This window comes from Trifolium pratense, linkage group LG5, assembly GCF_020283565.1.
Source record: "Trifolium pratense cultivar HEN17-A07 linkage group LG5, ARS_RC_1.1, whole genome shotgun sequence".
Taxonomy (NCBI): domain Eukaryota; kingdom Viridiplantae; phylum Streptophyta; class Magnoliopsida; order Fabales; family Fabaceae; genus Trifolium; species Trifolium pratense.
The window spans coordinates 44,176,971-44,465,328 of record NC_060063.1 but is presented as its reverse complement, the minus strand read 5'-3'; the positions used below and the strand labels follow the sequence as shown (position 1 = coordinate 44,465,328).

At 34.0% G+C, this 288,358-nt stretch overlaps 18 protein-coding genes, 3 long non-coding RNA genes and 1 pseudogene across 31 annotated transcripts; 8 read left to right on the top strand and 14 right to left on the bottom strand.

Moving 5' to 3' along the window:
• The first annotated feature begins 5,232 nt into the window (after nt 1–5,232).
• On the top strand, nt 5,233–7,787 carry LOC123887331. The gene is made up of 3 exons (XR_006801430.1): nt 5,233–5,776; nt 5,935–6,933; nt 7,386–7,787. It is a non-coding gene; the product is annotated as an uncharacterized LOC123887331 (long non-coding RNA).
• A 3,108-nt stretch (nt 7,788–10,895) lies between these two features.
• Nucleotides 10,896–13,144, bottom strand: LOC123886752 (protein MAIN-LIKE 1-like). Its single transcript, XM_045936044.1, has 4 exons — nt 13,033–13,144; nt 12,442–12,674; nt 11,541–12,224; nt 10,896–11,375 (listed from the first exon to the last, which is right to left on the bottom strand). Coding segments are annotated over exons 1-4 (1,398 nt in total). The 5' UTR covers nt 13,034–13,144.
• A 2,288-nt stretch (nt 13,145–15,432) lies between these two features.
• On the bottom strand, nt 15,433–17,663 carry LOC123884495 (polyphenol oxidase A1, chloroplastic-like). The gene has a single exon (XM_045933592.1). The coding sequence runs from the start codon at nt 17,351–17,353 to the stop codon at nt 15,569–15,571; it is 1,785 nt and encodes a 594-aa protein (XP_045789548.1). The 5' UTR covers nt 17,354–17,663; the 3' UTR covers nt 15,433–15,568.
• Nucleotides 17,664–25,648: 7,985 nt separating this feature from the next.
• LOC123884494 lies at nt 25,649–29,211 on the bottom strand. Of its 3 annotated transcripts, XR_006800818.1 has the most exons (8): nt 28,711–29,211; nt 28,165–28,545; nt 27,783–27,824; nt 27,408–27,484; nt 27,238–27,328; nt 26,593–27,151; nt 26,272–26,358; nt 25,649–25,902 (listed from the first exon to the last, which is right to left on the bottom strand). XR_006800818.1 is itself a non-coding variant. In XM_045933591.1 (6 exons), the coding sequence occupies exons 2-6, from the start codon at nt 28,258–28,260 to the stop codon at nt 27,011–27,013; spliced, it is 447 nt and encodes a 148-aa protein (XP_045789547.1). In that variant the 5' UTR covers nt 28,261–28,286; nt 28,711–29,181; the 3' UTR covers nt 26,522–27,010. The 3 variants fall into 3 exon arrangements, 2 of the variants coding, with proteins under 2 accessions (XP_045789547.1, XP_045789546.1); XM_045933591.1 differs by lacking the exons at nt 25,649–25,902; nt 26,272–26,358 and having other exon boundaries at nt 26,522–27,151; nt 28,165–28,286; nt 28,711–29,181; XM_045933590.1 differs by lacking the exons at nt 25,649–25,902; nt 26,272–26,358 and having other exon boundaries at nt 26,522–27,151; nt 28,711–29,177.
• A 12,742-nt stretch (nt 29,212–41,953) lies between these two features.
• LOC123884493 lies at nt 41,954–57,541 on the bottom strand. Its single transcript, XM_045933589.1, has 2 exons — nt 54,833–57,541; nt 41,954–42,796 (listed from the first exon to the last, which is right to left on the bottom strand). Exon 1 carries the CDS (start codon nt 56,068–56,070, stop codon nt 55,321–55,323), a length of 750 nt encoding a protein of 249 aa, XP_045789545.1. The 5' UTR covers nt 56,071–57,541; the 3' UTR covers nt 41,954–42,796; nt 54,833–55,320.
• Nucleotides 57,542–59,847: 2,306 nt separating this feature from the next.
• On the bottom strand, nt 59,848–61,139 carry LOC123884492. The gene is made up of 2 exons (XR_006800817.1): nt 60,536–61,139; nt 59,848–60,245 (listed from the first exon to the last, which is right to left on the bottom strand). It is a non-coding gene; the product is annotated as an uncharacterized LOC123884492 (long non-coding RNA).
• Nucleotides 61,140–67,669: 6,530 nt separating this feature from the next.
• On the bottom strand, nt 67,670–69,634 carry LOC123884491 (annotated as a pseudogene).
• Nucleotides 69,635–97,197: 27,563 nt separating this feature from the next.
• On the top strand, nt 97,198–99,402 carry LOC123886751. Its single transcript, XM_045936043.1, has 2 exons — nt 97,198–98,731; nt 98,822–99,402. The coding sequence occupies exons 1-2, from the start codon at nt 97,198–97,200 to the stop codon at nt 99,400–99,402; spliced, it is 2,115 nt and encodes a 704-aa protein (XP_045791999.1).
• A 7,833-nt stretch (nt 99,403–107,235) lies between these two features.
• LOC123884490 (polyphenol oxidase A1, chloroplastic-like) lies at nt 107,236–109,352 on the bottom strand. Its single transcript, XM_045933588.1, has one exon. The coding sequence runs from the start codon at nt 109,212–109,214 to the stop codon at nt 107,412–107,414; it is 1,803 nt and encodes a 600-aa protein (XP_045789544.1). The 5' UTR covers nt 109,215–109,352; the 3' UTR covers nt 107,236–107,411.
• Nucleotides 109,353–123,057: 13,705 nt separating this feature from the next.
• LOC123884489 lies at nt 123,058–125,599 on the bottom strand. Its single transcript, XM_045933586.1, has 2 exons — nt 125,501–125,599; nt 123,058–123,855 (listed from the first exon to the last, which is right to left on the bottom strand). Exon 2 carries the CDS (start codon nt 123,833–123,835, stop codon nt 123,167–123,169), a length of 669 nt encoding a protein of 222 aa, XP_045789542.1. The 5' UTR covers nt 123,836–123,855; nt 125,501–125,599; the 3' UTR covers nt 123,058–123,166.
• Nucleotides 125,600–138,264: 12,665 nt separating this feature from the next.
• LOC123884488 (dihydrolipoyllysine-residue acetyltransferase component 2 of pyruvate dehydrogenase complex, mitochondrial-like) lies at nt 138,265–146,271 on the top strand. Its single transcript, XM_045933585.1, has 19 exons — nt 138,265–138,471; nt 138,615–138,711; nt 139,552–139,628; nt 139,731–139,819; nt 139,936–139,979; nt 141,142–141,197; nt 141,277–141,351; nt 141,446–141,538; nt 141,701–141,946; nt 142,052–142,124; nt 143,669–143,766; nt 144,056–144,141; nt 144,219–144,294; nt 144,825–144,892; nt 144,980–145,046; nt 145,136–145,231; nt 145,322–145,424; nt 145,530–145,625; nt 145,868–146,271. Exons 1-19 carry the CDS (start codon nt 138,439–138,441, stop codon nt 145,936–145,938), a joined length of 1,644 nt encoding a protein of 547 aa, XP_045789541.1. The 5' UTR covers nt 138,265–138,438; the 3' UTR covers nt 145,939–146,271.
• Nucleotides 146,272–151,493: 5,222 nt separating this feature from the next.
• LOC123885769 lies at nt 151,494–152,383 on the bottom strand. The gene is made up of 2 exons (XR_006801243.1): nt 152,093–152,383; nt 151,494–152,006 (listed from the first exon to the last, which is right to left on the bottom strand). It is a non-coding gene; the product is annotated as an uncharacterized LOC123885769 (long non-coding RNA).
• Nucleotides 152,384–153,016: 633 nt separating this feature from the next.
• LOC123887186 (mitochondrial import inner membrane translocase subunit TIM23-2-like) lies at nt 153,017–154,075 on the bottom strand. The gene has a single exon (XM_045936468.1). It carries the CDS (start codon nt 153,927–153,929, stop codon nt 153,372–153,374), a length of 558 nt encoding a protein of 185 aa, XP_045792424.1. The 5' UTR covers nt 153,930–154,075; the 3' UTR covers nt 153,017–153,371.
• A 16,014-nt stretch (nt 154,076–170,089) lies between these two features.
• Nucleotides 170,090–171,904, bottom strand: LOC123886749 (formin-like protein 18). The gene has a single exon (XM_045936042.1). It carries the CDS (start codon nt 171,902–171,904, stop codon nt 170,090–170,092), a length of 1,815 nt encoding a protein of 604 aa, XP_045791998.1.
• Nucleotides 171,905–179,764: 7,860 nt separating this feature from the next.
• LOC123887083 (60S ribosomal protein L18a-like protein) lies at nt 179,765–183,460 on the bottom strand. Of its 2 annotated transcripts, none has more exons than XM_045936365.1 (4): nt 183,237–183,460; nt 180,668–180,794; nt 180,458–180,575; nt 179,765–180,219 (listed from the first exon to the last, which is right to left on the bottom strand). In XM_045936365.1, exons 2-4 carry the CDS (start codon nt 180,784–180,786, stop codon nt 180,166–180,168), a joined length of 291 nt encoding a protein of 96 aa, XP_045792321.1. In that variant the 5' UTR covers nt 180,787–180,794; nt 183,237–183,460; the 3' UTR covers nt 179,765–180,165. The 2 variants fall into 2 exon arrangements, with proteins under 2 accessions (XP_045792321.1, XP_045792320.1); XM_045936364.1 differs by having other exon boundaries at nt 180,668–180,802; nt 183,237–183,459.
• A 1,487-nt stretch (nt 183,461–184,947) lies between these two features.
• Nucleotides 184,948–192,158, top strand: LOC123885144. Of its 8 annotated transcripts, none has more exons than XR_006801088.1 (8): nt 184,948–185,309; nt 186,980–188,101; nt 188,239–188,394; nt 189,921–190,708; nt 190,815–190,919; nt 191,013–191,079; nt 191,171–191,266; nt 191,842–192,158. XR_006801088.1 is itself a non-coding variant. In XM_045934408.1 (8 exons), the coding sequence occupies exons 5-8, from the start codon at nt 190,837–190,839 to the stop codon at nt 191,965–191,967; spliced, it is 372 nt and encodes a 123-aa protein (XP_045790364.1). In that variant the 5' UTR covers nt 187,402–188,101; nt 188,239–188,394; nt 189,921–190,030; nt 190,436–190,708; nt 190,815–190,836; the 3' UTR covers nt 191,968–192,158. The 8 variants fall into 8 exon arrangements, 7 of the variants coding, with proteins under 7 accessions (XP_045790366.1, XP_045790363.1, XP_045790365.1 ...); XM_045934408.1 differs by lacking the exon at nt 184,948–185,309 and having other exon boundaries at nt 187,402–188,101; nt 189,921–190,030; nt 190,436–190,708; XM_045934405.1 differs by lacking the exon at nt 184,948–185,309 and having other exon boundaries at nt 187,402–188,101; nt 189,921–190,307; nt 190,436–190,708.
• A 4,932-nt stretch (nt 192,159–197,090) lies between these two features.
• Nucleotides 197,091–200,862, top strand: LOC123886748 (U-box domain-containing protein 35-like). Its single transcript, XM_045936041.1, has 8 exons — nt 197,091–197,231; nt 197,654–197,781; nt 197,909–198,163; nt 198,661–198,910; nt 198,988–199,089; nt 199,192–199,620; nt 199,717–200,071; nt 200,288–200,862. The coding sequence occupies exons 1-8, from the start codon at nt 197,091–197,093 to the stop codon at nt 200,629–200,631; spliced, it is 2,004 nt and encodes a 667-aa protein (XP_045791997.1). The 3' UTR covers nt 200,632–200,862.
• A 1,401-nt stretch (nt 200,863–202,263) lies between these two features.
• On the top strand, nt 202,264–244,486 carry LOC123883042 (midasin-like). Its single transcript, XM_045931736.1, has 77 exons — nt 202,264–202,705; nt 203,162–203,481; nt 204,598–204,664; nt 204,748–204,977; nt 205,072–205,281; nt 205,548–205,717; nt 206,095–206,204; nt 206,314–206,433; nt 207,472–207,547; nt 210,736–210,858; nt 210,963–211,059; nt 211,145–211,238; nt 211,331–211,465; nt 211,539–211,595; nt 211,685–211,861; nt 211,963–212,088; nt 212,216–214,009; nt 214,554–214,621; nt 214,709–214,904; nt 215,035–215,139; nt 215,581–215,886; nt 216,453–216,646; nt 216,738–216,813; nt 217,272–217,422; nt 218,337–218,410; nt 219,984–220,131; nt 220,363–220,461; nt 220,720–220,820; nt 221,205–221,294; nt 221,378–221,443; nt 221,613–221,777; nt 222,053–222,260; nt 222,371–223,254; nt 223,591–225,090; nt 225,162–225,330; nt 225,419–225,490; nt 226,116–226,204; nt 226,284–226,535; nt 226,835–226,970; nt 227,085–227,170; nt 227,261–227,355; nt 228,399–228,540; nt 228,655–228,744; nt 229,794–229,917; nt 230,050–230,210; nt 230,394–230,507; nt 231,790–231,939; nt 233,200–233,379; nt 233,461–233,643; nt 233,743–233,844; nt 233,945–234,169; nt 234,262–234,384; nt 234,881–234,962; nt 235,068–235,198; nt 235,316–235,480; nt 235,695–235,770; nt 235,851–235,963; nt 236,549–236,631; nt 236,734–236,847; nt 237,049–237,126; nt 237,213–237,369; nt 238,107–238,195; nt 238,281–238,393; nt 238,500–238,720; nt 238,839–239,087; nt 239,426–239,647; nt 239,761–239,919; nt 240,007–240,228; nt 240,311–240,652; nt 240,729–240,875; nt 241,007–241,213; nt 241,313–243,037; nt 243,154–243,435; nt 243,549–243,728; nt 243,809–243,907; nt 243,985–244,110; nt 244,190–244,486. The coding sequence occupies exons 1-77, from the start codon at nt 202,601–202,603 to the stop codon at nt 244,220–244,222; spliced, it is 16,350 nt and encodes a 5,449-aa protein (XP_045787692.1). The 5' UTR covers nt 202,264–202,600; the 3' UTR covers nt 244,223–244,486.
• Nucleotides 244,487–246,943: 2,457 nt separating this feature from the next.
• On the top strand, nt 246,944–248,009 carry LOC123884846. The gene has a single exon (XM_045934078.1). The coding sequence runs from the start codon at nt 247,070–247,072 to the stop codon at nt 247,676–247,678; it is 609 nt and encodes a 202-aa protein (XP_045790034.1). The 5' UTR covers nt 246,944–247,069; the 3' UTR covers nt 247,679–248,009.
• Nucleotides 248,010–251,211: 3,202 nt separating this feature from the next.
• Nucleotides 251,212–252,097, bottom strand: LOC123884756. The gene has a single exon (XM_045933949.1). The coding sequence runs from the start codon at nt 252,057–252,059 to the stop codon at nt 251,430–251,432; it is 630 nt and encodes a 209-aa protein (XP_045789905.1). The 5' UTR covers nt 252,060–252,097; the 3' UTR covers nt 251,212–251,429.
• Nucleotides 252,098–266,748: 14,651 nt separating this feature from the next.
• On the top strand, nt 266,749–269,702 carry LOC123887090. The gene is made up of 3 exons (XM_045936374.1): nt 266,749–266,854; nt 267,464–267,655; nt 269,513–269,702. The coding sequence occupies exons 1-3, from the start codon at nt 266,756–266,758 to the stop codon at nt 269,579–269,581; spliced, it is 360 nt and encodes a 119-aa protein (XP_045792330.1). The 5' UTR covers nt 266,749–266,755; the 3' UTR covers nt 269,582–269,702.
• A 1,895-nt stretch (nt 269,703–271,597) lies between these two features.
• LOC123885222 lies at nt 271,598–272,423 on the bottom strand. Its single transcript, XM_045934493.1, has one exon. It carries the CDS (start codon nt 272,381–272,383, stop codon nt 271,781–271,783), a length of 603 nt encoding a protein of 200 aa, XP_045790449.1. The 5' UTR covers nt 272,384–272,423; the 3' UTR covers nt 271,598–271,780.
• Between the last annotated feature and the right edge of the window lie 15,935 nt (nt 272,424–288,358).

The following is a 288,358-nucleotide window of genomic DNA, read 5'->3' as shown; positions in this document are numbered from 1 at the left end:
GAACTTCCATGGTGACGGGAGTATAGCCAGCAACCACCAAATCTCGGCAAGGGTTTTTCCGCTTTCCTGTGAAAGAGGAAGGGGAAATTATGACACAATCACTATCACTACCGCTACTACTATCGCTATCACTGTCACTATCGCTACTGCTTCCAACATCAAAACCCCACAACTCCGAATAAAATCCCCGGCTATTAAGAACGCCGTTTGCCCTAGTATAATGGGCGCGAACTTGTCGCGCCCACTCAAAGTAGCCAGGAGAAGAGGCCGAGATTCTCCCCTCATTCTCATCTAACTCCCTCAGGATAACCATTCTCTAAACCTATGAATTAGGGTTTTTCTCCTTTGAGCAAAAACTAAATCAAGAAAGAGAGTAAAGGTACGAAATAAAATACCTTACGGGTAACACTTCAAAGCCGAGAGGAACGGACGTCTTTAAAGGAAGACGATTGAGAAGCCCTACCGAAGGTTGAAGAGGAAGAAAAGAAGCTCTACCGAAGTTACGAAAAGAAAGACAAGAGGGCAGAACTAGGTTAGAAGTTGCAAAAGGAATGGAAGGAAGGAAAGAACAAAAACTCCCTATTTATAAACCTCAGTCCTAGCGTCGATTCGAAGTTATAAGGTTCGAACGAGTAGTGTTATACGAGTCGTCGGATCGCGTACGTGTCAAAGCGCACATCCCAAGAGTAAATCATAGAAGATTTATCGTCAGATGTTTAATTACAACGCCTATAGGCGAGGCGATTAACTATAACGCCTTTAAAGGAAGGGCCACGCCAGGACAAATTGATTCGCCCGTAGGGCACGGCGAAGATATCCAAAACAACGCCCAACGAGAAGAAGCCAAAAAAATCAAGAAAAATAAAAGTAATGCATTCTACTCAAAGCAAGAAAGAAAATCTTTATTATTAGCAGCAAATAAAAAGTACAACGAGAAGAAACCAAGGCTACATGGAAAAATCCTAAAATCCTATCAATCAGACTCCGAATCCTTCTGCGCAGGCCCAGGGAAAGTCTTCTTAGATTCCACGGTGACCCGGGACCCTTCTTCTTCACTGGACGAAGAAGCACGAAGCTCAGGAGGAACGTAGGTCTCCAGAAACGAAACGTAATCCTCATCGCCACTACCAGAATCGGAGGTATCCGAGGAAAGAATGATAACCTCCACCTTTTTTACATCCTTAGACCTTCGGGAGCGAGTGGAGTTGGAGGTAGACACCTCTACCCTTTTCTTCCTTCGCTGAGGCGGGGTGCTTTTGGCAACAGGTTTTTTCGCATTGTTATTTTCCATAATAAAGATTCAAAACAAGTTGATGAAATATGAGAATAACAGTTGATATTTATAGCCAATCTTGCCCAACCCTAACATCGTTATTAACGGTCGTAATTAATGCTTGGACGGTCGCAACTACTTTGGTTTGACTGTCTCGAGAACCGTTATTTTTACCTTTCCAAGGAGTCAATATTTGACCCATTTAAGTTAATGGAGATTTTAGAGGAGGGCGATACTAGCAGAAATAGAAAGCAGCGTATAACGGAAAAGGAAAGATCGAAATTCAAATTACTTAAAAGGAAGTACAACGAAAGCAAAAAGTATGAAGAACAAACAAGGAATGTCTTAAAGGCAAAAGCAAATTACAAACACGCAAGGAAAAAAGCATAAAGAGAAAAGTTGTCGAGCAGGAACTTCATGGCATGGTGGAACCTCCCAATTCACTGGCATCGGCGACGGCGATACGATGCATCTCCTCCAACGCTCGTTTCACCCTTTTCGCCTTCACCACGTTTTCTTCAATAGGCTTCAAATCTTCTCTCAATTCGTTCTGCTTGTCCAATAGGTCCACCAGGGAGTGACGCCTAGAAATCAGCTTAGTGACATCGTCCCTGATTTCGCCTTGAAGAGCCCTTTTCCTCTTCACAAGCGGCTTCATCTCCTTGTTCAGCAGCGCCAAACGATCGTCCACTCTCCGCTCCTCGTTGAAGCATATCCCTAAGATTTCCTCCTGCACACCTATGGTCTCTTTCGTGATCTCTATCTGGCTGTCGACAGCTTCGGTAACTTCGGCATGGCATTCTTTGACATTCTCCACCGCAATCACGAAGGATGCACTATCCTTTAACTCCTTCTCTAGACGCAGCACACTGTCAAGAAAACGCTTCTCTTCCTTGGTCAGCCTCCAGCAATAGTCATTAAGCTCTTTGACAAATTCCGAGAATTCACCAAAATCGTCCATTAAATCCTCCGTACTCAGGGTCAACATACGGCGGAGCCGCTTGATGACGGGGGAAGCAGGGGATTGACCACATTCAAAGGGAGGATTTTTGGGAGACATACTGTAAGAAAGAAAACTGTTAGGTAAGCAGGTGAAAAGGTGATGAGCGGATCCTATCATCGAGTGACCCATTTTATAGAGGAAATATGCGATCGTGTCATCAGTAAATGGAGAAACGGTTGATAGATACGGCACAGGAGAGCGAGATCGTGCATCAGAAAGTGGGGAGAAACGTGATGAAACCGTTCCCGCGCTACAAATTTTAGAGGGAAAATTCGAATCATACTCAAGCACTTCATCCCTTTGGACTTCGTGCTTGGGGGGCTGTGGACTGGGCAATGGGCTTAAGAAAATATCCAATAAGCCCAATTAAAGTAAAAAGGATGATAAGCCCAAAGCAAGTAAAACACAAACAGGCGATTAGAAGCTAGGGCGTGACCATCAATTCCACGACAACGCCAAAAAAGGTTGGATTCTGCGCTACTGAAAATATCTTCTCCTTCCTTGTATCAACCGCTAACTTAAGAAGGAAGAAATAAACTTCTCGCAACTGCCATAGCTTGGAGACCAAGGTTCTCATCCCTATTTTCACGCCATACCACCGAAGAAGATGCCAAGGACCGGATTTTTAGGAACCCTTGCTTGGAGAAGAAGACTAGAAGCTCTATAAATAGTTCCATACTTTCATTTGTAAAAGGATCGAATTCTGACTTATAAAAACTCCCAGGGTTGTTGGGATTGAACTGAGTGTAATCATCCCATTTGATCAATAATACAAACCCCCTTTGTTTTTTACCAGAACAGGTTGCCTTTTGAAAAATAACATATTAAATCACATAAAAATCTTGAATTAAATGTAAAAGATTATTCACAATTTTTCATATACATCAATTTTACAAAATAAATCAATTGTCCAAATTCATAAATGCAGAACATCTATCCAATTATCTGTTCATTATGATGAATAGTTGTAATACATGTATAAATTTTATTCCTCTTCTAACCAATTTCAAATGAACAAAAAAAAATGAAAAAACAAAATAGTGAAGATTATATACTAAAAGTTAACAATGACAAAATAGTGAAGATCATATTAAAATGTGTTCTTTTCTTTCACATAAAATGTGTGAATATGATATCTATTCAATTAATTTGAAGACTCTACAACGCATTCTGTAACACCCTCTATTTTAATTAATTAATTGGATACTTATATTGATTTATTTTATGATCTATTTTTATTAATTATCTAATTAATTTAAAGTTTCTTATAATTTAATTGTATGATTTTAGAATGTGGAGTGACAAAATGAATGAGTATGTTGGTGCTGACCGATTGATTAATTAGGTTGCTAGTAATTTATTTATTACTCAATAAACTTGAAAGGGATTAATTATTAGTGAACCAAAACATAATTTCTCAGTCCGTATGAACCTATCATCCAATGCTATTTAAGTGTCTTTATCATGGTCAACCCTTATCATTATTCATTGTTAATGTTGAGGTGTAAGTTTTGATTTTCTTTAATGAGTTAAATCATGGCAATAAAGTGCCTTCATTTGTAATTAGTTTTGTGTTGGTGACACCCTCTCTCTCTTTGGCTTCCACGTTCAAATATACTCCCTCCGGTCCTTTTTATAAGAAACAATTTGGAAAAAAAATTTGGTCTTTTTTATAAGAAACAATCATTAAATTTATTCTTACAATTCCATTTTTACCCTTATTAAATTGTATTCATTCCAAAGTTATGCATTAATTAGAGTGATATATTCCCTAAGGATAAATTAATACACCGAGGTTAATTTTGGAATAGATTGTAAAATTTTAGAATTTTTATTAAGAAAGATAAGATTTCTTGGTATGTGTGTTTTTTCCAAATTGTTTCTTATAATAAGGACCGGAGGGAGTATATATATATATATCTAGTAGCAATAATGCATTTTAAGTTGCCTTACAAACACAACAATGCCAAAATCATTATAAGTCCACGATGGTTCCGTCGGCAATCCGAAAAGAGAAATCATAGTACATCATATCTCATGTATTTCATCCCTGTACATTATCCTTAACACTAGCAAGAGCCCCTAGCACCTCCTTAATTGATTCGTATTTGTCTTGTCTTTCTTGTGAGCTATCTTTGTGTGGGCTTGAGTTGACTAAGAAAGGGAAGCTATTAAGGTAAGGGCAGTTTCCTCCATACAAGTTACTATGCATGAATTTGGTTGTATTGAAATATTGTATGATGATAGCCATGTGTTTGTTTTTTTACAAATATTTGTGAATACATGATTTTTGGAATATTTGTGATGGTGTGAGTAGACATGACATGAACATTCATTTTTGTATGTGGTGCTCCAGCCTTGTTCGTAAGGGGTACGTGATTATCTTATTTTTGTGGTGCTCCAGCCTTGTGCGTAAGGGGGTACGTGATTATCTTATTTTTGTGGTGCTCCAGCCTTGTTCGTAAGGGGGTACGTGACTTTCCCCATTGGTATGGGTGACTATATCCGGATCATTTAGAATAAGAGCATGCATTGTGTTATTCTTTTCAATGGTGTTTATGTGTGTTTTGATCTATACTCTATTTTATACGGCTAAGTTGTGTTTCGTTTCCTTGATATGGGCGATGGGAAAAGAATACTGACCCCACTAGTACAAATATGACATATTACACTTCATGTTTACATCTGACGAGCATATGTCAGATGTAAAAAGCTATATGGAGTAGCCTTTTCTTCTGGCTTCAATATCCACAGATGTGAAAAATAAATAGACAAGACTTTTTACATCTGACTTCAATGTACCAGAAGCATAACTAAACGCGGTGGCAATCTTGTAATTATGATGACAATTGTCTAAAATAATGTTGCATCTGACCATAATATCCCCCGGATGTAAGAAGTTTTCATGGTTTTTTTTTTATTATTATTCTTTTTGTTTGAATGGAAAGTCTATGACCTCTCTCACTCTTTAGTTAAAAAATAAAATAATTCCTCTCATATGTCACTGATCTCACTCTCTCACTTGCAAACCCTAAGTCTCATCTCATCTCTCTCACTCGATCAATGGAAATCACATTATCGTCGTTTCAATTTCTATCGAGATCCTTCACAAACCCTAAAATCGCCATAGATTACAACCATTTCTTCCTTCGTTCCTCAGATCTCAACCGGAAACTCATCAATCTCAACCGGAAACTCATCGATCTCAACGTGAAACTCATCTATCTCACCGCGAAACTCGTCGATTTCTCTACGAAACTTATCGATCTCATTCACGAACCCTAGAACGACCTAGTTCTCACCGCGAAACCTATCCTTCTCCGTTGAAACTCATCTCCATCATCATGAACCATTAAAAACGCATGGTGAAATTCATACATCGAAAAATCATCGCGAAACTTAAAATCCTTCGGCGACGGCGATCTCGTTTTTTGATTCTCAGGCAAAGGAAAGGAATCAAGAGATTTTAAGGCTCAGAGAAGATCTGAAGGAAGCTCAAGGTTCATGTCGGTCCTCTCTCTTTTAAACGCGTATTCACATGATTCTGAGTCTTGATTGTTCACGATGAAGGGTTAACTATTACTTAGATATTATTCAAGCTCAATTTGCTTAGTTTGGTTAACTATAATTGATAACTGATTTATGGCAATGGTTGCAGACAGAAAATTTCAGAAGAAATTGTGAGACTTCAATTTTGTATATTCTTCAGGTATATCCCTAATTTTGATGTTACCACTTTGCTTGTCAATTTGTATTACTGGAAAATTGAAAATAATATGGAGATAGTGTCAATTCCTTTTACTGAATTTGATACCAGTATCTTAATGAATTAAATTTTAATTTGCAGGGTAGTCAAGCTTACAATATTATTGACTATTTTAAATACTTTTTTTTAGTAAGACTATTTGCAGCTTCAAGTAAAGTTATCTTAGTGATGAATTTCAAGCACTAGTTAACAGGGAATTTTGTTTGAAATATGTCTATGAAGGGAATTCTGAGTTGGAGCAGGGACTAAGCTTTCGAGATTCCAGAATAGAGGATATTTGTCTTGATTTTACTCTTCCTGGGTATTCTGATATTGTTCTTGCTTATATTTTCAACCTTTTTGGTAGGTAAATATGAGAAATATGGAGGATTATGTTTCACTTATTGTGGATGCAACAGTGAAGTATGGAATTTCAAGACAAGTGGAAGCTTTTAAATCCGGCTTTAACCATATCTCTTGTTTTGTCTTTGATAATAGTTGAAATACTTTAACAATAATCTTTTTGGTTGTGTTATATTCACTGTCACTATGATGCTGCCTAATATATTTGTTTCTTTTACTTTCGTGTCATCAAAAGGTTAACTATTTTAAGTACTTTTTTTTAGTTCTATTTTAAATACTTTTATTTTGATTTTTCAAAAATCTAGTTAGGGTTGAATAAATGTTGCTTAAATTGATTTTAATCCTTGATTTTCAATGGAAAATATGATAAAGCTAAATGATGAATTTGATTACAAAAGCTTATCAAGAAGGATAGACATATAAGTAGGTAAACTCATTATGCAACATGATAGACAGCAGAAGGCATTTGAGGATGAGATTGAAAGCTTAGGTACTGAAGCACAACATCTGATACTTGAGGCTTAAAGAAACTTTGTAGATTCATTGGAGGTTGGTCCCTTATTGATTTTTTATGTTTGTCATATGTGTTGAAGTTTGTATGAAGGATGATTTAGTATATATAGCATAACTTAATTAATTGCCAACAAAATCACCTTATCACTTCAAAGTGTGTTAGATTTATTTGAGTTTTCTTTACATAGATTGCCAAGGTATCCTAGTCTAAGTGTTGAAATTTGTGGTATTGTAATGCTTGTGTTTGTGTTTTGTGTCTTTGTGGCCTAGCAGAGTTTTACCAAACTGCTAATTTTAATGCCCTGTGATGTGATTGACCACAACACAATTAAAATTTCCTATAGTTACTATCTCAGCCATTGGATGCAGGTTAAACCGTATATTTTTTACTTCAGAATATGAACCGTATGATCATCATGCTATCAGTTTAAAATTAGATGATTATATATTGTAGAAGTTTATTCACGGATATATGGTTGCATTTGCAGACTTGGGTTAGTTCAATTGAGGCTGCTCAACAATAACTATCATAATTGCCAGGAAGTTTGGATTACCGTGTTACGGAGGAAAGTTTGATGGATCGCGTAGGTACACCAATATGCATGAAGCATGCCTGCAGATTGACAAAGAATGCAGGTTAGTGGAAAAGTTGTTTGATCTCTCCTGCTGGAGCCTTTTGTTTCTAGTTCCATTTCTTTATTCATCAAGTTATTGAACATGAGTGTGAATGTTAGAGTTTCACAAAAGTATTTGTAAAACTGAAGCAATCAAAAGCATGATATCTCTCTTTTATTCATCAGGTTCTTTAGGAAGTGTATTGTGATTTTGTTAGTTTTATGTGTGTAATTACTTATTGATTAATCAAAAGCATGATATCTCTCTTTTATTCATCAGGTTTGTGATTTTGTAAAACTAAAAACATTTGCAGTATCATGTTCTTGATTTTTAATCTAGGATTAGGATTGGATGTATCAGTTCTTTATTATTGTATGTTGTGAAGTTATGTTTTGGATGCTGGCCTGTGGGTTGGATTTAAAAAAAAATGTAGGATTTTTAAAAAATAAAATGCAGGAATTTTTAATTTTTTTTTTAAAAAAAGGTGACGATTTTACATCAGTGGAAAGCTTGGCCATATGAAACAGAGGTAAAAAGTGTTGATTTTACATCTGGCGTAAGTCAGATGTAAAACGCGTAAACTTACTACTTCTTGTACGTCTACATCTGACTGGGGTCAGATGTAAAATGGGGTTTTGGCCAGATGTAAAAAGTGTTTTCTGTACTAGTGCCCTTACCACTACATGTACAAAGCTTGAAGATGAGTATTGTGGTGTGACGAATAGTTGCATGCGCGGGGAAGCAAAAGAGGGTTTTTTATTTATTTAAATGTAATCTAAATATTTGACGTTGATGACTTGTAATTTTTTTGTGGATTCAATAAATTTCTATATTTTCAGTCACATAATTTGATATCACGAAATTTTAAGAGAACACTACTGATTTGTTTTGTGACAAATTATAAATAATAATAAAAGAAAAGTATTATTTTTTGAAATAATATAATTAGACGTAATGTCTTGGATCAAAATCCGGGATGTTACACATTCCTAATTGCATTTTTAGGGGTACCTGATCACCAAAATTTAGATGCATTGACTTCATCAATTGATCAATATTGCTCTTTGTCCTTTCATCAATATTCATCAACCACACGAACCAAGTTAAATCTAAAAACAAAAACCAAATAAAAGTACATAAGTTAAAATCTCTAGACATGTTTTCTGTTTGTAGATAATATCATTATGATTAATGTTAAGAATATGATGTGAGTATTTCAAAAAGAAAAAAAAGATGTGAGTTTCAATTATTGTTTTTATATGTGTGTTGTGGATTGACAATAAATAAGTATGAAATTAATATTATGAATAGAAGAGACATTAAAATTAAGAAAAAATAAAAATAAAGGCATAAAATTGAAAAATTAATTCTAGTTTTGATGAAGAGACATAAAATTGTATTTTTCTAATAAAGACATAAAACCTCAATTCCTCCCTTGACAAATAAATAATATAACCTGTGATCATGGAATTGAAAACGCGCAAAAACAATTAAAATAATGCAACCATTTTATTTTTAAAGTAAAATGAAATCAAAATTGTAAGTTTTTAGTCAAAGCCAAACATTCTAGTACCGACTACCATTTTACTTACAGTTTTGCTTAGATTGTCATATTTCTCATTCACAATTTATTCCTCTTTTTTCTATATACAAAAATGTGGTTGCCATGCTCCATCATTCCCCATTTCTTCCTCTTTTTTCTATCTATTTTAAGTTCTTAGATTTTCCTTTCTTTTATTTTTGTGTTTTAATTTCAAAGAGTAGTTATATTTTGTTTTTGAAATAATATAACCGAGTTCAACTTCCACCCTTTAAAGATATATATTTTTTTTAGATTTTTGCAATAAATGAAGGGTAAAATTGGAAAGAAAATAGGCTACACCAAAAGAGAAGTTTTCCCTTTATTATTGGTATAGATTCTCTTTATTATTGGTATAGATATAGATATAGATATTGTAGTAATTTGCCAAGTGTATGGTTTTGGCATAGGAAGTTATATCTTGTTTTAATTTAGATCGTAGGATCTAGTGATAGTTTTTCCTGCAAAGTCTATATATATCTCTTTGTAATAAAAACAAAGGGTTCAAGTAGTGCATAGGAATGGATTCTAACCACCCTTTATATTTCATGCAATTTAATATATTGTTTTGTTCTTGCTTTATTTTCCTTTTTCTTTTGCAATTATACATTCTTTTTCATCTTTTTTATTTTTCTTTCTTTTCAATACTCACTTGAGTATTTTTTTTCTATTATGTTGTCGTGAGACAACTTGTTATTAAAAGTAGTTGGATGCAATTCTAACACTAAAAAGAACAATGATTTTGTTCTTAAAGACGCATATGAATTACATCATAAATCCCGAGACTTGAACGAACACTTCAAAAAAAGGATTTTTATCGGATCTTGCAGTTAGCGAAAGACTTTTATCTGAGTCTTAAAGTAACAATGGATAATTATGTTTACGTTACCAAAAATCGGTGTCAACAAATTGGTGCGGTGAGCGTGGAATTTCAAGTTTAGGGTTGATCAATGCTTTATGCGTTTGAAAATGATAATTTAATCTCTAAGCCAAACAATGTTTTTGAAAATATTGATATTTTTGGGTAAATTGTGAATCAAATTGTGGCTATGAGAAACGGTTTTTGAAATCGTAGTAAAAATGGTTATTTTACACCATGATTTTTGAGAAATGTTATGAACAACTTTTTGGTTGTTCATAACTTCAAGAGATAATTGCTAAAAACTACTAACAAACTACACTAAATCTAAAATAACAAACTTCTTCATTCATTTTGCTTGATTATTACATTCATCTAATACCATTATATATAGACTAGAATTTGGCATATTCTCTAGCATCTCATCCTAAAGAGATATCTAGAACATTCTAGATAATGAATGACTCACTAATAAAGAGGAAGGATCTAGAATCCATGAGTAACTACAATTTGGGCCTATTTTATTCTCCGGGCCTATATTCATTACATTCCATTGGTCTTGCAGAATCACCTTGTCCTCAAGGTGTAATCTAACAAAATCCACAACAATGTAGTGCAACGTAGAATTTAATCAAAACCCAAAGAAAATTCAAATTGTGTTGAGTGGACTTATTCACAAATTCTTGCTCAAAATGCAAGAAAAATTTTTTTCCTACCCCAACAATCTTCACTTTACCCCAACATTTTTTTAAAAATACCCAATATACCCTTATTAAAAATTAATATATTTTAAAAAAACAATTTTTGTCGTATTATACTGTTCCGGTAGAATTTTTATCCTCACGAAAAACTGTTCCGGTAAGCAATTATCCATACCGGTAAGTTAACTTTACCGGTACACTTTTTTAACAGTGTTCCGGTATGTTAATTATACCGGTACACTTTTTATAACGTTTCCGGTATGTTTACCCTATAGTACCAGGACATGTAATCAGGTACAGTCTCACTAGCATATGTCACTGGACGTGTCGGCTGAAGGATCCGATCAACGGACGCGTGATAACCAATCCAGTCGCTATCAATATCAGAGTAGGCAGGAGCTAGAGGTGGTGGTGGTGGTATATACTGTACAAATCCAAATTGCCTAATACACCTCTCGGGCAAGTAAGGAACTACCGTGGATCCACGCAGATGACCACTATACAGAGTAATCAGATCAAAAGGAATGCTACCTCTATGAGTCTCAAACGGACGCCATATCACGTCATCAGGGGTCAGTGCATCCAATATAGGCCGATACTCGGGGAGCTTGGTCTTCCCTTGCTTATACATCCACCGCATAGCTCGAGGAAATCCAGGATTATCACAATTAAGATCCGACTGAGCCCGCCTACCAAGGGTAGGAAAATACTCGTGGATCCAACACTGTTACAAAACAGAAAAAAAAGAAAATTGTTAACAACGCAACAAAGAGAAAACAAAATTAAATTACGCAACAAAGATAAAAACAAAATTTAATTGCACAGCAAAGAGAAAAAAAATTTAATTACGCAATATTTAAATTATGTCTTTGTAGTGAGTGTCGCATACCTGAAGAAGTGTCGCATACCCTGCAAGAGCCCTCGTAGAAAACATGGATGCATCGTTCAAGTTATCGTATAAACAAACTAATGCAATACTGGCCCACGAATATGTATGGACTGCAGACAAATCACTAAACAGAAGTAGCCATTTGGCATCCACACGTGTATAACTCTTATCGGCCAGAATGGTAGATCCCACCAACATCAACATCCATGCCCTAGCTGCGCAGTCATATTTCCCGTAGAAATTGGCATTCCTATTATAACTCTCATATAGCCACTGCTGTGAAAAATAACCACCCCTCTGCGCTACAGTCTCTCGCAATGCAAATTCATACTCCTCTCCTAACAACTCAACTGCAAGTTCCGCAGCTTGTTCTTGAGAAACTGATACAGGAGTATAAAACTGACCCCTAACAGGTAGATGCAGAAGACATGCCACATCGTCCAAAGTAATAGTCATCTCGCCGAACGGCATGTGAAATGACGATGTCTCAGGGTGCCACCTCTCAACAAATGCGGATATAAGCTGCGGATCGGTAAATTTCAAGCTAGTCCGCACAAGCCAGCACAACCCCGAAATATTCAACCACCCTTGAATAACTTGAGGATGGTGATCAGGAATCCTGTCAGCTAACTTTCTTCCTAAAGATACTATTCGTAGCTCAATTTTATCACCTTCGACACGTTCCTACATATATTTAATAAAAAAACATTGTGAATAATAAATTAGACCGAATAATTGGATGCATATCATAAGACATTGAAAATGAACTATAATAATATTTTAACACTAAATTTGTATGTAAAATAAGGATTTAACAGTTGTAACGAAAGTATAAACAATACAAATTAAAAAAAATATCAATATAACTTAACAAATAATAAAAAAAAAAACAAAGTAGTACCTGACCAAACCATACATGATGAGCAACATGATGCTCGTATCGAGTCAAAAGACTCGTATCGATCGGCCCTCCAGGCCAAGCCTGCTGCACAGCCTGCTGCTCAGCCTGCTCCTCAACCTGCTCCTGATGCACTGGCGGCATCTCATCGTCTTCCGGCTCCTCCTGATGTGGCCGAGACTCTCCGCGTCCTCTGTTATGCCTAATTCTACCGTCTCCTCCTCTTGTACGCACCACTGAAAAAAAAAAAAAATTTAAAAAAAAAAAAAAATTCACTGTGAACCGGTACATTTTTTTCAAGTGTACCGGTATGTAATCAGATACGCAAAGGTCGAATATACCGGTACACTTTTTTTCAAGTGTACCGGTATGAATATTCATACCGGAACACTTGAAAAAAGTGTACCGGTATGCATATTCATACCGGCACACTTGAAAAAAAGTGTTCCGGTATGAATATGCATACCGGTACACTTTTTTTCAAGTATACCGGTATGAATATTCATACCGGAACACTTGTTTTCAAGTGTACCGGTAAAGGAATCGAACCGGCACACTTCGAAAAAGTGTACCGGTATGTAAAATTGTACTTACTCTCTCAAATTCGCCGACTCACACCGGAACACTTTTTTGACTAGGGTAAATAATGATTTTTTTTTTCCAGTTTTACATTATATATGAGGGTATATTTGTCATTTCAAATAGGATTGTTGGGGTAAAGTGAAGATTGTTGGGGTAGGAAAAAATTTTTTCAAAATGCAATTCTTCTTAGCAGCATGGGCCAAATGTGAAAGTGCACCTTGGGCCAAGTATGGAGACAAGCCCATTAAATCATTAGAGGATTTTAATGACTTCAATTCCCAATTTACCATTACTTTATTGCATCCTCTCCCTTTCACGTGCATTGCAGCAACTGTGATGAGTGCATTCATCGACGTTTTTGAGCTCCATGGCACCCTCGGCGAACCAGAAGCGGCGCCTCTCACCGGAAACAAAATAGTTGCCGAAAATAGGAAGCTGGAAACCCACAATTTTCCTCTATCCCATGGCACCCACAACAGAGAGAAAATGCAACGATTGACGCAAGAATTTTCCGTCGGACTAAACTTGTCACCGCCGGGATCAAAATTGAAGGTGCTCCCAACACGAAAACCAAAGGAGCTTTCAAAATTGCTGACAAAAAGCTTGTGATTCAGTACTTGTCGTTTTGTCACGCCAGAATGAGTGTTGTCGTTGTTTGTCACGACAGTGAAACGGTATGGTAGAAGTAAAGGCCGAGTGGGAAAGATTGGACGGTGCTTCGCCGGAACCAAACTCTTTGAAACATCGCCAAAGGACTTGATGGTGAAAGAGGTAACGCAATTTGAATCATACCGTGGCGGAGGAATTGATGGAGTTAATCGGTGATTAACTTCTTCTTGGTCCTTCACTATGACGTCATCCTCACTCGATCTCTCGTCAGTTTCAGGTGTTGAGAAATCTGCAGTGAAATTTTGTATGAGCTGTGACGAGGCCACATCGTTGAAATCCTCTATAATAGCAACGTGTTGTTCGCCAACGACTTTAGACACAGGAGCGGAATCGGAAAGGATTGAGAGATCTGGGACAAGTTTCTTCGCAGCGTCGATCTCAATGGTGACGTGATTGGAATTGTATGGAAGAATTTGGGAAGTTGCCGGAGGTTTGTATGGATGAGTGCATATTTCGAGTGGTGGTGGCGTGAAAACGGTGGGGGTGACTGTGGATGTGGAAATGGAAGGTGAAACAAAGGTTTGTGGGTTTACAGATTGGTTGTTAAAGTGGGTGGTGGTGTTGTAGGTGAAATTGTGATGGTTGAAGGGGGTTGATTTGGGTGGTGGAAATGGATCATGGGAGTGTTGATTAAAGTTGTGATTAAACATAGTTGTGGAAGCGATGAAAGGTGGTTGTTGGTAAGTGAAATTGGGAGGCGTGAGGCTGTTGTTGAGTGCTGAAATCTCAGAGGCGAAATTGGAAATGGAATGGAGGCAAGCTCTCTGGGAATGGAGAAGTTGTTGGGTAGCATAATCAATGTGACGAATAAGGTAGTGAGGGGAGTTATTGGCAATGGAATTTGGGTATGTAGGTGGTGGTGATATATCGGTGTTGATGGATGGTGGGTGTTGATAGGCTTGTGGTTTCAACAAGGTGTGAACATTGATGATGGTAGGATCGTGGTAGAGAAACGGGTTATGGTAGAGAGAAGTCATGGCAATGAAAAACTCTCAATGAAAGCACCAATTGTTATGAACAACTTTTTGGTTGTTCATAACTTCAAGAGATAATTGCTAAAAACTACTAACAAACTACATTAAATCTAAAATAACAAACTTCTTCATTCATTTTGCTTGATTATTACATTCATCTAATACCATTATATATAGACTAGAATTTGGCATATTCCCTAGCATCTCATCCTAAAGAGATATCTAGAACATTCTAGATAATGAATGACTCACTAATAAAGAGGAAGGATCTAGAATCCATGAGTAACTACAATTTGGGCCTATTTTATTCTCCGGGCCTATATTCATTACAAGAAACCAATATCTTCAAATTAAATTTTGATGTAATATTGGTTTTTGATCAATGCATATCATGATTTATTAGATAAAGTCAAGTGCTTAAAGGTTGTAGTCGTTTGATTTTACAGTAGTTTTGTACTTTATTAGTGGGTAGTTTTTCTACTTGTTCCCACACAATTCAATCTACCATATAATTGTAGAAAGTGGAAGAGAATTGGAAAAAACAATGATATAACTGAAGAAAGTGAATCAATTAAAGTTTGTGCTGTTGAGTGGTTTTTATTTGTTTTTAACGGTTTGGTTGTGCTGGTTTGATGTGTTTATTGGCAAGCTCCCATGCTACTGTGATGGCAGTAAATCTACTTTTTCTGATTTTTTGTTTAGTGCTTTGAGCCTTTGAGCATTTTTCTATAACTTATTAACTTAGAAAAACTTCTTAATAAGACGTTACTACATAACAATATTTTCTCATTTGCACCAATCACAAACTTGAGGATGGAATTGCACCATTTATTTGACAAGAAAACAAAAGAAGATAAAGAAAACTCTATCAACTAGTCATTCGCACGGTTATGGTTGCAATTTTTTCAATTTGCAAATTCTATCTTGATGCCACTAATTTTGACACCATCCCCACCATATCTAGGAATAAAGGTAACCAAAATACTATCATCATCATCAGCTTTCAAATCCTCCAACAAATCCGTTAATCCAAGTCTCATACAAGTAACAATATTCTTCTTCTTCTTCGTATTGTTCTCGTGATTATGTCCATGAAGCAAATTCACAAAGGTTCCAGCAAACTCGGTATTTCCAACTCCAATCACCTTATCATCTTCATCATTCACAATAACATCAAACTTAACTTCAATGTTGCTATCAAACTCGATCCCATCTATCACCAAAATCTCCTCTTCATCTTCCTTCTCCTTTGAACTCCTCGACTTCTTTGGCCTCTTCACGATAGTACTCACAACCGAATCCAAAACAATAGGAAACTTATCAACAAATTTTCTCGGTGTTAACAACTTACCCTTAGACTGAACTCTTCTACTAGCAGGTTTAGGTTTAGAATTTATCCAAGGAATGTCAACCTTTTGATAATCATAACCTAGCTTTTTTCCATCAAGACCATCCTTGACTTTCACTTTAACAAGATTCTTATTCTCATCATAAAAGAGAAATGAAGACTCTAGCCAATCATCGTCAGTGGGATCCTTTCTTTTTCCACCTAATGTTTTCCAAATAGACCACAACCTATCCACATTTCCATGGAGAGCGTAAAAAAGTGGATCTCTTCCGGAGGAATAGAAATTTCCCATGTCCTCTCTATTAGTCTGTTTTGCATCACCACTCCATATATGAACATTATTATGTGGACTACTTTCTAATGCCCCAGGACCTGGGTCAGGTAATTGACCAGCGCGATAAGGGCTTCCATGAAATAGTAGACAGGTCTTGCTGTTGGTGATCATTTGTCTATGCATTAAAGTAAGGTTGTCTTTGATTTGTTGTTCCGCACTGGGAGGATAATTAGGATCATATTTTTCCGAAGTAGGGTCGTCTTCAATATATCTGTTATAGTTTAGGTCAATGATTCTTGGTGGTTGATGTCTGGAATCTCTTCTAAGGTCATAAAGGGAAGAATTTGGATTTGTAAAAATGGAAGGAATTTGCATGCCATCAGGAGCATCAAAATTCCAAAAGGGTATGGCAAAAGTAGGATCATTGATTAAACTACCTAATATTCTCTCATAAAAATAAATATACCAACGATGGAAAGCCAAAAATAGCCAACAATTATGAACACTTAGTTTAATGTTAGGGTAACCTAGTTGTACATAACCATCAACACAATAAGCACAATGAATGTTAGCTTGTTGGGTAAAACTTCTTGGATCATCATCTGGTAGGGCTCTCATTAGTTCAAGGGCTTTATTGTATTTTGCAAAATAATCATCATCAACTAATTGTGCAGCTGGTCTTACCCTTAATTTTTCAAAAGTAGGGAGCTTAAAATCGATGATGTCTGCAGAAAATGGTGGACAACAATTGATTGACACTGGAGATTTGTCTGGTGGAATTACACATTTGGTGAGATCTGGAATTGGCACCGGAGCACCAAAGGCTAATGAGTTGTTGTTTGTGAGAGTGGTAGCACCATAAAGTCCTCCTAGACCTATTAGAACATTTCTTCTTGGTGATGATTTTTGTTCTTGTTCTTTAGGGCTATTTTGGTTAGTATCATTGGAAGTGCATGCTATTTTATGGTGCTTTGGTTTTCTATTTTTAGAGGGTTGATGTTTTCTATTGAAATTGGAAGAGACATTAAAGGACATAAGTGAGAGAGGTGAGGATGAGATAGATGCCATGTTTAGCTATCTTATTTTTGTGTCATATTTGGACTACTTTTATAGTGAAAAATCATGGCATAAAGTTCCATGCATGCATCTTGCATTATTGATCTTGGGAATAACTACAAAAAAATTATATTGGACACATCCAATAATTCGTTAAAACATTTCGGATATAAATGACCCTTGGTTCAAAAATCTAATAAACGACCCTTAATCTTGAATATTGGTTTGGTGTTGTAGGTAGCTAGCTTGGTTAGTTTTGGTACTTAGAAATGACACCACTTTTAGAAAAATAAAATGTTACATAAAAATTCCCCTTCCGATATTTAGCGAACTTAGTTTGCGTTCGCAATATGCTTAAGTAGTGATGTGAAAACTCTTGAAAATTTTATGTTAGAGAGTTTTTTTTCCCTCAAATATCTCATTTTTATAACATCACGTATAAAATCTTGAAAATTTTATATTAGGAGTGTTTTTTTCTCAAATTTTTTATTTTTATAACACTCGTCACTTAAATAGCAGACGTGTAAAAACTTACAAATTTCATGTTATAGTTTTTTTTTGTCAAATTTTTTATTTTTATAATATTCTCTATTTAAATAACAGAAAATAAAATAAAAAACTAAAATAGCGCACGATAATACATTATGCGCCAAAAGTAGAGAAATACGTCTCTAGGCACAAGCACAAATATTTGTTGTTAGACACACTCATATAAAAAAAAAATAAAGTAAAAATGGTTAAAGTAATATATTTGATGTAACTTTTTTTAAAATTTTTGTATTTGGGTGCGTGCGCCTAAATATTGTGCTCAAAAGCTTGTGTCCAAGTGTCAGCTCCCAAAAGTACTCTCCTAGAGAAAATAATGAGCGTATAGTGTAGTATATTTGAACTTTTTGGGCCTTCACGGGATTACGTTAAAAATTTCACAAGCGTGAAATTCGTGTGAGTGACATGATTTAACCATTCTTTGTCTTGTTGTCTATTGTATTTGTCCTGAATGGCATGATTTGATTGTTTTTTGTCAACTTGAAGAAGTATCCGTTGATATGTTATGATTCTATATTTATTATAATTGATATTGTAATTATGCTAGGAATAATTAGTCTTTATGTACTTATTTTTTATGTTTCTTCGTAGGCATGACAAAGGAGCGAAATGAGGACGGATCTTGCCAACTCAAACTTATAAAGTTTAGGTTTTCTCAAACTCGTCCCAATTTCAAGCTAGGAAAAAAAATAACCTCAAATTCGTACTCAATGGGAATTGGGTATTCTCGACTGGGTTCGGGTATCTCCGTTATGCATCTTTCCACTTGAATTTTTATTGTATTTTAGTATTTTATTTTATTACATAAAAAGTTAAAAGCCCAAAATTAATTTGTTTCAACAATATTTTTTTAAATAAGGAAAACGAATTATTTATTACTCAAATTAAAAATAAAAAATAAACATATGAATATAATTTAAGATATTGTTTAAGGATTTCTAATTTAAAAGAGATAAAATATAATTTTAATATAAGCGGGCGGGTTCGGGGACGGGTTCGAGGTCGGTATCAATGTCCCAATTATCCGCCCCAACCCCGTCATTTGAAATCAGGGAAAATCCGAACCCAAACTCAGTCAACTTGGATTTTTCCCGTCAAAAGTGGGTAGGGTTGGGCGGATACCCGCGGGTATGAGTTTTATTGTCGCCTATTTCTTTGTCTCCAATCCTATAATATAAATAGGATCACATGGTTGTACTCTAAAATATATAATGAATACACATATTTTACAGCATATTTTACAGTATCAAATATTTTTAAAGTTTTTAACTAATTGAGCTGTTATATTAAAAGAAGTTAGGATTCTCTTCATTTCTTATTCTTTCCATTTCCTATTAAAAAACGTCACTAATTTTATTTTATTTTGAACAGCACATGCACATCACTACTAATTATTCTATATATCAATGTTAGTGAATTCATAGGACATTTCGTCTATGACCTGCAATATGTTACAATGTGATGGTTTTTGTTCTCCTTATTTTGGTTAAAATATATATATTGAAAAAATTAAAATTTAAACTTTTAATTGCGCAACGGTTGCACTATTTATCATTTTTCTTTTGGTTGTAATATCATTGGAATGATAGTTGGTTTTCTATGTTTAGAGGGTTGGTGTTGTTTTTGAGAAAATGGATATAGTGAAGAGGGTCAATGCTACGATGGACCACCTTTACAAGTGGTCTACCGTGGACAAGTGATCTACCGAATATGAATTTTACGAAATTCACTGTTGGATTGAAAGTTTATATCGTATAGATCATCCATAAATTTTTTTGAAAATCATTTGATATTTTATTGAGACCCATCAAGATTTACGTTATTTAATAAACCGTTAATCTTGACGTGTCTCAATAACATATCAAATGATTTTTAATTTTTCTAAATTTTTTTATGGCTGATCTATTTGATATAAACTTTCGTTATTCGTATTCTTTATCATGTTATTCATGACTGGTCCACCATGGACCACTTGATGAAGTGGTCCATGTTAGAATTTCCCGAATATGAGATATATACCATGTTTAGCTATCTTATTTTTATGTCTTAATATCTTACACTACAAAAAAATGCCCTCTAGCCACGGTCAAAACCGTAACTAAAAGTGTCATTCACCATAGCTAAAAATATTTACCACGGCAATTTTGAGGGTGGCTTATAAGGGCTTTGCAAAAACTAAAAGTGTCATTCACCGTAGTTAAAAATATTTACCACGGTAATTTTGAGGGTGGCTTATAAGGGCGTTGCAAAATTTAGCCACGTCTTAATTTGGTTTTTGCCACAGCAAAATAAAGCGTCGCAACATTTCTATTTCTATAACTTCAGTTATTGATTAATTAGCCACGAGGTTGGTTATTTTTTTGTAATGCTTGAAAAAATTATTCTCAACTCGATTTCATTGATTTAAACTAGATTTTAAAAGTCTTGTAAATACAATCATTTGATAATTGCGAGAGATATTGATTTAGAGGAGTTTGATTTTGAACCTAATTTTTTTAACTTCTTTATATATTTAAAGTGTGTCGGTGTTCAAACTTCGATCCAAAGTGGATGCAATATAATATTACCATTATATTAATTACTTATTACATGAAATATCGTTACTTTTAATGTTACTTTACGTATACCATAAATCAGAGATGGTGCGCTTTACATTCCTGTAATATATAAACGATGTTTGCTAAATTCGAAACAATTACGGGTACTTGACCAGAAAAGTGTGGGACAACTCATCAAAATTTGCATAGAGAAGAGTCATGCCGCTAGACCAAACTTAAAGGTAATTTACCATAAACAAAATAAAATTATTGCACATCTATAAGTTATCCTTAATATGACACTTATGTTGTTCTAAACATATCTTTCATCTGTTATACCTCTCATATGTTATACTTCATGGAGATGCTTCGGCAATTAATTTATGAACTTCATTATCAGATTGGAATATGTGGAGAGCATATGGTGGTGAGCCTTCTTCTATTGTATTATTTGCTCAACTTGGTCTTGACTATGTCATGTTCTCCTTTTAGGTTCGTTTTTCTGTTCGAAGTTGTATGAAACTCCGATCCGAAGTGAATGTAATGTAACTTATAGGAAAAATGTTTTCTTGAAATTGATTACTATTTTTTAGTCCGGTGGTCTAATAGCTATAATTTTTAATCTTTTTAAAGTGAATAAATGAAGGTATTATTGTTTAAACTCCGATCCAAAGTATAGATGTTATATAATATCACCATTACATTAACAATATTGTTATATCAAGCGAATAAAAAGTTCACAAAGACATAGCGAAAATAACACCAACCAATCAAATTGTGCTATTTTGCAGAAAATACGGTAGTGTGCATATATGGAAGAAAAATCAACAAATGTACAACCACTAAACACATGCCACATCATTCGTCAACAGTGAAATGTGAAAATAGTGAAAAGTTAAAACATGGATATTTCATACATTTTATCTAGAGGTGGACAGTGGGCGGATATGGGTGAGTTCGGGCCCAAAGTTGTCATCCGGTCTAAATCGTAGAGTCAAAAAATAAGACTCAATCTGCCTGAAAAATGAAGAACAGTTTCCACTGGTTCGGGTTTGCTGTTTAAGCGGGTTGTTGAGCGGTTTGAAGCGGTTAGACATAAAAAAATTAAAATAAAAATAAAAACAAAAACAAAGCCAAAATTTGGAATTTAGATCCAGAAAATATGCAATCAAAGATGAGATAATCATGAAATAAACACAAATGAAATTTCTTAGAAATCCTAAATCGACATAAAAAGTAAGAAAAAAAATTAAAATCTCAAATAATATATATATATATATATATATATATATATATATATATATATATATATATATATATATATAACATTTGATTTCAACGAAGTTAAACAAATAAGATGAAGAATGATCAAGTTTTGGGTTTCAAAATGTTTTAGTCTCCGTGGGTTTGAGGTGAAGCGAAAAGGTGTGAAAAGGAGACGTGAGAAGAACTTAAATTCGGCGTTTTGATTTGCTCGTGCGGACGGGTTTCTGGCATCGTCAGTCCAATTTCCTCTACCCAGACTCGCGCGCACAAACCTAATCTAAACCGAATTTTTTAATCCGCTAAACCGCTGCCCATTATAAACATCTCAAATCTCTAATTTTTGGGCAGATTTTTTGTTCAGCCCTAATTTTTTGGCCAACCCTAATTTTATCAAGTACGACAAACAATCACGTGGCATTCACTACAATACAAAAGTCAATAATGGTGAAATATTTTTTTCTATTAAAAAATTGTTAAAAGTGTAGTGCGCCGTATCATTTCCGCATATGTTTCATGCTAACGAATCTCAACTTAATTAATTGATCTGCCTCGAAGTGCCACATGAAACTTCTTCAATTTTTTTTATAAGTAAAAAAATGAATTATAAGAGTACAAGAGATACTCAACCCTTACAATTCACTTTATATGTGTTGAAAACAATCTAAAGTTTTTACGTCATTCAGAAAAAACTAAATTAATATTGTTCCATGTTCGACCTATAAACCAAAATCAAGAAAAATAAATAATTTGCTCCACTAAAAATGAATTATATTTCTTCAATGAAATAAAGGCTGGGTTTGTTTTAAATTTTTAAAAAAATCTGTTTTATCATTTAAATTGCTTGGTTATTCCACCTCCGAGAAATTGCTTAGTCTTGAGTGTTGTAAAATTATTACTCCCTCCGTCTCAAATCTTTAGTCTTTTTATTTTTTTAGTTTTGTCCTAAAACTTTAATCTTTTTAAGAAACCAATGCACATTTAGTGATACTTTACCATTTGTACCTCTTACTAAAGTTAAAGCATTAATTAAATATATTTTCTCTTTTTTAATAAAGTAAGGGTAAAAGTGACTTTACTTATCATTTTTTATCATTTCCTAATCTCCGTGCAAAACTCCAAAAGGATTAAAGTTTTGGGACGGAGGGAGTATATATTAATAGATCTGATTTTGACAATGTTTTGAATAGTTTTTGTGGTACAATTTCAACTTTTAACTTTACCAGTTTCACTAGCAAGCATATCGTCTTCCCTAAAGTCCAACGTGTTTTGGCGAGTGCCCTGTTTAGTAAAATTGTTAAGGACTTGGACGTTAATTATCAATTAACCACTAGAAAGAAAGCAATCTGCAGTGGATGTTTAGGTTGCACATGCTCCAAATTTTCTCCTAGATGTTCCCATCGATGGATTAAGCCATCACATGTCCTCGATAGAGTACGGTATTATTCTCAAGATTAACGATTTATGAGTTTTTATTGAATACCATTAATTTTTATGGGTCTCAATAACATATCAAATAATTTTCAATTTATTTAAAAAAAATAATTAGGGATAATCAATATGATAAAAAATTTCAACCCAACGTGAATTTTGTAAAATTCGTATTGTTATAATGTGCATTCACTAGATGTGCATTATAACAGCTCAGACCCCCATCTTGGGTGGTCTCGGCACTGCCACCTCACGATCTTCTCCACCACCCTTTCTAGTGGAATTTTTGTCTTCTGTGAGAATCGAACCACGTATCCTGAAGTTCAAATACGTGTTAAATTCATTCACACTACCGATTGAGCTTGCACCCCCCTCTCTAAGAACATTTAAACTTGCGCACCTTAAAATTTTAAATAGAGTTTGTATTTATTTAAAAGTGAAAAGTTTTTTTTTTGACATAAAAGTGAAAAGTTATAAATTTGAATTTGAACCTTAACATGTCAAGGAAAAACTCTTAGTTAGGCACATTCCCAACACATGTTTTTTAAGCACATCCAATCAAATTTTGACAACACAAAAATAATTTATTACTTTTTCAAAATTAAAATAAAAAATGTTTTGTCTTGTCTCTGCTAATCTCTGTAACATCCTTATCTTCTCAATTTTCTCTATCACATATGAGACCTTATAGTGCAGAGTATTTTAACTCTTTGAGCATTCACGGGAGAGGATTACGTTCATAGTACTAATTTCACAAGCATGGAACATGTGCGAGGGACATGACTTAACCCTCTTTGTCTATTGTATTTGTCATTAATCGTTTTTTCCTCAGAATCTCGGGTGAATAGCTAACTTTCAATTATTTTTTTTTGTCAGAACTTTCAACTTTTTTTTACATGAGTACGAGAGTGGATTCTCTCCATTGGAAAAATAATTGAGGGAATAATGTGTGAAACTTGTGATAATATTTTAATGAGAAAAAATTGAAGAAAAGTTATTCAATGGTTATGATGTAACAATTGAGAAAAATTGAGGAAAAAATAATTGAGAGGATCCTTTCTCATATGAATATTCCTATTCCTTTTATTTGAATTGTTTCTTGTTGTATGTAAGATTTTTGTGTACCATTTTTCGTATATAATATTATATCATTTAAAATGAATATAGTAAGGAAGATGAGGTATTGAAATTGGAAGAGACATTGATGGACATAATTGAGAGATGTGAGGATGAGATCCATACCTTTTTTTCTTTTTTTTTCTTCATAAATCGGATATTTTTTACGCGCTATTGTATAGATTATTTTCTTGAGCTTTGTGAGATCTAAATGGATGAAAATTTCTCCTTAAGAGTTTTAACATTATTGCATATCAATGATCAAACTCATGACTTTAGTTAAGCTAGAAGAGACCCGCGAATATTCATACTATGTTTAACTATCTTATTTTTATGTCATAATAACTTAGCTACGTTTTTTACTTTTTGGAGTTTTGTAATGACAAAATAATGGCAAAAAGTTATACAAAAGTACTTGCATTATTGACAATACATTGCACGATTATTCCACCAAAATTCAAGTATAATTTTAACACCACTAAAAATAAAAAGGGTGAATTTGCGAACAAATTCACAATATCCAAATTAATTCTCCTTCTGGTCCTATATATAAGATAAAGTTTGTTTTTTATATTCATTGTAAAGTTTATGTAGCTAGACAACATTATAGTTTAGATAAATTAACTTTACAATGAATCTAGAAATTAAACTATTTTTTATATATAGGACCGGTGAGAGTAGCATATAACGGCTTACTCATGCCTACAAATAATGTGATAAGCTCAAAGTGCCCGAAATACATATGCATCCGAATATGAATTTCATTATATCTTATATTTATCGATCGTGAAGAAAATTAATGTCTTAATATATTGTTAATATGGTTTACATATTGAAGACTCCTGATGCTGGGACTTTATCCATAGTAGTATATATTGGTAATTCTTTTTCTAGAAATCAAATTGTTTTACCTGAACTAAACTATTTGCCTGAGTGTTCGCACGAGCCATAATTTATTTAATGATCACTGCTGCAGAAAGGGGTTTCCACTACTGTCCAAAGGGACTTTCCACGTCGGGTGGTGGCCAGTAGTAAACGCAGGTGTCGTTGTAAGTCTATACTTTCCACGTCGGGTCGTTGAATACCCGACGTGGTATCCTAATTTGTTCAGTAATTTTTATTTAAAATTATGGACTTTCCACGTCGGTTTTACCAAATATCCGTAGTGAAATATTGGTTTTTCACGTCGGTTAAACAAAACACATGTAGTAGTATGTATGGTTTCCAATTTTTTAATATAAATCATGGACTTTCCACTACGGGTATTTACAAATATCAGTAGTGGTATATTAGTTTTTTTTTTTTTGTTTTTTGTAGCTTCCTGTACCATATTAATTATACAACCTACACTTTTCCGGCGCATAAATTATACAACCTAGAAATTACTAGTAGCTAATAACGCACAAGAAAATTAACATAATTCCGAATATTATTTTCCACAAGTCATTGTCAATTCCTAACAAGCTAACAAGTTACATGCAACACATTAAAAGTCAGTGCTTAACGTTATCACTAATTAATTCCAAGTCTAATGACTAAGAAACTAAATTCAAAATCATCTAAAGCCACAAAGCACCAGCATCTTTGAGGAGAGGGAACAAGCAGAGAGCCCATTAATACCACCTCCAATTCCAAGTGCTACAAAACATGAAATAGTGGTAACTGTCCCTGCAACCAAAACCACAAACATTAGATTAATTTTAAACCTCAAAATTCCTACATTTGTCAATATTAATCACTATTAAATAACTTCATTTCTATCACCTGCAACACTTTTACCTAGTAACTGAATTCAGATTGGAGGAAGAATTAACTTGATAAGTTATATTAATTTGACAAATTATATTAACAATCAAGCTTATTGAACTATTTGTCATATAAATTTGCACAGTCCCTAAATTCATACAAATCTATAAATGGAATTAGCATAAGCTAGTGTAGGTTCCACAAGTAAAGTTGCAGAGGTTGATATAATAATTCAAAGTACTGCAAAATTAAAATTACATAATAATTCAAAGTAGTCTCTTGAAAACTGACCCAGTCTTTGTGATTCGTTCAGCTTTGACTGCTTCATGACATGGTATTGACTATTGATAGTCTTTCACTTAAACTTGAGTAGTGATTCTGCTTTAACAAATAAAATTGGATTAACAGGAGATTAATGTAATCTTCTTGAGGATTTAACAAAATATCATATAGGTGAATAAAATTCTTATACATAGTAAATATGCAAGTTATTGTAAGTCAAGGTAAAAAAAAAAAGCATGGGACTTCTTTGCATATGATATACCTACAACAGTGGGAATCATTAATAATATGTGGTCCATAACAACAAAGATTATAACAAAAAATACATACCAAATGCAGTGAACTAGAGTTACTAGACTGCAATCTTCTGAAAGCATTTTCATTTATCGGCGAAATGTGCATCTATAAGAAATTACAAAATTTTGTCAAGAGGTCTCATTTCTCTCGGTAAGCCATCAAAATGTCCAGCATCTTGGTCAGGGGAAGTAGTAAAATGAAAACTTAATAAGTTAGTAGTGCCCAAGATAAAAACAGAATGAATGATTCTTAGAAAACAGAAATGCTCGAGGGAGAAAACAGAAAGCATTCTTCCTAGCCCCTACCCCCACTGTGTCCAGGCACAGATGCAAAAGGATATGAAAAGCCCCAATAAAGAAAGAACAGAAAATCCAAGTTCAATCACTGGCTTTAACAATCCTTAACCAGACTACTTATATTATGGCCAACTCTGGTTTACCGAACCAGAGGGTTAAAGACAAAATAAAAGCAACGTAGCAAGATTGCAGAAAAAAATCCATCTATTGTCACCTGAAATGTTGAATGTGAAAGAAGGTTTCCACCATGACTTGAATGCAAGAGCCATTGTTGAGCTTTTAGGTCCAACTTTTGCCTGAAAATATGATAAATAATATCTTGAGTAAATCCTATATAATCAATCTATAACGAAACCTAGCTAACATTGCATTAATATTCTACCTTCAGCAAGAAGTTCTTATTGGCTTGCCAGGATGCACCTATTTGAAAAGTGGAGTCTGAGATACTGTTTGCTGCTATCGCATCATCAACACTTTAACACCGAAAATTAGATTTACCACATTGGTTCAACTGCACAGGAGTTTGAATATCTTTAAAGCCAAAAAGACTACCTTGTTTGTAACTCAAACCCAAAGTCAATGTAGTTTGTAATTCCAACAACAGTATTCTCTTCAAGGGGGTTCTTCACCTATTCAAGTCAAGTATGTGACTTTTAAAGTATCATATAGTGATATTCTGATTCAACGACAAATCAAATAGTTCACTGGAACTCGGACCAAAAAATATTGAATGAGGGTAAGCATAAGTAATCCGAGGTGGAATTCAATCAAACTGTCAAAATAATTAATTTTAAGAGACAACTAAAATCAAATAAATTTAAACATCAAAGTGTTTTCGAAAAGGTGGTAAACAAAAGACTAATACAAAGAACAAGGACAGCTAAAAATACAATAGTAAAAGAGGAAGTAAGGACCAAAGAAACATACCCGTCTTTGAACAACCATATGCTGATAGAAGGAGGCAACAAACTGCAGATTGTTTAAGCTTCAAAATTTCAGTAAAAGCCTTCTTAAAATATTAATCATAACACCACATCATTTCAGGGAAGAAAAATGCCCGAGTTCAATTAATTAGCTTGTAGTTTAAGTGCATTGCCATAACATACAGAAGGTTGATAAATACAATAGTTAATATTGATTACAATGTCATGGTTGGCGAAGTGAAATTTCTAAATATAACCTATTTTTCATAAATTACAACACTTACTATTTTAAGAGGAAAACATGTTGCAGACGCAGATATTGCCCACCAACGTTCTTTCCAAAGAATATATGTAAAATATTAATCCATTTAATTATGAGGATATACCTGAGAGCTTTTGACAAGCTCAAGACTGAAATTGAAAGACGGGCTCAAAGGGCTGCCTGATCCCACGCCATAACCCAAGGCACAACTCCAGTTCATCAAATTTGAAAGTTTTGCATTTGCATCTAAAACACAGCACCACAAGGTATTATGCACATGATTGTTTTATAATATATACAAATGAACCTTGAGTTAGTAATATATGTTTTTAGTTGTTTGTGACTATATATTTTGGCTTATCCTTTTAAGTCAAAAATCCTGAAACTTCTTGAAAATAACAATGCAAGTTCAAGTTCTTGAATCCCCTTGTGCCCTGCTGACCAACTCTCAGCCTTTGTAGATTGCTTTCTTACAGTTCATTACTCTATCAGTTCTATGTTAATGCTGGAGAAATAAAATGAGATTTTGTTGCTTAAACTACTGATATAGTAATAAATAACAGATAAAATAAATATATCTAGATTTTTCAATGTATTTAATAAAGAAAAACTACAAGATCTACAATTCAAACTTAGAAAACAGAACCCAAAGAGATATAGCATCAGTTACCTTTTTATTCTTTGGAACGCCAAGCCTTACTAGAAAAGATGAACCTCAAAAGATCCGGAACGGCTTGAAGCTGCGCAAACACAACAACAGAAACATTAGATCCGCAATCAAATACGTCAGCGTTCTCGCCGCCTGACACCTCCACCGACATCTTTCACAACAACACCTCCACTGGTGCAACAATCGCGACTCTGCTGCTCAAATATGAAGCAAAGATTTCCGCGAGCAACACCGCCACACAGATCTCGAATCTAGAACGAACCGCGTGATGGTGATTTGAGAGTGAGACAGAGTGGTTGGAAAAATATTTTGCAGAGAAAGGAAGAGAAACTTTTTAGGGTTCTGCGCGAAACGTTGTTAAGGGAATTGGGAATGAATGAATTATGAACAAATGAACATACTCTGCGCTATACATTCTAAGTTAAGGGATTCCACTACGGGTGAATACCAAATCAGTAGTGAAATCCAATTAAAACAAATTTCAACGTAATTACAACATTGCCACCGTGTCTACTTTTCACTACTGATTTAAGAAAACCAGTAGTGAAATCCCTTGTCTATGAACTTTTCACTACTGGTATACAAATATCCGTAGTGGAATCCTTTGGTCAAATGTATTTGACTACTGGTATTCACATACCAGTAGTGGAATCTCTTAGCCAAAAGTCAGTGAAAGTTCCATGCAACTTGCATTGTTGGGAATAAGTATAAAAAAACGTGGCGTAAATTGCTCAATTATTCCCCCTCTGAAAACAAATATGGGAGCTTCTACGATACATTCGAATAATTTGAATGTACCGGTACAACAAGTCAGTAAATTGATAAATTAACCGAGTTGTTGGGTGGTTTGAAGCGGTTACACATAAAAAAATTTAAAAAATAAATAAAAAATATCAAAGCCAAAATTTGGAATTTAGATCCAGAAAATATACAACCAAAGATGAGATAATCATAAAATAAACACAAATGAAATTTCTTAGAAATCCTAAATCGACATAAAAAGTAAGAAAAAAAATTAAAATCTCAAATAAAAAAAGGGTCATGCTAAACAGTGCCCCTGGGGCACTTGTTAAGTATACCTAAAAAGGAAATAAAAAATAAAATTTATATTGAAAAAACAACTTTTTGTACTTTTGATACATTGAATGCACGCATTTCGAGACAAAATTTCTATTTTAACATGCTTAACCAGTGCCCCGGGGGCACTGTTTAGCATTTTCCATAAAAAAAATAAAATATATATATATATATATATAACATTTAATTTCAACGAAGTTAAACAAATAAGATGAAAAATGATCAAGTTTTGGGTTTCAAAATGTTCCAGTCTCCGTAGGTTTGAGGTGAAGTGAGAAGGTGTGAAAATCGAATTCGGCGTTCTGATTTGTTCATGCAGACGGGTTTCAGGCACCGTCGGTCCAATTTCCTCTACCCGAACTCGCACGCACCAACCCAATCTAAACCGAATTTTTTAACCCACTAAATCACAGACCATTATAAAACTCTTAAATCTCTAATTTTTTAACGGATTTTATTGAGTTCGGACAGTCCTCCATTTTTTGTTCAGCCCTAATTTATCAATTGAATTATGTTGGCAAGTGAGACAAACAATCACGTGGCATTCACTACAATACAAAAGTCAATAATGGTGAAATATTTTTGTCTATTAAAAAATTGTTAAAAGTGTAGTGTGCCGTATCATTTCCGCATATGTTTCATGCTACGAATCTCAACTTAATTAATTGATCTGCCTCGAAGTGCCACATGAAACTTCTTCAATTATACTCCCTCAGTCTCAAATTATAAAGGAAAAAACCTCATTCTTTTATTTCAAATTATAAGGAAAAAACATTTTCAATAATGTTTTTTTTTTATCTCATAAAATTTAATGCAAATTGAATTTAATTTTTTCTCTCTCGCATTTTCTCAATAAACAAGAAACAATAAAAATTGCTTTTATATCTTTCCATACAACTTATTCTAAGGAAAACCCACGAAAACATATTTTCAAATTATCATGTTTTACTCTTTTTAATAAGTGTGATTTTTATTTTTTTCCCCTTATAATTTGAGACGGATGAAGTATCTCTTCAATGAAATATAGGCTGGGTTTGTTTTAAATTTTTAAAAAAATCTGTTTTATCATTTTAATTGCTTGGTTATTCCACCTCCAAGTAATTGCTTAGTCTTGAGTGTTGTAAAATTATTATATATTAATAGATGGAATATATGGTATGGACTTTGATTTTGATAATGTTTGGAATGGTTTTCGTGGTACAATTTCAACTTTTAACTTTACCAGTTTCACTAGCAAGCATATCGTCTTCCCTAAAGTCCAACGTGTTTTGGCGAGTGCCCTGTTTAGTAAAATTGTTAAGGACTTGGAAGTTAATTATCAAATAACCACTAGAAAGAAATCAATTTTTGGATGTTTGCAGGTTGCACATGCTCAAAATTTTCTCCTAGATGTCCCCATTGATGGATTAAGCTATCACATGTCCTCGATAGAGTACGGTTTTATTCTCAAGATTAACGATTTATGGATTTTTAATGAATACCAAATGATTTTCAATTTATTTAAAAAATAATAATTAGGAGTTTTTGCCACCTCACGATCTTCTTCATCACTCTCTTCAGTGGAGTTTTTGTCTTCCGTTAGAATCAAATCATGTACCCTAAAATTCAAATACGTGTTCAATCCATTCACACTACCGATTGAGCTTGCACCCCTCTCTAAGAACATTTAAACTTGCGCACCTTAAATTTTCAAATAGAGTTGGGCACATACCCAACACATGTTTTTTAGGCACATCCAATCAAATTTTGACAACACAAAAATAATTATTACTTTTTCAAAATTAAAATAAAAAAGTGTTTTGTCTTCTCTCTCCACTAGCCCACTCCTTAGGCCACTCTTCCATTGTCTCTTCTAATCTCAACATGTTTTCTCTATCACATATGAGACAGTATTAATGAAGTTATAGTGCACAGTATTTTAACTCTTTGAGCATTCACGGGAGAGGACTATGTTCATAGTACTAATTTCACAAGCCTGAAACATGTGCGAGGGACATGACTTAACCCTCTTTGTCTATTGTATTTGTCGTTAATCTTTTTTTTTTTTTCCTCTGATGAATGATGGCTTACTTTCAAATTATTATGTTTTTTTTGTCAGAACTTTCAACTTTTTTTATCAGTTTGAAATTAATTTTTATTTGAATTGGTTTATATATGAATACTCCTATTCTTTTTATCTAAGTGTTGTGTTTCTAGTTGTATTATATCTGTCATTTAAAATGAATATAGCGAAAAAGATGATGTATTGAAATTGGAAGAGACATTGATCAACATAAGCGAGAGATGTGAGGATGAGATCCATACCATTTTGTTTATTCCCGTAAATTGAGTATTTTTTACGCGCAATTGAATTTCTCGTATGAATATTCCTATTCCTTTTATTTGAATTGTTTCTTGTTGTATGTAAGATTTTTGTGTATCATTTTTCGTATATAATATTATATCATTTAAAATGAATATAGTAAGGAAGATGAGGTACTGAAATTGGAAGAGACATTGATGGACATAATTGTGAGATGTGAGGATGAGATCCATACCTTTTTTTTTTTTGCGTAAATCGGATTTTTTTCCGCACAATTGTATAGATTAGTTTCTTGAGCTTTGTGAGATCTATATGGATAAAAAATTCTTCCTCAGAGTTTTAACATTATTGCATATTAATGATCAAACTCAAGACTTTAGTTAAGATAGAAGAGACCCGCGGATATTCATACTATGTTTAACTATCTTATTTTTATGTCATAATAACTTAGCTACGTGAGTTTTTTACTTTTTGGAGTTTTGTAATGACAAAATAATGGCAAAATGTTATACAAAAGTACTTGCATTGTTGGCAATACATTGCACAATTATTCCACCAAAATTCAAATATAATTTTAACACCACTAAAAATAAAAGGGGTGAATTTGTGAACAAATTCACAACATCCAAGTTAATACTCTTCTGGTCCTATATATAAGAAAAAGTTTATTTTTTATATTTATTGTAAATTTTATGTAGCTAGACAACATTATAGTTTAGATACATCAACTTTACAATGAATCTAGAAATTAAATTTTTCTTATATATATGTGACTGGTGGAAGTAGCATATAACGGCTTACTCGTGCCTACAAATAATGTGATAAGCTCAAAGTGCCCGAAATACATTTGCATCTGAATATGAATTTCATTATATCTTATATTTATCGTGAAGAAAATTAATGTATTAATGATATTGTTAATATCGGTTTACATATTCAAGACTCCCGATGATGGGACTTTATCCATACTAGTATATATTGGTTTTTTTTTTTATAAGCAAAAATTGAATTATAAGGAGTACAAGGGGTACTCAACCCTTACAATTCAAAGGTAATCACCTCATATTCAAACGAATACAATCCAAGGGATTATTACACCAGTCATGAAAAGCCACAAAATCATTGCTCCCTAAACAGCCTATAAACCAAAACCAAGCAATATAAATAATTTGGTTCACTAAAGAAGAAACATTAGTGAAAGCTCCTCTAAATAAAATATTATTACGCGTGTGCCAAATACTCCATGTCGTCGTCAACCAAATAATGTGCCGGAAACTCTTGCTATTATTACCAAATATTGAGTCTCCAAATAAATTAAAATGACATGAAGTACTAGTATCAATGAACGGAATCATCTTGGTTCCCATCCAATTGAAGACAATATTCCATACTTATGCTGTGACGTCACATTTGAAGAAAATATGATGGGTATCTTCCACTTCCTTGAAACAAAACACACAGCCTCTCTCATGGTTGTTTGTGATGATGCCTTTGTTATATAGGGCCTCCCTAGTTGGTAATTTATCCAACAACAATTTTCACCCAAAAATGCTTACCTTCGATGGAACATTATTCAACCACAGATTCTTCAACGCTTTCGTCGTGTTAAGCTCTAAATCATTTGCACCAAACCTGTTTTGCAAGGCCATATACACTGTTTTAACAGTAAAAAGACCAACAGTATGTGAAATCAATTTTCTCCTATCGCTCACCTCACTTTGTGGCCGCACCGCTTCCAAAATTAAAAGAATATCTTGCGCTGCTATTGTTTCTGTATCTGATAGCTCTGCTGTCCATTCGAATTTTCACACCCAATTGTTGCAATCCCAAGCACCCATGGAAGATATTCTACTGTCTTATTGCAAAGATTTATTGTAAAGCGCGGGGAACAACTCGCACAAAGGTGTCGCTCCTATCCATTTTTCTTTCCAAAAGGCAATAACATTACCATCACCTAAGATGCTATACTGATGTTATTACCGAACCAACTATACCTTCCTCCTCACTACCTAACTTCCAAATATCACTACCTAACTAGTATATATTGGTAATTCTTTTTCTAGAAATAAAATTGGTTTACCTGAACAAAACTATTTACCTGAGTAATATAACTATTTACCTAATCAAAAATATAATGAAGTGCTAATTGATATTTTATCATACTAAAATTATTAAAATAAAGCATATATATTGGCAAGCCCATGTAATATAACTTGATCTTTAGGATAATATTCTATATTCTATAAGGAGGGAAATAGGGTTGGATTAGACTTAGTAAGACTTAACAAAGATTAAAAATAAGATGTTAAAATTAAAAACAAAGATAAAGGTCGTAAATAAGAAAAAAAATTGGAGCACACACTTTAAGAGGGAAATATGGTTGGATTATGATTAGTAAGACTCAACAAAGATGAAAATAATATTTTAAAATAAATAAAAAAGTTGAAATAATAAGTAAAAATTAAGGCTCACAGAGCAAGATAAGGTTGAATTAGGGGTCGGTAAAACTTAACAAAGATTGAAAATATATTTGAGAGGTTAATTTTTTTAATTTATGTTCTAGGAGCATTGCACTTTTTTTCTCTTATACTGTTTTTTATCTTTAGGGTTTAATAGTGGTTCTGCAAGTGCACAAAATCGCAACCAAAGTAATAAAGTGATAAGTTATCTTTCTCCACAGAAATTGTGTCAAAATTATTAGTTTCGGTTAGGAATTTAGAATAATAAAGTGTTTTGCATTCGCTTTGTTTGTTTGAGAGAGTTTTGTGTAACGTCCCAAAAATTAGAATTCATTTTATTTAATTATTTAGTTGTTGTGGTGTTAATTGACGATGTTTATTTAATTATTTTGTGTGGCGGATAGTTAAATAATTGATAAATAAAAATAATGACGTTGGTAACTCGAAAATAAAAATTAAAAGAAAAAGAAGTAGAAAAATAAAATAATGAGATGTTGAAGGCATAGAGTGGGGTGTAGATAAGATTATAGTAGAGATAAAAATAAAAGAAAAACCATGATTTTAATTTTAATAAATTCGCTTTAATTGTATTAAAATCTTTGTCTATTGGAATTAAGTGGTTTAGAGGGGGTGAGGTTAGGAAGAGTCAGAAACAAGAAAACAAACATAAAAAATAGTATTAGTGGGTGAGAGAAAAGAGAAAGAGCTCATGGGAGAGTGAAGAGAAGCAAAGGAAGAAAAAATTTAACTTCAATTTAGGGAGTTCCCTGCAATCTAAGTAAGGGGGTTTTATACTCTTGAAACTCTGAATTCAATAGGCATATTTGTTGTGTTTTAAGTTGTTGTTCTGATACTTCCTTTTTCCTATGTTGTTTTACGTGTTGTTGTTGTTGTTGTTGTTGTTGTTGTTGTTGTTGTTGTTGTTGTTGTTGTGTGTTGTTTGTTTGGTTAAATCAGAATTCTTGTGCCTTATTATTATGTGGTTGAATTTGTGTGATGTTGTTAAACTAAATTCGTGCTTGTCATTAAGGATAGATGAATTTCTGAATTCAACAATGAGTAGATTGAAGTTTTTTTTTAGAAATAAAAATAAATAAAACGGATTTTTTAACTCTAATAGATTAAAAGAGGTGTTGTTATGATGTTGTAAGGTCCTAGGATAATTAGGACGGATTTTTGGAAAGTTAATGAGTCAAAAGAATATCAAATATGGAAGCTTTTGAACAACTTCAATGGAGTTTTTACCAAGAACTCGTATGAACCTTTGTCGTATTTAAAATGTTCGTTTCAATGGCCGGATATTAAAACTAATACCATATATCCTTTCTAAATCGAATTACGATCAAAACGATATATAACACGTCGAGTTTCGATGAGTATTGAGGGATAACGAGTCGGGTCAAACCGCGGGTCGCACGACCCGTTCTGCAGAAAAACGGGTTAAAGAGATTATGAACAGTACTCGAGTGGCCTCGCCCACTCGCAACACCGGCGCCTGAGGGCGCCTGAGGGGTCATAAGGACTCCAATTGTTTTAAATGTTTTTATAGATAAATAGGAAATACTTTCTTGAAATTTTGGTACCTCTTGGGAAATTTTCGGACACCTGTAGCTATTTTTAGTTAATTATTTGAGGTAAAAAGGTGATTAAAAATAATATAATTTTATAAAAGTTTCCCAAAAATTTATGTAGAGTAATTTGAATATTTTGGAACTTTTGGGTGTACGTCACTCTCCCTGGTTCTATATAATCTTAAGGATTTGAATTTATTTCACAATTGTTATTAATTAAATTGATTTAAAATTCATACGTTTCGTGGATAAACTAAACCGAGTTAAATTGGGTTAAGGGTGCTGTTAAAGACGAGTAATAAGTTGTTGTCCTGAGAGGAGTGAATGACTAATTGGGTTATTATATTTTAGTTGGCGTTGTAATCGAAGTTGCTAATAATTATTGTGTATCGGTGTTGTTTTAAGTCGTTGCTCGTTGATAGTAATTGTGTTGTTTGAATTGTTGTTTTGTTAAATAATGATGTTGAGCTACGTGGTTATAACGATGTTGAATTATCTATTTTAATGATGTTGAAGTTGTGCCAAAATTATGATGTTGTAATTGTTATTGTTGTAGTTGCTTATGAACGTTGTTTATTGATGTTGTTATAATGATGATGAAGTTGTCTGTCGAAGTTGTTAAGTGATGTTGCCTATTGACGTTGCTTATTATAACATGACATGCATTCATTCATATGGCCAATGACGTTGCTTATTGAAGTTATATAAATGATGTTGAAAATGTCGTTGCCTAATGAAGTTGAAAATGGCGTTGCTTATAATGATGTTGATCCTCCATGATGTAAAACTGGAAATGACGTTGTTATTGGTACCACATGCATTTAGCGAGTCTAGGCGCATTGCATGCATTTTAATTATATTTGTTCATTTAAATGTTGTTGTTTATTTCTCTTTATTTAATTGTTGATTGTGGTTGAATGATGAATGCGCGTGGTCATCCGCTTAGGTGGTCTTGTTGTTGTTGTTTATGATGTTGCTAGTTGTTACGTTGTTTTAATTCAGTTACTTTCTTGATGTATTGTCGCTCACCTTTACATTCCCCCTTCTAGCTTGGCCTTACGGTGTGCAACCGTAGATTTTCAGGTAGGAGATGAATCATAACTGATGTGTTCGGATAGTTGTTGCTTTACTATTTATTTGGAGTCGCTCTGTTAGGATGTTGTTGGAGAAAAACTTTTATTTAATTATGTTGCTAAATCTTTATAACAATTGGACTATAATATTGGTTTAATTTTTATTCTCCGCTGCATAGTTTATAATCATTTTAGGACATAATTACGTTGAGTGGGTGTGACATCCTTATTAAATAAATAAAATTAATTTTTTCGCAAATAAAATAAAGGGATAAATTAAGGGTGTTACATTTTGCATTCAGTAAAAGTAAAGGACAAGAAAGTAAAGAGCAATAAATAAACTAGTGTGTGCCCACACGGGGTATGCGTGGTTAAGTGTTTCGAATCTCTCTCTTACTCCTGATTGGTAACTGGCGTTATACTATACCTCATTACTAGTTATAAGCTCCTGGATTAATTTCCATTAAAATAAGCCTAGCAATGTCTTACGGATTATAGGCCTATTTGTTTGGTTTCTAGTATGTACAAGATTTTATCAAAGGTCTTAGCAGCTAGGTTGAAGAAAGTAATGGGCAAATTAATATCGGATGTTCAATCTGCTTTTTTACCCAACAGGCATATTCTGGATGGAGTATTAGTTGTTAATGAATTGATAGATTTAGCAAAAAGAAGGAAAGATAAATGCTTGATGTTTAAGGTAGATTTTGAAAGGGCTTACGATATGGTGAATTGGAATTTTTTAGAATATATGATGACTCGAATGGGCTTCGCTGATGAATGGCGTCGTTGGATTCGTGCTTGTGTGTTCCAAAGTTCCATGTCTGTTTTGGTAAACGGTAGCACAACGGATGATTTCAATGTTGGTAAAGGTTTGAGGCAAGGAGATCCACTTTCTCCTTTTCTTTTCTTGATTGTAGCTGAAGGTCTTACCGGCCTTATACATAGTGCAGTGGACAGAAGCCATTTTCATGGTTACAAGGTTAGTAACAATATTTCTTTCCATACTCTCCAATTTGCTGATGATACTATTTTTGTGGGAGAAGGTAATTGGGATAATCTTTGGACTATAAAAACTGTTTTGCGGAGTTTTGAGATTGTGTCTGGTTTGAAAGTTAATTTTTACAAGAGTAAGCTTTACGGAATTAATCTTGAGGACCAGTTTTTACGAGCTTCTTCTTCCTTCTTGCATTGTGAAGTGGAGTCTATTCCTTTTCGTTTTCTTGGTATTCTGGTAGGAGCTAATCCTAGAAGAAGAGCCACTTGGTTACCTATTTTAGAATCCATGAAAAAAAGACTTTGTGTTTGGAACGGTCGTAACATTTCTATAGGAGGTAGGGTTACTCTCATTAATTATGTTCTTTCAAGTCTACCTCTTTATTTTTTTTCTTTCTACAAGGCACCGGTTTGTGTGATAAATGAGTTGATTAGTATCCAAAGAAATTTTTTGTGGGGCGGTGGAACGGATAATAAAAAAGTGTGTTGGGTGAGTTGGGACCGCATATGTCAACCAAAGGACAAAGGAGGATTGGGTATAAAAAATCTGGGGCTCTTTAATTCCTCACTTTTATGCAAGTGGAAGTGGAGATGCTTGGAGGAAATGATAACGCCATGGAAAGAACTTTTGAATTTTAGATATGGATCTTTCACTGCAAATTTTTTGCATGGAAAAGGGACGGAGGGGCTTAAACATTCTTCAATTTGGTGGCGAGACATTTTGAAATTGGGTGGCGGGGGGGAAGGTAATTGGTTTGGTAATAATGTTAGTATCGTACTCGGAGATGGGAAAGACATAAGTTTTTGGAATGAAAGATGGATTGGAATGGAGCCTTTTTGTGACTTGTATCCCGCTTTGTTCGTAAAAACAGTTCATCAAAATGCCACTATTTCGACCATGGGGACATGAGATAATAATATTTGGTCGTGGAAGCTTGATTGGACAGACCTGCTTACCGAAACAGAAACTGTAGCAGCTGCAGAATTATTTTTACTATTGGAACAAGTGCAGCCTTGCAGGAACATTGCTGATAGACGCCGGTGGATCCCGAACACGGCGGGTATTTTTTCAGTTCAATCCTCTTATGCGGTTCTGCTGAAGAGAGTTAACTTGGTGGAAATTGAGCCAAAAACATTGTCAGCTTTGAAGGATCTTTGGAATAATAATATTCCGACGAAAGTTAGCATTTTTGGTTGGAGGTTGTTATTAGATAAATTACCAACAAGGGAGACTCTTTTCAATAGAGGTATTATCACCAATAATTATGAGAGATGTTGTATTTTCTGCTTTAGGGAGGTGGAGGATTCTCAACATATTTTTTTCAATTGTCAAGTGACTCAACAAGTGTGGCATAACATATTTAGGTGGATGGACAGAAACTGCTTATCTTTTGAAGATATCCCTCAACATTTTATTTTGTTTGGAGACATTGCAAGAGGCAAACTTAGCAAAGGATTCCGACATGTTATTTGGTTAGCGACGACATGGAGCATATGGCGTATGCGCAATAATATATTGTTTAAAGGTAAACATGTTAATATAGCTACTTTAGTGGACCAAATTATTTATATTTCTTGGTATTGGTTCATAGGCCGAGGTAGTGATGTTAATGTTGTTTTCTCAGAATGGTGCAATAATCCATTAGCTTGCTTTGATTGTATTTAATGTGATTAATCTTGAATTGTAAGGGTTGAGTACCCCATGTACTCCTTATAATTCAAATTGTACTTATCAAAAAAAAAATTAAAATAAGCCTAGTATTTGTTGAAGTACAAAAGTAAGTATATTTTTATCGTCTCCACAGGGACTGATGCGATATCGATGCCATTCAACAATTAATATAATTTCAAGTAAAGGATTTCAAAGATGGTTGATTACGAAAGTTGCGAATACATGAAAGTAGTAAAGATGATTAATTTGACAGAGAGATTAAATTGTTGGGATTAGATTTCAATCACTCATTCATACATATTCCCCTAATCAGTTACACAAGTTCTAGTCATCTATCAATATTAACACGTATCGCTCGTCGAACGTTTCCGTGTCCAGATAACGCCGAGATATCTATTGCATCTATTAACATCCAATGTCTCGGATCGTCAATCAATACAATAGCATTAAGATTCGATACTCTAAGTGAATATTAAACCTAAATCTATGTCTAGAATTTAGAGTTCAATAGATATTATCCTAGTTCTTAGATTCAAAAGGCATATGTCTATAACAATTCAAATCAAAGATTAAAACAACGAAAACAAAGATAACATCAATATTGAGAGACAACTAAAACCATATATAAAACCATCATCAATAGAAACACATACTAATAGAGTAATTTACACCTAATCCCAACAAAAGTGTCTTTAACTACTCATTACCATGATAGTTTACACAAATGAGAAGAAAAGAGATGAAATAACAACACCGGTTGATTTCTCGAACAGTTGGTGTGCATCCAACTCGTTTCCTCCGTCGTTCTATGCTCAATCTCTGTCTTTCTCCTCTGTTTTTAACTCTCTGTTCTCTCGTGTGTGTGTGAGAGTGTAAGAATGGAATTGTGAATGGCCGATGTGTTGCCCTTTTATAAGCTTTCAAAACTTCACACTTAAGTATAGTACCGTGCCTTGTCACTTGGTTTAAGAAACATAAGGTTCATAAAGTGGTGCCACTTGACTGCTATGCTGCCACTTGACTGCTATGTTGTTACCCATTTTCTTTTCTTACTTTCTTTGTCATTAAGAATTTGTGCCACTTGACTTAGTTAACCGCCTCTTGCTCTTGGTCTCTAGCTAAGCCACTTGTGTCTTCTTTCTTTTTCTTTTTAAAACCTGTTATATAAATATAACTAATATAATAAAATATAGTATCTATTATACATCAGGAGATATATCAATATATTTAAGTTAATAAGTGAAAATAGCTAAAATACTAATTTGCTAGTAAAGACTAATATTTACAAATAGTTGGAGGTTTTACATCAAATGACTTATAAAATAAGTCAATAAGTGCTTAAAATGTATAAGTAAAATAACTGAAATTTAGCACTTATCAACTCTCCCCAACTTAGAACTTTGTTTGTCCTCAAACAAAAGTCCAAAATAAACTCTCAAAATGGTTCAAACCTCATTTGTGCATGATTCAATCAAGATTTATGATCAGTCAAAAACTTTGGATCTCAATCATTTCAAGTTTGCATGATTCAATGTATTGCAAGTTCAAAATCAAACCTTCATAATCATCAAAGAATCAAAGCATGAATGTGAAATAGTTTCAAAATTCAAGTAAGATTTCGAACTTTCCAAATCAACAAGATAATCAACAAGAATCACAATTCTCACAAGTGTTTCAACTCAAGGGTGTAGTGTTTCTCTCAATCCAAGCAATGTGTTCACAACAAATCAATTCAAACATACACCTCAACTTAATTACAAAACATGCTATCAATCATGGATCACTAAGGTCTTTCTTAAGCTTGTAATGGGGCTAGGCTACAAGAAATCATTGTTTTTCTTTGGATTCAAAAAGCCTCAAGGATGAGAGAGCATAAACTTTGACTATCTTTATTACATTACATAAGCTATTCATCCTCTTTCACTTTCCTCATTCTTTACTTTTGGGATTCTTTTTGTATGCTACAATCTCTTTTTTTTTTTTTTCTTTTTTTTTTTTCAATTTGAATGACTTCTTTTGATTGTAACATCTTTTCAAAATTCTTTTTCTTTTTCACAATCACCATTTTCAACTACTTCTTTCTTTTTTTCAAACAAACAAATAACCTCTTTCTCCCCAACTTGTTTTCAACCCTACTTAAATTCAATGCTCAATCATCCTAAGACAAGGGTTAAGTCATTGTTTTTCTTTATTGTGGTTCAAGGGTTCAAAATCAAACAAAATTTCAAAATTTTTGGCTAAGGGGGTAGCAAAGGATCACACTAACTCACAAGGTAGGTTATTTTGGCTTAAGTGGTTACCACTCAAAAAGAAACAAGGCCTTGATCATATCCATGACTTCAAACACATCAAGTAATAGCAAGATTCAGTTAAAATCAACATAGTTAAACACAATTGTCGGCTCTCAAATATATAAACAATGGAAGGTTCACACAATCTCACCCGGCTATGTCTAAGTGATTCATAATCAATTAACATGTTAAGAAGGAATGAATGAAATCAAATTGAATAAAGCTACTTAGTTCAAATTCATCCTATCATTCAAAGATAATCACAAAGATTTCACCTCAAGCAATGCAATTTGAAAAATTACTCTAATCATGCATTTGAATTTGATTAATCACAAACTTAAATTTTTCAATTCATATGCACATGAGATTCAAAAATAAAAAAAATTGAACCATTTTTTTCAATCAACCATCAGCATGTTGTTTAGACCACAAGAGAAACATAAATTAAGATATTGAAAATAAAGCATAAATTTGACCAAAAGCAATTTAAAATAAAGTTCACAGAGTTTTGGAGAGCTTTTCGATCAATCTTTCTCTTGTCAGTTGTCTGGCTCTTCTCCATTTCCTTGGTACCAACAGCAGCTTCTCACCTCCTTCGAGTAAAATGGCCTTTCCATAGGCCATGCCATTTGTGCAGCAAATGCCTCCCTGGTTACCACATTTTAAAAAAAAAATTATCAGAGCAAATGATATTCACATAATTAATTAGGCTCATATTAAGCATAGGTTTTGGGATGATACTATCTTGTTGCCACAAAATAACAACGCACACATGTCTCTTACGAACACAAAAAAAAAGCTTCAGGAACTGTTAATGAAATAGGGACAAAATGAATAAAATTTATCACATACTCCAACCTATGTTACATAACAGTCCTAATGAAGTTAATAAGTGGTATATACTGCAAATCAGTCACATGAATACCTTCCACATCAATTAAGCTTCAAAATTCATAAAGGTAATGTCATGAAATCTTAATAAGTGATGAACATAACCAAATTGATCTTAACTGTTGATCAGAACAGGTAGAAGGCCAGCTGGAAGTCCGTTGAGCAGGTGGTAGGCAGCAAGTCCGAGCAGATGATCCACGGAGGGGGGGGTTGTACCTGCAGGTGCTCCGATGCCTAAGTCAGTAAGGGTAGAGAGCAAAAGAGATACTAGAGAGAAGTTAGAGAGAGAGAGTAATTGCAATAATGAATAGTGTCTACCTTGCTCTCCCATGAGGGAGAGTATTTATAGCCCCCAGCTCTGGGCCAAAGGTCCTCTTAATGGACTGGACTAGCCAAGGCCCATTAAGAGGGACTGCCAAGATATTACCCTTAGATAGTGGGTTGAGTAGTAATTTTACCCTATCTTGATTGAGAGGTTGTGCCATGCTGACATGGAGGTGATTGGGCAAGCCATGTGGACTTGGTGAGGGTCTAGGTGGACTAGCATTAGTCTAGTCCAGAACAGGAGCCCCCCAAGTCGTTGCTCCTAGGCATAGGAGTGATGACTTCAGATGTGTGCCCAAGTGCAGAAGGAAATCTCCTTGCAACCTCTCTTGAACAAAAGTGGACGAGGAAGTTGCTCGTCAAAGCCTTGCTCGTAGCAAGTATCTGCAATGTTTTGCTCGAAGTGGTTTTTCGAGGATATTTAGTATTCTGCTCGTATCTACTGCGAGGAGATAACTACGAGAGGGATTTGTTGCTCGTATTTATGACGAGGAGATAATTTATAAGAAGGAATTGTTGCTCGTTGCTATGACGAAGAAGTTAGCAACGAGGAGGTTTTCTGTAAAGCGCAGCCTTTTGCTTGAGGACTTGCTCGAGTGAAATTCGAGCATCCTTTTTCATTGGGGATGTGAAAGGGTGCATTTACTGCTTTGATTTTTACGAGGGAGTGTAAGGACCATTGGATCAAAGCGTCTCTTCACTTTCCTGGCTTGGTCTATATAATAGAGGAGAGTGAATTTCATTTTTACTTTTCACTCTCTCTCTTCAATTGTGAATCTCTCTGAAGTTTCAACTTACTAGTCAAATCGTTCTTCAGATTTTCTTCATATTCAAGGTAATTCTTCTAAATTTCGTTATTTAGATCTATTTTTTGTTGTTCCTGCCCAGCTTTGGGCGTTTTTACATGAAGAATGTATGAATTTATGAACATTAGGATGAATGTGCCGGGCACCTTCTGAACATGGTACCGGGGAGCTTTCCTCCCCTTTGAAACTCTAAGTTAGATAACTAGTGACGGGGAGCCTATCTCCCCGTTTCAAACTTTAGATAGTTTATTTAAGTGACGGGGAGCCTATCTCCCCGTTTCAAACTTTAGATAGTTTGAATATGCCAGAGAGCTTGTCTCCCCTTTTTTTAACTTAGAAATTTTGAGGAAAATTTATTGCTTAAATTTCATGCCGGGGAGCTTACCTCCCCGTCTTTAATTTAAGAATTCTCATGAAATTTGTTGTTTAAATTTCATGCCGGGGAGCTTACCTCCCCGTCTTTAACTTATAAATTTTGAGGAAATTTCGTTATACAGCCTTAGTGCCGGGGAGCCTACCTCCCCGTTTTTGCCTGGCTTACCCTCCTCGGTTTGATTTTGATTGCCATTTGAAAAGGGCTTTGGTCGGGGACAGCGTCCTCGTCCTATCTTGCGCCCTTTCACTTGAATTGCGGTGAAAGGGTGGATTTGGTCATCGAATTCACTTTGTTTTTACTGCATTTCAGGTTTTAAAATGTCAGAATCCGAGGAGGTTGTGGAAATCCAGGGTGCGGAGAAGTATACGCTGGTCGACTGTATAACTGATCCTGCATTGGATTGGGTTGCTCCTGAGCCCCGGGGAATAGCTTCGGCGCTTACTCCCAAGGATCCTAGATTATATACCACGGTCGAGCAGAGGAGAGCGAACGAGCCTCAACACTGGTCGATCCGTTTACCCGGGGAGGATGAACGGGTGTGCTCGTCTTTTGCCGGGCATGATTTCGCTATGTACGAGTTCGTTTTTAAGGAGATGGGGCTTAGACTGCCGTTCAGCCCTTTTGCGGCCAGTGTACTCAAAGCCTTGCAGGTGGCTCCGTCGCAGCTGCACCCTAACTCCTGGTCATTTATAATGGGGTTCGAGCGTCTCTGCGTGTACAAAGGTGTTCATCCCAGCCTTCCCCTCTTCTTTAGGATCTTTAAAATTCAGCGCAAGCCGACGAAGGAAGTAGGACGAGCACCTCGTCAAAATTGGGTTTCGTTGAAGCATCACGAGGATGTTAAACTCTTTAAGATGTTTGTGGATTCCGTTAAGGATTTCAAGGAGAGGTACTATGTCGTCCGGCCAGAGTCTCCATATGCCCGGGAGAGTTTAATGGAGCTGGAGGAAGATAGGGACGAGCAAGGTGTTGCTCGTAAGGATGCCAGCGGGCAAGTTATAGTTCGGGCAGTTCCTAAGTTCCCGTTAAGCTGGTCGTACACCCACTTCCAGAAGGAGCCTAAGGAATATACAACCGGGGACGCAGATTTGTCTCCCGAGGACATGGCTGCCTTCGAGAGTTTGAAGGCCTTTGTGGCCGGTTTTACTCCCGGGGTCTGGACGACTCGTAAGGGAGTTACAATAAGAGATGAACACGGGGAGCCTAAGGCCTCTCCTCGTTTTATTAATACTAGGACCCTCCTCAAGTGCAAAAATGCCGGGGAGGTTAAACTGTGCTTGGGTATTGCTTCCTTTCTTTTTAACTTAGAAAAATTTCTGTTATTATTGTATGTATTCCTCGGATTCTTTTACTAACTTGCTCGTCATTTGTTTGCAGACGAAATGGAAACTATTGCCGAGCGTATGTTGAAGGCCAAGCAGGATGAGAAGGCGAGCAGGTCTGGTCGAGGAAAAAAGAAGATTGTTGCCAGAGCTTCCCAGGAAGTGAGGCCGGGGACCCCTTCCGTACAGGTTATTGGGACCTCGGTTGGTGGTTCGGGCACCCCTACCTCAGCTCCCCGACCTCCTCCAGCGAAGAGGACAAGAGAAGAAGATCCCCCGGTTGAGGAGGCGGGCATGGGTGCATGCAGCAAGTTTCCTGTTCCTCGGTGCTTTACCGTGGACAAATTTTTTGAGAAGTATCCTCCGGAGGTCTTTGAAGCTGAAAGGACTGCTATTCTTGACCAGGAACCAGAGGTCCGTAGGCAGCAGCATGCTCGTGACATGGCTGCTATGGTGCGAATGGTCTCGAGCTCCCTTGTCCTTGGTGACGAGCGGGAATCCTTACTCGAGCAGCTGAACACTGCCCAGACCAAGCACGAGCGGGCCAAAGGTCGGATCAACCAGCTCAAAATTGTTGTGGATGACCTCAAAGAGAAGCAAAAACGCTGGGGTGACCAGCTGGACGAGCACCGTAAAAGGGGAGAGGAATTGGATGCTGCTCGGGCTGAAATTGAAAGGCTTAATGCTGCCATGGCGCCGGTCGAGAACGAGCACAAGGCTGCCGAGGGGTTGACCACCCGAGCAGACTTGGTCAAGGTGATTGCTCAGCTGTCCCATGACTTTGTAGAGGGCACTGAGTACGCCTTTGAGAATGCCGTGCAGCAAATCAGGTGTCTTAATCCTGACGTGGAGTTGGTGACCCGGGGAATGCATGTGAACGGGCAGGTCAAGGATGGCCAGATTGTTATCCCGGCTGGTCTGGCCGACTCTGATGAAGAAGAGGATGATGCTGAAGTGGCGTTCGAGGAGGGTCATGAAGACGAAGAGGGTGACGGGCACGAGCAGGAAGATAGATGCGAGGAGTAGATGTCCCCGGCCTTTCTATTGTAATTTATTTTGTCTCTTTGAATTTTTGGGGCCTTTGAGCCATGATTTGTAACTTTGGAACAAGTGGGCTTTTGTCCCCGTTTGATTTTTATGACAATTCCGGGCAGGTGCCCGTTTTATTTATCTATGCTTGTTTATAACTGCTCGTCTATACCTGCTCGCATGTATGTTTACATTTTCTGCTCGAATATATGTTTCCTCGTCTTTTAACTTAGAAATTTTGAGGAAATTTCGTTGTTTAAAATTTCAACCGTGGAGCCTCCCCGTATAATACTTAGAAAATTTTGCGAAATTTCGTTGTTTTAAAATTTCAACCGGGGAGCCTCCCCGTCTAATAACTTAGAAAATTTTGCGAAATTTCGTTGTTTTAAAATTTCAACCGGGGAGGTCTGGTCCCTATTTTTAACTTAGCAAAATTTTATGCTAATTTTTTTTTTTTTTTTTTTTTTTTTTTTTTTTTTTTGCTCAAAATCTGAGCCGGGGAACTTGTCCCCATTTTAAACTTAACGAAATTTGTTGTTTAAACTTCGTGATGGGGAGTTTCTCTCCCCGTTATTGAGGTGCTCGTCTGGGCATGCTGGTATGCTCATTCGAGCAAGTTGGAGTGCTAAGTTTTGCCTGTTTATTTTTATGCCTGTTTTGTATATTTATCATATTTTTGCATGTATGAATGCTGCGCTCATTGTTATTTTGCCGGGGAGGTTTCCCCTGCTTGATACTGAGCATGTTTTATTGAGGGTAGTTTCCTCTGTTTTGACTTAAACAGTTTAGGGAACTGTATAAGCACTTAGAGTTGTTTCTAAGTTACGCGAATACGAGCACGCTAGTGTACCTTTCTTCGCAACCTGAACCTCCCATCGCGAGCTGGGTGCTAGGTCGTGGCACGGGGACGATGGGCTCGTTTCGAGAGTTATCCTCGTCTAGCAGGAGTTCCATTTCCCTTATGGTGAATTAGTTCCCCTGCTATGGTTTTAGATGAGCACGTGTGCCATGGTGCCCTCCGTTGTTTAAGGTGCTCGATTCGTTGTGTTCTGAAGTGCGAGCAGCCTTTTTTGGTGTGGCAATAACTTAGCTGTAATATTGTTTCAATTTCTGGGCATTCCAAGGTCGAGGAAGTTTCTTTCCTCGCAGGTCCTCGAGATAGTATGCACTATTTTCTGTTTTGTCAATGACGCGGTATGGTCCTTCCCAATTAGGTGCAAGTTTGCCATCCTGGGAGTCTGCATTGCGTCTTAGGACGAGGCTGCCCACCTCGAATTCTCTTTTGATGACTTTGGTGTCATGACGGGCAGCTATTTTCTGCTTCAGGGTGGCTTCTTTTAAGGAAGCTCCCGTTCGAATTTCTTCGACGAGGTCAAGCTCCTCTCGAAGTGCTTCGTCATTTTGCTCCTCGTCTAGAGGTTGCTCAGTCCGACGAGATGGTTCCCCAATCTCTACGGGGATAACTGCCTCCGTTCCATAAACCATTCGGAAAGGGGTCTCTCCAGTTGTGGAGTGTGGGGTTGTTCGATAGGCCCAGAGTACATTGTCAAGCTCTTCGACCCATTTCTTTTTGTTTTGGTCGAGTCTTCTTCGTAACCCTCTCAGGATTACTCTGTTGGCTGCTTCAGCTTGCCCGTTGGTTTGGGGGTGCTCGACCGATGTGAAGTGCTGCTTGGTGCCCAGGGCAACAAGGAATGCTTGAAAATCTTTGTCTGTAAACTGTGTTCCGTTGTCTGTGACTACCACCTGTGGTATTCCGAATCTAGCTAGCACATTTCTTTTGAAGAAGCGCAGGATTCTGAGTGATGTGATGTCGGAGAGGGGTTCGGCTTCCACCCACTTTGTGAAGTAGTCTACTGCTACTATTAAGTAGCGATTTTGATAAAGTCCTTTGGTAAAAGGACCAAGCAAGTCCATGCCCCACCAGGCGAAGGGCCAGGGGGAAGACAAAGATTTTAGTTCTCGAGGGGGAGCTAAGTGCATATCCCCATGCCTTTGGCATTTGTCACATTTTTTTACGTGGTCTTTGGCGTCCTGTTGCATAGTAGGCCAATAGTACCCTGCTCGTAGAGCTTTCCTGGCCAGTGACCTTCCTCCCAGATGTTGGGCGTTAATGCCCTCATGGACTTCGCGCAGGATGTAATCTGCTGTGTCCTCGTCCACACATTTTAGGAGAGGAATGGAAAATCCTCTCCTGTATAACTTTCCATCAAGGATGACATAGGAGCAGGCTCTTCGTCTGACTACAGCTGCTTGTTTCTGATTGTCAGGGAGAATTCCGTGCTCGAGGAAGTTGTATACTGGAGTCATCCAGCAGTCTTTGTCGCCAATGACATTTATGTCCACAACCTTGCTTGGTTTTTCTATGCTTGGACGAGGGAGTATCTCTTGGATGACAGATTTGTTTCCGCCCTTCCTTTTTGTACTTGCCAGCTTGGACAGGATATCTGCCCTTTTGTTATGTTCGCGGGGAACATGTAATATTTCAACAGAGTTGAACTTGGTGATTTTTTCCTTTACTAGCACTAGGTATTCAGAGAGGTTATCATTCTTGGTCTGATACTCTCCTAGCACCTGTGAGGCGACCAGTTGCGAATCTGTGTAGATTTTTATCTCCTTGGCCTGCAGGTCCTCGGCCAAACGTAGTCCAGCGAGGAATGCTTCATATTCTGCTTGGTTGTTTGAAGTTGGGAAGGATAGTGCTAGGGACACCTCGATTAGTAAGCCATTCTCATTTTCAAGAATGATGCCTGCACCTGCTCCTGTGGCGCTTGATGCTCCATCTACAAAGATTGTCCATTTATCTGCTCCATCCACTGTAGGGGAGGAGCTCGTCATCTCTGCGACGAAGTCGGCTAGGACTTGGGCTTTTAGAGCTTTTCTGTTCTCGTAACGAATGTCGAATTCTGAAAGTTCGAGGGACCATTTGAGCATCCTGCCCGCCATATCTGGTCGGCCAAGCAAAGACTTGATTGGTTGGTCTGTTCGGACCACAATTGTATGGGCCAAGAAATAATGTCTTAGTCTCCTCGCAGCATAAACTAGTGCAAGGGCTATTTTTTCAATTTGTTGGTACCTTAGTTCAGGACCCTGCAAGGCTTTACTCGTAAAGTATACTGGTTTCTGCCCTTCGTTTGTCTCACGAATAAGAGCTGCACTTACAGCCTCTGAGGCGACTGAAAGGTACAGGTATAATACCTCCTCGTCATTTAGTCGTGAGAGGACAGGTGGCTCTGATAATGCCTTTTTCAGATGTTGGAGAGCTTGCTCGCATTCATCTGTCCATTCGAAGACTGCTTCTTTCTTTAGTAGTTTGAAAAAGGGAAGTGCATGTTGTGCTGATTTGGATACAAATCTGGAAAGCGATGTTAGCATTCCATTAAGAGTTTGTATGGACTTCTTATCGCTCGGAGTGGGGAGCTCGGCAAAAGCTCTGCACTTGTCAGGGTTGGCTTCAATTCCTCGCTCGGTTAGGTAAAACCCCAGGAATTTTCCTGCTCGGACCCCGAAGGTGCACTTTTCTGGATTGAATCTCATGTTGTATTTCCTGGCCTGCTCGAACACCTTTCGAAGGTGCACGACATGGTCGAGTTCCTCGGGGGATTTTACGATCATGTCGTCCATGTATACCTCGAGCATGTCTCCTATTTGTCCTCGGAAGACTTTGTTCATCATTCGCTGGTATGTAGCTCCTGCATTTTTGAGACCGAAGGGCATTACGTTGTAGTAATAGTTGCCCGACTCGGTCATGAAAGCTGTTTTTTCTCTATCTGCTACTGCCATTGGAATTTAGTTATAACCTGAATAAGCATCCATAAAAGACAATAATTTAAAGCCAGAAGAATTATCAACAAGTCTATCAATGCAAGGTAAGGGATAAGAGTCTTTAGGGCAAGCCCTGTTAAGATCGGTATAGTCACAACACATCCTCCACTTTCCATTAGATTTTTTGACGAGTACAACGTTGGACAGCCAGGTTGTATACCTGGCCTCCGAAATGAAATTTGCCTCTAAGAGGTCTTTTACACATTTTTCTGCAGCCTCCGATTTCTCGGGAGACTGCCTACGCCTACGTTGTACAATGGGAAGTGCAGTAGGATCAATAGTCAGCTGGTGACATGCTACGTTGGGGTCCAAGCCGGGCATCTCGGAAGCGTGCCAGGCGAACAGATCAGCATTTTCCTTCAAGCAGGCTTCAAGATGCTTCCTAGCAAGTTCGGGGAGCCCAGTCCCAATCTTCACTGCCCTGCTCGGGTCTTCTCCGAAGGGCATCAGCTCGAACTCCCCATCTGGAACTGGACGACGGTGCTCTTGGCTTGCCTCGTCGTCTTCCTTATTCTCTTTGCGGAGCTTCTTTTCATCTTTGTTTTCCTGTTTGGAAAAGCGGCTGTCGAGGTCGATGGAGCTGATTTCTGGCAAGGGCAGGGAAGTTGTTGCCTTGGACTTCTTGGACTCGGGGAGCTGCCCGATATACTCATTTCCTTTGGAGGACGCATTGAAGACTCTCCTTGCAGCTTCAATGTCTCCATGCAGTGTCGCAACTTGGCCTTTATGAGTGTAATACTTCATCTTGAGGTGGGCAGTTGAAGGGACAGCCATTAAGTCAGCAATAGCTGTCCGGCCCAGGATGCACTGGTAGAGAGAAGGGCAGTCTACTACCAGGAATTTCACTTTGATAGTTTTTGAAGTTTCTTCAGAGCCAACGGTGACTAGCAAGTCTACATAGCCCCATGGCTTAGTTGTTGCTCCATTAAATCCGGAGAGATCAGATCCAAAATAAGGAGTGAGGTAGGTTTCATCTAGTTGCAGAGTCTTGAAAAGTTGGGAATACATGATGTCACAGGAGCTTCCTTGGTCGACCAGTACCCTGCGGACGTCCATATTTGCCATGTCCACTCTGATGAGCAGGGGTATCTGGGAGTTTGCAGTTCCACCGGGCAGCTCTTCCATATAGAAGGCTAAGGGTTTTGATTGCCCTTTCGGTTTATCCAAAGTTGCACTCAGGTTGGAGGAGCCATCTATCAATTCTTCAAATTTTCTTTTGATAGATCCCACAGTCTGTTTGTCAAAACCTCCACCAGAGATAACCATAGCTTGAGCAAGAGCGTCCCATTTGTTCAGTGTGGGAGCAGCATAGGTGTCGTCCAAGTAGTCAGGGACAAAGAAGTCTTCAGGTCTGGAGATGGCAAGGGCAACTGGCTTGTGCCCGGATTTTTCTGGTGCAGCTTCTTCAGTGTTGCTGGTCTCAGCAGCTTCTGCCCGGGGAGCATTGCCCCTCTTCACGTACTGTTTGATTTGCCCATTTCTAATCAAAATTTCAATTGCATCTTTTAATTGGATGCAGTCGTCAGTCAGATGGTCGTAGCCTTTGTGGTACTTGCAGTATCTGCTCTTGTCTTGTCCAGGCTTTGAGGGTTGTTGTCTTGGAAATTTAATTCCTGCATTAGTGAACTCAGCTGAGTTGCACTCTTTCCAAATTTCTTCCCGAGTTTTACTGAGGGGAGTATAGTTGCTGAATGTGCTGGGAGGTCCACGGGGTTCTCTAGGCCTTTCGCCTCTTCGTCTTCCTCCTCCCCGGCTGGACTGTTCAGCATTTGAACGAGGAGCAGGTTGACTGTTTCCTGCTCGCCCATAACGGGCAGCATCTGCAGCTTGCTGCTCTTCATATTGGATGTAGGCTTGAGATTTGAGGAGGAGGTCGCCAAAGGTGCGCGGTTTTTCGATTCCAACGGCTTTTGCAAAGTCACTGTTTGGCCTAAGGCCCCTTTGGAGCAGGTACTTCTTCATATCATCAGTTGTTTCTACCTGGACGGCTTCTCTGTTGAATCTCTCTATGAAACTGCGGAGAGATTCATTATCAGCTTGGAAGATGGCGTCCAGGACTGCCTCGGTTTTTGGTTGCTTGCGGGAAGCAGTGAAGTGCCTGCGGAACTGATCGGACAGGTCCATCCATGAGACAACGGAGCGAGGAGCTAGGCTGTGGTACCAGGCCATAGCTCCTTTTCTAAGAGTAGTTGGGAAGATTCTGCATCTAATTGCTCCGCTAACCCTTAAGAAGTTCAGGGTAGCATTGATTGATGCGATGTGTTCATCTGGGTCAGTAAGTCCATCGTAAGCTGGGAGAGCAGGTGGCCGTTCAAATCCCTTTGGAACGGGTGCTTTAAGGATGTCATGAGATAAAGGGCAGCGGGGATCCTCCTCGTCACTCTCTTGTGAGTTTAGGGGAGGTGAGCCCTCACGATCAGGAGTTGGGCTCCTGGAGAATTGGTCAGTGTGATGGCTGCGGCTTACTGGCTGCCCTTGTTTGGTCATCAAGCTGGGTCCCTGGGGAGAATGATGACGATGAGGTGTTCGGTCCACAATTTTTCCTTTTTTCACATTTGGAGAAGATATACCCTCGCGGGGAGGGGAGACATGGTCTCTTTTCTTGCCAGGTTGCTCAATCCTCTCAAGGGCAGGTCGTCGTTGTCTGACAGTTTCCTGACGAGGAGGAGATTGAGAAGTAGGAGTTCTCCTCGGGGGAGAGTTGTTCCTTGAGAGTCGTTGATTCCTTTCCAAGCGATCGAGTCTCAGATTCTGCTCGTCCATTCGGCGATTCTGGCCTTGGAGAGCTTCGGTGGTTTGTTTCAGGGCAGCTATGAGTGCTGCTAGTTCAGCATTGGTAACTGAAGCAGTGGACAAGTCGGTCTCTGCTGATTTGCCCTGCTCGGATTGGGGGCGCTTCCCTGCCTGTTTCTCAGTCAAGACGACCAAGTCGCCATCCTCAGAAGTCCAGGAAGTTTCCTGCCCGTCTCTAGGGTCTGACTCGGGGAGGGCCTGGAGGTCAGTGATGAGAACAGGAGACAGACGGGGAGAAGATGGAGGAGCAGCGTCCTCAACGTCATTGTTGAAATGAGATGAACTGGCCATGACGAAAAAGTGATTGATTGGTTTTGTTCTTTGGTTTTCTTGCTTGAAACAAAGAAGGGGAGAACTCAGTTCCCCACAGTCGGCGCCACTGATCTTAACTGTTGATCAGAACAGGTAGAAGGCCAGCTGGAAGTCCGTTGAGCAGGTGGTAGGCAGCAAGTCCGAGCAGATGATCCACGGAGGGGGGGTTGTACCTGCAGGTGCTCCGATGCCTAAGTCAGTAAGGGTAGAGAGCAAAAGAGATACTAGAGAGAAGTTAGAGAGAGAGAGTAATTGCAATAATGAATAGTGTCTACCTTGCTCTCCCATGAGGGAGAGTATTTATAGCCCCCAGCTCTGGGCCAAAGGTCCTCTTAATGGACTGCACTAGCCAAGGCCCATTAAGAGGGACTGCCAAGATATTACCCTTAGATAGTGGGTTGAGTAGTAATTTTACCCTATCTTGGTTGAGAGGTTGTGTCATGCTGACATGGAGGTGATTGGGCAAGCCATGTGGACTTGGTGAGGGTCTAGGTGGACTAGCATTAGTCTAGTCCAGAACACAAATGAAAAGACAACAAGCAATGTACACTAGGTTATTTGAATTTGTAAGCATGATGTTCAACACAACAGTCACACGAGTTCCACAATAGTCAAGTAACAAAGCCAGGAAGATGCATCATAACCAGCGCAATACCAACACCAAGTTTCATATGACAGTAAAATTAAATCCACAATCTTAACATGATGTTCTAACAGAACTGATTCTAATTTAGTGATATTAAATCCATGAAGTTCCAATCCCAAGAGAAATCAAGCCCACACTATTCTACAATCATTATTAGTTATTCAAATGTATAAATTCATTATCATGCCTATTTGAATCAAGTGACTGTCTTAAAAAAATAAAATAAAAATTCACATTCAATACACTAAATCTCATTCCTTTTCTACTCAACAAAGAAATTTCCATAATTGAACATTAGAAACAGAAAAGGAAAGCATGTAAACTCAGAATTAAAGGAAGATTGGGACAGAAATTCCATACCTCTTCTTGATTCAAAAATGAATGTGGAAAAATTGACCCTTTTCAATTTTGAAACTTGAGTGCCAAAGAAATTAAGTGATTAATTTGTGTGCTATAGTGATTTGAATGATGGAAAAGTGAAGAATTTCTTTGAGTTGTGTGGGTTCAGAGGTTGAAAACGCATAGAGAGAGAGAGAGATTTGTGGGATGAGAGGTTGGGAATTTTAATGAACAAAGCATGAGAGTGTTTTATCGTAACAAAAAAAAATGATCTTGAACATTTCGCTTAGCGAGAAAAGATTCGCTCAGCGAATTCCACAGAAAAACAGGCAGAAATTGCAGAATGTTTTCATTTGGTAAAATGGTTCAGTTTTGACTCATTAGCAACCTTTCAAAACATGCCTAAATATTCTAAAATGATAAATTGCAGAATTAAATAGTAAGGATAGAAAATTGGGTTGCCTCCCAACAAGCGCTTGGTTAACGTCGGTAGCTCGACGCCTGAAATGTTAGGGTGGCCAAAATGAAACGGACAACACATCATCTGTCCTTTTCCTTCGGTTTGGGAGGAACTCCATGAACTTGAGATATAGATATTGCGGAGTCCATATCCTCCCCAATTCCTTCTTGTTGAACAAGGCACAAATTTCGTCTATTACCCGATCAATCAACGCCTGGTTCTCCATCTCCCTCTTTTGCTCAATTGATATTTCCTTGTCAAGTAATCCCTCAATTTCTTCTGCAACCATCATCACTTCTTCATTATCAACAGTGTTAGTCTTCTTAATACATGGTGACTCTTGAGGAAGTTCTACTTCATGTGGTGTCTTTATTTCTATCACTATTTTCTCTATACCACATCGATCACACATTCTTTCTTCCTCATTGTTTTCAACACCTTTCACACCCTCTCCACTTTCCTCGTTTTTCATTGGATTATTATCTTTCTCGTCAGGAGTGGTTTGTGTGTTGGTTTGAAATGTTCCTCCTTGGTTATTGTTATTGGCTAACTGTTTAGCCAACTGAACAAGCTGATTTTCCAAATTTTTGGCCCGTGCAAGACTGTTTTTCAGATATTGTTGGTGCTGGTCTTGCATCTGTTGCCACTGTTGGTTTTGTTGCTGCTGCATTTCCATGAATTTAATCATGGTCTCCTCCAATCTAGCCTCTGAAGTTTGCCCATAATTATAAGGAGGAAACTGTTGATATGATTCATACTCACCCGGAGTATAGAAGTTGTAATAACCACAATCAGTCATGGTTTAACTTTTAATGGGGAATCTGAAAAAGGATTCAACAAACAAGAAAAACAACTTTCTTTGTCTAGCAAAGAGGATTAGTACAAGCAAAAACTATACAATATAAACAAATATATACAAATACTTAAAAGAATATAAATTGTTGCAATGCTCCAATATCTAAACGCCAGTCCCCGGCAACGGCGCCATTTTGTTGAAGTACAAAAGTAAGTATATTTTTATCGTCTCCACAGGGACTGATGCGATATCGATGCCATTCAACAATTAATATAATTTCAAGTAAAGGATTTCAAAGATGGTTGATTACGAAAGTTGCGAATACATGAAAGTAGTAAAGATGATTAATTTGACAGAGAGATTAAATTGTTGGGATTAGATTTCAATCACTCATTCATACATATTCCCCTAATCAGTTACACAAGTTCTAGTCATCTATCAATATTATCACGTATCGCTCGTCGAACGTTTCCGTGTCCAGATAACGCCGAGATATCTATTGCATCTATTAACATCCAATTTCTCGGATCGTCAATCAATACAATAGCATTAAGATTCGATACTCTAAGTGAATATTAAACCTAAATCTATGTCTAGAATTTAGAGTTCAATAGATATTATCCTAGTTCTTAGATTCAAAAGGCATATGTCTATAACAATTCAAATCAAAGATTAAAACAACGAAAACAAAGATAACATCAATATTGAGAGACAACTAAAACCATATATAAAACCATCATCAATAGAAACACATACTAATAGAGTAATTTACACCTAATCCCAACAAAAGTGTCTTTAACTACTCATTACCATGATAGTTTACACAAATGAGAAGAAAAGAGATGAAATAACAACACCGGTTGATTTCTCGAATAGTTGGTGTGCATCCAACTCGTTTCCTCCGTCGTTCTATGCTCAATCTCTGTCTTTCTCCTCTGTTTTTAACTCTCTGTTCTCTCGTGTGTGTGAGAGTGTAAGAATGGAATTGTGAATGGCCGATGTGTTGCCCTTTTATAAGCTTTCAAAACTTCACACTTAAGTATAGTACCGTGCCTTGTCACTTGGTTTAAGAAACATAAGGTTCATAAAGTGGTGCCACTTGACTGCTATGCTGCCACTTGACTGCTATGTTGTTACCCATTTTCTTTTCTTACTTTCTTTGTCATTAAGAATTTGTGCTACTTGACTTAGTTAACCGCCTCTTGCTCTTGGTCTCTAGCTAAGCCACTTGTGTCTTCTTTCTTTTTCTTTTTAAAACCTGTTATATAAATATAACTAATATAATAAAATATAGTATCTATTATACATCAGGAGATATATCAATATATTTAAGTTAATAAGTGAAAATAGCTAAAATACTAATTTGCTAGTAAAGACTAATATTTACAAATAGTTGGAGGTTTTACATCAAATGACTTATAAAATAAGTCAATAAGTGCTTAAAATGTATAAGTAAAATAACTGAAATTTAGCACTTATCAGTATTACAATACTTATTTCTATTGCAATCTGACTTAGGTCGAACCAATTAAGCTTCGTTAGGTTTAGCCTTCGTTATTTCGTATCATTACCTTTAACGGGTTCAGCCTCTTATGAGTGTGTCCTAACCTTTAGAAGTTCAAAATTTAACAAGTTCTCTACACTCGCTCGATTTCCTAATATCATTGCAGAATTTAACTACGTGTGATTCTTAATTCTGCCCCGTTACCTTCAGATACTGAATTTAATGGTCTCATATTGGTAGGATGAAATGTTTTTTTGGCCTGGCCTATTAATTATGTTATCACGAGATCAACTAATTTCCTCTAAGTTCATTCACTTAATGTGATCAATATTAAGAATGAATAATTAAAACAAGACAAATATAGAAAATAACTTAATAACAATTGAGCATAAACTTTATCGAACCATAATTACATGTCTCAAGCATTCATAAGGGAGTTCATCTACTCGACCTAACCTAGAAAAAATAAATTACAAAGACAATAAAAGAAAAGAACCTTATTGGCCTTGGTTCCTTGGCCTCCTTGCCTCCTCCCTAGAGTTCTCCTAACTCTCTCCATAGTATCACTATTGTTGAGTGATTTCTGAATGAATAATTGTGAAGGAGGAGGACTCTATTTATAGTTTTTCATCTGGATTTGGGTCTTTTCTGCGCACCCATCATATCCATCGTGGTCACGATGGAGTTCAAATTCACCTCATCGTCACTACGATGGGTCATATCGTTGCACGATGAAAGATTTGATCAGAATTTTCTATTTTTCTTCACTGCCTCCATCGTAACATGCTAGATCTCATTGTGGCTATGATGGTGCGTGCAGTTTTTGACGTTTTTGCATTTTTTTTTTAATGTTTTTTCCACTTTTCTTGCTTCTGGACCAAATAACTTCACTTTTCCAGATATTTGCATGATTTTGGGCTCCAATTGCTATTAAAACTACCCTAAATTACTACTAAAAACATCATATAATTGACTGTCATCAGGGTTTTACATGAAAGATTTTAATGAGAAAGTATCTTTGTTTCAACTCATACTTGGATTTTGGTTTAACTTCCAAGTTGTTTGTATTATTATTTTTATTTTGAATAATACTCGAAACAAGCTTGTTTGTTAAGTGAACCTGAAGAGGGACCAGTAAAATATGGACCCTAGAATCCGAAATCCAAACATACCCTTTAATCCGGATTGTAAAATCCAAAGCTTTGTTATAAGGCCGAAAACATAGTGTTTGGGCTGAAATTGCTTTAGTATTCTGCACATTCATATTTTAGGATCCAAAAATGCTTAATTTCGTATGTCATAATCCGAAAACACTACCATTCGGAATTTACGTCCCGTATATGACCAATATAACATAATAGGTTGATTTTAGGTTTGAACTTCAGTTCATACGAGATTTGTCACCACCTTCCATCAACCTTTCCATTTTGCTTCCTGAAGATGGTAACAATCTTCTTTCTTTTATTTTCTTGATATGGCTAAGGAATGTAACATTGACTTGACTTCCATGAATTCAATGAAGAAATTATGAGGTGAAGAAATCATGTTTTGCTTCCATGAATTGAATTTATGGTGGTGAAGGTATGTGGCTTTGCGTCCAAGAAGAAATCATGCTCTGCATCCATGATAGAATAAATATGAACTAAATAATGTGAAACTTAATAGATATTGATGGTGGAAGTATTATTGAGTGAATTTCATTCTTGTCTTTTTTCTTCCTATTTTTGCTTCCTGAAATTCCTTTCTGATTATGCTTCCTGAAATTGGTTTCATTTTCTTTCAATGCTTCCTGAAATTGGTTTAATTATGCTTCCCGAATCAATTTCATATAATCCATTCTCTCAATTTATTTTCTATTTCTGATGAACTTGGGAATTGGGATTTGATTGCATTTAGGGATTTATGTTTAGGGTATACGATTCTAGGATCCATAAATTTCATATTTGATTCAATTTAGGGTATAGGGTTATGATTGATTTTGAAATTTCTGTTTACGCGTGTAGCTGCTAAGCAAGCTCTAGCTTTGTTACATTCAGTAATAGAAAAAACACGTTTTACATCTGGCCAAGCTTTCTACCAGATGTGAAATCTTCAACTTTTGTTTTTTAATTTTAATCGTGGGTTTTTTATTTTAAATCCTGATTACTATTTTTTTAAATATAACCCACAGACCAGCAATACTATTTATATAAATAACATAACTTGTATATATAAACATAATTTCACAACAAAGAACATCCAAAATTTAAAATCAAGAACATGACACTACATTCGAATTAAGGCAAATAGTAATGTTAACAATACTAATATGTATCGTTCAACATCCAAAATTAATATCAAAACAATTCACCATACAATAACTTCACACATACCTAGATCCCTTCCTAGATCAAGATAGTTCTCCACACTAAAACGCCAAAGTCTAATACTTACTAAATTCAAATCACATATGTACAATAGCACCATACTATACATCCCTTTCCTAAATTGCATCGCTAATATTGTCATCAAAATCAAGACAATTCGCAAGACCTAAGAGCACCTATATAGCAACTTACCAAAACTTAAGCTAAACAATGTACAACGTCAAATAAGAGAGAAACCCGGCCTCGCTCCTAAATAGTTGTAGTCTTTTTTTTTTGGGGGGAGCACCAGTACCCTACTCAATGTGAAGCTGCAACACATAAGAAACAAATTAGTGAAATTAGTCAGAAACTAAGTTAGTGAAATTATTGATCCAAACAACACTATAAATGAAATTAGACATTCTACATACAAGGACTCTAAATTTCTAATTCTAATCAAAATAGACATAGTCAGAAACCCCTTTTCCTCTGTCTTGCTGGACCATTTTCAATCATCAATTGGGTCATGAATCGAAAAGATCTAGCTGAATCCTGAATTTTAGATGTGATCAAAACCAGAGTGAGAAGGAATTTTACAAAGTAGATGACAAGAACTTACCAACTTAGAGCGGACACTCAGGCCTCAGTGAAAACATCATTGCATCTGCCAAGTTATGTTACATTTGATCTATCCACTAAGATAATTGAGTTAAGACAAGTTCAATGATATTCATTTCAGATTACAACTCACAAACCACAAGTAAATATTACTTTCTAACACTAAGTACAAAAATTGTTCTCAAACACTTTAACACGCACAAGCTTCATCTCTTTCACTAAATCCCTAAACTTTTCAAATAAGAGAGAAGTGTACTATCACTGGTTGAATGTTATATCTTGTTTCCTATGCTACTCATGGGTTGTGTGTGTCTTGTAGCAGATGCTTATTGTGAGATAAAATAATTACAATAAAAACTCCGCTGAAAATTTGCCAATAGAACCAGTTCTTGGATATTATTTAGCTAAATGTGTTATTGCGACAGCTAGGCTTATCATGATAAGCAGTGTTTTGGTTAGTTTAGCATATGCTTGAGAATATGTAAAAACAAAGCAAACAATACTCAGGCAACTAGTATACAGAGAAGTGCCTCTTGGCATGTCTCATCTCAATCATGAACTTATTATCAAAACATATATATAATATTAATTGATGATTATCAAAGTTAAAGAAATATGTTTACCTGCAAAAAGTCACGTATATTTGAGATATAATTTCGGAGCTTTTGCATATATCAGGCTTAGGTCCTCTTGAATATAAAAAAAAAATAGCATTTTTCCAACTTAATTGATCCTCTCCCTCGAAGGACCACATGCAAATTCTTCAATTATTATTTCTTATAAAATTGTGATATCGTAGAAAATAATACAATTTTACTTAAATTTAAAATATTTTTAGTTTACATTTTAAAAATATTTGAAAGAAAAAGAACCAATTTTTACATAACCGTTCTTTTGATTACTAATACATGAGTGTGTCTAACATAAATCTCTTGAAAATAGTCTAAAATAGACATTTACAATTTTTAGTAAAAAATAAATTTTACAGTAATTAAAAATGAAAACAAAAAATATTTAGACCAAATTCATATCAATCACATTATAGGAGTGATCATTTTTTTGCTTCAAAAAAAAAAGGAGTGATCATTTTTTTATTATTATATAAACAAATTCAAATAAAAACTACAAATTGTATGCGTGAAAAAAATATTGAAAGCTTTAATTTCTTTTTTTTTTTTTTGTCAAGATATTGAAAACTTTCTGACCAATATCATAAGAGAACGAAAAACAATTAATTTCATGTCATTTAGGACAGTAAGAAACATGAACAGCTAGCTAAGTCATGTCATTTTCACACAAGAACAGTTTCATGCTTGTGAAATTATCAGCTCGATCCTCTCCCGTGAAGGCATGTCATCAATTATATATGTACTAGTTTCAGTGTTGTTGGGTATAGTGGTGGAACTTGGATGGTTTTGTACGGAATTAAAATATATAAACCGTCGGTTATTTCGGTGGTGATTGTCACTAGACTTGGTAGGGAGGACTACGGTTCGATCCCCCGTGATCGGGAGGGGATGAAACCATTTCATGTCAGAACTGATCCCCGAATCAGATTTGACAATTCAGTGGGTGTCTCTTTTTTTATATTTTGTGTGTCTCTTTTTCTAATTTACACTCACTTAAAAACATGAAAATGTAAATTAGCGTTGCGCATATTTTCTAATTAGACTAAAAAACCATTATTATCCTTTATAATTTAAAACTAACAAATTGAGGGCTAATTTTGTAAATTTCATTAAATAATGTACACCCACCTTGCTAATGTACACCCACCTTGTAAAGAAAAAACATGACACAGACCACATAAATACAACCCTTAAAAAACCATTGTAAAATTCGGTGATTTATAAGCAAAAAATAAAATGGAAAAGATTGGCTAAATTTTAGTACAAAAAAATTAAGTGGCTTTTTTTAATTTAGAAAATTTCAGTGGTTTCTTGAGTAAATAAAATTAGAAAATAGATTGTTTGTCCTTTTTTTTATTTCTTAGGTTGTCATGTGTTTATTTGGGTCGTAAATATTTATAATTGTTTGGGTGTAAATTAACAAGTTGATGTACATCATTTAAAAAAATTTACCTAACTAACCCCCAATTTTTTAGTGTTAAATAAGTAAATATGAAGGGTTTCTTGTCCTATTAAAAAATGTGTGCATTCTTAATTTACACCTTAATGTTTCTAGGTGGATGTAAATTAGCAATCCTATATATATATATATAGATTCACATTCATCAACATTCATAGAATAATTCGTAGAATAATTATAAGTGGCGTCACATATTGAAATTTAGGTGAACATAGAAACAACTAAATACGAGTTAATCAAATGTTTCTCAATTTTATTGAAGTTTATAAAGGTTGTGTCTCAATTCTATTGAAGTTTATAAAGGTTGTGTGGGTGTTAGAATTAATTAAAATTGAGTAGCAATTGACAATTTGATATTTTACTCGTGCTTTATGTTTATAGTCACTAACTAAACAAGTATTGGCGTGGATGCATGTGTAGATAGATATATATATGAAACGGAAATGCCTTGAAGGGAGAAGATTAAGTCAAATGTGGGGTGTCATGTACCCTTAGAAACGGGAGGAATCATGCATTATTTCCGTAAATGATCGAGCAAGACTAAATTTTATAGGCCACGTTGTTTTGGTTAGTAGCATTAGTGTTTTCTTACAAATATCACACTTGTACATTTTTTTATAATACACACAATATCAATCAATCATGTTATCTATGTTTTTATCTCTTTATCTTTCTAATTTATTTTATATTTCTGCATTTCATAGTTGAGTATCTAAGAAAACATCCAAAATTTGTACTTAACACTCTTTAGATGAGTTAAGGAATTCATAGTTGGGGGATAAAGTTTCTTTCTAAGCGTAATCACTTGATGCAAATGGAATCATAAGTTAGAGTTATTAGTCTATACCTTGACTAACTCATAAGTTCGACAACTAATTTGGTCCGCCTGGTGGGAAACTACAACCATAACGACTAAAAATATCAGTTCACTAGGTCACGACTATGTTTCATGTATGCACTTGCATTATGGTAAAAGTATCAACAATATTGTTCAACCAACATAAGCTCAACGAAGCTCGACGTACACATGTTGGCAACATTTGTGGATCTGTCAAACGACCGATTATCCCAAAACCTTAAGGTGTTAGGATAGAGCCATATCAATGGTTTTATATTATTTCTAACACGCCCCCTCACGCAAGAGCCCACTTGGGCTTGAAGCGTGGATAATGCATAGGCCACCTACCATATGCTTAAATTCCACTTTTTAATTAGAAAGTGAGGGGAGTGGGGATCGAACTCTAGACCACTTAGTCATAGAAGCTCTGATACCATGTCAAACGACCGATTATCCCAAAACCTTAAGGTGTTAGGATAAAGCCATATCAATGGTTTTATATTATTTCTAACAGGATCCTCCCACGAATCAAAGAAGGCCACACAAACAACCTCCAAGAAGCAGATGTCTCAGTTCAAAATCGGAGTAGAAAGATTTCTCAGGGTAGGTTTCATCTAAATGACTAGATATCATATGTCAAAAAACTACCGGATGGGTATTCATGTTATAATTAATCACATATTTGTAGCTAGTGAAGATACTCACAAGGCAAATTTTAGGTGTCCAGGTGCACTTGGAATCGATAAGTTATGCCATTTGGGCTCACTTATCAAAGAGCCATGAACGTAATCTTCCATGACCTCATCGACAAAATCATGGAGGTGTATATAAATGACGTGGTGGTCAAATCATGAAGCATTTGGTGTATACAAATGATGTGGTTGTCAAATCTAGTAATTTTCAAAGTCATTTACTGAAACTTGAGCAAACCTTTAAAAAAATTATGCTTCATTATTTGAAGATGAATCCAATTAAATGCATTTGGAGTATTAGCTACTAATTAACTTCCTAGGTCTCTTGGTGCACAGTATTAGCTACTAATTAATTAACTTCCTAGGTCTCTTGGATAAAAAAAAAAAAAAAGGCTAAGACTATCTTGAAAGTTAGGCTTCCTAGCACCAAGTGAAGTTACTGAAAATACAAGAATAAGGATTTGAATGTGTTGACAATTTTTTCAAACTAAAATAACTTGTTTAAAAATGGTCTTTATCAAAGAATTTTCTTCTTTTCGCTAAAAATGTTGATCAAAAGATGGTTGAAGAAAAATATAAAGAACTTGTTAATTAAAAATAAAAGAGAAGATAATACTTTATAGTACTAGTTCACAACAAATTATTGTTACATCTAATCCTCCACTTATAAGGGGATTTGCCTCGGGCTCGTTTGGATTGACTTATTTTTGAGCTTATGCGAAATAGCTTATGCAAATAAAAAAGATTTTATGTATATTATTATAAGTTTTTCAAGGTAGTTTATGAAAAACCAACTTATAAAGACACAATTTTATGTATATTATTATAGTAAGGGTAAATAGTGTTATACCCCCTGCAAAATAGACGAGTTTTGCGTTACCCCCTGCAAAATATTTGTTTGAGATTACCCCCCTGCAATGTCAAGATTCTTTGCGTTACCCCCCTGGCTCAACAAGTGGGCATATGACATGGAAGAATCTTGACGTGGCATGACACATGGAAATTAATTTATTTTTAATTGCCAACTCATTAATTAATGTGGGTTTTTAATTAAAAAAATGAAAAAAAAACTTAAAAGTTGGTATATTTTTATGAACTTACTTAAAAGAAAGTTTTTTTTTTTTTTTACTAAAAGTTGTTATTATTTATATATAAAAAAATTCTTATATATATATAATAACTAATAATAGAGTAAGCAAAAAAAAAAACGAAGATGAAAAAAAAAAACTAACAATAATAATAGTAACCAAAAAACTAATAATAATAATAATAACTAATAATAATAGAGTAACCAAAAAAAAACACTGCAATCACATAGTAATGCAAGAACAATCGTTTTGCCCTAACCCCCAAATTGAAATTGAAAACGAAGAACAATCGCTGCATATGAACGGAACGAAAAAAAAAGTTTCTTTAAATAAAAAAATTTCTTTAAAAAAAAAAGTTTCTTTAAAAAAAAGTTTCTTTTAAAAAGAAAAGTTTCTTTAAAAAAAAAAGATTTCTTTAAAAAAAAAGTTACCGTAAAAAAAAAATTTCTTTAAAAAAAAAAGTTTTTTCCATTTATTTTTTAATTAAAAAATAAATTAATTTCCACGTGTCATGCCACGTCAAGATTCGTCCATGTCATATGCCCACTTGTTGAGCCAGGGGGGTAACGCAAGGAATCTTGACATTGCAGGGGTAATCTCAAAAAAATATTTTGCAGGGGGTAACGCAAAACTCACCTATTTTGCAAGGGGGTATGACACTATTTACCCTTATAGTAATGTATTTATTTGCATAAGTTATTTTCATAAGCTCAAAAATAAGCCAAATTCAAACCGGATCCATAGTTGAGAACTTAATCCACTAATTTAAGAGTATTATTATCTGTACCTCTCTAAATTACAATGAGTATTTAGTACTTTGCGTCTCTAAGACCCATATGCACTAGAAATTTTCTAGTTTTCTCAACAATTTCTAGTAGCTGAATCCAAATGTCTTTATCTTTAGAAATTCCTTTTATTAAAAGGGACCGGCACTTATAAGTTTGGTTACAAACGAATGAGTTTGGACTTATTGATATAATTTATGTGCGCTACTTATAGAGAAGTTTTTAATTTTTTTCGCTAGGTCAACCTCGAAATATCGATATAGAAGTTTATAATTTTAATGCGCCACTTATAAGAAGGTTTTCATCTTTGCGTGATACTTCGACCTCCAAGTATTGATAAAGAGATTTATAATTTGTTCGCGTTAAGGTGTGTATGTAGAATTTGCTAGCGCTAATAATTTTGCACACACCATTAGAAGTGACTATAGAACGTAGTCGATAATTTTGCGAGAATTTTAGTAGTAAATTTTGCTAGTAATATAGTGAACGTTTTATAAGATGGTGGATATGGAAATATTATGGTGCATACTGGTACTTAAACTTAAGTTCATATCTAGTGCATAAAAAAAAACCACACATATGTACAAAATTAGAACTATAGTCCTTCTTTTGATTTGGGGAAATACATTGAACACTAAAGATGAGAAACATACATAACATAATTATAGGAAGGTTCGGGAACACGAAAGGTAACATTATCGTCGAGACTCACGCCTTGAACGATGCACAAATCAACCCAACCGTCGGATACCTTGCATGTGACTTTACCATCAGGATCAACACCAAAAGTCAACTTGCAAGGATAGCGTCCACCTCCACAATCGACCAAAACCATATTTGAATGATTAAAGGCAAAAACAAACTCACCAAATCCATACCAAGATAAGATCTGGAAAAAAATGGAATGAGTAAATAAAAAGGAACTATAAAGGCAACTAAGGAAATTGCAAAAAAAATTAAAAATTAAAAGCATATGAATACCAAAGTTCCAGAATAAATATCATAAACCGTCATCTTCTTGACGAAAGATGAATCACTTGATAGTGAGGAATTGTTGCATAGAATCGGTGCTATTCACTTACAAGTTACAACAATCTGGCAAGGAAAAAATAATTAAGCAAAACTTAAATAATTTAGTTTATGACCAAAAATTAACAGGGAAGAGACAAACTATACAGGTAGAACAAAAATAATTATGCAAAATCTAAATACCTTAGTTTACGGTGCATACGGTTCATATCTAGTGCACAAACATTGCAACAACACCTTAATTTTGCAATTTAATTAAAATACCAAACGATATCCATTTTGAGTAAACGACCACTCGTTGGAAAGTTTAGGATGTCAAGATTACATATAACTTTTGTTTTGAGGATTAACCATTCAATTGGTCCAGTTTAACAAAAGATTGGGTATTCGTACAAAAACAGTATTTCTGCACAAACATAGCAACAACAACACCTTAACTTTCGCAGTTTAATCAAAATACCAACGATATCTGTTTTGAGTAAACGATCACTCGTTAGAAAGCTTAGGGTGTCAATATTACAGATATAATTTTTGTTTTGAGGATTAACCATCCAATTGGTCCAGTTTAACAAAATATTGGGTATTGGTCCAATTTAACAAATGGATCATCGATCGTTATATAACAATATTTCCTCATTTACTCATAAAAAACAATATTTCCTCGTTTGCACCAATCACCAACTTGAGGATGGAATTGCACCATTTATTTGACAAGAAAACAAAATAAGAAAAAGGAAACTCTATCAACTAAATGACACTAATTTTTTCAATCTTCAAGCTCTATCATGATGCCACTAATTTTGACAAGCCCGTATCTAGGAATCAATGTAACCACAATACTATCATCATCATCAGCTTTCAAATCCTCCAACAAATCCGTTAATCCAAGTCTCAAACAAGTAACAATATTATTCTTCTTCTTCTTATTTTTTCCGTGATCATGTACATGAAGCACACTCACATAGGTTCCAGCAAACTCGGTATTTTCACCCCCAATCACCTTATCATCTTCATCATTCACAATAACATCAAACTTCACTTCAGTTTTGTTATCATACTCGATCCCATCAATCACCAAAATCTCCTCTTCATCTTCCTTCTCCTTGGAATTCCTCGACTTCTTTGGCCTCTTCACGTTGATACTCACAACCGAATCCAAAACAATAGGAAACTTATCAACCAATTTTCTGGAAGGGCGTTGTGCTGATGACTTATTCTTATCCTTAGACTTAACTCTCCTACTAGGTTTAGATTTATATTTTATCCAAGGAATGTCAACATCTTGATAAACATAACCAAGCTTTCTATCATTAGCACTATCCTTGACTTTCACTTTAACAAGATTCTTATTCTCATCATAAAAGAGAAATTCAGACTCTAGCCAATCCGGGTCAGTGAAATCCTTCCTTTTTTTACCTAACGTTTTCCAAACAGACCACATCCTATCCACATTTGCATGGTGAGCGTAAAAAAGTGGATCTCTTCCTGCGGCATAGAAATGTCCCATGTCCTCTCCATGAGGCTGTCTTGGATCACCGGTCCATATATGAATAGGTGTATGTGGAATATTTTCTAATGAGCCGGCACCTTTGAAAGGTGTGTCACCGCCGCGATAAGGGCTTCCAAGAAATTGTCTATTGGTCTTGCTGTTGGAGATCATTTGTTTATGCATCCAAGTAAGGTTGATTTTGATTTGTTCTTCTGCACTTGGATTAGTAGCAGGGTTATCATTAGCTTTGTTATAGTTTAGGTCAACGATTGTTGGTGGTTGATGTGTGGGATTTCTTCTAGGGTCATAAAGGGAAGAATTTGGATTTGTAAAAATGGAAGGAATTTGCATGCCATCAGGAGCATCCCAATTCCAAAAGGGTATGGCAAAAGTAGGGTCATTGATTAAACTACCTAAGATTCTCTCATAAAAATAAAGATACCAACGATGGAAAGGCAAAAATAGCCAAGAATTATGAACTTGTAGTTCAACGTCGTAACCTTTTTGTGTATAACCACCAACACAATAAGCACAATGAATGTTAGCTTGTTGGTAAAAACTTCTTGGATCATCATCTGGTAGGGCTTTCATGAGTTCAAGGGCTTTATTGTATTTTGCAAAATAATCATCATTAACTAATTGTGCAGCTGGTCTTACCCTTAATTTTTTAAAAGTAGGAAACCTATGATGTCTGAGGAAAATGGTGGACAACAACTGATTGGAGGGTCTATTTTTTTATATCATCTGGTAATTCTATTGGTGGAACTACACATGACGTGAGATCTGGAATTGCCACTGGAGCACCAAATGCTAGTGAGTTGTTGTTTGTAAAAGTCCTAGACCTATTAGAACATTTCTTCTTGGTGATGATTTTTGTTCTTGTTCTTTAGGACTATTTTGGTTAGTATCATTGGAAGTGCATGCTATTTGATGGTGCTTTGGTTTTCTATTTTTAGAGGGTTGATGTTTTTGGGAAAATGGATATAGTAAAGAGGATGAGGTATTGAAATTGGAAGAGACATTGAAGGACATAAGTGAGAGAGGTGAGGATGGGATAGATGCCATGTTTAGCTATCTTATTTTTGTGTCATATTTGGACTACTTTTATAGTGAAAAATCATGGCATAAAGTTCCATGCATGCATCTTGCATTATTGATATTGAGAATAACTACAAAAATAATTATATTGGACACATCCAATAATTCGTTACACTGTCTCCAATGGTAGTACCTATTAGGTACTTATATAGGTACTTATTTTATTAAGTACAATCATTGGAGCAATACTCATTGAGTACTTAATAGGTACTGCTTCTCAAATAGTTATCCTCTCTCTCCTTGTTGGATATTTGTGTGTTGGCCTCATTTTGCTAAAACAAATATACAAGCAAGATGTTGGACCAAATGTTTCAACATGTTGGGTACAAAAGATGTTGGACCAAATGTTGTAACATGTTTGGGTACGACAGTCAGATTGCCCAAATCACGCGCATTTATTACACGTATCTGCTATATATGGAAATCCACTCTACAAACGTGTATATCAAGATTTGATCTGATCAAGACGTTATTAGTGCAGATATGTTCTTATCAAGACTTAATAGAATGATTCAACACATTGTTTATTTCCTAAAGAGGATAAACTATTTTAGGAAAGTTTTTATTAAGGTCTGATTTGCTTAGCTGGACGTGACTCAAAGACCAGCTGTGTTCTGAAGGTTATCTTGGAAGATCAGGAGCGTGCTAGCTCTGTCTATATAAAGAAGACTCAAGGCCAAGATTTTTTGGAACCGAAACCATTGTTCATCAAAGATGTAGTCTTTAGGGTTTCGTGTCTTTAAGCCACTCTCTAGGAGAGTTGGTGTAAGTGAACCACTCGGGTTGTGAGATGGTCACTATGTCCTCACTCAGAAACCTTTAGGTAATGAGTAGAGTATTTAATATCTCCGAAGCTTTTAAGCAAGGAGATAGTGTTTGTGAGCCTCTCACGTATTGATTTAATACTTGAGTAGGACTGTGTTTTATTGAGTTGTAATGTTTTAAGGTTACTCCTAAGCTTTGAAGTACGGAGTTAACTGTGTGTGATTTACTCGAAGCTTTTAAGCAAGAGTAAAATATGTCACGGTGATTGTCGCCACATTTTATTCAACATTATAAGAACAACACAGGTTGTGTTGGCTGTGTGGAAGTGAGATGGGATCTCATGTCTAGGAGTTCCTAGGCAGAAGTTACATGAGTAGTGTCGAGGTCATAAGGCGTAAACCTAGGATTTGCTGGAGGTCTTAGTGTAAGACGTAAACCGAGGGTTTGCTGGAGGTCTTAGTGACTAGAGCTATTAGTGGATTTCCTTCCTCAATTGGTATCAGAGCAGGCATCCTGTTCTGTTTTCTGGATGAGATCTTAGGGAAGATACTTTCTGGTTATGGGCAAGTAAGGAATACTGAAAATTTGTTTGAACTTGGAGAAGTTCACATTGATTGAATGGTCCCTAGAAGTGGAGGATGGACTATTCATGATAGGGTGTGTATTAGACCTATCTTTTGTTGTTCAGGCGTGTAGATCTTGTGATGAGTTGCTGTATGGTTTGATTTATTTTCAAACATGTGTTATTGTAGTGTGCCTGAAGTTTGTTGAGGAGTTTTGTGGTTTGAATTCCGCTGCATACATATCTGATGGAAAACTCCTGGTGGTTTTGTTTGTTGAGGATGCACCACTCCGTTCTATGATGTAAGCCCTGGTGTGGTGATGCTCGAGGAGAGTTTTTTAATTAACTTGTTAGAGATGCCAAAGATACTTGGGGGTGATCTTAAGTCCACTCATAAAGGCACTCATGTATGAGTTTGTTGAAAAGGGATCTGAAGGAAGTTATGAGCAATTTATTTTTGCTTCCAACTCTAAAAAGCTAACCTCCATTGGCTTTGATAAAGGATTTCTTGATGTGTTCCGTTAGAAGGGAACTGGTGTCTTACCAGATGTTGGAACATCTGACGGAACATCTGACGAGCAGATTCTGCAGAATTTTGTTGGATGACAGTAGGGCATGGCAGATGCTTGGGTGCTAAACAAGTGTGTTGGTTACATATGTTTGGAACCTTCTCCTGACCTGGAAGAGGAGGCATCTGTGTCTGAGATGATTTCTACGCTAGAAACATGTCTTAGATAAGTTTGTTGGGACACGATCAACATATGGTTGACCTCTTGGGTTAGTTCATGTCTGATCCAAGTAAGTGGTAGTTGAAGTTATGTGCAGTGTTAATGTGTTATATGATGTTTTAACCATGCATGTTATATTTGTGTGATAATATCTAGTTGTATGAATGCATGATTAAGCAAGGAGGATTTATTATTGTTGGGACCAAAGGATTATGGTTCTCTGATATTTTTGGTAAAGTTAATTCTTTACCTTGTGCATTAAAGATATCTTTTGAATTAAGATTGACGAAGTTTTTACTTCCCTTCAAGATGTGTGTTTGCGTTGAAGTGAAATGAAGTATATGTTGCATCCCTCTCTCCATTGTCTGATGCACGTTAATCAAGGGAAATCCATCTGATGTAGTTAATACTTCCACTAAGGTCACAAGTGAGTTTGTTGATGAGTCTCTCAAAGGATCTGTCTCTGAAAATGATGTTGTGTCGAATGTTGACACATCTTTGGCACCTAAGACTGATGTTGTGCTAAGTACTGTCACATCAGTGGTACCTAATATTGTGTTGGATCAAAATGTTCCAGATACCTGTTAGAGGGAATCTCCTCTATAGGTTCAGAAGAATGGCATCAAACATCTCAAAGTAAGACAAGAGGTTGGAACATTAGAAGAAGTTTTTGAGATGTAAAATATGCACGTCCCTGCATGTGTGGATGATTTGATATTGGAAGTTGATCAACTACTGATGGTTGATTCTCCTGTGTCCCCTTGCAAGAGTTATGGACTACTATGGTATTTCCAGACCATAGTTCAGGATGAAACCGATGGGAGTGAGATTGATGCCAGAATTAATGTTGAAACATCTGCTCCAACATCTGCTTCTTCAGCCAAGGAAGCTGGTTCTACTCAGGGTGGAGTACAAGGTCAAGCAACTGACCTTATCTGAATGATTTTTTTGTAAGAATAACTGTCATGAGTGGATATCATCTGTTGGTGCCATATATGTGCAGAAGAATGATGTCAGATCTAATGTCCTACCTTGTGTGAGAAGGTAATCCTATCTGACAAATGATAAATACTTTAATGGGAGCTAAGTATCTGTATATCCTCTGTTGAAGTTATGCATAAAACTGATGTATTTGTCTGAAGAGTTGTACAATTATGCAGTCTGAACTTTATGGTTCAAAGAGTATATGAGAGTCTATTTCTCTTCATGGTATTCAGTTGTTTTGAAAAACCTGGATGATCTGCATTGATGGTACTCTATTGGGAGCTTCTTGAAGGATGTCTATGCACAATGAGTCCTTTTGAATGGTGATTTATGAATCAATGTAATTGGGTTCCAAAATCAGAAGCTGGTGTCCCAAATGATGTTGTAACATCATATTTACTGATGGCTGTTCTGTGGAAGGTGCTTGAGACTTTGCATGGGAGTGCTCAAGCTGTGTGGTCAGAAGATGTGTTTCTGACTATGTGAATCAGAATGTGGAGGTTCTCATCTTGTTTCAATAGTATGCTCTAGCAATGCATGACTATTTATTCCACTAGTATCAACAACTACTAGTGAATGTAAGGCCAGAAGAATATTGTCAAATACTGAGGTTTGATAATTGTCTTTGGTTTTCTTCTGTTGCAAGTCACTCTAGAAAAAGGGTTGATAATCAGGATCTTAGTCAAGCTTTTAAGCAAACTAAGATGTTTTGGAGTTTGTGAGTGACTTTACACCTTGTATGCATGACATCCTGCCTATTCAAAAGGTCATAATACATAGTGTGGTTCTGCTAGGACATTGATCAAAAGTGTCCTTTGTTAAGTGAAGAGGTCAGAATGCTTGGATGTATTCTCAAGAAGTGAGAGTATCTGACTCAGAATCGACTCTACTGAGGGAGTTTGTGTTGCCCTTCAACATGAAAGCATGAAGTCTTTCACATGTTTTCATTTAGTGCTCGAGTTTTCATCTTCAGCTGGAGCCCTGAATATCTATGACAGGTAGAGTCATGTGTTTATCTGTGGATTGCATTGGTACATATATATTGTCTAGAGTGTTGTACAAGCTTGTGGAGATCTTATGCCTCATATGAGAATATGATGTCAGACAACATGTTGTGACATTATGAAATTATTAACAAGGCATGGTTGATTCTAGTCATGTAAAGATGAATAATTATATCAGTTATCCACATATCTCTCGAGTGGTTAAATGGTTGAGTCTGGGAGAATTTATTTTTCTCTACAGAATGTTTTTTTTTGAAGGACTTTCCAATAGTCTTCATTATTGAGAGATGTCACAAATGTGATATTCAGATGTCTTGGTATGTGTCACTAAGTCTAAGTGAAAGGAGAACACTTCTAATCAAGTGGAAGACAGTATGTTTGAAGATGTGTTGATCAATGCAAGTAAAAGAAGACAATGTCTGACTGAATGTTAGAACATTATTCCAGACATGTTTCCTGTAAAGATCAACAAGGAAGTGAAATGGACAATTTGATTAACCACGTGTCAGAAGGGAATGCATAAAAGGTCTGTGAATACTTTGAATCCATCTGAAACTACTTCTATATTGCTTGGTGAACAAAATGTGCATCATCTAGGAAACCTATTTCTAAATCCATTATCCAGGTTAATCTTATCTCTCAAAAGGTCCTAGAAAAGTCTATCTATGTTTGTTGATGATGTTTATAAACCTACCAAACTCGTTTTGATAACCTCATTGATTCAGTTGTTACCCCTAATGTTGAATCAAATTTTGTTACCTCTATTAAAGGTTTTTGTCAGTTCAAATGTTGTGGGTAGTGTTGAAACATCTGTGAGATCTGCCTCTGATATTGTAAGACTAGATAAACCAAGATCTCTTAAAACCATAGGTCAGTCTAGTATGAATGTTGTGGTTGTTGATGACATTTTTTTTGAATTTTTTTATGTGTCATCTTTCAAAGTTGTTGATTCTGTCACTTTGTTATCCCCCACTAAAGTTGTGGTTGTGTCCCCCAAAGAAACCTCACCTGAGTCTGATATCACATCAGATGTCGAAACATCTTGGACCAACCTGTTCGTGTTGTTGAAACCTGTTCTACAATTCCCCAAACTGATGCTAATATGGTTCTGAGAGTCTTAAACCTGATGGTGGTTTGGAGTATTGAAGTTTAGACTGTGGTGGAAGAAACTGATCTTGATGATCTTCCACGTGACCAAGCTATTGCTCAAAGTATGACTGAAAGAGAACTGGTCATGCTATGACTGTTTGTGTGGATGTGCATTATGCGGAGAAGTACTGTATGTGTTCAGATGTGTTGTGATCAGATGTGATAATGCTCAGATATGTGATACTTAGATGTGATTACTACTACTATGTGTGACAGTTTCAGATCTGCTTCTGAAACCTCTAGCTTTATGTTCTCATGAAATATGTTATGCTATGATGTCATCCATGATGTCTACACATCCTGATCTGATTTTTGAGAATTTATTTTTCTCTGATGTGTGAGAATTCATTTTCCTCAGTATATGGGAGTTTATTTCTCCCTTTGTGCTTTAAAGGAGAAAGAAGCTATGAGAAGTATTACTAGCTCCTGACATTATTATCTCTGCTGGTGTGAATGTTGTTGATTCCACAAACACAATTATAGATGTTCTTGTTGCTGATGTATCTCAGACAAAAGATGCTATTGGCTCTATTGTTGATAAACCAAAACAAACTGTTCCTGAAAAGGATGTTGTGACAGACGTTGACACATCTGTGGACCAACCTAAGGCTGATGTTACTATTTTCAAGAAACCTGTTCAAGAAACTGCTGTGGTGAAAGATGTTGGGACATCTGTTGACCCATCTGACTCATCTGATGAAGAAACAGGGTCTGATGAAGAGAATTCTACTAAGGTTGAAGAAGGGTCTCTCAGTCTAAAGAAAGGCATCAAACTGTGCCACTTAATGAAGAAGTGGTTGAAGAACATGTATGAGGTTACTGTGCCTGCTAGTAAGAAGAGATAGAGTCTGAACATAAAGGAAGCACCTTCAAGTAACTCTGAGTATAATGTTGAGGAGGATGTACCAGACATCACACCCTCTGCCTCAAAGAAAAATTATGGTGGGAAAAAGATCCCTCAGAATGTGCCTGTGTTTCCTTTCATCGTAATTCCTTTGCACAAAGATGGGATCATGTGTACAGGAGGAGTTTTTGCTAGATAGATGCTTCATGCCCTGATTGGAAGACCACGTCCTTTGATACCATGCTGGAAGAACTTGTGCTAGAAGCTGTGCTACCATATGTTGAAACATCTTTGCTAACATGTGACGTATATTGTGATTGCTCCTATTCACTCTGATACCACGCTAGATAAATATGTTGAAACATCTTTTCTAACATATGCTATGTGTTATGCTAACATGTGTTGAAACATCTTTGTTATCAATGCTCTGATATCATACCGGAGGAACCTGTGCTATCTGATGTGGTACTAGATGGTGAAACATCTTGGCCATCATGTTGAAAATTTTGTGCTGATGAAGTGTGATCTGTTTTAGGCTATTTGATGATGACTCCACTGCTGATTTATATCTGATGAGGTATGTATCCCATGGTGTTGTCTTCGTTTGTAGTAGCTCTGTGCACTATGTTCCTGGATATCTATACTATTGTACTCTTTGATTAATGCATGAAGACCCTATTTTGTCTAAACTTCTGACTAAAAAGGGAAGTAGTTTAGTAGTTGGTAGGCATGATATGTTTTGCTGCTAATGTCTGTTGTGCTACCTGATGTTAAAACATATGCATGCTCTTTTAGTGGTTGGATGTGTTCTACTATATGATGTGGTGTCTGATGCTTAGACATCTGCTAATCTGAGTGGTGTAGTATTGAATCTGTGCTGCTGTATGCTTATGTGCTGATATGGATGATAAAATTGAGGGGGAGTAAGAATTATTTTCTGATGATCATTCTGATAAGTATGTGTCAATGTATTTGGAGGGAGTAAAATTAATTTTTGCTCTGATTCTGATTTTGAGGGGAAGTAGCATAATGCAGTAAGTAGTTACTATTCTGTTGTGCAAAGCTCTATTTCTTTGCTCTGGATGATGTCCTGCCATATGTTGGAACATCCTGGATGCATGAGAACTTATTTTTTCTCAGCTATGTGAGAATTTACTCTTCCCAACTGCTACTTTGTGGTTTGCTTAAGGAGTTGTGATCTGTGATGTGTTTTGTGTGCGGTAGCAGTGTGTGATGTATGGTATCTGATGATTATATGATGTGGAGCATAATGTTGAGGACATTTGTCTTTTCTGTTGGTACGTGATGTAATGCTTCTGCTATTTCAAGACCATGGATTGTTAGATACTAATATATGGATCTGTTATGCGCTCATATTCTGCACTGTGGATTTTTGTGATGTTCATTACTACTGCTCTTAATGCACGAAGTTTTTGTTTGGCATATTTTGTGGCTAAAAAGGGGGAGTAGTATGTTTGTGTTTGTCTGCTACTTTACAATGTTGTATCTGATGTTGTGACATGCTAGTCTAGCCTGTCTATGAAGAAGTAGTAGTGTGTGTTGTGACATGCATTCGGGGGGGAGTAAGAACCATTTTTTTCAGATGGCCTGATGAGATGCATGAGCTGATGTATTCAGGGGGAGCAAAAGTATGTTTTTCTCTGATATGATATTAAGGGGGAGTAATGCAATATCAAGTTCTCTGTCTATGTGTGCTTAATGTATGGATGTTATGATGCGCTACAAAATGTTGAAACATCTTGATGCTGATGTGGGAATTTATTTTTCCCAAGTGTGCTTGTGAGAGTTTATTTCTCTCTACTGAAGGATGAAGCTAAGTATGTTATGATTCCGCTGCTGTGTATGCCTCTGATGGTTTATGGTAAAGTTTATTTCTTTACCCTGTGCGTTATTTTCATTTGAGGAATTCTTTTGGAAGTAACATAGAAGATGTTCTACCTTCCTTCACATTGTGTGCTCACGTTGACTTGAAGGATTGTATGGTTTTTAAATCTCTCTATGCTAATTAATGGGCTGAAGTTGTTTTAGCCAAAAATTGCCAAAGGGGGAGATTGTTGGATATTTGTGTGTTGGCCTCATTTTGCTAAAACAAATATACAAGCAAGATGTTGGACCAAATGTTTCAACATGTTGGGTACAAAAGATGTTGGACCAAATGTTGTAACATGTTTGGGTACGACAGTCAGATTGCCCAAATCACGCGCATTTATTACACGTATCTGCTATATATGGAAATCCACTCTACAAACGTGTATATCAAGATTTGATCTGATCAAGACGTTATTAGTGCAGATATGTTCTTATCAAGACTTAATAGAATGATTCAACACATTGTTTATTTCCTAAAGAGGATAAACTATTTTAGGAAAGTTTTTATTAAGGTCTGATTTGCTTAGCTGGACGTGACTCAAAGACCAGCTGTGTTCTGAAGGTTATCTTGGAAGATCAGGAGCGTGCTAGCTCTGTCTATATAAAGAAGACTCAAGGCCAAGATTTTTTGGAACCGAAACCATTGTTCATCAAAGATGTAGTCTTTAGGGTTTCGTGTCTTTAAGCCACTCTCTAGGAGAGTTGGTGTAAGTGAACCACTCGGGTTGTGAGATGGTCACTATGTCCTCACTCAGAAACCTTTAGGTAATGAGTAGAGTATTTAATATCTCCGAAGCTTTTAAGCAAGGAGATAGTGTTTGTGAGCCTCTCACGTATTGATTTAATACTTGAGTAGGACTGTGTTTTATTGAGTTGTAATGTTTTAAGGTTACTCCTAAGCTTTGAAGTACGGAGTTAACTGTGTGTGATTTACTCGAAGCTTTTAAGCAAGAGTAAAATATGTCACGGTGATTGTCGCCACATTTTATTCAACATTATAAGAACAACACAGGTTGTGTTGGCTGTGTGGAAGTGAGATGGGATCTCATGTCTAGGAGTTCCTAGGCAGAAGTTACATGAGTAGTGTCGAGGTCATAAGGCGTAAACCTAGGATTTGCTGGAGGTCTTAGTGTAAGACGTAAACCGAGGGTTTGCTGGAGGTCTTAGTGACTAGAGCTATTAGTGGATTTCCTTCCTGGATTGGTATCCCCCAGAGTAGGCAGGTTGGCTGAACTGGGTTAACAATTTCCTGTGCAGTTTATTTACTTGTTGATTTTATTATGTTTCGTAAGATGTTACAACATTAAGTATGACATTCTCTTTAAATTGAATGTTGGAACATCTGATAAAACATTATTTCTCAGTATCCGTTTTAATGTTATATGCCTTGCCGTGTTATTCATGTCAGACCAGATGTCTCGACATTCTATACAACATCTGGTTCTGCTATACCAGAATTTTCACTCCTCATTATAATATATTTTTGTGGAACCTACTTATAAAGATGTATAATTATTGATAAGATATAGAGTTATTAGTGAGACCAATTTAAAACTTTTTAAGAGGTGTTGGGTTGGAGTGATTTAGTACTTATTAGGTACTATTATTAAAAAATAATAAATGAATGATGTGTATACGTGAAACCTACTTAAATACTCAAACTTGGGGGAACTTCATTGTGCATACTATATGTTTATAATATTAATATATTATGGTCACCCACTCATCTTAGCTAGTGTATTATTAGAATGCAAATGAATCTATAACAAATCTCTTTTGGCATATTAAATTAATCGTTTTATTACACTCTTCATCAAAGTGTGACTAGATCTCAATATATTTGGTTTAAAGAAGGTGTGGTTCCTAATTAAAGCGGGATGTTGAAATCTATTATTTATATGGTTAGGAGTTTCTCTCTCATAGTCTTATTCTTATGTGGCACTATTTCATTGATTCATGTCTTATGTGGTATTATAATATTTCTCCAATTCCTATGTGGCTAACTATGAAGGCCTTTGCAATTTCTCTAATGCATGATGATATTATTTTACTTAGAATCTTTGGCTAATTTGGAAATTCAATCATTCTAATATTAACTCCTATTTAAGTTTTTTTTTAATTCTCTTTGTTTATAGGTTTCCTATATGTCAACCTATTAGAGACTACTCATATACAACCAACTCATAGTATTTATTTTGCTCAATTATAAATATAGAAATTGCTCAATCAGGTTTTATGAACAATATATTAATATTTTGATACAATTGAAATTTTACATATGGAAACTTTTGATTATTGACCAACTCATTTTTGGAATATATATTGATTAAATTAAATCAATGCTGAAATGTATGAAAATTTTAAAAATTAAGGACCAAAAATCTACTATAGTTTCTATATATACGGGTCAACATGTAAGAGTGAGGGTCATTGAGTGTCTCAGCGCCCTTCTCTATTTTCTCTTCTCCCTTCACTACTCTTTTTTTTTTATAGAATCACTACTTTTTTTCTATCTATTGCTATTGTTGGTTTTTTTAAAAAAAATAAAAATTCTATTGCTATTGTTGGTTATTTCTTATTTCTTATTTATTTGTTCAATATAATTTTTGTTGCTCTCAAGTGGAATGAAATCTAAATTTTATTTGTTTTTCTTTGCAGGTATTTTGTTTACTTGTGTTAGGCTACAATAAGAGGATTTAACATAAAAAAGAGAAATCATTTTCTTCTCTAAAGTCAATAATATTTTGTAAACTTCTTTTTTTTTTGTAGAAATTGTAAACTTCTTTTTAAGAAGCCAAAATATTATTCATCTATCTTTGTAACTTTTATTTACTATTTGGATTCTTGCAGAGACTGATGAAGATGATTACGAGGGATAAATAACATGTGGATTGGGAACAGAGGAGTGGATAAAATATTCAAGTTTAATTCTACAATCAGAAAATTGTACTAATTTTGAGTTATAATTCTTTATTTGCAGGTCCATATACGGAAGAACAATATTGTTTGTTATTCAAAATAGGATTAAGTATTATCAATTGAGGTTAGAGTTTTAAGTATTTATTTATATTTTTTATATTTTATTGTCATTTTTTTTTAATCATATGTTTACTTATTAAAAAAGAATTGTTGTTCATATTATTTTTTATTGGATTTCAATCATGCTTATAAATCTTTTTTTACTATTATTTATAAATAGATGTTGTACTCTATTTTTTTACTCATTATTTTTTTATTTGTCTAATTTTTCATGTGGTATTTAACAAATACACTGATAAAATAATAGAAACTCCTCGAATGACTATACTATAGAATGAATTGGAAAAATGTGGAATTGAGAAATTGATATGCTTAAAAAAATTTATTCTTAAACTTCATACTTATCAAGTAGAGAAAAAAGTGACATTGTCTGAAATATAAAAGGAATGAAGTAATTGACTTCATAGATTATTTTTCTATTTCATTTTATTATTCTATTAATTATGGTTTACCTTAACGTGGTTTTTCTAATAAAAAAAAATACATAGTGATTTGTACCAAACAAAATATTAAAATATGGGGGTATTGATAAAAAAATAACCTACATGGAGGTATTAAGCAAAAAATAACTTACACGGGGTGAGACATACATTTATAGATTTTATTATATAAAAAATACGATATCAATTGAAAGCAGGGAAAGTAACAATGATTTTATATATAAAAAAAAAGAAATTAAAAGCAATAATATCATGTATTACTTTATTTTTATTCTCCATACATCACTGTAAAATAAACAAATAAAAATAAAAACAAATAGATACATTTTTTAAAATTTGCACATTAACAAATGAGATATGCTTAAAAAAATTATATAAATTTTTTTTGTGTCAAGCAAATGACAAACAATTCTACTGTTCATTATTTTTAAATAAATAATATTAAAATTAAAATCGCCCCATTTTGCTTCTCAAATGTGAAATTTTTTCACACTGGGACATGAGATAAAATACTCCTGAAGAAAACAAATGTCTAAAGGAGAGAGATGACGATTAAGAACAAATATATTAACCGTTAGATTAGTTTTTGCATAATGACCTTTTTTTTTATGAAAATAAAAGAACAAATATATGAACTTGTGAGTTGGGAACGGGGAGTGGAGTATCACTCTCCATTATGTCATTTCTCCTTAAAATCTCCAAAATTTGGATCTTTTATCATATTTAAATAAACTATTACATTAAATATAAAATTAATTTTACAAATAATTAAAAAAATCACAATATTAAATTTTAATAATCCATATTTTTCATGTGTGAAAAAAAATGATCTATATTTTTCATAGAACATTAACCCGGGCGATAGCACGGATAAGTTATACCAGTGACAACAATAGATCCAATTGACAAAATGTTTAATTAAGCTAATTAATTTGATGATATAATAATTTGTATGTAGTAGCGCACACAGACACAGTGAATTAGTAAACCGCGGAAGACAAGAATTATAATAAGCTTAGCTTCTTATAATTCTTCACAATGACCTTAGGATCCAAGACACCGTTAGCAAAAATAGAATTGTTCCTCGCCTTTCATATAGTGAAGAATATGAGATATATACCATGTTTAGCTATTTTATTTTTATGTCTTAATATCATAGCTACACTTTTGGAGGTTTATAATGAATATCTCATGACAAAAAATTCCATGCAACTTCCATTACTATATAAGTACAAAAAAAAATATGTGGCATAAATTGATTAGTTATTCCACCTCCGAAAAGAAAATATCCTAAAAAAAATTAAGAATAAGTTTGAATACTGATTTTGCATAGGGCTTGTATTATTTTCAACTCGATTTCATTGATTTAAACTAGATTTTAAAAGTCTTGTAAATATAATTATTTGATAATTACGAGAGATATTGATTTAGAGGAGTTTGATTTCGAACCTAATTTGTTTTTAACTTCTATATATATTTAAAGTGTGTCAGTAAGTGTTCAAACTTCAATCCAATGTGGATGCAATATAATATCACCATTATATTGATTACATCATTACTTTTAACGTTACTTAACTTATATCATGAATCAGAGACAGTACATGATGACATTAGTCATTACATGGAAATAAAGACCATTTTCAAGTGTTTTTAGAGGTTTTTGACCTAAATCATGAAGAAGAAGACATTGATTTGAAGCTACATGCGAAGAAAGATAGCAAATGAAAATTGGTGGATTATATAGCATTTTTACGCCTGGGGCGGAATTCTTTGCACCTGGGGCGGAAATTTCACTGAAGAAGCTGGTTTGCTCACTGTTTTGCCGTTTCAGGCGAAATTCTTGTGCCTGAAACGTAACTTCTTACGCCTGGGGCGGAAATTCTGTGCCTCAGGCGGAAAACGTTACTTTTGATCATTTTTATAAAAGGGAAACATCAGATCTGGATCATTATCGAATTTTGAACACTGAGAACAGCATTTGGAGCGATTTTGGAGGATCAAGAGCGACCAAGCAAGGATTCAAGTGTGGAAACACATCAAGATTCTTCTTGTAACTATGCTTTCTTTCATTTTAATTGATGTAATTTTTGAATTTGCAATGTCTAGCTAAATTCTCATGATTGGTCCTTAGGTGATTCTAATTACTTTTGATCTTGAATTATGTGATTGTCATATGATATGATTAATGAATTACGAAGTTAGTTTCTATTGATTGTTCTTTGTGCTTAATGCTTTGTATGAATTCGCGACTTATATGATGATTGCAATGATTTGTTTTACTATGACAATAGAAATAAATCATCGATCTAGGAATGATTAATCAATTAACTTTGACTTAAGACATTTTGGATTGTTAATTGAGATTAAAGGATTAAAGGTTATAAACCTCAATTGATCATAGATTACCTAAGACATTAGGGATCAATGATCAAGGGAGAGGATTATGTTACCAAGACATTGGGCATAATTATTTTTGATTTAATCTAATCGTGAAACTAAAGTTGAGTAATTTGTAATCATACATGAAATTACCAAGAAAAATAGTAATTAGATGACCCAAAAAGGACCAATCGCTTTTCTTACATCAATCTAAACACCAAAGCAATTTCCAAAGTTTAAAAAATTTGAACTTGAAACCAAACAAGAACCCCCTTTTACAATTTATGTCAATTTACATGAGTATGTCTTCAATTTACGATTGATTTACAACAATCCCTGCGGAAAGAACGATTTTATTATACTACTTGACGGCTATTTAGTACACTTGCTAAATTTTCATCAAGTTTTTGGCGCCGTTGCCGGGGATTGTTGATTAAATCAACAAGGCAATTGAGTCATACTTTTAAATTTTATTGTTTTATTGATTAAGTTTTTGTTTATTTTAATTATAAATATATATAAAAAAAAAATATAAGTTCTGAATTTTATTTTCATTTTCATTCTTGTGTAGTGCAGTTGCTTCTTAAGGTATTTTCTGGTTGTTTATGCAAGGTAGGAGAGTAGCAAGAGAACTAATCTTTGATCCTGAAATAGAGAAAACAGCTAAAGCAAACAGAAAAGCAGTTCGGTTAGCCCGAGAGGCTGCCCGGTTAGCAGGTGTTGCACAAGAAAGTAGTGAAGAAGCGGTTTCTAGTCCAAACACATCGGACAACGAAGCCAACATCATGGCTGAAAATCCACCACCACCTCCACCAATTGTGCCTGAGAGGATGTTAGGTGACTATGGGCAAAGAAACAATGGAGAGCTTGCCAATCTGGGTTTTCAACCGAGAAATCATGTGTCATTTGATATCAAGAATTCAGTGCTCAGCGCCCTCAAAGAGAATCAATACTCAGGGGCAGAAACACAATGTCCAAATCTCCACCTAGAGCATTTCTATGAAGCTTGTGACTATACAGACCCACCAGGAGTATCTGAATCAGATAAAAGATTAAGGCTTTTCAAGTACTCGTTAACTGGAAGAGCTAAAGACTGGCTGGACACAATACCACCTAACACCATCAATACTTGGCAAGAGCTAGAGATGAAGTTCATGGATAGGTACTTTCCAATTCACAAGTATCTTGAAAGAAGAGCTGACATTACAAGTTTTGAGCAAGGAGACTCCGAAACATTGTATGATGCCTGGGAAAGATTCAAACTGAGCCTGAAGAAGTGTCCTAAGCATGGGCTCGATAGTCATACTCAAATGCAGCATTTCACACAAGGATTGAGATCTCAAACTAGAATGTTTCTAGATGCATCGGCAGGTGGATCTTTGAAAAATAAAAATCAAACTCAAGCTAGAGAGTTGGTGGAATCCATGGCTCAAAATGAGTACAGAGTTGAAAATGATCGTGGTGCAAAGAAGAAAGCAGGCATGATAGAGCTTGATACTCAAACTGCTCTTTTGGCCCAATCTACATTGATGAATTCTCAAATGGCAGCTGTGTTGAAACACCTCACTAGCACTCCTAATGCCCAAATGCCAGTCATGGCAGCTAATGAGGTGAAATGTGATTTTTGTGGACAAGGGCATGCTAATGGCCAATGTTTTCCTGAAGGGTCAGAAGAGGCAAAGTACCTCGCCAACTTCAAAAGGAACAACCCAAAGTATGATCCATATTCAAACGCTTATAACCCAGGTTGGAGAGATCATCCAAACTTTGGTTGGGGAAGAAATCAAAACTCAAATCAATCTCAACAACAATCTTCTTCACAAAACTCTCAACAAAGGAGACCTTCTCAATTAGAGGATACACTTACTCAATTCATAAAGGTTACTCAAGGGAACTTTGAAGCTATGAAGGTCAGCCAAGATCAAATGAAAGCCAACCAAGATGTTGCCAACAAGAATCATGAAGCTTCAATTAAGAACTTGGAAACTCAAGTTGGGCAATTGTCAAGGCAATTCGCGGCTACTCAAAATAATGGTTTTGAAGGTTCTACAAAGGATAATCCGAGGAATGAAAGTTGCAAGGCGATTAATTTGAGAAATAGAGTGGTTCCTTCACCTGAGATTGTAACGAAGAAAAAGAGTGAGTCTAGTGTTGAGGGAGTGAAAGAAAAAAATAATGTTGAGGGAGAAGTTGAAAATGAGAATGAGGGAGAAGTTGAGAATGAGTTAGAGAAAATGATTGAGAGTGAGAAAGAGGAGTTAGTTGAAGAGGAGAAAGATAAAAAAATTGAAAAAAAGAATGATGAGAAGATAGTTGAAAAGAGAGGCAAGGGTGTAGAGGAGAAAGAAAATTCTGTCCATGCTAAATTGCCATATCCGCGCAAGAAGAAGGCAAAGGCTAATGATCACCAACAATTCAAAAAGTTTATGAAGATGCTTCATGATCTCCAAATTAACATTCCTTTTGCTGAAGTGTTGGAACAGATGCCTGTCTATGCCAATTTCATGAAGGAACTTATGACAAAGAAGCGGAAACCTCGTGACGATGATACAGTGGAGATGACAGAGGAATGTAGTGCCATAATCCAAAAGAAACTTCCTCAAAAGAAGAAGGATCCTGGAAGCTTTACCATACCATGTTCAATAGGTAACATCTCCGTTGGTCGAGCTCTATGTGATTTAGGAGCTAGCATCAACCTAATGCCATTGTCAATGATGAAGAAGATACCCGGAGCTGTTGCAAAACCCACAAAGATGCAGCTCTCTTTAGCTGATCGTTCTATTGTACATCCTTACGGCGTACTTCATGATGTGTTGGTAAGAGTTGCGGAGTTTGTTTTTCCGGCGGATTTCGTCATCCTTGATATGGAAGATGATGCAGATGTAGAACCATTGTTGTTGGGTAGACCATTCTTAGCTACCGGAAGAGCATTGATTGATGTTGAGATGGGAGAACTTATGTTGAGAACACATGGGGAACAAGTCATGTTTAACGTGTTCAAAGCTATGAAACACCATGATGATGAGCCACAATGTTACAAGGTTGACGTGATTGAGGAAGTGGTAGAAGATGTCTTAGTGGAAGAAACACCATCCTTACCTTTAGAAAGAGTAATTGTTAATTCCATCGATGATTTGGAAGAGGAATGGGACAAGGAGATTGAAATTTGTCTCCGTCAACTTGAATCATGTAAAGAAGAAGAAGCACAAAAAGATTTTGAAAATGTGTATGCTGTGGAAGAGAAAGCTAGTGGTAAGGAGGACCTAAAAGTTACTATTCCGGAGTTGAAAGAGCTCCCCCCTCACTTAAAATATGTTTTCTTAGGAGAAGATGCTTCACAACCTGCAATCATAAGCAGCAGGTTGAGTTCTTTGGAAGCAGAGAAGCTAACTAGAGTCTTGCGAGAAAATAAAGAAGCCATGGGTTGGAGCATCTCTGATTTGAAAGGGATTAGTCCCGGATTCTGTATGCATAAAATAAAAATGGAAGATGAATACAAACCTGTGGTGCAACCTCAAAGAAGACTAAATCCAACCATGAAAGAAGTGGTGAAGAAAGAGGTTCTTAAACTTCTAGAAGCTGGTATGATTTATCCAATCTTGGATAGTGCTTGGGTAAGTCCTGTCCATGTGGTCCCGAAAAAGGGTGGTATGACAGTCGTGAGAAACGAAAAAAATGAACTAATACCCACTCGCACCGTCACTGGGTGGCGGATGTGTATAGACTACAGGCGGTTGAATTCAGCAACAAGGAAGGACCATTTTCCTCTTCCATTCATGGACCAAATGTTGGAAAGGCTTGCAGGGCAGGCCTATTATTGCTTTTTGGATGGATATTCTGGGTACAATCAGATTGTAGTAGACCTAGAGGATCAGGAGAAAACAGCTTTTACTTGCCCTTTTGGAGTATTCGCTTACCGGAAGATGCCTTTCGGGTTGTGCAACGCACCGGCCACATTCCAGCGGTGTATGCTATCTATTTTTGCTGATATGATGGAGGACACAATCGAGGTATTTATGGATGATTTTTCTGTGTTTGGTAAGTCTTTTGATAAATGTTTAGCCAATTTGAATGCCGTATTGAAGAGATGCATAAGTACCAATTTAGTTTTAAATTGGGAAAAATGTCATTTTATGGTTAAAGAAGGTATTGTGCTTGGACACAAAATCTCTTCAAAGGGCATTCAAGTTGACCAAGCAAAGATAGAGGTTATTAAGGAATTGCCCCCTCCCGTTAATGTTAAGGGAGTGAGAAGTTTCTTGGGTCATGCCGGTTTCTATCGGCGTTTCATCAAAGATTTTTCGAAAATAGCAAAGCCCTTAAGTAACCTCCTTGTGAAGGAAAATGAATTTAAATTTGATGATGAATGTTTGAATGCTTTTGTTGTGATTAAAGAAAAGTTGGTCACCGCGCCCATAATCGTTGCACCTAATTGGGATCTCCCTTTTGAATTAATGTGTGATGCAAGTGATTATGCGGTTGGAGCGGTGCTTGGCCAACGACATGCGAAATTTTTCCATGCTATATATTATGCAAGCAAGGTTTTGAATGAAAACCAAATCAATTACACAACTACTGAAAAAGAGTTGCTTGCAATAGTATTTGCTTTGGAAAAATTTCGCTCTTATCTAATTGGATCGAAAGTTGTTGTTTTTTCAGATCACTCGGCACTTAAGTACCTCCTCACAAAAGGCGACTCAAAGCCTAGACTCTTGAGGTGGGTACTACTTTTGCAGGAATTTGATTTGGAGATAAAAGACAAGAAAGGTGTGGAGAATGTGGTCGCTGACCATTTGTCAAGGTTAGAAAATCCAATGGTGACCACAAAAGAGAAGTGCATTAACGAAGAGTTCCCGGATGAAAAATTGTTGATGGTTTCTAAAAGGCCTTGGTTTGCTGATGTAAGACCCGAGAAATTTATTTTAATATATAGATAACTATTTAATTTACGAGTCAAAATGCTTTAACTTCGTCTTTTATAACAAATGGTTTTATTACGTTTGATTTTATAAGAGAAATTTACGTTAATCTTTTTTTATTTTTTTATTTTCTAGTTTCGAGGACGAAACTCTTTTAAGGGGGTAATAATGTAACAACCTAATATTTTATATACGCATTTTATTGATTTATTATTTGATAATATAGTTATTAATTATTTTATATTGTATATTCTATTTGATATATTTTAATTTCATACTTTACGTTAATCATTGAATGATTCGTTTTATTTTCAAGTATGAGCTAAATTATTGGTTAAGTCAAAATTGAAGTAATCTTGCACACTTATCTCTATTTCAAACTTTGAAGACTTGTTTCTATTTCCAATTTTCTCTCTCACGAGCCAATGTTAATTAAGGTTATTAAAAGATAATATTCTTGATTCAATTGCTCATCATTCCCTTATTTATTTGATCATTCCCTCATTTATTGGATTCAATGTTAATCTCTCTCTTAATAGCTCTTAATTTCTACGAATGCTAGCATCCTAATTTGCCAAAAGAGACTTTCTCTTGTTGTCTTCTCGTGTTAAATTCTATTCATGTGATGAAAAACCATTCTTGCCAATTTATCTCCACCTACGTTTCTTATAAATGATTTATTTGGGAGGCAAGACACTAAATATTCATTATTTTCTCACATGTGAAATTATTTCCTTTGAATTTCTTTGAATTGCTTTTAATTGCAAATTATTCCTTCTTTATCTTTGCATAGAGATTGCCCAAGTATTTTCCTTCGTCAAACTAGCCATATAAAAACGCCAATCTCTATCATTATTTTTCTAAGTGCCATGCATTAGTTTACAAACATGAAACAATACAACCTAGCTATCATTTAACTCATCATCATCTTCGGTCTATACAAAATATTTTGACTTCCATCGATCATTTCCTAGCATCTACTTCTTCAATACTTCGTTAGTTTCACCAAACGTAGAACATATTTTTCAACGGTTGGGCTATCGAAACAAAGTCCGTAGTGAGAGTTGGATGGGCGATGCGAATTTGAGACTTAAAAGTTGCGCTAGGAAGTAAAGCGGCTAAGGTAAGGGCTTTTTCCCCATACATTCATGCTACATAGGGATTTGTTGTGAGATGATGGTAGAACCTTTATCACTTAAAATAAACCAAAGGAATTAATTCTATAAAAATAAATAAATTCGTTTGTATATATGCTTCTAGTAATTAGACTAATTATACATATGCCTAGTGCTTGCTTATTATTGCATATGCCTTGTCATGCATGCCGTGTATATATATGTTTGTTAATTTCCTATTTATTTCATATGATTAAAGATTTTGGTTTCCTTCTTTTCTTTGAAGCGTATGAATATTAGTTTGTGGGTGTGATCTAATAAATATAAATTAAGGGACGCGAATAAAAATACAGGGAGTGTTAGTTATGTCGCAGGTCAAGTTGGTCTTGTTAAGGAAGTGGAGTTTCATGCATCATATAGGATGTGTATAGCAGAGTTCCTATAGGTAGCCTTTGTGGCTTGGTTTATTTTTTTTAGCCTGTGTGGCTTGTTTATTTTTTTTAGCCTGTGTGGCTGGTTTATTTTTTTTAGCCTGTGTGGCTGGTTTAATTTAACCTGTGTGGCTTGGAGCCTGTGTGGCTGGTTCTCTCATTGGTATGAGACTTATTATCCGGATCATTAGTATATCATATAGGATGGTCTTAGTTACATTTCATTTCATGTAGAGATGGAACAATTAACAATAGTAGTAAGTGATGATCTTGGTCACAGAAGAATCAACAAAAAAAAAGATTAAAGAAAAAGTATAGTTAGTCCAGGGTAAAGCGGTGATCGTTACCTTCTCCCCTTTCATTTGATTTTGTCGTGCAATTTGTAATATGTGTAATATTGCCTTGTTTATTACTGTCGTTGAACAATAAGATGCTACCTATGTTTGTATATGTGTACTCTTATCACCCAAAAGTTTTTATAATAAACTAATAATTCTATTTTCGATAAGGTGAAGTGTTTTGTTATTATTTTATAACATTTTCTTGTGGTGAGTATGATTCAATATGGATCCGGAAATTGACCCTTACAACCAACATTTTAGGTACTCAAGGAGAAAGCTTTGATTGAATGTGATGTGATGCTTGAAGCGCGTACGAACGGGGAAAAAAAAATGGGTTTTGTAATTTGTGAATTTTATGTAATAGATAGTTCTTTGTTGTATTTTCTTCCGCTGGAATTTTCAAACTATTTGTTCAAATTAATTAAGTTTATATTTCTCTGAATTTCACTTCAATTATCTTTGTAACCATTTTATAAAAAAAAAATAAAATAGCGGCACATTTTCTAACTAAATATGATTTCTAACAAATATCTTGGATGAAAATCTGGGATGTTACAGCTGACATGGCTAATTTCAAAGCAGGAAATGAAATTCCGGAGGACTATTCCTATCAGCAAAAGAAGAAATTCTTTAGAGATGCTAACTTCTATTTTTGGGATGATCCATACCTATTTAAGGTGGGGCAAGATGGCTTGATCCGTAGATGTGTTGATGAAGAAGAGGCGCAAAGCATAATGTGGCATTGCCATAGTTCTCCATATGGTGGTCATCACAGTGGTCCACGAACAGCAGCAAAGGTGCTTCAAAGTGGTTTCTTTTGGCCGACACTGTTTGCAGATTGTGTAGAGTTTGCTAGAAGATGTGATAATTGCCAGAGGACCGGCAATGTTTCAAAGCGGGATGAGATGCCTCTAAACCAAATGCTCGAAGTAGAACCTTTTGATTGTTGGGGGATTGATTTCATGGGACCTTTTCCATCTTCACGGTCTAACCTTCATATATTGGTGTGTGTAGATTATGTTACAAAATGGGTGGAAGCTATTCCTTGCCAAGCAAATGACTCTCATACCGTGGTCAAGTTTCTTAAAGAAAATATTTTTACTCGGTTTGGGGTTCCTAGAATTCTCATTAGTGATGGAGGCAAACATTTTTGTAACAAATACTTGGAGAATGTCTTGGAGAAATACAATGTCAAGCACAAGGTGGCCACCCCATACCATCCTCAGACAAGTGGACAAGTTGAAGTATCTAACCGGCAATTGAAACAAATTCTGGAGAAAACGGTTTCTACTTCAAGGAAAGACTGGTCAATGAAGCTTAATGATACACTTTGGGCTTATAGAACCGCGTTCAAGACACACTTGGGGTTCTCTCCGTACCAACTAGTTTATGGCAAATCATGTCACCTACCGGTTGAGCTAGAACACAAGGCATATTGGGCTGTGAAATTTTTAAATTTTGATGCAGGTCTTGCGGGTGAGAAGAGATTGCTTAAGCTGAACGAACTTGAAGAATGGCGGATGCAAGCATATGAAAATGCAGTGATTTTTAAAGCAAGGACAAAGAAGTATCATGATAAAGGGTTGGTAAGAAAGGAGTTTAAGAAAGGACAGCAAGTCTTGTTGTTCAATTCTCGTTTAAGGTTATTCCCGGGTAAGCTGATGTCTCGGTGGTCTGGTCCGTTTGTCATTAAGGAAGTTTTTCCACACGGGGCTGTGGAAATTTTTACACCAGGAGAGGAGGAGAAATCTTTCAAAGTAAATGGACAAAGACTCAAGTTTTATAAGGGAGGAGATTTTAATCGCCACAAGGTGGCAGTACTTTTCGAAGACCCTTGAGGTTTCGAGACCGTCAAGCTAATGACGCTAAACGTAGCGCTGCTTGGGAGGCAACCCAAGGTTTTATTTAACCGTAATAGTTTTTCTTTTGAATTTTTGTGTTTTGCAGGTCAAATTGAAAAAAAAGAGGAGTGTGAAAAGTGTACAACCAGGAAATTACGTTTGGGGCGGAAAAAATGGAGCCTAAGGCGTAAAAATTTTGAAGAAAATTCATGTGCTCTCTGTTTTGCCGTTTGGGGCGTAAAAAATGGAGCCTGGGGCGTAAAAAAATTTTGAAAAATGTTGGTTGCTCTCTGTTTGCCGTTTGGGGCGTAAAAAGTGCCGTTTGGGGCGGAAAAGTTTGAAGAAAAAAACATTGCTCTCTGTTTTGCCGTTTGGGGCGGAAAAAGCTGTGTTTGGGGCGGAAATTTTCGTTTTAGGCGTAAACAAATGTGAAACCCTCATTCTTTCTCTCAAACTTCATCTTCTTCAACAAACCTTATCCTTTCTCACAAAACTTCATCTCCTTCCTCACACAAATTCTCCATTAACAACCATCAAAACCTTCAAACCCAACACAAATCCTTCATTAAAACAACAACCACAACAAATTCACCCATTCTCTTTCACCAATTTCATCCTCAAATCTCAAACCCCTCTTGAACCTAAACCTCCCAAATCCTTCAAAACCCCATTAAAACAACAACCTCTCTCACACCCATAACACCAAACCCACGAAAATTTCTTCCATCCAACTCTATTCTTCAAAACCCATCATCAACAACAACCAATTCTTCAAATTTTTCCAAAACCCAAAATCAAAAACCCTTCAAAAACCCTACACGAAAATTCATCCAAAACCACCATAAATCTTCATCTTTTCCATCAATCACCCATAACCCATCACCCTTCTCAATCTTTACCTTTCTCACCATGAAGAACATATTCAAAAAATCCTCAAAAGATAAAGAAGTTGAAGTTGGGTCTTCAAAATCAAGGTCAAAAGTGGTGAAGAAAAGGAGAGTAGTCCGAACTCCTACACCGTCACCTTCGCCTTCTCCTCCACCATCACCGCCTAGAGAGCAATCACCACCTCCTCCAACGCCGGTTGTGACTGAAATTCCTCGGTCACGTTTTGTTCGTCCAACGGCCTACAATCGGTACCAGACTCTCAAAAGTAAGGACTTCAAACCTGAAAAGCGTCTCACGGATGAAGTGCTAGCATTTCCTTTAATTGAAGCAGAATTCCGCAACAGGCATTGGTATGAATTTAATTTCTGTCTTCGGTCTGGAAATCGTACTTTGGCATTAGAATTTTTGAGTAATGCATGGCGAGTGAAAAATGTGTCACCGCGGATTGCTAAAGTACGCGGGGTAGATGTAGACTACTCCCCGGAAGCTATCAATAGGGCGTTTAATTTTAATGTTCCTGAATTCTGTGTTTTGAACCATCGGCGTGAGAATAGAGCAACCATGGCATCAGATAAGCGCGAGGCTTTAAAATCTCAGTTGACTGCACCTGGAAGTATATGGGTGAGACCATCTAGACAGCTCCCACCCCAGCGGTTTAAAACCGCTCATTTGTTGGATATTCCACGGATTTGGGCTGAATTTTGGATAAACAACGTGGAGCCAAGTGGGAACAATTCTGAGATTCCTATGGATGTAGGGTTAGCACTTCAAGCTATCTTGCTAGGTGAAGACATAGATTTGGGAACAATTTTGAGTGATGATTTGGCTTCACTTATTCAGAAGGATCCCGGTTCATATAGTCTGACACATCTCTGTTTGATCACAAAACTGTGTCTTGATCAAAATGTTGCTGCTTTTGATGATGATCAAATGGAAGAGCCTAGAAAAGTCACTACGGCTTTTGTGAGAGATGTGAGAAGAAAAACTTTCGGGAAGACATTCATTCCATTTGCTGATGTGGATGATGTGATGGATTACACGGTTGAGGGAGGAGGTGAAGAAAGGGAGGAGAATGTTGAAAATGTGATGCACCATGACGTGCCACAAGCTCCGGAAATGGAGGGTTTTCCAGCTCCGCAATTTGATGCTAATGTTCTTGCGGATATGGTGTGGAAGATGGACATGAGCACTCAACAGGGCATTGATATGGCGGACCATTATGACACTTCATCCGCCTTATGGCAAGAATCCATGCGTTACCGAGAGCAAGTCCCGGCATATTTCTATCCGAGATATCCAACAATGCATGATTTTGATGAAGCTCACAATCAAAGAGTTAGGAGCATGGCGGCTACACATGAAATGAACCGTGCTACCTACATTCGCCAAAGGAGGGCAGCTGGCCTTCCAGATGAAGGAGGGTCCTCATCAATGCAATTTCCTGGAAATCTGCCTCGTTTTGATCATGATCATAACATGCCCGAGCAGGATTGAGGTTTTGTGCCATTCACCTTTACTGTCCTTCTCCTCTATAGATTCTTTTTGGCCTGTGTATTATGATTCCTTTGTTTAATTTGTTGCATGCTTGATGTTGGTCTATAATAAGTACTTGAGCTAGTCGTTTTGTTTTCTTTGAATGTTTTAGTCTTTTTGAAAACCTCACACTATTGAAATTTGTTTGGCTATCATCTTAGATTCAAAATTGTTGACCAAATGTGTGATATGAATTTGTGATGTTTTTGATTGTTTCGGATGCATCATAGTGATGATTTAGGCAAGGCTTAGGGACTCTCACAAATATTGACCATTGTTTAATTCAGCAAAAACTGTGAGATTTTGAGCCCAAACACTGATTTCTTTTGATGATTATGAGAATTCCACACTTAGCTATGTCTCTAGAATTTGCGCATGTTCTCTTTAATTGATTTATTGTTGTGATGTACACACGAGGCAAGTTGTTTGGTACCTTGAGCCTGTTCTAGCCACCCTTATCATTGCTTATCCTTTGTTTAACCCCTTTTGAGCTTAAAAAAAAAAATGTTTGTTTGTTATCTGACTCAAGTTATCAAAATAATATAAAAAAAAAATGATTTTCTTGGAGAATTAGATACCTTTAGTGGTTTTTGCACAATGCATGTCACTAAGTTTGGGGTTGCTTTTGGAATTAGCAACAACTTAAGTTTGGGGTGGGTATACTAGAGAACTAAAAAATTTATGAAAGAAAAATTCAGAAGTTCACCAAGAAAAGAAGTATCGAAAAAAAAAAAAGAAGAAAAATAAAAAAATATATAATCATGGTGATCTTCTTGAAAACAAAAAGGAACTCCTTGAAAGAAAAATTTGTGAAAGAAAATTGTTCTCTAGTATCAATTCTTACAAAGTAGGGTGGGGTGTTGTATCTATTCAATTCAGTGGTATCTGACTTCAAGTTTTTTTTACTCACTTACCAAGAAAAGCCACCATCCACCTTTTAACCAGGCCACGTTATAACCTTTAAAAGTCCTCTAATGTGTGTGCTCATGACATGGTGATTGATTTTTGAGAATGTCTGCAAATTTATAGTAGTCTAGTTATGATGTGTTGATTGAGTGATTATATTACCCTTAAACAGGAGAGTCGGTGAGGGTGTGAAGAAATTAAGTATGGTCAATCTTTGTTTGATGCTCTTTGTTTGCCTAAATTTGAAACTGTGTGTACTTGAATCATGACGAAATTGATCATTGAAATATCATGCAAATTACGTCTAACTTGATTGGGTTTGAGTTTGTTTAGCCAGATGGATCGAGGTAGTGTTTTGTTTTCCTGGAGATTGAGATATTCCTTGAGGACAAGGAAAAGTTCAAGTTTGGGGTTGTGATGACATTAGTCATTACATGGAAATAAAGACCATTTTCAAGTGTTTTTAGAGGTTTTTGACCTAAATCATGAAGAAGAAGACATTGATTTGAAGCTACATGCGAAGAAAGATAGCAAATGAAAATTGGTGGATTATATAGCATTTTTACGCCTGGGGCGGAATTCTTTGCGCCTGGGGCGGAAATTTCACTGAAGAAGCTGGTTTGCTCACTGTTTTGCCGTTTCAGGCGAAATTCTTGTGCCTGAAACGTAACTTCTTACGCCTGGGGCGGAAATTCTGTGCCTCAGGCGGAAAACGTTACTTTTGATCATTTTTATAAAAGGGAAACATCAGATCTGGATCATTATCGAATTTTGAACACTGAGAACAGCATTTGGAGCGATTTTGGAGGATCAAGAGCGACCAAGCAAGGATTCAAGTGTGGAAACACATCAAGATTCTTCTTGTAACTATGCTTTCTTTCATTTTAATTGATGTAATTTTTGAATTTGCAATGTCTAGCTAAATTCTCATGATTGGTCCTTAGGTGATTCTAATTACTTTTGATCTTGAATTATGTGATTGTCATATGATATGATTAATGAATTACGAAGTTAGTTTCTATTGATTGTTCTTTGTGCTTAATGCTTTGTATGAATTCGCGACTTATATGATGATTGCAATGATTTGTTTTACTATGACAATAGAAATAAATCATCGATCTAGGAATGATTAATCAATTAACTTTGACTTAAGACATTTTGGATTGTTAATTGAGATTAAAGGATTAAAGGTTATAAACCTCAATTGATCATAGATTACCTAAGACATTAGGGATCAATGATCAAGGGAGAGGATTATGTTACCAAGACATTGGGCATAATTATTTTTGATTTAATCTAATCGTGAAACTAAAGTTGAGTAATTTGTAATCATACATGAAATTACCAAGAAAAATAGTAATTAGATGACCCAAAAAGGACCAATCGCTTTTCTTACATCAATCTAAACACCAAAGCAATTTCCAAAGTTTAAAAAATTTGAACTTGAAACCAAACAAGAACCCCCTTTTACAATTTATGTCAATTTACATGAGTATGTCTTCAATTTACGATTGATTTACAACAATCCCTGCGGAAAGAACGATTTTATTATACTACTTGACGGCTATTTAGTACACTTGCTAAATTTTCATCAAGTTTTTGGCGCCGTTGCCGGGGATTGTTGATTAAATCAACAAGGCAATTGAGTCATACTTTTAAATTTTATTGTTTTATTGATTAAGTTTTTGTTTATTTTAATTATATATATATATAAAAAAAAAAATATAAGTTCTGAATTTTATTTTCATTTTCATTCTTGTGTAGTGCAGTTGCTTCTTAAGGTATTTTCTGGTTGTTTATGCAAGGTAGGAGAGTAGCAAGAGAACTAATCTTTGATCCTGAAATAGAGAAAACAGCTAAAGCAAACAGAAAAGCAGTTCGGTTAGCCCGAGAGGCTGCCCGGTTAGCAGGTGTTGCACAAGAAAGTAGTGAAGAAGCGGTTTCTAGTCCAAACACATCGGACAACGAAGCCAACATCATGGCTGAAAATCCACCACCACCTCCACCAGTTGTGCCTGAGAGGATGTTAGGTGACTATGGGCAAAGAAACAATGGAGAGCTTGCCAATCTGGGTTTTCAACCGAGAAATCATGTGTCATTTGATATCAAGAATTCAGTGCTCAGCGCCCTCAAAGAGAATCAATACTCAGGGGCAGAAACACAATGTCCAAATCTCCACCTGGAGCATTTCTATGAAGCTTGTGACTATACAGACCCACCAGGAGTATCTGAATCAGATAAAAGATTAAGGCTTTTCAAGTACTCGTTAACTGGAAGAGCTAAAGACTGGCTGGACACAATACCACCTAACACCATCAATACTTGGCAAGAGCTAGAGATGAAGTTCATGGATAGGTACTTTCCAATTCACAAGTATCTTGAAAGAAGAGCTGACATTACAAGTTTTGAGCAAGGAGACTCCGAAACATTGTATGATGCCTGGGAAAGATTCAAACTGAGCCTGAAGAAGTGTCCTAAGCATGGGCTCGATAGTCATACTCAAATGCAGCATTTCACACAAGGATTGAGAGCTCAAACTAGAATGTTTCTAGATGCATCGGCAGGTGGATCTTTGAAAAATAAAAATCAAACTCAAGCTAGAGAGTTGGTGGAATCCATGGCTCAAAATGAGTACAGAGTTGAAAATGATCGTGGTGCAAAGAAGAAAGCAGGCATGATAGAGCTTGATACTCAAACTGCTCTTTTGGCCCAATCTACATTGATGAATTCTCAAATGGCAGCTGTGTTGAAACACCTCACTAGCACTCCTAATGCCCAAATGCCAGTCATGGCAGCTAATGAGGTGAAATGTGATTTTTGTGGACAAGGGCATGCTAATGGCCAATGTTTTCCTGAAGGGTCAGAAGAGGCAAAGTACCTCGCCAACTTCAAAAGGAACAACCCAAAGTATGATCCATATTCAAACGCTTATAACCCAGGTTGGAGAGATCATCCAAACTTTGGTTGGGGAGGAAATCAAAACTCAAATCAATCTCAACAACAATCTTCTTCACAAAACTCTCAACAAAGGAGACCTTCTCAATTAGAGGATACACTTACTCAATTCATAAAGGTTACTCAAGGGAACTTTGAAGCTATGAAGGTCAGCCAAGATCAAATGAAAGCCAACCAAGATGTTGCCAACAAGAATCATGAAGCTTCAATTAAGAACTTGGAAACTCAAGTTGGGCAATTGTCAAGGCAATTCGCGGCTACTCAAAATAATGGTTTTGAAGGTTCTACAAAGGATAATCCGAGGAATGAAAGTTGCAAGGCGATTAATTTGAGAAATAGAGTGGTTCCTTCACCTGAGATTGTAACGAAGAAAAAGAGTGAGTCTAGTGTTGAGGGAGTGAAAGAAAAAAATAATGTTGAGGGAGAAGTTGAAAATGAGAATGAGGGAGAAGTTGAGAATGAGTTAGAGAAAATGATTGAGAGTGAGAAAGAGGAGTTAGTTGAAGAGGAGAAAGATAAAAAAATTGAAAAAAAGAATGATGAGAAGATAGTTGAAAAGAGAGGCAAGGGTGTAGAGGAGAAAGAAAATTCTGTCCATGCTAAATTGCCATATCCGCGCAAGAAGAAGGCAAAGGCTAATGATCACCAACAATTCAAAAAGTTTATGAAGATGCTTCATGATCTCCAAATTAACATTCCTTTTGCTGAAGTGTTGGAACAGATGCCTGTCTATGCCAAATTCATGACGGAACTTATGACAAAGAAGCGGAAACCTCTTGACGATGATACAGTGGAGATGACAGAGGAATGTAGTGCCATAATCCAAAAGAAACTTCCTCAAAAGAAGAAGGATCCTGGAAGCTTTACCATACCATGTTCAATAGGTAACATCTCCGTTGGTCGAGCTCTATGTGATTTAGGAGCTAGCATCAACCTAATGCCATTGTCAATGATGAAGAAGATACCCGGAGCTGTTGCAAAACCCACAAAGATGCAGCTCTCTTTAGCTGATCGTTCTATTGTACATCCTTACGGCGTGTGTACTTGAAACTGTGTGTACTTGAATCATGACGAAATTGATCATTGAAATATCATGCAAATTACGTCTAACTTGATTGGGTTTGAGTTTGTTTAGCCAGATGGATCGAGGTAGTGTTTTGTTTTCCTGGAGATTGAGATATTCCTTGAGGACAAGGAAAAGTTCAAGTTTGGGGTTGTGATGACATTAGTCATTACATGGAAATAAAGACCATTTTCAAGTGTTTTTAGAGGTTTTTGACCTAAATCATGAAGAAGAAGACATTGATTTGAAGCTACATGCGAAGAAAGATAGCAAATAAAAATTGGTGGATTATATAGCATTTTTACGCCTGGGGCGGAATTCTTTGCGTCTGGGGCGGAAATTTCACTGAAGAAGCTGGTTTGCTCACTGTTTTGCCGTTTCAGGCGAAATTCTTGTGCCTGAAACGTAACTTCTTACGCCTGGGGCGGAAATTCTGTGCCTCAGGCGGAAAACGTTACTTTTGATCATTTTTATAAAAGGGAAACATCAGATCTGGATCATTATCGAATTTTGAACACTGAGAACAGCATTTGGAGCGATTTTGGAGGATCAAGAGCGACCAAGCAAGGATTCAAGTGTGGAAACACATCAAGATTCTTCTTGTAACTATGCTTTCTTTCATTTTAATTGATGTAATTTTTGAATTTGCAATGTCTAGCTAAATTCTCATGATTGGTCCTTAGGTGATTCTAATTACTTTTGATCTTGAATTATGTGATTGTCATATGATATGATTAATGAATTACGAAGTTAGTTTCTATTGATTGTTCTTTGTGCTTAATGCTTTGTATGAATTCGCGACTTATATGATGATTGCAATGATTTGTTTTACTATGACAATAGAAATAAATCATCGATCTAGGAATGATTAATCAATTAACTTTGACTTAAGACATTTTGGATTGTTAATTGAGATTAAAGGATTAAAGGTTATAAACCTCAATTGATCATAGATTACCTAAGACATTAGGGATCAATGATCAAGGGAGAGGATTATGTTACCAAGACATTGGGCATAATTATTTTTTATTTAATCTAATCGTGAAACTAAAGTTGAGTAATTTGTAATCATACATGAAATTACCAAGAAAAATAGTAATTAGATGACCCAAAAAGGACCAATCGCTTTTCTTACATCAATCTAAACACCAAAGCAATTTCCAAAGTTTAAAAAATTTGAACTTGAAACCAAACAAGAACCCCCTTTTACAATTTGTGTCAATTTACATGAGTATGTCTTCAATTTACGATTGATTTACAACAATCCCTGCGGAAAGAACGATTTTATTATACTACTTGACGGCTATTTAGTACACTTGCTAAATTTTCATCAGTACACTTTACATTTCCGTAATATATAAACGATGTTTGCTAAATTCGAATTATTGACAAAATTACAGGTACTTGACAAGAAAAGTGTGGGACAACTCATCAAAATTTGCACAGAGAAGAGTCGTGCCGGTAGACCAAACTTAATGGTAATTTATCCTTAATATGACACTTATGTTGATTTAAAGACATCTTAATTTCATATGTTATTCCTCATGGAGATACTTCGGCAATTAATTTATGAACTTGATTATCAGATTGGAATATGTGGAGAGCATGGTGGGGAGCCTTCTTCTATATATATATATATATATATATATATATATATATATATATATATATATATATATATATATATATATATATATATATATATATATATATATATATATATATATATTGCATTATTTGCTCAACTTGGTCTTGACTATGTCAAATGTTCTCCTTTTAGGTTCGTTTTTCGGTTCCAAGTTGTATAAACTTCGATCCAAAGTGGATAATTTTTAGGATATTATTTGTTGTTGAAATTGATTAGTATTTTTTAATCGGGTAGTTTAATAGCTATTGGTTTTAATCTTTTTAAAGTGAATAAATGAATATATATCAATATTCAAACTCCGATCTATTATATTAATTATATGCAATATTTTTTTGTGTGTGGATAAATAAAATGAGAAAATAGTAAAAACTCACACATTCAAAGTAGAGTGACTGAAATTCAAACTTCAATTCTGATTTAACATTTCATACATTTCATACAATGTTTGTATCAATTTAAAGAAGAGAAAACAAAAAAAACAATAAGCTGGCATTCAGTACAATACCAAAGAAGTCAATAATGGTGAAATTTTTTGTCTATTAAAAAAATAATCACGTGGCCATATCATTAAAAGTCAATAATGGTGAAATATTTTATCTACTAAAGTATTGTTAAAAGTGTACTCCCTCCGGCCTTAACAATAAGCAAAATTCTACTTTTTAAATTCATTGAAAAACCAATATATTTGGCCTTAAGTAAGTCTAGATACGTTGATATTCAAATGAATCTATAAAGTAGAATTTGCTTATAATTAAGGTCGGAGGGAGTAGTGTACCATATCATTTTAATTGCTTATAATATAGGCCGGGTTTGTTTTAAAAAAAATTTAAAAATTTGTATTATCAGTTTAATTGCTATTTGCTAGCTCGGTTATTCCACCTCGTATAAATTGCTCATATGTACCAAATAAATTAAGACAGTATTAACGGAGTGGAATAACCGAGCTTAATATAAATTGCTCATATTTATATGGTATAAATTGCTCATATTTTCATATAAATTGCTCATATTTATATGAAGTATAAATTGCTCATATGTACCATATAAATTGAGACAGTATACCTCTTTGAGTATTTTAATTTTATTTGACCACTTAATTAATTTGGGCTCTTAATTGATAAATAATTAATATAATTAATATAAATATATATGTCCACATAATAATTATTGCAATATAATAATTGAATAATATAAAATATTCCAATATTTTAACTCTTTGAGCATTCACGGGAGAGGACTATGTTCATAGTACTAATTTCACAAGCATGAAACATGTGCGAGGGACATGACTTAACCCTCTTTTTTTTTCTCTGATAATGATGGCTTACTTTCAATTTTTTTTTTTTTTTTTTGTCAGAATTTTCAACTTTTTTATCAGTTTGAAATTAATTTTTATTTAAATTGGTTTATATATGAATAATCCTATTATTTTTATCTAAGTGTTGTGTTTCTAGTTGTATTATATCTGTCATTTAAAATGAATATGGCTTAATTAGTCTTTTGGTCCCTTAAAGATATTTTAGGTTTCACAATGGTCCCTTAAAGAAAAAAAAGTCCGGATTGGTCCCTTAAAGACACATCTGTTTCTCAATTGGTCCTTTCTGTCAATTTTTTACAAAAAAACGTTAGTTTTAATTGACTGGATTGTGGATGTCATTAAGTGTAAGTGGTCTACCAAAAACCTTATTAATTTTTAAAATTTTAACCATTGGAATTTTTTGTTATATTTGGAGTTAAAATTTAACGGAAAGGACCAATATAGCAAACATATATGTCTTTAAGGGACCAATCCGGGTCTTTTTTTCTTTAAGGGACCAATCTGAGCCTTTTTTTCTTTAAGGGACCATTGTGAAACCTAAAATGTCTTTAAGGGACCAATAGACTAATTAAACCTAATGAATATAGTGAGAAAGATGAAGTATTGAAATTGGAAGAGACATTGATAAACATAAGCGAGAGATGTGAGGATGAGATCCATATCATTTTGTTTATTTTCGTAAATTGAGTATTTTTTACGCGCAATTGTATAGACTAGTTCCTTAAATCTTGTGAGATCCAAATAGGTGACAAACTTTCCCTAAAAAATTTTAACATTATTGCATATCACTGATCAAACTCATGATTTTGGTTAAGTTAGAAGAGACTCGCAGATCCGTATTATGTTTAGCTATCTTATATTTATGTCATAATAACTTACGTACGTTTTTTACTTTTTGGAGTTTTGTAGTGAAAAAATAATGGCAAAAAGTTCTACAAAAGTACTTGCATTATTGGCGATACATTGCTCAATTATTCCACCACAATTCAAGTATAATTTCAACACCGCTAAAAATAAAAAGAATGAATCTGCAAACAAATTCACGGCATCCAAATTAGTAACGTATAAGTATATAACGACTTATGCATGCCTACAAATAATATGATAAGCTCAAAGTACCTGAAATACATATGCATTTGAATATGCATTTAATTATATCTTATATTTATTGTGAAGAAAATTAATGTGTTGATGATATTGGTTTACATATTCAAGACTCCTGATGATGGGACTTTATCCCTATTAGTTTTGATATTGCTTTTTCTAGAAATAAAATTGGTTTACCTCAATAGGGATGGCAACGGGCGCTCATGGGTGCGGGTTTGACAAATCCAGACCCACCCGAACCCAAACCCAGTCAAATCGGGTTTCGCCCGTTGACTTGGGTTTGGGTTCGGGTGGGTCTCTCGGGTTTGGGTTTTTTTGCCATCCCTATACCTCAACTAGACTATTTACCTGAGCATTCGCACGGGCCATAATCTTTCTTATATATAATGGTTGTAATATGCAACTAGGTTAATCCTAATTTTGTATACACTCAGATATATTGTTGATATCCATGGACCTATTACATAACATATTGCCCCGGATTTGTTGGTCGACTATAACCTTCTTCTTGAAGTTCCTTATTACCAGAACCACAAACTATATATTGCCTAAACATCTCTCTAGAAAATTCGCATCTCCTCCCACAACAAACTGCAAATTAACGTTTATCCAATAATACAACTCACCCGTGAAAAACTAATCTCGAGCATCTATATATGTCATTAACCAATATAGGTAAGCCAAACTATTTTTTAAGTTTAAATGCAATTTCATGCGAGATGTATTTTTATATACGAAAAAATTCTCCAAATATTTTTTTTATAATCAAATGATATTAGGGTCCGTTTGATCTGCAAAATATAAATATTGGACAAAATAGTACAGGACAGTACAAGACAGAACATCACAGGACAAACGTTTATGGTATTGAACAAACTTTGTGTTGTACGATGTTTGGTGGATAAAAGGTTATTTGGTATTTTAGACAACTTGTGCTAATGACAAAAAGTTGTCCCGTGGTTTTGTGGGGACAAGAATTTCAAGTTTTGTCCTGTCCCTTGGCCCCCAGTTTGTCCAGTACCAAGAACAATTTTAAAATCAAACACAGTACAACAGAAGCTGTCATGTTCAGTCCCTTATTTTTTAACAAATCAAACACACCCTATAAGGGAGTACAGGGGTACTCAAACCCTTACAACAAAGAACAAGTAACTCAAGAGTTATGGATACACGACAACGGATCTAAACACCAATTAGAAAAAGAAATACAAGCTTTACGACCAAACCGACGAGAGAACCATAACCAAGAAGTAAGTTTAATATCTTCCAAAATCGCCAACGCATCCATAATGCCACCGTTGAAAATAACGTTGTTTCGGACTTTCCATAAATTCTCCAAACTATTTTCACCCTACACAATCTGTTTTTTTTTTTCAAATGCATTCAGGGTTTTTAATTTTCACGTTTGTAATATTTAGATCATTTAAGTTTTTCAGGTAACAAATATGTCATTTAAGTTTCTACCTTGTTATACTTTTACTCTTCATGTTATCCTACGTTTATAAAACGCTAACGTGAATGTTAATTCTGATGTTAACCATGATGAATTTAACGTTCAATCTGATATGAATCGTGAATCGTGAGGACTGGACAATTTTTGTTCACAAATTGAGAACATATGTGGCATGTTCCTAAACAAATGGTCTTTGGTTCATGTGGGAAACAAATTATCATCAAAGATGAATTTTAGAAATATAAAATTGCAAAGACTTGTTTGATAAATTACCTTCCTTATCTGAGAGACAGGAATGCTGCATCTGTTGCAGCCTTGGCCTTTGAGGGTGCTGAAACTTCTTTGGCACCAGAAGCTGCATCAGATTAGATGTTGACAAGGGTTATAATATATAACCAATAATAAATGAATCAACTAAGGATGAAAGTGATTACAGGCATAAGGCTGAAATAGTGGCCTAGATGAATCAACTAAGCATGCACAATTTTTTATTACAGATTGTTACAGATTAGTAGGTAAGATGAATCAGCATGCACAATTTTTTATTACAGATTGTTACAGATTAGGTAAGAAATTTAGTGCAAATATGCGACCTCTTAAACTCTTTGACACGGGGAGCCTTAGGAGGTAGCAACTTTGTACTAAATTTCTTTAAGATTGAGAAATCAAAAACAATATTAGATGCACACTTTAAAGTACGGTTTGCTACAAATGCGAAATTAAATATTCCTAAATACATTTAATTTTTATTTTTTTTTTACGTAAGTCATACAAGATATATTTCTATATGCTTATCAAAAAAAAAAAGATATATTTCTATATGATTTTTTTTTAATTTATATGTAAGTCGTACAAAATATATATATATATATATATATATATTGGTTTTCACCACCAGTTTAACCTGGTTTGGGGGTCAGTTTTATCATTAAGTGGTTACAGCCCCTCCCTACAAAGTTCAGCGTCAATCACTAATAAACCAACTAAAGGTTGATTACAAAATATATTTTCTATACGAAATTATTTTCCCATCCCTAACTATTCTCCTTCTACGCAATATTTCTTTTTCTAAAACACAACCCATCACAATCTTTCTTCTTCTTTTTTTATTAACCCTAACACAACCTTAAGTGTAATATTTATTGATTTATTTTATTTTATAATTAGCAGGAATTTATTACAATTAAATAATAAAATAACACAAATAAGGAAAAGAATAAAATTAAAAAAGGAAAGAAAGAATAAATATTCTTCTGGGTTGGTATGCTGCCGGTAGCTGCTGCCATGCCATTTCCATCTTTTACTTGATCCGATCTCTCACACCACAAACCCTAATTTTCTTCCTCTCCACTTTTTTCCCCAAATCTCAATAACATGGCTTCTCATTTACTCAATCACTCCAAAAAGGTTGCTTCCTCAATTATCCTCTTTATCATATTCATCTATTTCTTCTTCTTTTTTTCCATCGAATTCATATTTGTTTTTTTTATTTTTTTATTTTTTTATTTTTATTCAAAGTTTTTTTTTTTGGATTATATGATATGATTGCAGTTACGAAATGCTTCGAGCTTGAGTAAATAAAAAGAAACTATAAAGGCAACTAAAGAAATTGCAAAAAAAATAAAAAAATTAAAAGCATATGAATACCAAAGTTCCAGAATAAATATCATAAACCCTCATCTTCTTGACGAAAGATGAATCACTTGATAGTGAAGAATTGTTGTTAGCCATTACATAGTATCGGTGCTTTTCACTTACAACAATCTGACAAGAAAAAAATAATTAAGCAAAACTTAAATAATTTAGTTTATGACAAAAAAATTAACAGGGAAGAGACAAACTATACAGGTAGAACAAAAATAATTATGCAAAATCTAAATATCTTAGTTTACAGTGCATACGGTTCATATCTAGTGCACAAACATTGCAACAGCACCTTAACTTTTGCAATTTAATTAAAATACCAAACGATATCTATTTTGAGTAAACGATCACTCGTTGGAAAGTTTGGGATGTCAAGATTATATATAACATTTGTTTTGAGGGTTAACCATTCAAATGGTCCGGTTTAACAAAAGATTGGGTATTCGTACAAAAACAGTATTTCTGCACAAACATAGCAACAACAACACCTTAACTTTCACAGTTTAATCAAAATACCAACGATATCCGTTTTGAGTAAACGATCACTCGTTAGAAAGCTTAGGGTGTCAATATTACAGATATAATTTTTGTTTTGAGGATTAACCATCCAATTGGTCCAGTTTAACAAAATATTGGGTATTGGTCCAATTTAACAAATGGATCATCGATCCTTATATAACAATATTTCCTCATTTACTCATAAAAAACAATATTTCCTCGTTTGCACCAATCACCAACTTGAGGATGGAATTGCACCATTTATTTGACAAGAAAACAAAATAAGAAAAAGGAAACTCTATCAACATAAATGACACTAAATTTTTTCAATCTTCAAGCTCTATCTTGATGCCACTAATTTTGACATTACCGTATCTAGGAATCAATGTAACCACGATACTATCATCATCATCAGCTTTCAAATCCTCCAACAAATCCGTTAATCCAAGTCTTAAACAAGTAACAATATTATTATTCTTCTTCTTCTTATTTTTTCCGTGATCATGTACATGAAGCACACTCACATAGGATCCAGCAAACTCGGTATTTTCACCCCCAATCTCCTTATCATCTTCATCATTCACAATAACATCAAACTTCACTTCAGTTTTGTTATCATACTCGATCCCATCAATCACCAAAATCTCCTCTTCATCTTCCTTCTCCTTGGAATTCCTCGACTTCTTTGGCCTCGTCACGTTGATACTCACAACCGAATCCAAAACAATAGGAAACTTATCAACCAATTTTCTGGTTGACTTATTCTTATCCTTAGACTTAACTCTCCTACTAGGTTTAGATTTATATTTTATCCAAGGAATGTCAACATCTTGATAAACATAACCAAGCTTTCTATCATTAGCACAATCCTTGACTTTCACTTTAACAAGATTCTTATTCTCATCATAAAATAGAAATTCAGACTCTAGCCAATCCGGGTCAGTGAAATCCTTCCTTTTTTTACCTAACGTTTTCCAAACAGACCACATCCTATCCACATTTGCATGGTGAGCGTAAAAAAGTGGATCTCTTCCGGCGGCATAGAAATGTCCCATGTCCTCTCCATGAGGCTGTCTTGGATCACCGGTCCATATATGAATAGGTGTATGTGGAATATTTTCTAATGAGCCGGCACCTTTGAAAGGTGTGTCACCGCCGCGATAAGGGCTTCCAAGAAATTGTCTATTGGTCTTGCTGTTGGAGATCATTTGTTTATGCATCCAAGTAAGGTTGATTTTGATTTGTTCTTCTGCACTTGGATTAGTAGCAGGCTTATCATTAGCTTTGTTATAGTTTAGGTCAACGATTGTTGGTGGTTGATGTGTGGGATTTCTTCTAGGGTCATAAAGGGAAGAATTTGGATTTGTAAAAATGGAAGGAATTTGCATGCCATCAGGAGCATCCCAATTCCAAAAGGGTATGGCAAAAGTAGGATCATTGATTAAACTACCTAAGATTCTCTCATAAAAATAAAGATACCAACGATGGAAAGGCAAAAATAGCCAAGAATTATGAACTTGTAGTTCAGCGTCGTAACCTTTTTGTGTATAACCACCAACACAATAAGCACAATGAATGTTAGCTTGTTGGTAAAAACTTCTTGGATCATCATTTGGTAGGGCTCTCATGAGTTCAAGGGCTTTATTGTATTTTGCAAAATAATCATCAGTAACTAATTGTGCAGCTGGTCTTACCCTTAATTTTTTAAAAGTAGGGAACTTAAAATCTATGATGTCTGAGGAAAATGGTGGACAACAACTGAGTGGAGGGTTTATTATTTTCATATCATCTGGTAACTCTATTGGTGGAACTACACATGAGGTGAGATCTGGAATTGGCACTGGAGCACCAAAGGCTAGTGAGTTGTTGTTTGTAAAAGTGGTAGCACCATAAAGTCCTCCTAGACCTATTAGAACATTTCTTCTTGGTGATGATTTTTGTTCTTGTTCTTTAGGACTATTTTGGTTAGTATCATTGGAAGTGCATGTTATTTGATGGTGCTTTGGTTTTCTATTTTTAGAGGGTTGATGTTTTTGGGAAAATGGATATAGTAAAGAGGATGAGGTATTGAAATTGGAAGAGACATTGAAGGACATAAGTGAGAGAGGTGAGGATGGGATAGATGCCATGTTTAGCTATCTTATTTTTGTGTCATATTTGGAGTACTTTTATAGTGAAAAATCATGGCATAAAGTTCCATGCATGCATCTTGCATTATTGATATTGAGAATAACTACAAAGATAATTATATTGGACGCATCCAATAATTCGTTACTCCAATGGTAGTACCTATTAGGTACTTATATAGGTACTTATTTTATTAAGTACTACCATTGGAGCAATACCCATTGAGTACTAATTAATAGGTACTGCTTCTCAAATAGGTATCCTCTCTCTCCTCATTATAATATATTTTTGTGGGACCTACTTATAAAGATGTAGAATTATTGATAAGATATAGAGTTATTAGTAGGACCAATTTAAAACTTTTTAAGAGATGCTGGGTTGGAGTGATTTAGTACTTATTAGGTACTATTATTAAAAAATAATAAATGAATGATGTATATACGTAAGACCTAGTTAAATACTCAAACTTGGGGAACTCCATTGTGCATGCTCTAATGAGCATATATATATATATATATATATATATATATATATATATATATATATATATAGACTTTTTTTTTTTTAAGCAATAATGAGCGTATAGACTATAGACGTTAAAAATTTCACAAGCATGAAACTCGTGCGAGTGATTTAATCGTTTTTGTTAAACTTATTTCTAAAGTTTTTTACTAGTTGAGCTGTTATTAAAAGACATCACTATATTTATAATATATTATGGTCACCCACTCATCTTAGCTAGTGTATTATTAGAATGCAAATGAATCTATAACAAATCCCTTTTGGCATATTAAATTAATCGTTTTATTACACTCTTCATCAAAGTGTGATTAGATCTCAATATATTTGGTTTAAAGAAGGTGTGGTTCCTAATTAAAGCGGGAGAAGAGTTGTGCTGGTAGACCAAACTTAATGGTAATTTATCCTTAATATGACACTTATGTTGTTTTAGAGACATCTTAATTTCATATGTAATTCCTCATGGAGATACTTCGGCAATTAATTTATGAACTTGATTATCAGATTGGAATATGTGGAGAGCATGGTGGGGAGCCTTCTTCTATATATATTGCATTATTTGCTCAACTTGGTCTTGACTATGTCAAATGTTCTCCTTTTAGGTTCGTTTTTCGGTTCGAAGTTGTATAAACTTCGATACAAAGTGGATGTAATATAATTTTTAGAATAGTTGTTGTTGAAATTGATTACTATTTTTTAGGTAGTTTAATAGTTATTGATTTTAATTTTTTTAAAGTGAATAAATGAATATATATATATCAATGTTGTAACCAAAAAAAAGAATATATATATCAATGTTCAAATTCCGATTCATTATATTAATTATATGAAATATTTTTTGTGTGTGGATAAGTAAAACAATTTGGATCATCTGCTGCAATTCTATCTGCTGCCACCTCTGCTGCAATGTATTAGCCATGCGATTAAAATATTGATAATCCTTTAGATTACAACTAAACAGCAGATTACAAAGGTTCTAATCCCACATTTATTAACGGGGTCACAGTATTTATTGAATTACTTTTTTCTTCTTTTCTTTATTTTTATAAAAGAAGGAAGTATTTTTTTTCTCTAACATTAGCAACGATGTTTACATTAGTTTTTTTTTCCAAATAAGAAAAAAATACATTGTTACATTAGACATTAGTTTTTTTTTTAAAAAAAAAATTATTTTAATAATAACATTGTTACCTTTGTTACATTAGTTAAATTGTTGGAGTTTTTTTTTTAGCTTGCTAAATTGGTAGTGTTGATTGGACTAACAGTTTGTTTGCATTTGAATTATTTTTAAGCTTATGAAAATATAACTTATACAAATAAATAAATTTTTATGTTAATTTGTACATTTTCACTAACAAAAATCGTATATTTATAAGTTGTTTTCTCGTAAACTACCTTAAAAAATTTATAATAATACTGAAATTCCTGGCACACAGTGGACAGGTGTTGATCAAGGTGTATCAACACTTGTCTGTTGTAGACAGATGTTGTTACCGGTGCGCCAACACTTGTCTATAAACAGAGTACTTAACATAAAACAATAAAAGCAATAAAGTAAATAACACACAAGAGTTGTTAACCCAGTTCAGCCTAAAGCCTACTCTGGGGGATACCAATCCAGGAATGAAGTCCACTATCAGCAGTATTACTTCGAAGCTAAACTCACCCGTTTACAACTTCTCACTTAATCACTACCCAATGACACTTCTACCTAGGAACTCCTAGATATGAGACCCCGTCCCAATTCCCACCTTAACAACACAGACAGCGTTGTTATAAACTTCAACGATCACAACCGGTGGAGACACACTCCTAAGAAACTAGGATTCACTCTTGCTTAAAAGCTTGCGAGCAAACCACACAACACAATAGAACAATCTCCGTACTTCAAAGCTTAGGAGAAGTTCACAATTACAACTCAGTAAAACACAGGTCCTAAGCTTGCATCAATGAGATACAAGAAAGGCTCACAATTAACACTCTAAAACCCTAATAACACACGCTTTGTAAGAACACGGTTTTAGATCCTTGAAACCATATGTTTGCCTTCGTATTTATAGCAGTAGAATGACTTGGGCTTCAAGACAAAATTAGGGCTTCTAGAATTGCGGCAGCAGTGATATATTTTTGAAAACAATAGTTATATTTTTGAACCGCAAAAATATATTTTCCAAAAATATAATTCCTTTGGAAAATAAAACTAAGGTTTGGCTGCCTCATGAAACACATTAAACACGTGCGCCTTCCTCTGTAAGAAACCTTGAAACAATTCTTCAAACAGATCTTCAAAAGATTGAGTAGAAATTTAAACCCGCTAGCTGGCGCGTACGATACAGAGTCAGGTGTTGTTCCAAAGTGTACCAACATTTGTCACAACACTTGGGGTCAGCACATTCGTCTCAACACTTGGCTAAAATATGTTTTTGCAAAATGTAGCCAATATACAAAAACTCAACAATCTCCCCCTTTGGCAAATTTTGGCTAAAACAATATTAGACCAGTATATAGAGAGATACAGTATTACCTTTCCTTCGAGTCAACATGATCATACAACTAGGAAAGAAAGTAACACATAATAAAACTACTTCCAAGAGAGGTAAGTAGCATCAGAGGCAATGCAACAGCGGAATAATAAAACAACTAGCCTCATGGAACAACACAAGGGAGAAATAAACTCCCATAGTAGATGCTAAGAAGTAGGAGAAATAAACTCCTAATAGTTAAAGCGCATCCATTCATCATAAGAACAACAGGGAAAAATAAATTCCCATAAACATCTGAGAAAATTAAATTCTCAGTCATAGTGGATAGTGGACTCGATAGTCAGGTGCCATAACACTTGGCACAACATTTGTCAACAAATACATTCAGGCGATCAAGAGATAATATCACTCACACTCCCCCTGAATTCATGCGTACGAACATCAGATAGAGAAAGAATATTTACTACTCCCCCTCAGTACATGCATATTACTCACACTCCCCCTCAATACGAGCATACGAACATTAGCACAAAAACAGTCACCAGATGTCCAGATGTGAGAACATCTGTCCACACACTTGTCACACACTACACACTACTCCCCCTTTTTAGCCACAATTTAGACAAACATCATGCATAGGAAATCATAGGGTAGCAGACAATAGAAGTGTCAGGGTGAAATTATTACAGACCAAAATGCACACACAGGTGCTAGAAATCCAGGGCCTAGCCCACAAAAGATGCGGAGAGCAAAAGTAGTGGAAAGAGAACATGCGAGCTTTTATCCACAATACCGTAACCAAACTCCAACAGTATAGCATGAAGATCATAAGTCATAAGGCATAGACCTATATTATCTTCAGCACATCAACCACTTTGTGCACAGAGCTACTACAACCGAAGATAACACAATGGGATACATACCTCATCATATATAAATTAGTAGTTGAGGAACCATATCATATCCACCACATCAGACATTTCCCCCTTGTTTGCACATCATGAAAGAGACATCATCTAAGAAGGAACACTTACATGTCATCTTTCTTCCTATCAGGTGACATAATGTCCAGGACATCTAGCTCAGAGTTACACACACACAGATAAAGATTAACTAGTTTCAACTTCAAGAGGCATATACCAAATCCATCTTCAACAATCACATAAGAACTTCAAACCAGAAGTTTCAGAAACAGGTCTGAAATAGTCACATATACTAGTAGTAATCACTTCTGAATATCACATATATGAGCACACAATATCAGAAACACATTCAGAACATAAGAATTTTCATCTGCTTCCTAGTGAGAGTACCAACCATTGGCTGAGCAGATGTACCTACACATGGTACAACATTTGTCTCCAGTGTCATAGATGTATCAACATCTGACACAACATCCGTCTTAGGGACGAGTTCCACGAGTGAATCAGCAGCAACTCACTTGTGGTTTTAGTGGAAGCACCATCATAATTAACAATAGCAAGGGGACACAAGAGAATCAACCATCAGTAGTTGATCAACTTTCAATACCAAAGAACAATAATCTTTTGCTTCAAAGAATAATAACTCCTCCTTGCTTGAACTAACTAAAATGCTCATCCTAGGTAATTTGGATGACGCTCCAAAGTACAGATAACAATTAACCATTGAACATGAGTTGAAACAGCTCCAATGTTCATAATCCCTTGAAGTTCTTTTTACTACAACAGAACAAGAATTCCATGCTCTCATAGACTTTAGAGTAAACAACCTTCATCCTGTTTCAGAGAAATACCACTAGACATATTAAGAAAAATAAATTCTCAATATAAAGATGTCAAGATATTGAGTCTGTCATGTCTTCAAGGTCTTCCAACTTCAGATTAAGGACTCCCCCTTAATAACTGCATAATATGCTGGTCAGATGTTCCAACATTTGGGAAGACATCAGTTCCCTTTTCAAGGAACATACTAGGAGATCTTTTATCAAAGCCACTAGGGGTTGGCTTTTAGGTTGAAACAAAAATAAATTGCTGATAGCATCCTACAGATCTCACTTCAACAAACTCATACATGAGTGCCTTTTTGAGTGGACTTGAGATCACCCTCAAGTATCTTTGGCATCTCTAACAAGTTAGTTGGACCTCTCATCGAGTATCACCACACCAAGGGATACATCTTCAAAGAACAACATAGTTTTGCATACTCAGCACCCAAAACCACCATGAGTTTTCCATCAGATATAAATGCAGCGGAATTCAAACTAGAAAACTCCTCAACCAACTTCAGACACAACATAATGACCTTTGCACACACTCCACATTCTAGGTGCAACAGGTTAATATAGGTTTGAAAATAAATCAAACCATACAACAAATCATCACCAAAGCTACACGCCTGAATAATAATGGACCGATCTATTAAACACCTTGTCATGAATAGTCCATCCTCCACTTCTATGGACCAATCAACCAATATGAACTTCTTCAAGTTCAAACAATTTTTCTCATTAGATGGGGAATTAACATCAGTGTGTTCGTCGGACACTTCTTCCTTATTATCAGTCATCACCTGGCCATTTTCATTTCTAGGAATAGTCACCTGTTCGGGGATTTCAGGAATAGTTTCACCTTGTGTATTCTCTCGGGCCAAAGATGTGTCAACATCTTGCACAACATTAGTCTCAAGAACGGTTTTCTTGAGCCAATCAATCACATAGTCAATCATGACTTTACCAAAAGTACCAACATTAACATTAACTTTAGCAGAAGAGTTCATATCACATTTCCCTTGATTAGCGTGCACCATACAATGAAGAGAGGAAAAAGAGGCGGTTGCACGCGTTACATGCAGTAACTGCTACAATTCTTTAAATAGGCAAATACTTAGCTTGCCCCTTAACTTTCCAGATTGAGCTTCTTCTTTCAAATTCTTGAGAATTACATATGTAGATCTTCTTATGGTAACTCCTTGGTCAGGATTTCTAATAGAGATTTCCTTTGAGTGGTTCTTCTGAACTCTGATTGATGGACCTTTGTTTGGTCTCAAATTCTCTGTATTAGGCTCAAAGTCTTGAACAGAATCAGATTCAGCTTGATCATCATCTGGTGTTGGGACAGGTGTGACTACATCTGTCTCTTCAGCTGAATCTATACTTGTCAAATCAGTATCATCAATTACGACATTGATTGATTCCATCATGGTTTTCGTTCTAGAATTGAAAACTCTATAGGCTCTGCTGTTGGTTGAATAACCTAGAAATATTCCCTCATCACTTTTGGGATCCAATTTCCTCCTAGGTTCTCTATCGGCCAAGATGTAACATTTTGATCTGAACACATGGAAATATTTTACAGTAGGCTTTCTGTTCTTCCATAGTTCACACAGTGTTGTTGCAGTACCTGTTCTTAATGTTACTCTATTATGGATGTAACATGCAGTATTCATAGCTTCAGCCCAAAATTTATAAGGAAGGTTTTTGGCATGTAACATAACCCTAACAGATTCTTGTAAAGTTCTGTTCTTTCTCTCAACCACACCATTTTGTAACGAGCTAGCACAAAACTCAGCAAATTTAGAGTTTTCAAACTCCTTTCCATGGTCACTTCTAATTCTTAAAATACCACAGTCGTTTTCTTTTTGAAGTTGTAAGCAAAGATCTTTGAATTCATCAAAGGTTTCAGATTTTTGCCTAATGAAGTTAACCCAAGTGTATCTAGAGAAATCATCAACAACAACAAAAACATATTTCTTACCTCCAAGGCTTTCAACTTGCATAGAACCCATCAAGTCCATGTGTAGTCGCTCAAGAACTCTAGAAGTGGACAAGTGTTGTAGCTTTTGGTGCGACACTTTGGTTTGCTTGCCAATCTGACATTCGCCACAGATGTTGTCTTCCTGTATTTGTAAGTTTGGTAAGCCTCTGATAGCTTCCTCATATATACCTCTTTTCATACTCCTCAGGTTAAGATGTCCTAGTTTTTGGTGCCACAACTTAACCTCATCTTCTTTTGTTAAGAGACATGTAGATACATTAACTTCTTCTAGAGGAACCCACAAGTAACAATTATCCTTTGATCTAACACCCTTCATCAGGATGTCACCTTCATCATTGCTAACAAGACATTCATTTTTTGTAAAGTTGACTTGCATGCCTTGATCACATAGTTGGCGTATACTAATTAGATTAGCAGTTAGCCCTTTTACAATAAGAACATTTTCAAGTTTAGGTAGACCATTGTCAATCAGCCTTCCTATACCCTTAATTTCTCCTTTAGCTCCATCTCCGAATGTTACAAAACTTGTTGCATAGGATTTTATATCCATCAAATATTTTTCAACACCGGTCATATGTTTAGAACAACCACTATCAAAGTACCAATCTTCTTTTGATGAGGTTCTAAGAGAAGTGTGAGCAATCAAGCTTTTCTCACAACTTTCAGCTACACAACCCTTGGTGTTGGTTACATCAACCTTTTGTTTCCACTCCTTCTTTGCATTAGTTATGGATGGATCAAGTTTCTCTTGAATAGTTTCATTTGGATACCCATATAACTTATAGCAGTAAGGTCTTATGTGCCCCTTTCTTCCACAGTGATGACATCTCCATGAACGATATTTTCTTTTATGCCTTGGTATAAATTTAGGATTTTGCCTTCTTTGACGATGTGGAGCCATATGTGGTAACACTTGTCTGTGTGTAGTATGATGTCCGGTGGACAAGTGTGGTGACATTTTTCCATACATTGTTGGAGAGGGTTGCTTACTTTTCTCAGGCATATATTTTCCATCTTTGTTGTAATCCTTAATTCTATTAACACTTTTATACTCATACCCAATGCCTGTTTTGGCTCTACTAGGGGTAGGTAGTTTTTCTAGGATTTCATCTAGGTCAGTTCCTTTAAATAACATAACAACATGCTTCTTTAGATTCTCAAGATGAGAGTTCAATTCAGTTACCTCTTCATTCAGCTTAGATATTTCTGCTAGTTGCTCAAGCTTATCTGTTTCCAGATTGGTGATGATTGCCTTCTGCTCCTCAATTGTTTTCAACCCTTCTTCACACTTGACACCAATCTCAGAGATTTTTGTTAGATTGACAATTCTTTCAGTTTGCAACTTTGAGATTGTCTCCTTTTATTTTTCTGAGATTCTGCAGACTTCTTCACTCCTTAGACACAGCTCCTTGTATGACTCAGCAAGTTCATCAAAGGTTAGCTCCTCATCACATGATTCAGTGTCAGATGTACATACACCTGTCAGTGCATGGATAGATTTTGCAGTGTCAGCTTCTCCTTCAGAGTCCTCATCTGACCATGAAACAGTTAACCCCTTTTTCTGTTTCTTCAAGAAGGTTGCACATTCAGTTCTAATGTGTCCATACCCTTCACATTCAAGACATTGGACACTTTTATTAAGAGCTGTCTTCTCATCTGACATAGGTTTTCTGAAATTTCTGTAAGTGTTGCGACCAGTGTCAGCTGCACTTGTCTCTGGACGTTTGTCCATTATTTTTAGCACCTTATTAAATTGTTTTCCTAGAAGAACCATTGCATCAGAGATGCTATTCTCAGACTCCGTGTCACTCTGTTGATCTTCTTCCTCAGAATTCGAGACAAAGGCAATGTTCTTGGTCTTCTTATTCATCCTTTCATTTGTAGCCACCTCGTAAGTTTGTAATGAACCAACCAGTTCATCCAACTTCATTTCTGTGATATCTTTGGCTTCTTCTATAGCGGTGACCTTCATATCAAACTTCTTAGGAAGGGACCTAAGCATCTTCCTTACCAATTTCTCTTCAGGAACCTTTTCTCCCAAGGCATCAAACTGATTATCATAGTCAAGTAAGGTCATGTGAAACTCCTGAATGGTTTCATCATCATTCATTCTAAGATTTTCAAACTTAGTGGTTAGGAGTTGTAGCCTTGACATCTTCACTTTAGAGGTACCTTCATGAACAGTTTCAAGGATGTTCCAAGCTTCCTTAGCAGAGACACACTTTTTGATGAGTCTGAATATGTGCTTGTCAACACCATTATACAATGCGTATAATGCTTTTGAGTTTGCAAGAGCAAGCGCATCCTCTTCTTTGGACCATTCTTCAGCAGATTTTAACTCAAGAGTTGGTTTACCATCTTTGTCCATCTTCACAGGTGGAGTCCACCCTCTCAGAACTGCCTTCCATGTTTTGCTATCAATTTGTTTTAGGAAGGCCATCATGCGGGACTTCCAATAGTCATAGTTTGAAGCACCAACCAGAAGAGGTGGTCTGGTAACAAACCCTCCTTCTTTGTCCATCCTTGCCAGAAAAAGTTTCCCTGGAGCTCACCCTAAAATTCAGAACAGGGTGCCTGCTCTGATGCCAATTGAAATTCCTGGCACACAGTGGACAGGTGTTGATCAAGGTGTATCAACACTTGTCTGTTGTAGACAGATGTTGTTACCGGTGCGCCAACACTTGTCTATAAACAGAGTACTTAACATAAAACAATAAAAGCAATAAAGTAAATAACACACAAGAGTTGTTAACCCAGTTCAGCCTAAAGCCTACTCTGGGGGATACCAATCCAGGAATGAAGTCCACTATCAGCAGTATTACTTCGAAGCTAAACTCACCCGTTTACAACTTCTCACTTAATCACTACCCAATGACACTTCTACCTAGGAACTCCTAGATATGAGACCCCGTCCCAATTCCCACCTTAACAACACAGACAGCGTTGTTATAAACTTCAACGATCACAACCGGTGGAGACACACTCCTAAGAAACTAGGATTCACTCTTGCTTAAAAGCTTGCGAGCAAACCACACAACACAATAGAACAATCTCCATACTTCAAAGCTTAGGAGAAGTTCACAATTACAACTCAGTAAAACACAGGTCCTAAGCTTGCATCAATGAGATACAAGAAAGGCTCACAATTAACACTCTAAAACCCTAATAACACACGCTTTGTAAGAACACGGTTTTAGATCCTTGAAACCATATGTTTGCCTTCGTATTTATAGCAGTAGAATGACTTGGGCTTCAAGACAAAATTAGGGCTTCTAGAATTGCGGCAGCAGTGATATATTTTTGAAAACAATAGTTATATTTTTGAACTGCAAAAATATATTTTCCAAAAATATAATTCCTTTGGAAAATAAAACTAGGGTTTGGCTGCCTCATGAAACACATTAAACACGTGCGCCTTCCTCTGTAAGAAACCTTGAAACAATTCTTTAAACAGATCTTCAAAAGATTGAGTAGAAATTTAAACCCGCTAGCTGGCGCGTACGATACAGAGTCAGGTGTTGTTCCAAAGTGTACCAACATTTGTCACAACACTTGGGGTCAGCACATTCGTCTCAACACTTGGCTAAAATATGTTTTTGCAAAATGTAGCCAATATACAAAAACCCAACAAATACATAAAAAATTATTTATTTGTATAAATTATTTCGCATAAGCTTAAAAATAAGTCAATTCAAACATGCACTAACTGTGGTGTCTATTGTAGAGTCATTAAAATATAGATCAAATGCATTTGTAAGTCCTTTAAGTTTTGTGTTTGTATACAGTTAGATCATTTAAATTTTTTAGGTAATAAATAATTCATTTAAGTTTTTTAACTAAAAAAATCGATTCTTTTTATAAATGTCGGATAATCGGAAGAGCAATTGTGCAACAAATTAGAAACTTAAAGACATATTTGTTATTTGAAAAATTTAAAGACATATATGTTACAAATGCGAAAATTAAAATACCTCTAAATACATTTGGCCTAAAATATCTAAGCCACTAGATTCCGTCGTAAATAAAATAATTTTTTTTTGGTCTTAGATGAAATTAAACTCACATTTGTGAGATTTTGGGTTCGAACCTGGGTCACGACATCCAGCCTAACAATTTTGGTATTTTTGTCGGTTGAGCTAGGACTTGTGGAACTAAAATAAAAATATTTTATTGTTTATCTTATTGTTAAGCAAATTTTTGTTTGACTTGTTAAAATTTAAAATTATCAAATATTTTGTTAAAAATAAAATATTCAGCATAGCACAGCCTAAAGTATGTAAAAAAATCTAAAGTGGGAAAAAAGGTGTGGTTGAAAGAAGCAATGAAGCGAGGCAGACAAGGCAGACAGACAGACAGTATATATCATTGTATACATTTACATTACACAAGTCAATTCAATCCAACGGTGGACACGTTGCAGCATGGGTTGCAGCAGGGATAACGCAGCAGAGGATCCGGATCGTAAATAAAATGAGAAAATAGTAAAAACTCACACATTCAAAGTAGAGTGACTGAGATTCAAACTTCAATTCTGATTTAACACATTTCATACATTTCATTAAATGTTTGTATCAATTTAAAGAAGAGAAAACAAAAAAAACAATCAGCTGGCATTCACTACAATACAAAAGAAGTCAATAATCGTGAAATTTTTTGTCTATTAAAAAAATAATCACGTGGCCAGATCATTAAAAGTCAATAATGGTGAAATATTTTATCTATTAAAATATTGTTAAAAGTGTACTCCCTCCGGCATTAACTATAACCAAATTCTACTTTTTAAATTTATTGAAATACCAATATATTTGACCTTAAGTAAGTCTAGATACGTTGGTATTCAAATGAATCTAGAAAGTAGAATTTGCTTATAATTAAAATCGGAGGGAGTAGTGTGCCATATCATTTTAATTGCTTATAATATAGGCTGGGTTTGTTTTAAAAAAATTTAAAAATCTGTATTATCATTTTATTTGCTAGCTCGGTTATTCCACCTCGTAGAAATTGCTTAGTATTGAGTGTTGCAAAATTATATATTGAGAAACAGTAGTGGAGTACACCTTAAAATTTCAAATAGAGTTTGTATTTAAAAGTGAAAAGTTGTGAATTTGAATTTGAATTTGAACGACAAGTAAAATATCTTTCACTGTTGCATGGTACATATGAGACAGTATTAATGAAGTTATCGTGCAGAGTATTTTAACTCTTTGAGCATTCACGGGAGAGGACTGTGTTCATAGTACTAATTTCACAAGCATGAAACATGTGCAAGGGACATGACATACCCTCTTTGTCTATTGTATTTGTCGTTAATCTTTTTTTTCTCTGATGTATGATGGCTTACGTACAAATTATTTTTTTTTTGTCAGAACTTTCAACTTTTTTTATCAGTTTGAAATTAATTTTTATTTGAATTGGTTTATATATGAATACTCCTATTCTTTTTATCTAAGTGCTGTGTTTCTAGTTGTATTATATCTGTCATTTAAAATGAATATAGTGAGAAAGATGAGGTATTGAAATTGGAAGAAACATTGATAAACATAAGCGAGAGATGTGAGGATGAGATCCATACCATTTTGTTTATTTCCATAAATTGAGTATTTTTTACGCGCAATTATATAGACTAGTTCCTTAAGTTTTGTGAGATTCAAATATGTGACAAATTCTTCCTAAAGTTTTTAACATTATTGCATATCAGTGATCAAACTCATGACTTTGGTTAAGTTAGAAGAGATTCGCAGATCCGTACTATGTTTAGCTATCTTATTTTTATGTCATAATAACTTAGCTAAGTTTTTTACTTTTTGGAGTTTTGTAGTGAAAAAATAATGGCAAAAAGTTCTACAAAAGTACTTGCATTATTGGCGATACATTGCTCAATTATTCCACCAAAATTCAAGTATAATTTCAACACCGTTAAAAATAAAAAGAGTGAATCTGCAAACAAATTCACAACATCCAAATTATTAACATATAAGTATATAATGACTTATGCATACCTACAAATAATATGATAAGCTCAAAGTACCTGAAATACATATGGATCCGAATATACATTTAATTATATCTTATATTTATTGTGAAGAAAATTAATGTGTTGATGATATTGATAATATTGGTTTACATATTCAAGACTCCTGATGATGGGACTTTATCCCTATTACTATTGATATTGCTTTTTCTAGGAATAAAATTGGTTTACCTCAACTAGACTATTTACCTGAGCATTCAAACGGGCCATAATCTTTCTTATATATAATGGTTGTAATATGCAACTAGGTTAATCCTAATTTGCATTGCAGTTTTGAAGGGAACTTTTTTACTATCTAATTTATTAAAAAAAAGAGAAATGTGTCTACCAGGCAATTCGAACTCAGGATTATTTACTATGAATAAAGTCTTTCAACCACTATGTCATATAAACCAATTGTGATTAAAATTACGTCCTCAATGTGTTAACCATATCAAAACTTTACAATTGGGAATAAATCTTCCGGAATTAATTTGTTCATACCCAAATAGGAAAGATTTCATACGTCAATTAAGCACCATGAAATGAATTTTAATTAACTTGATTTTATTTTTTTTTATATTGGAATTATGTATTTAGTATACGTATATGAGAATAAAAATAATAAAATGGGAATTCTTAGCTGTTAGAATTTTTATAATTTTTTTCGGTACATGAAATTAGACATTAATAATTTCAAAAAATAAGCCTAGGTAGATTTATTTTTTATCAGCCACTAATAAACAAACACAAATCTATAAAAGAGTTATTTATGGTAAAAAAAAAATAGTTATTTATATAAAAATAAATTTATATGATATAGTTGGTTTATTTAATTTCAGATTTAGTTTTGAGTGATGATGAAATCAAGAGCTACGCACTCGTAGAAATTGAGAAATTGCTCCAAAGTAATTGTGCCAGTTTAGAGGATTATCCAACAATGCCCTAGGCTGATAGAGAATTGTTGACGGCGTCTGAAAACAGGTTGATATATGATGAGTTGAATTATGACAGACAAAAGTTGATGGAGGAACATGTTCGATTGATGTCAACAATTATTATAGAGCAGAGGAGAGTATATGATAAGATTGTGACAAGAGTGAAGGAAAATAAACTGGACATTTTTTTCGTTTACGGCTATGGTGGAATAAGTAAAAAAATTATTTGGAGAGCTTTATCTGCTGTATTTAGATCAAGAGGCAATATTGTTTTAAATGTTGCATCAAGTGGTATTGCAACATTGCTATTTGGAAAGCTTCAATCAATAGCTTTAGCAGTGAGTCAAGTGAGGTATTGCTCCATCCATAAAGACATTTCATCTGGAAAAGGTGAATGATAAAAGATAATTTGGAGAAAGTTTTACCACCTGGATATAATTGTTGTTCAGCATCTTTCACCAATCCATAAAATCTTTTAGCTTCCTTATTTGGCTCTTCATTGATATTACTAGGCATAGGATCCTCAAAAACCTCTTCTCTATTTGAATTAACTGATCGATGCATTTCATAAAGCATGTTGAAGATCTGAGGATCATCGCTCATTTCATGATCAGCACCATTGCCAATATCATCCTCAATATCCATGAAATCACTATCTTCTGATGAATCACTCGAGGATTCTCCATGATACTCCCAATTCTCATAACTTGGTTCAAATCCCCACTTATGTAAATGGCAATCCACCTCACCTCTTGTCTTAAAATTAACATTATTGCATCTGCAACACGGGCACCTAATTTTTATTGGAGGTCGCTCGGGCCTAGAAAAAGCAAAATCTAAAAAGTCCTTCATTCCTTTTAAATACTCGGGTAAACTTCTATCTCTGAGTTTAATCCATCTTTTATTTTGTTTAGTCATTATCACACGTTCCTGCGATTCTAAAATAAAATATGCACAACATTAAAAATATGTGACAAATGAAACATTAATGCATTATAATTAAGATTATATTTAAATCCAATTGAAAATTTTCATGAAAAAAATGGGTAGTTACAATAAAAATGCAATGTTTCACTTAGATTTTATTTTAAATATAAATGAAAAATGACAAAAAAAAAAGGGGCTAGAGGTTGCAAAGTAATCCAGATTCTTTTGTGGCTAGAGTTTTGAAAACTAGATACTACTCTAGAAAGGTTTTCCTTAAAGCTTCTTTGGGCAGCAAACCTAGCTACACTTGGCAAACCATTCAACATGCTAACTGGATCCAAAAGAAAGATTGTTATTGGTTGGTGGGTTATGGAAATTCGATTAATATGTGGCAAGACAATTGGTTGCATTACCAAAATGGGTTTAAAGTCCTAACACATAAGACATTGGATGAGGGAACTAATAGTTGGAACCACAACATTATTGATAATATGTTCTACAACTTTGAGGTAGAGCAAATAAAACAAATTCATATTACTAACACTAGTAAGGAGGATAGTTTTTGCTGCAACGGAACCAAGGACGGTAGGTACACGGTTAGATCGGGCTACTATAACATGAAGCAGTGGAAAAGAGCTGAAAATCCAAGTGTTTCAAATAACAAACAAACAATACTGTGCGATTCTAGTTAGAGAAGAATTATGTAAAAGAGGGATTACTTGTCCTATTGTTTGTCCTAGATGCAGCAACAAAATAAAATCTGGTTTGGCTCATGTCTAAACATGAATTTTGCAAACTGGTTAGAGCACAAATTAAGAGTCTCTGATAGCCAAACTATGGAGTTACCGGTAGCTATCACTTACCAAATTTGGCTAGCTAGAAATGTACATACTTTCTAAGACAAAAACATACCCGATCAGCAAGTTATCACCATGGCCAGCCCCGAAAATCCGGAGGCCCGACTATGAATATTATAACCAGACCCGTTAATAAAAGAAATATAAAAAATTTAAAACGAATAATACTCTTTTAAATTGTAAATAACATCAATAACTTATAAAAATAGTCATCTTTAGAACTAGCATATAAAATATTCATATGCTTATAACAACTGCAATTAGTCAAAAAAAAAAAACTGCAAGTATATCAAAATTATCAATAATAATAATATTATCAATCCATTATGCACTATACCAATAGAGTAGAAAAATCAGATTCTTCTAGTTTTAGACGGTGCAAGAAATTAAGAACCATAAAGTTGTAGGATGAAGGTTTAAACATGAAAGCTATAACAACTATATTTAACAAAAGTCCCATCATTCTAACTCTAACAAAAATAGATACAGTTATATCTATCTATCTATCTCATTGAGGCATTTTCACAAACACCTTATGACTTCACCTATTAAACAATTGAAATTAGTGAAACAAATAATTGAAACAAACAAATATGATATCTCTCATTTCTAAGTTCATACAGGTTGTCCTGATTTTACTTGAACAGCTAATGCAAAAGTGGGTTACAACGAGAATTAGATAGCAAAAATAGTCAATGTTTGCGGTAACGGGAATAGTGGGTTTGGAATTGGATTCTGACTTTAATGCAGAGATCACAGAAAACAGTACAAATTAAAGAGTGAAAAGCCATTAACGTACCTGAATTCTGACGTAATCAAGTTGGTCGGCACGGTGGTAACGGTGGCTGAAGAGTTGGTCGACGCGGTGGTAGCGGTGGCGCTGGGGCAACGTGTTGGGCGTGGTTACTATGTGTAAGTACGAGTTAACATAACATGAAAACCGTTCCTATTTTGGTGATTGTGCTTTTTTGTTTTTTTTACTAGTGAGGTTTTCTTAGATAGGGTAATCAACTTTAGCGGTAGCGGGAAATGCTGTCTAAAATAAAAATAAAAAGCGGGAACTACAATAAAATAAAATAAAATATAAATTGGCACACGGGAATCGATGGAGAGACATGGAGAGTAAAACCTCCGTATGTATAACTTGGGTTTAAACTTTAAAGTTTTTTTATTTTTTTATTTTTAAGTTATATATATATATATATATATATATATATATATATATATATATATATGAGTCAGGATCCGTTGACACCAACTAGTTTGACACTAAATGTTACACCTCTCAATAACGTTTTAACCGATATAAATTTTATAAAATCCACCGTTGGATTGAAAGTTTACATCATATAGATCATTTGTGTAAAATTTCAGACAAATCCAAAATCATTTGATATGCTATTGAGACACATAAAGATTAACGGCATTTAAAAAAATACAAAAACCGTTAATTTTTATGTATCTCAATAGCATATCAAATGATTTTGGATTTATTTGAAATTTTACACAAATGATCTATATGATGTAAACTTTCAATCCAACGGTGGATTTTATAAAATTTATATCGGTTAAAACGTTATTGAGAGGTGTAACATTTGGTGTCAAACTAGTTGGTGTCAACGGATCCTGACTCTATATATATAGAGTCAGGATCCGTTGACACCAACTAGTTTGACACCAAATGTTACACCTCTCAATAACGTTTTAACCGATATAAATTTTATAAAATCCACCGTTGGATTGAAAGTTTACATCATATAGATCATTTGTGTAAAATTTCAGACAAATCCAAAATCATTTGATATGCTATTGAGACACATAAAGATTAACGGCATTTAAAAAAATACAAAAACCGTTAATTTTGATGTATCTCAATAACATATCAAATGATTTTGGATTTATTTGAAATTTTACACAAATGATCTATATGATGTAAACTTTCAATCCAACGGTGGATTTTATAAAATTTATATCGGTTAAAACGTTATTGAGAGGTGTAACATTTGGTGTCAAACTAGTTGGTGTCAACGGATCCTGACTCATATATATATATATATATATATATATATATATATATATATATATATATATATATATATATTGTGTTTTCAACACTATACTTTTTTTTTATTTGTCAAAAAAAAAAACACTATACTTTTTATTTTAAGAAAAATATTGAGGGAAAAATATGTAATATGTCTATCTACGAGATTCGAACAACATCTATAGCCAAAAGCTCCGTGTTTTTTAAATTAAGTTGGTTTTGTTAACTTTTCAAATATCTTATTTTTAGTCAATTTTCTTCTATAAAATTAAGTTACGTATTAATTGTAGAACTTATTTAAAAGAGTGTTTAACTCTACTTCCTTTTAAGTGATGAGAAGTTTTAAGAAACTCAAGCCAAACAATAATAGCGGCAACAATGATGGTTGTTACAATAAGTAACTTTTTTCAGCGATAATGAGATTGTTGAAATATAATAAAATTATTATAACAACTTAAATTAGTCATTGACATATGTATATCATAAAGTTGTATTATTTTTAGCAACAATAGTTATTGTTGGGATAAGTGATTTTTACCAACGATAATGAGATTGTTGAGAAAAAACAACTTATTACAAGGACTTAAATTAGTTGTTGCTATATGCACACTTAAAAATTACATTATTTCCAACAACAATAATTGTTATTGGGATAAGTCACTTTTCGCAACAATAATGAAATTGTTGAGAAAAAAAAAAACTTATTACAACAACTTAAATTAGTTGCTGCTATATGCATGTTTTTCTCAACAATTTAATTATCGCTGCAAAAAAGTCGCTGCTAAATATCTTATTTCTAGTAGTGATGAATACTCTACTTGCACTATTCACCCTAACAGTTATTTAGCACAGTTGATTATCAAGGCAAGACTCATTATATAGGACGAAGCTCCTATGATGCACAAACATTGTTTTGAGGCAGTTGATCGCACCTTAAGGGATATTCTTACACCTTATGATGAGCGCAATAAATACATTCTTTTTGGGTGAAAAGTTGTAGTATTTGATGGTGATTTTCGACAAATTCTACCGGTCATACCCAAAGGAACTAGGCAAGCTGTTGTAAATGCTAGCACTAATTCATCCAAAATTTGGCATCACTGCGAGGTATTGACATTAACCACTAATATGAGACTTTTGTATGGTAGTGTTGGTCAGGATCTACATGAAAGGAAAATGTTCTCAAATTGAGTTTTCGGAATTGGTGATGGAAGTATTGGAGACATGGATGATGTTGACATTAACCTGCGTATTCCATATGATATTTTGATACCTAGCTTAGATGATTCTATTTCCTCGATTGTTACTACCATATATCCATCTATAATTGATAATATGAAAGATCCTACATTTTTTAAGGATAAAGCCATATTGACTCCAAAAAAATTCAATTGTTGACTTGATTAATGAGTACATGTTGTCATTGATAGACGGTGAAGAGAAAGTATATTTGAGCTACGATTCTCCAGAAAATGATAACTCTGGTTTCGACAAGCCGGATGATATACACACTCCTGAATTTTTAAATACAATTACCTGTTTAGGCCTTCCAAATCACAAGTTACTATTATGTTATTGAGAAATATGGATCCAACTCATGGGTTGTGCAATGGAACTCGGTTGATTGTTACCAAGATGAAACAATTTATTATAAAAGGAAAGATAATATCAGGAAGCAATATAGGCGACACAATTTTTATTCCCAAATTATCCTTAACACCATCTGACGTCAGAATCCCTTTCAAATTTCAACGTCGGCAGTTTCCTATCGTTGTTTCATTTGCCATGACTATTAACAAGAGTCAGAGCCAGTCACTGAAAAATGTTGGAGTGTATCTTTCGCAATAAGTATTTTCGCATGTTCAGTTATATGTTGTTGTGTCAAGAGTCACATCGAGAAATGGTTTGAAGATTTTAATCGTTGATGATGATGACAGCCTTACAAATACCACTTCAAATGTCGTTTATAAAGAAATTTTCCGTAATTTGTAGGATTGTTTGTACTTTCATATTTTTGTAAGTTGGTAGAAATAAATTAAACAGTAAATATTTTCGATTTCTACGCATATGAATTACTTTGTTTATTAGTCAAAATAGATATAATATTATTGATCTATAATTATTGACCCGTGCGAACGCACGAGCATGGTGACTAGTTTATTTAATTAATGATATATAATGTTTATATCAAATAATGCAAATCATATAATTAAAACTATAATGAAGTGCTAATTGATTCTCCCTCCGGTCCTAAATATAAGATAAAGTCTACTTTTTAGATTCATTGAAAATCTAATATATTTGGTTCATAATATGGTAAAGATTACCAACAATTATAAAAACTAAGTAGCATAGTAAATATTGATCTAATGGTTATAATTTAATCTTCTCACCCTCGTATTTTAAAATAACTCTCACTTGAAAGTTCCCATATATATATATATAAGTTGTTTTTATATAAGTTGTAAATTATTTTCATGAGCTGTCTTGGAGAGCTTGAGGCAATAATAACACTCTCAAGTGCAAGCTAGCTTAGACATATGAAATACTTGTACAAATACCATGACATATCTCATCAGCAAATTAACAAAATAGAAGAAGTAATTTTATTAAAAGAAATCAACAACAATAAAAATACTGTAGAAAAAAGGCAAACCTACAAAGATGAACAGGGGAATTTAGAACAGAACAAGGCTCTGTCACAAAGTTTCAATCATTGTGATCCAAAATAACTGTATATTGTAAAATTCTTGTATTACTTGAACTGTACTTGTAAAATTCTTGTAAGCTTAGAGATGGATACCTATGCTTTGAATTCAGCTTGGAACCTGTATATGTTAACATCACTAAGTTGATCATTTGGTGGTATATATCCTAATTAAGCTTTTAAAAATTTGTCTTTTTATTTTTAACTTTATCCTTAATTTCCTTTTTAAATATGCTTAACAACTATCCTGAGAACACTGTTTAGCATAACCCGGTGGTATATATTACTTCACACGTCTCACAACTCAACTGCATTTTTTCAATGTTCATACTACTCATCAAAAGTTCTAAAATGGGTCCTACCAAAACACGCAATATATCATAATTCATAATTGTAATACAATTTTATATTAAAGTGTGTAAGTGTTTTAAACTTCAATATAATGTGGATGCAATATAATATCACCATTATATTGATTACATCATTACTTTTAACGTTACTTAACTTATACCATGAATCAGAGACGGTACACTTTACATTTCCGTAATATATAAACGATGTTTGCTAAATTCGAATTATTGACAAAATTACAGGTACTTGACAAGAAAAGTGTGGGACAACTCATCAAAATTTGCACAGAGAAGAGTCGTGCCGGTAGACCAAACTTAATGGTAATTTATCCATAATATGACACTTATGTTATTCCTCATGGAGATACTTCGGCAATTAATTTATGAACTTGATTATCAGATTGGAATATGTGGAGAGCATGGTGGGGAGCCTTCTTCTATATATATTGCATTATTTGCTCAACTTGGTCTTGACTATGTCAAATGTTCTACTTTTAGGTTCGTTTTTCAGTTCGAAGTTGTATAAACTTCGATTCAAAGTGGATGTAATATAATTTTTAGAATATTTGTTGTTGAAATTGATTACTATTTTTTAGGTAGTTTAATAGCTATTGATTTTAATGTTTTTAAAGTGAATAAATGAATATATATATATATATATATATCAATGTTCAAATTCCGATTCATTATATTAATTATATGAAATATTTTTTTGTGTGTGGATAAATAAAATGAGAAAATAGTAAAAACTTACACATTCAAAGTAGAGTGATTCAAACTTCAATTCTGATTTAACACATTTCATACATTTCATACAATGTTTGTATCAATTTAAAGAAGAGAAAACAAAAAAAACAATCAGCTGGCATTCACTACAATACAAAAGAAGTCAATAATCGTGAAATTTTTTGTCTATTAAAAAAATAATCACATGGCCATATCATTAAAAGTCAATAATGGTGAAATATTTTATCTATTAAAATATTGTTAAAAGTGTACTCTCTCCGGCCTTAACTATAACCAAATTCTACTTTTTAAATTTATTGGAAAACTAATATATTTGACCTTAAGTAAGTCTAGATACGTTGGTATTCAAATGAATCTAGAAAGTAGAATTTACTTATAATTAAGATCGGAAGGAGTAGTGTGTCATATCATTTTAATTGCTTATAATATAGGCTGGGTTTGTTTTAAAAAAATTTAAAAATCTGTATTATCAGTTTATTTGCTAGCTCGGTTATTCCACCTCGTAGAAATTGCTTAGTATTGAGTGTTGCAAAATTATATATTGAGAAACAGTAGTGGAGTACACCTTAAAATTTCAAATAGAGTTTGTATTTAAAAGTGAAAAGTTGTGAATTTGAATTTGAATTTGAATTTGAATTTGAACTTGAACTTGAACGACAAGTAATTTAATATCTTTCACTGTTTGCATGGTACATATGAGACAGTATTAATGAAGTTATCGTGCAGAGTATTTTAACTCTTTGAGCATTCACGGGAGAGGACTATGTTCATAGTACTAATTTCACAAGCATGAAACATGTGCGAGGGACATGACTTAACCCTCTTTGGCCTCGTTTGGTAAGTCCAATAAGCTAGCTTATAGTTTATTGAACTAGCTTATAAGCTTGTTTGAAAAAAATGTGAAGTGTTTGGTAACGAGCTTCTCTAACTAGCTTATAGTATTTTTTGAGATGCTATTTCAAGTAGCGTATAAGCTTATAGCTTATAGCTTTTTCATTTTATTTCATATTTACCCTCATTAATTTTATTTATTTATTTTTTAAAAATTATAATAACTACCCACTAACACTTACCAAAAAAAAAACTACCCACTAACCATGTATTTTTATGTCATTTTGTACACTAAGGTGAAAGAAAAACACACACACACATATATATATATATATATATATATATATGCAATATTATTCTGGAAATCATTATGTTGGTAAATTGGTTTCAGAGAGTTAAACAGTGAAACTATTTGTATTATAAAATGGTTTTATGTGTTTACTGAAACCAATATTGTGTTTTTATGGTTTTAAAAATCCTGAAAACCTTGATCAAAAAAAAAATCATGGAAACCATTATGCTGATTAAATGGTTTCAAATAGTTATACACTCAAACCATTTGCATTGTAAAATGGTTTTACACTAAATGGTTTAATAATTTTAAATACTGATTATTACTGAAACCATAAGTATGGTTTAATGGTTTTGATAGTTTTCTATGTGAAACAAAAATAATTGTCTAATTGTTTTGTAATAAAACAAAAAAACAATGGTTTCCTCTAATGATTTATGTTAATTGTATTAAATTAAACCATAATTACAGTACATGTTTTAGTATGTAATTTTAAATTAAAATATGACTATATAATCATCCAGCACAATTAATTGAAAATAGATTATTATAATATGTACTTCAAAGGAACAAAAGTTATTATTTAATTGGAAATTGGGGGCGCGTTAGAAATTTGGGGGATGCACTAGAAATGGGGGCGCACTAGAAATCTAGCGGAGGAAAAAAAACCAGGGGGCTCGTATGAAATCTAGGGGAGAAAAAGAAAAAAATGGGGGTGCGCTAAGCAAATGGGTGGCGTGAGAGTAAATGGGGTAGTATATGGGGGGGGGCGCAGAGTAAATGGGAGTGCGAGTAATGGGGGTAGCATATGGGGGTGCGTGGAGTAATTTCATTGTTTATGCATGGTACATAAGGAAGAAGTTTATGCACCATAACCACAAGTAATATAAATCACCGATATAGGTGTCGTTATTGTGGCTGAATAGCAGAATATAACCAATTTGTTATAAGTGATAACTTGTGGTTGAATATGTGACTAATTCTTCGCAAAATGTAAGTAATATTATGAAGGCAAGTAATTATAGTGCTGATAAAAGAGTTTCAAGTTTTAACCAATATATCACAACAGATGACAGTGAATGAATTATGTGTTCTCTTCCAATAATATAGATTCATCTATGGGTGGCTTTTAGGGATGTCAACGGGGCGAAGAATGTGTGAGGGAAGCTTCCCCGTTCCCCGCCCCAAAGTGCACGCGGGGGAGATTTTGCCCCCATCCCCACGGAGGAATATTTGTCCACATTCTCATCCCCACAGATCCCCACGGTTCGCACGGGGATCCACGAATATTAAATATTAACAAAATTTCTATATTTTTTGGTCAAATTATAACAGTATTATGACGTTATTTTTTTTGTCTTATTTAAAAAAAAAAAACAAATATTTTGCATCTTTCTTTTTTAAATAATAAAAACAACACATAATGCATTCATAACCAAAAAACATTGCAAAAATATTTGGCTACTAATAATCATACAAAACCTAACGGCCAAAATATTTCATAGCAAAGTATGGCAGTTCGGTGAATGGACTAATAATCATACTAATAATAATCATGCTAAAAACATTGCAAAAACATTTGGCTACTAATAATCATACTAAATTACTAATAATAATATATAGTGTGTATATGGACGGATTCGGGGAATCCGTGGGGACAGATGATTCGTCCCCGATCCCCGCCTCAAAGTGCCTGCGGGGGGTTTTGCCTCCATCCCCATCCCTACGGGGATAAAATATTTGTATTCGGAGCTCCGAACGAGGCAATCCCCGCGGGGATCCGCTCCACCGAATGCAAATTGACAACCCTAGTGGCTTTTATATACATCGATTATTGAAAACATATAAAATGATAAATTTCATCAAGGAGATTTAGAATGATATCACCTGGGTTATGGTCCTAAATCCGGAGACCCTTCGATGTTGATTTGCTTCAACCATCATCTTTTTTCCGAACCTAGTCACTAGACCGGTTCCGTGATAATTCTGGCTACGTCGCAGGGGCTCTTACACGAATCTAACGATGACATGGCGATTCCTTCACAAATTTGACTGCAGCGATGACAATTTCTCCAAACCTGACGTCGGCGACGACGATTACATTGTTGCTGCCCGAAGCTTGGCTAGCGGCGACCATACCAAAAACAAATGAATAAACCTTTTGGTACATCGAAGAGCAAATCAGACAGCTCTCAACTGGAAATGTTTGCCAACGTGATTGATTTCTCAGATTGGCTTTCTTTCTTTGCGATATACGATGGCGGTGCCGTAGAAAATGCGTGAGTTTGAAACAAAACACGATCTGGGCTGGGAACAGAGCCTCCATAGAGAAGATAGTGGTGAATTCGCGAACAGTGTCATGTGGCGACGCAGAGGTTGATGGACGGAGTGAAAACAAAGGTGCGGCGGTTGCGAAGATGAAGACATGTCCCTGTGTATATGGGTTTCTTATGGATTTTGAACTTCTGCTTCTTTCTAATCCGCCACCCAAGATCGTCCGCCATCGATGTAAAACTTGAGGCCTGGGAATCGTTTTACGAAGGCCCCACGGTGGGCGCCAAATGTTCTTGCAAAGAATATAAGGGGTGTGCAAAAAATTTGGCTATCCTTAACCAAATTACTAATCAATCCATATCCAATTTTAGTTTGCAAAATCCATTTAAGAAAAAAAACCACACCACTCCAATAAAAAAACACCAATTATAAACCATAACCACATTTTGTAATTTGGTTTGGAATTTGTTTGAAAATTCAGGCCCAATAGCTAATTTAGACCTAATCTTCAATTTTTTAAAATTCTTTATTATATAATAAAATAATTAATTAAAAGAGGTGGTGGAGGACCGGTGGTCAACACGGCGGTCAACGCCGGACCACCGGTGGCCGACACGGCGGTGCTCCGACCGGCATGGCGGCGGACTGTGATTTTTCGGCGAACCTCCGGCGACTTTCACGGCGGTCGGTGGTGCTCCGGCGGCCGGCCACCACCAACCACCCATACTATTTTATTATTATTTTATTTTAAAAATTAGATTTTTAATAATTATTTTTAAAATAATTAAAAAAATCAGTTTTTAATGTTTTTAGTTTTTAAAAATAATTAAAAAAATCAGTTTTTTTTTAAAATAATTAAAAAATCAGTTTTTAATGTTTTTAGTTTTTCAAAAATTTAGTATTTTAATTTTTTTCCTATAATAAATATTAGTTTTTTTTTTGTATTTAAAAATCATATTTTTTAATTTTAAAAATTACTCTTTTTTTAAATAATAAAAAATATTTTTAAAGCAATATAAAAAACAAGTTTTCGGCTAAGTAAAAAATAATTTGGGTTTAGAAAAAATACTTTGTGGGTTGATTATAAACCAATTCAATCATAAAATAAATGAAAAATTATGTTTTTAAAATAATTAATAAATTTATTTTTTTAATCAACTAAAAAAAATTACTTTAAGTAAAAAACCTATTTAAAATTGGATTATGTGAATAACTTAAATTTTATTACAAACCGGTTATATATTGGTTTCGATCCGGTTAATAACCAAATCCAAATTAGTTTTAAAAAATAACCGGTTTGTCATTGAAATGATTTTAGTTTAGAACCAAAACAATCGTGGTGTTGTTTCCAAACCATGCACACCCCTAAGGGTGTGTATTTAGCTAGATGATGAAGATTCTAGGCTTAAGTTTATACCATAATGAGTTAGATTTTTTCTCCCCCTTTTCCAAGAGTAAAGGGGGTCTATTTATAGCTGGTTCTTTGCTTTAGGTGGGTAAGAGATCGTGTTATGGTGAGTGGAGTTGAGGTCCTATTTTTAAAGTAGATGGGGGTGCCATGATGCTGGATGATGAACGTGAGTGAGTGGGTGATAGACTAAGTTGGAATATGTGATGGGCCTCATGGAAATTAAAGGCAATTTGGGCCGCCCCTCTACTTATTGGGCTTGGATGTATTGGGCTGTTCGTTATTGGGTTTTGCTAAATATATCTTGGACCGTTGCCCAGTCCAGATAGCTACTTGACATTTTCAGATTTAAGGGTCCGGTTTGTTTCAGCTTTAAAAAAATAGTTTTTTTTTTTATATTTTTTAAAATTGATTTTTTAAAATTGATTTTCAAAATATTATAAGTTTTTTTATATTCATTTTTTATAAATTGAAACATTAATTTTGAGATGATATAACATAAACACGCGTTATTGAAGATCAAAACATAGTCAAAATAACAATTTTTTGAAGAAGTTGTATTTCAAAAATGATTTTTATAAAAATCTATTGGAAATAGCTTCTAAATTAAGTGTTTTTTCGAAATTTTGATATTCAAAAAAAGTTTCAATAAAATGATCAAATACCTAAAATTACATTTTAAGAATAACTATTCAAACCAAATTTTCATTTGAAACTTTTATAAAAAGTTTCTTTGAAATTATTTTTAAACAAAATTAATATTACAAGAATCTATTTTAAAAAAATTTATAACAAAGATGCCCTTAATTTTTTATACACTCTCAGATATATTGTTGATATCCATGGACCTATTGCATAACATATTGCCCCGGATTTGTTGGTCAACTGTAACCTTCTTTTTGAAGTTCCTTATTACCAGAACCACAAACTATATATTGCCTAAACATCTCTCTAGAAAATTCACATCTCCTCCAACATCAAACTGCAAATTAACGTTTATCATATAAATACAACTCACCCGGAGAAAACTAATATCGAGCTTCTATATATGTCATAAACCAATATAGGTAAGCCAAACTATTTTTTAAGTTTAAATGCAATTTCATACGAGATATATTTTTATATACGAAAAAATTCTCCAAACTATTTTCACCCTACACAATCTGTTTTTTTTTTTTCAAATGCATTCAAGGTTTTTAATTTTCACGTTTGTAACAATTAGATTGTTTAAGTTTTTCAGATAACAAATATGTCATTTAAGTTTTCTACCTTGTTGTATTGTTACTCTTCATGTTATCCTACGTTTATAAAAAGCTAACGTGAATGTTAATTCTGATGTTAACAATGATGAATTTAACGTTCTATCTGATATGAATCGTGAGGACTAGACAGTTTAGGCCGAGCTCGAATGAAGGATAACCGAAAGAAAGGTAATAATGTAACAAGTTAGAAACTTAAAGACCTATTTATTATCTATAAAATTTAAAGACCTAATTTTTTTTATTTTTCTTTTTTTGCAAAAAAAGGAATGCAAAAACATTCCTAGGGATATATTCCATTCGATCTTAAATATAAGAGAAAAAATATTTTTTAAATTCATTGAGAATTTCATGTATCTAGTTCATATTATGAATCAAATATATTAAATTTTTAATTAATTTAAAAAGTAAATTTTCTCTTATATTTAAGACCGGAGAGAGTATATATAAAATGAAGAGAATATTTAAAGGAAAGACAAGGGGGGACATCAATCAAAACCACTAGATTAAAGTAAACAAATATATGATAAGGATCACCCATAAAATTCCTAGCAAAAGCCATATTAATATCTATATGAACCTCATTCCACCAAGTGAAATTTTGGACACTAAGGCCAATACTAGCAAATATATGCACAATGGTTCCCTTTTATATATATATATATATATATATATATATATATATATATATATATATATATGGGTGGCCGTAAACCTCATGGACTCGGCAATATGCAAAAAATTAAGCCAACAGTTTCTAATCTTTCAAGGGACTATGGAAGGTTTTCTAAACGCCAAAATTATCTATCCAGAATCCAATTCTAACCACAAATTAGACCAATTTTTAGAGGCAGCAACTTCAATAGCTACCATGGCACCATTTAACTCACTAAAAGAGCATTACTCGCACCAATGTTCAAAGCAAAACTTCGCAAATGCACATTTCTAGAATTTCAAAAAATTCCACCATAACCAGCCATTTCAGGGACACCAACTGAAGCTTTGTTAGTGTTCATTTAACCCAAAGGGAGGGAGGAGGATGCCAGATGAACTCTTTGACACGGGGAGCTTTAGGAGGTCGCAACTTTGCACTAAATTTCTTTAAGATTGAGAAATAAAAAACAATATTAGATGCACACTTTAAAGTACGGTTTGCTACAAATGCGAAATTAAATATTCCTAAATACATTTAATTTATTATATTTTTTTTACGTAAGTCATACAAGATATATTTCTATATGATTTTTTTTTTTAATTTATACGTAAGTCGTACAAAATATATATATTGGTTTTCACCACCAGTTTAACCTGGTTTTGGGGGTCAGTTTTGTCATTAAGTGGTTACAGCCCCTCCCGATCGCAGTTGCATGAGATCGAATTGCGGTCCTCCCTACAAAGTTCAGTGTCAATCACTAATAAACCAACTAACGATTGATTACAAAATATATTTTCTATACAAAATTATTTTCCAATCCCTAACTATTCTCACTCTACACAATATTTATTTTTCTAAGAAACAACATAACACAACACAATCTTTCTTTTTTTTTTTTATTAACCCTAACACAACCTTAAGTATAATATTTATTGATTTATTTTATTTTATAATTTGCAGGAATTTATTACAATTAAATAATAAAATAAAACAAATAAGGAAAAGAATAAAATTAAAAAAGGAAAGAAAGAATAAATATTCTTCTGGGTTGGTATGCTGCCGGTAGCTGCTGCCATGCCATTTCCTTTTCCATCTTTTACTTGATCCGATCTCTCACACCACAAACCCTAATTTTCTTCCTCTCCACTTTTTTCCCCAAATCTCAATAACATGGCTTCTCATTTACTCAATCACTCCAAAAAGGTTGCTTCCTCAATTATCCTCTTTATCATATTCATCTTTTTCTTCTTTTTTTCCATCGAATTCATATTTATTTATTTTTTGATTTATTTTTTGATTTTTTTGATTTAAAGTTTGTTTTTTTGTATTATATGATATGATTGCAGTTACGAAATGCTTCGAGCTTGTTACACCAGGACCGTGCTCTTTTGATTCGTTGGTTTTGCAGCGATGTTCAACCTTCATCTATCAACCGAAATCGTGGTACTTTTTCTTTTTTATTGTTTATTAATATCGACTGTGACTAAATTTGAATGGGAAATTCATATTCTGGGTTTGTTATAATCATATCATATTATAAAAAAATAATAAAAAATTAAAACTTTAGCAAGTTTTTAGTTGGAATGAATTTTATGTGTCTTGTGTTAAAGGGAAACGTTTGAAATGTTTAATTTGCTATAGATGCATTGACAGTAGTCAGATTAATAGTTAGGGCTTGTTTGGATTTGCTTATTTCAATTTATCTAATGGCATAAGTTTTGCGAGACTGTCCGGGAGAACTTATGAAAAAAACTTATGTTCATAAATGTTTTTAGCTTATTTTTTGTAAGTTCTCCAAGATTACTTATGAAATTAGCTTATAGATTATACGAAAACAATTAGGGTTTGTTTGGATTTGCTTCATACAGCTTATCTAATGGCGTACGTTTTGTGAGACTATTTGGGAGAACTTATGAAAAAAACTTATTTTCATTACTAGTTCATGTTCATAAAATGTTTTCAGCTTATTTTCATAAGTTCTCCAAGATAACTTATGAAATTAGCTTATAGCTAATACGAAAAACAATTTAACTTTATTTTATCTTTAGTTATAGAAATAGGTTATGCATAACTGCATAAGCACTTATCATGATAATCATTTATACTATAATAAGTTGCAAATAAGCTGTTTATCCAAACATTCCCTCAGTGATTTAAGTTTTAATATACTATCACCTTTTGGCAATATTGTGTAGGAACCTTGTGCATGATGCTATTTCTAGTTCATCTTCTCTATGTTTTATTTTATGTATGAATTTATAATTATAGTTGGTTATTGTTTAGATGTGCGGAAAACTCGATTACAAGATTGTGAGTCTTCAGCGAGAAACCGTGTCTCTGAATCAGCTCCCAGCTTTACTGTGAGTAGAGCTCATTTACATGAGTGCCAATCTATTCCTTGCTTTTTTACACCCTCCCCGTGAGCTATTTTTCTCGGCTGACCCATATTCTCTTTTTCATAGAAATCATCTTTTGGTGTACAGAAGAGAAACATGTCCACCACGAAAAGGGGTTACATGAGGGAGTCGTTGTTGAATGGAGAGATTTCACAGTAAGTTGTTTTCAATTATGTCAAATTTTTATGTTGTTTTCCTGTATTTGTCTTGCTTTAATATGGGATTACATGTTGTAACTTACTCATTTTCATTTTACCATGCCCTTCAAAAGAAATTCACAGGTTATGTCAAGGAGAGGCTATGCATCAGCTTCAGGTACAGTTCATGGTTCTTTGGTGTTGATATTTTTCCCTCCATGTCATTTGACATTTCATGATCATATCTTATTACCCTGGTTGAAATATACATGTTTTTTTTTGTTCCTCTATGGTTTTATATTCAGTTGAATGTTTTGCTTTTGAGTGAACCATCTAAAGATCTAGGATTTTCCATGTGGGTGAGAAGCCTCACCCAAATGTTGCTTTCAATACACATTTATGTCTAAGTGTCAACAGCACTGCAGTTCTAAAAGTTCTGTTCTGCAGTTTGGCAAAAAGAAACTTCGAACTAAATAGAAGTGTGCATTAAACACAAAACACTATTGGGCAGGCTGCAACAAACCACTGCATCTTTTGACCTGTTATGTTAGTTTTGTTGCTATTGTAAATAGTTTATAGGATGGAAACTCTGCTCAATGAAAGACTGCAAATGCTGAGCTACTTGAGCAAATCAGTATGAGTTTTTGACTAGTGTTCTTGACAATGGTTTGACTTGAGCTATGAGGCTTTTTAATGGGTGTTTTTTGACAATATATTAAGTATCCCTTAATAAGTGTCATGGTTTGTGGAGGATATTCTCCTAAATGCTTAAATTGTTATGTAGACGTGATAATTTGATATCTTTAACATGCTACCTTGCATTATAACTCTGAGCTTGAAGCGTGGATAATCCACATACCTATTATACCTTGTGCTACATTTAGCTAATTTACAAAGATTCAAAGAATATAGTAGAAGATTCAGGCTCTTAAAAACGTGGTAATTAATGTTTTAATACCATGCCAATGTCCAACTCTCCTTAGATGCAAAAATAGTCCCACACCTCTTGAATGCATTTATGTAAAGCTTTATTTTAAACTGTTCACTGTTATGGGACCTTTTACTCCATGCCAAGTCTACACTGCTGCATCATTTATCTTGTTTGGATCTTGTACCTGCCCCTTACAGGGAGAGGTTACTTTATGTACTTGGTTGTTACCTGAAAATATAATTGTTTGGAGAAAATAATTGTATTTTTCCAAAAGTTACGAGGATTGTAGATTTTTTCCTTAATCCCTACTTTTTCTCTCTTTTTTTTATAAAATAAATAGTAAATTTTGGGAATATCAATGATTGTGTGCTTAATGATTTCATCACCAAATATGGTGAATATCTTTCAGATCTCCCCCCACACCAGGAAATTGGAATGCCTTCTCTCTCGCCTACAATGACAGAGGTTTGTACATTTCTGAATCCCGTAAGATTGTCATATAGTGGTTAATGGTTTACTCTAACTGATTCCCAATGATATGCAGGGTAACATTGCAAGATGGTTGAAGAAAGAAGGTGATAAAGTTTCTCCTGGTGAAGTGCTTTGTGAAGTTGAAACTGTATGATTCTTGTACCAGTGATAAACATTGCATATAAAATATCACATTTTAAATTATTGTGTTAAATGATGTATAATTTGTATTGCAAATGAAGGATAAAGCTACAGTTGAAATGGAGTGCATGGAGGAAGGTTATCTGGCCAAAATAGTACGTAAGGAGGGAGAGAAAGAAATTAAAGTTGGTGAGGTATTGATATTGTCTAGCTCTCCCCACTTCTCTTTTTCTCTTACTTAAAAATGGCTCTTTATCACAGTTTGAATTTACCAGAATATTTTTTTCTTTACACTCCAAACTATATTCTCTTATGAAAAGTATCCATGTTGGTAACAGAAAGAATTTCTTTCATAGGTAATTGCTGTAACTGTTGAAGATGAGGAGGACATTGCAAAATTTAAAGATTACCAACCTTCAGCATCTGAATCTAGTGCCCCCCCTGCCAAAGAATCATCTGCCCCACCTCCCCCAAAGAAAGAGGCGGTAGAGGAGCCTGCCCGAGAACCTGAGCCAAAGGCTTCCAAACCTAGTGCACCACCTTCATCTGGAGATCGCATATTTGCTAGTCCCCTTGCGAGAAAGTTGGCTGAAGAGAAAAATGTCAGTTACTAATACTTAAATTCCATGGTTGAAGATCTTTCTGTTAACGAACTAAATTAAGCCATTTTTATGACATTACATAACCTGTTTACCACATGTATGTAGGTGAATCTCTCCAGCATTAAAGGAACTGGACCTGATGGACTCATTGTCAAGGGTGACATTGACGATTACTTGGGTATAATTTTATTTTTCTATAGTATAGTAGAAACAAATGCTTCCCCATTTATTCCTGTCTCTCTTGCTAGTTCTAGGATATCCTTTCTGATAAGAACCGGATCAGAAAAACAATTGAGTTCAAGTTTCAAATTTTTTTGAACCCAGATTCCCAAATTTGCAGCGTGTATGTAGCAGAACTCGCCCACCACAATGACTACACTTAATGCCTCTTCTCGTTCCTCTCATCTTTTAATTTCCTCTACTTACCATCTCAACTAAAAGTTGGTTAGCTTTGCTGTTGCATTGTGTAATTGTCTTAACTTATTCAGAGGCTGTAATCCTCTGCTCTCCTTATCTCGTCACATGTCCATGTTGAATGCTGCTTCTTACCAATGGCCCCCCGCCCAAAGAATGAATCATCTTGTCCTCTAGTTGGATACCAAAGATTGCTTCTTGGATGCCGGCTGCAGCATTCCAACTATTCTCACAATCCGATAAATGAAGCCATTTTACCAACACCTCCAATTCACCTGAAGAATCTTCCCTTGTATCAACCAATACTTCTTCATGTTGTACCTTCAATTCAATTTTATGTTAATCTGATAGCATTCGGCGCAGGTTGGCCATCTGCTGACTTGGGTGTAGGGCTTTTTTAAGCAAAAATACATGAAAAACTACGTGTGTTCTGTTGTTTCCCGTTATTTTAATGTGTATCTAACCTGGTCAACTATATCCAGTTCCTAGCCCAAAAGAGTGGGGACTTGCTTTCTGTGGTTTTTTAGCAAACGGGATCTTGTTTAAGATCAAAAGGGGGTAGAAAAATCGTAAAACTTAAGATCCCAACCAAGATCGGAGATCCTACCCTACTAATTTTGTAGGATCGTGAGGCAGTAGCAAGATCGTAAAACATATGATCGCAACCAAGTTAGTAAGATCCTACGAAAATAAAAATAATAATATATATTATATATTATATAGTGTATAAGTTTACATGTTAAACATAAAGTAAGTCTCCAATCTTAAACATAAACTACTCAAAGTCTCAAATCTTAAACATGAAACAGATCAAGAAGGAAGCAAAACATAGCAAGAGGGGAAGCAACACAGAGTGAGAAGGAAGGAAAACAGAGTGATGATTGATGATGAAGAGAAGGCAGTCGGTTGTTAGAGGATTAGAAAAAATAAAAAATTAGGGTTTTTGTCATTTTTATATAATTGATTCGAAATTGACCCAAGCAAAAACGGCCCAGAATTTTCTACCAGGATCATGTAGAATTGTCCAGAATCGCACGATTTCACATGATTTTGCAGCGGTTTTCCTTCATTCTGGATTCTACACAAGATCCGGATCATTGGGGGTGAGCAAGATCCTAAAAAATCGTAGGATTTTAGGATCTGGATCAAGATTCCGATAACAATCTGTAATAAAAAATTGTGCATGCTTAGTTGATTCATCTAGGCCACTATTTCAGCCTTATGCCTGTAATCACTTTCATCCTTAGTTGATTCATTTATTGTATTGGTTATATATTATAACCCTTGCCAACATCTAATCTGATGCAGCTTCTGGTGCCAAAGAAGTTTCAGCACCCTCAAAGGCCAAGGCTGCAACAGATGCAGCATTGGATTATACCGACATTCCTGTCTCTCAGATAAGGAAGGTAATTTATCAAACAAGTCTTTGCAATTTTATATTTCTAAAATTTATCTTTGATGATAATTTGTTTCCCACATGAACCAAAGACCATTTGTTTAGGAACATGCCACATATGTTCTCAATTTGTGAACAAATATTGTGTATGCTTCTTGATAGTCTTGCTCAATATTACCGGATAAATTTTTTCCTTTCTGTATTTTTTAATGTATTATCCTGATCTTAATATATCGTGTGTTGTGCATGCATAAATAAGTGGTGTTTTTTCTTTGAAACTAACTTTATATATTTGACAGGTCACAGCTTCACGTTTGTTGCTATCAAAACAAACAATTCCTCATTACTATTTGACTGTAGATACATGTGTTGACAAACTCATAAGGTGAGCTTCTCCATTATTATCAATATATTTTACCTATGATACAAATAATTCTGATAATTAAAACTCCTTATCTGCAGCTTGCGTGCCCAACTCAATTCATTGCAGGAAGCCTCTGGTGGTTCCCGCATATCAGTAAATGACCTTGTAATCAAGGTATCAAATTTTCTTTGACCAAAATATCTGGGTGTCTTCCTTTTATCATGTGTTTTGGTTGGTAATTAGGTGTTTAATTAACTAGTGAAGGACATCATATTTGATGAACATACATCATATTTGTTCAAGTGTTTGCTCGGTTAGATTTCTGATCGTTGTTCTCTCTTTTTAGCTCCTTTAAAAATTGTAAATCTTTTTTCCTTTTCTTTATCTGCATATGATGTCGTAGAACTCCATGAATTAGTTTGTGCGCACATTGTCAATAGAGAAGCTAGTTTTTTATCTCACCACAGCTGGTTATTAATCAGCTGCGAAAATCGCATCGCACAATGCAATGTAGTGTGAAATTGATTTTAGCCCAAAAATGTTAAATCATTGTTCATCTTTTAAGAGGGACTTCACAATTATCTGAGTTTCAATTTGTCTCATAAGTTGCAAAAGAGACTTCTTTAGCTCAAACCATCTGTCTTGTGAAGGAGAGATTATCGTGTACAGATAACTAAGTTTGATTCTTGTCTTTTTTATTTCAGGCTGCTGCTTTGGCTCTCCGTAAAGTTCCTCAGTGTAACAGTTCATGGACAAATGACTATATTCGCCAGTATGTTAGCAATTTTTAAATGTAACGATTGCCATCTAATTTGTGAATAACCTTAAGTGTAATATTTGTTCCTATATTTTTGTGCAGGTATCATAATGTGAATATTAATGTTGCCGTGCAGACTGATCATGGACTCTTTGTTCCAGTAGTCAGGGTGAGTGAGGGCCTCTTTCTAACACTTCAAAGACATACACAGCTTTTACTGATTCTAACTCAACTTTGTATTCATAACAATATTTGCAGGATGCAGACAAGAAAGGTCTCTCTACAATAGGTGAAGAGGTGAAACAGTTGGCAAAGAAAGCCAAAGAAAACAGCTTGAAACCCCAAGATTATGAGGTTATTGAAGTCTTATGTTCATTCCTATTCATCTGACAATGACGAAGTCTTGTACTAGTTTATGAATTGTTTGGTTGATATACACTGCAGGGAGGTACATTTACAGTGTCTAACTTGGGAGGGCCATTCGGTGTCAAACAGTTCTGTGCCATTGTCAATCCTCCTCAATCTGGCATTCTTGCAGTTGGATCTGGTGAGAAAATTTAGTGACTTTTCCTCTTTATTTCTTTTATTTTCTGCATTCAGTGTTCATGTTTATCATAATGATCATCTTCCTGCATGGTTTCCTCATGAGCAGCTGAGAGGAGGGTCGTTCCAGGTTCGGGTGCTGAAGAATTCAAGTTTGCTTCCTTCATGGCTGTGACCCTAAGTTGTGATCATCGAGTAATAGATGGTAATCATACTTAATCTTATGCTGTTGCTTATGCTTCTTTTTTTTTATTTACTTTTAATGTATACTATTCACTTTTAATGTCAACCGTTGGTGAATAAGTTGGAATATCAACTGTTGGTTTATTGACCAATGACTGAGATTACTTGCTTACTGTTTAAATTGTCCGATTCCAAGAATTTAATAACCAAATGGTGATTCACTCAATGAAACATACTAACAATACACTTCATTGTTCTGTTCAGGGGCGATTGGTGCGGAATGGTTAAAAGCATTCAAGGGCTATATTGAGAACCCAGAAACCATGCTGTTGTAAAAGTAAATAGAAGGCTCCGATGAAGTACTCAATTCCTTTTTTCGAGTGATATTGTAGGCCGGGGATGAGATTTGGTCACCTGGTATTTCCCATTTGGGTTTGGTTGATTGTATCCCTGACCAATTTTTGATTTAAGTATTTATTCTCTTAAAATAAATTTTGCAATCTGTAATTTTTTAATAAGTGAGAGGGTAGATAAGGCATTGAATTTTGAGCCCTGAAATCGTGTCATAAGACAAAAATGCTGCCCCGTTATACAAGCAGATGAGGATCTAACATTTTCTTTTGTTAGATGGTGTGAATAATTGAAAGAACACATTTATTTTATTGGCATCTCAACCTATGTTTCATTGACAAATACCTTATATGTCAATAGAACTAGTCTTTATCTGATTGAACTAGCCCTTGTATTTTTATTTTTATATTAGCCATCTGATTTCTAGGGGAAAAGGGTCTTGGTAATGTAGAGTTCAGCTATAAGGTAAGTCTTGCAAAAAATTGTTTCCCTCAGGAATCAAAATCCTTGTATGCATGGGGTCATCGTATTGGAAAATTAGTAGATGCAAACATACAAAGTGAACTAGGTTTGTTTTGGATAATAATAGATGGATGTAAACATTCTTTAAACAAACAATTAAAGGTTTTGTTTTAAATATATTATAATCCATCCAATGACCCTACAAGGTGGGTCTATGGAGACTTCGCGGTGGCGTGCAGTTGTGGCGCTTTGCCGGCCAGTAGTAGAGTGTAGAGGAAGTCTAACTTTGTAAAATAATTATGTTGAGCTGTAAATAACATGTAATTAAAAACAGAATAAATATCCTTTTTTATCTCTTACAATTTTTACCATCTAATTCAATCACTCATTATAATTTTTAACGGATCATGAACTAATTTAATTTATTTTTTTTGATAATTTAATTTTTTTTTTGTTAGAGACTAGTTTTGCTGTCAGAAAATTATTATAGATTTATATAGTTCTTCGCTCTTACAAAAGAGCGGTGCTAAATAACACGAAGAGTTAAAAAACGAAAACTACGAACGTGGTTACAAACCACAACTTATGCGTTTTTAGTTTATTTATTAACATAGTGATTAGTGACATAATAAGTTTCTTTCTACACAGCAACAAACCACTTTGTCGGCAAACTGTATTTGATCACCGAAACAATAAAGTGGCACCATCTCTTATCCCACCTTTTGGATAGTATCTATTAGTGCATCAAAGCAGCCACACTGTCAACTAGTGTTATAATCCAACTATAAAATTTGTTTGTTGCGGCCATTTTAGCTGTCTCATGGGTAATTCCCTCTTTGTGTGCATCTGTACGTGGATCTTCAAGATTATTGTCAAAAAAAAAAAAAAGAATATGTACAACTACAAGCCAAAAAAAAAAAGGATAGAGAGGTAGCAAGGCAAGCTTGTAGTTGTACATATTCTTTTTTTTTTTTACAACAATCTTAAAGATCCACGTACAGATGCACACAAAGAGGGAATTACCCATGAGACAGCTAAAATGGCCGCAACAAACAAATTTTATAGTTGGATTATAACACTAGTTGACAATGTGGCTGCTTTGATGCACTGATAGATACTATCCAAAAAGTGGGATAAGAGATGGTGCCACTTTATTGCTTCGGTGATCAAATACAGTTTGCCGACAAAGTGGTTTGTTGTTGTGTAGAAAGAAACTTATTATGTCACTAATCACTATGTTAATAAATAAACTAAAAACGCATAAGTTGTGGTTTGTAACCACGTTCGTAGTTTTCGTTTTTTAACTCTTCGTGTTATTTAGCACTGCTCTTTTTTAAGATGAAAAAATTGGCTGGTTTTTCTTTCTTAAACAAACAAATTTAACTATTATCACTGATCAACAATAATTTAATATAAGGAGGAATCATATCCAAAACACGACCATCTAAACACAAAGAAACTTTCTCTTCTCAACCCAAACCCAAACGCCACCGCCGCCACAACTTACCTAGAGAAGAATATAAGAGAGCTGCCCTTGTACTGCCGCCTCATCTCCATCACCAAACACTTCATCCACCATGTAACCTCAGTAGGTGGTGATGCGACGAGATCAGTCTCCCCATCACCTTCCCACTCTGTTGGGGTGGTTTATATCAGAATTCTATGGCGGCTCTGGTTGCTCGATCCGTCATTCCAGATGTTTGGAGGGTTACCTGAAACCGTGTGGGCTGTTTGTGGCTCTTGGATTGTTCTCCAGTAAGGGTTTCATCACTGTCGGTTTCATTGGTTTATTGTGTCTCATTCTTTGATCTCTGATGTTTCTGGATTTGTTGAAGTCTGCAGGTTTCAAAGTTTTGGTTTTTGCGTCAGTGCCACTAGTTATCCATATCAATTCTTGTGACTGATTTGATATCATCATCGTTGAATGTTGGACTGTATGACTCGAAATAGACTCTTTACTTGTTATAGGGAGTTGTTGGTTATTGGATCAGTTTCATGTTGATGACTCGTACATTTACTTTGACGTTGGAAATAAAAGATAAACTAGCTCTAAATAAATTGGTTGGACCCAACCTATTAGAAAAGTTATTGTTTAGCGGATAAATTGGGTACATTTATAGTAGAATTTATTAGATGAATGATATGGATAAATGGACTCAATTGTCACCCCTATTTGTTAGACTATTTCTTTTCGCCTTCCCTTAGCTTCTCATGCTGTCCTAAATTTCCAAAAATAATCTGCTTGAGTTCTATGACTCGAACATGTATTTTACATACTTGGATTCTAGAACCCAAACACCCCTATAATTATTTGAAATTTTAAGATTTTACATGTTTTAGTTTTAGAATCTGAAACCTAGTCTAGATTTTAGAACTTAAAACCTGTTTTTGATGAGATGATTATGATTTTTAAGTTAATGAGATAATTATGATTTGGTTATGATATTGATGTTCCTCGTGATTTTTCCATTGATGCAAAGTCAGACATTGCACATAAAGTTAAGGATGCTCTCACCGATGTGAAGGCAGATGTTGTAGCTAAAATTATGAATCATCCCCTAATGCGAAGCTAGACTTAAAACTAGACATTACAATTATTATTATTTTAAATTACTGTGGTAATTATTACTATAAATAGATTATTAGAGTCAAAATCATGAGTTTATTTAGAGAGAAATTAGGGACCGATCTATTTCATTTAATTATAAATGCTTTTGTTTCCTTTCTTACTCTAATTTTTGTGTGTGAACTATGTATCTCTACGTATAGTTTGCCAATCCAAATAGAGGGAGAAGTTATTATACATAAGTGTAATCCTTATGCATGGTACATAAGTCAATAACATCCATTAGATTGAGCATCCACATGTAATAATCCTAGCCAATCTCAACTCACACACTCACACCTAATCTCACACCCCCCAAATTTCTCACGTACCCCCCAAATTACTCGCGCACCCCCAAATTTCTCGTGCACCCCCCAAAATTTCTCATGCACCCCCCAATTTCTCGCGCACCCCCAAATTTCTAGCGCACCCCCCAAAATTTTTCACGCACCCCCAGATGACTTGTGCGCCCAATTTTTTTTTAACCCCCCATATTTCAAGCCTAAACCATTTTGCTGTGGGAATGGTTTCAAAAATATACACTCCAAAACCATTAAGTGCATAAGATGGTTTTGAAGTACAACCTATAATTAGAATCATAATTGTTTTTTTTTGGTACAATTATAATCATTATTTAAAACCAGTTAAATGGTTTCAGATAGTTATACACTAAAACCATTTGTATTGTAAAATGGTTTTATGTGTGTTTTTATGGTTTCAAAAATTCTGGAAACCATTATGCTGGTTAAATGGTTTCAGATAGTTATACACTGAAACCATTTGTATTGTAAAATGGTTTTATGTGTGTTTTTATGGTTTTAAAAATTCTGGAAACCATTATGTTGGTTAAATGGTTTCAGATAGTTATACACTGAAACCATTTGTATTGTAAAATGGTTTTATGTGTGTTTATATGGTTTTAAAAATTCTGGAAACCATTATGTTGGTTAAATGGTTTCAAATCACAATTATTGTTTGTATTCTAATTATAGGGTTGTACTCTAAAACCATCTTATACACTTAATGGTTTTGGAGTGCATATCTCTGAAACCATTCCCACAACAAAATGGTTTAGGCTAGAAATGTGGAGGGGACCAAAAAAAATAAAATTGGGGGGCAAAAGTCATATTGGGGGTGTGCGAGAAATTTTGGGGGTGCATGAGAAATTTGGGGGTGCATGAGAAATTTGAGGGTGCACAAGTAATTTGGGGGGTGCATGAGAAATTTGGGGGGTGTGCTAGTAATTTGGGGGGTGCACAAGTAATTTGGGGGGTGCACTAAGTAACTTATGCATGGTGCATAAGGATAGCTTATGTATAATAACCAATCCCCCCAAATAGACTACGAGATAAACAGTTTTATAAATTTCTTTTCACACAGAGTTGTAAACTTTTACATTTTGAGTGTTTTCATATAAAATGATAAATAAATATTTATTATTAATATATTTTTTATTTGAGAATATTATAACATAATCCTTTAAAACTCTCCTCCAATACAATTTTTGGATTCTACCACATTAAAAAAAATTGTATTATGAAGATGGATGAACCTTCCCAAATCATCCTCCCCCAAACTTATCTATTTCTTTCGCATATTCTTTCCAAATTTTTTCAAAATTCTCTCCTCACCTCCAAACCCGGCAAAAGCTGTAGATATAAAGGTTTCATGTTTGGAGGCGGTCTGCGAACTGAAACTTATCTGCCTAGGTTCTCATTCTACCATTGTCCCATCAACTCTTGACTCAAGGAGCCGAGGAGCTGTTTTTTAAATTATGATGGACTAATCACTTTTGATTTGAGATCGAGAGTTAGTGTCTAATGACATCTTTATGGATCAGGTTGTTGTCTTCTTTGATAGTTTGGAAACTGAGGAGTGTTAAGAATGAGATTAAAAGTGAACCACTTTTAGGTGGTGTCTAATTTAGTATTTTCACTGACATTCCGCTTATATACGACCTCTTTATTTTATAGTCTTTAATCAGTCTCTGTTCGTCTTGTGCAGAGACTTGGTTATTAATAATAATATATATTCGCCGTTAAAAAATAATAATAAAGGTTCCATGTTATCCGATTTTTTAAAGGAGAAAACTTAGGTCAAGTACCATTACATCATTTTGGTCAAGTTCTCCACTTAAAATTTGATACATCAACAATTTAAAGTGGAAACATAGGATGTATGGTAAAAAATTGTTGATGTGTCAAATTTTAAGTGGAGAAGAGGACCAAAAAGATGTATGGTACTTGACCTAAGTTTTCTCCTTATTTAAAATCATTCACTCAACTTCTCACTTCTCTAGTTTTGGCTCCCTCCCTCATTGGCGGGGTAGAGCAACGACCCCTCAATTTTCTACCACTTGACACAACATCAAGTGCAAAAGCCAATTCAGCACAAATTGAAGACTTAGCCTTTAAAATTTCTTATTGAACTGAAGGAAACTTGCAAGAGAAAAAGCAATAGACAATGGATAGATAGACCAAGGAAGCATGAAACATACAAAACAATTCTTGTGAGAACTGAACCAAATCCCATGTAGTAAGGCTATACACAGAGATGGCATTGTTTCTTTGTCCTCTCTGCCTATTCTCATCTGCTTCAAGCCTGAATTGCCTCTTAATCATAACAACGATTTTACTCTTGAAGCGGAAAATTTGACTAGTTTAGGGGGGAGTGGGGAAATGTTAGTAGTTGGGATTGAACCATGCACCTCCTGCATACAACTTGTTCGGTGTCCCGAGCCAACCACTAGGCTACACCTTTGGGAACAAGTCAATGGAGACAAGTTATCTTAATCAGAGGATAAAAGTTAAAGCACTTGAATTGTTGAGTAAGCCTTCACTCATTCCCCCTAAAATGGATTGTTGTGGTGGTAGAGGTCAATGCGGGCGACTGGAGGAAGAACAGGAAGAGGATCAGCAGTGCAGACTGGAAGAGGATTGTTTGCAACAGTGGAGTGAGTAGGAGAAACAATATAGTGCAGGAGATCTATAGTAATATCATGTGTAACATTTTAATCTAACAGTGAAAACTAATTGCTTATGATGAACGACATGGAAAGGCAGGTCACTCACCCTAGAATTTTCTGTTAGGTAAACCTTCACTGTCCCATGACCTGGATATGGCATATGATCGATCAAATTCCCCTTACAAACACCTTCACTATCCCATGACCTGGATATGACATATGATCAATCAAATTCCCATTACAAACTAACCTTCACTGTCCCATGACCTAAATATGGCATATGATCAATATTAAATGGAACCAAAATCCAGAAAAACTCCCATGACAAAGTTGCCAACAATCTCTCACACAAAACTCTATGTACAGCAAAGTACTAGTGATTTTACACCGAAGAGGATTATTCATTTCTGACCAAACACATGCAAACTCTATCAAACTAGCCATTCAAGTCATACATATTGATCCAGCAACACCAATAACATAAAAAGAACAAACAAAAACAAAAGATGAATTGATCCAATATACACCATCAAATTTTATTGAATAATTATAATTACTCATTAAAAGACCGGTTCACAAAGTTACACATTAGAACAGAAACCCATAATCGAGCTGAAAAAATATGACACAAAACCAACAGTTTGTAACAGAGACATTAATACAATGAAAATATGTTTAGAACTTGGAAGAAGCCACGATCAACAAAAATACAAAATACACGACCTTCAAAGTGCAAAGATGATATTAAAATGCAAGTGGCAGAAGGTGATGAATAAAAGGAAAGGAAAATATCGCAACAATCTCTTCCACACCACAGAAAACTCTACAATGAAGTATGAACAGCAAAGTAGTAGTGGTTTTACACGAAAGAAAACACATGCAAAATCTATCAAACAATCCATTCAAGCCTTACATATTAATCCAGCTACACAGATCACATAAAAAGAACTAGCAAAAACAAAAAATTAACTAATGCTATATCCAACTTTAAATCATCCGTTCCAAGACGGTCACAAACTTACACACATTATCGAGTCGTAAAAATAATAAGACATTAAACTAATGATTAAGCATTAACATACAAAGTTATGTAGTCAGTAATTACTAACTACATACAAAGTACTGACAAAAACACTGGATACCGAAATTAACAAATTGACACCCATAGTAAGTTGAGAAAACAAAATTATTGAATGCAACCACATGTATCGGTATCTTGTCGACAAATTCTGGTGCAATATAGCTAACTACCATCACCATAATACATATGGCATACAATTTTCAAATAATTCTATATAATCTATAACTAAACCTAACATCAATGATCCCTCAAAATTGATATTTTTTCAAATAAAATGATTGAATCTCACACTCACAATCATGATTCATATAGGAACATATCTTTTCAACACCTGCTTAGCAGTCACAGCAGCTCCAACAAGAACACCCCCAACAGCACCAGCCACCGCAGCCGATCTCACCCCTCTTGCTGCTCGATAAAGCGCCCCGGTCCCAAGCCCCGCCGCAACACTATTCCAGACATCATCAGTATCCCTCACAGCTTCCATCCCACTCTCAACTCCAGCGTAAAGCAACCCAATGATCCCAGCACGGTTTCCCCATGTCCGACCCGCATGTCCCGAGGCGTTAAGAATCCGATTAGCCCGAAGCTTCATGGTGTCGCTCGACTCAAAAGATCGAACACCATCAACGAGTCCGACTCCGGCGCCGGCGATTGAACCGGCGAGGTAACTGCATCCAGTGTAGAAGGTGAGATTTTCGCCCCAAGAACGGTGGTTACGGTGTAATTCTTCCTCGAAGAGAAACTCTGGAGAGGTTGGGAGTTTGTAGAGATTTCGAGAGATAGGAACTTCGAGGTCTTTGTATGGATTATAGAATCGGGTTTGGGAATTTTGATCGGAATTTGATTCGTTATGCGCCATGGGAGAGAGGTTTGAAGATGAAAATTAGGGTTAGGGTTTCGTGGAATCGAGTGATGGCACGCAAAGTTGCGGTGCCTGTTTTGTTTTGTGTTTCCAAGCTTTGAAATTTTCTATATGGAAAGGAAAAAGAATAAAGAAAAAGTAAGTTGAAATATGGACCGGGTTTGGTTCTCCCAGACCAAAAGCTTCAATTGACCATGTTTAGGGGGTGGAATACATACATCGATTTAATTTTGAGATTTTATAAATAAATAAGTTTTATATATCATTATAAATTTATTAAGATAGTTTATAAAAAAAATCTTATGAAGATATGATTTATTTATTTTTTAAGATATGAACATACAATTTTTTTTTTGACTAATCAAGATACAATATTTATTAAGAAGGATTATTAAAACATTATCTTTTTTATAAGTTTTTTGGTCTACAATAGAGTTTAATGTTACTGTCAAAAGAAAAAAATAGAGTTTAATGTTGACCAGTTTTAGGTCGAAAATTGTCAAATAAGTAAAATTTGTAATCACTTTAATTTGGGTCCAATATTGTTTACATCTTCGGTTTGTTCGGGTGTCGGATCATGCGGATGATTGATAAAACTTTGTTACATCTAAAACTCCATTATTTAGAAATTCTTATTATTCAAATAATTCAATACCTTTACTCAAGACACTAAAGGATAAAAGAACTAAATAAGAGGGTGAGATGCGGTTAATTTATTTCAAATTTGTGGGCAGGAATACTCTCCCATTAAATTTTTCTCCCGTAAAATCTCGGTCATCCATTAATTTTTTACAAGCAATCCAATCAATACAAAAAGCACTTCAATGGCAACACTGGATTGTCTCATGTGAAATTCTCACTAGAGACAATCCATTTCCCCAAATTTGTAGATCCAAATAGAATAATATATCAAGTAGATGAGATTAGAAATTAAAATATATCTAAAATATTAGAGTATTTTTTACATCTCTTTCATCTTTCATCTACATATTACAAGCTTGTAAAATATAATATTTTTCTCTCTATAAAAAAATGAATAAAAATAACAAAGCGAAGACTATAAGATGCGGTCGAAACTGAAGAAAAAATAATAATTTACATCTTAATGATTGTTCAGTCTATTTCAATTACTAAGAGATAGATTTTTAGAGACTCGCACCCACCCCATGCAACTGTTTATGACCAATTTTTCACAAATGTTGACCCGAGATTCAACCCGCACCCGACAAGATGCTTCAATATATTAGTGGTTATGTCAATTTTACGTCGGTTAGACTATACTTTTTTTTTCTTTCTAAATAGATGAGACTAATACTCTTTTTTTTAAAAAAAAATAAACAAACTTAATTTATTTCATTATTTAATAAACATGTAATCAATAGAAGACGGAGAAATCTCAAAACACATGGTGACTAGTCCAAGAAATAGTTGCACTTGCTAAAGAATGAGTAACCATATTCACTTGTCGTCTAACAAACATAACCTATAACCTCAAAGTTAGAAAAACATGATAAACCACCTGAGTTCAGATCTGCTCCATTAGCATGTCCTCCAGTTTCTTCCAGTTTCTTGTCCAGATCGTGACATGTGGCAAAAAAGAATCCAATGATTCAAATTAAAAATTGGAAAAAAGTTGTAACATGTCTTTCTTCTTCCTCCTCTTCCTCCACAATACACTATTAGAATCAATAAAGTTTACTAGCGTTTGTGAAACACTAAAAAAAAAAAAAGTATACTCTTGTTGCCTAGTTAGTTGAACTGCATCAAGCATAATCTCACATTCACCTTCTAAGGTAGAAACTTGCACATTGTACCATCGGATGGGCATACAGAACCATTGGTGTTCCACAAGTAGTGTGCAGAGGTTCTTACCCTTTTGTTTTCAAAGAAAGTCGCATCAATGTTGCACTTAAACCATCCAACGGGAGGCCTGTTGCGGTACCGGCTCCGGCGATTGTTGCAGATTGGTTACATCGAACCAAGTCTGCCACTCATTGAATGCTTGCTGGCCCAGCTGAATTGCATTAACATTGTGTTCGTTCCACAACTAAATCGTTCCTATTTTACAATCCTCATTGCTACTCATAATAATCGTGTTTAACCCAAAAAAAAAACTATTTTAGCTAAAACAGTCGAATTACGAGCATGTTTGTTATAAGATTTTTTAAAAATATATTCTTATAGTGTAATATAATTTTGTGTAAAAAAAATTATTTAAAAAAAAAGCTTCAAATTAAAATTTTGTTTGAATGGTATGTTGGAAGAAAATCGATTTAAAATTGTTCCCCCTAAATCTATTAAGGTTTTGATGATAACAAAGTATTAAATGTACAATTGAAGATACTCAAAATTTATTTTAAGTGTGTAGAACTAACGTACAACCAAGTTCTGAAGCAATGCCAGAAGATGAACTCTCAGAGTTTCTTGATGACTCAGAGGATATAGACATCAGAAGCTATGTCCATCAGAGGTTGAAGACCTCAGGACTTGTTATCTCAGAAGCCAGTCAAACTCTAATGTAATCTTGGATTGCGTGAAGATTCGTTCATGAAGGTCAACTCTTTTACCAATGAAGAAAACGACCTCTCAAGATGATCAGAACATCATCTTACATTTTTCTTAGTCTCTAGGAGAAAACGTGACTTGTCTGGTTTCTTAGCTTAATAAGGAAAGTCTTCTCTGCACCAGGTCAAAGTTACTAAAACTCTTACTCTGTTTTAGTAACATCCAATCTGCATTAAGACATATGCAAGAAGACAAGCTTATCTTCATCAATGGTCATGTGCAATGACTCTTTTCTCATTAATATAAATACTAGAAGAAGTGGATTGCATTATATACAACACACGCACGTACAAGCTATCAATCTTACTATACAAACTCTCAACCTTTGAACCAAGAATTTCATTCTTACTCAAAATACTTTGAAGTCTTTGTGTACTCATTGTATTTTATCTTTAAGGTTCTTTAAGAGTATTGTATTACACTCAACAAACTTTATTTACATTCTTAAGTTTGAGAAGTCTGTGTGCTTGAGCATTGTGTAGAAGTCTCTTGCTGTGTGCTTGAGCATTTGTAATCTTGTGTGATTATAGTGAAATCCCTTGGAAGTGCAAGGGGACTGGACTACTCTCGTTTTGTGAGAGGAACCAGTATAAATTCTTTGTGTGTTGTTCTCTCTATCTCCTTTACTTACTTCGTGTGCTTGATTTATTTATCCGCTGCTAAGTACTTGTGTTTGAAGTTGAAAAAGTTTTAACTTGCCAAAACACAATTCAACCCTCCCCCCTTCTTGTGTTTTCACACCTTCATGGTATTCTTAAAATATTATTTTAGGTATTTGATCATTTTATTGAAAAAAAAAATTGGATATAAAAATTTCGAAAAAATCACTTAATTTTGAAGCTATTTCAAGTAGATTTTCATAAAAATCAATTTTGAAATACAACTTTTTGAAAAAATTTGTGATTTTGACTATGTTTTGATCTTCAATAATGTGTGTTTATGTTATATGATGTCAAAATTGGTGTTTTAATTTAGAAAAAACCAATATAAAACTTGTAATATTTTAAAAAACAGTATTGGAGAATCTATTTTAAAAAATACAAAGAAAAAATCCATTTTTTTAAAGCTGAAACAAACTGGCCCTATGTGTCGCATAAAAAGTCTTTTATGCCAATTAGGGTCGACATATTCAAATAAGTATGAATCTTATTAATTTAGATTCTTCTTTTTATAATAACAACCCGTCAAAACAAGTATAGAGAAAGAGAAAACCTAATTTTCTTGTTTCTTCTTTTTGTTCATCGATTAAGGAGGGGTGATTTAGGATCAATTTTGATCCAAAATCACCCTCTTGATCCTTTTTTAATTACATTTTTATTTAAATAAGTGATTTTCACATATTCTTGAGTAGTTCGTTTAAGTTTTTCATTTTTGTGATTTATTTGTCCGGTGTTGTTTGACGTCTCGTCTTGGTACGATGTTTGTTTTGAGTCCCGTCTTTGTACGGTGTTTGTTTTGTTCAGATTTGCTTCGATCCAGATCCAATACAGATTCAATGACTCTAGCATTTTCAACGTTGCAGATCCGGAGGCATGACTATTCCGGACACTTGTATTTCGTCATATCAATTGCAGGCTTAAATATAAAGCCGTTTTATGCTATTAACTCGGATGTTGTGAGCTTGTTCGCAGATACATCCTTTTTAGTTTTTAGCCATTTTGAATATGTAATGATTTTGATTGATGTAATATCTACCAATTTGAATGAATGAATATCGTTGTTTTTGTTTGTAAAAAAAAATCTTCTTTTTATGTGGGTGGTTGTGAAGTGTAGTAAGATATTTTCTTGCTTAAATATGTTTTTGGTCCCTATAGTTTCACAAAATTTTTGTTTTAGTCCCTGAAGTTTGTTTTCACACTTTTTAGTCCCTGAAGTTTCATCACTCAATGTTTTTAGTCTCTGTCGTCCACATGAGTTTAACATAGGATGACATGACAGTGATGTGGCACTGCCACGTGTAATTTTTATTATTTTTTTGTCTTGCCACATCACCAATCAGTTTTTTTATATAAAAAAAATTAATTTTTTTTTTCCGCAACCTCATTCCCAATTAAAAAAAAAAGAAAAATTAGTTTGTTAAAAATTTATGTTTTTAATGTTAATAATTAAATAGGTTAAATACGTTTTTAGTCCCTACATTTTATCCTATAGTCAAGAATAATTCCTATATTTTTTTTACGGTGAAAAAATATCCTACATTTTTTTCATTAATACTTTTAGTCCTGGTTGTTAAAATTTTAACTGACTTAACACCTATTTTTACTAAAAAATAAATTTAATTTAATTTAACTATAAAAAAAAACAATGCAGATTAGTGGAGAGAATGAAACTAAAAAAACTATATTTAACTATAAATTTAATTTAGGGTTAAATATGCATAAGGTCCCTGCACTTACGAGTCATTTGAGTTTTAATCCCTGTATTTTAAAAATATTTCATTTTGCCACTGTACTTTCATTTTACTTTAAAAATGGTCCCCAGACCTTTTTTTTGTTGTTGAAATGACACATTTTTGCTGATATGTCACTTTTGACTGGACTTTAGAGTTGATGACTAATTTAATTTTGCAGTGAATCGATCAAAATACCCTTAAATAAGTAATTTTTTAAAAGTAAAATAAAATTGACACATCATAAAAAAATGTGTCACTTCAACAAAAAATGGGTTTAGGGACCATTTTTAAAGTAAAATGAAAGTGCAGTGGCAAAATGAAAGCATTTTAAAATGCAGGGACTAAAACTCAAATGACCCGTAAGTGCAGGGACCTTTTGCATATTTAAGCCTTTAATTTAATTATTAACATTAACAAACAAAAAAACAAATTTTTAACAAACTATTTTTTTTAATTGGGAATGAGGTTGCAAAAAAAAATCTGGAAAAAAAAATTGAAAAAAAAAAACCGACAAAAAAATTTTAAAAAAAAAACTGATAGGCGACGTGGCAAACCCAAAAAAAATACACGTGACAGTGTCACGTCACTTCCACATCATCCTCCGTTAAAACCCATGTGGACGGCAGGGACTTAAAACATCGAGTGATGAAATTTCAGGGACCAAAAAATGTGAAAACAAATTTCAGAGATTAAAACAAAAATTCTGTGAAACTTAGGGACCAAAAACATATTTACCTTTATTTTGTTTTGTCTGGGTGTTAGCTTTACATCATCTAATGATAGCTTTTGTTGAATTTTGTGAAATTCATTGTATAATTCATATCTCTAAGTTGTTACTTGTTGAGTAAGTAACCATAAGTTTGTTACAACCAATAGCTTAAGTGGCATGTAATTGGTTAGTTTGTTAGTTAGTTAAGCTAACAAACTATTGTGGTTAGTTAGAAGTGTCTCTAGAGTTAGTTAGAGAGTTTGTTAGGGGTTAGTTTTAATTTTTGATTGTAATTGCTTGGTGTGTCAAGCAAAGTATAAATGCACTAGATGCATCAATTAGTGTATGTAACCCTTTCTTTTGTGCCCCAAGTGGATGAATAAAAACTCTCTTTTTCTCTACATTTTATCATCTTCTTCAACACATTCATATCATCAATTCTTCTTCATTCTTTTCCATTCAATTTGATCAAGCTTGCAAAAGTTGTGAATCTGCAACTGTGCTCATTGGCAAGCCTGAGCCTGTGCAGAGTGTGTGTGTTTTGCAAGCCTGCTGTGATTCAAGTGTGTGTGTGAGTGCTTCTTGCTGCGCCAACAGCTTTATGGGGGAATTTGAAAATATACAAACAATTTGATTTTTGGCCAACAAAATTGTAATAAATTGTTCAATCATTGATATGGTAAAAAATTTTGGCCCGGTCATGAATTAAAACAAAAATTAAAGGAATTTTCTTTCTCTTCTAATATTTAGGTTATGAACTCATGCAGATTGCATTGCATCAAGTGCAGACCCAAAACCCAAATGTTGTTCTAGAGGTTCTGAATCTTTTGATGTCTGGTGAGGTATTATAATTTCCTTATGCAATTTCTGGCTATAAGCAGATGAAGTAAGAAATAGTTCCGCTAGTAAGAAATGCGGAGAAAGCTCAGTTAGTGGATAAATTGCTGAATGCCTGAATTTCCAATTTGCTTCTGAAATCTGGCACGCAGTGAACACAATGCTGCACAAGATGCTATAGCATACGTTGCAGCAAGACAGTCGCAGAACACAGGAAATAAATAAATAAATTGCAGAATAATAAATAAGACAGATAGTTGTTAACCCAGTTCAGTGCAACATCACCTACTCTGGGGGATACCAATCCAGGAATGAATCCACTATAATAGCTCTAGTTCAAAGCCCTCGACCAACACCCGGTACTTGACTTATCACCTAGACACTACCCGTGCAATCCTACCTAAGAACCTCTTAGATAATGAGACCCCGTCCCAAATTCCCTCTAACAACACGTACCATGTTGCTGTCAATAATAATAATCAGGATGGAGACACTCTCCTAGAAACTACAACACACTCTTGCTTAAAAGCTTATGAGTGAATCACACACACTACCTCCGTGCTTAAAAGCTTAGGAGTAGCTTACAATTAACAACCAAAACACAGTCCTAAACTTGCATCAAATTGATACAAGAAGGCTGACAAAAGACACAAACTCTAAACCCTAAAAACTCACACTTTGTAAAGAACACGGTTTAGAATACATGAGAATAATAGCTTGAGGCTTCACATATTTATAGTCTTCAATTGTCTTGATGTCCAAGTTAGGTCTTCAGACATGTACAGCTGTAGGAATTGCGGCCCAACCCTAAATTAATTTCAAAAATATAATTTGTTTGTTTCATGTTGTACCAAACAAAAAAAACGCCAAAAATATAATATAATTATATTTTTGTTTTAAATAACATTCCTTCAGCCGACTTCAATAAAACTTGCTGAGCAAGGCTCGTTTTGCCCAGACGCACGTGCCTGAATATATAATTGAAGCAAATCTTGACTCAGATTTGAAATAAAAATTCTGCACGAAAAACAGAGTATCAGGATGCTGTACTATAATGCTACAGCACCTCAGTCCAGCATCTGGCTGGTTGGCTTTTGCAAAATGTAGCCAATCAAAACACCAACAATCTCCCCCTTTGGCAAATTTTGGCTAAAACAACCTTGGACCTGTGCATAGAGAGATACAGTCTAGACTTTCCTTCGAGTCAACATGAGCACACAACTAGGAAAGAAAGTAGAACGATGCTAAGCTATTTAAACTTTCCTTCGAGTCAACATACGCACACAACTAGGAAAGAAAGTAAAGGAATTCATCAGATGAAAAGATAACTAGCACGTAAGCATCAGAGGCATGCAACAGCGGAACATAACACATCTTAGCCTCAAAGTACAGATAGAGAGAAATAAACTCTCACATAGTGGATTCAAGATCGGAGAAATAAACTCCTTAAAATTTAAGCAACGCCACAGAGAATAGGAAAAATAAATTCCTATATAAGCATGCATACCATAAGTAGTAGAAAAATAAATTCTACCTACTCCCCCTCAATATATGCATAAACTTCACTCCCCCTCAAAACTTGCATATCACATAGAACAGACATGCCATACTAGATGCTATAACATTATGCATCACATCATGCACAACATATTACTCCCCCTTTTTAGCCATAAATTCTGACAAATAAAGTCAGTATCACATAGTAGGAGCAAAATACATATTTCCACAGAGTTATCAGATCATAGAGAACATAGAGTGCAGAGAGAATCATAGCGTAGAAACTCATAAAGTGCATATACAAACCATCAGGGCATAGAAAACTTGGAGTATCGGACCCAAAGACATGGATTATGCATGTTACAATCCAGAGAGCATCAGGGCGTAGCCCAACAAATTAAAATCCAAAAGGACATGCAAATAAAGCATAAGCAGGTCACATAGAAGGACTTGCGTCAGAGTCCTCCTCCTCTACCTCAGTATCACCACCTGCAATATCATTAAGAACACCAGGATTGACATTGAAAAAACACCTTGAGGTCAACAGTCATTTGCTTCCTAGGCAAAACATCAGTTTGACTGGTTGACAGATGATGCAGCACAGTCTACAGCATGTGTACCCTCAAACAGTTTAAAATCAAAAGACAAATCACAACCTCTCTTACTAGACACACCAGGATGTTGAGCTAGAATAAAATCACACATCAGTGTAGGGAAAACTATAGGCATTTGCACAGCACATGACTTACCATGCAGAACAGTTTCATCAAGAATATGGAAACCAAGGTCAAGAGGTGATCTGGTCCCTACATCATTTATAAACCGAGCCAAACCTGTAGCCACAGTATTGGAATGAGTAGTTGGAGCCCAGTTGCAGTTTTCATCAATCCAGCTGCATTAATCAAATCAATAAGCTTTTGGCATTGTAAAAAATCTTCACTTAAATTCCTTTCCGCAACATGCCTTCTTTTTATCAAAAATTTCCACCTGTCAACATTTTCAAAAACGATGAAAGGAAATGTTGTCAATGGGTACAGGGGATACATCTTGAGGGATCCTCTTTTTCTTCACAGACTTCTTTGAGGATACTGCAGGCGATGTAGTAGCATGTTGGTCTTCCTCAAACTCTGAATCACTAGAGGAAATAATCTTCCTCCTCAAAAGCTTCTTCTTTGGCTCAGAGGGCCTAGTAATCTTACTCCACTATCTTTTAAGACCATAGATTTTCTTTTCCTTGGCAGTCTTGACAGGAACATTAGAAACAGCTACACCTTTACCAGCATTGCTCCTTAACCTCCTAGTACTAGAAGCAGGAGTCCTCTCAGTAAGGTTGAGATTGTCCACATAAATAACATTTGAATCTTTCTCAGCAGATTCATCAACATTCAAAGGAACAAACATAGTTTTACCACTATCATCAACATAAGGGATCACATAGATATCATGAACAAAAACATTATCAGTAGTAGTTGCTTCAGAACCCTTTTCTTTGTCAGGAACAATAACATCGTCTGGAGACTCGGGTATCACGATGTTATCCAAATTTTCCTGTGCTGCAGATGTTGTAGCATCATGTGTAGCATCTTTCTCAGGAACACTCTTCTTGACATGTTCCAACATAAAGTCAATATCATCACCAATAGTAACATCTTCTTCTTTTCCATCTCCTTCCTTAGAATTTGTTAAATACAGCAGGGGAGAACACCACATAACTTCTACTAACAAACACTTTCTCACCACAAGAAACATCTTTATCATCAACAGACACAAAATTGTTACCAAATCTTCAGATGTTTCAACATTACCCATAATAGCGTGCATTACTAAATAAATTGAAAAGAAAACTGCACACCACACTTGCAATAATTGCTATAACTCTTCAGATAGGCAAATCCCAAGTTTGCCTCGCAATTTTTCAAATTGGACCGCATCTAGAGCCTTGGTAAAAATATCAGCCAGTTGTTCTTCAGTGGCAATATGCTCAAGAGTTATAATACCTTCTTCAACAAGATCTCTGATAAAATGGTGCCTAATATCAATATGCTTCGTCCTACTATGTTGGATAGGATTCTTTGAAATATTGATTGCACTAAGGTTATCACAGTACAATGCCATAGCATCTTGTACCACATTGTACTCCAACAACATTTGTTTCATCCATAATAGTTGGGAACAGCTACTACCAGCAGCTATGTACTCTGCTTCAGCTGTAGATAAAGATACACACTTTTGTTTCTTGCTGAACCAGGATATAAGATTGTTGCCTAAAAAGAAACAAGCTCCTGAGGTGCCTTTTCTATCATCTGCACAACCTGCCCAATCAGCATTACAATACCCCTCTAGCATAGACTTGTTCTTGTAGACCCACTTGGTACCAATCATATTAGTATTTTCTGGTCTAGGAACTAAGTCCCAAACTTCATTCTTCTTGAACTGATTTAGCTCTTCTTGCATAGCATTTATCCAAAACTCATCAGTGAGGGCTTCCATCACATTTCTGGGTTCAAACTTAGAAACAAAACAAGCATTAGGAACTAAGTCAAGTGTCCTTCTAGTAGTAATTCCATGATTAGGATTACCAATAATCAGATCTGTAGGATGATTCTTTTGAGTACGAATGGATGACCCTTTCTTTGAAGTAGCAAAGATTGGTTCAGGTGTAGTAATCTCTCTATCATTCTTGAATTCCTCAATAGTTTCAGAATCTATACTACCTTGGATAGATGTTGTAGCATCTTCTGTATCATCTTTCACAACTTCACTTGAAATACCATCTATTACTACATTTATAGATTCCATCATGGTTTTGGTTATGTAGTTATATACTCTGTAGGCTCTGCTATTTGTTGAGTATCCCAAGAATATGCCTTCATCACTTTTAGAATCCATTTTAGTTCTTGGTTCTCTATCAGACAAGATATAACATTTACTTCCAAACACATGAAAGTACTTAACAGTAGGTTTTCTACCTTTCCACAATTCATACAGAGTAGATGTAGTTCCAGATCTCAAGGTGACACGATTATGAATATGACAAGCAGTGTTCATAGCTTCTGCCCAAAAACCATGAGAGAGTTTCTTTGCATGTAACATTACTCTTGCAGACTCTTGTATAATTCTATTCTTTCTTTCTACTACACCATTTTGTTGTGGTGTAATGAGAGATGAAAATTCATGGATGATGCCTTCAGAGGCACAAAAGTCAGAGAATCTAGAGTTTTCAAACTCCTTTCCATGATCACTTCTGATCCTTAACACAACATTGTTTTTCTCTCTTTGAAGTAGAATACATAGATCTTTGAATACGTCAAAGGTCTCTGATTTCTTTCCAATAAAATTTATCCAGGTATATCTAGAGAAATCATTTACAACAACATAGGCATACCTTTTTCCTCCTAAGCTTTCAGTTTGCATAGGTTCCATCAGATCCATGTGTAGAAGCTCAAGAACTCTGGTAGTGGTAAGATGCTGCAGCTTTGGATGTGGCTTCTTGGTTTGTTTTCCAATTTGACATTCACCACAAATGCTTCCTTCTTCGATCTTGAGATTTGGCAAGCCCTTGATGGCTTCTTCAGGTATAGCTTTCTTCATGCTTCTTAGGTTGAGATGACCAAGTTTTTGGTGCCACAATTTTATTTCATCTTCTTTCGTGATTAAGCATGTAGACACATTTGCCTCTTCTTGGGGAACCCATAAGTAGCAGTTGTCTTTTGATCTGACGCCCCTCATCAAAATTTCACCCTCATCATTTGTAACCAAACATTCAGACTTGGTGAAGTTTACCTTCATCCCTTGGTCGCATAATTGACTGATGCTTATTAAATTTGCAGTCAATCCTTTTACTAACAACACATTGCTTAGTTTAGGCAAGCTATTACTGTTGAGCTCCCCTATACCAACAATTTCTCCTTTAGTACCATTACCACAAGTTACAAAACTAGTTGAGTAAGACTTTAAATCAACAAGAAATTTTCCAATTCCGGTCATGTGTCTTGAACAACCACTATCGAAATACCAGTCTTCCCTTGATGAAGCTCTAAGTGATGTGTGAGCAACCAGAGCAGTAATCTTCTTCTCAAGTTGAGTACCATCATTGGTCTTCACATTCTTACCTTTAGGTTTCCATTCTTGTTGAGTGGAGGCAGTTGTGGAAACTGGTTTAGGCTGATGATGCCTGTTAGGGTATCCAAACAATTTGTAACAAAAAGGTCTTATATGCCCTTTTCTACCACAGTAGTGACATATCCAAGAGTGATGTTTTCTTTTGTTCTTTGACAAGGGATTCTGCTTATGATGTTGTAGCATCTGTTGAGGCATCTTTTGCTTATGAGTTTCTTTTGGATGTATGTACGTGAGATCTGAGCTGTAACCTTTGTGTTTGTTGACATTCTCATAACTAAGCCCAATATGTTTAGGCTTTAGAACATTTTTCTCTAAGATTTCTTCTAGTTGACCATCAGCTTTATGAAGTTTATCAAGATGATCATCATCTTTATACAACATGTCGGAGAATTTTCTCAAACGCCAAATGTCAGCATTTAATTTTTCAATGACTTCCTTAGCTTCATCAAGATCAGAGGATAGATAATTTACCTTCTTCTGGAGCTCATCCATCTTTGATATATTTTCAAATTTTTCTGCCTTCAATTGATTGATGGTTACCTTTTGTTTCTCAATGACTCTGCATATTTCTCCACTCTTGAGGCAGAGTTCTTTGTAAGAATCAGCAAGTTCTTCGTAGGTTACCTCTCCATCACAAGATTCTGTATCAGATGTAATAGTACCTGTTAAGACTGAGATATGTTTGGCAGTCACAGATGCTGTATCATCTTCTGAGTCATCATCATCAGACCAACTGACAGTTAGTCCTTTCTTCGTTCTTTTCTGATATGTTGGACATTCAGGTCTGATGTGACCATATCCCTCGCATTCATGACATTGAATATTCTTGTTTAAGCTTGACTTTTCATCACTCTTAGGTTTTCCTTGATTCACAATGTTGCGCATAGTGCCTGGAGCATCATTCTTAGAATTTGGTCTGGGTCTTTTGTCCATTTGTTTTAGAACTTTGTTGAACTGTTTTCCCAGCAATTCCATAGCTTCAGAGATACTTTCATTAGATTCTTCATCCTCCTCCAGTTCTTCTTCATTATTTTTAGATGAGAAGGCAATGCTCTTATTTTTCTTTTCACTTCTTCCATTTGCAGCACTTTCATAAGTTTGGAGTGATCCAACCAGTTCATCCAGTTTCATCTGAGATATGTTTTTGGCTTCTTCCATAGCTCTGACTTTCATATCAAATTTCTTTGGAAGAGATTTGAGCATTTTTCTTACTAACTTTTCTTCGGGAATTTTCTCCTCCAAAGAATCAAATTGATTATCATAATCTAGAATAGTCATATGAAAATCTTGGATTGTTTCCTCATCCTTCATACGTAAATTTTCAAACTGAGTAGTAAGGATCTGTAATTTAGACATCTTTACCTGAGGAGTACCTTCATGAACAGTTTCAAGAATCTTCCAAGCTTTCTTTGCTGAGACACATTTTTTGATCAGCTTGAAGATGTGTTTGTCTACCCCATTGTATAATGCATATAATGCTTTTGAGTTTCCCAAAGCAAGCTCATCTTCTTCTTTAGACCAGTCCTCCTCAGCTTTTAGTTCAAGTGTTGGCTTTCCATCTTTGTCCATGACCACATGGGGGTCCCATCCTTTCAGAACAGCTTTCCAAGTTTTGCTATCCATAGATTTTAGGAAAGCAATCATGCGTGATTTCCAATAATCATAGTTGGAGACACCAACGAGAAGCGGTGGTCTGCTTACAAGCCCTCCTTCTTTGTCCATGTTGCCAGACATTCTCCCTGGAGCTCACCCTATAACCAGAAAGGGTGCCTGCTCTGATGCCAATTGAAATCTGGCACGCAGTGAACACAATGCTGCACAAGATGCTATAGCATACGTTGCAGCAAGACAGTCGCAGAACACAGGAAATAAATAAATAAATTGCAGAATAATAAATAAGACAGATAGTTGTTAACCCAGTTCAGTGCAACGTCACCTACTCTGGGGGATACCAATCCAGGAATGAATCCACTATAATAGCTCTAGTTCAAAGCCCTCGACCAACACCCGGTACTTGACTTATCACCTAGACACTACCCGTGCAATCCTACCTAAGAACCTCTTAGATAATGAGACCCCGTCCCAAATTCCCTCTAACAACATGTACCATGTTGCTGTCAATAATAATAATCAGGATGGAGACACTCTCCTAGAAACTACAACACACTCTTGCTTAAAAGCTTATGAGTGAATCACACACACTACCTCCGTGCTTAAAAGCTTAGGAGTAGCTTACAATTAACAACCAAAACACAGTCCTAAACTTGCATCAAATTGATACAAGAAGGCTGACAAAAGACACAAACTCTAAACCCTAAAAACTCACACTTTGTAAAGAACACGGTTTAGAATACATGAGAATAATAGCTTGAGGCTTCACATATTTATAGTCTTCAATTGTCTTGATGTCCAAGTTAGGTCTTCAGACATGTACAGCTGTAGGAATTGCGGCCCAACCCTAAATTAATTTCAAAAATATAATTTGTTTGTTTCATGTTGTACCAAACAAAAAAAAACGCCAAAAATATAATATAATTATATTTTTGTTTTAAATAACATTCCTTCAGCCGACTTCAATAAAACTTGCTGAGCAAGGCTCGTTTTGCCCAGACGCACGTGCCTGAATATATAATTGAAGCAAATCTTGACTCAGATTTGAAATAAAAATTCTGCACGAAAAACAGAGTATCAGGATGCTGTACTATAATGCTACAGCACCTCAGTCCAGCATCTGGCTGGTTGGCTTTTGCAAAATGTAGCCAATCAAAACACCAACAGCTTCAATCCAGCCACAAAATGTATTAGCCACAACAATTCAACTGCTATTCTAAGATTTGTTGCAGCCTCTAATTTTTTTGTGGATTTTGGTATTTTAAGTATACCAGTTGTGACTTGTGAAAATCCATGAAGCACCAACACAGGCACAAACACCGTACATGACACTGAAACCTTAACATAAGTAATAACTTGAGAAAATGAAATAATTGAATGTAACCAGATGTTTCAGTGTCGTATTGGTGGCGGACACGTGTCAATGCTACATAGGGGAGAACTGAGAAACATAAAATGAGTAAATTATGTCAACTCCAATGTAATGAAAGGTGACAATATCAGCAGGTTTTCAAAATAGACATCTCTCATGCCTTGAATTCATTCATGTGGCAGGATAACAACAATGAGGAAGCAGATGACATAGAAGCATTTTTTGCCAGCCATATGAACCCTTCCATCATTATGAACTTGAACTTAAGCATTGAGAAGATCCGTATCAAAGCAAGGTGGATTAAGAGTGTGAAGCAAGCGCACTCTTTCTCAGACTTAATCAAGCAATTAACTCAGAGGAAATGATAGCTTTTTGACATCAATTTCCTATTAGCAAGTAATAATTCGAGTAAACAATCTGTTCTACTTAAAGTTTGAGAAAGAACAAAGTTAAAAGGCCTACAATATACTGCTTAAAGTGTATCTACGAAACACTGACACCAACATGTATCGGACACCAATACGCCTACAATATAAAGTGTTAGCGGTGCTACATAGATTTGTATCATCTTCATATGTATGAACTTTAAACTATGTACTTGTTAATTAGCAACAGACTCTTAGCTATCTTTATAAAGCGACATTGTTTCTAGTTGCATTCATGTGACATGCAGTTATGAATAGTAACACAATGAGTAACAAAAAGATGATATTAACTATCTTTTGAATTTTGATTATTACTTGAACAGTGTTTGAACCATGAAAAAACACTCAATAATCTTACAATCACAACATCCAAAACTGGTCATTTCATATACACAATCACACAAAGTAAAAACCACCCCACCCAAGAAAAGAAAAAGAGCCACTCCATTACTACAAGAACTATATGTCAGAATTCTCTTTGCACAAGAACAAATTACACTGTATGAATTCAAAATCTATATATAATGTGTATCATCAAACCATTTAGAGAAAAACTGTTTTCAAGAACAATCAAATAAATCAAATATCAATTTTGTAAATTCAACTTGATCTAGTTTCAATTTCAGCTTAACTTAAGGGTTTTCCAAGATTGGACATCCTAATTCCTTGCTTCTCCCTCATGGAATTTATCTTAGCCATCCTCAACCCAGCTCTAAAATTCTGAATAAAGTTCTGAGCTTTGGTATCAACATCCGGGCTAGGACAAAACAATGACGCTGCACTTGCATTTGCATTTTCAGTAACACGACGCTCTTCACCATCTTCAGCATAGGGACTATTACTGCATTGACTAATTGGTGACTCAACAACTTCATCTGAATCCGGTGAATCACTCCTTGAACTTCCAATGCTATTAACCCTAACATAATCACCCTGAACCCTAAACTTCCACGCCGGTAACTTAAACGGAGGAGGCGGTGGCGGGGGTGGAATAGGAATCAAGGGTGACTCATTACCAGTAATCACCACATTTTCTTTCAATCTATAATGAGAATGTTCTCTCTTGTTTGGTAATTGAGGTTTATAGGTAGCCACAGGAACATGGTAGTGTTTTTTGTGTTTGCTTTTGTTGGAGTTGAACAGGCTTTGAAAAACTGACTGTGGTGGAGGCGGCGGCGGTGGTGGCGGTTGCGAAACAATTGGTGAAGGTTGAGAATTTTGAATGCTCTCAAAATTTTCAACACTTTTTTGTCTTTGCTTCTTCTTCTTTCCCCTCAATGAAGCTAAAAACTCTTTAGTTGCATTCCCTCTTTTCTTCTTAACCGGAATACCGATCTTCCTCTCCGCCCGTAACGGCGAAGCCACCACCACCGCAGGCTGCGGCAGTTGAGAATTCTCAGCCACAAAATCATTATGTTCCAAATTCTCAATCGATTCAGATTGATACGTCCGCTTGACATTTCTTCGAACACCTTTCGTTCTCATCACCGGTTGCGGATTTTCCTCCGATTCCAACACCGGCGAGAAAAATTCCGCAGAAGTGACAGTCGCCACGTCTTCTTTAGACACACTCCTACTTTTTCCCTTCCTCGCCACCAGTATCACCTCCGGTAGCGGATGCGGATTTAGCTCCGGCACCGGTGACAAAAACTCCACAGAATTAACCGTTGCCGTGTTTTCTTTCGACACACTCCTACTTTTCTTCTTCCTCACCGCCGGTAACGGTTGCGGCGGCGGAGACGACGGCGACAGCAAATGTGAATTCTCAGCAACAGAATCATCAATAATTTCCGATTTATCAACCGTTTCAACTTCATATATTCGTTCAACATTTCTCCTAACATCTTCAATTCGAGAATCCAAAAACGGTTGCCGGAAAACTTCACCGGAAGTAACCGTTTCCCGATGAAGTTCATCTTCAAATCTCAGATTCCGATAACGAAAATGAACACTCGTATCATCATAAAACCTGTACCGATCATCATCATCAACCACCACCGTCCGTTGCCGGAGATCCGGAACAGATCCAACGGTTCTCAACCGATTAAACGACCGATTAGAATCATCATACCAAGACGGTGGAGTTTCAGGATTCGAGAAGCTTCTTCGATGATTATTATTGTAACTATCAAAACGCGGAGTTTGAGTTTCGTTGGTGTCGTTTTTAGTAAGAAAGCCACAAACAACAGCGAAAAGAACGAGTATAAGGTTTAAGTAATCCCAAGAGTGTTTAATTGTTTGTGGTTTGAAGATGTTAGAAGTGAAAGATTTTAAGGTAGGGACCACAATGAATGTTAAGACAAGTGTTGTTATGATGAGAAGTATGAGGAATGAGGTTGTTGTTTGAAGGAGTGAGTATGTGCGGCGGAGACGGTGGTGGTTTGTGGTGGTTTTGGGGATCCAAAATGGTGACATTGTTGATGTTTCTTCCTCTTGTTCCATTGGAATATATGTTATGTAATAATGTACTATGATGTTTTTTTTGTGTGAATTATGTTGTTGTTGTACTAATACTATGATGTTTTTTGTGTGAATATGTTGTACTATGATGTTTTTTGTGTGAATGAGGCACTTTTTTTATGCTTGCTTTGTGAGAATATGTTTGTTGTGAGTTATGTGGTTTTTGATGATAAAAAATGAGTATTATGGGGTTGATTTGTTAATGTTATATAGTATATTATAATATTATATGATTTGTTATGTTATGATGAAGGAATAGGGATGAAGGGGTTGAGTTTAGGAATGAGTTTGCCAGTTGGGAATGGGAGAATTAGGGATATGGATCGGGTGTATTCAGATTGTTTGTGCAGTCATGCAATCATCTATTTTAATGGTCCAGATTCAAAGTTTACAAAATAAATAAAATACATAAATAAGATGGGTGGTTGAGATTTACTTGCAGTCACTATTTTGACTGTAGGGAATCCATTTCCGAGAATTAGGGGAGGAAAGGGAATGTTAGCAAATGGGTGTAGGCTGTATTTTTTATGTTGTGTTAAAGAAGACAGCTAAGGTGGAGATGGAAAAAGGTGGTAGGAAGGTAAACCATGTGCATTTTGAGTTGAGCTTGACTTGACTTCACTTTACCCCAAGTGAATTACTACTAGTCTAACTTGTTTTTATCTAATCTAAAACAGTGGAATAATCTTCTAATAATTGTTCTAAATGTGCAAGTTAAAGAAAAAAATTACAGTTTTGATGACTTTAACTTGGTTTATTGAAATATAGCATTATATATATATATATATATATATATATATATATATATATATATATGTAAGAATCGAAGTTCAAATTTCAGACAATTCATTTATTCATCTTAAAGATAGAATTTTTAATCACTAAATTATTTGACCTCAAAAAAAAAACAATATTTAATCTTAAGAGTCGATGACACCTTATATTTCTTATAATTCAATTTTGTTTATAAATATAAAAATCCATTCAAAATCAGTTTTTCACCTCTTACACAGCCAAATATAGAAACTCTTTTCTAGCACTTTCTTTGTTTACTCATTCCTCTATGGTGAATTCTTCGGTACACATATTATGTGGCAATGTACCGGTACATTGCTGATGTGTTTATCAAATCAAAAACATTTAATGCAGATTTTGTTTCTTTATTAAATTTTTTATATTAAACACTACTTTTTAAAATTTGCAAATATATCCATCACATAAATATAATCATCAATCATATTCCACAATAAATCAAAGCATGTATCAAATCTTCCAACCCAAATTTTCACTTTTTTTTAACAAGATTCAAATATTTTAATATTTACTCCAATTTTTTTAATTATTATAATATCCTATAAAATAATATGATTTTAGTATTGTGTATTTTCTAAAGAAAGAAACGTATGACTTTAACAAATTTTTTAATTATTATTATGAGTGGATGATTTTAATATTTCTATATTATTACCTTTTAAAATAATATTTTAATATTATTAGTTTATAAAGATTAATATTTATTTTCTGTTTAACCATTAATATATATATATATATATTAAAATACATTTATTTTTTTGTACAAAAAAAATAATTTATGTTAATTTTGCGTAATATTAATTGTTAATTTTTAGTGATTCGTAATATTTTATTTGGTTAAATAAGTTTTTTATCGCTGCAAAGTTACTGAATTTAATTTTTTATCTTCTCCACAAAATATTTATGCATGTAATTTTTTTTTATTTACAATAGAGCTTAGGATCGATCCCACGACCTCTAACATACTAAAGCAAACCTAGTATGCATGTAATTTTAATCATGTTGTTAAGTCGATGTGTATTTATGATGATTTTGCAAAATATGTATAGAGCATTATAAAAAGTTTGTCCAAAAATTAGGAGCTCAAAATTTAATTTTTAGGTCAAAGTATTCGTTACTTTTATCTTGTTTTTTTTTATTTATTTATTAAATTCATATTTAATTCATCTCATTTTAAAAAATACTAAAATTTTTGTAAATGAAATTTTTATATCAATAAAGAAATGTTTGATTGTCGAAATTTAAATTCATAAGTATTTGTTAGTTCAATTAGGTTATATTGAACGACTTGATTGAGAAAAATTGAATTCCTTAATTAAAAACAAGTATAATTAGTTAGGTTTTGCATATGAACTATGTTTCAAGTTGAAGAGTTTGATCTATAAATTTTGATTTTTTTAGTCACAGTCGGCATTATTAGTTGAGACTTAATAGTCAGGTCATATATGAACTAAGTTTTTTGAGTCACAGGAAATCCAACTAGTTGATATTGAACCATTATCTTGCCGAAAGTTTGAATCCTATGTGTGTCATTCCAATTAAGTGATATTGGATTGTTTGAGAAAAAAATTGATCCACGAGGGATTCTTTTTTTAAAAAAAGAAACTCGGTATCCGATCCTAGGACCGACTAATCCGAGACGACCAATCTCACCGCCCACTTGCACGGCCCCATATAAAGCCATAGTTTTTTTTTGCTCTGTATGAACTATCCCACCGAAATTGGCACACGAAGGAATCGAACCTAACACCTTGAGAGGAGCATACTCCAATGACCCAAGCCAACACCACTAAACCAACCCAAGTGGGTTTCCATGAGGGATTCTTAAGTAACTGTTAGTCCAATTAGTTTTTTTTTTTGTTATTTTAGTCGGTTCAGTTAGTTGAGATTTAGGTCCCCGTTTGGATTAACTTATTTTTGAGCATATGCAAACAGTTTATGCAATATAAATTATGTTATAAATTATGTTTTATGTTATTTTATAAGTTCACACTAGTGAAAATTGTATTTTTATAACCTATTTTATCATAAACTACCTTGACAAACTTATAATAATACGTAAAAATTGCATAAGCTGCTTGCATAAACTCAAAAATAAGCCAATCCAAACGGACCCTTAATCATTATTTATTTGCAAAATATATAACTTACCAACAAGACAAATGATATTTTGTAAATTAAATTTGTTTGTTTTTATATTATATTAATGTTTTGTTTTATATTGTTAAAAAAAAACATAAACCTTGCGTCAAGAAAAATAAATAAAGCATAAACCTAATACTAAAACAAGATCCCTAATGTCGTTCCGCCGTCGCGCACAATAAACAAAAATCAATAAAAAAATTTAACTTTGATTTTTTTTTCTCTTTAAAATACTACTATTCTAAGCAAAAATCAATAACATCTTCAATTTTTTTTTCTTTAGAAATACTACCCTTCTAAATAAAAATTAACAACATCTTTTAACATTTATTTTCTTCAAAAATGCAACCGTTCAATATATAATCATGGTATCGGTTATACAAATTCACACAACAAAATACAGTGTAGTGAAGAAAATGCATTATCATGACAAATTAGACGGTTTCTATTCTCAAATTTTTGTCCTAAAACCAAGCCACTTGCCCACTTCAAATTTATCATGATACTTCTATTCTCTCTAATTTTCGGTTCCAAAATTCTTCAGTTTTGTGTTTTACTGTAACCCACTTGCAAAAACAAAAATAAGGACAATTTTCTATGAACCCTAATAACCTAAAACAAAAAAATCCAACACCCAAAAATTGAAAAACCACGAAAATTGAGATATGAAAAAAAATATGAACTTTATGAGAAATTGAAAGAAAGACATCATAATTTTTTGTTCTTAAAGAAAGGCATCAGAATGAATTCAAGGGGTGCTATACTTTCAAAAAATAAAAGAAATTGATGTAAAAAAAAATATACGCATATTAAATCCCTAAAAATAAGTATCCAAAAAAAAAAAAGGAGAACAAAGACACACGAGAGAGAGAGAGAGAGAGAGAGAGAGAGAGAGAGAGAGAGAGAGAGAGAGAGAGAGAGAGAGAAAGAGACATGTTTAAGGAATTTTGATTTCTTTTGAAATTATGGAAACATGTTTTAAGGTTTCTAAATTACAATAATCCCCAATTTGAAATTTTTGTAAACTAAAAGAGTAATTTAGGAAACTTCTATTTAAAGAAATCTTTAAAATGACTTGTTAAATTATCATTATATGTGGACCAATTAAAATTATACACATCAACGATGTACCGGTACACATCCACATAATATGTGTACCAGAGTGCTCACCTTCTTCTATACCACTAAAGGAGGGCTTTGGAATGCAATTTGGGAAACTTGATCTCACTGGGACAAAGAGGCAGTTAACCAAACTTGCGATGCAAGTAGAATACAAAATTATAAAAAAGGTACAGCACACCACAGAAAGCGATAGATCTTTTCTTTTTTCCATTTTTTCAACAAATTCATGATAGCAAGTTAACAATGAATTGGCAATGTATCCCAAAAATACATGCATGCATACCATAAGTTAATGAGAATCAACAATACTCTTTAATAAAATTAAGAAATAAATAAATCTAGATATTTTCGTCGCATAATGAGTATCTCAACTTTTTTGAATGGCAAATATAATATCGTATATAAGAATAAGAAAAAGTCCAGAGTACGGGTACAAAAAGTACATACAACCAGAGACTCAAACCCTAAACAAGACAACTACACAAATAGCCATAAAAAATAAGCACGCCAAAAACTATATCAACAAGAAAAGAAAAAGAAAAACGGACACACCAGCTCCAAAAAGAAAGAATCCCCAACACTTCAACCACATGGAGACCCGACTCACCCGAAGAGAGAAAAAGTAAAAGAAAAAAAAAGGAACAACCACTGAGGTGAGACAGACAACAAAAGGGCCTCCAACCTACCAGGATCACTGAGACCCACACCACCAACAAACTCTAACAGTTACAACATAAAATAGGGTCGTGTGTTCGATTTTGGCAAGGAGCAATTTTTACATTTAATTTAATTTTTTCAAAAATTGCTATATATGTTACCACACAAACAATTTTTTTTTTTTTTTGAAATTACACAAACAGTTGCTTTGTGGTCAAATTTTTCTTTTTTAAGGAGTGGTCAATACATACATACTATTAGAGAAAATTGTATCGGTGATGTTTTAGACGGTATAAAATTTACCATTAAAATTTAAAATTTATATCATATAGATAAAAAAAAATACATGTAAAATTTTACATTAATTAATGGAGCTCAATAATATATGAAATTATTTTAAATTTCCTTAAGATTTTACATGATTATTTATGAATTTATACGTTATTGAATGATAAAACATTATTCGAATGTTAATGGTCTATGAATTTTCATATTTAATTTATCATTTTCAATAAAAAAAAATTATCCAATCAATGCTTTGGTAACCAGAGGACTAAATTTATCAATAAAAAAATATTTGTCTTGTAACTTTTATAGAAAGAGATGTTCTAAAAATAATTAGCAATGATGTTATTTTAGTTCATTTTCAAGAAATGAATTATAGACGATTTTCATCGTAAATATATTGCATTAAACAATATTATTTCTTATTTTCAATAAATGAATTATAAATTAAGTAAAAATAAATAAATGAATGATAGACGATATTTGGCCCCACCATTATCAAATGTCTGGATCCGTTCCTGAGGGGGTGCCAAGATTTTTACTAAGAAACCATTTTCATGATGTAGGTTTCACTTTATGCACTAGATATTCAATATAAAATTTCCTCGAAAAGATTACATTGTTTCGGGAGTTCCAAAGAATCCACACAATACATGTCAGATTAACAACCACCTCAATATATTTTTCTTACCCACACCCATGCCAAAAAAAAAATAAACTCTCTATAAGCTCAAGAATACCGCAAGGAGGCATCAACTCAAAACCTAACCATTTAAGAATACTGTACCAAAATATTGTAGTGATCACAACTTTAGTCACTACAAAATGGAACTAAGCCTTGCTTGCTTTCATCTTGTAGAGGTTGATTTTTTAAGCAATTTTCATTTTCATTTTTTTCCGTGGCTAATTCTTCTTTTATTGTGTAAGTTGGTTGAAAAATGTTATTCTTCTTTTATTGGAGTATTTCTTAAAGCTAACACTGTTTTATCATGTGTCATTATTGATTTTTAAATATATTTTTAGATAGAAAGATTTTCCATGACTGTGTACCATTTTCCCTTTGATAGTAACTTGTGCATAAAGAGAATTCTATGAAAACGAATATAACACGTTATTAGCTCTAGCTTTTACAAACAATCAATCAATTTTTTTTGTCTAATTACAAAAATTAAAATCAAAACAAAATTTTTGAGAGGTAGATTACTTAATAAAATAACAATAGAAAAGCACATTTTACCCTTTCACGTTTTTTTGCAACAATATATAGGAAGTAAAAATAGTCAAAGACTTAAAGAGGGACTTCCCATTAGATTTTGATGAAGTGTTTGCACCGGTTGGAAGAATGGAAACTATAAGGCTAGTGACTGGTATAGCAAATTACAATAAACGGTCTATGTACCAAATTGATGTGAAATGTGCTCTCTTAAATGGTCCTCTAGATGAAGAAGTGTATGTAGCTCAACCTCCTGGCTTTAGTTTGAAAGGTCAAGAGTCAAAGGTTTACAAACTGAGAAAGGCGCTATATGGGATCAAGCAAGATCCAAGAGCTTGGAATAAGAGAATTGACAAGTTTCTAAGTTAGATTGGATTCAGTATATGCATTCCTGAACATATGGAGTATATGTGAAGAATAGTGCAAACAAGGGACAAATTACACTATGCTCATATGTTGATGATTTGCTCATCACAGGGATTAATGAATCTTACATTAGCGACTTCAAAGCTAACATGATGAGAGAATTTGAAATGACGGACTTATGTTACATTTCTTATTTTTTAGGAATTGAATTTGAAATGACTAAAAAAGGTTTGTTGGTGCATCTGAAGAGATGTGCTTGTGAGATACTTAAGAAGTTTGAAATGGAACGTTGCAACCATGTTGTAACTCGTCATAGCCCAAACTTCAATTATCAGAAGATGTAGAAGAGAAAAAAGTGGATCCTACACAGTATAGAAAGTTTATTGGTTCATTGAGGTACATATGTAACACTAGACCTGATCTAGCTTATAGTGTTGGCATTATTTAATTAGTAGATTCACGGAAAGGTCAAAGATATCTCACTTAGTGATCATCAAGGTCGATAATCTATCTGCAATCAATCTAGCTAAAGACCTTATTGCTTATGGACGTAGTAAACACATAGAGATGAGGTTCCGCTACCTAAGAGAACAGGTTGGTAAAGGAATTTTGAAACTGGGACACTGCAGAAGTGAAGTTCAAGTAGCAAACATGCTTACAAAGGGAGTATTGATTGAAACATTCACTAGACTGAGAAGTTTGATAGGGATTGAATATCTGGAAAACATGAATTAAGGTGGAGTGTTAATGTTGTGAATTAATTTGTGTTGTATGTGATAACTTGTGATACAAGCTAAGTGTTTGTGCTTAGTTTTGTTGGTGAATTGTATAGGATCACAAGGGTGTAGGTGATCAGCATTGGTGGATGTATAAATAATTGAGATCATGAATGAATAAACTCTGAATCATTTTTGACAAAATTCTTTCATATCTCTCCTTTCAATATTTCTCTATCCATTCTTCTTTAAGAAATTGTGAACAAGTGTAGTTTTGTTCTAACAATTCTGTTATTGAAAGTATAGTAGTATTAATTTATTATATGGCTATTATCTGTATGAGAAAATGGAGATCAGTGAATGTCAATCAATTGAAATTAATGGGTGTAATGAAATTTTTCTTGGTCAAATTGTGAATATAACTAACTTATAGCAAGCATATATCTTCAGAACGGTTTTAGCATAGGAAAGGAAAGGAAGTTATTATATTATGATAATGAGAGAAAAATCACGTTTCAAAGAGGTTCATTGTTCCAAGGAAGGGTTTAATAATAATGAATTTGAAGGAGAAAAATCACTCTAGAGCATTGTTGACAGAAGAACAATCCCAAAGATAAAATTAGCAACTAATTTGCAATCCCAAAGATACATACATGCCTACTAAAATAAGTTAATGAGAATCAACAACCTTCTTCAATAAAATTACAACAGAAAATCTAGTTAGTTACATCGTACGCCTATAATAAGGAAATAGAAGGCGAGCTTTATGCCCTCACGGAATGCAAACTTAACTAGCTTTGCATGCCAGGAACTTTATCTACCGTCTGAATACGCCTTGCTTTCCTCTTGTAGAAGCTGATTTTTGAAGCGATTTTCATTTTCTCCGTGGCTAAATGATTACATTTGGGTTATAATTGACAGTAAAAAAACTACAAGATAATCACAAGTATTGTTATCACCACAGTAATTGTGCAGACCAAGGCCTGCAAAATCAGTAAAATTTAAGAGGGAAAAAGAGCAGTCAGTTCCATGTTCCATGAGAAAGAAAGAAAAATGTAATTATGGCTTACGCCATATTTTAATTTCTCTTGAGAGAGATATAAAAGAAAACATTAAAAGTAAGAGAGAGCAGCTATTGTAACAGAAGCACTAACAAGTAGCAATTTTGACAACACGAAATTCACCATATACTTTACACTTGCTCTCGAATACAACACTTACAGCAATAGCAGAAGCAGCAAGTCCGGCACGCTCCCTTGGATCCTTATGGTAGTAATTTCCGAAGTAGAGAATTGTAGCATAATACCACATCAATGGGCATACAAATCCTAGCAGAAAACTGGCAAACAAAGGGAGGCAAGAGAAGATGCAAACATCAAACTATGCAGGATAAAGAAATTGAGAACGACAAATCTTTACAAAATAACTTACGAGAACCATCCAATTCCACAGCCAAAACATGGAAGTGGCTTGTCAAATTTTCCCAATTGTGGGTACTCTGGATCTCTGATAGGAGCATAATCGCCCTTTCTTTCGTTCTCTGTATCCATCTAGCGCCCTATATCCCTATGTATATTAAATTCAATTTTAGCCTGCTTTTTAACACATATATGATGCATAATTTCGTAACAAAGCATTAATTTTATCATAATCATCATAGGAGGTACGACTAATTGAAACCAAAACCGAAATAAAAAGAAACTAGACAAATATCTTAACAAATCATTTTGCTAGACAAATGCAGAAAACAATGTGCTTAATGACAGTTAAATAACTGAGAATTAGAAGCCAACTGCCAAAGTTCATGATAATTGCCACAAAAAGCTTAATAAGTAATACCAAACTATCAAAGCATAATATTAATAAGAAGTATCTACATCTCATTCCATGAGAAATCTCCAACTAGAATGAGAACATAGTAGTCAATTAGATGATGATAGCTTAATCATTGTTAAAATCTCTGAAAGATATCTCACCATAGCATTATTCTTTCTCTCATATTTCTCTATTTTCATAATTTTTTTCCTTTTTTAATAGTGTTTTATCTTCTGGAATAACATCCAGCATATAATTCCCATCATATTAATATAATTAATATAATCGTATTATTCCGATTCCGAGAATTCCTTTTCCCCCGTTACAAATTATTTGACTAAGAGGGAAAAGCTTATCTCTTCATCCCTCAAGTCTTTTGTGTGCATACCCTAGGATGATCTTTACCCACAATTATAACCATGTCAAGAAGCCACCACAAAGCCGGCAGTTATTCACGTGGATGGCTAAAATGCTTTGCTTTATAATGTTTTTTTTCCTTCTAAAAGATGTAACAAAAACCCATTCTGCTGTGACAGATACTACTCATTATGCAGATATGAAACTGAATAAGTTCTAGTTTTTGTGACACCAAATGCCTTTTGACGTGCGATTATTGTCTGCCTCCCTATTGATATGAATAGGAAATATCTAGATTCAAAATTGAAATGTAAGTAATAGTTAGTTCCTTCCTGAATGATAGTGGGGTAGGGAAAACAACCTCTAATGGCCTAATAACTACTGTTTATGAAAAGCAAAGAGTCTTCTTCTAATGTCAAAATGATTTCTAAACCGTACTGCATAACTGCAATTAAGATAAAGAGAGCATTTCTAGCTCAATTATATAACACATGAAGCCGAGGTTCATTTGCAAACTCTATTCAATCAATTCTAGCTCAAAATATTTATAGTCGATAGTCTTATCGTAATGCCACCATAAACAAGAGACCATTCAAAATAGTATACATACATCCTAAAAACTAGACCAATTGCCTCCTTCACATGACAACTCAAAACAAATGCTATCAATATCACGCACTTCACTAAAACGTACATATGCCTCCTTAAAAGAATTGACCAATTTCGATACCAAATTTAGTGAAACTAATTTCTAAAGAACAGTTTTCAACAAAACAAAATACTTTTAAGTCCTGAAATCTAATCAGCTTCACATCAAAGAAGTGAACCGTCCAAAAATCAAAATGCTTGATAAGGGGTCCAAAGCTTAGTTCAAAAGGGACAACTCGGAACTAAGTGAGTATAAATATGTACCTCTAGCTAGCGAAAACATCTAATTCAATACCAGAACACTCATAAGCCATATATAGCTTATAAGTAACCTACATTAACAAGATTACACACACCATAAAGTGAATTATGTAGCAATACCTCAATTGACACTCAAAATAACCAAGCATGCAAGCAAACACAAACCATTGATGCTAAACGCATTTCATCTTCAACAAGTTTAGTATTTTTCTCCTTCACCAGAACCCAGATCCTCCAACTCCTTTAACTATTAGTTCAACTAACACTCAAAATAACCAAGCATGCAAGCAAACACAAATTATAGATGCAAAATGCATTTCATTTTCAACAAGGTTAGTATTTTTCTGCTTCACCAGAATTTGAACCCGGATCCTCCAACTCCTTTAACCATTCGTTCAACTGACACTCAAAATAACCAAGCATGCAAAGTTGCAAACAAACACAAATTAAGAAGTGAAATGCATTACATCTTCAACAAGGTTAGTATTTTTCTCCTTCACCAGAATTTGAACTCAGATCCTCCAACTCCTTTAACCCTTAGCTCAAACCAGTTGAACTACCCAACCCCTTATCATGGATTATATCTCAAGCTAGTTTACTCATTTTCCTTTAAATTTTTTTTTTTTTTTTTTTTTTTGCATTAATACCAAAATACAACATACAAGTCAAGCAAAATACATGACCAAATTACAGAATCAATCTAAGAATAAATGTCAGAAATTATTTGTTAATATTACCTATAATAAAAATAAATAATTGCATCAATAAAAAAACAATTTAAAATAAAAATAGTAAAAACATTGAAAAATAGAACAACCCATTTTCCAACAACTAAATTCCTTAAAACCCACCTAATAAATTTCCATTTTTCCCCAAAAATAACACTAAAAATTGAATTTTGGAAGGTGTTAAGAGTTACCTGTGAAATTAAAGCAGAAAAATTAAGAAAAATTGGATTCTGAAGAAGAAAAAAGAGCTTCTTTTCTACATGACGGTGAGGGTATAAATGGAAAGAGTGAACAAATAACGACAGTGAAGTTGAGTGAAGTGTGCAGAGGTGAAGTCGAAACTCTCGATTTTCTCGAGCTTGTGTTTTCACGACTGGATACGACGTCGTATGACTCATATCTTTCATGAATCTTCATGAGGTATTAATTAGGATTTAATTCTGTTTATTACTGTCTTAATGTGAAACCTTCCTTTTTTTTACACATTGTTAACGTGAAAACTGAAATTTAATTAAGTTTGTTTTTTTTAAAGTAAATTTAATTATGTTTATAAACCATCGACTTTAATACGATATTTAAGTTTATCATTATATTAATGTAGAAAATTTATTTAGAATAAAATATTTAAATGTTATAAAATATTGTTAAATATAAGTGAAACTATTGCGTTATTTTTAGTAAAACTTATTTATCATATTTTTTATGTTTCAGTGACAAACGGACAAATAATGGTCTCGTCTGTATTTTTTAATTGAAAATTAGAAATTTTATCAGGAATATCTAGGATAATTTAGTAAATTTAAGAAGTAATTTACTTTATATTTTAACCCACTTGAGTTGTTCTAGTGATATTGACTTGTAACCTGAGATGTGTTCTTCCTTAAGCTCTCAGGTTCGATTCTCTCTTGTGCCAATTTGGGTGGCCTAGTTTACCTTCTTAAGAAATTACTTTATTTTTTATTATTGATAATTAGTAGTAAACATGATAGTAATATTTTTTATTTTATTATATTTTTGATAAAAAATATTGTTTATGTTTTTCTTTTAATATAGTTATTGTTATGTTTCTATTTCTTTTTTTTCTTTCTATATTCTTTTCATAATTTATCTTCATTGACTAAATTCTTTATACTTTTTTTATTATTTCTTTTTTTCCTATTTTTATGCGTAGATTCCTAATATATTTTTTTGTACATCGTATTCTTTCTATATTTTTTGTTATATTTTTTGTTGTATTTATCTCATGTTCTTTCTATATATATTTTTTAAAATAAAATTAGTAAAATATTACATCGAATGATATAAACTTGCAACGTGGTTAAAAGTAATAGGGATAAATTAGTAACTTTGACGGTAATCGATTTTAATATATTAGTAATAGAAGTCTAGGAACTCATCGTTAGAGGATTTAGTGATGATTAGCGTTGAATTAGATAGGGATGATCACGGTTCGATCCCCGCAACTAGGGATGACAACGAGTAGGGTATGAGTATGGTACTATAGTATAAAATATCATATCATTTTAATAAATTAAAAAAAAAATTGACTCATAAAAATATAAACAAATTGTTAGTAACACTAGTAGAAATATGACATATTACTTAAGCATTTTACATCTGACGAACATATGTCAGATGTAAAACGCTATATGGAGTAGTCTTTTCATCTGGTCTCAATATCCACAGATGTAAAAAATATATAGACAAGACTTTTTACATCTGACTTCAATATACCAGATGAATAACTAAACGCGGTGGCAATCTTGTAATTATGGTGAAAATTATCTAAAATACATATATATCTGGCCATATTTAGCCTCAGATATAAAAAGTCAGGTTTAATAAAAAAAATAAAATAATATTTTTGGAATAGAGGTAATGTACGTATATCTCTCTCTCAGCTCGCAAGACAAAAAAACACTCGCACAAAAAAAAAGAAATCGATACAATACAACCCTAGCTCTCTCTCGCGATGCAAACCCAGCGCCGTCCTCCACCGGCGACGAGATTGAACCTCAGCGCCGTCCTTTAATCAACTCACCACCACCGCCTTATCTCAGCAGTCGTTCTCTCTCTCTCACTCGCGCAGTCGTCCTCTCTCTCTCACTCGCGCAGTCGTCCTCTACCCTCACGAACCCTAACTCCAAATCGAAGGTTGTCTTTCATTCTCCAGCCTCTACTCTCACGAATCGAAGGTTGTCCTCCTTTCTCCGGCCTCTACTCTCACGAATTGAAGCTTGTCTTTCTCTTTCACATCGATTCAGGTACGTACTCTTGTTTCTCACGAATCGAAGGTTTTAGCTCTTAGCTCTTTGTGGTTTGTTACTTGATTTTGTTTCTACTGAACTGTTTCTTTGTGTTTGTGGTTTATTTTGTTTCTACTGAACTGTTACCTGATTTGGTTTTAGCTCTTATTCTTTGTGTTTGTGTTAAAGTTTAGTGGTAAAGTTTAGCTCTTATTCTTTGATTTTAGTTCTTAGTTTCTCAATTTCTATTCTTAAAATTATGTTATGTTTGTGTTCTTAGTTTAGAACTCTGCAGATCTGTTTCTGTTCTATTTTGATTAAACTAAAATTTCTGTTTAGTTGAATTGAAGTTTAGGTTAATTGGAAGAATTTTCACATATCAATTAACAGATATAACTATGAAGAATTTCTGTTTAGTTTAAGAATTTCTGTTTATATTTGTTACGGTATGGTTTTGGTTTTAAAACTTTTGTTTAGTTTAAGTTTAAGTTAATCTGTGAAAAATTTCTGTGCTATTTCACATTGGTTAATTGGAAAACATTTCAACACAATTATGGTATGGATTCTTCATATTTATATTTTTTTTAAGGTGTTAAACTTGTCTGTAGTTGTTGGCTTATTGATAAAACAATTCTTCAATTATATTAGTGAACTAACGATTTTACTCTCTTTGTATCAATAACGTGAAAGTTCCACTTGCTTTAACTATATGTGCTTTAACTATAACGTGAAAGTTGTTTGGCATATGGTACTGGTTTTTATGTGCTTTCTTGCTCAGTTCTTGAGTGATTGGATTCTTAGTTTATGTTATTCTTGAAGGCCTGCTTTGGTTTGGGTTTCCTGGCGTCTGTCTTTTGGGGTTTGGCCCTTAAGTATGGTTTTGGGTTCTCTTGTTTGTGGTTCTGTATCTGTTTTTGCTGCTGGTAGTTTGGGTAAGGTGATGGTTTTTGGGACTTGTAGCTTTTTAGTTTTTAGTTCCAGCTGTTGTTTCATGGTTTCTTCTTGATTTTTATTTTTATTTGCATTTGTTTCTATGATTTCTTTTGTAAGTTATTGCTTTTGATTGCTTTTGGTGTTGATTCATGACTTTAGCAGTTATGTTAAATTAGGTGACAACAAGCACATGTATTGCTTTTTTTCTCAGTTATTGCATATATGTTTCACAGGTTAACTTCTTTTGTCTCTTTCTATGTGAGTGTTGTTGATTGGATAATTTGGATTGATTTTCTAGTTTAAGCATTGGTTGCTATTAGCTAACAGAACATGGACTTCATGTTTCAAGGTTGGTGATCTTATTCATTAGGTCACCGGAAGCTAATGAATGGCTTTGGTGATCCTGTTACCACTCTTTTTCATTAACTATTTCTTTGATTCTGTTGGATTCAGGCATATACAGAGACAGAGTAAGTGTATGCACAAATGACCATGTTTTCTTGAGTACCAATGGAGGCATATGATAAATAGCCTTTTACGGTTATGTGGCTGGTTATATTGTTTCAATTTCAATACCTAACATAACATGTGATTTGTGCTTCATTTGGCCATTCAAAAAAGTATTGTAGAAATTACTATTGTGACTTGTTTGTGTTTATGCTTATGTTTTTGTTCATATGTTGAGCCAATGTTCCTTCAATGTGTGGCTATTGAAATGTTGTCTTCTAATTTATTGTGATGACCATATGATTCAGGTTTGAGAGAGTGGTTACATTTTATTTCTCAGAGTTAGTAATATCCATTACGATGCCAATGTGGATGGATGGCGGGATCTTGATTGGAGTAGCAAGGCCATACATATTGCTGCTAGAAACCAAACAAAGTGGTAAGTATATGACTTATCAAATTAATCTTCTAGTCACAAATGGTTTGAGTAATATTACACTACCTGACCCTGGCTCTGTTAGTAGACTTTTGAATGCATTTGTTTATATGATAGCATATGATATGACTGCCTTGTCTTGATTCAAGTTGAAGTTCTGTACATTTTTGCTATATGATATTTATGTTTCATGTAAAAGACTAAATTATAACCTTTTCAGTTTTCAATCACTACCATGATTTCTTTGCAACTGATATTACACTAGTACAAATATGACATATTACACATCATGTTTACATCTGACGAGCATATGTCAGATGTAAAACGCTATATGGAGTAGTCTTTTCATCTGACTTCAATGTCCACAGATGTGAAAAATAAATAGACAAGACTTTTTACATCTGGCTTAAATGTACCAGAAGCATAACTAAACGCGGTGGCAATCTTGTAATTATGGTGAAAATTATCTAAAATATGTATATATCTGGCCATATTTAGCCACAGATGTAAAATGTCAAGTTGAATAAAAAAAATAAAATAATATTTTTGGAACAAGGTAATAGTCATGTGTATCTGATATCTCTCTCCCAATTATCAAGACTTAAAGAAAAAACCCTCTCATCACCTTCGCGAAGAACACCCAAAACCCAGCAACCTTCGCGAAGAACAACCCAAAACGCAGCAACCCTGCTCGCAGCAACCTTAACCCCTCACCTTCGCAAGAACCAGCGCCGTCCTCTCTCTCAACTCACCACCAGCGCCGTCCTCTCTCTCACTCGCAGTCGTCCTCTCTCTCACGAACCCTAACTCCAAATCGAAGCTTAACTCCAAATCGAAGCTTCTCTTTCTTTCTCCGGCCTCTACTCTCACGAATTGAAGCTTGTTTTTCTCTCACCCACAACTGAAAACGCAGGTACTGATTCGAAGCTCTCTCTCGTCCCTAATTGCAGAATGAAGCTCTCTCTCGTTCCTCTCCCTCCGATTGAAAACCAAGGTACTGAATTAATGTTTACGATTTGGTTTTTCCCTTGCTCGATCTATTTCTTTGTGTATTCAATCATGATTTCAATTTTGATTATCTTTTAGGGTTAAGTGAATTAATGTTTCTGTTTGAAATTTGAATTAATTCAGAGTATTTGAAAATGGGTCTGTCATTCACGAAGCTGTTTAGCCGGCTTTTCGCGAAGAAGGAGATGGGTATACTTATGGTCGGTCTCGATGCCGCTGGTAAGACCACCATTCTGTATGAGCTTAAGCTTGGAGAAATCGTCACCATTCCCACCATTGGTAAGTTTTATTAATTATTTCTATAGAGAAAGGTAATCATAATATAAGGAATGTTAAGAGTAGAAGAAGTAGCAGAATTCATAACAAACAATAAAGATAAGAAAAGAAATTGTTACAAGCTATATCTACATGAATGAAACTTAACAAATTTCATGAAGTTAACTTATGAAAATGACTAATAATTTTCTGTTGAACACTAATGAGCTTATCCAACAAGGCTCAAACATTGTTGAACACAAAACTAGTGGATCAGAAGAAGAAAAATGCATTGGAACAAAGATGCAACATATCCCTAACAGTCGCCTAAGAGGTATCGCCCCCACCCAAACATCTAACAGAAACCGAGTCGAGTTCCTGTTCCCCATTCTTCTAGACGAAAACCAACTCTGATCACCCTCCACGTGTTCCCTATATAGTAATTGTAAGTCTGGTGAAACTGTGATGAGTTGCTAAATATCCATCCTTTTAAGCATGCCAAAATTTTAAATCTGTTGCCGCATGCCATGTACTGCTAATATGTTTGTGTGCTCATCATTTTGATTTTTGTTTGTTGCTACAACATATTGGAGCAACATATTGTCAAAGAACAAACTTGAGAAAACGATATGATGTGCGAAAGAAAATCAGAATTTTTGTGGTAGTGGAGCAACTACTTGTTCTTTCATGAACAGAAAATAAAGAAGAGCAGTTAGTAACAACACTAATGTAAGTGCGAGCGAGGACCGTTCATTGTACTCACTTCTCAGTTCAAAAAAGAAAGATAAGAAGTTGCTACAAGTTACATATTCATGAATGAAACCACTGACAAACAACTGAAAGCATAAGTTATGTGACTCTTTCGTGAGTTAGTTTTAAATAGACTACAAATCAGTTTATTCAACAAGGCTCACACACTGTCCGACATCAAAACCCGTAGGTCGGAAAAAATGAATTAGAACCAAGATGCAGAATGTTACTATTTGACTTGTTTTTTAGAGATTTGATTACTTTTATATATTCATATTTCTATATTTTTTGTATACTGCAAACACCAATGAGCATTTAGTTGGTAGAATAATTTCAACACAATATACCATAGAAAAATATTCATAACTTGCTAGTTGAATCCAAATAGAAAACAAGCTTAACTGCTAAATTAAATTCTTTCTGATTCCAACCAATGCAGACAAACATAATCCAAGTTATATAATTCAAGGCAAAGCGAAATAATTTATAGACCACTCTAACCGAGGAAGTCCAAAAGTCCACTAAATAAACACGCCATTGCATCCTATGGCGCCACCATGGCGGGAATCAATCTGTATTTCAAATGTGGTTTTCTTCAGATTCACAACAGATATATATTAAAAGTGCCAAAAATATATTTTCCTCATCGGGTCATGCTAAACAGTGCCCCTGGGGCACTAGTTAAGCATACTAAAGTTGTGCATTCAATGTTTTAATGATCATAGTCATGATATTTGTTAAATGAATGAGCACTACTCATGTAGGACCCCTAACATAAGTATGTAATTTTTATGATGCAGTTTATAAGATGCTAAAAAAGCAGAGAAGATATCTTAATCAAGAGGTGATGTGGATGCAATTGTCATGGTAGAATTTTGTAAGCTGGTGTTGCCAAAGCTTGGTTTAGGAGGTAGCAGGATTGGTTAAAGCATCAATGATGTGAATTGAGAGATAAAATTGGAGTTTCTCTGATGGTGTTTGTATAATTTATAGCTGAGCAAGTGTTAAGATTATATAATCACATTTATGCAGTGAGTTAAAAACTAATAGACTAAGTAATAGTTTCCTTGTTTTTATCTTCATTTTCTTCAATTCTCAACAACCTTCCACAAGCTGGAGCTTGGTAAATATCTATCAAGCCAAGCTTGGACACAAGATTATTGAACTTTGAAGTTGATAAAGCTTTAGTAAGAAACTGTTCTTCAATTCTCAACAAGGAATGTTTGTAGATAATGTCAACGTTTGTTTTTTCAATATCTTTTATCAATGGATTATATTGAGTGCAGATTTTGATAATATAGATCGTATTGTGTAGGGTTTAATGTGGAAACTGTGGCGTATAAGAACATCAGCTTCACTGTTTGGGATGTTGGAGGGCAGGACAAGGTATTTCTATATCGGCGCGGGTGTGTGTGTCTGTTTGTGCGTGTTAAGGAAATACTACCAATGCTTTCGTTTATTGTTTGGACCCGGTTCAATTGAGTTTTGCATCAAAGCCAGTTTCACTTCAAAAGGCGGGTAAACAATACATACAAAATAATTTGCGTGATCTAAACAAAGTGTGCTACTTAGCACCACATCTTTTGGAGTAAGCTCTTATTTAAACCTTTAGTTTTGATTTACTTCACTTGCTATTCATTCTTTCATCACCTCATTACAATGTTTTGATTCAACTCATTCTTTCACGTGTACAGCGGGCATTGGCAATTAATAATTATGTGTCCTAAGGACAATGTTATAGTTTGTCTTTGTTCATTACACCGTAAGATACCTGAGGCAGCGAGGAATTTTTTTAAAGAGTAAGTTATTATTTTAATTAGTTTGCCTTTGGTTTGCCTCTGTTCGTCCACTTACTGCCTATTAAAACTTTGTTGATTTTTAAATTTTTCTAGTGCTTTTAAAGTTCATCAATTGACAACTTTTGGTAATAGAAAGAAGGCTACATGGATTTTTCCCAAAGTAAGTGTGGTGTAAATTTTAATATTTATTTACGTTCATAACACATGATTGATATTTATTTATGTATTAACTAAATGTCGTTTATATGTAGACAAGGCGACAACCTAACGGTAATGACTGTGGATATTATGTAACGAAGAACATGCTTGACATTGTCACCGCTAGTATTACAAAGAATTGGATGGAGGTATTATTTTTTTTCTTGATTGCCGCTTTTTTTCTGCATATATGGTTTTCTGCAGTTTCCTGCATTCTGCATTAGTCGGGCCGAACGTTAGTGTCTACGACCCATTCTGCATATATAAGTATTTGCCTATTTGCCTGATTAGTACTTCTGCATTCTGCATTAGCTGTGTAGTTTCCTAGCTGTGTAGGACTGTGTTGTCACTTGTAGTTTCATTAGCTGCATTCTGCTGAAGCCGCTACTTGACAGACTTCCCTCTTACTGGGAGAGTCTTCACTATTTGTTTGTTTTTCACATTCACAAGATAGTGCCATGAATTTGGCCATGAGATTGAACTGTTTTGTCTAGAAAAAGTTGGACATGAAGCTTCAACTTATGTAAATTGAAATCTGTATCTGATTTTCTGCACACTAGAAATTTTAATTGTACTAGAAATCTGGTTGAGTAGTTGTTATTTTTTCCGCCGAACGCCGTACCTGGGAACTGCTGCTGTTTGTCGCTTCCTGCATTCTGTTTGGATTATTGCATTTTTTTAGATCATGTAGTATGAATAACTTGATCATGTATATGTATTGTAGGTGTTCGATGATCCCACGTCATTAACCGAGGAGGAGCTGTATGAACTGCGAAACAGCTGGGCTACTTGTTTTCTTGACCTGTACAATCCCGAGGTAGATTATGATGTTGCCGACGATGAGGCTTAGGAGCTAGCTAGGTTAATTTGTGTGATGTTACAATGGATTCACATTAATTAGGATGTTTTGAATTGTAATGACTTGTATTTTGCTTGAATGTTATAACATTTTGGATTGTTGGTATTTTGCTTAAATTGTAAGACTTGGTATTTTATTTGAATTGTAATGACTTGGTTGAATGTAATTGTATTTTGGTTGAATGTTGAATTGTAATGCTATTTTGGTTTTTTTAATTACAAAATAGGATTTAAAATATATAAAAAAAAAAAAAAAAACGCAGGATTTTGAAAAAAAAAATTAAATAAAGTTACTATTTCACATCTGGTGACTTGGTCAGATGTAAAAGGTCTAATTTAATTAAAAAAAAAAATTGGTCAGCTGAAACACGAGAACAGAGGTAAAAGGGGGTAATTTTACATCTGGCAAATGTCAGATGTAAAAAGCGTAAACTTACTACTTCTTGTACGTCTACCTCTGACTTGGGTCAGATGTAAAATGGGGTTTTGGCCAGATGTAAAAAGTGTTTTCTGTACTAGTGTTATCCTTATATTAATTTAGGTCACATTAAGTTGCTAAGTAGTCTTTGTTTACCCTTCAGAAATGGTAGAAAAGTAAGTATTGTACATGTTATATTTATATTTATATTTATATTCTTTATCTTGTTTTTATATTCCCCCCAAAGAACAAATTAATTAATTAATTAGGCATCTGTTTTGCAGATAGGTTGAGATTGTAAGGGAAGAAGGATTGGAGATATCTCAACCAGCTCTTGATCCAAATTCGACAGAGATACATCATAGAATTACAGTTAGAGCTAGGACCAAGAAAGCGCATAGGTAACATTTGTTTTAGAGCACACAATTGTACTTACTAATCGTTGCTTGTCACTTGTCATGCCTTATCTTGATTTTCTTACCTGCATACGAGTGTATGACTTAGTAATTTGTTGTTCTTGAGCATCTACTATAAACTTCACTAAATGGCTATGCTGGTTGTTGCTTGCGTGATTCACTAGCTAGAAAGGGGTCAAACAGTGTGTTATTCACATTTGCTTTTGCATTTAGCTGTTGTTTGGATAAATGATTCATTTACCATACATTAATTAACATATTGTAGTTATTTACATATGAATTAAGTTATTTACATATTGTAGGTGTTCAATGATCCCACGACATTAACAGAGGAGGAGCTGTATGATTTGCGAGACCGTTGGGCAACTTGTTTTCTTGACCTATATAATCCTGATGTAGATTATGATGATGCCGACGAGAAAGATTAGGAGCTAGCTAGGTTTGTGTGAAGTTACAATTGATTAGTTATGATGATGTTTTAATTTGTATTTTGGATGGATTAGTATTAAGTATTATGATGTTTTGTATTTTGGATTTCAATGGTTATACTTTAATGACATTATTACTATATATATGTTGAATGTTGAATTTGGCTACGGATGTTGAATTTTAGTATTATGTTATTGATGCAAGTTATGTTATATTGTTGGCATTGTGGGTTAGATTTTTTTTAATAAAAAAAAAGATTTAAAATATTAAAAAAAATGCAGGTTTTTGAAAAAAAAAAAGTTAAGATTTCACATCTGGTGGACTTGGTCAGATGTAAAAGGTCCAATTTAATTTTTAAAAAATAATATTTGATTTTCGCCTTGGTCAGAGGTAAAAAGTGTTTTTTTACATCTGACTATGCCAGATGTAAAACGTGTATACTTACTAAGTCTCGTGCGCCTACATCTGACATTTCTCAGATGTAAAAAGTGTTTTTCGCCAGATGTAAAAAAGCTTTTTTCTACTAGTGTAACCTCCTCCTAAAGTTTATATCTCTGTTTACATATACTTACATTGTGTTTACATTATATTATAAAGGGTAAATGCCTATTTACCCCCTGCAAAATTATGGATTTTTCATATACCCCTGCGCGGATTTTTTTTCTGTTTACCACCCTCCAATGTCAAGATTTTTTCATTTTGCTCCCTAGATGGACAAGTAGGCATCTTACTGTGCATCTTTGCTGACGTGGCATGCACACATGGAAATACATTAAATTTATATTTATTTTTAAAAATCCATGTCAATTAATATTTTTTAAAAAATAAAAAGTATTTTTTAAAAAATTATATATATTTTTTTAAAAAAAAATCTTAAAAATTATTATTGTTTTTTTTAAAATTTTTTTTTACTGTCAAAAAGAGTAATAATTGTTTTTATAAAAAAACTCTTAAAACTTTATTATTATGTTTTTCTTAATAACTTTTTTTTACTATCAAAAAAATTATAATTTTTCTTTTATCAAAAAACTCTTAAAACTTTATTATTATGTTTTCTTTAATAATTTTTTTTACTGTAAAAAAAAATATTACTAAATTTTTATGAATTTGTAAAAATAATAAAAAAATAAGTTTATTATTTTTAAAATTTATTTGTTAAAATTCTTTTTAAATTTTTTTTTTACTATTTTTAAAGATTCTTAAAAAAAATTATTAAAAAAAGAATAATAAAGTTTTAAGAATTTTGTTTTTTTAAAAATAAATATAAATTTAATGTATAAATACGAAGACAAGCTTATGGGTCTGATCATCTAAAACCGTGGTATTACAAAGCGTGTGTTCTTAGGGTTTTAGAGTGTTAATTGTGAGCCTTTCTTGTATCTCATTGATGTAAGCTTAGGACCTGTGTGTTTATTGAGTTGTAATCGTGAACTTCTCCTAAGCTTTAAAGTACCGAGTTGGTTCTTGAGTTGTGTGTGATTTGCTCGTAAGCTTTTAAACAAGAGTGAATCTTAGTTTCATAGGAGGGTGTCTCCATCATTGGTTCTCATTGTATTAAAACAACGTTGTTTGTGTTGTTAGAGAGAATTGGGACGAGGTCTCATATCTAGGAGTTCCTAGGTAGGATTAGCACGGGTAGTGTCTAGGTGATAAGTCGTAAACCGGGTTGTTTGCTGAGGGCTTTGAACTAGAACTATTATAGTGGATTTATTCCTGGATTGGTATCCCCCAGAGTATGTGACGTTGCACTGAACTGGGTTAACAACTCTATTGTGTTATTTATTTTCTTGTCATTATTATTTATGTTCTGTGTATAGACAAGTGTTGACACACTTTGTTCAACACCTGTCTACTGTGTGCCTGGAATTTCAAGAAGGATATTAGAGGTGAGATACTCTAATAAAGAAGATGGTACCACATGCATTAGAGATGTCTAGGATTGACATTCATGAAGTTGAAGCATTAGAATTGCATTGAGATATGCGTGCATTATGTGATAAGTGATGTGTTACACATATTTTGCTAAGTGTAATAATTGTTAATTGATGATTTGGTATTCGATTATATATGTTTAGAACTTATAATTGAATGATGGTTGATGATGTATATTTATATTCGATTATACTTGTTCAAACCAAATTACATGAAATCAAATATTCATATGGGAGTTCATCTACTTGACCTATCTTGAGAAAATTAGTTACTTCTAAGCATAACTAACATAACAGAAGAGTTAAGAAATTACACATAAGTTGTAACCCTGTTGACGCGCTAGAGTAAGGACTCCCTATGGTAAGGAGTTGCCTTCCCTTGAGACTTATTTGCTCTCCTCTTGAAGTGATTCCCCCCTTAAGAGTTGCTTTGTGTGGAATGAGATGAATGAATAATTGGGGAAGAGGAGAGCTCTATTTATAGGCTTTTTGGGCTTGGATTTTAAGCACCGTCGTGGCACATCGTGGGAGCATCATGGCATGATATCTCACATCGTAGCACGATCCAGGACCACCGTGACATGATGTAATTGTGTTTTTTATTCATTTTTGCTCTTTTTTGTGTAATTTCTTCAATTCTTTGCTTCTTGATCAAGTAACTTCGTTCCTTAGGTATTTGACATGCATTTGGTCTTGAATCTTACTAAAAACTACTAAAACTAACTTAAAAACTATCTAAAAACATCATAGAAATTTATGTCATCAAGATCCCAAATAATAAAGTCAAGTTTCCCTTCTATTAAAATTTGGTAGCATCAAATGATAATTAAAAAACCAACTTACCCTGTCCTAATTTATTTTTATTTTTAATTAACAAGTACCCTAATTAAAGGTGTATGTTGCCACATATATTTGTATCTATCTATAGATAATCATCTAATATTAAGCTTTAGAAAAAATTGTGCAACTTTATTGAAGTTGAATTTAACTATTATTAGATTCAATTTATATGTAAACATATAGTAAACAAGTGTTTCTAGAAAACGAAATCCAACTAATGTTCCTTTCACATGTCAAAAGAAAGAGACAGAGCCATCGAAGTTTAAAAATTTGTTAGTAACGGTTTGATCAATATAACAAAAAGTTTATTACATTAAAATATGACACAAATTAGAGACAAAACAACCATATTTGTCTTCATCTTCTCAAAAAGAAACTAATTAACTTTAATTTCTTATTCAAAAGATGGTAGAATCAGAAGTTGTTACCACCGTCATTGCCGTTAACGCCGGCCGGAATAGCCAGTACGCCGTGAAATGGGCCGTGGAGTGCCACCTAAAAAAGAATTTCAAATGTATCCTCATTCATGTTCGAACCAAGCCCATCACTCATTCCAGTAGGTATTCTTATCCTTAGCCTCATTCACCCTCACAAACAAAACGAATTAACTTTTTATCATCAATTCTTCAGTAAAAAAAAAACTTTTTATCATCAATTCTAGAAATTCATTTTTTGTCCTTTCACCTATAATATTAAATTTTAACATTTGATATAATGGATGGCTAAAATTTGAATTATAAATATTTTTTTATGAAAATATAATTGATGATGTTTTAAATTGTGGTTACAGTCGTAAACATTGTTCTTGATATTTAAATAATTGATGTCGGGATGTAATTGTAAAGTTAGAATTTGAATTTTAAATAAAATTATTTATTATGCCAAAATTGATAATGAATTGAAATTGTGGTTACCTTTGCAAAAGATGTTATTTATATTTTAAAATTTGCAAATAAATATTTCTATTGCAATTGTGTAGTCGTTCATAATCTTTGTATTGCAAAAGCTATTGCAATTTAGAATTAATCTTTATATGATATATTAAGTTGGCTAAATATTCAATGTTTTGTGGTACCATGCAATGAACAATCTGTATTATAATTTTTTGAATTTGGTTTGTGTAGGTGATCATGAAGATGTTCCAAAACATGGTCGTCCACCAACACAAGAAGAATTGCATCAATTCTTTCTTCCCTTTCGTGGTTTTTGTGCTAGAAAAGGGGTTAGTATTCATACATTTTTAAATTTATGTAATCTTTTTATTAATTACATTCACTTATTTGTATCTGGATTTTCAAATTTACAAATATCATCTTATTATATTTATGATTAAATAAGTTTAGTTTTTAAAAATATAGCAAATTTCGATTATAGTCCCTAAAAATAAAAGTGAAATGTTATTTTAATATCATGGTGATGACCATTTTATGTTCAAGATGTGTCTATATTAAACTCATCTATTATGTGCACCGAGGCTAAAAACATAAAATTTTGAGATGATAAAAACATCTAATTTTTATTTTTATGTACTAAAATAAATATTCGCTATATTTGTAAAAACTTATTTAATCCTTATTTGTTTGGTCAACATTTAATACTTATATTTAGCACATAGTTTATAATTATGAATGTTGATAATTTCAGATTGAAGCAAAAGAATTGGTTTTACATGACATTGATGTTCCTAGTGCACTTACTGATTATGTTGTTGACAACTCTATCAACAATGTTATTGTTGGTGGTTGTGCTTCCCCTTGGAGTGCTTTTATAAGGTATTATCAAAATCTCACATAATTATAAACACATACATATAATTATCTACGATTATTTATAATTACATGATATTATAAAGTCTTAGTTGAAAAAATTATGTTTAACCAATTTTTGCTTAACTTACAGGAGATTTAAAGAAGTAAATGTTGCATCTTCCTTAGCTAAATCTTTACCAGAGTCATGTACATTACATGTTATATCAAAAGGAAAAGTACAAAAAATTCGACCAACAGGGCCTCCTATTCCTGAACATGATGAAACTAGTACTCAACCTCAAAATATTGAAGTCACGCCAACTAGATCTTTAAAAGACATAGTTACACTATTGCAAAATGTAAATAAGTTTCTTGGCCATACGCCTGATTCTGATGATATAAGCAGGTATTATACAAATTATTTTGGCTAAGTTATGGTCTACAAAACAACACAAGATAAAATTGAGGGCATTGAACAAACTAAAATTGAGGGCATTGAACAAACTTTGTATTATAGGATGTTTGGTGGACAAAATATTATTTTGGTATTTTATACAACTTGTGCAAAGGACAAAAAGTTGTCCCTTGGGAAAATTAGTTTTGTCTAGCTCTTAGCCCACAGTTTATTCAGTTTCAAGAACAGTTTTAAAATGTCATGTTCATTCCTTATTGTTTAGCAGAACAAACACATCCTTAGGTTTCACTTTAATCCTTTAAATTTTGTATTCCATTATGGTCTCTAAAGTTACAAACGTTCAATATTTTCTTCTCTTTTGTATTCCATTAGACATTATTTAGTCATTTCTATGATAAAAAATGTTTGAGTTTGCCAAATATTTAGGATTCTATAATTCACTAATTATATTTTCTTGTGCATTTTTTCCTATCTCATCAATTGTAAAGGAGTTCATCGATAGAAGATGCAAACAAATTTTGGGAATCATTACATGATATGAAAGATGTTATACCATTGACACCACATATATCCAATATTGTTGAAGATAACTATTCACCAAGAGGACCAAGATTTTCAATAGGAAGCACCTCATCACAAACTTCATCAAATAGAAGTTCTTCTCCCAATAGTAATGATAGTTTAGGGAAAATAAGCAATAATAATGATGTCAATTGCCCATTTTCTCCAAAACCACCGGTAAGTATAACAGTCATTTTCTACTTAACTTAGGGAAAATAAGCAATAATTTTGCATGAATTACCTTTCAATTACAGGTAAGCATCGAGACAGAAATAATGAAATTAAAACTAGAATTGAAGAAAGCATCGGAGCAATATGGTATAGTGTGCAGAGAAGCTGTTTTAGCAAAACAGAAGGTAACACCATCATGTTATGAAATTTCTACTTAACTTAAACTTTATAATAAATAAATCACCGGAAAAAAAGACTTAAAAGTATAATTATTTTTCATTTATTAGGCAAATGAGCTTGAAAAGTTTAGACAAGAGAAAGAACGAAATGTTGAAAAAGCCAGGCTTGCTGAAGAGGCTGCATTGGCTTTAGCAGAAGTAGAGAGACAAAAAGCGAAGGCAGCTATAGAATCCGCCGAAATGTCGCAACGTCTAGCAGAAATGGAAACTCAAAAGAGAAAACTAGCTGAATTAAAAGCTAAGCACGATGAACAATTTAGGAAAAGGACAATACATGATGTTGTGTTTCATAACATTGCGTATAGAAGATACAGTATTAAAGAAATTGAAGTTGCAACCAATGGTTTTGACAATGCTCTCAAAATTGGTGAAGGAGGGTATGGACCTGTTTTTAAAACTGTACTTGATCACACTGTTGTTGCCATAAAGGTTCTTAGACCTGATTTAGCCCATGGAGAGAGGCAATTTCAACAGGAGGTAACTATCTTTTTAGCATATTGGCTAAAAAATTAGGCAAATCCTAATAATTATGAGTCTCATTAGTGTTGTGTACCATCAATGTTTCCAATGCAGGTTCTTGTTTTGAGCACCATAAGACATCCCAACATGGTGCTCCTTCTAGGTGCATGCCCAGAGTTTGGATGTCTTGTGTACGAACACATGGAAAATGGAAGTTTAGAAGATCGCTTATTCCGAAAAGGCAATAGTCCACCAATTCCATGGAAAAATCGTTTCAAAATAGCATATGAAATTGCGACTGGCCTTCTTTTCCTTCACCAAAGAAAGCCTGAACCACTAGTACACCGTGATATGAAACCAGGAAACATTCTCTTAGACAAAAATTATGTTAGCAAGATTAGTGACGTTGGTTTGGCACGACTCGTTCCAGCTTCAGTAGCTAACAAAACCACTCAATATCGCATGACAGGTATTAGGAAACATCCATGATAGATTTGATATAAGACTGAAAATATAAAGGCTTAATTGCATTTGTGGTCTTTTATTTTCAATGGTTCACTTAATTGGTTGCCCCTTATATCACCAAGTAAATATAGATCACCAAAACTGTAATTAAGCCAAATATAAATGACATGTTATATGAGCTAACAATTTAGTAACGATCTAACACTGTCTTAAATAACAGGTGCTGCTGGAACATTTTGTTACATTGATCCTGAGTATCAGCAAACTGGGATGTTGGGTGTAAAATCAGATATATATTCATTAGGCGTAGTGTTACTACAAATTATTACTGCAAAGCCTCCAATGGGTTTGTCACATTTGGTTGAAGAGGCTATCCAAAAAGGAGACTTCATAGATGTGCTTGATTCAAGTGTGCCAGATTGTCCTATTGAAGAGACTTTATCATTTGCTAAGTTGGCCTTAAAGTGTTGTGAGTTGAGAAAACGTGATAGACCTGATCTTGGTACTGTCATTTTGCCAGAGTTGAATAGAATATCACAAATTCTAGAATGTGATGAAGATTGAGGGGCCTATCAAACTAGTGCATTTTTGAAAAAATTGCATGCACATGTAGTGATAAACAAAGACACATATTTTTTCCTTTGGTATTAACCTTATAGTTCCTAGGGGAACGCAACCTCTGTAATTCATAGTTTGGTTGGAAGATAAGTAAAATCTGTCAAAAATTGTTCCTATCAGGAATCAAACTTGGGTTCTCCCGAACGATTCGTCCTAGAAAGAGCTCATTAATTACTCGAGCCCAATATATTGGTAAAAGTAAAAAAAATGTTTTATTAAGGTTTGTTTACTTTTTTGATTTTGTTATGCATTGTAATGTATTTTATCATAAATAAAAAGTACATTTTATGTTGTTATTGAGGTTGCATCTTGCCTGCACCGATATTTTACTATTTGTATATTTATATTTATATTGACAATGAGTTTTTTTTTTCAACCTAAAAAAAAAAAGACAATGAGTTTTTGAGGCGGCACTACAAATGAGTTTTTTAAGTGACGGTGCGATTTTGTTTAAACTTTAAAATATTTTTTTTGTCAGGTGATTAATATGATTTTGTTGGTCTCACCATCAATCGATTAATGCTATATGCATGTAATCTAAGTTTTTTTAAAAAATACTCTTGTGTCTACATTTGGCATTAAACCTATTTTCAAATAGAATATGTCCCTTTGGTCTTTATTTTAACGCGACTTGGATCCTCTCCCATTACATTTTGGTCTAGTAAAATCGCAATCCTTTATTTTTATTTTCTTTTAATTTTAATCTGAAACAAAAGAATGAATAAGAACACCGATTGGACTCCTTGATGTGAAAATATAACGAGAGGTGATCATAATCCATTTTAATGAATACTTGCAATTAGTGAATGTTTAATCACACTTTATATGTTTATACTTCATATCTCGCTCTATACATGCCAAAAATTCTCTAACGAACTTCATCAAGTTGAAATAATAATAAAAATGTTAGTCTTTCCAATCAATAACTTTATCCCCTACAAAGAGTCAAAATATCACACAAGATTATTGAAACATGTTTCCCAATAAAACTTTATCCCAATAAAAAACAGTTGCATCTCAGCATGAAACAAAACAGAACAATTTATATGCATAAAAATAGCAACAAAACAGATTAATATGTTCAACTCAATAATCTATTAAAAGAAAAAAAAGAATAAAATAGTCAACAAAAAAATTATAGAAAAAATAAGATAAATATGCATAAAACGAGGAATATAGAAATAGACACATAAATAATATTTTTCATAAAAAAAATAAACAATATACTATTAACGATTAATAATAATAATAATAATAATACAATAAAGTTAATTACTATCAAATTTACTAAATTATTCTAAATATTCCTAATCAAATTACTAATTTTTTAATAAAAAATATACACGGGAGTATTATTTGTGACAAATACTTGTGACAAATACGTAAAAAATTGAATAATTTATCATTAATAATTATAATCAAATTAGTGACAAATACATAAAAAATTGGATAATTTATATCAAATTTATTCATTTAATAAGTTTTATAAAAAATAACACAATAATTTTGACTTATATTTTAAGAATCTTGTATTTAATTATTACACTTCCATTTCGCCCTATAAGCCATTGTTACCTACTCCAAGGAACGTATATACAAGAGCTTAAACCCGCTCTCAAAAAACAAAAGACTAGAGCTTAAACCCTAAACCCTTCACCGCGCCATTCAGAAACCCTGCACGGCACAAACACCGCACAGCTTTCTCCGACGGAGCTTTTCAATATCAACAAACTCTCGGATTCTTCAATTTCAATCATCTTACGCAAAGGCTAACTCTTAATTTCATCTTAGTTTTCATACTTGTTGTTGAAACGAAAGGAAGTTATATTTATTTTAATTTCGGTTTTTGTTTTTATATATATATTCATTTCTCTGTTAACAGTTCATTTTGTTAGAGAATTGTTTTAAGGTTGAAATGTCGATCGACGGAAGTTTCAGCGTTCATTTGTCACTTCGGAGATTGCTTTATCGTTGTCCAAAGCTTCAATCCTTTCCTCAGATTGCTTCTTTAGCACAGAAGGCATAGCTTCAATCTTTAATTCATGTTTTTATATGCAAATTCACTTAGGGCATGTTTGAATTGGCTTATTTGAGCTTATCCTTTGACTTGCTCTGTGAGATTGTTTGGAGGAACTTATGAAAATAGCTTATAACATTGTTCATAAGCTGTTTTCAGCTTAATTTCATAAGTTTAAACTGAAAATTATTTAACTTTACTTTTCCAGCTATAGAAATAGCTTATGTATAAGCCCTTGTACTAGAAGCTGTTTATCCAAACAGGGCCTATGTATATAAGTTCAAGTGATCAGTATAATTATATGTTATTCTTTTAAATTAGTAACCATTAAAACAAATAAAAAATGAAAATTTGAACTGATGCAATTGAACAACTATTGTATATTTTAATTATTTTTTGATACCTTAATTCAAACACTGTTTAAAAGACACATGGGCATATGTTTGTTGTTGTGTACAGGGGAACTTGGTTACGGAAGAGGAAGTGGTTAATGTGTTAGTGGGGGTTTTTCTGAATCCAAGTTATACAATTCCATTGATGGGATGTTTCCGGGCAATTGCCAGAAATTTTGTAGATAAAGCTGTTGCTTTGCTTCGTTTTGTACCAAATTTGAGGTCCAATACCGTGGATGATGCTATGGAAGTTGACTCTGACATTGTCTTAGATGATGTTGCCAATTTTGTAGAGTACTATGTTGAACAGGGAAGGGGTCTTGATCTTCATGAGCACGTTTGTCTAGCATTCTGTCGTGCTATTGAGATGAGTTGTTTTTCACTAAGGTTGGTATTTTCTGTTAAAATATGGTAGTAAGAGCCTAATTTTGAGTTTTTTAATGTCTCTAGCTAGGGTTGGCTATGAACCGAGTCGAGTTCAAACTAAAAAATGGGTCTATCAAACTCAAGTTGTGTTTCGAGTTGAACCAATTTTTATTGAGTCAAGACGAGTAGGGCAAAATTCGACTTGGCTCACTCTTTTCCAGCCCTATCTCTAGTATCTATACCTTCTATGCTCTTTTTAGATTCAGTTGATTGTTATTTGTTAGTAATGTTAATTATTGTCATATACAATTAGGATTGCTCCTGTTTCTATTTCTATGAAACACTCACGTAAAATTTTGTTAATTTGCAAGTCTTGGATACTTCCCTAAATGCTATAGCAGTATTCTTATATAGCTATTATGCAGAAAATTTATATTGAAAACAAAAAAATATAGGTTCATGTGTGCACGTCTGAGTAATTGGAGAGAGATTTATGGTATTACTGGCTTTGTTTTCTTGTTCTATATCTCTTCTCCATACATTCTCTTAGGAGGATATTATCTTTCTTTTTTGTTGTTCGGATATTTCAATTTTAAATTTAATGATTTTAACAGCAATGCAACAATTCTCCTATGTGTGTATTGCGTGTGGGTGCACATGAGCGCATGGATAGAATTTATGTTTATTTGTAATAATTCTTCCATTTTGTCAAAAAGAAGATTTTTTTCTTCTTTTATAATTTTCCCACCAGTTTAGCATTGTGAAGATAACTATACTTATAAAAAAAAATTATGTGGAAAACTGTTACCCAGTTCTAAATTTCAAACACAAGGGAATGATGATTATCATCAACTGAACTTTCCTTCTATATTTGGAAATTTGTATTATAATTAGCTGGCTCTTTTTTGGAGGTTATATACTTGTATGGATTCTAAGTTTTGTGTACTTTTATCACCATCTACCACCCTATCTAGTATCTTGTCAAGTAGCATACCCTTTTCATAATAGATATTCATTGCTTTGCTTATTGATTTATAATGATCCGATTATAGTATTATTTTATAGTGAAGTGGGTATAGTATTTGTTAATTTGTTAACAAGTTACAAAATTTTCATTTGATTTGCTCTTTGGTGCAGTTCTGTGTTAAGCTATTTCAAATTCGCACCTGCTCCGTTTGAAAGATTTTCAGGGAATGAAGTTATGGTCAGTGCATTTGTGATTATTTTTTAGGGAAAGATTTTGGAATATGTTTTTGTGTATTATTACCGTAATGTCCTCTTTTTCAGGTTGAGCCCCATGTATTGCGTGTTGCTCGCATATCATACCGCTTTCTTCTTTTGAAACCTGAAATTTTCTCAAAGCTTTGGGACTGGTCTTGTTTTCTGGAACTCCAGCCATGCAAATCAGACCTGATATGGTGCAGGGGTCAGATATTAAGAGTTGTGCTTAAATCAGGATCAAGATCCAATGAAAGCTTGAATATTGAAGCGCAGGAAGTATCTGCGTGTTTGTTGCGGTCAGTATTGTATTGTATTTTTTTGTTTTGTTTTTGATGTTGTACTCAAAATGCAATGCATGTTCAATGATAATCTTCAACTTGCCTTATTCAGTTGGGAAGAGTTTTGTGGGGACACATTATTAGAGAAAGCCAGTTGGTTTGTTGAACCAACAGCAGACTATGTGTCTGAATCTCCTAGTAGAAGCATGGATTTCGATCAAGAGATCTGTTTAAATTCCTTAAGATTTAATTATCATCCTGTTGGTTCTCCAAAAGGTAACGGGTTGCAGCCACCTTTTAGCACCAAACGGCTTACCACAAGGTATTATACTCTATACTTTGGTCTATTTCTGCTTTGTATAATTTTACTTGGCAGTTGTTTAACTTGAAATACTCTGGAGAGAACCTATCGGAAATAAAAAAAGAATTCTGTCTAGCTGTTTCCAATTATACTGTTTGATGTTTTTTAAATGCTCCTTTATATGATTGTCCTTTATTTGTTTTTGCTTCTCTTCGGATTCTTTTACTGATACTTCATATTTCATTTTAGTTAGCACTTAATTTTTTATATCCTCTATTTAATTGTAGGGATGATATATCAGCAAGTTATACATTCATATTGACATCAGCAGTGAAGAAAAGTTATGAAAGAGTTCTATTGGCAGCGAGTCAGAAGTGGCCCGTTCTTTTATGTGGTCCCTCTGGTTCTGGAAAATCGGCTCTTATTGCTAAGCTGGCTGAGGATAGTGGTAACCAAGGCAAGTTATAAATTTTCCTTGTTATGTTATTAGTTTCTATTTCTTGTTTGCTCATGGCTATAACTTGACTCAGCGTGTCTAGTTGGAAGATCATATATCTTGGGGTTTCTATTCCTTTTGCCCCCTATTTTGAGTGGTAGCTAGTCATTATATCTTTCATGAAAATGATAATTGTATCTATTTTTATACACACATTATGGTGGAATATGTTCAAACATGTTTGTTTTTATAAATTCTTAGTCAAATTAAAATTCCCCTAGGACTCAAACACAGTTAACAGAAGAAAAACAAAATAGCATGTAAGCAGATGCACTATCCTCAAAATCTTATTTTCTAAAAATTTCACTAATTGTTTATGATCTTATTTTCTTATGCAGTTATATCTATCCAGATGGATGATCAGATTGATGGCAGAACATTGGAAGGGGGATATGTCTGTACAGATAGGCCTGGGGAGTTTAGGTGGCAGCCTGGGTCACTTACTCAGGTCTGATATGACTATTGCGTTCATATCTAACTCATGCAGATGTATTAATATCTGTGCATAGACAACTTAATAAGAATCTCATCTCTGTATACTATCTTCATTATCGCAGGCTGTGCAGAATGGATTTTGGATTGTTTTTGAGGATATAAACAAAGCACCATCTGATGTACACTCCATTTTGTTGCCTTTATTGGAAGGAGCTGATTCATTTAAGACAGGACATGGGGAGGTGATTTTTTTGCTGTTTGTTTCTTTTCTTAAATAATAAAGTAAATTGTATTCATTTTCTGGTCCATGAACTCCAAGAAGATCATTTCATAAGATGCAACAATTCCTTGTTAAGTTTTCTTAATTCTTTCATATTCTATGTTACTTTGGATGGATTCGATGATGCATTCGATTCTTACCTCAATTAATAAAAAATTATTTCAATATGGCATTGTAACTTGTAAGTCAATTATCATTGAAGTGATTAAAGTGATACAACAAGTTTTAGCACAAGACCATGTTTGAAGGCATAAGATATCTGATTTTTCTTAGTTTTGTTCTTTTCTTGACTGAAATTAGGTTTGAGGCCTTTGCCAAACTTTGTAACCTCAAGGGACAAAGTTCAAATCCCACCCGAGACCGTTGTAAAATGGCCATTAGTGTGACCATTATTAATAATAGTTTCCCTTCCCTATTTTTTAATTTTATTATTTTTTTTTGTAAAAAAGGCCTTTGCCAAACTTACACAAGACTTGAAAATTGGAAATTCAGGTCTTCACCTTTTCATTTAGCAGTATGTGATGATCATATTATTCTTGCAGTTGGTCAATGTAATTATCATCAATGACATTGCATTTTGCAGGTTGCATCCTTAACATTGATCATTATGATGTGTGTGTGCTGCTATAGTTTGGAACAATAGCTATTTATTTTATTATGGTTTGTTTTTGCAATTCTTTTACGGAATACTTTCTTTGTAGTTCCTAGTAAATGCTTGGTTGTCCTGACACCTTGGTGTTATTTCTCATGATGTATTCTGATAGAATTTGACTCTGAACCTGGTCTGGTTTATGCTTAACAATAACCGAATCCCTTGGCATCATCCAACTCCTCTTGCCTAACTAGTGACAACAATTCATATTTCATACTATAAAGATTTTTTCTTGGAAATGAATGTACACCTTACCAGAATTCTAGATGTATTAAATTCCACCATTCAATATCTATTTGCATCTCAATGCCTCTGCTGGTCATTAACTGTTCGTTACAAATTTTGCAGGTCATAAAGGTGGCAGAGAGTTTTAGAATGTTTTCAACTATTGCTGTTTCCGAGTTTGACTCTTTTGAGAGTGCAGGTTCTTACCTTCACCTCATGATTTTAATTGATACGATTGTAATTCTTTTGGGGTTGATGTATATAACGTTGTTTATTCATTTACTTCCTCACCATAAATTCATTTAAACTTTGGGGGTAGTAACTATGTATCAGTTTGATGCTGTGAGCATACTTCCTCACCTTTTCCATTGAGCATTGGTAAATTGGGTCCTTTTCTGCACTTGGTTGAAACATGATGCATGCATCTATGACGGTGTCTGCCGTTGACTGTTTCAAGGATGTTGGTTGTCTGGCAAAGAGATTGAGCAGCTTTGCTGTATTCTTAGTTTCTTTACAGATCCAAATTTGAGTTGAAATGGACAAGGCATTTGGAAACAGGCTTTGGTAGTTAAATGGCTATGAAGGAAAACTTTCTAGAAACTACATCAATATTGCAACAAACAATTCAAAGTATACCTTCCGGATGAGTTATGTTCTTTCACTGTCTCGTCACTATTCGACTGAAGGGTTCCCAAAAATTTGGGCATGCAACTAATAATAGTTGTATTCGTAATTTATTTTACTGAACCCTCTTCTTTTTCTTCTTTGTTTCAACCGGTTTTCACCTCTTCTGTGTCATCCTTTCTTCCAGCTTTGTTTCAACTCAAATGAAGTCTTTACATGATAGGCATAGCATTATATCATTAAAATAAATATCTGCAAGTTCTAATAAATGGGTTTTAAAAGAATTAAAAAGTCCATTGCCTGTTTTTTGATAGAGATTAATGATATCTCTTGATCAATGTTGTAGACTTTCGCATGCTGGGAATAGTTGGTTGCTGTTGGAAAATATTTAGTTTCCTAGTTTGTTATTTCTAGGAGATTCTAAGCCTATCTATTATTTCCTTTTATGTTTGTACTCTTCCTATTTAAACCAGCCTTGAGCTGAGGAATAACACATAACAGTATTCACTTAAAAAAAAAAAAAAAAAATTAGAATTTTAGAGGTCTATACTCAACCACAAAAGCTAGCTTGAGAGTTGAGGTTTGCACTACACTTATAAAGGCTATCTTTACCATATCTCTAGCCAATGTGGGACTTCTAACACACCCCCTCACGTCCAGAACTGAACAAGCTGGAACGTGGGATCAACAACAACGGGTGGCCCAAATATGGGAGGTCTCCACAACAAACAACAAATGGATCTAGGATAGGCTCTGATACCATATTAGAATTTGAGAGGCCTATCTCAACCACAAAAGCTAGCTTGAGAGTTGAGGTTTGCACTACACTTATAAAGGCTATCTTTACCATATCTCTAGCCAATGTGGGACTTCTAACACCCATTGTCCAATTTTATATCATATTCAAATTTGTCTTCGTCTTTTTCTGCCTTTACCTCAAAATTGTCTAGTGTAGAGATTCCAAAAAATGTACAGGTTGCTCTAGAAGTTCCAAAGTGGAGGGAAGCTGTACTTGAGGAGATGAAAGCTCTTGAAAAGAACAAAACCTGGAGTGTTATGACACTACCGGATGGTAAGAAGACGGTTGGATGCAAATGGGTGTTTACTGTGAAGTATAATTCAGATGGGTCAATCGAAAGGTACAAGGCTCGATTGGTGGCTAAGGGTTTTACCCAAACTTATGGTATAGACTACTCAGAGACTTTTGCTCCTGTTGCAAAATTGAACACTGTCAGAATTCTCTTGTCTCTTGCTGCTAACTTAGATTGGCCCCTACATCAGTTGGATGTTAAGAATGCTTTTCTCAATGGTGATTTAGAAGAAGAAGTATATATGGACATTCCTCCTGGCTTTGAAGACAAGTTTGGATCAAATGTATGCAAACTAAATAAGTCTTTGTATGGATTAAAGCAGTCTCCTAGAGCTTGGTTTGAAAAGTTCACTTATTCCATGAAGAAACAAGGGTACATTCAAGGACAAGCTGACCACACCTTGTTCACAAAGTTCTCCCAAGATGGAAAAATTGCTGTCCTAATTGTTTATGTTGATGATATCGTCCTTACTGGAGATGATATAGTTGAAATGGCAAGAGTAAAAGAGAAATTAGCATTAGACTTTGAAATCAAGGACTTGGGATCCATGAGATATTTTCTTGGTATGGAGGTTGCTCGATCAAAAGATGGTATTGTAGTTTCCCAGCAAAAATACATTCTAGATTTATTGAAAGAAACAGGAATGAGTGGATGTCGACCAGCAGATACTCCCATGGATCCTAATGCAAAACTTTGGGAAGAAGGTAGTGTTCCTGTTGATACTGGAAGGTACCAAAGATTGGTTGGGAAACTGATTTATTTGGCACACACTAGACCTGACATTGCTTTCTCGGTTAGTGTAGTAAGTCAGTTTATGCATTCTCCTTTTGAGGAACATCTTGAGGCAGTCTATAGGATACTGCGATATTTGAAAGCAAATCCTGGAAAGGGATTATTTTTTAAGAAGACTAATGAAAGAAATGTGTCTATCTTTACCGATGCTGATTGGGCAGGTTCAGTCACTGACAGAAGATCAACCTCCGGATATTGTACCTATGTTTGGGGTAATCTTGTGACATGGAGGAGCAAGAAACAAGGAGTTGTAGCAAGAAGTAGTGCAGAAGCTGAGTTTAGAGCTATGGCTCAAGGTATTTGTGAAGGATTATGGATCCACAAAGTCCTAGAAGAGCTTAAGATGAAAATTGAGCTTCCATTGAAATTATACTCTGACAGTAAAGCCGCTATTAGCATAGCTCATAACCCAGTTCAACATGACAGAACCAAGCATATTGAGATCGATCGGCATTTCATAAAAGAGAAGTTAGATGCCGGAATCATATGTCTACCTTTTGTAACTTCGAGTCAGCAAACTGCAGATATCTTGACCAAAAGCTTAGCAAGACCCACCTTTGAGCATTTCATCGGCAAGTTGGGCATGATAGATATCTATGCACCAACTTGAGGGGGGGTGTTGGAAAATATTTAGTTTCCTAGTTTGTTATTTCTAGGAGATTCTAAGCCTATCTATTATTTCCTTTTATGTTTGTACTCTTCCTATTTAAACCAGCCTTGAGCTGAGGAATAACACATAACAGTATTCACTTAAAAAAAAAAAAAAAAAATATTAGAATTTTAGAGGTCTATACTCAACCACAAAAGCTATTGCTGTAAAATTCTGTTGTTTTATTTTTTGGGATTATGAACTAGATGCTGACTTTGGTTGTACTTTAAGGTCAAGATGCACTTAGTGTCCTTTGGAGAAGAATAATAATTCAACCACCGGAAATTAAAGATTTGCAAGAGATAGTCAAAGCGAGGTATCCTGATTTGGGGCTTCATGCAGGCAAACTCATAGGTATTGATTTACAATTTTTTATATAATGTTATTTTAATCAAAAGCTGTTGACACAAACTCCATTTTTAATATCTTACAATAAAGTGATTTTATATTTTTGGCAGAAACCTTTGAAAGGGTCAATTCTATTTCCATGTTTCAAATAGTGGGTTTCCATGCTGAATGCTCTTCTGTCTATTGTCTCGGCAGGTTCTCATTAAGGTATTAAGAGTTATATTATATATGCTGCCCGTGCTTTTTGCTTAATTTTCTTATGATTAATGTGCCATATGGTTCTCCATGGCAGAGATCTCTTGAAATGGTGTAAAAGAATTACCGGTTTAGGGTTTTGCTTTGATGGTAGCTTGTCAGAAGAGCAGTGTAATTATATATATACAGAGGTCTGTTTTTTTTTCCTTGTTTCTTCACTTTTTTTTATCGTATATATATGTATATATTTGTTACTTCATGTGTAGGTTGTATTGTATCTCAGGCAGTTGACGTATTTGCGGCATCTCCAGCTTCATTTGATAACCGATTATCAATAATGAAAGAGATAGGAAATATTTGGAAAACACGAGGGTCTGCTGCTGAGACCTTATATCCCCTCGACAAACCAATATATCAGGTTTATTTCTTGAAGTTTAGCCTTTGCTTCATTTTATTGCCTCATCAGTTTCTCATTTTGATGGTAAATGCAGGATTCTGTCACAGGTTTAAAAATAGGTCGAGTTTTCCTCCCGTATAAAAAAGAACCTGTAAGTATAGTAATTTGACAAGATGATTTATAACTTCTGCGGAAAGGTCTAATGTTTCTTTGACTTTGCTTTTACTTTTATATATGCAGTTACATGATCGTGTAATACCATTTGTTGCAATCCGTAGTTCTTTGTTTGTATTAGAGCGTATTGCTTGCTCTGTCAAGCATAATGAACCTGTACTCTTGGTTGGAGAAACTGGTACTGGAAAAACTACCCTTGTTCAAAATTTGGCTTTAAGGCTTGGTCAGAAGCTTACTGTTTTGGTCTGTTGCATATTGCTCTATTATTTGTTCTGTTATTTTAAATTGTATCAAGGTTTTTTGGGTGTAAGACATGACACTGCTTATTTTTTTTTTCTCTCTAGAACATGAGTCAGCAAAGTGATGTTGCGGACTTACTTGGAGGATTCAAGCCTGTGGATGAACAGTTTGTGTATTCGAATCTTTGTCAAGAATTTATGGCTTTATTTGCTAGGACATTTTCTAAAAAGGTATTTCTTATATTCATTTGTATTTTGTGGGTAACTGCTGGTAATGGTCTAAAAAGGTATTTCTTATATTCATTTGTATTTTGTGTGTAACTGCTGTTAATGGCTCTATTTGTTTTTGGATGCACAGAAAAATAAAACAATTCGTGGATATCTAGAGAAGTTTTTATGTAACAAGAATTGGGAAAAGCTACTTAGAGGAATTCAACAAGGAGTTGAGAAGGCACAACAGCATCTAAGTATTGAGCTTACAAGTATTGAGCAGATAAATATTGAACCATACAAAAAGCGTAAAAGGCCATTAGGAGAGGAAATTTTCCAAGCTTGGGAGAGATTTTCTATAAAACTTGACAGTGTCTGTAAAAGTAATCCATCTTCTGGGATGCTGTTTTCATTTGTAGAAGGAAGTTTTGTTACTGCTCTTAGAAAGGGTGAGTGGATTTTACTTGATGAGGTGAATTTGGCTCCTCCAGAAACCTTGCAAAGAATAATTGGTGTTCTAGAAGGGGAAAATGGGGCACTGTGTTTAGCTGAAAGAGGTGATATTGATTATATACACCGTCATCCAAACTTTCGTATATTTTCTTGTATGAATCCAGCAACTGATGCAGGGAAACGAGATTTGCCCTTTTCATTGAAGAGTAGATTTACTGAATATTTTGTTGATGATGTTCTGGACGAAAATGATTTGAGTCTGTTTATTAGTCAGTTCATTAATAGTGGCCATATAAAGCTGGTGAATAAAATTGTGCAATTCTATAAAGAATCGAAAAAGGAATCTGAAGAGAGGTTGCAGGATGGTGCTAATCAGAAACCGCAATACAGTTTAAGGTCCCTTTATCGCGCCCTAGAGTATACAAGGAAAGCGGAGAGACAGTTTGGATTTCAGAAGGCTTTATATGACGGTTTTAGTCTGTTTTTTCTCACATTGTTGGATGAATCTAGTGCTGACTTGATGAGGCAAAAGATATTGTCTCTTTTATTGGGGGGGAATATGCCTTTACACGTTCCTTTTGACAAATATTTAAGTACCTTCAAATCCGACAGAGATTCTGAGAAATATGTTAAAACGGAAAGTGTCAAGGAGCATCTTGGTAATTTGGCTCGAGCTGTTCTAATTAAGAGATACCCTGTTCTCTTACAGGGACCAACGTCTAGTGGGAAAACTAGCCTTGTTCAGTATCTTGCTTCTGTAACTGGGCATGAGTTTGTAAGAATCAATAATCATGAACACACCGATTTGCAAGAGTATCTAGGTTCTTATATAACTGATGCTAGTGGAAAGCTTGTTTTCAATGAAGGTGTTTTGGTAAAAGCTGTAAGAAACGGTTCCTGGATTGTACTGGATGAGCTTAACTTGGCTCCCTCTGATGTGCTGGAAGCATTGAACCGATTACTTGATGATAACAGAGAGCTTTTCGTTCCTGAACTGCAAGAAACAATTAAAGCACATCCAAATTTCATGCTTTTTGGAACTCAAAATCCACCTACACATTATGGCGGGAGAAAAATGTTGTCACGGGCATTTCGTAACCGTTTCATAGAGATTCAAGTTGGTGAGATTCCCGACAACGAGCTGAGCAAAATATTGGGGGAGAGATGTCAAATTCCTTTAAGTTATGCCTCAAAAATGGTTGAAGTAATGAAGGAGCTTCGGATGCACAGACAGAGTAGCAGAGTCTTTGCTGGGAAACATGGATTTATAACTCCTCGAGACTTGTTTCGTTGGGCTGAACGTTACAAGGAATTTGCTCCACCTGAATTTGCTCCACGTCAAGAATCCTCGGGTAAAGAGTGCTTGGCTAAAGATGGTTATTATCTTTTGGCAGAACGACTACGGGATGAGGATGAGAAATCTGTTGTTCAAGAAGTTCTGGAAAAACATTTCCGGGTTAAATTAAACATACAAAATTTATATGGTCAGGTATGGTCATTTTTCTTACTGTTGACTATTTACTGTTTGTGTTGAGCTGCCACTGCTTTTCCTTACCCTTAATCACTTCTGGAGTGTTGATTTTTCTGAGTGATCAGTATTTTTGTGGGAAAGCAAATGGTCACTTTGAATGTGCGTTTATTGACTTAGCCGCACTGCAAAGTGCATGCTTATTGACTAAATTTTATCTTTGCACAATATAGTTCATGTTGTATCAATCCAATTGTTGTGAAATTCCGATAAAGATTCTCTCTATTTTCCCCTTTTTCTTTATTTTCTCATACACTTTTTATTCTGTTGATACTAGATCATGTAATTTGGATTTAAATTCGGTGTACCTATCTATTTTAGTTATTATGGGCCATCATGGTTATTTCTGTTGTTTTAGGATTGAGTTATTGTTGGTTTTTTCTTGAACAATTATTCCCTTTTTTAAGATTTAGATCTGGTTTTTGCCTGTACAATACTTATTAAAAGAATTAATAAAGATAGACTATAAATATATCCTCAGCAAGCTTTTTTAACTGCATTTCAGATATTGTCTGGAGAGAGCCCTTCTTCCAATTCAATTGTTGGCTTAGGAAGTTCAAAGAGTCTTGAACGGTATTGGCTTATTGCTGCATTTTCTGTGTTGACTAAAATTCTTGGTTTACTATTCACTATCTCTTACTGATGGTTTTGCATATGCAGTGTATTCATGACCAAAAGTATGGAGAAGCTATACTTCCTTGTGGAACGCTGCTTTACACGACGTGAGCCTGTGCTACTTGTAGGGGAAACAGGTGGAGGGAAGACCACTGTTTGTCAGTTACTAAATGCTCGTTTGCAGTCAAAGTTACATATCTTAAATTGTCATCAGTATACAGAAACATCTGATTTTATAGGGGTTGGTTCTTTCATGTTTTTTCTTCCTAGTATTCATATATCTTATAAGGATCCTTAGAAATAGACCTGTATTTGTGTCTATTTCTATGTACTGTTATTAGCAGAAGTATTGACTGGAAGATGTTTTGCAGGGTTTTCGTCCTATTCGAGACAAATTTAGACTGAATTCTAACTACGAAGAGATGATTGAACAGTTGAAGAAACTGAAGGCTTTTACATGCTATCCTCAAGACCACGTGAGTGTCATCTTTCTTTTATATCCTGCATGAACCGGCTCCGTGATATCCAGTAAAATAAGTAATGTGATATAATCCAGATTATGTCCTATGTATTTCACTTAACTTAATAGTATGGAAATGCATTCATTTTCTATGCATTGACTCCAGTTATGATACCATCGGAGTGAAACAAGTAGATCTAAAGAAAATTGATTTTTTTCCATCCAAATCAGACTTGGGATTTTAATTTGACTTTTAGCATTTAAGTTGACTGTTACATGTATTATAATATTTCACTGCATTCAGAAAGCCATTCCTTTCTATGCTTGTTTTCATGGCTTCTCTTCTTCACTGTCTCTTATTCAGAAAGTTATTCTTTTCTATACATGTTTTCTACGTTTCTCTTCTGACTGTCTATTATTTAAAAAGCAAGTGCTGATTTGTCATTTTCTGCCACAGTTTATTTCTTCTTGCATAGATCAAGCTTCTGCAACTATTGATCTACTGAATTGTATGATAAGGGAATATAAAGAGGGTCGAGTTTGTGGTGTTAATGTCAGCAAAGAAGACCTTTATGCTTTTGAGCAATTAAAGTTGAACCTCGGTGTATTGCATCAAAAGTGGCAGAGCATATTTGTGTGGGAAGATGGTCCCCTTGTAAAAGCAATGAAAGATGGCAATCTCTTTCTTGTGGATGAGATATCCTTGGCGGATGATAGTGTACTTGAGAGATTGAATAGTGTGTTGGAGCCCGAAAGGACGCTAGTAAGTCAATTATATATGTAGACATTTTTCTTTGAACTTGCTGTTTAAGCTGGTTTTATTCATGACGGTGTCATTACTTGTTTGTATTGGTTTAATGATGATTGGGTTTATACGTGTGTTCAAAGTATAATTAATGTACCTGAAATTATAAGATGATGGAGGCTCCTTGTCCCTGCTTGCCCAAAAAGGGTATCCGGACAGATTTACCAGGGGATATGAGAGCTCTTTTGTGCTGGTTTTAATAGTATTATTATTAAATGAAAATGTAGGAAGTAATGTTTTACAAAGTAAGAGGATGGCATGGCATCTCTCTCAACTAAAGCATACTCATAATGCAGAAAGATGTGGTTAGATAAGAGAGCTCTCCCTTCAGAATCTATGTTATCTGTGGAAACTGTTAAAATATGATATTTTGAGCATATTTTTGACATGAGCATCTACACACAATAATTGCTCATGTAAATTTAATTTATTTATTGGCGGTGGTAGATATTTTCTTTTCATATTTGTTTGTCATAATTCAATCACTCTTTTCAGTTTCTGAGTCTGTTTCTTTGTTGCTGCAGTCTTTGGCTGAGAAAGGAGGGTCTGAACTAGAGAAAGTTGTGGCACATCCAAATTTTTTTGTTCTTGCAACAATGAACCCTGGTGGTGATTATGGTAAGAAAGAGCTGTCTCCAGCACTACGCAATCGCTTCACAGAGATATGGGTTCCCCCTGTTATTGATTTAGATGAGCTTCAAGGAATTGCTATGGAAAGGTACCTATATATATATATATATATATATAACTATTAGAGGAATTTTTTGGATGGACACATTTTAATTCTGATATATTTGATTTATATGCAGAATTTCCAAGTTTAAAGGCCCCACATATCAAGAAAGACTATTACTCATTGTTAATGCTATGATTAGTTTTTGGGAGGTATGTTATGTGGAAATTTATATTACTATTTGGCTAGTTAAGCAGAATCTTGTCCCTTGCATATCATATAAATTTTTCTAGGCTAAGTTGTAGTTCATTCTCGCTTCTACTTTGTTTTCTTACGAAATCTGTAATTATTCGTTTTGCAGTTTCTGTTTTCCCCTTAGTTGTTTTTTTAGTTTTTCTATAAAATGTTCATAAGTCTTCACATTTCTTATGGATGGAGCTGCGTTTTGTATTTTGTAAGTTGTAAAGGCTTTTGTGAGTTTGTTTGAGTGGACATTAGGAGGATTTTTTTTCCTTCTTTCTTCGTGTACTTTTGTTATGGTTGTCTCTAAGTTTTTGCTTTGCATTTTTGCAGCATATATGCATATTTATACGTTGCTATTCTACAATTACAATTCATTGACTTGTCGTATATTATTGTTAATTTGGTTTATTATTCTTATGTTTTTCAGTGGTTCAACAAATTACATCCAGGGAGAATGCTTACTGTCAGAGATCTCATTTCATGGGTTGCTTTTTTCGATATAACGGGAGAAAGTTTAGGACCTGAACATGCACTTCTTCATGGAGCATTTCTTGTTTTGCTTGACGGGTTAAGTCTAGGTATGCTTAGTTCACAGTGATTATTGATTTCTTCAACTAATCTTATTGTATCCTTACTATATTGAATGATCGATTTTGATTACTTGATTTTTGATATCGTAATTATATTTATCATAACCTATATGCATTCATTCAATTTCAGTATCTGTTTGTTTGTATAATAAAATAATGACTCTGATGCACGAGTGCTGTTTTTATTGGAATAATTTACTCCTTACTTGAACGAGTTTAGAATCTTGTGTTTTTTGGTTTAATGATCTACGTTTTTTAGAAGAAATCTACAATATTTTTGCCTTTGGTGTGTAAAATTTTTAAAAGTATATGAAATTAATATTTTGCTATGGTTGCTGTGGTTATGATATTGATATTGGTAATGAGATATTTTGTAAGAAGGATTGGTATGACAGTGGTGTTTAGTGGCATGGCTGTTGTAGCTGTGATGGTTATGGTTTTAGTAGAGCTGTCTTGTCAAATGCCTTGGGTTTTATAAAACATCAACAACACCAAAGTCGCTTAGGTTTCATATTAATAATTCATCAACAGCCCTAAGTCTGATCAACTTCTTCCAAACATAAGTCGCTAAGGTACAAAATAGCGAAATATGAATGCTGTTTCCAAGATTTTTATTTATCGGAAAATACACTTCTTGGGAGGGAATGCTTCAGATGTTGAAAGTATTTCACAAGAATAAATATCAGGGGCATTATATTTGTGTAATCTTTCATGTAAGCTCTCCATTTTTTGGGCTACAGATATTCAAGGCAGAGACACTATCTAGCTACATAGAAATTTCACTGATTGTATTGACTCTACACAGTCTATTGCATGCGTTGAATCACTTGAGCAATTACATTTTATTTTCCTCTTTTTTTTTTGTTTGTTTCTGATCTAATGACAGTTTCCCAACTTATCAGGGACAGGAATTTCAAAAACAGATGCTGGAGAGCTTAGGGAGAGGTGTTTATCCTTTCTTCTACAAAAGCTGAGGGTATGTTTCTCTCCTTGTTATCATCATTACACTATCTCTCTTTTGTTTCCAAGTCTTCTAAGGTTAAGTCATCTGATTGGGCGGAGCTACTAATAAGATCAACACTGATGTTACGTTGGAGGTTATCAGGAGGTCTAATGTCCTTGAACTGTTGCTTTTGGTGTGTGACCTAGGTCTGAATGTTTTTGATCAAATGATTTACAGCACATGTATAATGTCTTAGATCGGAATCACTCTTATAAAGAGTAATAATAGTTACTATTCATTACACACTTGCTCCTTTTTCTCTTGTAATCATTGTTCTATATATTATTAATATCTACACTGTTCTGCTGATAACACAGATTTACATTATTTCTTCCTCTAAATTTAATGATATCAGAACAGTACCTTCATTCTTGACACAATATTTTCCACTACCAGGCTCTCAAAATTTGGGAATCCTTTTAATTGTAATTGATTTTATACTGTTTTTATTCCCAGTTTCAATCAATTGTGGTTGTGTTTGTCCAGTTTTTTTGGTGCTTCATTCCAATGCAAAAAGATTTGCTTTCATGAGCTGTAATTTCCAGAAATCTTCATTCCTTTTTTATCAACATGCTGGCTTGTTTATGCTGGGTTTTGTTTTACTTACCTGCCAGTGCTACCATGTTTTTCTACATTTTATCTGGATATTCTGAACTCACCTTTCAAATTTCAATTAGTTGTGCTCTTTTTGAAACTCTTAGCTTGGCCAGCCTTCAGATTTTACCTTCTACAGCTGGGCCAATTACTTGCTGTTGTTTCCATTTTTGTGTGTTGTGCAGTAAAAAGTCTCTAGTTTCCTCCTTACTTCAATGGAGTGCTCAGTGGTCCTTTTCCAGTTAAATCCACCCTTTGTATATTGTTTCTCTATGAATTTCTCACAAAGGCTACTTGGGTGTATATCCTATGCAAGCCGTCATCTGTTTGGATTTGAAGCTTTTTGGATGTGTGCTTGGTCTATTTGATCATATTCCTTCATTTGTACTGAATTCTTAGCGTATGTTTGCTAGCTTTGGCTATGATAGCCACTGTTTGGTTATGTTTATTATAATCAACTGGCAGCTTAATAGTTCAACGGCGAAGGTGATCTCGTTGGAATTACATGATTTATAACCCGTAATTTGCTAGGTTAGAAGTACAGTATGATCAGAGCGACTCATTGTTCATTTGCTGGTTAGTTCTTCCTGTAATTGATGCTATATGCAGTCAGTGTGTGGGTTGATTACATACAGTTTTACCTTAAATCTTCTCTAACTTAAATAATATTTTACATTGCAATTTGCAAACTTCTACTCTTATGTGAACCAGTTTGTTTCAATGTATTATAAGGTCAGGGCTACTCATTGCCCAGTTTTTGGTCAGTTCTTTTGTAGATTTTGTATTTCTGGTTTTGGGTCGTATTCGGATGGACTTAATAATCATATTCTTTAATGATAAATATTCATATTGAGCTCATGTGACAATGGCACTTTTATGGTTTCTAATTCATGCTCTTCACATTACTATATTTAGAAATTGGATGTAAATGGCAACTGGATTATTGCTACAGGTTGATGAAAGTAATTTACTATATTCAAAGCTTTCAAGAATGGGAAACTATGGTTGGGGTGAATATGGTGCCAACATGGATGTGTCACACAGTGATGAGAAGAAACATGATGATTTATTTGGCATCGATCCGTTTTATATCAAGAAAGGTAATGAATATAAATTATACGGTTACTTGATTTAGTTTTGTTTGCTGAGTTTTTTTTTTTTTTTTTTTTTTTTTTGTTGTCACATTAAGCATAATTTGGTCCAAGTAGTGTGGATATATTTGTATAGCTTCCCCCACCACCCCTCTGTTTTTTTTTTTAGCATTTCCCCCCTCAGTAATACAACCATATAGATATTTTGCCTCCGGTGACTTTTGTAATCTATCTATATAGGTTTCAGCAGTTGTGAGGAGGGTGGGTTCGAATTCAAAGCGCCAACCACCCGCAAAAATGCCTTGAGAGTTTTGCGGGCTATGCAGCTTCCAAAGCCTGGTATGTTTAGTTACTTCTTGTTGTCCTTATATTCTGTTATCTACTGCTTATGTTATCATGGTATCGGTCTCTTGCAAATGCAAGGTAAGGCTGTCCACAATAGACCTTAATCCACAAAGTGTCAGACTCTTCTTTCTGGACTCCACTGTAAATGGAGTTTTATAGCATTTGTTTACTCTTTTTTCTTTTCTCTTTCAATTCCATCAACAATTTCAAATTTAAATTATATTTGTGTTTTAATTCGATGCTGGTTTCCAGTTTTACTTGAAGGTAGTCCAGGTGTGGGGAAAACGAGTTTAATCACTGCCTTGGGAAAATATTCTGGGCATAGAGTTGTACGGATAAACTTATCTGAGCAGGTCAGTAATAATTTATCTAAGTCTTTTTCTGTTTGGATATAAAATAAAGAGGGCAGTGTTAGGATTTGATCCAAGGATATAGTTTGGGAAGTATTAGCTAATGGGGTAGTTACATTATCTTGTATTCTTAGAATTTTGGATTGGGCCTAACTCAATCCTATAAAACTGGCTTGTAAGGGGTGGATTACCTCTACTTATAAACTCGTGTTCAGGCCATCTCACATCCGATGTGGGACTCTTAACATGTATAAATAGGGAGCTTATGAAGTTAGAGAGGGTATTTACCCGAATCTTACTTTTCAATACAAATTTTGGGTTCCTAACATTTTCTGTCTTTGCAAAGTCCTTTGCCGATTTTTATTTTTCTATATATTTTTGGTGCAGACTGATATGATGGATCTGTTGGGGTCTGATTTACCCGTGGAAAGTGATGAAGGAATGAAGTTTTCTTGGTCTGATGGGATACTACTGCAGGTCGAAATGTCTTGCAATGAATGTTATTGTGTTCTTCTCTGCTTTTGATTTGTATTTAACTTCAAACTATCTTGTCTGTGCAGGCCTTGAAGGAAGGCTGTTGGGTTTTGCTGGATGAGCTTAATCTTGCCCCACAATCTGTTTTAGAGGTAAATACTTGATAAATGTTGATCTCTATTTGTTCCTCTTTGTTTTCATTTTAAATCATCTCTTTATGAGCACTATTACATTCTTTTTACCTTTATTATTGGTTTTCTGATTCTTATTCTTCAAATTTTTTGTTTACAATATTAGTTGTAACACAGTTCTTTCACACAGGGTTTGAATGCTATTCTGGACCATCGAGCTGAAGTGTTTATACCGGAGCTGGGTAATACTTATAAGTGTCCTCCATCATTTAGAATTTTTGCGTGTCAGAATCCATCACATCAAGGTGGTGGCCGGAAAGGCCTTCCAAGATCCTTCCTAAATCGATTTACCAAGGTATGCTTGTTGTATATTAATTTTGTGTTTAAATGTGAGGCTCGAGAAGTTGGTAGGAGGACTTCAAAACAAGTTACCTAGAAAAATCTGAAGTCCGAACTCCAAATTTATCTGGCTGTATTACTGAAGTTATTTAAAAACTTGTAAAAACCATAAGAAAATCTTATTACTTGCAGAAATGAACTTCCATTTTTGATGTCTTTTTGATGGTAAATATGTTCTTTGTGTGCTCAATTTGCAAGTTGTATTAATTGTTTTTTGGTCATTGATGATAGGTATATGTGGATGAGCTACTGGAGGACGATTATCTGTCCATTTGCAAATCAAAATTTCCAAATATCCCGGAGCCTATACTTTCAATGTTAATCTTATTTAATAAAAGGATGCATGAAGAAACTATGCTGAATCAAAATTTTGCAAAGGATGGCTTCCCATGGGAATTTAATCTTCGTGATGTGTTTCGATCTTGTGAGATAATTGAAGGTCTGTTATTCTATTCCTTATACTTATACTTCTGATTTTTTCATTTTATTACCGATATCCCATGTAGAATTGTTCTCTTTTATCTTGAAATTTCATTATGTTTAATTTAGGTGCACCGCAGCCTTTGGAAGCACATTCCTTCTTGAACATTGTCTACATTCAAAGAATGCGTACGGCAGCTGATCGGAAGGAAGTCATACAGGTCTTCAAGGACGTATTTAAGGTGATACCGTATATAAATCCGTATCCTCGTGTTCAGCTCAATTCAGATAATTTAATTGTGGGCAATGTTGCAATTAAGAGGAATGTCACCCAATTTTATACTGCCTCAAGCAGTCAGCTCCTGATACAACCTAAAATCTGTCAAAGTTTGGAAGCTGCAGCTCTTTGTGTAGAGCATCAATGGTTATGTATCTTGGTTGGCCCATCATGCTCAGGAAAAACTAAATTGTTACGATTACTAGCTGCCCTAACAGGCAATGTACTGAATGAAGTAAATCTTTCATCTGCAACTGATATTTCTGAATTACTGGGATCTTTTGAACAATATGATGCCTTGCGTAACTTTCGTACAGTTGTTGCTCAAGTTGAGGGCTATGTTAACGAGTACTGTAGTTTGCAACTGGAGGTTTTGAATGGAGCAGCGTTTAAGGAAACAGATTTATATAGAAGATGGACTGATTTTTCGTCTAAATTTGACATCTTAGCTTCTGCTTCAAATTATCTTGAAAACTGGAGGAATATAATTTGTTCTCTTAGTTTGTTAGACGAGATCATTGAAAAACTGAAGTTGTTTATAGAAAATAATTCTCTCTTCTTATCTTATTCAATTCGGGATCTTGATTTTGTCAAGCATACCATTTTAAAACTGAAAGCAAATGATCAGAAAAACTTGGTTTCCACAAAATTTGAATGGGTTACAGGATTATTGATCAAGGCAATAGAGCGAGGGGAATGGATTGTACTGGAGAATGCAAATCTTTGTAATCCCACGGTATGTGACGTATATAATATTGATGCTTTGTCTGTATTTGGGTGTGAAGTTGTGCTTATCAGTGTGTATTTGTATGTTCTATTCTTAGATATTTTTATTATATTCTGCAGAATATTTTTTGGTAATTTTTGTGTATTGTACTTTTGTTGTAGCAGCCATACTTCTGTCATAGGCCGCAGTGCCGTGCCATCTATCATTTTTATGGCAGAATTTTGGCTTGCCACCATTATCCACTGTCTGCCATTGATAACATTGGATAAAATTATTGTTGTAAGTTATTGTGCAAAGCAGTATCAATCTGTATCTTTTAATTTTTTTACTTGTTTTTGTTTCCAGGTTCTTGATAGGATTAACTCTTTGGTTGAACCTAGTGGATCAATCACTGTCAATGAGCGTGGAATTGTTGATGGAAACCCCTTGGTTATCCACCCACACCAAAATTTCCGCATGTTTCTCACAGTTAATCCCCGCTACGGTGAAGTTTCTCGAGCTATGCGTAACAGAGGAGTTGAGATATTTATGATGGAGCCATACTGGGCTTTGGATGATATAAGTGGAAGCCTTGAGATTTTCGAGTCCAAAGATGTGAAGAGATTTCTCAGTTTAGCGGGTATCCCATTTGCTCAATTGATTGATTCCATGGCCAGAGCCCACATGTATGCTAAAAGTGAAGGTTCAAAGCTTAATGTTCACATTACATATCTTGAACTTTCACATTGGGTCCATCTTTTTTGGCAACTTCTCATGAACGGGTGTCGTCCCATCTGGAGTCTACAATTGAGTTGGGAGCATACATACCTCTCATCATTCTATGTTGAAGGGGAACAAATTATCAATTTTGCCAAAACACAATTTTTATCAGGAACTGGTTTGTCTAGATATGATCCTTTGGCAGACTGTCCCTTGGGCTTGTCAGGAGGATGGCCAGTGACATTAAGTTTAAGAGATTATATATATTACTCAAAAGAAGCTTCAATCAAACAGAATTGCATGTATCTGGAGTTCCTGGGAACTCAATTTGCGTCACAACAATATCAAATTGCTCAGAGAAGGTACTCAAGAGATGGCTTGCAAACTACTGCTGATCATGGGAGGCCATATTTAATGGATATGAGGATGTTGCATGATATTATGTTTCCCAAGACTTCAATTGGGATAATCACACACTCTGAAAGTGAATTTGAGTTCGACTCAGAATTGGCAAACAAAATGCTCTTATTTGCGGCCAATTGGACAATTGAACAGGCAACAGAAAGTGATTTTAAGTTATATCTTCTCAGGTTTGATTGGTTTAGTTCTCAGCTGCAGCCTTTCTGCCAGTTCTTTGGTTACTTCCACAATCTCATAGGACAGATGATTGAACATCCTATTTGGCAATATATTTCAGACCGCAGGAAACTAGATGTTGATATGCAGTTGATGCCATTGTTATCTCTTGATTTAGTTGATTTGGCAGCACCAAATAGTGAAATTAAATATCTCTGTAATGCCATTCGTTGCTTCGATCAGCTAAGGTTAACTAACCAGCAATGGATTACTGAGATGCAGTATAGTTTTACAGATGCAATGAGTTGCTTTGGTCCAGTTTTAAAGTCTCTCCGTGCGTTGGAAAAAGAATTCCTTAGTAAACTTGTGGAGTCAACTCCTAAGCTAATTGAAGATAAATCTTTTGATGATATAATACAGTTATACTCTGACCTTATTGAGGATCATGTTTTATTCTGGCGTTACTTCAGTTCTTCAATGTTTGACCAGATGGTGATTTCTTGGCATTCTTTGCTGAAAGATGCTGCGAAGTTTATGACTATCTGTCCTAAAGCTGTAAACCATTTTTTGGTAAGCTAAGCATAATGTTTATATTTTCTATTATTCTCAGAAAAGAATTAACTTTTCCCCCCCTTAAATAGGTGGAAAGCGAAAAATTGAAAAAAATTTCATCAGAAAAATCCTTGCTGTGGATTCATGGTGGTCACCCATTTTTGCCCACCTCGTCTGATTTACATGATAAAAATCAGCAGCTTCTAAAATTGTATGAAGCACTTTGGCCTAGGAAGAGAGCAAACAATAGTAATCAAGGTTTACTTCTGCATTGCTTGCTGTTAGTTTTAGCATGCATATTTAAATTCCAATTAACTGGATTAACTTCTCTGTTGGAAAAATGCAGGAATGTTGACCAGCCATCATGTCGATGCTGTCGTAGCATTTGATCATGATCTTCGCTACCTTGTATTGCAAGGTATGTTGGCATTATATTTCCGAATATAAATGTTCTATTGGAGTCTTACCGCTCTCATTAATATTTCAAATATTAACGAGCCATGATAATATCCTCAAGGCTATCATTATTGGATTTATCTTTTGAAATAGTTTTATAGTTCTAGTAGTTTTCTGGTGGTGCAGGAGTTATCCTTTTTATTATTCATTTTGATTAGGATGATTAAATATTTATTCGAAAGATATGTAGTTTACTTGACTTGACATCTGAAAGTTGTCATCAAGCACATATTTAGAGCAGGTCTTGGTCAATCAGACAAACAAATTGTGTTTTTTTTTGGCATATATGTTTTCTATAGCAATTATCTATACGAATCATGATAGTTCTCTTGAGAAACCTTAGCCCAGTGGACTATGAAATTAAACCCATCTATGATGATTGTAAATGTTAATCATTTCTGCCTATATATGCTTGACAATAAAAACCCATGGAAGATGTGATAGCCTCTTAAAACAATTAGCATGAATGTTTCGGTTATGTCACTTTGGGTGTGCACATATGCCGATTTTATTTACCTTTGATATATTGCTCCATCTGATTATTTTCAAATGTATCTCATTTCATTCTTTATTCCGTAACCATGTAGATATCTCCAACTCCTCGTTTATGATAGCAAAACGGAGTCATGAAGATGATGGTGCTCATATTATTGAGAAGTTAGACGAGGCATATCAGGTTCGTGCCTTTTCTATTGTCATTGAAAACAATAAATGCCCGTGTTTCTCTTTGATCTGTTACTGAACTTGTTTTACAGGTAATGTTAGGAAGGTTAGAACATGAACAGCACAAGTTGCAAACGAACACTGGATATAAAGATCTTTCAGCTTATGCTGATAGTCTAGCTTCTTGTTGTTTGTCAACACCGGAATTGTTGTGCCAAAACTCTGTATCTGAGGGATGGCAGGATACATTTCCTCCAGCAGACGCTACCAGTCTATTCAGGGACATGGAGTTACTAAAGGAGCTCTCATCTGTGCCTTTGGACGAACTTGAAGGCTTACACCAAGTAATATTCCAAACAATTTTGTATTTACGTGTTCATTGGTATATTGTCTGTTTAGATGCATACTCAATTAAGTATGAATGTTCAATTACTTATTTAATTTATTTAAGTTTGGTTGTCATGAATTGTTTCAGTTTTAATGATATTTCCTTCTTATTGGGTAGTTACTGTATATGCTGAGAGAACCTACACTTTGGTTTTAAATGAAGAATTGATTTATTAGATCACTTTCTTTCTGTTATACTACCAGTATGTATAATGGATTGTTTTAAACATAATTTTCTCTGCTTATCTGGTTATAGGTTGTGGGACGTCTTTCCTACCTTTTGGACTCTGCTTTAAAATTTTCTCTGAGTTTCTCATCAAGACCCCCACAAATGTTTTCACCACATCAAAAGATCTCGTGGACCTTGAATGCATGGACTTCAATGGATGCAGGTTGGTGCTCGAATTCCGATTTGTGGCATTAACCTTTTTCTTTGTAAATGGTGCTCACATAAGGTTTTTTAATTTATTTTTTCTTTGGATTTTTTTCCTGGGCCTGGGTTGTAGTGAATATTAAAATTGCAAGCTTTATTCTGGAGATGTGGTTTAACTGGCATGAATCCTTGTGGGCATGTTTTCCTGATTTTGTGAAGGTTTGTGTTCATGCAATTTCTCTTTTTCATTTTTAGTTTTTCGTGGTTGTCTGCTTTTTGACCCATTTATCATATTTGTTCTTGCACCAGAATTTCTCAAAGATCGAAGGTTTTGATAATATCAGTATTGCACTACCCCACATGCTCATTCAGCCTGTGTGTGCTTCAACTGTTTTACAGATCACGTGAGTTCATTTTATTTGTTATTTAGATTTTTGTTATATACTGGTTTTATTTGTTTCAAAATATACTAAGGTTTTCCTTTTAGATGTTGGATGCAATTGTGTAATACCTCATTAGTCTCATTTTTATGAATCTTTTTAATTTCATTAAATATTTAGGTAAGTATAGCAATTCTAATTTACGAGGATTCATAGTTATTATTCTGTTTATGCTATCTCAAATAAAAAATGAAAATTTTGAAAGATGTGACAAAAGTGAAATAATATGAAAGATTTGTTACACTCGTGTCTTCTAAAATTTGTCGAAAGTGAAATAAGATGGCAGATGAATGGACAAGTCTTTCTGACTTGTTATGAATTGAATCTCAAGATTACAAGTATTAATTGTACTATATTTTGGGAGTAGGTTCTAGACTACATCAGTTACACAACTGCATAACTATCTTTCTAACTAACAGCTGTAGACAGGTGTTTGAAATAGAAGCTATACATAACAGGAATGAAAACATTCATTTGGTACATATCATGTACATACACTCACATACTCATTACTAATTTCAATATTGGGGTTTCTCGTGAGAGAAAGAAGAGTGTTTTACTGTCCTCAAGAACAGCAAGTAAAACACAGTTACAGTAGGATTATTAATACAGATACACTATCTAAATTGATTGAGGAAATCCTCTGCAATGAATATATACGAGATACTTTTCTAATTTTTGGAAACTATTTAAATTTGAAAATATATAAGAAAAAATACAGTTCAAGTCCTAGTTAACAACCACAATTAAACTCTCATGAATACGAGAATTTGTTTTACCAATACTTATGTAGATAAAATCACTATTGAATTTAAATCTGAAGGCAGCTATTTTTCTTCCATTACTTTTTAGTTAAATACTAGTCAATGTGCATCTTGCCTGTATTGTATTGTTTTGTTGTATGAGTACTTGTCATCTTGCCTGTATTGAGAGCCATGTCATGAGATTAGAATATCCATCATTAAATGTCCTACAAAATTTCTCATCCTTGTTCATGATATATTCAGGGAAAGCTCACATGCTATCAAGGAGTTTTGGGTGCAATGTCTGAAGTGTAGAGTTTCCTTGTCCAATTTGTGGAATTCCTCTCACCCTGGGGCATATTTGCCTAAATTTCTTTTGTCTGCTGCTCGTTCCCTTTTTCAGCAAGTAATATTTAGTTTTTTTTTTTTTTTTTTTTTGTATATTTTGTCTTTATTATCCATTGCACATAGTTTATCTGAAGTCGTTAAACTAATTCATGTTTATGTCTTTTAAATGCAGATTATTTATGCGCACAGAAAATCGTTTGATGCAGATCAATTTGCTGGAATTAAATATAACTTTTCTTCTTTCGAGAGAAATACGACTACAGTATGTTCTTTTTATTTTATTTTGTTAACATTCTTTATATGGTTTTTAACTGTTTTTGTTGTTTTGGAAAGAAGAGAGTTATGAGCATTTGGAAAATATCCTGTATGTTGTGTATATTGATGTAGTACTTCAAAGATGTTGGTTGGGCATTGCTTGTTTGTTTCCCTAATTACTTTTTCAACATTTATTTATTGCACATTCTCTTTCTCTATGATGAATACCTACACATAATTTATTTATCAGAATAATGCTACAGTTATACTAATAAATGTATATCCATACTTATGAAAAAATTTAAGTGAAGTTAAGCAGTCGTAGATGCCTATGGGGATGTTCTCTGGTAAAATCATACATGTGGATATGCACATAAAAAATAATACACATTTTGTTTTTGAAGACCACCACAAGCACATAAGGAACTCAATTCATGTTTGACCTCAACCTCATTGGTTCTTTAGCTGAACCTCATGTTTTGAAAATGAGAAAAATATGTTTTGGTGTCATTGAATTGAATTGTCTGTGTTCTTCTGATATTCTGAACATGTATTGCCAAATAAGTAAGGGGGGACATTTGACTCAAATTTTGTCATGGGCTAATCCCTTGGTTAAAAAATATGTTAGGCTTTTGGAAGGTTAAAACAATCATATATTACTCCAGTTTATATTGTACTATTGATGCACTTAGTTGGACAATACATGCAAATGTGTGTATATGTACATTGATTGTATTGGATATGTATGTGTGATTTATATTGTACTATTGATGAACTTGGTTCGACAATACATGCAAATGTGTATATATGTGCATTGACTGTATTGGATATGGATGAGCGATAATAAATATAATACATGAAATTCATTACGTGTATCTTTCTCTTTTCTTTGTTTCAACACCTTTTTGGTTCATGTTGGATTTTATTGAATACTAGATTTTTGGTTTTGTATTCGTTTTAAGTAGTTTTGAATTTTGATGTATGGTACTTCATAGAGCACCCTCTTTCCCTTGATACTTGGTTTTGTATTCTCATTCCTTTGTTATCTGAATCTAGGAAGAAAGCATCCATTTGGTGAGCACCCTTGTTGCTTCATCACGACACCGAAGATTGAAAAACTCCGTTAATAAGTTCATTGTTCCTCTGCTTAGGGAGCTGTATCTTCACTCCACTACTGCTGGTAATTAATTGCTTAATCAAAATATAAAATTACTGGCTATTGCTCCGTTAACTATGGCCAGAGAAGTGTAATATTTTTGGTTCATGGATTTAAACCTTGTTACTTCTAACTTCTCTTCTTTATATATATCAGATTTCAATTTCAATTATACGATTGGTTGTGCATGGGCACACATTGGAGCTTTACGCATTCATCTCTTGCTTAGCTATAATGAGGTTGATCCTGCCATGAAGTACTATTGCAAGTACACTCAGCTTGAAGAAACAATATCATCACTTGAACTTGAAATTCAGGTATTCCAAAAAAGTGCTTTGATTTCACAGATAACATTTTGATTTTCTATTATATTATGCTCCTTCCTTGTTTAGTGTTTACTACATCATCCTGCATTTTTCATCATCTATCACAATTCCTGACTGAAATAGCTCTGTACATCTATTTAGAAATTTAGTTTGTATTTATTAAATTATTTTCAGGTGCGGAAAGAGTGTGGGTATTTAGCAGGACAGTTTTTGACAGTAGAAGCTGATAAAAGAAAAGCTGAACGACTAGAAAAGCTTCAAGCAGAGCGTAAAAAGCTGCAAAGAAAGGTTTTTAGATTATTATCTCGTGATTGTCTATCTAGTTATTTGAACTATTTTCCTTATGCATATTTAATTATAGATTTTATGATGGAATATGGATGTTTGAGTATAAACTCAGTATTTTTAATAAATGATGCCTGTTTATTCTTGTTGATAGTTTGTGTGAAGTGCATTTAATATTTTAATCTTGGCTGATGTGAAGTATTTGCAAAATAAAAATGGCACTGCATCTCTAAATTATAGCTTGGTCATACAGAGTTCTTGATTTCTGCATATGGTTTTCTCTAGTTGCAACTATCCATTTTTTCTTTTGTCGTATTTCCTCCTCTATAGTTGCAACTACCCATTAGTTATTGCTGGCAATATCACATGGCAATGTGTTCTGGTGCCTTTATAGTTCAACTTTGCTCAGTCTTTTACCTCTGGGCTAGGCAGTGCAAAATTGTTAGTAACAACAAAAGTCAAGCCTTGTCTCACTTGGCAGAGTCAGCAAGTTGGATCAAACAATGTTGTATTTTAATGTCACATGTTATGTTCCCATATAGACCATGCATTATATTATTATCCTCTAATTGGTCAATTCTCTTGAAAGTGCTTTTATGAGTTCTCTACCCTGATGTATAATTACCTATATTGAAACTTAAATCTTTTCTGTAATGGGAGATGCTATCCCAAATTTCTCTCCAATGATTGCATATTTAATTGAACCTTGTGTTGCAACACCGAGCTTACTTCATTGGTGGCTTTTTACTGCCCGGCATCCTTTATAGTATTGCAGGTCCTATAGTTTTTTTGCCTTCAAGTTTTGGTTAAAGCTTGAGTGTACTTTTTCTATCACACATCAGACACTAAATATTCCTCCATTTCATCTGCTCATTTTCGATCCTCTTGGTTTACACCCTCATGTTCTCATCATTTTGTATGATAGACCCAAGGGACATGAAAATGTCATACTTGTCTTATTGTACTATCACCAGATTTCATTTCCTATTTGGAAGTAGTATGGTTTTTTGCTAAATTTTTAGTAACGTATGTTATCACTAAATTTGTTAAAATAGAAAATTGGGCTTATTCTTTTGTCCAATTACCAGCATTACTTGCATATGTTTGCAGAGTATGCTGGTGTTATTAATGCGTTTATTATTTTCTTCGAGCATATCCTTTAAACCTTTTTCCCTGTTTCTATCTGTAATTTGACTGGAAATGCAAAAATTATTTTGCTTTATGTCTGTGGGAGTGCTTCACTGCTGTTTTCCATTACTTATAAATATATTTGATTTGTACTCAGATCGTGTTTCGCTCTGAATCCTGGAAATACAAGAAGTTAATGAATGAATGCGATGAGTTTCTCAAACATGTTGCTGGTTTGGAAGTTCTGGTCGGTAATGTTGAAGCAGAGGATCTACAACAGGTTATCGACCGCACTCACAGTTGGCAGGTAACTTTCTAGGAATGTCATTAAGGTTGAATTAATTTGGAATACTATGTATAAATATTTATTTTTCTCATACTTTTGGTCATATGACTATGATAAATGCATACTTTTGTTTATAATATTTGAATAAAATATATTTTATTTAAATCATCTTGCTATCAGTAGATTTAAAAATATAATAAACTGATAGTAAGATTATCTTATTCATAAAAAAAAAATAGAAGTTATCAAACTTAATTATATTTTGAAGTGATAAAGTAATGGAATTCAATATATAGTAGTGTTTAGATTTAATGGAAACGTAAGAGAAGTTATTAGAAATTTAAGGGAATCAACTATTTGGATCAGGGATCATGAATCATCACTCATCTTAAAAAGAGACTTTTGAAAATAAAAAACCAACGTAGACCAGGTAATTAACTAAAAAATGGTCACTAATCTCGGTCCGCGAGTATTGTGATATTCCTTGCAAAGTGTTTTGACAAATGAAAGAGTGCTCCTAGGTTCTTAATAATGAAGTGTTCATTCAATACGAAATCATGTAATTGAGTCAACATCATGTTATCTAACGAGGTTGACAATACCAAAATGAATAGCTTTATATAGAATTGATCAAGCCACAACATATTTGAATTTTGAAGTTTAGTGTTCATTAGAGTTCTGGGAGAAATTGAATTCAAAAGAAAATGAAGATTTTGTAAAAATAGCTTCTAATCAGGTATTCTTGTAACAATGGTAGAAACTAAGAAAGTGAAGACCGCAAACCTGATATGAGAACCATATGTGAATTTAGAAGAAATTAAATGGATGATAAGTCATACCATTGTATGATAAATTTTCCAGGGCTAGAGTATATGTATCAATTATCTTGTACCCGAGTGATTGCCAAGCCCTATATTTGCACTGGATTGCCTTACATCATAACAAAAGTGATTGAATAGGTATCCATCTACAACCATCAATTATACAAAGCTAAAAATCGTAAATGCAAATACTTGGACCCTCTCTTAGTGATTGTTTTGAGACTAACTTGCCACCTAAGTAATGAGATGATCCCTAGTACTACTTGAAACTAAATAAAGTCTATCATGGTACAAAAAGGATGAGAGTTAAAAAACAAGTAGAAGCAGATTTTTCATTGGCAAATTGGAAAATAATGACCTTTTGTCATTTTCTTAGAACCACCTCTCTGGATAGAAGGCTGTAGTGAAAGTTATTATTTTTGTACTGTCATTTATCTTTATTTCTGGGTTTGAATTCCAGGAAACAGCAATGTGTTTCATTAATCGATTGACGGATGAGTACACAGCATATAATGACATTATTCAACCCATTCAAGTCGCTGTGTATGAGATGAAATTTGGGTTATCACTGGTTCTGTCAAGCACCTTGGAGAAAGAATATTTGAGAAAAGTTGGGCATGAAAACATCAACTCGATTATGGTAACTTTGTCATTTATTGAATACTTGCATGTATAAATTTATTTATATTCTATTTGGAAGCCGACATTATGAACTTTTCAGGAAATGATATATGTACTTATGCGCTTCCCCCGAGCTGCTTCATGCAAGTTCATTTCCATTGAGTATGTTGGATTAGACTGGCATCCGTCATACAAGCTAGATTTTGGGGAAGACTTTAATTTGAATATGGGTTTGATGGAAAGGCTTTATAATCTTTCAAGTGGCGTTTCTACTGATAAGAAGGTAAATTAATTATTGGATTAGATTCTATTCCTAATATAATAATATGGATTGTGCAAGTTTTGTTTTGTTAATTAGTGTGTATTTGAATTTTGAAAACAGGTATCTGTGATGCGATATAGAGCTGCCATCTATTGGAACATTCTCGTTCAAATTGCATATTCTATATCAAATGCAAAAATAATCGACCGTGCATCTTATATGGTCAGTGTCCATGCTCTGGTTTTTTGTGCCAACTGATTCACTTTTATTTGAATCTGTTGAAATAATTATTTGCTTATAACTCGATATATTTCTCTACCAGCATTTGCAAAAGATATTTTACGAGTTTGCCAGCCTTTGGATGAGTATGAAAGGTTATGCAAAATCAAAAAGCGAATATGATGCTCAACAGTTCAAGTTTAAGTCTCGAGCATTCCAAATTGAGAGTGTTATTGAGGTTGAAATACCAGCTCTTGCAAATTCAAGTGCAACTGAAGCATTTTCTGAATGGAAAGAATTTTCTTATGAAGAAAAATCCGCAGACAAAGTAAGATTGGTTTTTTATGCTAAATGTATGTTCTTAATTAATTGATTCCATCTTCTATGTATTAGTCATCTAAAATCTGTTCAATTAATCAGATGGAATCATCAGAGGAATATGAAATATCGGATGAAGAATGGAAGTACCTGGAAGAGTCTTTCCTGGACAATGTGGTTCTCATTCACACTCAGTTATTTGGATCTGGTGATCTAGTCCAAGATGTGAGTCTATGTAGCCTTGGCTTCTATAGAAGTTAGAATATGATTTGCAATTTGGGGCTGAAAGATTTTTATGACTTATTGACTTCTTTATAAGTTAGAATATGATTTGCAATTTGGCATTGTAAACATAATCGAGTCTTATATCAGATGATTTTTTGTGAAATACATTTCGTGGTTTATAACCCAGATTTCGAGCTTCATTGGCTACTGGTTCAAAATATTTACTGACTTTCATGGGTTGGCCATAATCTAACACCGATTTGTATTTCAAAATAAATTCATCAAGATTAGATTGATTTGTTTTCTTGTATTTTAATATATATATTTTGATTTTTTTTCTTTTCACGATCACGCCAAGTGAGTGATATGACTTTTATATAATTTGTGTTGATCATTTGTTTTCAGTTGTCGTCCTTCTTTCCTAGTGATTTTTTTTGTTTAATTTTTTTTATTTTGCAGTTTTTTTTTGTCTCATAATAATGACTTCTTTTTTCAGCCCGGAATCTTCAAAATTTCTGATGAAGATCGGTTGCATTCCTTCAGCGAGTCATATAAATTGGGTATCAATTTAATCAAAGGTAATAATAAGTTCTGATTATGATTTCCACTTTGTATCTGGGCACTGCTTATGACTTTATATTATATTTTCTATTTTCTAATTCTTAATTTTTTCTTCTTCTCAGGTGTCCACTCTCCAAATTTGGCCAGTTTAGATGCTAAACTGATTCCAGAACATTTATTTTATCTCTGTATTGACTATAGAAGAAAGTTTCTTTCGTCATCCAAATCAGCTAATAGATTCAATTTTTACAAGGTGTTTCTCAGTTCTGTTTTTTTTTAATATTTTAGATCCTTGGACATCCTTCTCTTCCTCTTTTAATGGTTGCATCATGGCATGTGCATTTTTTTTTTTTTTTTTTTTATGGATCAGGATTCAAATGCTCATGAGATTGAACAAATGCTGAAAGTACTTGCACCACTAAGACAGCAGGTTTTCTCTCTTCTAAATGAGTGGGAAGAACAGAATGATCTTCAGAAATTTCTGGATGTCATTGACATGCTCCTGACTCTTCCATCTGATATCCCTCTAGCGAAGGTAGCTATTAATTACTGAATAGACTCCGATCTTTTACAACAGTTGATTTCCTATTGTAGAGATTAATAGAATTTGAAAAGTGTGTGAACCTCTATTGCCAATGAAGTTGTCATATACTTATATGCAGTAGCACACTTTTCCTTTATATATATAGATATAATAGAAAGCAAATTGATTTCATCCATGACTCGTCTGTCTATTCTTTCCTCTTTAGGTTTTTTCAGGGTTGCAGTTTTTACTTCACAAGGCTCAAGTTATGCAAGAAAATAATTCAAAGTTCTCCTTCTCAAGTACGAATTTTCTTTCAATTAATGTAGCTACAATGGTGTGCATCATGTTTTACTAATTTTATGGTTTTAATGACCTGTAGATCAGTTGAAAAATGTTTTTGATCTGATGTCATCATGGCATAAGATGGAACTGGGTTCTTGGCCCACACTGCTTGATGAGGTGATGGATCAATATGAGAACAATGCTAAAAAAGTAAGTGTCATGTCACTTCATTTTTGTTATAATTTGTTATATTTGTATTGTAGGACTCCATAATGGTTTGTAGCCTGATATCTTTATAGTACTAGGTAACTTTTGAAATGATAAGTTATGATAAGAAGCAAAAACACGCTAGTGATGGCCCTGCTAGGAATTTCGTTTCCCATTTTAAGCGGGTTGGCCATATCAAGAATTTCTAAATCTCTCCAATGATTGCACCTATTGCTCTTTGATTTTATCTGGAAAGGAAAAATGAAGAGAAATAAGAATAATAGCAAACTTAAATAAGGAAAATGATGAAAAACAGGAGAGTTGGTGGGTTGTATGGTTAATAATAATTTGATAATCAGAAACCAATACCTAGAGTGTGATTTTAATATTTGACTTGCTAATCTAGTGCATTAAATTATCATTAGCTTCTTTTGCTGGTTGTATTAAGATAACGACGCATAAAGTTATTATAAATGTATTTCAGAACTAGGGAAAGTTCATCTAAATGTTACTTCATTCTCTTTGGTGATATCCTCATTTATTTTATGCCGCAATAGCTTATTTCTTGTTGTCCCACTCTTGTTGTAGTTATGGTTTCCTCTATACTCGCTTCTTCTACCCAGTACTTCTGATATTCCATCCAGTACTTCTGATCAAGCAATTGTCCAAAGGTAAGTTATAATCAAGATTCAACCTGGCAATTTGACGTTTCATCTGTTAGATTTTGTGGCTTGTTTTCTGGAGTAACTTTTTTTCCCATATGAATCTTGTAGCCTGGAGGACTACATTCAGACCTCCAGTATTGGGGAATTCGGGAAACGTCTTCAGCTTCTTTATGCTTTCCTTGGTCAAAACCATATCAGTGCATGCCTGAAAAATAATTCCAGGTATATGTAAAAACAATTAAAGTGCTTATCGAAGCCAGTAGATAATTTGTCTATTATGTTCGCCCTTCCCCTCCCCCAAAAACAAACTTTTTTTTTTATTCTTTTGACACCATATTTTACTTCAAATCTTTAGTATTCTGTGAAATTGCTTTTATATGCGAATATAATACGAAGTTTTTTCTTCATTGCTGAACACTGCAGTCGTCCTTGTTGGATGGAACAGTCAACATTCTTGTTCTTGTACAATATTTTTGGATATTACGTGCAGTTCTTACCAATGTGAGTTCCTTTTGGTTTTTGTTTGTCCAATTTATTGTCTTTTGGTCTCTTTATGAATGTGAGTTCATAATTATGCAACTGTGCAGTGTATCGAAGTACATTGATGCAAGTAGGAAAGAAATATTAATTGAACTGAAAGAATTGGTGAAACTATGTCGATGGGAGCATGATAAGAGTTATTCATCAATTGAAAACTTGAAAAAGAGTCGGCAGAAGCTGAAAAAACTTATACAGAAGTATACCGTAAGTATCAAGCTGTCTATTTGATTATGTAAAAAAAGATGTGATAATTAGGATTGATCTTTTTACCATATTTCACTGTGCCTGCCATTGGTTTAGTTTTATATGTGAACAATTGGCTAATCTAATAATTGAGTGAGCTTAGCCTCTTTTGTAATTTATCAAGAATCTTGTTTTGAATTTCATGTTTGTGATACATTGTTCAAGTTCTTACGTATTCAGTATGTATTTTTCATGTTAGATTTGTGTCTACATATGTTTCTGTATAGCTTTATTAGATTCGTATAGGGTTTTGGTTCCTCACAATTTTAAAACATCATTGAATCTAAATAAATTTTAATATTAATACAAAAATTTAAAATTTAATGAGATATTAAATAACTTTTTATTAGTATATCTGGAAACAAATTTCTTATCCTATCCCGTTGATTTCTAGCACAACCCTCCTCTCAAGATACAAAATTTTAACCAAATGAACACAATAAGATAGGACACATAGTAGAGTTATACAATCATGTTGGCTAAATAAGCACCAAGTTTAGACAGGATATGATGACTTATAATTTTTTTTTTTTTCCAGATAGGCAAATGTAGTAAGTAGTTGTTAGATTAGGTTTATTTTATGCTATATAATATATCATTTTTGGAGCGCGAGCAGTTCTTGTATTAGTGTCTTCATAATTTGTATTTTCAGTTGTTTAAATTTTTTTTTGTATGTTGCTCTTTTCTTATTGTTGAAGGATATTCTGCAAGAATCTTTTCAAAATGTTCTACATAGAGGTTCAATCAGTAACGCTTCTGATTTGCCATTGTTCAGTGATGAAAACAGGTTATCTTATCTCACAGCTTATGGTCTTGCTGTAGTTTAATATTTTTTAGTTTTTTATTTAAGTTGTTGGAACTTGCTGGTGTAGGTCAATGTGGTTTGAAAACTGCAGCATGGCACTAGACAATGCTTTTCAGAATTTGCATCTTAAGAAAACATCAGCATGTGATGTTTTGATTTTACAGCAGAAAAATGTTGAAGGTTTTTTTTTCTTCTTTTTTTGTCACTTTCTTTTTGGTGTTCCTAGTTTTTTTTGGTCTGATTTGTTTCTTGTTAAGAAATTCTGAGAAACTGGCATTTTGTACAGAAATTGGAAGCATATTGAGATCTTGTGATTCCCAGCATACACTTTACCTGGAAGGATGGAAAGATGCATGGCATACTGTTGAAAATATTTATATTAAAGCAGTGGATTCCGGTAACGTTTGGAAGGATGATAAGCATGGTCAAAGGAAGAGAAGAACTTTGTCTGATCTTCTCGACCTTTTAAGAAGTAGTGGGTTGCCTCCCAACAAGTCAACTGATAAGGTGGTTTAAAGCTTAGTTGTTTCTTTTCATGAATGTCTAGATTATTTATTAAGAATTCGTAAAATTATTTGTTTTTTCTTATTTTTCTTCCTGCCCTTTTACTTAAACAAAAACACAGGACCAGCGTAAAGATTGGTGGTTCCTTGAGCTCTCTGGGAACGTGCAATGTCTACTTCTAGAAAATAGTAGATTCGCTAGTCCATCATCCTTGGAAATTGATGCTAAAGTCGAAGATACTGATGTCCTTGAAGAAAGCTCACTTAGGGAGTGGAAGACAGCTATTGAGCATTACTTTAAGAGTGTTACGTCTGTGCTTCTTCTGCAGGAGACATGCCAAAATCCTCATAAAGATATAACTCTTGAACAGGTAAACATATTTTTCCTAAATATTGGTAGAGCAAGGTCTCTGATTTGTTTCATTTAAATTTTTTAACATCATAATAAATATTAGTTTCATTTTGATTTTTTTCCAGATTGTTTTGCATTTTCTTCTTTTCATTGTATCTCATCACCGTGCTACTTTTTTTGCATTGTAAATGATTAGTTCTTTAACTATGGAATTTTTCATGTCTATTTATTCACTTTCATCATTATTATCTCAATCGTAGGACTGGATATCATGACCCACTTTCTGTGTGCCTTCTGAGTGTTTTTTATTTATTATGGTGCATTTGATATATTGAATGTGAACTTGGTTCTCTGTAGGTTAATAGGTCCAGTTCTTTCGTTAGTCAGCTTGTTCAGATACAAAAGAAGCAACTAGCGGATGCCAGTGCATTTGGCGAGAAATTGAAATGCTTTAGAGAATGTGCATCTACTGTGGGAAAGTTGTTTTCATTTTCCTCTCCCACTAATAACAATACAAGTTATATGTGCTCTATTGTTCCGAATCAGCTTGCTACTTACAAATGCATGTGGCAACAGAAGGTAAAATCGTGATTACAATTTTATTTGGATGCTTGTATTTCCTATAGTGTTTTAAGCATCTGATGTTAATTATATTTATACATTTTATATATATTTTATATTTTATTATGCAGCAATTATTTGATAGTCTGTGTGCTATATCAAATGGAGAATTACTCTTACTAAGGACAATAGTAAATAGCCATTTAAACACTTGTCAAAGAACAAGACCTTCAGTGAGTGAGATGACTGCTTCCATTGAAGAATTCTTACCAGTGTTCTGTAAATCAAAGGTGAATATATAATGGTTTTTGTCGTGAATTGCTTTAAATTTGCAATACTTACATATGGCCTTACATTTATGGAAAACATAATTACAGGAATCCTTGGATTCTTACCTAATTGGGGGGTCGAAAGCTGTCACTGCAGTGGCTTCTTCATGTCTTTTTGTTGTTACTCAAGAAATGGAGAAACTGGTATATGAAAATTTCAAGGTGATAAAGGATTTTAAGAATGATTTTCTTGTACCACAAGAGCAGGGTATAGATAGCAGCTCAGTTAAAAATGTTCTGATTCATCATTTTCAAGAAATAATTGACAAGGTATTTAACCTTTGGACTTAACCTTCTGAAGTCCAGTAATTTGAATGAGAAACCTGGGATTAATAAATATTTTTCTTTTCAGGCAAAAATAATTGAGGAAGAATTTACCACTGCAATAAAGGCAAATTCTAGTCCTGTAGATTCATCTGAGAAGGACCGTTTTTGCGAAAGACAGTGTGCGGAGCTTAATACTAAGTTTGATAAAGCCCTCGAGTCCACATATCAACACATTGCATCGGTGTTGCAGAATTTATGTTCCGCATGCATTATCCCTAGTGTTGAAGACTCCACGAAAAAAATTGGTTCAGGGAAAGTCCTATTTGACGGTTCATGGAAAGTGCTATTTGACTCATTTGAATCGTTTACCTCAAATCTTGACATCAACAAGCTATGTGATGATCTTTTAAAAACAATCACTTTTGGGGTAAGTTTTGTTAAATCGCAGGTTATTTTAATTCTTCCTTGTTAGGTGACTAAAATGATGATATGGTTGCTTGTAGGAGGAACTGGTGAATTGTTGTGACAATAAAATTTGCAGTCATTCTTGCAAAGTAGGAGTCCATTTTCAAAATCTTCATATGCTCGTGGATCTATTACTGAAATTCAGTGACGAGCTCTTGAAAAATTTCTTAGCTATGCACAGATCAGTAAGCTTAATACTCACTTACCTCTCTCTCCGATAGCATGAATATGTTATGTAATTGGCATATTATGTAACTTTTTTAGTAACTTACTGTTGTTTGAGTTGGATAATCTAATTCTGTATATCGATTTGCAGGTAGCAGTAACAACTCATGTGATTGCAAATGTTCTAGTTTCTTTATTTTCAAAAGGTTTTGGAACATCAGCAGAAAACAACGAGGAAGATGGAACCCTCAATACATCTGAAGATGCAAGTGGGACTGGCATGGGGGAAGGTGTTGGATTAAATGATGTCAGTGATCAGATCACTGATGAAGATCAGCTGCTGGGAACACGTGAACAGGTTAGTTTTGGGCCTTCTATTTTGTATTATTTGGTAAGTTTTGCCTATCAAATTTGTATTCTCAAGCCATGCATCATCGTTCTTTTGGCAATGCTGCAGCAAAAGGAAAAGCAAGAGGACTCCAACGAAGTGCCAAGTAGCAATAAAGAAGGCATTGAGATGGATCAGGATTTTCAGGCTGATGCAGTAAGCCTTAGTGAGGAGTCTAATGAAAATGAAGACTGTGATGGTGAGAATGAGGAGCTTGAGTCTGAAATGGGTCCCACGGGACCAGATAGTGAAGCAGTTGGAGAGAAAATTTGGGATCAGAATGAAGACGAGGCTCCTAAAGATACAAAAGAAAAGTATGAATCAGGACCTTCAGTTAAGGATAGAGACGTAAGCAACCAAGAGTTAAGAGCCAAGGATGACTCTACCATCAATGAATCTGGGGACGATAGTTGTGATGAAGGTGATGCTCAGAATGATGAAGCTGTAAACCAGAATGATTTTGATGATGAAGAAAATGCAGAAGAGGTAAATATGGACAAAGAAGAAGCATATTCTGATGCTACTGGATTGAAGCCGGATGAACCAGATCATTCTTCTGACTTGGAGATGGATTTGAATGCAAATGAAGATGTGGATCCTGTTGAAGAGGGAGATCTGGAAGGAGGGCAGAATGAGCCAGCTGAGAATGAGAACCAGGATGATGAGACATGCCCACCTGATGAAATTATGGAAGAAGCATGTACTGAAGTTGATGTTTCCTCTGAAAAAGATGATCTAGGTCAGGAAAATCAAGAGAATGGTGACATGAATTCCGCGGAACCAAAGAAAGATACATCTGAATCTTCTGATGTGGTTAATGCACAAGTTTCTCCTGTTGATTTAGCATCACAGTCCAAAACTGATTTGCAGACATCTGGTTCCGAAAATATAGCATCAGAGTCAAATTGGTCAAATAGCCATCATGACTTTGACAACCCTGCTCTCACGGGTGGCTTTCCTTCTAGTGATATGTCTGAGATGGATCTTAAGATGTCAGACTCCTCAAATGCTGGGGGATATAGTAAATCTCAACCTAAATCAAACCGTCCACAGCACGAGCATTCATTTTCTCAAGAAAAACAAACTAATCCTTCCCGAAGTACAGGGGATGCACTTGATTTAAGGAAAGAAAGAATAAATGTATCTGGTGATCTCCCTGAGGATAACCTAGAGAATCATGGTGACATGGATGATGATAATGCCGATGAGTATGGATATGTTTCTGAATTTGAAAAGGGGACAACTCAGGCTTTGGGACCTGCAACGTTGGAACAGGTTGATAGAAACATTGATGGTGATAAGCTTGATACTGAAGGTCGTGTTGGAGAAGATGCAAATTTGCAGTTTGGGAAGGAAAAATCAGAAATAGATTCTGTAAGTAATTCTTCCTTACTCCCTAGAAATGAAAAAAGGGATCAATCGAATATGCCAGCCACAGCGAAGTCTCAAGATGATGGATACGTGAATCCTCTTGCTAGCGCAAATATTGATCCTGAAAGTCGTTCGGAAGATGTAGTTTCTATCAGTAGATCATACTTGAGTGAGAACACACATAAATTAAGCCAACTTTCTGTACATGGTGTGCATGATGAGGAATTGGGAAATTGCCATGAACCTTGCGACGTTCCTGATCATGTGAAAGATATTGCTACTGCTCTCTGGAGAAGATTTGAACTTAGCACTACAAAGTTATCTCAGGAATTGGCTGAGCAGTTGCGTCTTGTATTGGAGCCCACGGTGGCCAGCAAGCTCCAAGGGTATTATAAAACAGGAAGAAGGATACATATGAAAAAGGTAGCTGATGTGTTCTTAATTCTTATTAATATGTATGGGCCTTATGATAAATAGTATGCATCTGTTGATGAATTGTCGGTGCTTACCCTCTTCCTTTACCTTTTAAAAAATGCCAGGTAATACAATTCATAGCAAGTTATTTCCGTATGGATTTAATATGGCTTAGGCGGACCAGACCCAACAAACGTGATTACCAAGTCGTGATTGCTGTTGATGATTCACGTAGCATGTCGGAGAGCTGCTGTGGGGATGTTGCAATTGAAGCTTTGGTTACAGTATGTCGTGCTGTTTCTCAACTCGAAATGGGGAGTTTGGCCGTTGCGAGCTTTGGAACAAAAGGGAACATAAATTTGCTGCATGATTTTGATAGGCCATTCACCGGAGAGGCTGGGGTTAAGGTTAGCAGGATTTAAACAAGTCTAATTTTTTTCTCCCTTTTTTGACCTTAGTATGTATTCATTTGTTGACTATGTTGAAAGGATCTGATTGTTTGTTTTTGACTGAGGAACAGATGATCTCAAATTTGACGTTCCAGCAAGAGAATACTATTGCCGATGAACCAGTTGTTGATCTGCTGAAATTTTTGACCAACAAGCTAGATGCTGCAGTTGTAAAAGCACGTCTTCCGTCTGGACGTAACCCCCTACAGCAACTTGTTTTAATAATTGCAGATGGTCGTTTTCATGAAAAGGTATATATGATTAACAATCTGGCTGTCTCATTATATATTCATAACTTTTGCCCTCTTTTATTCAATTGTATCTTTTTCAGGAAAACTTAAAGCGGTGTGTTCGAGATGCAATAGCCAGTAATCGAATGGTTGCTTTCTTGCTTCTTGACAACTCTCAGGACTCAATAATGGATCTCATGGTATTTATTCACTGGCACAAGTAATTTTTATGATATATAGTTTTTCTTTTACCTAACCTCGACTTTCTGCACAACAGGAAGCATCCTTTGAGGGCGGAAAGATGAAATTTTCTAAGTACATGGATTCCTTTCCCTTTCCCTATTATATTGTTCTGAGGAACATTGATGCACTGCCTAGAACCCTTGCGAACCTACTGAGACAGGTAAGTTTGATTTCTTCCTCCTTTTCTCGAGTCAGAAGAAGACGAAAAGAAAGTATTAATATTGTTGTGTTTATTTCAGTGGTTGGAGCTTATGCAGTATTCAAATTCCTAAGTGGTTGAAGACTCATTGAAGACATTAAAAATCCATTTGAGTTCAAGAATGCAGATACGACATGTGATTTATATTGAAGAGGGATTAGAAAACATCATTGGGTTATTGGGTCTGAAATTTTTTTGTACATGAAAAGTACATGAAATTGTATAATAATTAATAACAATTATACAGTTGTACAATCCAATGTACAGATTCTACTTTGATTAAGAATGTGATGTTTGCTGCATTCAATGAAATCCTACTAGCAAGTAATTCTGAACATGTTTTTTGTACTTTAAATATATCTTGTGGCTAACACGACCACTGGGGTGATATAAAGTTTTTGAATTGAAACTTTCAAAGATGATAAAAAAAATTTAAAAAATATTATTACAATTTGAGCATAATTACAATTATATCCTTACATTTGCGCGATGGGTTTAAAAACTTAACTATTTGGTGAAGGTGTTTAAAAACACGAAATACTTAATCTTACAACGATGGGTTCATACAGAACACAAGAATAACAATAGTGGAAAAAGAAAAAAAGAAAAAGTTCTCACCCATTTCCCTTTTTTATTTAAAAAATTGTAGAAGTAAAAATTGAGGAATCTAAGATAAATCGCAGGAAACTGTGTGCCATGGTCTTGTGCTCCCCAGCACTAGCATCTTGACGTTCTGATTCAATGGTGTCCAAATTAACAACTGTTTGATACTCCATTTGTGAGCCATTCCTTCAACCAATCCGCGCCTTCAAGGATAACACCCTTACGTTTCTTAAACGCCACTCACCAAATTGGGGCACCCTTAACATAGTTCCAAATGACTCTTTCTTATAATTTAGAAACTAAATCAATTATATTAAACTGACTTATAAAACGAGGATTATTCATACTTAGGTACTGTTTGGCCCAACTTTTTTTTACTATAAAAGTTACTTTAAACTTAAAGTCAAAAAAAGAAACTTTAAAAATAAAGTTAAAGTTCTTTGGTAATTTCATTTTATTTTTTGTTTTAGAAGGTACTTTTTCATAAAAAATTATTTGATGAGAGAAATCAAATAACACCGGTATAATTTTTTAGTAATGTTGCACAGCTCAATAATGTTTTAACGAACACAAATTTTATAAAATTCATCGTTGGATTGAAACTTGTGGCTCAGTCCAAAAACTAATTAGTGAATATATTATAAACTTTGCATTTTAATTAGTGAATATATTATAAACTTGGAATTTTATTAACTAATAGCAATATATCATAAAGTATTTATAAAAAAATATTTTAAAATCTATATTAATAAAATACAATATACTTTATAAAAGAATAAAAATTTATAAATAATTTCATTTCAAATTTCAGTGAAATATTTTACAAAAGAGAACTTGATTAATGAGAATATATACAAAATATATTAAAATAGTGGAATAAATAATTTTTACTGAATATATATCATTTTTTTCCACATTAATATATATTATTTTTTTGACTCAGTAAATATATAAATAAGGAATAGAATATACAGTCGTATTTTTTGAAAAAAGCCCGTCATAATCAAATGTTAATACTCATAAGAAAAATATTATTTTATTTTTGTCAATAAAACTATACTAGTGTACAGAATTGTGAAAAAGAGCATTTTTGCTTTTTATAATAATAATAAATAATAACCAAATTTTTAATACTTTAATATAATAAAAAAAAGCATACTAGCAATTAACCAAAAAAATAAACTACTACGGTTGAATTCAATTGTATATAGTATACCGTAACTCAATTGTAGTATACCGTAACTGCAAGAAATAAGGTTGGAAAAAATAAAATAAAACAAAACAATGCTGTCAATCGGATTCGAAGAGGTGACAAGAAAAATAAGTTGAGCGTGTCTTTCAAAAAGTAAGTTTTATCACCTTATTCTAAAAGTTAATTTTTCTTAATTTTCTTCTTTGTAAAAAAGTTGCTTTTTAATATAAGTACTTGTTCTAAATTGTGTTTGGCCTAACTTTTACTTAAAATCATAAAAAAGTAGAAATTAAGTTCGGCCAAACGCTAATATATCTTCAAACAATTTCTGAATCAATGCGGGACTTTACCAAGTATTACTTTCATTGGAGAAATTTCAATGACTTCTGCCAAGGTAAAGTGTAAATGTAAGTCTCACCCGCTTTAATTTTTCACCAAACATAAACCTCCAATAGGGAAAAGATTCTCTCCCGTAAAATTTCTTTTTAAGTGAAATCTCCACCCTTAACAGTCCCACTCCATCGTTATTCAACTTTGTCATCATAATCACAAGACGATCTCTTCGTTTATGTACTTGTCTTTTTAACTTTCTTAACAAACATTTTTAAATAAATTTTTTATAAAGGATTTTGGATGCATTTGCAAGAAGAAAAAAAAAAACGTTTTATAGTCTATTCCTAGGCAAATTTCTAATCACTCCAGCCACTTTTTATCGCCATCTTTAGAATTAGTAGGACAACAATAATATCAGTGTAAGTAGTAGTAGTTTGTTTCTTTGTTGGCATAAATTAGGTATTTTCAACGCGTAACTGTGGAACCTAATTAATTTCTCGGGCCTTGTAAGATCTAAATGAGCATCAAAGTCTCCTATGGACTTATCAAAGTCTCCTATGGACTTACGTGGAGACAACATTAAATATTAAGAGGGGTCGACATATAAATTTATCTAGTTGTTAGATACAAAAATAATGATGGATTGGGGTCAGTTGCCACCAATGACAACAACGTAGATCCAACCCTTGCCACATAATACCAAAATCTATGAGAACAATTTGAACTAACTCTTATCTACAAACCAAAATTGTCAACAATTTGCAATTGATCATCAACAATCAAATCAACAAAATGAGTATTGTTCAAGAGAATCCCCCTAAGTCTAGTTTTAGAAAGTTCTTTCAGTCTTTAGATGAGTGGTTTGAATACAAACATAAAGATAAATGGATAGAAGATATGAAAGGTAGCATAAGTTTAACAGCTTCCATAATAGCAACCATGACATTTTCACTTGCCACTAATCCCCCCGGCGGCGTCGTGCAAGCTAGTCTTGATGATGTAAACCGACGTTGTTTGACATCGAATGTCACCGGAGTTCGTTTATGTGTCGCAGAAGCTGTCTTGGGTTCTATAGCCTCCGATGGTTATGTACCATTTTTGGTATGCAATACAATTTGTTTCATTGCAGCACTTAGTGTTATTTTCTTGCTTGTTAGTGGAATTCCTATGGACAATACATTTACAATATGGCTTTTATCAACATCGATGTGCTTCACACTCACATTTCTAGCTCTTACTTACATGTTTGCTGCAATAATGATCACACCTAATTCCATTTGGAGTTCTTATGCCAATGTGTTTGCCGTTCTTCTTATTGTTTGGATTTCCATAGTTGTAATTGTTCATGGTTTTCACATTCTTCGCTTCTTTGTGAGGCACTATTATAAATGCTACAAATGATGAACAATTTATTAATTTGTTGCAATTAAAATTAATAATGCCTCACAAATAAGTTCCCTACTTTTCCCATAGTTGTAACTGTTAGGGAGAGTTGGTCACTTATTTGGATCCCACAAGGCTCGATGAATTAGTTTCTACAGTTTCGCATAGTGATACCCAGTTTACCAAAAAAAAAAAATTAATAGTCATTTCCTTGTGATTTCATAGTGTGTGGCTTCTTGTGATGTACCAAAAAAATGCTTGTTATGAATTATGTATCCGTAAAATATAATCAATTACATGTAATCTTATTTGTTGTTGTCATTTGATGTATGCATTGATCAATTAAAAATCTCCCTTTTGTTTCCGTTAATTCAATTTGTTTATAAAAAATTGTTCTGTTATGGCTTTGTTTGTTGGAATAAATGGCCAAGGCTTCATAACTTTTCAATATTTATTGTCGGTAAGCACAGGGCCGGCCCAACACTATACGAGGCTTAAAACGAACTTTAAATTGAGACCTTTTATATTCTAATAAAAAAAAATTAAAATATTATAGTATATATTTAAAATTTATTTTACATTATTCAATTTTACCTTTTTTTTGCTTGTTTAAACAAATTTATCTACAGCAACTTCTTGTGTTCAATCAAAATTTCAACTCTTTTCCTTTTTTTAAGTTTCGAATAACCAGATTCATATTTTCGAGTTGACATTTATACATTTTAAAACAAGTAAACAAATTCAATCAAATTTTAAAAGTAAAATACTACGGTATATATTAAGACAATAACTTAAAATAAAAAACTGACAACTATAAAACTAAAATAAAACAAATAGAATAAAACAAATGATCTATATGATGTAAACTTTCAAAACCAACGGTGGATTTTATAAAATTTATATCGGTTAAAACGTTATTGAGAGGTGTAACATTTGGTGTCAAACTAGTTGGTGTCAACGGATCCTGACTCTTTGAGTAATATACACCGCTCAATATCATACTATATTATTAGAAGTCGAAGTAAATGGTTTTCATATTGTTGTCAACCCCTTAAATAATTTAATTGGTTCGATATGATCAATATAATAGCAAGAGAGAATGTTCTGTCGATAAATCCAATCTCAACTGATAAAAATATCGAAATTACTAGTTCGAACATCGTAACAGGGGTTCAAACCCCGATTCCTCCACTTTGTGTGTGTGAATTTTTAAAGACTTGCATTTCATCTATCTATATATATATATATATATATATATATATATATATATATATATATATATATATATATATATATATATATATATATATATATATATATATATATATATAAAATAAAAATAAGGCAAAATTACACTACAGGTCCTTTATCTTATTTTTTTTGTAACAGTTTGGTCCTTTATATTTTTTTTGTAACAATTTGGTCCTTTATCTTTTTTTTTGTAACACTTTGGTCCTTATCTTATTTATTTATAAAAAATAAAGGATCAAAGTGTTACAAATAAAAAAAGATAAAAGACCAAACTGTTACAAAAAAAAGGACTAAAGTGTTACAAATAAAAAAAATAAAGGACTAAAGTGTTACAAATAAAAGATAAATGACCAAAGTGTTACAAAAAAAAGATAAAGGACCAAAGTGTTACAAAAAAATAAGATAAAGGACATGTGGTGTAATTTTGCCAAAATAAAAATAGAGAATGTTCTTTTTCTTCCGGCAATAGCTAGAGTAAATGTTATTAAAATTTGTCTTATTGATCCAGCAAATATTTTATTAATTATATTTTCACATCTCTTAATTGATCCTACGAAAATATAATATAAAATAATTGAATATAAACATATTTAGATAAAGTTTGTTCGGAAACAAAATCTCTAGAAAGTGGAGAATAAAATCACATTCACATTATCAAACCTCTCTCATCCTCAATCCTGAAATATTCTTCGCACCCGGGCCTTCAAATGTAGCAATCTCCGGATAAATCTCCATTTACATATAAAATTGACATTCCTAAATACTAACATAAATGCACAAAAATTTAATAATTCAATGGAACCATAAATATACACAGGGTATATTATGAGATATAATCAATTTAATTAGTGATATATACGAGAAGGGGTTCTTACGGAAAAATGACATCATTATATTCTTCCTCCTAAAATAGGGAAATTCTAACATGGATCACTTCATCAAGTGGTCCATGGTGGACCAGTCATGAATAACATTATAACGAATACAAATTTTACAAAATTCACCGTTGGATTGAAAGTTTATATCCTATAGATCATCCATAGCAAAATTTAGAAAAATTGAAAATCATTTGATATGTTATTCAAAAAATTTTAAAAAATTTATGGATGATCTATACGATATAAATTTTCAATCCAACAGTGAATTTCGTAAAATTCATATTCGGTAGATCACTTGTCCACGGTGGACCACTTGTAAAGGTGGTCCACCGTAACATTGGCCACTAAAATAACCCAAATAGTCGCATGTCAAATTAAGTTAAAGCCTTTGATTTTTTTTTTCCTACCCCAACATTTAACCATCTACCCTACAAACAAGTCACTATTCCCATTATACCCTTTTATGTATTTTAGTTCACCATTACATTTGAGAAAAGTTACAAGCTGGATAACTCAAAAAAATGTGCAATAAAATAAGTTTAATTACTAAAATAATTTTAATTAAAAGAATGACCCATGTGCAATAAGTAGAACTTTCATTAAAAGACTCACCATAGACTTACACTTTAATGCTGATGTGGAATCAGCTAACGTTTTATTGGACGGTTGACCAGACTTCACCAAAGAAGTCACTTTTGTGACTTCACCCTAGAAGCTCCCCTAATTTATATGTGGATTGAAGTTACAATTCATTAAAAGACTTACGATAGACTTTCATTACACTCTTGCTTATGTGGAATCAGCTAACATTTTATTGGACATTTATGGACAATTGACCAGACTTTACCAAAGAAGTCACTTTTGTGACTTCAATCTAAAGCTCCCCTAATTTATATGTGGATTGAAGTTACAATTTTGTACTAATGACGAATGTTTTCACTCTTATGGACTCCTTTGTTAGACACACACATAAGCTAAAAAAAGTATATTTTTTTCTTTTATGTATGTGTGTCCAAATATATATTATTTGGGGTTGTGCCTATGTAAATCTTCCTCCAGGTTGGAGAGGGGAAAAAAGACTTGTTGGAAAGGAAAAAAAGGCTTATCATTAATTATTTCGATTTAAATTTTTTTTACCATGATATTTAATATTTACATTAGTGCAAATTGATCATTAATTATTTTTAAAATTATGTTCAAGGGAGGGAATGCTTAATTACCGACACTTATTAAAGCCACTATGTTTGGTCCAGCGTGAGAGATTTGTTTGTATGCTAGAGATCGTAAATTCGATCATCGGCTCCATTGTAAAACAAAAAAAAAATATTACCAACACTTGTTAATATTGAAGAGTTATGAAGAATCCGCCTTTTTTTTTTTGGTTTTCAAGAATCCGCCTTTTATTCCCACCAAACAAAGCCATAATAGAACACGATAATTTTATTATAAACAAACTGAATTAAATAAAGTACAAGGAGTATTTCAACTTAATGCAAAAATCAAATTACAACAAATACAAATTACATGTAATTGATACTTATTTTGACGAATATTGATAAGAAACATATTATTATGATACATTAATTATGAAACCACTGGGAATTGACTATTAATTTTGATTGCTACCAATAAGTTACTCATCATTTGTACCATTTATAATAGTGCCTCACAAAGAAGCGAAGAATGTGAAAACCATGAACAATTACAACTATGGAAATCCAAGCAATAAGAGCAATTGCAAACACACTCTTATAAGAACTCCAAATGGAATTAGGTGTGGTCATTATTGCAGCAAACATATAAGTAAGAGCTAGGAATGTGAGTGTGAAGCACATGCATGTTGATAAAAGCCATATTGTAAATGTATTGTTCATAGGAATTCCACTAACAAGCAAGAAAATAACACTAAGTGCTGAAATGAAACAAAGTGTATTACATACCAAAAATGGTACATAACCACCGGACTCTATAGAACCCAAGACAGCTTCTCCGAGGCATAAACGAAGTCCGGTGGTGACATTCGATACCAAACAATGTCTACGTTTTTCATCAAGAAGATCTACATCACCAGGACTAGTTTGCACGACGCCGCCAGGTGGATTAGTGGCGAGTGAAAATGTCATGGTTGCTATTATGGAAGCTGTTAAACTTATGCTAGCTCTCATATCTTCTATCCATTTATCTCTATTTTCGTATTCAAAAAACTCATCTAAATTCTCAAACAACTTTCTAAAACTAGACTTGGGGTGATTCACTTGAACAGTAGTCATTTTGTAGATTTGATTGTTGATGATCAATATTGCAAATTGTACCATATATATACACATAGGCAATTTTGTTTTGTCGATAAGAGTTAGTGCAAATTGTTCTCAAAGATTTTGGAATTATGTGACAAATTGGCTATTATTTGTCCATTTGGTTTTTTACTATATGCATGCATGTGGTCTTAGGATATTTTTTTTAACGGTTAATATATTAACCACTATATAACAGAGGTCCGAATATACGTGGAACGCCAAAAATAAACACCAAACTAAACAATACTTAATCAATGTCCACCTCGATCCTAATCTTATAATCAGAAAGACACTCCTCAATTTTCATACCACCAGAAAAACACCCCTCAATTTAAGTACTTGTATATATAAAAATAAATATCTTGGCATTTTCGTTTTATTATATATAGAAATTAGAAATTAGAAATATGATAATTTGATGAGAAGTTATAAAAATAAATATAATCTTGTTTTTATGTATATCAATTGAAAACTTCTATTTTTCTCTTTTGTAAACCAAGGTGAAAAAAGTAATTCTACAAATTCTAACAAATTCTTTTATTAATTAGGAATCAAATTTTTAACCAAATGGTCATATGTAGAATCCTAATATTATCAACCAAAAAAGAATCCTAATATTTACCACTTATGTTATATATATTGTTTGTCCATTTAAAAGATTTCAACGATACCCGATAACTTTATTTTTTTTAACTGCAAAATATATATAATACCATTGTCAATCCTAGGCTTCAGAAATATACTCACAAGAACATTCATGCACTTCAAGAAGTAAAAAATAGGAGGATTCCGAATTCGAATTTGATGTAATGTTCTTACCAAATGAGTCATACTCATGAAGTAATATATACTTATATATTTTATAAAATAAATTAATATCATACATTTTTTGTTAAATTATAATTTATTTAACTAATAATTTGTTTTTACTATTTTATTTAAGTTTTTTTTTACTAATGTTTTTACTATTTTATTTGACTATTAGTTAAAAAAACTAACGGTAAAATATGATTTTCGTTCTTATAAAATTAACGAATTTTGGTTTTCGTCCATATAAAAAAAATCACTTGTTTTGATCCCTACAAAAGAAAAACTGTTTCTAGTCGCTAGCTAGTGGCTAATTTTGGTTTATTTTAATGTAAATATTATGATATTTTTATGTTCAAAATGTACCTATGTTATGTCTATATCATGTTAAACCTATATAAATTCATATTATTTAAAAAAATGTCAAAAAAATATTTAGCGGTGTGCAGCTTATTGTTCGCTTACCTTTCATATATATATATATATGTAGTTATCTTGGCTATATATATATAATAGTCATTATTACTAAAAATATTTAGCGACGCAGCTTGTTGTTCGCTTACTTTAAAATTTTGTCCATTAAAACTAAAAACAAAAGAAATCTTTTTTAGAGATTATTTTTTTTGTAAGATTGAAAACAGAAATTTGTAAATTTTGTATAGTACCCAGAAAAAAAATCCTCATATTAATTACCGCAGAGCAGCCATATTTGAAGGAATCTTTCCCAACAAGTAGAGTACTATAATCTAATTCTCCTCTGGCCCATTTAATTGTGATGTCAATGTGTAGGATAGAAGTGAGTTTGGCTTACTGGCTTAGTGCATGAATGTTATCTTTGCAAACATATAAACAAGAAAAAGATAAAGATGAACGTGATAATGATTGCGCAATTTAAAAGTATGTGTATCACAATATTAAGTTTTAGATCCGATTTGTCCCCATTAGTTTATGCAAATCGAATGCAAATAGATTAATTGAAGAATCCTCTTCACGAAACTATGATATTGAACTACACACTCATATCAAATATATTGAAAAATAATAGTTTATAGGATAATGACTCTCATACACTAGGAAAAAAAAAATCACTTACAAATATTTAAGCCAGAGTTTTGATTCATACAAATATGAATTATTGGTGTCTTTTTCTACCTATAAAATGTCTCTATTTATAGAGAAATTTGAAATCTCGATACTATTAATCCGAATTAACAAATGACGCATTAGTTAAGGTCTAGTCACTTAGAGAGAATTATGCTTCAATTTAAGAGATAACCTTAGATATCGAGAAACACTCTTATATCTATCTTCACCTCCATAAATTTTGGTTTGTGGTTTTTTTTTAATGACAAATTACTCAGCCCAAACCACTTCGTTTCACATGTATTTGTCTATAAGGTTGTCTTTTAATTTCTGCAAGTCTTTGTATGTATGGTTGTCTTTTTTATTTATATGCAAATGTTGATGTTATTAATAGAATTGTCTCTCACCTATTTTATTATACAGTAATGAGTATTTATACAACGATATTGTTGAGTTGAGCCTAAACAATGTCCAACTAAATATAGAACTAATAAATTATACAACGAATATTATAATGACTTTTAGCGTTGGTTTTTTACCTTTAGCGTGGGCTTTTGGCCGACTCTAAACCCTGTTTTTCCAGTAGTGGATGTTGAGTTGAGCCTAAACAATGTCCAACTAAATATAAAAGATACTAATAATTTATACAACGAATATTTTATATTCTAATAAGTCTCCATAGTTAAAACGGGAGGTGTTGACGAATGTTTAGACTATCTCTGCAATTACCAAATAATTGCAGCGGAAGGTCCTTGGTGAAAATGTCGGCTATTTGATAGCGAAATGGGACATGGAGAAAACATACTTGAAATGCAACAACCTTTTCACGCAACAAATGAATATTCATTTAAACGTGTTTTGTGCGTTTATGTTAGATGGGATTACGTGACCAGTAAATAACACTAACGTTGTCACAGTAGTCAACGATGGCTTTTATGATCGAACACTGGAGTTCTAACCATAAGTTTCGAGGACAACATGATTCAGAAATAACATTAGTAACACCATAATACTCTGCTGCAGGACATACTCTGTTTCGGCCCTAACGTTGTCACGATAGACAAGAGTGACATTCATGATCGGACGAATCCAACAACATCTTATATATTAATATTTATTATTATATAGAGCCGTCGTATATATGCAAAAAGCCGAAAATAAACACCAAAACAAACACCACCTAATCGATGATTACCTCCTAATCAACTAATCCTATAATCAGAAAGACACCTCCCAACTTTCAGGCCACCAGAAAAGACATCAATCCGGTCCAGAAAGATATCACTAGACTTATTATTTTTATAATTTCTCATCATATTATCATTTTTCTAATTTCTATAAATAATAAAATGAAAATGCAAGATTTTTATTGTTATATATATATATATATATATATATATATATATATATATATATAGAGAGAGAGAGAGAGAGAGAGAGAGAGAGAGAGAGTGTGTATCCGGTGAGAACTGATAATTATTATGAGAAATGAGAACTATTGATAATAACCATCAGATTTAATTGACGCGTCAGATTAATATCTTTAAACTCCTTAAAATCACATGTGATTCTATTCGTGAAGATTGTAAAATCTTTCAATATATAATATTTCCTAATTTATTGCGACTCTCCCCAAAATATACTGGACTTTTTTTTTACCTCTCTATTTAATTTTCAATATTGTTCTCTTCTTTTTATTAACATCTCCGCATTTTGTCTTCAACTTTTTGGTCCATCCAATATCTACATTATTCTGTGTTATATATTAATATATAATTGTATTTGTACTATTACTCTAAATTCATGTTTGTGCTATTATCCTTTTCCAGTGGTTATTCATTGGCTACTTCCATTTGTTCCATTATAGTTTCTTGAACGAATTCCATTGATGGTCTCCCTTTGAGCTCTGTTTGAATGTTCTTAATAAATCATATTCAACACTTTGTAATTTTTTTGGAATTACCTACCACACATTCGAGGAGATTGCAAGCATGATCCGACAATATTAAAATAATTTTGATTATATTTGTTGATTGTGAACAAAATAAAGATTTTTTATTTTGGAACATTGAAGAATGAAGACGATTTGAAGAAACAATCCTAAAGAATAATATTGAAAATCAAACTAGATGGAATGAGTCGCAATAAATTAGGAAATATTATATATTGAAAGATTTTACAATTTTCACAAATAGAATCACATGTGATTTTAAGGAGTTTAAAGATATTAATCTGACGCGTCAATTAAATCTGATGGTTATTATTAATAGTTCTCATTTCTCATAATAATTATCAGTTCTCCCTGGATACACTCCCTATATATATATATATATATATATATATATGCAAGTTGAAGACCGCATGCGCGCTAACGGACTAATTAATAGTTTGTTTGAATTAACTTATTTTTAAATTCATGCAAAATATTATTCAGGTTTGTTTGTTAAGGTAGTTTATGAAAAAATAATTTATGAATATATAGCTTTCGTTAATAAAATCCTATAAATAAGAAAAACAATAATTAAAATTTTATTTATTTGCATAAGCTATTTTTCATAAGTTTAAAAATAATTCAAACGAGTGCTAATAATTACCAATTTGTCACATATTGCCAAGATCTTTGAGAACAACTTGCATCAACTCTTATCTATATAAACAAAAATCATCTATATCTAACGTATATTATTAGAATTTTCTACCATATCGTCGTATATTTCTATAGTAACATGAAATGCTAAGATCACGTATAGAGATTGACGTATAGAGCTGCTTGCTACAAACTTGACTTGTATATATAAAACAAACACTTCCGTGCACTTTCCATGCAAAAATACTTCCGTGCACTTTCTTCCATGCACCAAGCCAAACTCACTTAAATTTAATTCCTATGAATTTGTACTATATAATATATATATATATATATATATATATATATATATATATATATATATATATATATATATATATATATATATATATATATATATATATATAATATGTAGCGATCAGTCTGTGTTAAATGGGCCAGAGGAAAATTAGATTATAGTACCCTACTTGTTTGTAAAAATTACTTCAAATATGGTTTTGCTCATCTACTATGGCCGCCGTTCTAATGAAATGAGGATTTCTATGGCACTTTTGACTAATCCACGGTTTTGGTACATTTGATTTTATTTAACTAATAGTTAAATAAAATCGTAAAAAACAAACTTATTAGTTAAATCAATTATATTTTAATAAAATCTTTAAAAGAAAAAAATTTAATTAATATGCACCGACAGTATAAAATAGTTTTACACATCTCTTATTGATCATACAAAAATATAATGTAAAATAATTGAATATAAACATATTTAGATAACGTTTGTCAAACCTCTCTCATCCTCAATCATGTGATGATGATATAATTGATACGCTCTCTTTAAGACGTTTCACGGCACTACCCAAATTGTGCAAGGTAGACTAACAATCGTGAAGTCCCCAGGATAAAACAATCAATTCAAGTGAAATACCGTTATCTACTGCACTGTAGAAAACGGTCAGAAAAACACCTCCGATGGTTGATACGAACCAGTCTAAGATTGATATACGAATATCAATTCGAAGTGGGAAAACCACTTTCTGCGAAACAACAAGAAAAAGAATTTTAAGTAAGAATTTTGTTTGTTTGAGAGAGAAGAAAGTTGCAGTTTTTTGAACGTACAAAAAGTTGTGATAACTGAAGAGTATTTATAGAGTAAGAGGGCAACTGATGTGGATCAATAAGTGGGAGAAAAATCAGGGCCAGCACATCAAAACGTGGCCAAGATTTTAGGGACTCAGTTATTGACCGAGTTCAAAACTGGGTACCCCTTGGGGCACACCCCAAGGTGTGCATTTGATGTATATAAACACTACTAAAGTGAGTGACCCTTCCAATGTGGGACTCAAAGTGAACTTTTTCAAATTCACACACTCTAGCTCTTTCACTTGTGTTTATTTCTATACCAAGTTCATCATACAAGTTGCTAACTTGTTCCAACAATCCCCCACTTGAATTTAAAAAAGTTGTTTCAGAGGTAAGGATAAACGTTTCTTTAAGATTATGCATAAGCAAAGGTGACGCTTGTCTTGAACCTTTACATAGCGAGTAAGAGCCCGATTTAACAAGAGTGACGCTTGTCTTGAACTCTATCTCAGATTTTTCTCAAACCCGCACATAACCTTTTCCTAAGGTGTTTTCTCAAGCCCGTGCTTTAATGGCCCTGCACGTATATCCCAGTTTCATGAACGTTCTAGGAGTTCGCCCCAAAAACTCCATAGGAACCGACCTCAGTTCCACATTCATATAGGTGAGTCTATCTAAAGTACCCCTGAAGTTTGGTACTCCTCTGACACAAAGTATAGATTTCATTAAGAGTTTTATTAACTCATCCTTTTCACTTCAGGATACATGCCTCTTATATGTTCATTCCCTATTACTCATGACTTGTTGTTTACCCATTGAAACCTAATTCTTGGGATCTCCAGTCTTTTAGGTTGGGTTACCATCATGAGTAATTCACAGTAGGCATTAGTCCCATCTTAACAGATGTATTGTAGACTTTCTCTCTAGTTAGTCCTTTCGTCAAAGGATCAGCTAAGTTATCATCAGTGCGTACATGATCCACTCTAACAACACCTTTAGTGAGCAAGTCTCTCACGGTGATCTACTTTCGTCTTATTTGACGTCTTTTACCGTTGTAATAACGATTCTCAATTTTTGCGATAGCCGCGATACTATCGCAATGGATCAACACAGCTGGCATTGACTTTTCCCATAGGGGAATCTCAGATAGCAAGCATCTCAACCAGCTTGCTTCTTCACTAGCAGTTGCTAGTGCTATCATCTCAGACTCCATAGTGGACTGTGCCAAGATGGTATGTTTCTTAGACTTCCATGATACAGCTCCTCCGGCTATACTAAAAATGAAGCCACTCGTTGCTTTGGAATCATCTGACAATGTGTTCCAATCAACATCACTGTACCCTTTAAGTACAACAGGAAATCTCAGATAATGTAATCCGAGGTTCATGGTCTTTTTAAGATATCCCATGACTCTATTTATAGCTTCCCAGTGCTCATTACCAGGTCTACTGGTAAACCGGCAAAGCTGTCCCACGACATATGCAATGTCGGGTCTAGTGCAATCAATGACATATCTAAGACTGCCAATGACGCTCGCATACTCAGACTGTCTAATACTGTCACTAGTGTTCTTAAATAATTTCACACTGGCGTCACACGGAGTGTTTGCAGATTTACAGTGAAGTATCCATATTTCTTTAGAACCTTTTCCACATAGTGAGATTTATCTAAGGATATCTCTTTTTCAGAACGAGTGATTTTGATTCCTAGAATCACACTCGCTTCACCAAGGTCTTTCATATCAAAGTTGTTGCACAACAGTGATTTCACAGCATTTACGGCAAAAAGGTTTGATCCAAAAATAAGCATGTCGTCTACTTAGAGACATATCATAGTGCAAATGTTATTATCTGACTTGTAATAAATACATTTGTCACTTTCGTTGAGTTTAAACCCATTCAATACCATTAAATTATCAAACTTTTCATGCCATTGCTTCAGAGCTTGCTTGAGACCATAAAGAGATTTTTCTAACTTACAGACCTTAGTTTCTTGGCCATGTACTACAAACCCTTCAGGTTGTTCCATATAGATTTCTTCTTCCAAGTCACCATTTAAAAAAGCAGTTTTAACATCCATTTGATGTACTACTAAGTTATAAATCGCAACAATTGAAATAAGTACTCGAATGGATGTAATTCTCGTGACCGGAGAAAAAATGTCTAAGAAATCTATATTTTCTCTTTGTCTAAAACCTTTGGCTACAAGGCGAGCCTTGTATTTATCAACAGTACCATCAGGTTTAATTTCTTTTTCAAAATCCATTTACAACCAATTGGTTTGCAGCCTGGTGCCATGTCTTGTTAGATTCAAGAGAATCCATCTCATCATTAATAGCTTCTTGCCAAAGATCAGCATCCATCGATGACAAGGCTTCTTGAAGATTTGTAGGATCTTCATCTATTGTATAGGCCGCATAATCCGGCCCATAGTCTTTAGCAACTGTTACTCGTTTACTCCTTCAGAGTTCTGTTTGTACTTCATCATTGCTATCCATATTTGGTATCACAGGAATGTGATTCTGTTTAGGTATATTACTCTGTTCAGTGTCCCCTCTATTTCTCGATTTAAAGGGAAATTTATTTTCATAGAAATCCGTGTCAATAGATTCTATGACCACTTTTGCATTCAGGTCGTAAAACCTATATGCTTTACTGTTTTCCGCATAACCAATGAATACACATTCATAGGCTCTACTAGCAAGTTTAACTCGCTTCGGATCCGGTATACGGACATATGCTAGACATCCCCAAGTTCTCAAATAAGACAAGTTTGGTTGCCTTTAACGTCATTAAATAAACTAGAATTATATTCAGTTCCCCTATCACTTCGAAATCTCTTGATTTTCGTATTAAATTGATTTTCAACTTCGTTAACAAACTCTTTAAACATATCAAAGGCATCACTTTTATTCTTCATTAAATAAACAAATGTATAGTCAGAACAATCATCTATAAAAGTGATAAAATGACGTTTGTTGTTTCTAGTTAATGTTCCATCTAATTCACATATATCAGAATGTATAAGGTCCATTGGTTCAGATTGTCTAATTACTGATTTATGTGAGCTTTTAGTAATTTTTGCTTGACTACAAAATTCACATTTTTCTACATCATCAAAATTTAATTTTGGAATTAATCCTAAGTGACTTAAATTTGAAATAGAGCGCATATTAACATGACATAGTCTAGAATGCCAAATATTAAAATCACACAAGGAATAAACAGAAGTAGAAATTTTATTCAAATTCAAATCAACATTTAATTTAAACATGTCATTAGTGGCGTACCCTTTCCCAATAAAAGTACCATTCTTAGTGATGGTATACAAGTCTGCCCCAATAGTTTGACTAAACCCAGCCTTATTCAAAAGAAAACTTGAAACAAGATTCTTTTTCATCTCAGGAACATGTAACACTTCTTTCAGGATCAGAGTCTTTCCAGAGGTGAAATTCAGTTCAACTTCTCCAACACCAGCAACATCAGAAGTGTGGGCGTTACCCATATGCACTTTCTTATTTTCAACATTCGTGTATGTTTTAAACATAGCACGTTCGTAACAGACATGGCGGGTGGCGCTAGTATCTATCCACCATCCATCAGTAACACCGACCATATTACTTTTGGTGTTCATAGCAGTATATGCTTCATCAGTAGCATTCACCTGTGCATTTAAAGCAGCAGGTCTAGGCCTTTTCTTGCCTCTACATTTTCTTGCCACATGACCTGGTTTCCAGCAATTGAAACAAAGGAATTCACCAGATTCATTCACAGGAGGAGGTGGAGGTTGCTGCTGCCTTACAGATGGGGCCCTAGATGGGTTCCCATTCTTAATTCGGTTTTGATTGCGGTTCTGATTCTTTAGAGGTTTGCCCGTAGGCTTCAGAGCCGCACCGAATTTCTTTTTGTTGTTGGAGACAACAAGAATTTTTTCTTCTTCTTTCTGATCTTGTTTCCGAGACTCTTCTTCAATGCGAAGACGAGTAATCAGACTCTCGATGGAAAATTCTTTTGTTTTATGACGAAGCTGATTTTTAAAATCTTTCCAACAAGGGGGAAGCTTGTCTATTATCACAGCAATCTGAAATTGTTCATCTAAAGGCATACCTTCGGTTATTATCTCATGAACAATTTTTTGGAGTTCATGAGAATGCACCTCTACTGACCTTTCATCCACCAACTGGTACTTCAGGTACCGACTCACAGCATTTTTTTTCACACCAGCCTCTTCAGTATCATATTTCTTTGACAGTGCTTCCCAAACATCACGAGCAATACTGTATGTTCTATAATAATCATACAGGTCATCTTCCAGTCCATTAATGATATAGTTTTTGCAAACATAATCATGACTGATCCAAATTTGTTTTTCTTTTTCAGCTTGCAGAGCCTGGGCTTTTATCTGGTCTGGATCAGTGTCTTTATCTTTTTCACCAGACACAGATTTTTCACCGTTGTTGGTAACCGTTTGTTCCTTTGTTCCTGAACCAGAAGCAGCAAGGATATCAGGAAAAACAAGAATAGGGTCTTTCAATACGTAGGCACATTTTTTTCAAAGTCAAAAAGAAAAACATTTTTTGTTGCCAACGTTTAAAATGAAGACCCTCAAAGATAAATGGTTTCTCAGTATTGCCAACAACAGAATTACCGATAACTTCTTCAGCTGCCATGATAGTAGTGAAACGTCTTAAAATTGTTATTTTTCGGTTGTGAAAAATCAATTTTGAAAATAGCAACGATGAAATTATCGGCCGAGTCGCGGTTCGATACGCTCTCTTTAAGACGTTTCACGGTACTACCCAAATTGTGCAAGGTAGACTAGCAATCGTGAAGTCCCCACGATAAAACAGGCAATTCAAGTGAAATACCGTTATCTACTGCACTGTAGAAAACGGTCAGAAAAACACCTCCGATGGTTACTACGAACCAGTCTAAGATTGATATACGAATATCAATTCGAAGTGGGAAAACCACTTTCTGCGAAACAACAAGAAAAAGAATTTTTAAGTAAGAATTTTGTTTGTTTGAGAGAGAAGAAAGTTGCAGTTTTTTGAACGTACAAAAAGTGGGAGAAAAATCAGGGCCAGCACATCAAAACGTGGCCAAGATTTTAGGGACTCAGTTATTGACTGAGTTCAATTTAACAATGGTGATAATTCCGTTCTTGACTTGGTATCGAGCACAAAAAACATGTGGTGAAAAATAATTATTAATTAATTTTTCACTTCTGGGTATTAAAAAATAATATATCACCAAGCCCAAGTCCGACCCGAGCCAAGTTGGCGCGCGTGAGTCTGATATTCGACAATGAGTGCGTGGTTGTCCGTTTACAAAACTGGGTACCCCTTGGGGCACACCCCAAGGTGTGCATTTGATGAAGAGTGACCCTTCCAATGTGGGATCTCAAAGTGAACTTTTTCAAATTCACACACTCTAACTCTTTCACTTGTGTTTATTTCTATACCAAGTTCATCATACAAGTTGCTAACTTGTTCTAACAGGAACTTACTTCAATATCTTGGATTTGCAACAAGTTTGGATTATTCTACACAATGAATGCTTTTGTTCTTAAACCCCTTGCTTGTAATGCATATCTTGTTCTGTCCTGCGATTTATTGTAAAGGGTGTTGGCAGTGTAGTTCCATGTTGAAGCAACTCCAACTGTACAATTTGTATCCATCCTTAGACAATTCCGTTCATATTGGGTAAATCATAAAAAGACTCACTTTGGAATTCAGGGTGAAAATCATACTACTCGGATAAAGTGCAATGTTTACGGATCTTCCAACATAGTATAAAGTTAAAGTTACTGTTGAGCGTCGGTTTCGAGCCAAAAATTGACAAACTGGTAAAGTTAAAGTTAGTGTTGAACATCATTCGGTTTTGATTCAAAAGTTGGCAAACCGGTATAAATTGCAACCACTTAATTTGGGCCCAATTCCGATCATCGAAATCTATGGTTTGTTTGGGTGTCGCACGGATGACGGGTAGGACATGTCGATTATTACGGGTTAGATTGAAAAGCTATTGCTACATCTAAAACTCCATTGATCAAAAAATTCTTTTTTTTCAAATAATCTAATACTCCATCAGTTCCAAAATATAAGTCATTTTTTACCGTATTACACAAATTAAGAAATGTGATTAATGTTTATGGAAAAGAGAAATTATGAGTTAGTTTACAAAATTGTCCTTCATTATTGGTATGAGATAAATAAATTGAAGAATTAAAACAAGAAATAGAAATAAATAGTTAAGGGTATAATATGAAAAAGAGCTTTAAATGTTTCATTGGTAATGTAAAGTGACTTAAAATTTGGTATAATTATTTTTCTCAAAGTGACTTACATTTTGGAACGGAGGGAATACTTAACACACAAGACAACAAAAGACTGAGATGCAATTATTTGTTTAAAATTTGTAGATCTAATGACAATATTACGTAAATTATATGTGAAGTAGAGATTAAAATAGGAAAATGCTAACGAGTGCATTCAAAGCCCTCTTTAAGTGTAAAAAAATAGTAGTAAGTTTTTATGAAATTTTTATAAAAATGTGTGAATAACACGTTGAAATGTTTTGTCAAAAAAAAAATTGAAATAAGTGCTAAGCACAAACGCTTAGACACACTCTTTTTGACACCGCATCACTCATTGGTCCATGTTGCTATTTTAAATATTCTTGTAACAGGCAACCGGCTCCATTTTGTGATCAAATATATCATATATTTTTTACTATAAACAAATTGTTATAATTTTTTTAAGCCCCATAAATTAATTAGGTCAGTAACTTACACTTATATATTTATCACAAGTTTATTTTTTGGACCTTTTAAACAAGATGTATAAGGTTTTATCCACAACTTTTGCGTATGAAGAAAATTTAAATGAAAGACTAAAAATTCATCTTGTGTATCCAACAAATTTCTCGATAATTATTAACCATGACTAAATAATAATAGTGAAAATTTCAAATCATGATAACAAAAAAATAAATTAAACATCATCTAAAAAATATTTTCATTGGTTATAATATTTCTAGCCCCCACTAAAGAAAATTTATGGATCCGCCACTGATTTTGTCATGAATTTTTATTTTTAGTATTCTTAACAAATGCTTCGAGGATACTATTTAAGATGATTGATGACGGATCGTCACACTCTCTAATCCATGCCTATTTTAGCAACATTAAATGCTTTTTAGTAGGTTTTTAGCAATAAATATAAGAGAAATCTAATCAGAAACTTGATTACTTGTTTTACAAGAAAACAGGAAAATTGCAGGAAATTACTGAGGTTCACTACGCTGGGGGCGTAGCCCATCACGCGCCGCGTGATGGAGATCACAGGGAGCCAAGTTTTCACTCTGATCACGCGCGGCGTGAAACCTGACCACGCGCGGCGTGAAGCTTTGTTCAGGAATTGGCTTGCTCTCTGACTTGATCACGTGCCGCATGATTCTGTTACCACGCGCGGCGTAGTTGATGGATTTGCAACCACGCGCGGCGTGATAGATCTGACGCGCGGCGTGGTTGCAATATTATATAAGGAATTCTGTTTTTCTGAGAAAGGGTTGGAAAATTTGGGGAATCTGATCTTGATCTTGGGAATTCCAGACACAATTGAAGACTGATCCTGTGTTCCAGAGGTTAAAGGTGGCTAGATTGGAAGCATTCAACATCATGGGAGTGGATTCTTTGAAGTTGGAGCAAGAATCGAGCTACTTCACGATGAGAGGCTAGACCTCCATGGAGGTTGGATCATGATGAGGAACTAAACTACTGTATTCCATGTAATCAATTGTATCTGTATTGAATCTCTCTCTTATGAATGTTATTCAATGAAATTCTATCCTTAATGCTTTACAATTTCTGATCAATCTTGCAATGAACTTAGATTTTAATTATGTACGAGAGTATGAGTTGAAATCAGAACTGAATTCATTGTGCATTTGAGTGTTTCCGGTCGAGAGATTGAAACATAGAATGTAGCATACGATCAACGCGTTTTCAAATACTCCGCTACCGGTAGCTTCCATCCAAGAGATTGGAGAAGTATCGGTAGAGGATAGGGTGGATTTTGACAAGAGATTGCGATTCACCATATAGTTGATCTAGTTGTAACATTCGAGTGATTCATTACGATACAATTGAATTGCATGTGAATACTATTGTTTAGAGAATTGTCGACGATCCAACCTCATTCTTAATCAATTGATTTCTCAACATTTTCATACAAGCACATCTTCCAAACTAAACCCCCAATTTATGTGTATTCTTTGCATCATGTTTATGAACACTATTAGACTCGTTTAATCACACAATCCCTGTGGATCGATATTTTTATTACTATGTGGTAATTCGTTCACTTGCGAAAATTATCCATCAATTTAAATTTATATAGGCATTTTCTTTCAATTTCATCAATGATGATATTTTTTCATCATCGAATTATATATCACATTGTGAATTTATAATTAAACAATATGATGGAGAGACCAAAACCATCGAATTTGAAAATAAGAAAATTAAATCGGATGCATTTTCATGCTCAGTTCCGGTTAAAGTCACCTTTATATACCCCACCTACCTCCACCAATTTTCCTTCATTTTCACATTTCTTTCTCTCTCTCTTGCTTCTCACTCTCAAGAATCAATACAAAACAAAATCTAAACCCTAAATCTAAGCCTCTGCCTCCATTACCCATCAACAGTCTTCACACCCAAACAAAGCAACCTCATATCCAAAAAAAAAAAAAAAAGAGAAAAAGGAGGAAATCAGAAGAAAAATAGCAGGGAAATAAAACAAAACAAAACAAAGAGAGAAAGGTACTTACCATTCTTTTTTAAAACACTGACTAGCTTGTTTGATTCACGATGCTTTTGTCGATAGTTTATTTAGGTGTCTTTTGTTATAACTGTGATAATTGACATAATTGAGTAGAATGAGTTCTGTGTAATGAGTTCTGGGTGGTTGAAACAATGTCTTGCTTGGTATCTGATTTTTCATGTTTTGTTTGTTGTGTCATTTTATCTCTACTTAATCTCGATTTGCTATTTCCACTGTCAGGTAATAGTAGAAGCAACTTCAGTGTAAATGTTTGTTGATGATCCGATGATATCATTGATGACGAGTGATATATTTCTTCCGACTGTAATTTCTTTGATTAATGATGAGAGCATGAAGAGCTTCTCATCTGTGTTGGGATCGCAGGTAAATGCATTGATAATTTGTTTATTATATGTAGTTAAGTGAGAATGAGTATTTTAGGTGAGAATAATGAGAACAGTTATTAACTGTTGGATCAAAATAAGTGGTCAAGATTAAAAGTTGTAATTTAAGTGATCAACTATAGACTCTGTTTGGTAAAACATAGCTGATAGTTGATAAACTAACTTTTAGCTTATAGCAAATAAGCTAGCTGATGATTGAATTTGTAGTGTTTGTTAAAATTAGCGATTGAACTAGCTTATAAATATGAAATGACGCAAAAAGATATGTTTAATTAATAATTAATTTTTTTCAAGTAAGATGACGGGGGTAAAATTGGAAGAAAAAATGATAAGTTATAAACCCTTTTTAAAAAAAGTTAGCGTGTAATCATGTTAAGTGAGGATTTTTGCTAGTATTTAGTGTGTCTTAGTTTGATTAATCATGTTTATGTTAGTATATTTTGATTAATCAATAAATGTTAGTGTGAAAATCATATTAAGTGATGATTTTTGCTAGTATTTAGTGTGTCTTAGTTTGATTAATCCAAGTTTATGTTAGTATATTTTGACTAATCAATACTAAATTAATGTTATATACTTTTCTGTGAAGATGGAAGGCAAACTTAAAGATGCAAAGCAACTGAGACATTCTGGCAATATTAAAGGATGCATACATTCTATGACACAAGTCATAGAAATTTATCGGAAGCAAACAAATGAGAATTGTATTGATCTTAATCACATATGTGAGGCGTATTGCCTCCGAGCTTTGTCACGCCAAGAAGTTGAACCTTCTTCGAAGGTATAAATGATTTTTACTTATAAAATTCCTTACAACATCTAAGATAGGAATATTTTATAAGTCTATTGACTTGTGCATGTCATGTAAGATTTTGAGTTTTATAGATTTAGTCAAAGTTGCTTAATTAAGGTGTTGGTGTAAGCCGTAGAGGCCAATTATTTATGATTGCAGGATACTTGTATTGAATAATTCATTTATTAAATAAAGGCTCTTCTTTATTATATGTTTATGTGTTAAAGTAATAAAGTCCCTAGAATAGTTAGTTCATTAAGTGGAACGTTAAGTATGACTTAATCGTGAGAATCCATTAAACATAAGAACACTATTCTTGAAGCATCCGTAGTTAAACTTTAAAGTGAAATGGGATAACATTAAAGCATAGAGGCTATTATGTTGGTAGACTGATGGTCACATCTCACGGATCATAGATAAAGAGTTATCAAGTCTTCACATAGATATAAATGTTAAGGGTAACATTTGTATCAGATTGACCCACCATGAGAATACTACATAGTGTGTTATGAAATGTCATAAGATATTCTCATAGTGATAAGTGGTGTATTCCACCCTTCGACCTGAAATCACTATGTACCATAGATGTAGGAGTGTATTACCTTGTTGCCATTCAAACGTTATCCGTAACAGGATGACTATAAAGTTGGTTGATGGGTATTCCACGAATCATGCTGAGGGACATGAGTGATCTAGATGGAATTTGCCCCTCCTACATAACAAGAGATATGTCTATGGGCCCAATATTGAACTTAGCAAGGGTGACATACTATGCCTTGTGTTCAATATAGACATAAGGGTAAAAGGGTAATTATACACAAGATATTTATCACGGAAAGGTTTGCCAGATCACGTGACATTCTTGTGACTTGGGTAGCAGTGATGTGTTGCTAGATACCGCTCACTGTTTATAATATTGAGATTAATATTATTGCCAACGTCATAGGAACCTACAGGGTCACACACATAAGGACAATTAATGACGGGAGAAATAAGTATGACTTATTAGTGGGGTTCGATTAGTAACAGTAGGTTATTGGGCTTGCGAAGTCCAATAACCGTTTTGGCCTGAAGACAACATAAGAAGCTCTATAAATAGAGCCTTATGCAATTCAGTCTGGTGTTACACACATAATCCGAATTTTAGAGAAACCCTAAAATTCTCTAAAACCCTAACCGCACTAAATCTCCCTCTACCGTCGTCTTGCAGCTAGCACTAGGAGGTGAACGAAAACTGTTCGTGTGGACCGGCTAGAGGTGCTGCGATCGTGCGGTGCTTGTGATCAATTCAGAATCGAGGAATTGTTCTTCAAAGGTAATAACCGAAACCCTGATCATGTCCATTCGCAAGGATCCATCGAAGGAAAATTTTAATTTCCGCTGCGTTTTACACTCTGTTTTAAATACGATTTTCCTTCATAAGGTATCTTAAAAGTGTGTACCATAGAATTAAATTTATTATTTTTTTTGTTTACAATGAGCTGGGGATCGAATCCATGACCTATAACATACTACCATAGACTTAAAATATTAATTTCATGTATTTGAAAGTGTAAAAATGAGAGAAAATAATAAATACGGGAGAGAGAAATGATATTTGTAGGTTAAGAAACTTAGGGATGAAATCATTTATTAGAGTAAAAAATATAAGAGTATTATAAAATTAAGTTGGCACACATGAACTCACTTAAAATCTTAACTCTTGGATCAAAATAAGTGGTCAAGATTAAAAGTTGTAATTTAAGTGATCAACTATAGTATGTGGTCTATTGATCTCACAAAAATACTATTAAATTGTTAAACTTTTCATCTTTCTCCTATTGACCATTTGTTATTTTTTCTCAGCCAAGTGTTATACCCGATCAAGGACTACTATATATCCACTTCCATGTTTATAATTTGAAAACTAAGTAGAAGTTCCCAGCATAACAACCCACATAATTTGATTTGACAAGTTGTGGTATGTTATTGTCAATAATAAATTTGTTGATTCATTTTGTTTTATGAAGTGCAAATGCCATGTTGCTTAATCATATTTTATAAAGTGAAAATGCATGTGTGTTGCTTAATATACCCTGTCAGCTTTTTTATTTCTTTGTTGTTTACTGTTGTTTTATCACTTGAGGTTTTTCGATAGTTTATGATCTTAGTTTGCTATCGATAATGCAACAGGTGTCTAGAATTTCCTGTGCCGTCTCTTGGCAATATATATATATTTAAGCAAAAGAAGCATAGAGGAAGCCCTCTACACTATCCCAAATATATTAAACAGAAAATAAAAGATAATACAACCAACTGGGGGACATCAACCTAAAGTTAACCTTCTTGTAGCAACTAAAGATAATACAATTAATTTCAACTACAATTGGTTTTTGATCCAACCCTAGCAGGCAAAAACCAAAACAAACACAGACACATCAAGCGCTACCCAGCGAACCCGCGTGCGGGCGCGAAACCAAATAGAAAAAAAATGAAGTGTCTGCGTTCATTGAGGTATGAAACGGTGAATGAACTGACCGTCATCACGGCCAAAATCACGTACCACAACCCCCTATGACAATCACAGCAGGCAAATGACCCTTTCGAGTCAATATATTACTTTGAACAAAGTTAAAGATGATCCCAAATCCTCTCGCACGAGGAAGCAAACCCGAAAACACTGAAACCTGCAGATCTTAGCAGACTTGAGAGAATCAGGAAACAAGAACAGGTAAACCAAACACCAATCAACAAAATTGAAACCACCGGGGACGAAGCGACGCTGCAAGGCTTCACTCCAATACATCAACAAACAACAACCAAATAATATATTTTAGTTTTAAATTTCAATACATATATACTTGATACATTTTTAACTTGTTTAGCAAATTTTCTTAGTTTATATTTCAATAAAATATAATTTTTATGTTGTATCCACAAGTTTAGTTTAATTGGTAAAAAATGTCAAAATTGTTAGGGCAGACGTCATGATCAGGGTTCGTACACGAGATCCTCCACTTGTGTGTAAGAGTTTATAATGATTTTGTCAGTGTATATCTATCAAAATATATATACTCCCTCCGGTCCTAAAACATCAATGAATCTAAAAAGTAGTTTTCCTCTTATTAGGACCGGAGTGAGTATAATTTTTATGTTCTTTCTTACATTTTTTTTACTAAAAGAAAATTATTTTTTTGTTAAGCCTCATTTTAATGTTAGCATACGCTTCACATTATGTTGGGCCGACCCTGCTTACGGAAAAAATGAGACCATTATATTCTGTTGTTTTCTCTTTAGGCCCCATGGTTCTTTTTTCCCCTGGATTTTACTTTTTTTCCCTTCAATAAAAACTTCGGTTGCTACGAACCGAAATTTTTTTGCTTTGAAAAAAAAAATCGGTTTCTGTTAACCGAATTTTCCCTGAATTTGAATTAGAAAAAACTTCGATTTCTGCGAACCGAAGTTTTTAGCAAAGACAAAATTAAAATACATGGAAGGCCTAGAAAAAAAAACATCTTATATTCCTCCTCCTAAAATACACAAATAGTCGCATGTCAAATTAAGTTAAAGCCTTTTTTATGCTTATAAAAAAAAAATAAAAATGTTAAAGCCTTTTTACCCTTTCCGACCATAGTCCATATAAGATTGAAAAGATGATTCTCTGTTTAAACTACTCTTTCAAACCTGTCATTGCAAAAATATGATCCTCTATATGGAAACTGTTTTATTTTATTCTTTAAATTTTTATATACAAGTCTTCAAATTGGATTTGTCACGTGACCATGTCTTGCTCACTTTATGAATTATTCTTATATGGTTTGGTCACGTGACCAATGTATTTCTCTTGGTTATACTCACAAAATTTATTTTTTTATTTTATTCTTTTAATTATTTCATAAATAATCAAAAATGTGAATGCTTAATGACCAACACTTAATATTGAAAAGTTATGAAGAATCTGCCTTTAAATTATTCCACCAAACAAGCCATAATAGAACAACAAATTACAAAGAGTACTTCAACTTAATGAAAAAAATCAAATTACAAAGAATAGAATTACATGTAATTGATACTTAATTAATACTTATTTTGACGAATACATAATTGATAAGAAAACCACAAGGACTACAAATTTTAATTGCTACGAATATTGTGCTTGCCCCTAACAAATAAGCGAACAATGAGAAGACTAAGAACAATTACAACAATGGAAATCCAAATAATAAGACCAATACAAAAAGGATTTCTATGATAATGTGTCCAAATGGAATTTGGTGTTACCATATATGCAGCAAATATGAAGGTAAGAACTAGGAATGTGAGTGTAACACACATGCATGTTGATAAAAGCCATATTGTAAATGTATTGTCCATCGGAATTCCACTAACAAGCAAGAAAATAACAGTAATTGCTGCAATGAAACAAACTGTATCACATACCAAAAATCTAACATATTGATCACGTTGTAAATAACCCAAGATAGCATCTCCGACACATAAAGTAAATCCGGTGACATTCGATGTCAAACAACCTCGGTTTACATCATCATAACTAGCTTGGAGGACGCCGCCGGGTGGATTAGTGGCGAGTGAAAATGTCATGGTTGCTATTATGGAAGCTGCTAAAATTATGCTAGTTTTCATATCTTTTAACCATTCCTCTTTATTCTTGTATTCAAACCACTCTTTAAAAGACTTTCCAAAACTAGACTCGGGGTTCAATCGTTCAAAACTCATTTTGTTGATTTGATTGTTGATGATCAATATTACAAATTTTACCGTATATATATAGACGATTTATTATTATTTTTTTTTTGGTACTTTAGACGATTTTGTTTTGTAGATAAGACTTGGTGCAAATTCTTCTCAAAGATTTTGGAATTATGTGACAAATTCATAATTAATATTTGTCCATTATTTTAATGGTAAAATTAGTTTCACTTCTTTTTTTTTTCTTTTTATAAATTTTATGAAGTAGCATAGTGCTAGAAATTTATCCTTTGAAGTAAATAAGTTGGAATCCTAGATTGTAATTAGAACTCTTCTCTCCTGACCCTCCTCATTTTTTTTCTACCTCCCAAAAATCTCATTTTGCCCCTTACGGTTTGAAAAAAAATTTGCTAACAAACTTCGGTTTTTACGAACCGAAGTTTTTAAACATGGAAAAAAAAATCAGTTTATATAAACCGAAATAACATATACCCCCCAAAAAGAAGAAAAATTTATGTGAAAATTCGTGTAGAGCTACCTGTGGTAAATTTAGCATATCTCTCTGAATATAACTCGTATGCTAATGATTTTTAATCTAGTGTAAACAAGAAAAAATTTAATACAATATTGACACCGAAATTGTTAAATTGCATTAAGGGTCTGTTTGGTAAAAATAAGCTATAAGCTAGCTGATAGCTGATAAGCTAGCTGATAGCTGAAAAGCTAGCTTATAGCTGATAGCTGAAAAACTAGCTTATTGAAATTAAAGTGTTTGGTAAAATGAGCTTTTAAAGTGGTTATTAAATATAAAATTACATAATTGATAGTGGGTAGTTTTTTTTTTTTTAAAGTGGGTAGTTATTAAATTAAAGGGTAAAAATGGAATAAAGTATGAAAAACTATAAGCTATAAGCTCAAACGCTATTTGAAATAGCATCTGAAAAAAAGCTATAAGCTAGTATAAAAAGCTTGTTACCAAACACCTCTAATTTTTTGAAACAAGCTTATAAGCTCATATAATAAGCTATAAGCTAGCTTATTTGTGTTACCAAACACTGTAATATTTAACAATTTAGAGATCGATATATTATATGAAATTAGAACACACTTACTTGATAATCAAACGATTGTGTTTACCGAAGAGCCAATATCGGAACCACCGATATGTTAGACAAGGTCTTGCCTATCACTTGCTCTGATCTTTGAGGTCTTTGATGGGTAAAACCACAAATGAGCTTACTGTGTTTGTGTGTGATGGCAAAGGGGACCTAGCCAATCTTATATAAGATCACAACCCTAGTACCACCCATCATGGACTGTAGAGTTGGGCCTACACTTTGTTTCTACACAAATCAGAATTAGTGTTCAAGCCCATTATTACTAATCACAATTATCGGGCTTAAGCATCATCAAATGGATCACAACAACATCAACCCGTTTTTATTAAAACCAAAACTTACAATTGATTGCAGCCCACATAATATTGGAAAATATTCTAACATTCTCCCACTTGGGCAAAATCAATTGTATATTTTTAATTTGAGAAAACATTTTGAAAACGACTCTCGGGTTGATAACATATTTTAATGTGGCCACAATGATCCCAAGATGCAACATCTAATTAAGACTCCATCCAACAAAAGTTAAATGATATCGAATCATGGCGGCAATTATATCGTTATTGATACAATACCTTCCATAGTTACAAATACCACCAAACTCCGTCGATTAGTCATTCGTGTAGAGTGTAGCGAGAAAATGATATGTTTGTGATCTCAACCATACTATCATTTTCTTCGTCAGTCCTCAATTTCTCTCAAATGCATTAAAGCTAGAGAAATTATATGGTCCATAAGATACCACAAGTCCAAGCTCCAAAACAATGTTGACTACCGCGGTATAATGATCTAATCAACATCGAGCTCCAATATTTTAGACATAATTTCTCTCAAATGCATCAAAGCCAGAGAAATTACATGGTTCTTAAGATACCATAATGCCTCAGCTCCAAAATAGTGTTGATCACCGGCTAAGTGATCCCGACAACACTGAGCTTATTTATTTATGTTTTCACATAATGCCTCAGCTCCAAAATAGTGTTGATCACCGGCATAGTGATCCCAACAACACTGAGCTATAATATTTATTTATATAATGCCTCAGCTCCAAAATAATGTTGATCACCGGCATAGTGATCCCAACAACACTGAGCTCAAATATTTTTATATTTCAAATAATTTCAAATTTATAAAAGGAGTTAATATAAAATTCAAACTCCCACTAATCAAGCATATCAAAAGAATATAAGTTATCTCCCACTTATCCAAATGTTCCTTCACAATTTTTTAAAGAAAACTCCAATACTTGCTTCCATTTCTTATAATTTTTAAGATGTTCAACATTTCAATGGAAACATAACAATTATGTGTGGAGAAATAGTTGATATGATTCAGTAAAAGTTCCTTAAATTGTGAAGAATCACTTGAAAAAAATGATCATTGCTTATAGTGAAAATGCAATTCAAAATAACTAGCACAATCATGGAATAATAGTCAAGTGTCAAGATCCATAGAGAACCAAACACGAAATTGACCATCATCACACACCACAATATGGCTTGCTCCCAAAATCAATAGTGAATCATCACAACATATTTTAACATATCCTTCTACAGGATAACTCCAGCCATGCAATCTGGCAAGAGAATGATCAGCCCTGCTCGAATTTAAAATCTGAAAAGCAGTATTAGCATGCCAATAGATAATTCATTGAATCAATCAAAATCAAATTGAATTAGTATTATCATAACGAGATCAATATAATAGTACAATCACCTTTGGGCAGAATGCACTCACTAGGGATAAAAACCCTAGTCAAAAACCTCATATGAGTTAATCAATAAGTATACATTGAACTTTGAAATTTGTCACCTTTAGGCAGGCAAATTCCTCCGATCAATACATCCTCCAATAACTTCATCTAAAATTAATTTTTAACTACAACATATAATTATCACCTTTAGGCAGAAAATCACATGTCACAATTAAAAACATTCCTCAAACTACAAAGAAAATCTCATCAATCGATATAAGCGGTCCCACTTTGGTGGTAACAGTTTATACCAACGCACAAAATTCTCTTGCATAGGAATCAATAATTAAAAAAACACATTCTTCAAACTACAAAGAAAAGTTTCATCAAATCAATAATATAAGCGGTTCCACTTTGGTGGGAACGGCCTATATTAATGCATGAAATCTCTTGCATAGGAATCATTATCTTTTGTCTCTGGTCAAAATACAACTCAGTAAAAATATGCATCATTTAAATACATCTAAACTGATCACTCATTATATTTTAATTTGCATTCTCAACATGTCTTGAATTATTCAATGCGGAAAAATAGTATTTGAGGGGAGAGATCATTACTATGAAACAGTCAACTCATAAGAGATCATTACTGTGAAACAGTCAACTCAATATAATAAATAAATAATTTATGCAGCGGAATAATATGAGACTTTATTTGAATATTATTGAGGATATAAATCAAATAGTCCCGAACTTTTATAAATAACATAGGACTCCTCAATATAAGTCTCTATAAACATTTATAAATAGTTGACATGTAAAACTCTCCCACTTGATAGAGAATTATAGTTGAATTACCAATCCAAAAGTGTTAAAATATTTAAACAAATATTCAACTATTTTCTCTATCACACAATGGACATGTCAAACAATGTCACACTAAATTTATATTTTTTTCAGAATAGAACTCTCAAAATATTAAACTTGAAATACTCCCACTCAATAGAATAAAATTTTAAAAAAAAATTGGAGTATATAACATGAAATCAATTAATTATTATATAGAGAGTTTCTAATTTAGAATATTCTAGAAAACAACAAAACTTTAATATATAATTGCACATTTATTATTTCAAAAGGAGTAGACGATATTGAAAACAAATTTCTCCGTATATGCAATTATATAACAAGTCACAAGAGGATAAATAATTACATCACTAACCTCCAAGAGTGTGACTTTTTCATCCTTGTAAATAGAATCAATGAGAATCGAAGATTCGCGATAAGATATTTGACGGTGTCATCTCAAATAGTCACAAATCAAATGCAAACCGTTATATCATAATAAAATGACTTCAATAATAATAATAATCGATCCAACTTATATAAATAATAAGTTACAACGATATTAGTTTTCAATTGCCTTAAATAATTGCTCAAAAACTTTTCTCAGCATGTTTATAGAAATAAGGCAATACATGTTTGGTGTCATAATTAACAAAATTGAGGCTAAAATAACATATATGATGCTAAAGGGATTTTCTTAAATAAGATGTTAGGCTCAAATGCTCAAATTTCATATGATTCTCATATTAATCACCAAATATATATAAATATTTCATAAACTAATCTCATTCCTGAAACCAAGAATATATTATTAAAACAACTAAGTATTCTTGTACGGAATAATGTATAGAAATGTTGTGGTTATATGTAAAATCACAATTTTATTCCAAAAATAAATAATATCCTTAATGACACAAATAGACTAAGTTGGATATATCAAAGTTTCACGGTAAAGGGAAGAAATCTTCACCATAATTTTTGTACACAAAACTTTGAGAATGTAATAATTAAATCCAATTTATTTTCAAGTAAATATAAAATATTTCTAGTTGTGCAATCATGTAATGATCACAAGCTAACCACAATGGAAGTATTCATGTGCTGAAATTTTCAATCAATTAAGTCAATAAAAGCATGAGAAGAATACTTTCTTTACATTTATAAAGATGGAGTTAGAAAACAAACCTACAGAGATGGAGGAAAACCGAACAAACTAACCCATCAATTGGATCGAATTCAAATCAAGTAAAACAATTTCTTTCCTCTCCGATTTATAAAGGGAACTCAATCCAAATTGAGAAATTTGACATAGAAAGTTTCTGGTTCTTTGCCAAACCAAACCAACTAATTTAGTGTAGTGCACAAAGTATTTGCCATCGAACAAGAATTTCTTACATTGTGTACTCTTCTGTATAACAAATAATAAAACAAAATATACACATATATGATCCATAAACAGAGAAAAGAAATTTACCTCATGATCCAAAGGATAATCACAATGATAGTCCTTGTTATGGTCACACAAATTTTGATCAAATAATAATAAATATGATCAAAATACAAGTACGCTAAATATAAAAAAAAATAGATGACCAAACTCAAAGACAATACCATTAAATTCAAGATCTTTATACATTTCAGTTATCTTGTTAAAAGTCATATGAGTTTTGTACAAAAATTAACAATTTCAAATAATTCATACTATATGAACCATTCAAATCGATAAATCTTTAAGTTCAAATCGTGTACACCAAAACAAGAAACACGAATTTAAATCGAAATTGAACTGTAACAAATATTTATAAACCCTGATTTGAGATAGTGTGCCTAAAAATATAGCACCGCACAAGAATAGTGCATAACTGCATCACATGGTGAACCGAGAAACTAGTGCATCTATGCACAGAAGCCAAAAACATGCACTATAAGCAAATAAATATAAGTCATTGCTATGGCCAAACACCCAAATAAATATTATTACATGGTATGACCAGAATCATCAAAAAACATAAAAACGATTTTTAGTTATCGCATAAACGCCGAACACAACAATAAAGCATGAAAACTAAACATGCTCAATACAATTTAAAATATTGAAGCCGAAACAGTATTTACACCGTTAATTAATCCTCAGAAAACAAATACGATTGGCTTACGTTTATGCATATTCATGAAACAACTCAATGAGGTTTCAAATATATAAAAGTGATCGGCTGGGGAATTTCTCAATTGATCAAATATGGCTATGATTCACATATAAAAATTAGGGTTCTAAATCATATAATATCAGGCTCTGATACCACATGTAATATTTAACAATTTAGAGATCGATATATTATATGAAATTAGAACACACTTACTTGATAATCAAACGATTGTGTTTACCGAAGAGCCAATATCGGAACCACCGATATGTTAGACAAGGTCTTGCCTATCACTTGCTCTGGTCTTTGAGGTCTTTGATGGGTAAAACCACAAATGAGCTTACTGTGTTTGTGCGTGATGGCAAAGGGGACCTAGCCAATCTTATATAAGATCACAACCCTAGTACCACCCATCATGGACTGTAGAGTTGGGCCTACACTTTGTTTCTACACAAATCAGAATTAGTGTTCAAGCCCATTATTACTAATCACAATTATCGGGCTTAAGCATCATCAAATGGATCACAACAACATCAACCCGTTTTTATTAAAACCAAAACTTACAATTGATTGCAGCCCACATAATATTGGAAAATATTCTAACATTCTCCCACTTGGGCAAAATCAATTGTATATTTTTAATTTGAGAAAACATTTTGAAAATGACTCTCGGGTTGATAACATATTTTAATGTGGCCACAATGATCCCAAGATGCAACATCTAGTTAAGACTCCATCCAACAAAAGTTAAATGATATCGAATCATGGCGGCAATTATATCGTTATTGATACAATACCTTCCATAGTTACAAATACCACCAAACTCCGTCGATTAGTCATTCGTGTAGAGTGTAGCGAGAAAATGATATGTTTGTGATCTCAACCATACTATCATTTTCTTCGTCAGTCCTCAATTTCTCTTAAATGCATTAAAGCTAGAGAAATTATATGGTCCATAAGATACCACAAGTCCAAGCTCCAAAACAATGTTGACTACCGCAGTATAATGATCTAATCAACATCGAGCTACAATATTTTAGACATAATTTCTCTCAAATGCATCAAAGCCAGAGAAATTACATGGTTCTTAAGATACCATAATGTCTCAGCTCCAAAATAGTGTTGATCACCGGCTAAGTGATCCCGACAACACTGAGCTTATTTATTTATGTTTTCACATAATGCCTCAGCTCCAAAATAGTGTTGATCACCGGCATAGCACTAGTACAGAAAACACTTTTTACATCTGGCCAAAACCCCCTTTTACATCTGGCCCAAGTCAGAGGTAGACGTACGAGAAGTAGTAAGTTTATGCTTTTTACATCTGACATTCGCCAGATGTAAAAGTATCCCCTTTTACCTCTGTTCTCGTGTTTCAGCTGACCAATTTTGTTTTTTTTAATTAAATTGGACCTTTTACATCTGACCAAGTCACCAGATGTGAAATAGTAACTTTATTTATTTATTTTTTTTCCAAAATCCTGCGTTTTTTTTTATATTTTAAATCCTATTTTGTAACTAAAAAAAACCAAAATAGCATTACAATTCAACATTCAACCAAAATACAATTACATTCAACCAAGTCATTACAATTCAAATAAAATACCAAGTCATTACAATTCAAGCAAAATACCAACTCATTCATCCAAAATGTTATAACTTTCAAGCAAAATACAAGTCATTACAATTCAAAACATCATAATTAATGTGAATCCATTGTAACATCACACAAATTAACCTAGCTAGCTCCTAAGCCTCATCATCGGCAACATCATAATCTACCTCGGGATTGTATAGGTCAAGAAAACAAGTTACCCAGCTGTTTCGCAATTCATAACCTAGCTAGCTCCTAAGCCTCATCATCGGCAACATCATAATCTGCGTTTTTCTGCAAAAATTGATAATTTAACCACCTACAGTCCCATTTCATTAGCTATAGACATTATATCATATACTATAATTACAGTAGAGTTAAATTTGGGTTTTTAATTTAACTCACTCTAAATTCCATAAAATCCTATTGTTGTCGTGCATTTATTAATTATGGGAAACTAAGGTAGCAAAACTCGTACTTACGAGTTTCCATGAAACTCCTCTAACAATCACCAATCTCCAATTTCATACCTTTCTCCAAATGGCCATGTCCTTCCATTTTCATTCAATTCTCAGCTCCAAATACTTCAATCACAGCCTCTTTCTCCAAACAAGCCACATATAATTACCAAGAATGAGATTAGTGATATTTGTAACACCAAAAGAATAGAATAATCCTAGAGAAGCAATCAAAGAGGAAAAATATAAGCAATGAGGAAGCTGTAGAAATTGATATTGGAATGGAATTCTCATATGAATTCAACAAAGAACATGCAAACAGAATTTCATGATAAACTCACCAAAAACAGAATTCAACAAATTGTGACTACTAAAAGTCTAAAACTAACTCTTTTGTAAAAAAAAAAAAAGAGAGTCTAAAACTAACTAAAAAAACAGAAAAAAGCTGCAGACCCTCACACCTGAAAAAGGAAAAGAAAATTTGGGGATTTGTTTGTAATTTCAATACATTCAGTTCCTATAGTGAAATGAAAGTCTCTCACACATTTAAGTACCAAATTTACTAGTATTTACTAAAAAAAGTATAGGAAACATACCAAAAAAACGTAACATTGCTCCAATGCTTATTTTTTTATAAATGTAACATTGCTAACAAAATATCAATACAATATTCTAGAATGAAATCCTCCAGGGCTTTCACGTTCATGGCCAGGACAGAGGATTGTTAAATTCATTTAATCAAAGGTGAATGACTACAGGACAGAGGAATGTTAAATTCTTTTAATCAAAGGTGAGTAATCACTACTCAGTTCACGGAAACTTTTAACTTTTACCCCTAGTTGGCCAGTGATCAACAAAAAGAAAGGAAAAATCAAAATGAAAACCAACACTGTAAAAATGAAGGTTGAGATATGTTCAAGTTTTGCCTCATTGTTATTCCCTGCTGTTTCACATCACATACATTACATTTGATACTTCTTTCCTCAGCTTGTTCCAAACTTCACATAATTCCATCTCCTAATTACTAAAGACATTATTACACCAAACAGTAACACACAGTTTGGTTTACAATTGTCATTTCAGTGTTTCTGGTAAACATACAAAACCAACAATTTAAGTTGTGGTTCACAACCAAAATTGCGACCAAAACACCTAGATTTCTCATCTTCACAACTACAATTGCAGCCTAACTAACCACATTTTCGATTATTTTCATAAAGCAAGCAACCATAACTTAAAACCTTTGATAAAACCTATAAAACTATGAGGAAAAGTAAAAGTTCACCTCAGGTGTAAGAATAATGGAGCGATTTATATATGTTGCCCAAGACTTGAACAAGTGAGCACCAGCTCCACTAAAAACAAAGCAATTAACAAAGCATGTATATTAGCTAATAGGAAACCTTAGCAATGTCTAAATTCATATAAAGAAACATAACATCGATACTCGTATTAACCTATTAAACACAAATGCCACATGCTTTTCACAATGCAAAAAATAAAACCATCACCAGCATTATTACCTTGGGAAAACAAATATGTGGTTCCTGCCTCCAGATAACCGAAAATAAGGCATTTGGCTAATAACCTAATCATCACATAAACAGAATTTCAGCTAAGTAATTCCTAAGATTCATTTAGAACATTAGCAATACACTTTAAATTGAAACGAAAGAGTTTTTTACTTTAACAAAAGTGTTATTAATTTCTTTGTCGTTAAGTCCACCCATCATACGTGCACATTTAACATAAGATGGAACAAAAAACAGATCTGCTTCCTCCTTCTTTTTCGTCCTGAATCTTGATTCTAAAAGTAACTTGTGTATTTTTACCTGCAAAACAAAAGTAGTAATTAGTAGGGTTTTAGAAAATTATAAATGATCCCAAAACACAACATTTAGGTTTTTAATGTCAATAAAAAAGAGAAACATAAAAAAGAGACTACCAGGGCAACACGCCCACAAACCAAAAGCAGAACAAAAAGATAAAAACCCCAAAAAAACGCACATAAAACCAAACAAAAAACGCACATCAGCAGGACATAAAACCCCAAAAATTACATATTATTATGATAATAATCATCATCAAAGATATATAATGATAATAATTAGAATTCAGTCTTTAACCAAACAAAAAGAAATTAAAAAATTTGAGAATAGAATCAGTACCTGTTTGTGTTTTCAGTTGTAGGGAGAAGAACGATAACAATCTGAGAGAAGCTTCAATTTGTTTCACTGAGCTTCGATTTGGGGCTTAGGGTTCGAGATCCAGATCGAGAGAACCACTGTGAGAGAGAGGACGAAATCGAGATCGAGAGAATGAGTGAGAGAGGACGAGTGACAGTGAGAGTGAGAGATTGTCGAATCGAGAGAGGAATCGAGACGAATCGAGGGTTTGGGTTTGTTCTTCGGTTTTGTTCTTGACATCGAGAGAGAGAGTGTTATATTTGAGTGTAGGTACGCGTCTGAGAGTGTTTTGCACTTGAATCAATTATTTGGTTCCAATTTTTTTTTTTTTTTATTTACTCAACCTGACTTGTTACATCTGAGGATATATTTGCCCAGATATATATTTATTTTAGACAATTTTCGAGATAATTACAGTATTGCCACCGCGTTTAGTTATGCTTCTGGTACATTGAAGTCAGATGTAAAAAGTCTTTTCTATTTATTTTTCACATCTGTGGATATTGAAGCCAGATGAAAAGGCTACTCCATATAGCCTTTTACCTCTGACATATGCTCGTCAGATGTAAACATGATGTGTAATATGTCATATTTGTACTAGTGTAGTGATCCCAACAACACTGAGCTATAATATTTATTTATATAATGCCTCAGCTCCAAAATAGTGTTGATCACCGGCATAGTGATCCCAACAACACTGAGCTCAAATATTTTTATATTTCAAATAATTTCAAATTTATAAAAGGAGTTAATATAAAATTCAAACTCCCACTAATCAAGCATATCAAAAGAATATAAGTTATCTCCCACTAATCAAGTGGTATATTAAAACTCCCACTTATCCAAATGTTCCTTCACAATTTTTTAAAGAAAACTCCAATACTTGCTTCCATTTCTTATAATTTTTAAGATGTTCAACATTTCAATGGAAACATAACAATTATGTGTGGAGAAATAGTTGATATGATTCAGTAAAAGTTCCTTAAATTGTGAAGAATCACTTGAAAAAATGATCATTGCTTATAGTGAAAATGCAATTTAAAATAACTAGCACAATGATGGAATAATAGTCAAGTGTCAAGATCCATAGAGAACCAAACACGAAATTGACCATCATCACACACCACAATATGGCTTGCTCCCAAAATCAATAGTGAATCATCACAACATATTTTAACATATCCTTCTACAGGATAACTCCAGCCATGCAATCTGGCAAGAGAATGATCAGCCCTGCTCGAATTTAAAATCTGAAAAGCAGTATTAGCATGCCAATAGATAATTCATTGAATCAATCAAAATCAAATTGAATTAGTATTATCATAACGAGATCAATATAATAGTACAATCACCTTTGGGCAGAATGCACTCACTAGGGATAAAAACCCTAGTCAAAAACCTCATATGAGTTAATCAATAAGTATACATTGAACTTTGAAATTTGTCACCTTTAGGCAGGCAAATTCCTCCGATCAATACATCCTCCAATAACTTCATCTAAAATTAATTTTTAACTACAACATATAATTATCACCTTTAGGCAGAAAATCACATGTCACAATTAAAAACATTCCTCAAACTACAAAGAAAATCTCATCAATCGATATAAGCGGTCCCACTTTGGTGGTAACAGTTTATACCAACGCACAAAATTCTCTTGCATAGGAATCAATAATTAAAAAAACACATTCTTCAAACTACAAAGAAAAGTTTCATCAAATCAATAATATAAGCGGTTCCACTTTGGTGGGAACGGCCTATATTAATGCATGAAATCTCTTGCATAGGAATCATTATCTTTTGTCTCTGGTCAAAATACAACTCAGTAAAAATATGCATCATTTAAATACATCTAAACTGATCACTCATTATATTTTAATTTGCATTCTCAACATGTCTTGAATTATTCAATGCGGAAAAATAGTATTTGAGGGGAGAGATCATTACTATGAAACAGTCAACTCATAAGAGATCATTACTGTGAAACAGTCAACTCAATATAATAAATAAATAATTTATGCAGCGGAATAATATGAGACTTTATTTGAATATTATTGAGGATATAAATCAAATAGTCCCGAACTTTTATAAATAACATAGGACTCCTCAATATAAGTCTCTATAAACATTTATAAATAGTTGACATGTAAAACTCTCCCACTTGATAGAGAATTATAGTTGAATTACCAATCCAAAAGTGTTAAAATATTTAAACAAATATTCAACTATTTTCTCTATCACACAATGGACATGTCAAACAATGTCACACTAAATTTATATTTTTTTCAGAATAGAACTCTCAAAATATTAAACTTGAAATACTCCCACTCAATAGAATAAAATTTTAAAAAAAAATTGGAGTATATAACATGAAATCAATTAATTATTATATAGAGAGTTTCTAATTTAGAATATTCTAGAAAACAACAAAACTTTAATATATAATTGCACATTTATTATTTCAAAAGGAGTAGACGATATTGAAAACAAATTTCTCCGTATATGCAATTATATAACAAGTCACAAGAGGATAAATAATTACATCACTAACCTCCAAGAGTGTGACTTTTTCATCCTTGTAAATAGAATCAATGAGAATCGAAGATTCGCGATAAGATATTTGACGGTGTCATCTCAAATAGTCACAAATCAAATGCAAACCGTTATATCATAATAAAATGACTTCAATAATAATAATAATCGATCCAACTTATATAAATAATAAGTTACAACGATATTAGTTTTCAATTGCCTTAAATAATTGCTCAAAAACTTTTCTCAGCATGTTTATAGAAATAAGGCAATACATGTTTGGTGTCATAATTAACAAAATTGAGGCTAAAATAACATATATGATGCTAAAGGGATTTTCTTAAATAAGATGTTAGGCTCAAATGCTCAAATTTCATATGATTCTCATATTAATCACCAAATATATATAAATATTTCATAAACTAATCTCATTCCTGAAACCAAGAATATATTATTAAAACAACTAAGTATTCTTGTACGGAATAATGTATAGAAATGTTGTGGTTATATGTAAAATCACAATTTTATTCCAAAAATAAATAATATCCTTAATGACACAAATAGACTAAGTTGGATATATCAAAGTTTCACAGTAAAGGGAAGAAATCTTCACCATAATTTTTGTACACAAAACTTTGAGAATGTAATAATTAAATCCAATTTATTTTCAAGTAAATATAAAATATTTCTAGTTGTGCAATCATGTAATGATCACAAGCTAACCACAATGGAAGTATTCATGTGCTGAAATTTTCAATCAATTAAGTCAATAAAAGCATCAGAAGAATACTTTCTTTACATTTATAAAGATGGAGTTAGAAAACAAACCTACAGAGATGGAGGAAAACCGAACAAACTAACCCATCAATTGGATCGAATTCAAATCAAGTAAAACAATTTCTTTCCTCTCCGATTTATAAAGGGAACTCAATCCAAATTGAGAAATTTGACATAGAAAGTTTCTGGTTCTTTGCCAAACCAAACCAACTAATTTAGTGTAGTGCACAAAGTATTTGCCATCGAACAAGAATTTCTTACATTGTGTACTCTTCTGTATAACAAATACTAAAACAAAATATACACATATATGATCCATAAACAGAGAAAAGAAATTTACCTCATGATCCAAAGGATAATCACAATGATAGTCCTTGTTATGGTCACACAAATTTTGATCAAATAATAATAAATATGATCAAAATACAAGTACGCTAAATATAAAAAAAAATAGATGACCAAACTCAAAGACAATACCATTAAATTCAAGATCTTTATACATTTCAGTTATCTTGTTAAAAGTCATATGAGTTTTGTACAAAAATTAACAATTTCAAATAATTCATACTATATGAACCATTCAAATCGATAAATCTTTAAGTTCAAATCGTGTACACCAAAACAAGAAACACGAATTTAAATCGAAATTGAACTGTAACAAATATTTATAAACCCTGATTTGAGATAGTGTGCCTAAAAATATAGCACCGCACAAGAATAGTGCATAACTGCATCACATGGTGAACCGAGAAACTAGTGCATCTATGCACAGAAGCCAAAAACATGCACTATAAGCAAATAAATATAAGTCATTGCTATGGCCAAACACCCAAATAAATATTATTACATGGTATGACCAGAATCATCAAAAAACATAAAAACGATTTTTAGTTATCGCATAAACGCCGAACACAACAATAAAGCATGAAAACTAAACATGCTCAATACAATTTAAAATATTGAAGCCGAAACAGTATTTACACCGTTAATTAATCCTCAGAAAACAAATACGATTGGCTTACGTTTATGCATATTCATGAAACAACTCAATGAGGTTTCAAATATATAAAAGTGATCGGCTGGGGAATTTCTCAATTGATCAAATATGGCTATGATTCACATATAAAAATTAGGGTTCTAAATCATATAATATCAGGCTCTGATACCACATGTAATATTTAACAATTTAGAGATCGATATATTATATGAAATTAGAACACACTTACTTGATAATCAAACGATTGTGTTTACCGAAGAGCCAATATCGGAACCACCGATATGTTAGACAAGGTCTTGCCTATCACTTGCTCTGGTCTTTGAGGTCTTTGATGGGTAAAACCACAAATGAGCTTACTGTGTTTGTGCGTGATGGCAAAGGGGACCTAGCCAATCTTATATAAGATCACAACCCTAGTACCACCCATCATGGACTGTAGAGTTGGGCCTACACTTTGTTTCTACACAAATCAGAATTAGTGTTCAAGCCCATTATTACTAATCACAATTATCGGGCTTAAGCATCATCAAATGGATCACAACAACATCAACCCGTTTTTATTAAAACCAAAACTTACAATTGATTGCAGCCCACATAATATTGGAAAATATTCTAACATTCTCCCACTTGGGCAAAATCAATTGTATATTTTTAATTTGAGAAAACATTTTGAAAACGACTCTCGGGTTGATAACATATTTTAATGTGGCCACAATGATCCCAAGATGCAACATCTAGTTAAGACTCCATCCAACAAAAGTTAAATGATATCGAATCATGGCGGCAATTATATCGTTATTGATACAATACCTTCCATAGTTACAAATACCACCAAACTCCGTCGATTAGTCATTCGTGTAGAGTGTAGCGAGAAAATGATATGTTTGTGATCTCAACCATACTATCATTTTCTTCGTCAGTCCTCAATTTCTCTTAAATGCATTAAAGCTAGAGAAATTATATGGTCCATAAGATACCACAAGTCCAAGCTCCAAAACAATGTTGACTACCGCAGTATAATGATCTAATCAACATCGAGCTACAATATTTTAGACATAATTTCTCTCAAATGCATCAAAGCCAGAGAAATTACATGGTTCTTAAGATACCATAATGTCTCAGCTCCAAAATAGTGTTGATCACCGGCTAAGTGATCCCGACAACACTGAGCTTATTTATTTATGTTTTCACATAATGCCTCAGCTCCAAAATAGTGTTGATCACCGGCATAGTGATCCCAACAACACTGAGCTATAATATTTATTTATATAATGCCTCAGCTCCAAAATAGTGTTGATCACCGGCATAGTGATCCCAACAACACTGAGCTCAAATATTTTTATATTTCAAATAATTTCAAATTTATAAAAGGAGTTAATATAAAATTCAAACTCCCACTAATCAAGCATATCAAAAGAATATAAGTTATCTCCCACTAATCAAGTGGTATATTAAAACTCCCACTTATCCAAATGTTCCTTCACAATTTTTTAAAGAAAACTCCAATACTTGCTTCCATTTCTTATAATTTTTAAGATGTTCAACATTTCAATGGAAACATAACAATTATGTGTGGAGAAATAGTTGATATGATTCAGTAAAAGTTCCTTAAATTGTGAAGAATCACTTGAAAAAAATGATCATTGCTTATAGTGAA

Coding starts and splice junctions, on each gene's coding strand:
- LOC123886749 (XM_045936042.1), bottom strand. CDS start 171,904: ATGGAACAAGAGGAAGAAACATCAACAATGTCACCATTTTGGATCCCC.
- LOC123884756 (XM_045933949.1), bottom strand. CDS start 252,059: ATGACTACTGTTCAAGTGAATCACCCCAAGTCTAGTTTTAGAAAGTTG.
- LOC123883042 (XM_045931736.1), top strand. CDS start 202,601: ATGTCGATCGACGGAAGTTTCAGCGTTCATTTGTCACTTCGGAGATTG. Junction 205,718..206,094: donor TGAGGATAGTGGTAACCAAG/GCAAGTTATAAA, acceptor TTTCTTATGCAG/TTATATCTATCCAGATGGAT. Junction 220,821..221,204: donor GGATAAACTTATCTGAGCAG/GTCAGTAATAAT, acceptor TTTTTGGTGCAG/ACTGATATGATGGATCTGTT.
- LOC123884488 (XM_045933585.1), top strand. CDS start 138,439: ATGGCTTCTCATTTACTCAATCACTCCAAAAAG. Junction 145,232..145,321: donor TGAAACCCCAAGATTATGAG/GTTATTGAAGTC, acceptor TATACACTGCAG/GGAGGTACATTTACAGTGTC. Junction 145,626..145,867: donor TGATCATCGAGTAATAGATG/GTAATCATACTT, acceptor TGTTCTGTTCAG/GGGCGATTGGTGCGGAATGG.
- LOC123884493 (XM_045933589.1), bottom strand. CDS start 56,070: ATGACTGATTGTGGTTATTACAACTTCTATACTCCGGGTGAGTATGAA.
- LOC123886752 (XM_045936044.1), bottom strand. Junction 12,225..12,441: donor ATCATGTATGGTTTGGTCAG/GTACTACTTTGT, acceptor AAATATATGTAG/GAACGTGTCGAAGGTGATAA. Junction 11,376..11,540: donor GGTATGCGACACTTCTTCAG/GTATGCGACACT, acceptor GTTTTGTAACAG/TGTTGGATCCACGAGTATTT.
- LOC123885222 (XM_045934493.1), bottom strand. CDS start 272,383: ATGAGTTTTGAACGATTGAACCCCGAGTCTAGTTTTGGAAAGTCTTTT.
- LOC123884494 (XM_045933591.1), bottom strand. CDS start 28,260: ATGAACTGGAGTTGTGCCTTGGGTTATGGCGTGGGATCAGGCAGCCCT. Junction 27,825..28,164: donor AGCTTGTCAAAAGCTCTCAG/GTATATCCTCAT, acceptor AACAATCTGCAG/TTTGTTGCCTCCTTCTATCA. Junction 27,329..27,407: donor GGGTTTGAGTTACAAACAAG/GTAGTCTTTTTG, acceptor TCGGTGTTAAAG/TGTTGATGATGCGATAGCAG.
- LOC123887083 (XM_045936365.1), bottom strand. CDS start 180,786: ATGGATACAGAGAACGAAAGAAAGGGCGATTATGCTCCTATCAGAGAT. Junction 180,576..180,667: donor TGTGGAATTGGATGGTTCTC/GTAAGTTATTTT, acceptor TTTGTTTGCCAG/TTTTCTGCTAGGATTTGTAT. Junction 180,220..180,457: donor TTGCTGCTTCTGCTATTGCT/GTAAGTGTTGTA, acceptor CTGATTTTGCAG/GCCTTGGTCTGCACAATTAC.
- LOC123886748 (XM_045936041.1), top strand. CDS start 197,091: ATGAACAATCTGTATTATAATTTTTTGAATTTGGTTTGTGTAGGTGAT. Junction 197,232..197,653: donor GTTTTTGTGCTAGAAAAGGG/GTTAGTATTCAT, acceptor TGATAATTTCAG/ATTGAAGCAAAAGAATTGGT. Junction 198,164..198,660: donor GATTCTGATGATATAAGCAG/GTATTATACAAA, acceptor TCAATTGTAAAG/GAGTTCATCGATAGAAGATG.
- LOC123886751 (XM_045936043.1), top strand. CDS start 97,198: ATGCAAGGTAGGAGAGTAGCAAGAGAACTAATCTTTGATCCTGAAATA. Junction 98,732..98,821: donor GATTGTAACGAAGAAAAAGA/GTGAGTCTAGTG, acceptor AGAATGAGTTAG/AGAAAATGATTGAGAGTGAG.
- LOC123887090 (XM_045936374.1), top strand. CDS start 266,756: ATGATATCATTGATGACGAGTGATATATTTCTTCCGACTGTAATTTCT. Junction 266,855..267,463: donor CATCTGTGTTGGGATCGCAG/GTAAATGCATTG, acceptor TTTTCTGTGAAG/ATGGAAGGCAAACTTAAAGA. Junction 267,656..269,512: donor AAGTTGAACCTTCTTCGAAG/GTATAAATGATT, acceptor ATTTTTTCTCAG/CCAAGTGTTATACCCGATCA.
- LOC123887186 (XM_045936468.1), bottom strand. CDS start 153,929: ATGGCGCATAACGAATCAAATTCCGATCAAAATTCCCAAACCCGATTC.
- LOC123885144 (XM_045934410.1), top strand. CDS start 190,837: ATGTGTCCTAAGGACAATGTTATAGTTTGTCTTTGTTCATTACACCGT. Junction 190,920..191,012: donor GCGAGGAATTTTTTTAAAGA/GTAAGTTATTAT, acceptor AAATTTTTCTAG/TGCTTTTAAAGTTCATCAAT. Junction 191,080..191,170: donor CTACATGGATTTTTCCCAAA/GTAAGTGTGGTG, acceptor GTTTATATGTAG/ACAAGGCGACAACCTAACGG.
- LOC123884495 (XM_045933592.1), bottom strand. CDS start 17,353: ATGGCATCTATCTCATCCTCACCTCTCTCACTTATGTCCTTTAATGTC.
- LOC123884846 (XM_045934078.1), top strand. CDS start 247,070: ATGAGTATTGTTCAAGAGAATCCCCCTAAGTCTAGTTTTAGAAAGTTC.
- LOC123884489 (XM_045933586.1), bottom strand. CDS start 123,835: ATGACTAAACAAAATAAAAGATGGATTAAACTCAGAGATAGAAGTTTA.
- LOC123884490 (XM_045933588.1), bottom strand. CDS start 109,214: ATGGCATCTATCCCATCCTCACCTCTCTCACTTATGTCCTTCAATGTC.